Source organism: Condylostylus longicornis, unplaced genomic scaffold (assembly GCF_029603195.1).
Source record: "Condylostylus longicornis isolate FDR11 unplaced genomic scaffold, ASM2960319v2 ptg000144l, whole genome shotgun sequence".
Taxonomy (NCBI): domain Eukaryota; kingdom Metazoa; phylum Arthropoda; class Insecta; order Diptera; family Dolichopodidae; genus Condylostylus; species Condylostylus longicornis.
The window spans coordinates 553,026-789,732 of record NW_026578112.1 but is presented as its reverse complement, the minus strand read 5'-3'; the positions used below and the strand labels follow the sequence as shown (position 1 = coordinate 789,732).

The 236,707-nt window shown below is 23.6% G+C and overlaps 1 protein-coding gene and 1 non-coding gene across 18 annotated transcripts; one reads left to right on the top strand and one right to left on the bottom strand.

Annotated features, from left to right (window-relative positions):
- Positions 1-47,666: 47,666 nt before the first annotated feature.
- Positions 47,667-160,630, bottom strand: LOC129615681 (TLD domain-containing protein 2). 17 transcript variants are annotated; one of them, XM_055531017.1, is made up of 19 exons: positions 160,249-160,629; positions 159,458-160,017; positions 121,793-121,864; positions 114,361-114,467; positions 107,608-107,928; positions 105,771-106,190; positions 105,525-105,710; positions 105,302-105,461; positions 103,312-104,152; positions 103,099-103,238; positions 102,272-102,394; positions 100,813-100,967; positions 98,047-98,209; positions 97,777-97,972; positions 96,924-97,016; positions 48,604-48,725; positions 48,343-48,502; positions 48,105-48,274; positions 47,667-47,838 (listed from the first exon to the last, which is right to left on the bottom strand). In XM_055531017.1, the coding sequence occupies exons 1-19, from the start codon at positions 160,537-160,539 to the stop codon at positions 47,703-47,705; spliced, it is 4,416 nt and encodes a 1,471-aa protein (XP_055386992.1). In that variant the 5' UTR covers positions 160,540-160,629; the 3' UTR covers positions 47,667-47,702. The 17 variants fall into 17 exon arrangements, with proteins under 17 accessions (XP_055386992.1, XP_055386988.1, XP_055386989.1 ...); XM_055531013.1 differs by having other exon boundaries at positions 105,525-106,190; positions 160,249-160,630; XM_055531014.1 differs by having other exon boundaries at positions 103,312-104,146; positions 105,525-106,190; positions 160,249-160,630.
- A 72,298-nt stretch (positions 160,631-232,928) lies between these two features.
- Positions 232,929-233,001, top strand: Trnaa-agc (transfer RNA alanine (anticodon AGC)). The gene has a single exon. It is a non-coding gene; the product is annotated as a tRNA-Ala (tRNA).
- Positions 233,002-236,707: the final 3,706 nt, after the last annotated feature.

Here is a 236,707-nt window from a genome sequence, read left to right as displayed (position 1 = left end):
GTGATCACTGGGAATCCACAGATTCTGCCAATATATGATAATAGGCTGTGGCAAAAATATTTTTGGAGATATTTAAAAAAATCTTTTGCAAAACTTTAAACGCGTTTTCTGGCTAAACTAGAAGAGATAGAGCGATTTTAAGTGTTTTTTGTGATCACTGGGAATCCACAGATTCTGCCAATATATGATAATAGGCTGTGGCAAAAATATTTTTGGAGATATTTAAAAAAATCTTTTGCAAAACTTTAAACGCGTTTTCTGGCTAAAACTAGAAGAGATAGAGCGATTTTAAGTGTTTTTTTGTGATCACTGGGAATTCACAGATTCTGCCAATATATGATAATAGGCTGTGGCAAAAATATTTTTGGAGATATTTAAAAAAATCTTTTGCAAAACTTTAAACGCGTTTTCTGGCGGCTAAACTAGAAGAGATAGAGCGATTTTAAGTGTTTTTTGTGATCACTGGGAACCACAGATTCTGCCAATATATGATAATAGGCTGTTGGCAAAAATATTTTTAGAGATATTTAAAAAAATCTTTTGCAAAACTTTAAACGCGTTTTCTGGCTAAACTAGAAGAGATAGAGCGATTTTAAGTGTTTTTTGTGATCACTGGGAATCCACAGATTCTGCCAATATATGATAATAGGCTGTGGCAAAAATATTTTTGGAGATATTTAAAAAAATCTTTTGCAAAACTTTAAACGCGTTTTCTGGCTAAACTAGAAGAGATAGAGCGATTTTAAGTGTTTTTTTGTGATCACTGGGAATTCACAGATTCTGCCAATATATGATAATAGGCTGTGGCAAAAATATTTTTGGAGATATTTAAAAAAATCTTTTGCAAAACTTTAAACGCGTTTTCTGGCTAAACTAGAAGAGATAGAGCGATTTTAAGTGTTTTTTGTGATCACTGGGAACCCACAGATTCTGCCAATATATGATAATAGGCTGTGGCAAAAATATTTTTGGAGATATTTAAAAAAATCTTTTGCAAAACTTTAAACGCGTTTTCTTGCTAAACTAGAAGAGATAGAGCGATTTTAAGTGTTTTTTGTGATCACTGGGAATCCACAGACTCTGCCAATATATGATAATAGGCTGTGGCAAAAATATTTTTGGAGATATTTAAAAAAATCTTTTGCAAAACTTTAAACGCGTTTTCTGGCTAAACTAGAAGAGATAGAGCGATTTTAAGTGTTTTTTGTGATCACTGGGAATCCACAGATTCTGCCAATATATGATAATAAGCTGTGGCAAAAATATTTTTGGAGATATTTAAAAAAATCTTTTGCAAAACTTTAAACGCGTTTTCTGGCTAAACTAGAAGAGATAGAGCGATTTTAAGTGTTTTTTTGTGATCACTGGGAATCCACAGATTCTGCCAATATATGATAATAGGCTGTGGCAAAAATATTTTTGGAGATATTTAAAAAAATCTTTTGCAAAACTTTAAACGCGCTTTTTGGCTAAACTAGAAGAGATAGAGCGATTTTAAGTGTTTTTTGTGATCACTGGGAATCCACAGATTCTGCCAATATATGATAATAGGCTGTGGCAAAAATATTTTTGGAGATATTTAAAAAAATCTTTTGCAAAACTTTAAACGCGTTTTTTGGCTAAACTAGAAGAGATAGAGCGATTTTAAGTGTTTTTTTGTGATCACTGGGAATCCACAGATTCTGCCAATATATGATAATAGGCTGTGGCAAAAATATTTTTGGAGATATTTAAAAAAATCTTTTGCAAAACTTTAAACGCGTTTTCTGGCTAAACTAGAAGAGATAGAGCGATTTTAAGTGTTTTTTGTGATCACTGGGAATCCACAGATTCTGCCAATATATGATAATAGGCTGTGGCAAAAATATTTTTGGAGATATTTAAAAAAATCTTTTGCAAAACTTTAAACGCGTTTTCTGGCTAAACTAGAAGAGATAGAGCGATTTTAAGTTTTTTTTGTGATCACTGGGAATCCACAGATTCTGCCAATATATGATAATAGGCTGTTTGCGAAAATATTTTTGGAGATATTTAAAAAAATCTTTTGCAAAACTTTAAACGCGTTTTTTGGCTAAACTAGAAGAGATAGAGCGATTTTAAGTGTTTTTTGTGATCACTGGGAATCCACAGATTCTGCCAATATATGATAATAGGCTGTGGCAAAAATATTTTTGGAGATATTTAAAAAAATCTTTTGCAAAACTTTAAACGCGTTTTCTGGCTAAACTAGAAGAGATAGAGCGATTTTAAGTGTTTTTTGTGATCACTGGGAATCCACAGATTCTGCCAATATATGATAATAGGCTGTGGCAAAAATATTTTTGGAGATATTTAAAAAAATCTTTTGCAAAACTTTAAACGCGTTTTCTGGCTAAACTAGAAGAGATAGAGCGATTTTAAGTGTTTTTTTGTGATCACTGGGAATCCACAGATTCTGCCAATATATGATAATAAGCTGTGGCAAAAATATTTTTGGAGATATTTAAAAAAATCTTTTGCAAAACTTTAAACGCGTTTTCTGGCTAAACTAGAAGAGATAGAGCGATTTTAAGTGTTTTTTGTGATCACTGGGAATCCACAGATTCTGCCAATATATGATAATAGGCTGTGGCAAAAATATTTTTGGAGATATTTAAAAAAATCTTTTGCAAAACTTTAAAAGCGCTTTTTGGCTAAACTAGAAGAGATAGAGCGATTTTAAGTGTTTTTTGTGATCACTGGGAATCCACAGATTCTGCCAATATATGATAATAGGCTGTGGCAAAAATATTTTTGGAGATATTTAAAAAAATCTTTTGCAAAACTTTAAACGCGTTTTTTGGCTAAACTAGAAGAGATAGAGCGATTTTAAGTGTTTTTTGTGATCACTGGGAATCCACAGATTCTGCCAATATATGATAATAGGCTGTGGCAAAAATATTTTTGGGAGATATTTAAAAAAATCTTTTGCAAAACTTTAAACGCGTTTTCTGGCTAAACTAGAAGAGATAGAGCGATTTTAAGTGTTTTTTTGTGATCACTGGGAATCCACAGATTCTGCCAATAAATGATAATAGGCTGTGGCAAAAATATTTTTGGAGATATTTAAAAAAATCTTTTGCAAAACTTTAAACGCTTTTTCTGGCTAAACTAGAAGAGATAGAGCGATTTTAAGTGTTTTTTGTGATCACTGGGAATCCACAGATTCTGCCAATATATGATAATAGGCTGTGGCAAAAATATTTTTGGAGATATTTAAAAAAATCTTTTGCAAAACTTTAAACGCGTTTTCTGGCTAAACTAGAAGAGATAGAGCGATTTTAAGTTTTTTTTTGTGATCACTGGGAATCCACAGATTCTGCCAATATATGATAATAGGCTGTTTGCGAAAATATTTTTGGAGATATTTAAAAAAAATCTTTTGCAAAACTTTAAACGCGTTTTTTGGCTAAACTAGAAGAGATAGAGCGATTTTAAGTGTTTTTTGTGATCACTGGGAATCCACAGATTCTGCCAATATATGATAATAGGCTGTGGCAAAAATATTTTTGGAGATATTTAAAAAAATCTTTTGCAAAACTTTAAACGCGTTTTCTGGCTAAACTAGAAGAGATAGAGCGATTTTAAGTGTTTTTTGTGATCACTGGGAATCCACAGATTCTGCCAATATATGATAATAGGCTGTGGCAAAAATATTTTTGGAGATATTTAAAAAAATCTTTTGCAAAACTTTAAACGCGTTTTCTGGCTAAACTAGAAGAGATAGAGCGATTTTAAGTGTTTTTTGTGATCACTGGGAATCCACAGATTCTGCCAATATATGATAATAAGCTGTGGCAAAAATATTTTTGGAGATATTTAAAAAAATCTTTTGCAAAACTTTAAACGCGTTTTCTGGCTAAACTAGAAGAGATAGAGCGATTTTAAGTGTTTTTTGTGATCACTGGGAATCCACAGATTCTGCCAATATATGATAATAGGCTGTGGCAAAAAATATTTTTGGAGATATTTAAAAAAATCTTTTGCAAAACTTTAAACGCGTTTTTTGGCTAAACTAGAAGAGATAGAGCGATTTTAAGTGTTTTTTTGTGATCACTGGGAATCCACAGATTCTGCCAATAAATGGTAATAGGCTGTGGCAAAAATATTTTTGGAGATATTTAAAAAAATCTTTTGCAAAACTTTAAACGCTTTTTCTGGCTAAACTAGAAGAGATAGAGCGATTTTAAGTGTTTTTTGTGATCACTGGGAATCCACAGATTCTGCCAATATATGATAATAGGCTGTGGCAAAAATATTTTTGGAGGTATTTAAAAATCTTTTGCAAAACTTTAATCGCGTTTTTCTGGCTAAACTAGAAGAGATAGAGCGATTTTAAGTGTTTTTTTGTGATCACTGGGAATCCACAGATTCTGCCAATATATTGATAATAGGCTGTGGCAAAAATATTTTTGGAGATATTTAAAAAAAATCTTTTGCAAAACTTTAAACGCTTTTTCTGGCTAAACTAGAAGAGATAGAGCGATTTTAAGTGTTTTTTGTGATCACTGGGAATCCACAGATTCTGCCAATATATGATAATAGGCTGTGGCAAAAATATTTTTGGAGATATTTAAAAATCTTTTGCAAAACTTTAAACGCGTTTTCTGGCTAAACTAGAAGAGATAGAGCGATTTTAAGTGTTTTTTGTGATCACTGGGAATCCACAGATTCTGCCAATATATGATAATAGGCTGTGGCAAAAATATTTTTGGAGATATTTAAAAAAATCTTTTGCAAAACTTTAAACGCGTTTTCTGGCTAAACTAGAAGAGATAGAGCGATTTTAAGTGTTTTTTGTGATCACTGGGAATCCACAGATTCTGCCAATATATGATAATAAGCTGTGGCAAAAATATTTTTGGAGATATTTAAAAAAATCTTTTGCAAAACTTTAAACGCGTTTTCTGGCTAAACTAGAAGAGATAGAGCGATTTTAAGTGTTTTTTGTGATCACTGGGAATCCACAGATTCTGCCAATATATGATAATAGGCTGTGGCAAAAATATTTTTGGAGATATTTAAAAAAATCTTTTGCAAAACTTTAAACGCGTTTTTTTGGCTAAACTAGAAGAGATAGAGCGATTTTAAGTGTTTTTTGTGATCACTGGGAATCCACAGATTCTGCCAATAAATGATAATAGGCTGTGGCAAAAATATTTTTGGAGATATTTAAAAAAATCTTTTGCAAAACTTTAAACGCTTTTTCTGGCTAAACTAGAAGAGATAGAGCGATTTTAAGTGTTTTTTGTGATCACTGGGAATCCACAGATTCTGCCAATATATGATAATAGGCTGTGGCAAAAATATTTTTGGAGGTATTTAAAAATCTTTTGCAAAACTTTAATCGCGTTTTCTGGCTAAACTAGAAGAGATAGAGCGATTTTAAGTGTTTTTTGTGATCACTGGGAATCCACAGATTCTGCCAATAAATGATAATAGGCTGTGGCAAAAATATTTTTGGAGATATTTAAAAAAATCTTTTGCAAAACTTTAAACGCTTTTTCTGGCTAAACTAGAAGAGATAGAGCGATTTTAAGTGTTTTTTGTGATCACTGGGAATCCACAGATTCTGCCAATATATGATAATAGGCTGTGGCAAAAATATTTTTGGAGATATTTAAAAATCTTTTGCAAAACTTTAAACGCGTTTTCTGGCTAAACTAGAAGAGATAGAGCGATTTTAAGTGTTTTTTGTGATCACTGGGAATCCACAGATTCTGCCAATAAATGATAATAGGCTGTGGCAAAAATATTTTTGGAGATATTTAAAAAAATCTTTTGCAAAACTTTAAACGCTTTTTCTGGCTAAACTAGAAGAGATAGAGCGATTTTAAGTGTTTTTTGTGATCACTGGGGAATCCACAGATTCTGCCAATATATGATAATAGGCTGTGGCAAAAATATTTTTGGAGATATTTAAAAAAATCTTTTGCAAAACTTTAAACGCGTTTTCTGGCTAAACTAGAAGAGATAGAGCGATTTTAAGTTTTTTTTGTGATCACTGGGAATCCACAGATTCTGCCAATATATGATAATAGGCTGTTTGCGAAAATATTTTTGGAGATATTTAAAAAAATCTTTTGCAAAACTTTAAACGCGTTTTTTGGCTAAACTAGAAGAGATAGAGCGATTTTAAGTGTTTTTTGTGATCACTGGGAATCCACAGATTCTGCCAATATATGATAATAGGCTGTGGCAAAAATATTTTTGGAGATATTTAAAAAAAATCTTTTGCAAAACTTTAAACGCGTTTTCTGGCTAAACTAGAAGAGATAGAGCGATTTTAAGTGTTTTTTGTGATCACTGGGAATCCACAGATTCTGCCAATATATGATAATAGGCTGTGGCAAAAATATTTTTGGAGATATTTAAAAAAATCTTTTGCAAAACTTTAAACGCGTTTTCTGGCTAAACTAGAAGAGATAGAGCGATTTTAAGTGTTTTTTGTGATCACTGGGAATCCACAGATTCTGCCAATATATGATAATAAGCTGTGGCAAAAATATTTTTGGAGATATTTAAAAAAATCTTTTGCAAAACTTTAAACGCGTTTTCTGGCTAAACTAGAAGAGATAGAGCGATTTTAAGTGTTTTTTGTGATCACTGGGAATCCACAGATTCTGCCAATATATGATAATAGGCTGTGGCAAAAATATTTTTGGAGATATTTAAAAAAATCTTTTGCAAAACTTTAAACGCGTTTTTTGGCTAAACTAGAAGAGATAGAGCGATTTTAAGTGTTTTTTGTGATCACTGGGAATCCACAGATTCTGCCAATAAATGATAATAGGCTGTGGCAAAAATATTTTTGGAGATATTTAAAAAAATCTTTTGCAAAACTTTAAACGCTTTTTCTGGCTAAACTAGAAGAGATAGAGCGATTTTAAGTGTTTTTTGTGATCACTGGGAATCCACAGATTCTGCCAATATATGATAATAGGCTGTGGCAAAAATATTTTTGGAGGTATTTAAAAATCTTTTGCAAAACTTTAATCGCGTTTTCTGGCTAAACTAGAAGAGATAGAGCGATTTTAAGTGTTTTTTGTGATCACTGGGAATCCACAGATTCTGCCAATAAATGATAATAGGCTGTGGCAAAAATATTTTTGGAGATATTTAAAAAAATCTTTTGCAAAACTTTAAACGCTTTTTCTGGCTAAACTAGAAGAGATAGAGCGATTTTAAGTGTTTTTTGTGATCACTGGGAATCCACAGATTCTGCCAATATATGATAATAGGCTGTGGCAAAAATATTTTTGGAGATATTTAAAAATCTTTTGCAAAACTTTAAACGCGTTTTCTGGCTAAACTAGAAGAGATAGAGCGATTTTAAGTGTTTTTTGTGATCACTGGGAATCCACAGATTCTGCCAATATATGATAATAGGCTGTGGCAAAAATATTTTTGGAGATATTTAAAAAAATCTTTTGCAAAACTTTAAACGCGTTTTCTTGCTAAACTAGAAAAGATAGAGCGATTTTAAGTGTTTTTTGTGATCACTGGGAATCCACAGATTCTGCCAATATATGATAATAGGCTGTGGCAAAAATATTTTTGGAGATATTTAAAAAAATCTTTTTCAAAACTTTAAACGCGTTTTCTGGCTAAACTAGAAGAGATAGAGCGATTTTAAGTGTTTTTTTGTGATCACTGGGAATCCACAGATTCTGCCAATATATGATAATAGGCTGTGGCAAAAATATTTTTGGAGATATTTAAAAAAATCTTTTGCAAAACTTTAAACGCGTTTTTTGGCTAAACTAGAAGAGATAGAGCGATTTTAAGTGTTTTTTGTGATCACTGGGAATCCACAGATTCTGCCAATATATTATAATAGGCTGTGGCAAAAATCTTTTTGGAGATATTTAAAAAAATCTTTTGCAAAACTTTAAACGCGTTTTCTGGCTAAACTAGAAGAGATAGAGCGATTTTAAGTGTTTTTTGTGATCACTGGGAATCCACAGATTCTGCCAATATATGATAACAGGCTGTGGCAAAAATATTTTTGGAGATATTTAAAAAAATCTTTTGCAAAACTTTAAACGTGTTTTCTGGCTAAACTAGAAGAGATAGAGCGATGTTAAGTGTTTTTTGTGATCACTGGGAATCCACAGATTCTGCCAATATATGATAATAGGCTGTGGCAAAAATATTTTTAGAGATATTTAAAAAAATCTTTTTCAAAACTTTAAACGCGTTTTCTGGCTAAACTAGAAGAGATAGAGCGATTTTAAGTGTTTTTTGTGATCACTGGGAATCCACAGATTCTGCCAATATATGATAATAGGCTGTGGCAAAAATATTTTTGGAGATATTTAAAAAAATCTTTTGCAAAACTTTAAACGCGTTTTCTGGCTAAACTAGAAGAGATAGAGCGATTTTAAGTGTTTTTTGTGATCACTGGGAATCCACAGATTCTGCCAATATATGATAATAAGCTGTGGCAAAAATATTTTTGGAGATATTTAAAAAAATCTTTTGCAAAACTTTAAACGCGTTTTCTGGCTAAACTAGAAGAGATAGAGCGATTTTAAGTGTTTTTTGTGATCACTGGGAATCCACAGATTCTGCCAATATATGATAATAGGCTGTGGCAAAAATATTTTTGGAGATATTTAAAAAAATCTTTTGCAAAACTTTAAACGCGCTTTTTGGCTAAACTAGAAGAGATAGAGCGATTTTAAGTGTTTTTTGTGATCACTGGGAATCCACAGATTCTGCCAATATATGATAATAGGCTGTGGCAAAAATATTTTTGGAGATATTTAAAAAAATCTTTTGCAAAACTTTAAACGCGCTTTTTGGCTAAACTAGAAGAGATAGAGCGATTTTAAGTGTTTTTTTGTGATCACTGGGAATCCACAGATTCTGCCAATATATGATAATAGGCTGTGGCAAAAATATTTTTGGAGATATTTAAAAAAATCTTTTGCAAAACTTTAAACGCGTTTTCTGGCTAAACTAGAAGAGATAGAGCGATTTTAAGTGTTTTTTGTGATCACTGGGAATCCACAGATTCTGCCAATATATGATAACAGGCTGTGGCAAAAATATTTTTGGAGATATTTAAAAAAATCTTTTGCAAAACTTTAAACGTGTTTTCTGGCTAAACTAGAAGAGATAGAGCGATGTTAGGTGTTTTTTTGTGATCACTGGGAATCCACAGATTCTGCCAATATATGATAATAGGCTATGGCAAAAATATTTTTAGAGATATTTAAAAAAATCTTTTTCAAAACTTTAAACGTGTTTTCTGGCTAAACTAGAAGAGATAGAGCGATTTTAAGTGTTTTTTGTGATCACTGGGAATCCACAGATTCTGCCAATATATGATAACAGGCTGTGGCAAAAATATTTTTGGAGATATTTAAAAAAATCTTTTGCAAAACTTTAAACGCGTTTTCTGGCTAAACTAGAAGAGATAGAGCGATTTTAAGTGTTTTTTGTGATCACTGGGAATCCACAGATTCTGCCAATATATGATAACAGGCTGTGGCAAAAATATTTTTGGAGATATTTAAAAAAATCTTTTGCAAAACTTTAAACGTGTTTTCTGGCTAAACTAGAAGAGATAGAGCGATGTTAGGTGTTTTTTGTGATCACTGGGAATCCACAGATTCTGCCAATATATGATAATAGGCTATGGCAAAAATATTTTTAGAGATATTTAAAAAAATCTTTTTCAAAACTTTAAACGTGTTTTCTGGCTAAACTAGAAGAGATAGAGCGATTTTAAGTGTTTTTTGTGATCACTGGGAATCCACAGATTCTGCCAATAAATGATAATAGGCTGTGGCAAAAATATTTTTGGAGATATTTAAAAAAATCTTTTGCAAAACTTTAAACGCTTTTTCTGGCTAAACTAGAAGAGATAGAGCGATTTTAAGTGTTTTTTGTGATCACTGGGAATCCACAGATTCTGCCAATATATGATAATAGGCTGTGGCAAAAATATTTTTGGAGATATTTAAAAATCTTTTGCAAAACTTTAAACGCGTTTTCTGGCTAAACTAGAAGAGATAGAGCGATTTTAAGTGTTTTTTGTGATCACTGGGAATCCACAGATTCTGCCAATATATGATAATAGGCTGTGGCAAAAATATTTTTGGAGATATTTAAAAAAATCTTTTGCAAAACTTTAAACGCGTTTTCTTGCTAAACTAGAAAAGATAGAGCGATTTTAAGTGTTTTTTGTGATCACTGGGAATCCACAGATTCTGCCAATATATGATAATAGGCTGTGGCAAAAATATTTTTGGAGATATTTAAAAAAATCTTTTTCAAAACTTTAAACGCGTTTTCTGGCTAAACTAGAAGAGATAGAGCGATTTTAAGTGTTTTTTGTGATCACTGGGAATCCACAGATTCTGCCAATATATGACAATAGGCTGTGGCAAAAATATTTTTGGAGATATTTAAAAAAATCTTTTGCAAAACTTTAAACGTGTTTTCTGGCTAAACTAGAAGAGATAGAGCGATTTTAAGTGTTTTTTGTGATCACTGGGAATCCACAGATTCTGCCAATATATTATAATAGGCTGTGGCAAAAATCTTTTTGGAGATATTTAAAAAAATCTTTTGCAAAACTTTAAACGCGTTTTCTGGCTAAACTAGAAGAGATAGAGCGATTTTAAGTGTTTTTTGTGATCACTGGGAATCCACAGATTCTGCCAATATATGATAACAGGCTGTGGCAAAAATATTTTTGGAGATATTTAAAAAAATCTTTTGCAAAACTTTAAACGTGTTTTCTGGCTAAACTAGAAGAGATAGAGCGATGTTAAGTGTTTTTTGTGATCACTGGGAATCCACAGATTCTGCCAATATATGATAATAGGCTGTGGCAAAAATATTTTTAGAGATATTTAAAAAAATCTTTTTCAAAACTTTAAACGCGTTTTCTGGCTAAACTAGAAGAGATAGAGCGATTTTAAGTGTTTTTTGTGATCACTGGGAATCCACAGATTCTGCCAATATATGATAATAGGCTGTGGCAAAAATATTTTTGGAGATATTTAAAAAAATCTTTTGCAAAACTTTAAACGCGTTTTCTGGCTAAACTAGAAGAGATAGAGCGATTTTAAGTGTTTTTTGTAATCACTGGGAATCCACAGATTCTGCCAATATATGATAATAAGCTGTGGCAAAAATATTTTTGGAGATATTTAAAAAAATCTTTTGCAAAACTTTAAACGCGTTTTCTGGCTAAACTAGAAGAGATAGAGCGATTTTAAGTGTTTTTTGTGATCACTGGGAATCCACAGATTCTGCCAATATATGATAATAGGCTGTGGCAAAAATATTTTTGGAGATATTTAAAAAAATCTTTTGCAAAACTTTAAACGCGCTTTTTGGCTAAACTAGAAGAGATAGAGCGATTTTAAGTGTTTTTTTGTGATCACTGGGAATCCACAGATTCTGCCAATATATGATAATAGGCTGTGGCAAAAATATTTTTGGAGATATTTAAAAAAATCTTTTGCAAAACTTTAAACGCGCTTTTTGGCTAAACTAGAAGAGATAGAGCGATTTTAAGTGTTTTTTGTGATCACTGGGAATCCACAGATTCTGCCAATATATGATAATAGGCTGTGGCAAAAATATTTTTGGAGATATTTAAAAAAATCTTTTGCAAAACTTTAAACGTGTTTTGTGGCTAAACTAGAAGAGATAGAGCGATGTTAGGTGTTTTTTGTGATCACTGGGAATCCACAGATTCTGCCAATATATGATAATAGGCTATGGCAAAAATATTTTTAGAGATATTTAAAAAAATCTTTTTCAAAACTTTAAACGTGTTTTCTGGCTAAACTAGAAGAGATAGAGCGATTTTAAGTGTTTTTTGTGATCACTGGGAATCCACAGATTCTGCCAATATATGATAATAGGCTGTGGCAAAAATATTTTTGGAGATATTTAAAAAAATCTTTTGCAAAACTTTAAACGCGTTTTCTGGCTAAACTAGAAGAGATAGAGCGATTTTAAGTGTTTTTTGTGATCACTGGGAATCCACAGATTCTGCCAATATATGATAATAAGCTGTGGCAAAAATATTTTTGGAGATATTTAAAAAAATCTTTTGCAAAACTTTAAACGCGTTTTCTGGCTAAACTAGAAGAGATAGAGCGATTTTAAGTGTTTTTTGTGATCACTGGGAATCCACAGATTCTGCCAATAAATGATAATAGGCTGTGGCAAAAATATTTTTGGAGATATTTAAAAAAATCTTTTGCAAAACTTTAAACGCTTTTTCTGGCTAAACTAGAAGAGATAGAGCGATTTTAAGTGTTTTTTGTGATCACTGGGAATCCACAGATTCTGCCAATATATGATAATAGGCTGTGGCAAAAATATCTTTGGAGATATTTAAAAATCTTTTGCAAATCTTTAAACGCGTTTTCTGGCTAAACTAGAAGAGATAGAGCGATTTTAAGTGTTTTTTGTGATCACTGGGAATCCACAGATTCTGCCAATATATGATAATAGGCTGTGGCAAAAATATTTTTGGAGATATTTAAAAAAATCTTTTGCAAAACTTTAATCTTTTGCAAAACTTTAAACGCGTTTTCTGGCTAAACTAGAAAAGATAGAGCGATTTTAAGTGTTTTTTGTGATCACTGGGAATCCACAGATTCTGCCAATATATGATAATAGGCTGTGGCAAAAATATTTTTGGAGATATTTAAAAAAATCTTTTTCAAAACTTTAAACGCGTTTTCTGGCTAAACTAGAAGAGATAGAGCGATTTTAAGTGTTTTTTGTGATCACTGGGAATCCACAGATTCTGCCAATATATGATAATAGGCTGTGGCAAAAATATTTTTGGAGATATTTAAAAAAATCTTTTGCAAAACTTTAAACGTGTTTTCTGGCTAAACTAGATAGAGCGATTTTAAGTGTTTTTTGTGATCACTTGGAATCCACAGATTCTGCCAATATATTATAATAGGCTGTGGCAAAAATCTTTTTGGAGATATTTAAAAAAATCTTTTGCAAAACTTTAAACGCGTTTTCTGGCTAAACTAGAAGAGATAGAGCGATGTTAAGTGTTTTTTGTGATCACTGGGAATCCACAGATTCTGCCAATATATGATAATAGGCTGTGGCAAAAATATTTTTGGAGATATTTAAAAAAATCTTTTGCAAAACTTTAAACGCGTTTTTCTGGCTAAACTAGAAGAGATAGAGCGATTTTAAGTGTTTTTTGTGATCACTGGGAACCCACAGATTCTGCCAATATATGATAATAGGCTGTGGCAAAAATATTTTTGGAGATATTTAAAAAAATCTTTTGCAAAACTTTAAACGCGTTTTCTGGCTAAACTAGAAGAGATAGAGCAATTTTAAGTGTTTTTTGTGATCACTGGGAATCCACAGATTCTGCCAATATATGATAGTAGGCTGTGGCAAAAATATTTTTGGAGATATTTAAAAAAATCTTTTGCAAAACTTTAAACGCGTTTTCTGGCTAAACTAGAAGAGAAAGAGCGATTTTAAGTGTTTTTTGTGATCACTGGGAATCCACAGATTCTGTCAATATATGATAATAGGGTGTGGCAAAAATATTTTTGGAGATATTTAAAAAAATCTTTTGCAAAACTTTAAACGCGTTTTCTTGCTATACTAGAAGAGATAGAGCGATTTTAAGTGTTTTTTGTGATCACTGGGAATCCACAGACTCTGCCAATATATGATAATAGGCTGTGGCAAAAATATTTTTGGAGATATTTAAAAAATCTTTTGCAAAACTTTAAACGCGTTTTCTGGCTAAACTAGAAGAGATAGAGCGATTTTAAGTGTTTTTTGTGATCACTAAGAATCCACAGATTCTGCCAATATATGATAATAGGCTGTGGCAAAAATATTTTTGGAGATATTTAAAAAAATCTTTTGCAAAACTTTAAACGCGTTTTCTGGCTAAACTAGAAGAGATAGAGCGATTTTAAGTTTTTTTTGTGATCACTGGGAATCCACAGACTCTGCCAATATATGATAATAGGCTGTTTGCGAAAATATTTTTGGAGATATTTAAAAAAATCTTTTGCAAAACTTTAAACGCGTTTTCTGGCTAAACTAGAAGAGATAGAGCGATTTTAAGTGTTTTTTGTGATCACTGGGAATCCACAGATTCTGCCAATATATGATAATAGGCTGTGGCAAAAATATTTTTGGAGATATTTAAAAAAATCTTTTGCAAAACTTTAAACGCGCTTTTTGGCTAAACTAGAAGAGATAGAGCGATTTTAAGTGTTTTTTGTGATCACTGGGAATCCACAGATTCTGCCAATATATGATAATAGGCTGTGGCAAAAATATTTTTGGAGATATTTAAAAAAATCTTCTGCAAAACTTTAAACGCGTTTTCTGGCTAAACTAGAAGAGATAGAGCGATTTTAAGTGTTTTTTGTGATCACTGGGAATCCACAAATTCTGCCAATAAATGATAATAGGCTGTGGCAAAAATATTTCTGGAGATATTTAAAAAAATCTTTTGCAAAACTTTAAACGCTTTTTCTGGCTAAACTAGAAGAGATAGAGCGATTTTAAGTGTTTTTTGTGATCACTGGGAATCCACAGATTCTGCCAATATGATAATAGGCTGTGGCCAAAATATTTTTGGAGATATTTAAAAATCTTTTGCAAAACTTTAAACGCGTTTTCTGGCTAAACTAGAAGAGATAGAGCGATTTTAAGTGTTTTTTGTGATCACTGGGAATCCACAGATTCTGCCAATATATGATAATAGGCTGTGGCAAAAATATTTTTGGAGATATTTAAAAAATCTTTTGCAAAACTTTAAACGCGTTTTCTGGCTAAACTAGAAGGATAGAGCGATTTTAAGTGTTTTTTGTGATCACTGGGAATCCACAGATTCTGCCAATATATGATAATAGGCTGTGGCAAAAATATTTTTGGAGATATTTAAAAAAATCTTTTGCAAAACTTTAAACGCGTTTTTTGGCTGAACTAGAAGAGATAGAGCGATTTTAAGTTTTTTTTGTGATCACTGGGAATCCACAGATTCTGAAAATATATGATAATAGGCTGTTTGCGAAAATATTTTTGGAGATATTTAAAAAAATCTTTTGCAAAACTTTAAACGCGTTTTCTGGCTAAACTAGAAGAGATAGAGCGATTTTAAGTGTTTTTTGTGATCACTGGGAATCCACAGATTCTGCCAATATATGATAATAAGCTGTGGCAAAAATATTTTTGGAGATATTTAAAAAAATCTTTTGCAAAACTTAAACGCGTTTTCTGGCTAAACTAGAAGAGATAGAGCGATTTTAAGTGTTTTTTGTGATCACTGGGAATCCACAGATTCTGCCAATATATGATAATAGGCTGTGGCAAAAATATTTTTGGAGATATTTAAAAAAATCTTTTGCAAAACTTTAAACGCGCTTTTTGGCTAAACTAGAAGAGATAGAGCGATTTTAAGTGTTTTTTGTGATCACTGGGAATCCACAGATTCTGCCAATATATGATAATAGGCTGTGGCAAAAATATTTTTGGAGATATTTAAAAAAATCTTTTGCAAAACTTTAAACGCTCTTTTTGGCTAAACTAGAAGAGTTAGAGCGATTTTAAGTGTTTTTTGTGATCACTGGGAATCCACAGATTCTGCCAATATATGACAATAGGCTGTGGCAAAAATATTTTTGGAGATATTTAAAAAAATCTTTTGCAAAACTTTAAACGCGTTTTTTGGCTAAACTAGAAGAGATAGAGCGATTTTAAGTGTTTTTTGTGATCACTGGGAATCCACAGATTCTGCCAATATATGATAATAGGCTGTGGCAAAAATATTTTTGGAGATATTTAAAAAAATCTTCTGCAAAACTTTAAACGCGTTTTCTGGCTAAACTAGAAGAGATAGAGCGATTTTAAGTGTTTTTTGTGATCACTGGGAATCCACAAATTCTGCCAATAAATGATAATAGGCTGTGGCAAAAATATTTTTGGAGATATTTAAAAAAATCTTTTGCAAAACTTTAAACGCTTTTTCTGGCTAAACTAGAAGAGATAGAGCGATTTTAAGTGTTTTTTGTGATCACTGGGAATCCACAGATTCTGCCAATATATGATAATAGGCTGTGGCATAAATATTTTTGGAGATATTTAAAAATCTTTTGCAAAACTTTAAACGCGTTTTCTGGCTAAACTAAAAGAGATAGAGCGATTTTAAGTGTTTTTTGTGATCACTGGGAATCCACAGATTCTGCCAATATATGATAATAGGCTGTGGCAAAAATATTTTTGGAGATATTTAAAAAAATCTTTTGCAAAAATTTAAACGCGTTTTCTGGCTAAACTAGGAAAGATAGAGCGATTTTAAGTGTTTTTTGTGATCACTGGGAATCCACAGATTCTGCCAATATATGATAATAGGCTGTGGCAAAAATATTTTTGGAGATATTTAAAAAAATCTTTTTCAAAACTTTAAACGCGTTTTCTGGCTAAACTAGAAGAGATAGAGCGATTTTAAGTGTTTTTGTGATCACTGGGAATCCACAGATTCTGCCAATATATGATAATAGGCTGTGGCAAAAATATTTTTGGAGATATTTAAAAAAATCTTTTTCAAAACTTTAAACGCGTTTTCTGGCTAAACTAGAAGAGATAGAGCGATTTTAAGTGTTTTTTGTGATCACTGGGAATCCACAGACTCTGCCAATATATGATAATAGGCTGTGGCAAAAATATTTTTGGAGATATTTAAAAAAATCTTTTGCAAAACTTTAAACGCGTTTTCTGGCTAAACTAGAAGAGATAGAGCGATTTTAAGTGTTTTTTGTGATCACTGGTAATCCACAGATTCTGCCAATATATGATAATAGGCTGTGGCAAAAATATTTTTGGAGATATTTAAAAAAATCTTTTGCAAAACTTTAAACGCGCTTTTTGGCTAAACTAGAAGAGATAGAGCGATTTTAAGTGTTTTTTGTGATCACTGGGAATCCACAGATTCTGCCAATATATGATAATAGGCTGTGGCAAAAATATTTTTGGAGATATTTAAAAAAATCTTCTGCAAAACTTTAAAAGCGTTTTCTGGCTAAACTAGAAGAGATAGAGCGATTTTAAGTGTTTTTTGTGATCACTGGGAATCCACAAATTCTGCCAATAAATGATAATAGGCTGTGGCAAAAATATTTTTGGAGATATTTAAAAAAATCTTTTGCAAAACTTTAAACGCTTTTTCTGGCTAAACTAGAAGAGATAGAGCGATTTTAAGTGTTTTTTGTGATCACTGGGAATCCACAGATTCTGCCAATATATGATAATAGGCTGTGGCCAAAATATTTTTGGAGATATTTAAAAATCTTTTGCAAAACTTTAAACGCGTTTTCTGGCTAAACTAGAAGAGATAGAGCGATTTTAAGTGTTTTTTGTGATCACTGGGAATCCACAGATTCTGCCAATATATGATAATAGGCTGTGGCAAAAATATTTTTGGAGATATTTAAAAAATCTTGTGCAAAACTTTAAACGCGTTTTCTGGCTAAACTAGAAGGATAGAGCGATTTTAAGTGTTTTTTGTGATCACTGGGAATCCACAGATTCTGCCAATATATGATAATAGGCTGTGGCAAAAATATTTTTGGAGATATTTAAAAAAATCTTTTGCAAAACTTTAAACGCGTTTTTTTGGCTAAACTAGAAGAGATAGAGCGATTTTAAGTGTTTTTTGTGATCACTGGGAATCCACAGATTCTGCCAATATATGATAATAGGCTGTGGCAAAAATATTTTTGGAGATATTTAAAAAAATCTTCTGCAAAACTTTAAACGCGTTTTCTGGCTAAACTAGAAGAGATAGAGCGATTTTAAGTGTTTTTTGTGATCACTGGGAATCCACAAATTCTGCCAATAAATGATAATAGGCTGTGGCAAAAATATTTTTGGAGATATTTAAAAAAATCTTTTGCAAAACTTTAAACGCTTTTTCTGGCTAAACTAGAAGAGATAGAGCGATTTTAAGTGTTTTTTGTGATCACTGGGAATCCACAGATTCTGCCAATATATGATAATAGGCTGTTTGCGAAAATATTTTTGGAGATATTTAAAAAAATCTTTTGCAAAACTTTAAACGCGTTTTCTGGCTAAACTAGAAGAGATAGAGCGATTTTAAGTGTTTTTTGTGATCACTGGGAATCCACAGATTCTGCCAATATATGATAATAAGCTGTGGCAAAAATATTTTTGGAGATATTTAAAAAAATCTTTTGCAAAACTTTAAACGCGTTTTCTGGCTAAACTAGAAGAGATAGAGCGATTTTAAGTGTTTTTTGTGATCACTGGGAATCCACAGATTCTGCCAATATATGATAATAGGCTGTGGCAAAAATATTTTTGGAGATATTTAAAAAAATCTTTTGCAAAACTTTAAACGCGCTTTTTGGCTAAACTAGAAGAGATAGAGCGATTTTAAGTGTTTTTTGTGATCACTGGGAATCCACAGATTCTGCCAATATATGATAATAGGCTGTGGCAAAAATATTTTTGGAGATATTTAAAAAAATCTTTTGCAAAACTTTAAACGCTCTTTTTGGCTAAACTAGAAGAGTAAGAGCGATTTTAAGTGTTTTTTGTGATCACTGGGAATCCACAGATTCTGCCAATATATGATAATAGGCTGTGGCAAAAATATTTTTGGAGATATTTAAAAAAATCTTTTGCAAAACTTTAAACGCGTTTTTTGGCTAAACTAGAAGAGTAAGAGCGATTTTAAGTGTTTTTTGTGATCACTGGGAATCCACAGATTCTGCCAATATATGATAATAGGCTGTGGCAAAAATATTTTTGGAGATATTTAAAAAAATCTTCTGCAAAACTTTAAACGCGTTTTCTGGCTAAACTAGAAGAGATAGAGCGATTTTAAGTGTTTTTTGTGATCACTGGGAATCCACAAATTCTGCCAATAAATGATAATAGGCTGTGGCAAAAATATTTTTGGAGATATTTAAAAAAATCTTTTGCAAAACTTTAAACGCTTTTTCTGGCTAAACTAGAAGAGATAGAGCGATTTTAAGTGTTTTTTGTGATCACTGGGAATCCACAGATTCTGCCAATATATGATAATAGGCTGTGGCATAAATATTTTTGGAGATATTTAAAAATCTTTTGCAAAACTTTAAACGCGTTTTCTGGCTAAACTAAAACAGATAGAGCGATTTTAAGTGTTTTTTTGTGATCACTGGGAATCCACAGATTCTGCCAATATATGATAATAGGCTGTGGCAAAAATATTTTTGGAGATATTTAAAAAAATCTTTTGCAAAAATTTAAACGCGTTTTCTGGCTAAACTAGGAAAGATAGAGCGATTTTAAGTGTTTTTTGTGATCACTGGGAATCCACAGATTCTGCCAATATATGATAATAGGCTGTGGCAAAAATATTTTTGGAGATATTTAAAAAAATCTTTTTCAAAACTTTAAACGCGTTTTCTGGCTAAACTAGAAGAGATAGAGCGATTTTAAGTGTTTTTGTGATCACTGGGAATCCACAGATTCTGCCAATATATGATAATAGGCTGTGGCAAAAATATTTTTGGAGATATTTAAAAAAATCTTTTGCAAAACTTTAAACGTGTTTTCTGGCTAAACTAGAAGAGATAGAGCGATTTTAAGTGTTTTTTGTGATCACTGGGAATCCACAGATTCTGCCAATATATTATAATAGGCTGTGGCAAAAATCTTTTTGGAGATATTTAAAAAAATCTTTTGCAAAACTTTAAACGCGTTTTCTGGCTAAACTAGAAGAGATAGAGCGATGTTAAGTGTTTTTTGTGATCACTGGGAATCCACAGATTCTGCCAATATATGATAATAGGCTGTGGCAAAAATATTTTTAGAGATATTTAAAAAAATCTTTTTCAAAACTTTAAACGCGTTTTCTGGCTAAACTAGAAGAGATAGAGCGATTTTAAGTGTTTTTTGGTGATCACTGGGAATCCACAGATTCTGCCAATATATGATGATAGGCTGTGGCAAAAATATTTTTGGAGATATTTAAAAAAAATCTTTTGCAAAACTTTAAACGCGTTTTCTGGCTAAACTAGAAGAGATAGAGCGATGTTAAGTGTTTTTTGTGATCACTGGGAATCCACAGATTCTGCCAATATATGATAATAGGCTGTGGCAAAAATATTTTTAGAGATATTTAAAAAAATCTTTTTCAAAACTTTAAACGCGTTTTCTGGCTAAACTAGAAGAGATAGAGCGATTTTAAGTGTTTTTTGTGATCACTGGGAATCCACAGATTCTGCCAATATATGATAATAGGCTGTGGCAAAAATATTTTTGGAGATATTTAAAAAAATCTTTTGCAAAACTTTAAACGCGTTTTCTGGCTAAACTAGAAGAGATAGAGCGATTTTAAGTGTTTTTTGTGATCACTGGGAATCCACAGATTCTGCCAATATATGATAATAGGCTGTGGCAAAAATATTTTTGGAGATATTTAAAAAAATCTTTTGCAAAACTTTAAACGCGTTTTCTGGCTAAACTAGAAGAGATAGAGCAATTTTAAGTGTTTTTTGTGATCACTGGGAGTCCACAGATTCTGCCAATATATGATAATAGGCTGTGGCAAAAATATTTTTGGAGATATTTAAAAAAATCTTTTGCAAAACTTTAAACGCGTTTTCTGGCTAATCTAGAAGAGATAGAGCGATTTTAAGTGTTTTTTGTGATCACTGGGAATCCACAGATTCTGCCAATATATGATAATAGGCTGTGGCAAAAATATTTTTGGAGATATTTAAAAAAATCTTCTGCAAAACTTTAAACGCGTTTTCTGGCTAAACTAGAAGAGATAGAGCGATTTTAAGTGTTTTTTGTGATCACTGGGAATCCACAAATTCTGCCAATAAATGATAATAGGCTGTGGCAAAAATATTTTTGGAGATATTTAAAAAAATCTTTTGCAAAACTTTAAACGCTTTTTCTGGCTAAACTAGAAGAGATAGAGCGATTTTAAGTGTTTTTTGTGATCACTGGGAATCCACAGATTCTGCCAATATATGATAATAGGCTGTGGCCAAAATATTTTTGGAGATATTTAAAAATCTTTTGCAAAACTTTAAACGCGTTTTCTGGCTAAACTAGAAGAGATAGAGCGATTTTAAGTGTTTTTTGTGATCACTGGGAATCCACAGATTCTGCCAATATATGATAATAGGCTGTGGCAAAAATATTTTTGGAGATATTTAAAAAAATCTTTTGCAAAACTTTAAACGCGTTTTCTGGCTAAACTAGAAGAGATAGAGCGATTTTAAGTGTTTTTTGTGATCACTGGGAATCCACAGATTCTGCCAATATATGATAATAGGCTGTGGCAAAAATATTTTTGGAGATATTTAAAAAAATCTTTTGCAAAACTTTAAACGCGCTTTTTGGCTAAACTAGAAGAGATAGAGCGATTTTAAGTGTTTTTTGTGATCACTGGGAATCCACAGATTCTGCCAATATATGATAATAGGCTGTGGCAAAAATATTTTTGGAGATATTTAAAAAAATCTTTTGCAAAACTTTAAACGCTCTTTTTGGCTAAACTAGAAGAGTTAGAGCGATTTTAAGTGTTTTTTGTGATCACTGGGAATCCACAGATTCTGCCAATATATGATAATAGGCTGTGGCAAAAATATTTTTGGAGATATTTAAAAAAATCTTTTGCAAAACTTTAAACGCGTTTTTTGGCTAAACTAGAAGAGATAGAGCGATTTTAAGTGTTTTTTGTGATCACTGGGAATCCACAGATTCTGCCAATATATGATAATAGGCTGTGGCAAAAATATTTTTGGAGATATTTAAAAAAATCTTCTGCAAAACTTTAAACGCGTTTTCTGGCTAAACTAGAAGAGATAGAGCGATTTTAAGTGTTTTTTGTGATCACTGGGAATCCACAAATTCTGCCAATAAATGATAATAGGCTGTGGCAAAAATATTTTTGGAGATATTTAAAAAAATCTTTTGCAAAACTTTAAACGCTTTTTCTGGCTAAACTAGAAGAGATAGAGCGATTTTAAGTGTTTTTTGTGATCACTGGGAATCCACAGATTCTGCCAATATATGATAATAGGCTGTGGCATAAATATTTTTGGAGATATTTAAAAATCTTTTGCAAAACTTTAAACGCGTTTTCTGGCTAAACTAGAAGAGATAGAGCGATTTTAAGTGTTTTTTGTGATCACTGGGAATCCACAGATTCTGCCAATATATGATAATAGGCTGTGGCAAAAATATTTTTGGAGATATTTAAAAAAATCTTTTGCAAAAATTTAAACGCGTTTTCTGGCTAAACTAGGAAAGATAGAGCGATTTTAAGTGTTTTTTGTGATCACTGGGAATCCACAGATTCTGCCAATATATGATAATAGGCTGTGGCAAAAATATTTTTGGAGATATTTAAAAAAATCTTTTTCAAAACTTTAAACGTGTTTTCTGGCTAAACTAGAAGAGATAGAGCGATTTTAAGTGTTTTTTGTGATCACTGGGAACCCACAGATTCTGCCAATATATGATAATAGGCTGTGGCAAAAATATTTTTGGAGATATTTAAAAAAATCTTTTTCAAAACTTTAAACGCGTTTTCTGGCTAAACTAGAAGAGATAGAGCGATTTTAAGTGTTTTTTGTGATCACTGGGAATCCACAGATTCTGCCAATATATGATAATAGGCTGTGGCAAAAATATTTTTGGAGATATTTAAAAAAATCTTTTGCAAAACTTTAAACGCGTTTTCTGGCTAAACTAGAAGAGATAGAGCGATTTTAAGTGTTTTTTGTGATCACTGGGAACCCACAGACTCTGCCAATATATGATAATAGGCTGTGGCAAAAATATTTTTGGAGATATTTAAAAAAATCTTTTGCAAAACTTTAAACGCGTTTTCTGGCTAAACTAGAAGAGATAGAGCGATTTTAAGTGTTTTTTGTGATCACTGGGAATCCACAGATTCTGTCAATATATGATAATAGGGTGTGGCAAAAATATTTTTGGAGATATTTAAAAAAATCTTTTGCAAAACTTTAAACGCGTTTTCTTGCTAAACTAGAAGAGATAGAGCGATTTTAAGTGTTTTTTGTGATCACTGGGAATCCACAGACTCTGCCAATATATGATAATAGGCTGTGGCAAAAATATTTTTGGAGATATTTAAAAAAATCTTTTGCAAAACTTTAAACGCGTTTTCTGGCTAAACTAGAAGAGATAGAGCGATTTTAAGTGTTTTTTGTGATCACTGGGAATCCACAGATTCTGCCAATATATGATAATAGGCTGTGGCAAAAATATTTTTGGAGATATTTAAAAAAATCTTTTGCAAAACTTTAAACGCGTTTTTTGGCTAAACTAGAAGAGATAGAGCGATTTTAAGTGTTTTTTGTGATCACTGGGAATCCACAGATTCTGCCAATATATGATAATAGGCTGTGGCAAAAATATTTTTGGAGATATTTAAAAAAATCTTTTGCAAAACTTTAAACGCGTTTTCTGGCTAAACTAGAAGAGATAGAGCGATTTTAAGTGTTTTTTGTGATCACTGGGAATCCACAGATTCTGTCAATATATGATAATAGGGTGTGGCAAAAATATTTTTGGAGATATTTAAAAAAATCTTTTGCAAAGCTTTAAACGCGTTTTCTGGCTCAACTAGAAGAGATAGAGCGATTTTAAGTTTTTTTTGTGATCACTGGGAATCCACAGACTCTGCCAATATATGATAATAGGCTGTGGCAAAAATATTTTTGGAGATATTTAAAAAAATCTTTTGCAAAACTTTAAACGCGTTTTCTGGCTAAACTAGAAGAGATAGAGCGATTTTAAGTGTTTTTTGTGATCACTGGGAATCCACAGATTCTGTCAATATATGATAATAGGGTGTGGCAAAAATATTTTTGGAGATATTTAAAAAAATCTTTTGCAAAACTTTAAACGCGTTTTCTGGCTAAACTAGAAGAGATAGAGCGATTTTAAGTGTTTTTTGTGATCACTGGGAATCCACAGATTCTGCCAATATATGATAATAGGCTGTGGCAAAAATATTTTTGGAGATATTTAAAAAAATCTTTTGCAAAACTTTAAACGCGTTTTCTTGCTAAACTAGAAGAGATAGAGCGATTTTAAGTGTTTTTTGTGATCACTGGGAATCCACAGACTCTGCCAATATATAATAATAGGCTGTGGTAAAAATATTTTTAGAGATATTTAAAAATCTTTTGCTAAACTTTAAACGCGTTTTCTTGCTAAACTAGAAGAGATAGAGCGATTTTAAGTGTTTTTTGTGATCACTGGGAATCCACAGACTCTGCCAATATATGATAATAGGCTGTGGCAAAAATATTTTTGGAGATATTTAAAAAAATCTTTTGCAAAACTTTAAACGCGTTTTCTGGCTAAACTAGAAGAGATAGAGCGATTTTAAGTGTTTTTTGTGATCACTGGGAATCCACAGATTCTGCCAATATATGATAATAGGCTGTGGCAAAAATATTTTTGGAGATATTTAAAAAATCTTTTGCAAAACTTTAAACGCGTTTTCTGGCTAAACTAGAAGAGATAGAGCGATTTTAAGTGTTTTTTGTGATCACTGGGAATCCACAGATTCTGTCAATATATGATAATAGGGTGTGGCAAAAATATTTTTGGAGATATTTAAAAAAATCTTTTGCAAAACTTTAAACGCGTTTTCTGGCTAAACTAGAAGAGATAGAGCGATTTTAAGTGTTTTTTGTGATCACTGGGAATCCACAGATTCTGCCAATATATGATAATAGGCTGTGGCGAAAATATTTTTGGAGATATTTAAAAAAATCTTTTGCAAAACTTTAAACGCGTTTTCTGGCTAAACTAGAAGAGAAAGAACGATTTTAAGTGTTTTTTGTGATCACTGGGAATCCGCAGACTCTGCCAATATATGATAATAAGCTGTGGCAAAAATATTTTTTGGAGATATTTAAAAAAATCTTTTGCAAAACTTTAAACGCGTTTTCTGGCTAAACTAGAAGAGATAGAGCGATTTTAAGTGTTTTTTGTGATCACTGGGAATCCACAGATTCTGCCAATATATGATAATAGGCTGTGGCAAAAATATTTTTGGAGATATTTAAAAAAATCTTTTGCAAAACTTTAAACGCTTTTTCTGGCTAAACTAGAAGAGATAGAGCGATTTTAAGTGTTTTTTGTGATCACTGGGAATCCACAGATTCTGCCAATATATGATAATAGGATGTGGCAAAAATATTTTTGGAGATATTTAAAAAAATCTTTTGCAAAACTTTAAACGCGTTTTCTGGCTAAACTAGAAGAGATAGAGCGATTTTAAGTGTTTTTTGTGATCACTGGGAATCCACAGATTCTGCCAATATATGATAATAGGCTGTGGCAAAAATATTTTTGGAGATATTTAAAAAAATCTTTTGCAAAACTTTAAACGCGTTTTCTGGCTAAACTAGAAGAGATAGAGCGATTTTAAGTGTTTTTTGTGATCACTGGGAATCCACAGATTCTGCCAATATATGACAATAGGCTGTGGCAAAAATATTTTTGGAGATATTTAAAAAAATCTTTTGCAAAACTTTAAACGCGTTTTCTGGCTAAACTAGAAGAGATAGAGCGATTTTAAGTGTTTTTTGTGATCACTGGGAATCCACAGATTCTGCCAATATATAATAATAGGCTGTGGTAAAAATATTTTTGGAGATATTTAAAAAAATCTTTTGCAAAACTTTAAACGCGTTTTCTTGCTAAACTAGAAGAGATAGAGCGATTTTAAGTGTTTTTTGTGATCACTGGGAATCCACAGACTCTGCCAATATATGATAACAGGCTGTGGCAAAAATATTTTTGGAGATATTTAAAAAAATCTTTTGCAAAACTTTAAACGCGTTTTCTGGCTAAACTAGAAGAGATAGAGCGATTTTAAGTGTTTTTTGTGATCACTGGGAATCCACAGATTCTGCCAATATATGATAATAGGCTGTGGCAAAAATATTTTTGGAGATATTTAAAAAAATCTTTTGCAAAACTTTAAACGCGTTTTCTGGCTAAACTAGAAGAGATAGAGCGATTTTAAGTGTTTTTTGTGATCACTGGGAATCCACAGATTCTGCCAATATATGATAATAGGGTGTGGCAAAAATATTTTTGGAGATATTTAAAAAAATCTTTTGCAAAACTTTAAACGCGTTTTCTGGCTAAACTAGAAGAGATAGAGCGATTTTAAGTTTTTTTTGTGATCACTGGGAATCCACAGACTCTGCCAATATATGATAATAGGCTGTGGCAAAAATATTTTTGGAGATATTTAAAAAAATCTTTTGCAAAACTTTAAACGCGTTTTCTGGCTAAACTAGAAGAGATAGAGCGATTTTAATTTTTTTTTTGTGATCACTGGGAATCCACAGACTCTGCCAATATATGATAATAGGCTGTTTGCGAAAATATTTTTGGAGATATTTAAAAAAATCTTTTGCAAAACTTTAAACGCGTTTTCTGGCTAAACTAGAAGAGAAAGAACGATTTTAAGTGTTTTTTGTGATCACTGGGAATCCACAGATTCTGCCAATATATGATAATAAGCTGTGGCAAAAATATTTTTGGAGATATTTAAAAAAATCTTTTGCAAAACTTTAAACGCGTTTTCTGGCTAAACTAGAAGAGATAGAGCGATTTTAAGTGTTTTTTGTGATCACTGGGAATCCACAGATTCTGCCAATATATGATAATAGGCTGTGGCAAAAATATTTTTGGAGATATTTAAAAAAATCTTTTGCAAAACTTTAAACGCGTTTTCTGGCTAAACTAAAAGAGATAGAGCGATTTTAAGTGTTTTTTGTGATCACTGGGAATCCACAGATTCTGCCAATAAATGATAATAGCCTGTGACAAAAATATTTTTGGAGATATTTAAAAAAATCTTTTGCAAAACTTTAAACACGTTTTCTGGCTAAACTAGAAGAGATAGAGCGATGTTAAGTGTTTTTTGTGATCACTGGGAATCCACAGATTCTGCCAATATATGATAAACTAAAAGAGATAGAGCGATTTTAAGTGTTTTTTGTGATCACTGGGAATCCACAGATTCTGCCAATATATGATAATAGGCTGCGGCAAAAATATTTTTGAAGATATTTAAAAAAATCTTTTGCAAAACTTTAAACGCGTTTTCTGGCTATACTAAAAGAGATAGAGCGATTTTAAGTGTTTTTTGTGATCACTGGGAATCCGCAGATTCTGCCAATATATGATAATAGGCTGTGACAAAAATATTTTTGGAGATATTTAAAAAAATCTTTTGCAAAACTTTAAACGCGTTTTCTGGCTAAACTAGAAGAGATAGAGCGATTTTAAGTGTTTTTTGTGATCACTGGGAATCCACAGATTCTGCCAATATATGATAATAGGCTGTGGCAAAAATATTTTTGGAGATATTTAAAAAATCTTTTGCAAAACTTTAAACGCGTTTTCTGGCTAAACTAGAAGAGATAGAGCGATGTTAAGTGTTTTTTGTGATCACTGGGAATCCACAGATTCTGCCAATATATGATAATAGGCTGTGGCAAAAATATTTTTGGAGATATTTAAAAAAATCTTTTGCAAAATTTTAAAAGCGTTTTCTCGCTAAACTAGAAGAGATAGAGCGATTTTAAGTGTTTTTTGTGATCACTGGGAATCCAAAGATTCTGCCAATATATGATAATAGGCTGCGGCAAAAATATTTTTGAAGATATTTAAAAAAATCTTTTGCAAAACTTTAAACGCGTTTTCTGGCTATACTAAAAGAGATAGAGCGATTTTAAGTGTTTTTTGTGATCACTGGGAATCCGCAGATTCTGCCAATATATGATAATAGGCTGTGGCAAAAATATTTTTGGAGATATTTAAAAAAATCTTTTGCAAAATTTTAAAAGCGTTTTCTCGCTAAACTAGAAGAGATAGAGCGATTTTAAGTGTTTTTTGTGATCACTGGGAATCCACAGATTCTGCCAATATATGATAATAGGCTATGGCAAAAATATTTTTGTAGATATTTAAAAAAATCTTTTGCAAAATTTTAAACGCGTTTTCCGACTACACTAGAAAAGATCAAATTTGGCTGAACCGATTTCAATGAAATTCTATATGTGAGCTTATTTTGGCTATGGCAGAGATTGATCAACTTTTGCAATATATCAGACCACGGGAACTGCACCTTTTTGCCGGCCAATTCCACATTTTTTTGTATACTAAGGGAAAAAATCAACCAATTTCCTTGAAATTTAATATTTAAATTTGGGAATGAATCTATAAAGTTTTTGGAAAGTAATAGAAGGATTTTAAATTTATATATAGTTACTAAGATTATAACTGTTAGACATAGAGAAAGATATAAATAATATAATTTAAATAAAATAAACAAAATTAAGCATTTTGTTTTTTATTTTTATTATAATTTATTAAATTTTTTATTTAATTTTTTGTTTTTGTTTTATACAATTTTGCGCATATAATTCCAAAAAGAAACGAATGTTAAGACTACATTAAAATATAATATATAATAAATATTATACATATACATAATTTTGGTTTTTGTTTTTTTTTTTTTTGCTTTTTTTTTTTATTTATATAACAAATGACGCAATAATAGAATATAGATAATAATTTAGTGATAATATTTTTTTAATTAATATTTAGTTTTTTATTTCATATATTTTTTTTTAATTTTTATATTTTCTTTAATTATATAACACATATCAATTTTTGTTTTTCATATATATATATGAATAACTCGACATCATTATAAATATAACAATAAACCGAATCTCTATAATTTTGTATTTTATTTTCAATTTTATGTGTTTTGTTATTGAGTTTGTGTTTCCTTTTTTTTTAAAATTATATTTTATATTTTATTATTTGTAAATTTTTTATCATCAGAAAGATTTCTATTTCATTTTGAATTTTGAATTTGTAGTGAATTTTATCTTAATATGGTTTCATCATGTTTTAGTTAATTTTCTTATGAAAATCGAGTTTGAAAATTCAACAGTATAACAAATATTCTTTTTTTTTCATTACATTTAGACACATTTTTGTGTATGTATGGATATTTTTTTTTTAATATTGTAATTTTATTCTTTTCTTAATAGGTTTGCCTTCGTTTTAGGTTTGTCCATATAAAAATAAGTTTGAAAATCTATATATATATTTATGTGCTTTTTCTCTATTTATTTTTCAAATATAATTTTTATTCAAATGCTTCATCAAAAAATACGTAAATTTTTATTTATTTTTTCTTTTTTAATTCTTCATCTCTATATACCCGAAATTTTCATGAAACTTTGATATTTTTTTTTTTTAGTTTTTTTCTTTTTTTTTATTTAATATTTGTACAAAGCATAAACTTTTTCTTAAATATCGTTATTAATTTTTTCATTTTTTAAATTTTTTAATTTTATTTTAGTTTACTTAGTTTTCGATTTAGTTTTTCATTTGAAATTTCTTTTTTAATTTAGTTTTTAAGGCTTTTGTTATTTTTTTTAAAATAAAAATATAATATTTTCTTTTGTATCTGTTATACTTTGTTCAGATTATAGTGGATAACATGTTAATTTTTGAAATTTTTCAATTTATTTTTCCTCAGATCAAATGAAATTTTTGGAAGGATTTTTTAGAAATTTAACTTCAAAAAATTAAAGTTGACTAGTTATACGATCATTTTGTTATATTTTAAAATAATTTTAACAAAAAAATATCATCTGTTAATTAAAAATACCAACATGTTATATTACTGACAGAGATGGTAATATCGATAATATCGATGACAATATCAATATTATGATACTCTTAAAATTGTAATATTAAAAGTCAATGACAAACATAAACGTAGTACTCAAATTTTGGTGTATAAAAAGTGAATGACATATAGAAAATTATTAAAGTTGTTTGTACATGTTTGTCTTTCAAAAATAAGTTTTTTTTAAATAATATTTTGAAAATCACAACATTTTACTATATTCGCTATTGACCTTTTTTTTTTTTTGGAATTTAATAACACTAATTAATTCAATTTTGAAAAATTCAATTTGAAAAAAAATACTTGCTATAATTGTCACTCGAGTGTTCTGACGGCCAAAATTTCTATTGTGAATTACAATATTAGGCTATGAAACGTATCGTAATGATATTTTTTTTATATTACTTTTAATATTATGATATAACTGATACATATCTAATATTAAACTAATATAAAAAATATTGTAATATCCGATAATGCACATCTATCAGTATTATTATTTAATATGAACCCGATTTTCTATAACATATTAATCGAAAAAAATACGTTATTCTCCTACAAAACCTGAACAATATAGTATAACAAAATATATTGTAAATATAATTTTTTATATAATTATATTTTTTTTTTTTTGAACAATTCATTAATCACTTTATTTAAATTTCTTAAGATATTTTAAAAGAATCCTATAGCAGAGAATTGAAATTTAACTAAAATAAGAAATTATATTGTGAATATAAAATTATTGTGAACAAAATCTTATTGTTAAAATAAAATTTTAAATTTAAGCAAAAATTTTGAAAAATATAAAATTTTTATATTTTACAAATTATATAAAATTAATTTTTATATATTTTTTATTACCATTTATTTTACAAAACTTATAAAATAATTAAATGAAATACTTGAATTTAAAAAATATAAAAATTGTTTCAATTATATTACATAAATTATTTACTTTGGTTATTTTTGTTTTATATGTAACCGATGTATTTTTTTCAATTACAAAGAGCAATATTATATAATATATTTTTTTTTAAATAATAGTTAGAATTAATATTTTTACATTTCTTATTATCTAATAATTAAGTTCTTCTTATAGCTTTAAATGTTTTATCCTACATATTTAAAATTATAATAAGATTTCTAAAGAAAAAAAATTTTAAGTTCATTAAATTTAAGAAATTAAAACAAGCTACTCTATCCAATTTCATAATTTAAAAATATTAAAGAAAATTCTATTTCGTTTATTTTCAGGAATTGTAAGGAATTTAAAATTTAATTTTTTTGTTTTTGAGAACGTAAAACAATTAATATTTTAATTATTTTATTTATATATAGTATATTTAATTATTTAAAATATATTTCAATTAAATTTTAAAGTAAAATTTGTAAAAATATAAAATTAGAAAATTTTGTTAAATTTCCGACAATAATAAATCTACTATTTATTTATTTTTAAAATTTGAATTTGTAAAAGAATTTAGATATAGTTCTTTCCACTTCTTTAATTAATATATAAGATGATTAAGTAAAGAGTATAATATTATACTTGTATATCATTGTTTGGGGCATCAAAAATGTGTAAAATTTTTTTTCGAAATTAGTTGTAAAATTTCAACCAGGAATTTTTTTGAATTCCAAGTATTATTGAAACGGCTATTTCCAAACAAAATTATTTTGTTTAATTTGTACTGAATAATCCTGTATATATTAAGTATATATATATAAGTTTGTGGATTATTATTCAAGACAATAAACGATCAGTTTTTTTTTATTTTTTGGAGGAAAATGCTCATATTAATTAATTAAAATTCATATATATCAATGGTCATTTTAATTTCAATAATAACAATGTGTCTTTTATAAAGAGCACACCAATTGTTATAAAGAGCACCAATTGATTTTTATATTTAACATAAATTATAAGTATATGTACTTAAGTATACGTAAATATATTAATATTATTTTTACCAGAAATCTTTTTTTAATAGGAAAATTATTTTAATTAAATAGCAAAAAAAAAAATATATTAAATACGATCAATGAAAATTGTATTTATAAAATTTAATATTGTTACAATTTTCATTTTGTATACAAAAATAATATTTTAAAATAAATCCTTTATACATAATAATAATAATTATATAATTTACAAGTTTCTAATCTTACAAAATAATTTTGTTTTTTTGTTTTCTTATTTATAATGTTTTTTAGTTAATTTAACTTGTATTTTTTATAGTTTTTAAATTTTATTTTTTTTTCTAAAAAATTTTGATTATTTCTTCTTTTTTTTTTTCCTTCAATATTTTTGCTTACTTTCTTCTCATTTTTTATTTTATTTAATAAAAATTTCAATTATATGTATGTATTATTGTGTATACATATTAAGTAATTTTATATATAAATTGTTGAGATAAAACCCTTATTTTATAATTTAAAGTTTTTTTTTTTTTTGTAATTTATTTCTTCTTAATGGTAATTTATTTAATAAATAATTATTTTTTAATTCTTGTATTGGAATTTTCCAGTCTACAATTTAATTGACAAAAGTTTCAATAATTTTATATTATATTTTAATTGTTTCATTTATTGTAATTACCAAAAAAAAATTTTTTATGATTTAGTATTTAAATTTCTCGTTTTTTAATTTTTTTTTTTCTATTTTATATAATTACAATAAATATTAGAAATTATTTTTCAATTATAAATTTGGTTTATAATTATGTATAGCTTATTTTAAACTGTTATATTATGTGTATATACTTAAATATTGTTTCATTAATTATATTATACACATATTTTATTATTTTAACATAATATCATATTCTTTTGTTATTCTTTTACCAATGTTACATTTTTTCTAACTAAAATATTAATTATTCGAAATAAAATTGAAAAGAATTTTATTCTAAAATAGTTAAAATAGTTAATTAATAAATATTTTAAATTACACATTATCATTTGTTCTTCAAATATTCTTGAAATTGAAAATTAAATTTAAAAATTTTATTTCATATTAGGCCGGCCCAAGATAAATAATATATTTGTCATAAATAATGAAAAGCGTTCAATATAGAAAAATGACAGAATAGAAATATGTCACATGTCATGTCATTTCTTTTCTCAATTTATTCAATAATTGACATAATATTTCAATATAATGACAATGTTGAACAGTTATAATAGAGAATAAAAACAAATAATTAAATTTTTATATTTAGTTAAATATTTATATTGAATTTTCTTTTGATTAAAAAACTTTTTACACAATCCTGTTCAAGTTAAATTTGTGCAAATGAGTATAACTGCAAGATATTTTATTCTGAATTTTTTAAAACGAGAGTTTTATTTTGGGCAGCACTACTAACTGAATACTCTTTAGATGAGTAAAATAATTGTATACTACATATTATACATATGTATACATATATAGGAAATGAAACAGTATACTTAACAATATTCCAATAATGAAATCAAAAATTTGAAAAAATTAAATTAATTTCTAATAATTATTTTTGTGTTTATCAGAAGTTACACATACAATTTATTAGAAATATTATTTATTTTAATAAGTATAGTGTTACCATATAGTAAATAAATATGATTATTCATCTACTTATTTTACTCTATAGTAATACCCTAACAAATTTACATAAATTTATTAAAAAAAATATTTTTACATTCATTTTTTAAATATTAATATTATAAATTTTCATATTATGCAATTCTTTATATTTTAATTATTTTATTTATTTTTTTCTTAAATCAAATTTTTATTTCTTAAATTCATTTTAATTTACATGATATTAAATTCAATTTATTTTATATGATATTTTATGTATATAAATACACACATGTACATTTTATAATAAAAATGTTTTTTTTTTGTCCTTTTTTTACAATTTTGTTAAATGCTTTTAAATTTACAGTAATTACAAATATTTATTCAAATTGCAAGATAATATATGAAATTATCGAGCAACTTATAGAAAAATATTATTTTTTATTCCAACTACATTATATTATATTATTAATTATTGATTTTTTATTATTTTATTAATTTTTTTTTTATTAAATTAAATTTAAACATGGAATATTTATATATGTTTGTGTCTGAATATGTAACCATTATTTTAATTCTTAAATCTATAATAATTAATTTTCAAAATTTTATAAAACTATCAAACCAATATCTATTCAGCTATGTACTCTTATATACAAATTTTATTTATTTTTTACAAAAATTTTTATAAATATTTATTTTATATTAAGTAAATAATATAGTATATAAATTGCAAACATGATACATATGAATAGTTTATTTATATATATAGCTAACCATTGTTAATTTTCATGTATATTCAATGAAAGAATTATACCAGAAAAAATTTAACAGTGGTTACAGCGAATATTGTTGAATTACACTCATCTATTTAATAATACACTTATGTATATATGTATGTATGTAGGTGTTTGTATTTTGAAATATGAAATAAAGATTTTGCTTTTATAATACATACAATGTGTATTACATATGTTAATATACAATTATATTATACAGATATTATTAAATTTTTAAAAATATATTTCGCAAGAAACCCCCGTCGTTTCTATAGTCAAATATTGTAGAAATATTATTAAAATGAAATTGAATTAAATTTCACATTGTTTATAAAACGATTTGATAAAGAAAGAAACAAATTTACATGTGAGATAACAAGAAAATTTATTGACTAAAAGAATTACGAGCGAACTAAAAAATTTACTGAAAATTTGTTTATATCAGAATTTGAATTACCGGAGCCAAGATGATGACGTAATTTAAGTTATTACTGAATAAAATTTTAAAATTGTTATAAGCGTGCGGGGGGGAGGTTTGCGTAACGTGGCAAATTATTTCAGTTAATTAATAATATTAAAAAATTTCAAAATTGTATAAAATGGAATTCGTATAAAATATATGAAATATATTGACATGTTGAATTTGATGAGCTTTATCTCAAAAACAACAAGATAATTAATAAACCGAAAATTAAGAACAATCAATTAAATGTAAAATATAATGTCATCTATAACTCTATGTCACAATGGTTCCGAAGTTGTAAGCATAAATTATTAATATCTGATAAATTCACTTTCAACAGACTGCAGTTCGAAAACGAGTATATAAATTAATAAAATTAAAATAAATCTGATAAAAATTTTTCGCAGGAAATTGATCAAAGAATTATCCCTGATATTATTTGTCACATTATGCAAAACACTCTGTATATATTTATCAATTACTTCAGTAGTCAATGTTAATTTAACTGATCCCTTTTATAAATTATGAAAAGAAAATCTGAATTAATTTTAGAAGAATTAAAAAAATAAAGGGAATTTACATAAAGAAAAGAAATAATAATTTACTTATATACTGTATACAATAATTAAATTATAAGTTTTTTACATTGTTTATGAAGGAAATTTATTGTTCATATTAAATTTATTGATTTTAAATATATATATGTATAAAATGTTCATAAATATATTCTGTTAATATATAAATAAATATGAAAATGTTTATGTAAAATTATAAATTATATAAATATTTATATACATAGTTTTCTTAATGAAGCCGCTTGAAATCTTATATTTAAACAAAAATATACGATATAATGCATATATGTACATACATATTATATAAGAGTACATGATAATAAATATATAAAATAGATATTTAATACACATTAACAATTTTTTTTTTTATCAAATCTACAAAACATTTTTAAAGCTATTGATATATTATACATACTATATTATGTAAAGTATATTGTACACAAGAATGTATACAAGAATATGAAAACGAAATTTTTCTTATATTCTTTAATATTTATTCATTTATATATATGTGATGTTTTTGTGTTTTTTAATTAACTTTATCAAATTTTGAAAATTTATTTTAAATCTACAAAATTTGTTTTGTAAGTATGTAAGTAGATATTATACAATAATTACTATACAAAATGTGTGAGAAAAAATTTTTTGGTCGTTTAAATTATTTTTAGTTTTTTATTTTTATTTATATAACAAATATTTTTTCTTTTCTTATTCAATTAAAATCTACAATTATATTTTTACAAATATTTTAATTATGAATTAATACATAATTTACGTATATATAAATAATACGTCATGAGTATAATACAAGTACTCAATATTATCAGACATAATGTAAAATATTACTAAAATTTTCTTTTGGATAAATACGTTGAAGCATTCAATTATATACAATAATATTGGAAGAGGTTTTCGAAAATCTTAATACGAAAATCATAAATCGATCAAAATAATAGTATATAACAATATAATACATAGCTGTATTACATATAGAATCTCGTGCATTCTTTAATATTTATGGTAATTTACTTATTCCAATCACTTGAGTTTAATAGAAAATTCATTTAAATTGTTCATTAATTATGTATTTGTTATACAACCATAAATCAGTTTATTATATCAGAACAAATAAAGGGAACAAAATTTTAGGATAGGAAACAATTTTTTATTAATGTTCTAAATACTAAACTTATTAAAGTACATATAGCATATTCTATAATTATGGGCATATTCTAATAAAATTGCCAAAGTATTCAAAAAGAAAAAATTTGAAATATATTTTCGGCAATAATATTTATGAAATTTGAGGTCTACCTGGACACATTATTTTTTCATATGAAATAAATACAAAATATAACAGTTTTGTGAGCAATCAAGAATTTTTTCCAAAAAAAAAAAATTTAGTAATTTTTTACAATATTATTTTTCGGTAAAACATTGTATATAATATTTAAAATGTATACATATATATATACATTTATGTACATAATTCTAAATATTTTTTTTTTACAATTCTCTTATGTACATAATTTATATTTAATATTCAATTCGTATGATTAGTTTTACATTTTGACAAGTTTGTTTTCAGTGCATTTTAAAAAATAAAAATTAATTTTATAAATTAAATAAATTAAATTTCATTTTCTTGTACATTCATATTATAATTATATATAGAAAAATTTAAAATGGTAGTTTCTTCAATATTAATAATGATTGTAGACAATTTTTAGGTTTGTTGATTTTTAATTAATTAAATTTTTTTTTTATAAATTCAAAGATTTCATAAGTTCATTTGATTTGTGATTTTTTTTTCTAAATTGTTAGAAAAAATTTTTTATTTTAAATTCTATTTTGTAGGTTTATAGTATAGATTTTAAAAGTTTGAAAAATGTGGAACAGAAACGTAAAACTAAATTTGTTACATAAGTAGATTAATTAATTTTTTTATTCATTTAATTTTTCATTTAATTAATCATTCAGTACCTTGATTTCTTTTTTTGGGTCAAAATCTAATTTCCATATATAGTAGTAGAGTGGTTTTTATTCTCGATAGTTTATAAGTTTATAGAAATAATTTAAAGAAATTCACAACCAGTTCAAATGATTTTATAAAAAAAGAAATTTATATTTACACTAGTACGTATATTCATATCAACTTTTGAAACTTAAACATAAATTTTAAATTACAAATTAATTTAAAATTATTACACAAAGTTTGCTTTACGAAATTTTTTATAATATCTATATTTTACTAATTTAGAAATAAATTTGAAGTCTAAATTCTACAATATTATTGATTCCAAAATTTTGTTAAGCTATATAAGGATATAAAACAAAAATTTTTAATTACACGAAATATTTAACAGAAAAGGAATAATAAGTGCGATGATTGTGGCCCGGTCAGCTAAAGTTAATCAATATTATATCCGAGAAAGTATACATGCAATGCCTTATCTATGCATATCGGAACATTCGGAATTACAATTATTAATAAGAAGAAAAAAAATCATTAACCACAAATCAGTATTGCTGCAGCTTTCAGTATCTAAACTGGTTTAACAAAAACTATTGTAATTTTCAACGACAGAAATTTTTTTTTTGTATTTTGTAGCTTTGTGTCACATTTCGGTAAAACCGGTTTCTGCTAGATATGTATTTGTTTTTTCCATACAAAAATTCCGTTTTAAAGAATTTTATATTTTGGCATTTATTTTGATTATAAAATTTTTTTTTTCGTTCCAAAGCTCAAAATTCCGTGTACATATTGTGGAACAATATGCTCCGGATATTTTGGCCCACATTTGTTAAATAATTTTTTTTATTTCAACCTTTACCAAACGATTGTTTCAAATTTCCCATTCGTTTTCAAAATTTTTCAAATTTAATTTTTTAAGGTGAAAATAAATTTACAACAAAATTGTTCAACATATAGAAGGATTATATTTTTAAATGGTAATAAAATAATATTTGATTGTAGCTCATGTCCAAGTTAAAAAGATTTAAGATGACGGAGAAAAATACAAAAAACAAAATCGGTGGTTTAAGATCATCGCACTTATTCTATTTTTTTGTATTTCATTACATTCTACGCATATCATATAGAATCCACTGGTAATAGAAAGTAGACAACAATATGAATGAATGCGGCTCATAGATAATGAGCGGGACTTAATAATATAAAAAAATATACATATATGTATGCGAGTATATTAAACTCAATTTTGATTTAGTTTGTCTTAATTAGTTTAGTTGACTAAATAATTATTTAATATAAAAAATTATAAATAATTTCGAAAATTTAGTAAACATATGAAAAATTGAAATCAGTAAATTTTAAAATAAAATTAAATAATATTTTTAATATTAAGTGCTCTTCTATTTTGTATACAAATCTAATTTTAAATATTAAACACAAATTTTGTTTAATATTTTAAATTTTTATTAGTAAAAATTTTTTTGTTTTTATTATTCTACAAGTTTATTATTCATATATTTTATAAGTGCAAATCATCTAAAATTATTTTAATATAATTATTTTGTGCTTAACATGGCTTTAATACAATATAATTTTATTATTATTTATTGATTATTATTATTTTTTTTATTAATACATACATATGTGTGTATGTGTGTATAGAAGAAAATTAATTTGAATAAATTTTACTGTTGTCTTTTTTTTCTCATATTTTCAACATGTAGTTATTGTTATAAATGGTGAAATATACTTACATTTTTTATTATATTTCAACACATTCTCTTAATTTCAAATATATAATTTAATAATAATCGCTACTGTCAACATTTTTATATATATATATATATATGGAATGTAATTGAAAAATTTTAATATCAAACCACATATTATAGTGTTGAGACAATTTTTTTTAAAATATTGTCAAAAATGTTTGTGCATTCAAAAAAAAAAATTTCAGAAGATATTGCCATATTGCATAAAATTGCTTATATACATACATCCTTACTATGCATTCTATCAATTTTTAAATTATTGGTAATTCAATTACACAATTATACACACATTTATAATATTAAATTTGTTTTTAATTCAATGTCAACAATACTTTTTATTTAAACAATATTATATTTTTATTTGAGAATTTTTTCCTTTTTTTTTTTCAATTTTGTGTTAAAGTACATAGGTACATACAAGTAATTATGTTTATAGTGAAATTTTTCTTTTGTTTTTAAACAATTATATATTATGTATAAATATATATGATGTATGTAAGATTCATATACATAATTATTGTTATATTTGCAAATGCAGTTTACACAATTTATTTATTGTTAATAAAGAAAATTCTTTATATATTTAACAACACTGTAAAAAGCATCATTTAAAAAACACACTCAGTAAATATAAAATTTTTATATTTGTTTAAATTGCTTGATTTTTATTTTATTTTTTTCTTAATCTATTAAAAAATTAATAAAATGGCATTTAGGAATCAATTTTATTATTTTATTTGCCATAAAAATTTAAATGTATATAATATATAATATATAATATAATAATTTTGATTTCCATTTTTTATTGTTCCAAATATTATTGTTTTACTTGTATTTCAAAATTATTGTATAATTTTTTTATTTAATTAAATTTATAAATTTTTTTTTTTTAATTTTTATTATTATTATTTTGGTTACAATATTTTAAATGTATTTTATGAATAAATGAAATAATATTTTTTTTATATTAATAAGTGTTATAATTTAAAATCATGAAAATTAAAAATTTTTGAAACAAAATTTCTGAAAAAAATAAGTGTAAAATAATTAATATTTGAAAATGTAATTTTCTGAATAAAATAAATTTCGAAGTTAAAAATTTAATACTAAAAAACAAAATATTTTTCAATAAGATCACATGATCTCGAATGATGCGCGTATAACAGAATATGATATAACAAAATATATTATTATAGCACTGATTCAAATTCATTTTGATTGAGTTTATTTTGAGTGAATTTTAATATTATACATGTAAACGCATTTCTTAGAAATTACAAAAATATCTTTATATAGCAGTTATGAACTTTATTTTTAATTTAGATTATATTAATACAGAATCATAAAATAGATTATTGTTGTATAAGAAAATTTTACTTAACAAGAATAATAAATAATTTTAAATAAATTATTAAATAAAATTTTTATTAATTTTGTCATTTTTATTTTATATTAAACAAGGTAAATAATTTTTTTTATCCTGAATTTAATAGATCCCTGCATTTATTTAAACAAAAAATTAAAAATTTTTATTTTCCAAATTTAGGCCTTAAAATTTACAGTCTATATTTGAAGTGTATATATGCATGCATTTGTAGGAGGAGAATTAGAAATACGGATTTACGAAAACTTCTTGATAAAATTACAATAGTTTTTTATTGGATTATTATAAATCGTGAAAAGTTTACTTATTCAATTTAAAAAAAAAAATATCAATATTGCTTGTATTAAATCAATTCATATTACAAGTATTTCTACATAATTTTTATGTAAACAAAAGACAAAAGTGAGAAACTTTCTTTTAAATATTACTTAATTTGATAATCAAAAATTGTTAACTTGGAAACTTAAACTAAATAAAAAATTTTAAAATCTCATCGAGATGGCGCAATCGTTCGAAATTGACCTGATTAATTTGATTGTTCGAGATGAGCCAATATGACCCGGAACCCATGAAAACTGTTTTTAGATAGGATTTTTTTATGAGAGTTATAGATCTGGCGAATGTAAATGCCAGGGATTTTAACCAGTTTTGTAAAGGACTAAGTCTGTTCAATTCAGAATGGACCTAACCTATATAATTGTAATTGATATTGTTATTATGAAAACCCCAAAAATTTTAAGTAACGCAAAAAAAAAAATTGAAAATTTTTATTGAAACAAAGAAGAAAACCAAAATTATGCAATACAAATTAGGCAAATTAAAAGTGAAATTATAAAATTAATTTTTTTATAAATAAAAATTGTGTCATTTAACATTTTTACATTCATTACAATTCAATTCAATTTTAAAAACAAAATTATTTTAGACAAATCTTTATTTTTATTAAAATTTATTATTATTTTTATTATTAGTAATATTTCATCTTTATTATTTCTACATATTAAATTTTAAATTTACAATTTATAAATGTATACTACTTATACATACTTTTAGAATTTCATTTTATATTAACATTTTTATCTTACTACAAATATTATTATTAATTTTGTTTTCTTTTTTTTTGTTTATTCATTAAATATGTGTACCATCCTTAAGCTTCAAAGTGCTATGATATATATATAGTTATAATAGTAAAGTAATTAAATCAGAATCAGCTAATGAATTGCTGAATTTAACTAAAATTATACAATGTATAAATTAGTTAATTGATTTTTCTGCTAACAAATTATATACTCTACTAAATGGTTTTCAATTTAAGCTATCTAAAAGGAAACATGCTTTTAAAATAATTAATATTATATTTTTAATTTATATATACATATATACATATATTTAATATAATATTTAATAAAATTAAATATTATATTTTTAATTTTACAATTTTGTTTAACACACTGTGTCATTTATTGGTAATTTTTTTTTCAATTTTTTTTTATAACAAACATTTTAATCAATTATTAATATCAAAAGTAATTGATCTTATTTAATTTTTTTTTGTTTTTCTTACTTTATTCTTATTTCTATTAAATTTTTATGCTTTGAAAATATTCTGCGTAAATAACAAACAATTAAAATTTAATTTTTAATTACATAATTTTATACATTATGTGGATGATTTATTTTGAAAGTGACCTATGTCTAAATTCCTTAGAAGCAAAGGAAATATTGCAATATTTTGGTTTAAAGTAAAACAATGGGTAGTTGAATAATTCCTCTTTCCAACAATTTAATTTTGAATATCAACTGCTGACCCAATTATTGCTCGGAAATTTTAAAAAAATTATTTTGAAATTGTAACTGGACTGAGGTCACTTTCAAAATAAAGGATTCCATATATACATATTTTGTTTTTAAATTTACACAAGTGTTTACTTATTATTTGTATATTTACAAAAAATTTATGTGATTTAGCAACAAAAAACAAAATAAAATCAAAGAAATAAAAACGGATATACGATGCTGAATACGAGCCTTTACAAAGCTAAATGCCAATATTTTATTTTTGTAAGTGTAACTCATATACTTACATAATAAGCCCAAATATATTATTTGTTTTGTTTACAAACAATTTAGTACAAACAATCTAATTTAAATTTCTATAAAATGTCTAATATTAGAATATATTAGATACAAACCTATATATATATATATATATAGGCATTTGGATTTCCACTTATACAAAATCGATTACATGATAAATTTGGAATTTATTTGCAAAATTTGTTTAAATATATTAAACACTAATTTTTTTTTTTTTAAATGAATTTTGAACAAATGATTAATAGTTGAATGATCCTACTTTAAGAATTACTTTTATTCTTATGTAAATACCAGTAATTAATTATAGATATATCAATAATAACTAATTACATTTAATTTTTAGTTTAACTTACCGAAATTTTTTGTTTCTTGTTACGGAGCATATACATAAATACCTACTTATTTTTAAGACATATTGAAAGTAACATCATTCATAAATCTTTTAGTATAAATAATTGCGTTGGGATTAGTAAAACTTAATGATAGTCTGAATTTCACAAAACAATATATACAATTCAGTTAAATAAAAACAATTTGAAATATTAGACTTTAATATTCCTGCATTCGAAATCACTTTGTGAAAGGTAAACAGGCATCTGTTTCAATATATTCAAGCAAATTTTTAAAAGGAGTAATTTTAAGTGAGATTGAATTTCATTTAAAGTAATATAGATAATAGTTCCAGTTATTTTATTATTCAAGAACGACAAAGAAAAACAATTAGCAAGGAGATGATTGTGAGACGGCAAGGCTTTCACATATGATTATCGTTTAAATAAAAAAGTTCAATATTTGTTTTTTATCATAAAATCAAATTTATTTGACCATTTAACTTTGGTTTATTTCAACATTTTTAAATGCATTTGATGATTCATATAATGTAATATATTTAGTTACCCAGTTCAGTTTAGTTTAGTTGTCTTAGTCGCACCACTTGAGGTGACGGAGTGTTATTGACAAGTATTTTGGTTTTTAGTGTAGAATTTCAAATTTTGAAATTTATTTTATTCTGAAAAACTCTAAAATTTTTTAAATAACAATCCATCACCAACAATAATCGTGAAAAATTAAATTTTTATTAAATAAAAAACCTTCCCAATTTGATTTTACAAACCCCGCGCATCCCCCCAGAGTATAAATTTATAAAAATTAATGTTCCATTTCAAAATGATTCTTTACTACTTACACATTTCGCCATAACTATTATGTATTTCATATTTAAAATTTTTAATTTTCAATAGTTTACCTAAACTGAAAAAAAGGAATATATCAGCAGAAATAAAAACAAAAATTAAATTTAATTACTTTTTTTTAACAAATTACTCACATTATTAAAAAAAAAAACAGCATTATTTTGATATATGTATATGTATATGTTTTAGATTAATTCTTATCATAAATTTTTTAAAGCAAAAAGCAATAAAAAGAAATATTCGCGCGATATTCTACAAAATTTTTAACTACATTTATACATACTTAAGTAATATTTCTCATTTATATAAATTTAAATATTTATACATACTTATTTTTATATATTTTTTTTTTTGTTTTCCGTTAATTGACAATCTCCAATTTGTTTTTTCCAAATTTCTAAACAAATTTCCAAATAAAATTCCAAAAAATTTACCTAGTCTTCGGCAACAAAAAAAAAAAATTAAAAATTTTGCTACAAAAACAAACATTTATTATATTCAATTATTTTAACCAAAAGCTAAAAATTATCTTTTCTATATTTTATATAATTATAAATTATTTACATTGGTTTATGTATTTATAAATTTTAAATAAAATTATACATACATATTCGAAAAGGAAATAAATTTTTAATATAAATAAAAAATAACACGATCTAAGAATATACAATCAACCTTCATAATTCAATGTTCAAATTCTTAATAAATAAATTATGTTGAATTTTAATTATCAATATACGGGGTTAGTAGTTTAAATTGATGTGATGGGTTGTTATTCAAAAAATTTAGAACTTTTCGGAATATCCTCATACTAGCTAATAAAATAATTAAATTGAAATTACTAATTTGAACTTTAAAATTTTAGGTTGAAAAAATTATACTACATATTTATTAATTGCAAAATTTATTTTTGTTTTTCTTCATGAGTCTAGGCCCTATGGCTATAATGTGCATTATCATTTATGAAAAGCAATTGAATGCAATTTATAAAAAGCAGTTTGCTTTATTTTTAACACAAAGAAACAAAAATTTGTTTGACTTTGTAATAAAGGGGAGAAATAGTATCTACTTACATTAAAAGACAATTCTCTTTTCTTATTAATTTGCTTTCTGTTTATTTAATTATTAAAAATCAATTAATTATTAAAAACCAAAACTGCATTCTTACCAAATGGTAGAACAGCTACTTTATTAAAATCCAAGTAATTGCACTAAGATAAGTTGAGGATGTTGATTGTATATTTAAAAAAAAAAAAACAAGATTTAAAAAAAAAGACTCGTAAGAACGCTTAAAAAAAAATAAAGAAAATGAGAATAAAAATCAATGGAAATTAAATAAAACCAAATTAATTTTTTTTTTAATTTCATAAATATATTTAATATTTTCATTTCTTTTTTCTGCATTTTAATAAACTTTAATTTTTTTTCTTTTGTATTTTTGTTAGTTTTAGTTTTTCTCTTGTTTTTTTTTTGTTTAATTACGAATATTTCGCTTCTTATATAGCACACATAAATTATATTTATTACATTTTCTTTTATAAACTACATTTTTTTTTTATTTTTTTTTTTTTTTAATATTTATTGAATTTTAATTATTAGTTGCATACAACAAAATTTATTTAACAGTACTTTTTCCTTTTTTTTTGTTTGTTTAGTTAGTTATTTTTTAAAAATTTAATTTTGGATTTGGATTATAGTATTGTGTTTTTTTTGTAAATTTTGAATAAAAATTAGGCGCACTTTATCATACAAATGTAATATTTTGCAAAAATTTTTTGTATTTTGTTTTCATTTGATAGAAATTTTTTTTTTTTATTAATACAAAGCAGTTTCAACAATATTATTTTACTATAAAATGATTTTTTTATTGTAAAGAAGAAAAAATTAAAAAAATTTTTTTTTTTATCTAAATTTAGATAGTGATCCCATATTTTATATATAAAAAAAAAAAAAAAAATAATATATAATATACAGTTTTTATTATTTTTTAAATTAGCAATGTAAATAAATTACAAAATTTGATGTAAAAAAGTGATTTTTATTTGTTTTGTAATTATTATTATTTTAAATATTACTTTGAATGACTGGCGGCGCACTTCTTTTATTTTCCATTTTAAAATACCACAGAATTCCATTTTATTACAATTTATTTATTTCTATTGGTTTTCAATTTTGATCAAGTAGTAATTTGAATTTTTTTGCAAAAAAAAAAAAAAAAAATAAAATTATATATTTTATAACAGATGATAAAATTTAAAAGAAAAAAGATGACAAAATTTATGATTTATGCAATAATTAATTTTCTTTTTTAAATTTCTTGTAATTTATACAATTTGTTTTTTATGTTTAATTTTTTTTTTAAATTTCGATTACGATAACAACTATAAATTATATTGAACCTAAGAATTTCATAAACATAATTAAATGCCTTATCATAATTTTAATACTCTATAAACCTCATTTTTATAGCATTATTTTCAATACGATATATGAATAATATTAAAAATAATTTTTAAAATATATTTTTTGAAAAAAAAAAAAAAAATCTGTAAAAATTAATAAGTATAATAATAAAATCGACATTGTATCGGTTCGTTTTCTTCTTAAAAAAAAAAAACATTTCTTCAAGGTAATTTCACAAAAAAAATATGATAAATATGTACATTAGAAAATTAGTTTATATGATAAAAATGTACCACATATATATTAGTGTAATTATATTAATGTAAATTCTATAAAAATTTTAAAAATAAATTGAAGAAAAAGAAAAATCGAACAACAGATTAAGTGCTCATTTATGTGAAACTATGCACGCTTTCGTTTTACCATTTTCAAATATAAAACAAAAAATCTATTTTACAAAATTTTATTTTCTTACTATTTTTAAATTGATGAGGTTTTTGGATTTATCAAATTCAAAATATTTAAAAACTATTTGAATTGATTAAATATCTTTAGGTTTTTTTTATTATTTTGTTTTCCAAAAATTATATTATAAATAAAATGTATATATATGTATATGTATATATGAATTTGGGGAAGAGGCTTTAAAAAGGATCAAATTTGAATATGCAATTTTAGTTTTATTAATTTCTTTTTCTTTTTTCTTTTTTTATAAACATTTATAAACTAATAAATTTTATTTTGATTTTTTTTTTTTTTGTTTCTTTAATACTAGCGTACATTATTACATAATATTATGGTTCTTTTATTAAGTATATTCATATATATATATTTATATATTTATATAAATGTATATATTATGTATAATAATTGTTAATTGTTAATTTATAGTTTTGATGTATATGTATATTAGTTTCTGAATTTCAGGTTACAATTACAATATTTATAATCATTTAAATTTATATATTTTTTTTCTTTTTTTTTTTTTCATTTATTTATAACAACATACAATTATGAAAATTATAAATCTTAGTTACAAAAAAAAAAAAAACAAATTAAAAAAAAGTAATTAACTATAATTAAATAATATAATTAATTTTTTAGTTTATAAATCAATTTAAAACCAGAATGAATAAAATTATAAATGAAATTCATGTAAATTTTTCTTTTTTTTTTTTTTTATATAATATAAAATCATAATTTTTATTTTCTCATTTAAATTTTAATATTAAATATAAATAATTACTTTGTTTTTATGTATACACAATTAAAATTAAAAAAAAAAATTTAATATATATGTATATATAATCATAGATAATCATAGTAATAATGATAATAATAATGATAATATTAAGCCTTATATTTAATTTTATAATAAAAAGTGAAATTAAAAGAAAAATGTTTTTTTTTTTTCTTGTTTTATTTTTTAAATCAAAAATTTATGTATATTTTCTATATTTTGTATAATAATTGTATAATGTAATTTTTTTTTTCATTTTTATTATTTAAATAGAATTTGCAAAAAAAAAAAAATTAATAATTTTAATTATATTTTTTTATATATATATATTATTGTGTATATAAATTTATATATATATTTATATATATTTATAATAGCATATAAATGTGTCTCTATATTTATTAAATGAAGTAATTGTTTTTTTTTTTTTTGTTTTCTTATTGTTGAATTTTAAACAAATGCCCAGCATTCGAGTGTTTTTATAACAAAATCTTCTTGAGGTGCAAGTGTTTCATTACCATATGTACTACATGTTTGTGATCTACCTTGATTTAAATCTCCATCCAACCACAGGCCAAATTTACCACTAAAAATAAATGAAAAAATTAATTTGTGATTAATATAATTTTCTTTTAAGGACTAATTATTTTAATTTAAAAAATTATTAAAATATGATAGTACTAATAAAATAGAATAGTACAATTTATCAAATTTTTTAATTAAAAATTTAATAATGCAAAATGTTAAAAATACAAAATCATACAATTTAATAATATTATTTAATTAATCATTAATTATTTTAATTTTTTTTAATTTTTTATTTAATATTAAATCATTAAAATGAATACTTACTCCCCAGCACCAATTGACAAACTTTCAGGATTACCCTTTATAAAATATAAATTTTCACCGGTCCAGTGAAAAACTTTAAAGCTTGGATTAAATTTATATAATAATGATTCACCGGTACCATAAAAATGATCAGAAACATGTAATGAACATGATGTTAAAGCTCCAAAAACCTAAAAAAAAAAAAAATAATAATATTTTTTAATAAAATATTATATTTAATAAATTATTTTTAAATTACATTATGTTCAGTATCTTCAATAACTATAAGAACTGGACTTTCAAGCCTTTGCATTTTTCTATATAGCGAATTTAATGAAAAACCATGTTGTGATGTACTAAATACTAATGACCATGAATAACCTTCTGCTCTTGCTGGTAAATGGCTACATAATTTTTCTCTGTTAAAAAACAAAAAAAATAACAGAAATTAGTAAGTAATTAAAATAAATTATTTGTGTTTTAAATTGAATATTTAATAAGAAAAAATTAATCATTTTACCTGTGTTCTTCTGTTAAAATTTCGGTTGTTCCAATTAAATCTGGTATTGGAAAATCTAAATCAAATGAATTTGATGCAAATAAAGATGCTTTTCTATAATCATCTGTGCTCATAGACAGCACCTAATTTTATTTATAAAACAAAAAAAAAATTATTATTAAATTTTTTATTATTAAATTTAAAATAATAATAAAAATAAAATTTAAAATAAAAAAAAAAATAATAATTAATAATAATAGAAAAAATAAAAATATAAAAAATTTATATATATATATATAAAAACCATATAAGTTCACTACTTGAACATTATTTTTCACAACAAAGTGTAAATTAAAGGTGTATTTAAAAATGAACAACATAAACCATTAAAAATTAAAAATTCTAACATATTTTTTTTTTTTTCATATACAATTTATTAACAATAATTTTGAAAATCTATATATTAAATAGAACAAATTTATTCTAACTAAATTCTATAGAGTCAGATCAAGTGTGTGTTTTGTTTTTTAAAAATTTATTACTTAAATACTAAAAAAAACAAACAAATTAAAAATTAAAAAACAATAAGTAACAATAATTTTAAAATTATAAATTTAATTTGTGAACTTTATTTAACAATACTTTTTTTGTAATAATTAAATAAAAAATTATATTTAAAAAACAGTCAAAAAATAAAAAGAAAATAAAAATTTCTATATATAAATTATTGTAACTAACATTCAACTAACATGATACATAACTATATTTATTTGTATATATTTTAGAAAATTAATATTTTTTTATTTTTAAATGTATACATAGGCAATACATAGGCAGAAAATCGAACTTTTATGCATATAATTTTTAAATTCATCAATTGTTTTATTTTTAAGATTTTACAATTAGAATTTAAGGATGCCGTCAAATTAACCTTGTTAAGACAATTGAAAATAACTTTTTTTTTTTTTTTGTAATTATTAGGGCTCAGACAGACATGCAATTTTTTGGGTTTACAACTGTTTGATTCCTTATTTTTTTGTTCTATAGGCACATACATGTAACTGTATGATTGCATACAATTAAGCAATCAAACAATTTGTAATTTTTTACAAACCAATTGCAATTTTTAGTTAACGCAATCGATTTGAATTGATACAATAGTTTGGTCGCTTAGTGCGCAAAACGATTTTACAATTAATACGAGTAATTTTAAAACTAAATGTTGCATGTCTTCCTTAAACCTTAAATGTATTGACGTTGATTTTAATTTAACTACAATATTCCTTGTTCTCTTACGAGTATATTTAAAACTTATTTAAATATTTATTAAATAAGTTATTAAAATAAGTAAAAATATTTTTGTTATTCAAAAACAATAAAACTTGCATTACAAACAGAAAATTCAAATATGTATTTTAAAACTTTCAACTTTGAACGAATCGTGTGACAAAATAATCTATCTAAATCATACACGTTGCTTTGAAGTTCGATTTCCTTTGTGTAGGTGCGAATGTATGTAACTATATGTATATAAAATATAACATTTTAAAATAAATATAGACACGATTTCATAGTAGAAAATAAAGCAAACAATGAGAACAAGAAAAAAAAAAAGTATTGTTATTATTTTTTTTTTTTTTTAATTTGAGCATTTGAATTTTATATGTTTGGTATTTCTTTTATTTAAAAAAAAAAAAAATTTAATTAGTATGTATTGTATATAATATTTTTTAATTAATTTTAAAATATTAATTAAATAAGGTTTTTAAATTTTGTAATTATGTAATTATTATGTTTCATATTTTTGTTATTTTAACTGTACTATTTATATTGTATAGGAAAATATTTTGTTGTAGCAAAGTTTCGATCAAAAGCTAAATATACATAAGTAATTAAAATAAAATTAAAATATTTAGCGTGAAATTATACTTAGTAAATATGCGTACGTACTCATACATGTGAATCAAATAATACATAGATATATATGTACATTTTTGTGCACATATTTTTTATAATATAACAATATTTGTGTTTGAACAATTTTTGTTTTTGTATTCGAATTATTGGTTTTGTTTCTTGAATTTCTTTTTTTATTCAAGTATTTTATTTAAGTTAATTAGTTAGAATTCAAAATTTATTTGAACAGAATTTTTACATTCCTAGGTGTTTGTTTAATTCTAAATGATTGGCATTATTTATAGATTCAAAATAAAAATAAAAATTTAGACAAGTAAGTACTTACTTATAATATTCTTTTATAAAAGTAATCAAATTTTAAAAATAATTACTAAAACAAACTGTATAAAAATTATTGATTGCGAAATTAAAAATTTTATTTCTCTAATAATCAGGCAGCCTGAAATCATATCTTTTGAAAAATTCAAACTTTCAAGGTATACTGAGAAGGTCTAAAGAAAAAATTTATAGACGATTTTCGAGAAAATTTGTTTTTAATTTATAATATTTTAATTTGATGAATTGAATTTAATTGGAATAAGCACTTTATTTCAAAAATTTTTTGAATAATCATATTTTTGAATAGTCAAAAATATTATCCTCAATTCACAACTCCATAACTCAAAGATTTTAAATTTTAATAAAATGTACAATAAGAATCTGTTGAAAATTTTCATTAAAGTATGATTTAACTTCCCTACTCATAATAATTTCACTATATTGCTCATAATTTAGTATGACGATTAAAATAATAAGATGACTTGTTAGTAAAATTCTTCATCTTACATCATCTAATTAATAAAACTGAAATTGCTTCATAATTACTATTACTTAATATTAATTACTATTGATCAATCGATTACTATTATTTTGTAAAAGTATTTCCCCCTTAAAATTAGAATATTGAACAATTTTAATAAATAAAATTTTTTTAATTTCAAAATTCAATCAATTTTTTTTGGTTATGGTAGATTTTGTATAATTAATTTTTTTTATATAAAATTCTAAATTTCTCTTTAAAAGGTAAAGACACTGATTTAGTTTTTTTTCTGTAGGTATAGTTAAAGATAGGATTTGTATTTTTTTTTTGTGATTTTTAAAAGCCATCTAAGTATAGTTTTCTATATAGATTAAGTAAATCTAATATTTATAGCTTAAAACAGAATATTTTAAAAATTAAGAATTTTATTTTTGAATTGAAAAGAATAAATATCAGTTTTGCATAAAAAAATAATATATTATAATTAATGAGAATAAAATGAAGTGAAAGAAATAATGAAAATACCAAAACAAAAATAAATTATTTATTCATAAATAAGCGATAAAATACGAATTTTTTTTTATATACAAAAATTTAGTGAGGAAAAAAATTGTTTTTCCTTTTAATTTTATTTTTTTTAATTAAAATTGAATAATAATTTAAAAAATTGTAAAGTATATTTTTACATTTTTATTTTTATATTTTATTATAATTAAATTTAAAACTAAAATATACAATTAATTAGAATTGCGTACAAAATATACTTATGTTGTGCAATGGTGTATTGCAATTGCTTTGGGTTATAAAATCCGAATAAAGTGTAGTAAATCTGTTACTGTTTCAAACACAGTATTTAATATTGTAAGCAAATGTTGTTCTAGTTGTATAATACTTAAACTTGTTGTATAGCAGTTTGTGTTTAATGAATAAATTTTTATAATACGCTATTTAATGTAATTGAGTTTTAATACTTAAAACATTTATAATAAAAAGTTGTAAAAAGCTATTTTTGACTCCTGAATGAGATAAATAATTTGATCATATCAATCACTGTTATAATTAACCGAAAATTCGAACTCAATATATTAAAAAAACCTAAAGAATGAAATTAAATATCCTTTTCATAAAAACATCAGTTTTTTTTTAATAAATTTCCTCTACAATTAACTTTTTTCAATAAGTTAATCTGAATCATAGAGGAAATTTTAAAATACCTATAGAGCAGAACTAAATTAGTAGAATTAAATATTAATCTTCCTACTGGACACTTTCCAATTTTCTAATTTATTAAGTATTCCCATACATTTTCCACATTTCCTCCTACAAATATGTCAACAAATTATTATACAGATAATATTTATTCAAATTGTATATAATTGAAATAAATTAAGACTTTCTTCCTATACACTGTAACATTTATATTTCTGATACATGCTCGGGCGCCATTAAGTATAATCGGAAAATTAGAAATTTTAAAATATTCAATTACATTTATTTTTTTAATCAAAATATAAAATAAATTATTTAAATTTTAACCTGTCAGTGATAAATTTATCTCTATAACGAACAAAAGAATATAATTATTTATCCTATTTTAATACAAAATACAATCGACTTAAAATCGGAAATTCGAATCAATAATTAAAAATCAAAGTATATTAAGTATAGAATTTGATTCCGTGGGGCAGGATTTATAGTCACGCTATATATGGTATCAGTATATTGGTGTTTTTTGTTCATATTGTGATAAAACAGAAATTAAATAACTATAAGTAAATATCAAATGTGTTATACGACTTTAATGTATAAAAAATAATCGATTAAAAATACATTTTTGCATTAAATTATGCTCAACAACAATTTATTTTGCTTTTTATTTTTATATTTTATTTTATTTTTAACAATAAATTGATAATTATTCCTTGAAAACTAAAAATTTATATATATATATTAATATATTGTACTTTCCTTATTTAATTTCTTACTTCCACAACATTTTCAATTGACAAGAAAGTATTATTTAACAATAAATATACAAATGTTCGTTTATGTCATACAATATAAGTGTATGTTGAAGTGTTCGAACATGTTGTATAATAAATTTTATACAATTAATATAAAACATTGTTTGAATAATCAGTATTTTATACTATAGTGCAATATTTATAGTAAATAAAGGTCATCAACTTTTTAATTGAAAAAAAAAAAAAAAATAAAATAAAAAAAATCAAAAACCATTTTAGTTTCAAACAAAAAAAAAAATAAACTTTCTAATTGAAAGAAAATTAAATTTTATTTTTGTCTTACTTATTTTAATAATAATATATTTTAGACATTTGACTTGTAAATGTAATTAAAATTAATTTTTTAATAATATATAAAAATCTTTAATAATTAGTCTTTCACAACCAAATTTAAATACAATGTACTTAGGTATGTTGAATGAAAACTATTAAATGCCTTTAGGTATGCAATTTGAAACAAAAACTTTAGGTATTATTGACATGTTTAATTTGTTAGTAAACGAAGCTGACTGGTTTAATTGCAATGCGACCAGACTGCGGTTGCCATTCAATATATCGCTTCGTAGCTGCTGAGAAATAAACAAAAGGAAGACCCTTTTTTATCAAAAGACATGGTTGCCTTAGATAGGCAACCTGTAATCGAACATTTGATAAAGACCCACAGATCATGGGATGGTTATAGTAAAACGACATATTTGAGTTAAAATTAAATAAGGAAGACCAATATTAAGTGGGCTTTTGTCGGTAATCTACTAAGGAGCAAATATTTATATTAAAAATCTGTATTGAAAAAAACAATTTGCTCTTGAAATCCTCGGAATCCTTCGTTTCATTTTCGCAAAAATAAAATTTATAGTAAAAACAAAACTTTATGGAATATGAGTAGGTATATAAATAGCATAATTTTATTGAACTAATTTCAATTTTATCATAACCCTGAATAATTTAAACAATTAAATACCCTTGTTCTAAATAATCACAAACAAACAAAAACGTTTAGCAAACTTTTTATCTTTTGAAAATGTAGCCTTGTAATTTAATATTTTAAACTATTTAAATTTTTAGATTTCTTTTTTAACATTTTTTTGCAAATTTTTTTGTTTATTTTGCAAACAGCATAAATAAATAACTAATATAGAAAAGTAAAAACGTTAAAAAAACTCAAAAATAACGAAGGTAAATATAAAATTAGCGTACCATAAAAATAAGAAACCCTTTAAAATATAAAATTATAATAAAAATATAAATAAAAAAAAAAACACAATTATCGTCTGGTATAACTCAAGTTACTCATAAATCTAATAACAAACATAGGTACATATACAATAAAGATGGATTTTACGCGACCAACCCCTTTCCCAACTTCTTCATTTATGTTTAACAAGGTTATTAATACTGAAAATACTTTACATAGCACACATTTTCAAAGAAATATCTACTACTTAACCTAAATATTTTTTAATTCAATTAAATTAGTTGAATAATTAAATTATTTTACGTTCATTGGTCAATTTTGACACCTAATAATAATGCGCATGGTTTAATTTTTCAGAATTCTTTTTACGCTTTACTTATAAAATAAGAAAGTACACAAATATCTAAAATGAATATTTTTTGAGTAATCATGTATTACAATCGAACGCGAACCAATAAATTGCACGTTTATAAATTGTAGTTAAACATATATGTATGTATGTATATAAATTCACATACTTAATTACTCATACAACATCAAATAGAATTTACGGAAAAATATTATACCTCTTGTTAAATTAAAATATAATTTTTTATATTGAAATAATTTTACGTACAAGCGAACAATAACTCTTTAGTGGAATGCCCTAAATATAATAAAAATGAATAATCCAATTTGAGACGATATTATAAGTAACAGCAAATATTAGGTATTTATACATATTATAACTAGTATATTACGTGTTTGATTATTTCTTTTCGATATGTGAACGTAATTGGTAAAATTTATCATACATATATAAAATATTTATACAGACAGTAAGTCACAATGGTGACTTAAAACCAGGTTAATTCAATTAGGTTGACTTATTAGTATCTACTTGTAGTACAATATTTAAGTTTGCATTTAAACAGGTAAGTAGTGAGTGTGTAAAGAAGTAAGTATACATATAACATTACACACTTAAATAAAAGTAAAATTTATTATTTATTCAAATGTTATAAAATTTTGAATTTAAATAAGTACTTAAGGTTTTAAAAAAATTATTTTATTCAAATTTTTCAAAAATTTGATCACAATTAAAAAAAAAATTTCAATTCTTCTTTCAACAATTTTAACGTTTTCTGTAACATTTTCGATGATGCTGTTTAAATATTGTTGAAGTAACGTAATTGTACTTAAGACATTTTTTATTCTATTTAGAGAAGAAAATTCAAAATGATTGGTTATTCTAACAGTTTACATGTTTTTTAACAAATTAATTCGATGTATTTCAAAATACATCACTTTCACCAATATAATATATGTAGATGTCGCTATTGGTTTTCAGTTCATTATGTCAGGTATCTTCTTACTGTTCATTTTTAAGTAATAGGAATAGGAGATAAAATTTGAGAGAGTGAGAATATGTTTTTTAGTTTACCTCACGGTCTCAAAAGAACATACTTAATTGTAAAAACATAACCAGAACGGTAACGTCGGACGGTGGTCAACATAGAACAAGAACGGAATGGAAAATCAACCGTACAGTAATTTGCATATAATGTCACACATTACACGGAATCAGATAATGTCAAAAAAAAAAACCGCCAGCGAAAAAATATAATTCAGGCTGTTTCCCCGCCGACGACAGTTTCGCTTGAACAGGCCCATTTATATTATGTGTACTCTACACGAATTTTGAAATTTCGCTGCAGATAATCGACTTTTATCTGTTTTTAAATTAATATTACATAATTATGTTCGCATTTCAAAAGTTGTAGTTATATCAAATTAACTGTCAAAACTCAATATGTCATATGTTGGGTTTATTATATAAAAAATAAGAAATTAATCTAAATTAAAAAGTAAGGGAACTACGTAAAAACAACGAATTTTATATTAAAAATTAACTTTATAGTCTCAATACAGAAAATTGATCATACTGATACTATAATTACTCGATTAAAGTGACAAACTACGCCCCAATATAATTTTATTAAAAGTAAAACAATTTCACAATTTGACAAAATTATACCAAAAATGAATCATTTTTGTTAATGTGAATTTTTAAAATTAAAAAATCTTTCTATGCAAATGTTACGATTTCTCCTAAATATCGAGAATTTCTGAGATAACAAGTTAAAAAGTGTTAATTAATTCGTGTGACAATAAATTAATAATTAAAATTTTTAACAATAAAATTTTTAATTTATTGACTCACGCATAATTTAGATGACAAAAAAATATAATTTTAGAGTATACTTAATATCTGTATTAAAAACATAGAAGCATTTCTAAAATTTCATAATTTTTTCAGAAAATATTTATTCAAATACCTTAATACTTTTCAATTACGTAAAATTTTCCAGAAAAAATAAAGTAATTAAATAAAAATTATTAAAATTAAGATCATTTTTTATTAGAAAATTTGAAACAATCAAAAATTCAAGCTGAAATTTAATAATCTAGATTAAGTATAAATTATTTAATAACTATGAAAAAGATTATATTACAAGACTATTTTTAGTGTACTTAAGCAAGTAATTCTACTACATATTTATTAATTTACAAAATTTCATAATTAATTTTGATATCATTTTCATTTCTAATTTTAAATTTTAAAATTTTTTTAATATAATTCTTATTCAATCAATAGTGGTTAGTGAAAAAGTATAAGAAACCTCAGAATTATTGTAACTATAGTTACAAGAGAGCATATTGAATATCAGTAAACTTTTTTTCACTTAACTACACGAGCATAACAAATTTGGTGACGAAATAAATTGAAATTTTGGGATTTATTAAAATTTAAAAACGTTTTTATAGCACATGAATGAAATATTAGACATTTAAGTGACAATTGTGTGTTTTAATTTTTTGAACATCAATTTAAGTTTCACATGACTTATTTCATATTTAAAATAAGCAATTAAATACTAAGTAAATTTTAATATTATTATTTAAATATTTTTTGATTATACATTTTTCTTTGAATTCTGATATCATTGAATAAATATAATTAAAATAATTATGGGAAATTACTGCAAAATACAATTGTCAAATTCTGAATAGGTCGAATATTTTGGAATAATTTTTAGTTGTTGGTACAGTTTCTAGTTATTTATCTAGTAACGTACTAATAATTATTGTCAATGACCTGAATTTCACTCTTGCAAATGATTTAAAAATAAAATTTTAGAAAATCTCATTTTTATATAACAAAAATAATATTTCATTATTTTATTTTTACTACAATCAAGTAAGTACACACATTTTTTTTATTATTAACAATGACTTGACTTAAAAAAACTTATTACTTTCATTACTTTAAATTTTCATTGAATTAAAGAGGATTATTTCTATTATAATCTTTAATAGAAATTGAGATGACTCAAAAAAAAAATTTTTTTATAATAATTTAAATCGTAGACAGGTGAGAAAATATTGTCAAAAATCTTAATTATTTTTTAATGATGCTAAAAGTTCAAAAGAATAAAAAGTGAAAATATTAAATAAAATAATAAAATAAAAATTTGAATCATAACATTTTGGAAAAATCATTTGTTCATAATCTGTTATAATAAAATAATTTTATTATAACAGATTTTGAAATAATTAAGAAAAATTTGACATCGGCAAAACTGAAATACAACGGGTAACATATATGTAAGCATACAGATTGTATGTATGTTACGTGTTATTACAGTTATGTCGACGATTTACTATCGGAACACAAGATACATTGAAATATTCAGAATACATACTAAAAACTGATTCTTAAGCATATTATTTTATTATAGGCATTTTATTTATATTTCGAAACTATGTAATCGGAACACTATTTTAGTTTCATTACATTGCAAAATTGATTTTTAAGCACTTATTTATTACAAAATGAACCCATAATACTTGTGTAACTGCAGAATATGTAATGAAACCGTAACAATTTTCATACATTTTTATTGCGATCTATTTATGTTTTGCTTACTGAAAGCATTGTATGCAGTAAGACTATAAGAATGGTATTGTAATGGTACTAAATTTAAAATGTTTAAATTTTTTAGATGTGAGGATTTTATATTTCTAATGTTATACTTAGATTTAGGTAGATTGAGTCCAATAATAAGTTGATTAGCTTCAAATTTTAAATACTAAACTTTTTTATGCAGAAAATGTGTAATAGTAGAATTGGAGATGTCGAATGCTTTGGTTTAATTAAGTTGTTGATCGAATAAACTTTTAAATAAAGAAAATGAGACTACTCGTATATAAACATGAATTATAGTACAGGTTCTGTTTTACATTCTTAGAAGTATTTTAAATAAAATTTTATACCTAACGTTAACAATCATCATAAAATTAAGGATTTGTTAAAATAAAACACTTTTATCCTTTAGTACTATTCTTTTTGCAAAACTATAATATAGTACTTAGAGGTATAAATTTTTAGTGTAATAGTGTTAATATTATAATATTGTGAAATACATTACACGGACAATTATGTGCTGGCCACATCAGATTTATTTTTTTAAATTTATTTCATATAGTTGCAATTATTTTATTTTATTCAAGGGTTTTAGAGCGAATGACATTTTACTTTGAGTTCACATTTGGTTATTCAATAATATACATATAATCATGTTAGTATTGAGTAATCTAAATATCGGAATGCTACTTAAATAAAATGTAAGACCATCAATTCGTGCAAGAAAAATTAAATGCAATTTCACTCATATACTCACTCAATAAAAGAAAAACAACAAAAAAATGTTATATTTTTAAATTAGCCTTTGTCACAGTGACACACGACAAAATTTTCACTTTTGTTCTAATTAATATTAAGATTTATTTAAAATATAGTCGAATTTATATATAAGACCTTGGCGAGGGGTAAGGGTTATAAAATAATAATTTTTACCAAACAACGAAAAAAAAAGTGTTTTTATACAAAATTTATTACCTATAATAAAAATAAATCCGCGACACTATTTTAATCGGCAAACTCTAATATTTTTGTATATAAGTGATTAAGTTCATAGATATGTATATACATTTGTAGTACAATTATTACACTGACTGATAACGCATATTTTGTCAAGTATCAAATTTAGAAAAAAAAAGACTATAATATTATTTGTATGCTAGTGAGAATATTTAAATACTTAATTAATGTTGTGAAATAGAAATTTTTCGTAACCTTTCGTATATCCTTCGTACTTAGTACATGATATTTTAACAAAAATTTTTTAAAGAGTAAGTAAATACAATAATAATATTTGTAATAGTCACAATATATTTTAGTTTTTTTGGAGGCTTCGAGTGCTTTAGTTTAATTCATAAAACCATACTATATGTATGTATGTATATGCTATACTTACTTATATAAATAATACATTGTTATATTCAATTAAAATTCTTTGACTAAGATGCATTGAGCATTTATAAAGTGTTGGTTTCACCCTTTTTGGAACTGCGAAATCAAGATTTTTTTGAAATTATCTTGACATCCTAAATTATAGGTACTACCTATAGGTAAATTATAGGTACTATAATTAAATATCAAAAGATATTGTATGCTTAACTTTAATGCTTATGAGAATTAAAATCTGACTAAATATCCAAAAAGTATAGTACTTACAATATTCTAAAAAAAATTTTTTTTTTACTATATAAGTATTTAAACTAACTATTTAGAACCATTTTAATTGTACTACTATTTTTCATGATTTTTAACAGGAATTTCCTAAGTAGAAGTACATATACATATGTATGTAATTTAAATATGCATGACGAAACGAAAAAGATGAGCCAGAACAACAATACAGTGTGTATAACATTTTTCATATATAAAAGTATAAGTATAACAATATAAGTAATTCAAATAAAATAAAAAATCTAAACAAAAAAATTGCTTTGCCTATGAGTAATATGTTAAAATAACTGTAATAAATTAAAATAAAATAACTGTACGTATATTAATTATACCGGGAGCATTCATATTTGAATTGAATCTGAAAAATTATAGGTATTGTACGATTTTTGATTTAATAAAAATGGCCTTGTGATTGTATTTGTTTTTGATAATGATCATAAAATTATATGTAGTTTTCTATAAGTACTACAAGTAATATTGATTTAATAGTAGTAAAAGAATTCAGTGGAGATTGTTGAGAGAAAATATTAACTATTACTTTATTTAATCTTTTAAATACAAAAGGAAGGTGAGGTTATAAGAGGCAAAACTCTTTCTATAAAATATCTACATATATGGAAATTTCTCTGATATTTATATAAAATATTCATAAACATACATACATACTTACAATATTTAAAAAAAAATTTTTTTTCATAACAATAATTAATAATTAAAACGTATTTTTATTTTGAAAACACGATTTTAATGTCAACAATTTTTTTTTTATTACTTAATTACCCATTTAATCATGTATGTATGTACATACTTTTCATTATTAATTATATAGTTAAGCAAATAAAATTAATAGGTAGGAAAAAATAGGTAGAAATATTTTATTTGATTATTCAAAAAACTTTAATATTTTGACCGAGTTTCAATATCTAAATATGCTTTAATTTATTTCCGTAATTACTTAAATTTAATATAGGGTTATAAAAAATAAGTATTTGAAGTTGTGAAATTTTCAAACTTTTGATTGAGAATTCATTCATTCAATTGGATTAAAATAGTTAATTCTGAGAACTATAGCAAAACAAATAATAACAGGAATTTTGAAAACATACCTTTTCGGTTCTTTGATGGTCATACAACACAATTAAGAACTAATAATCTTAATATTGCAATATTAACAATAATATTTGAAAATTTTAATTAATTAAATAACATTTTTTAATACAAAAATTTTGAATAATCAATAAAACTAATATTTTCATATTAAAATTTGAATCGCTTCTAAAGCTAACCCGGAAATTAAAATACAAAGTTGGTCTCGACATTTTTATTATTTGAATTAATTAATTTAAATTCAAATTATAAAAACCTTGAATCTTAATTATCTTTTGTGGTATTTTAGGAAAAAGAAAGTGAATGGCAATTATAATATGTTCAAAAATTAAAAGAACATCAAATAACTGAGATTAAGTACTAATATAGCCATAATTTATGAATTTAAATTAATGTAAGTATATATATTTACATACCTCATGTTCAATGAATGATGATATTAGTTCGCACATTTTTGTTTATTTACTTCTTTTCGTTTTTCAAAAAGTTTATTTTAAAATTTATATTTAAATAAATATGATTAATCACAATATTTATTTATTTTTTAACTTTAATCAATTAATTTTATTGTATATGTACTATACTTATGTGTTTGTGAGTAATTGTAAATTAATTATTATCTTAAATATTTAAGTATTTGGAAGTAATTTTGGATAAAATTGTACACACAATTAATTAAAAATTAATAAATGTCATATTAATTTTAAAATATCTACATTATTTTTTTAAAATATTTAATTTAAAAATATTTTTTTCTTGTTCTTTTTATAGTACTTTTGTACTATATAAAGCACTTGAGAAAATACAAAAAAAAAATTCAATTAATGAAAATATTAAGATAAAATTGAGATTTTTTTTTAAATTTTAATTTATTTTTTTTTTTTGAAACGCGTCTGCTCTCTACAATATGAAAATTCATACTAACAATAATTGCAGAAAATTAATCAAATATAGGATCAACGAGCGAGTCACCACAATGGCACAAAATAAAAATAAACAAAAAAGTTTCTAAAACTTTTATTTTGTTGTTTTTTTGTTATTTTTTTTGTTACAACAACTAAAATTGCAGGTGTATATCTGTTGAAAAGAAAAGTAATATTGGAAAAAAAAAAAACAAAATACAAATAACGTCAGAAATAAACGGCATCAGAAAATATACGATTATAAATTTCAACATTTAAAAAATAATTAAAACATATGAGAGTTTGTCTATGCTATTATTAAATTAACAGTCATAGTAAAAGCACAAAACAAAAATTTTTTTTTTAAATAGAAGCACAAATGCTCTATCTATCACGATATGCTTTTTAATTTGCGTTTAATGAACGCTATAAAAATACAACAGGTTATAAATGGTTGTGGTGCATAAGTATATTAGGTGTAAACATTTACAGGGTGTTTTCTTAAGTCTTCGAATGTACACGAATTAAAAATATTGCGTTAGCTTTTTTGGTTTTGTTTTAGTACTTAAGTAGATACTATTTTAGTATACACTTGAGTGTATACTAATAGAGTATACTATTTTAGTATTCACTCAAGTACTACTAAAATGCAAATTAAATTATTATAAAAATAAGTATAGAAAACGACTGCATATCGCCTGTTTGGAGCAGAGCTTATCTCGGTTCAATTCGCTCAAAAAAAAATTTTAGGCGAGACTTAATACCTCATTAAAGTACTTTGAGTAAGTAGCTTGGCTTGAAAATGATTTGTACGTAATATGATTATGCGGCCATAAAATTGTCATGTAAAACTAGCACAATTGCTTTTTATTGCTTTAAAACTATTTCACGAGAATTTAAATAGAAATTAAATTTCGAATGATTTCGATCTTATATTTGCCCTCCTGAACAATTTGCAAATTGTGGTTCTACACAAGTGAAATATACTTTTAAGAGGTCTAACCGATAATTAAATAAAATTCACTGACACTTTTAAAAAAAACGAAAAAAACTGTATGTACCTAAATCAATTTTAGTAATAACATAATTGTAAAATTTTATATAAGTACATGAGTATAAACACCCTGTATGAGTATTATTGGTACACTGGCACATATATCAATAAGCATATTAAGTATATATTATACATATACTTATAAGTACATTTCGGCTAAAAATCGTACAATATAATTGATTGTATCAAAGTATGTAAATAAACTTACATATTACTTATAAAGCTTTTCTCTATTTTTATTTTATCAATAATTTATTCTTTATTCTCTGTTATTTATTTTATTCTTTGACAATTTGTTTCACCTAATATGCGACAAATTCTCACATCGCAGACAGTTTATTTTTCTTTTAAGGCTTCATTATTTCCACATACCTAAATGTTGTGTATTTTAAGTAATATAATAAAATAAATGAACAAAAAATAGAAAAATATTATGTGATTTAATAAAATTCTAACATGATTTATGAGAATTATAACCCTGGTAGAAAATTTCGAAAGCAAAATAATCACAGTATAATAGTAGTATGAATAAAATTCATTACTTACTTACTTATAAAAAAAAAAAAAATTAACAAATTTTCAAGGAATTTTTAAAATAAAATTTAAATTAGAAATATATAAATAACTAAGCTTAATCAATGATAGTTTGTATGCAAGTATGTACAAGTAATTGCATATTATACGAGAGCTTGTCAAAATTTTAATGTCAAAATATAAATCACAATTAACGATTTTATAGTGATCACTATTTACTATTTACTCTGCATAAATTTATTATGATTTTGTTTTGGAATCGCAATATTTGAGTATAAATCACGTCATTCTAATTAAGTGTCATATAAAAAGCTCTAACTATACTTACTTTGTTATAAAAAAAATAATTCAATAATATATGTAGGTAAGTAAGTATTGGTTTAAGATATATTTTAAATGGATAAATATTTAAAATTCTAATTTTTTTTTAATAAATGAACCAGGAAAAAAAGTTAAGTGACCGAAAAATAAAAATTTTATGTTTATAGAATCTCAAATACTTAGTTAAAAGTTTAAAAATTCTAAACATCAAATGTACTTATTAGAACAAAAGTCTTAATTTTCAATTATTGCAAGATATTCCAATTCAAAGAACACGATTCCATTTTTATGCAAATTAATTAGGTACTTAAATTTAATTAGTTATACTCGTAGTTGAAAAAAAATTAATTTTGCAAAAAAAATTTTTTTGCCTTTGTGTTCGAATTTAACTTGTTCTTTTAATTTAGCACATACTATTAGAAATTTAGCTGTAAAGCAATTGAGTAATCTCAGTAAGCACACATTCCTAAAAAACCACAAATTACTTTATAAAACTCAATACCTAATTAAATAATTTACCTGAATTAAAAAGTTTTCTTAATAATCACTTAATTTAACTGTCATATAACTTTAAAAAAAAACCTGAAATTTGATCTAGCGATATTTTTATCAAGCTCTAGATTGCTTGATTTGAATCCAAATATAACTGTAATAGTTAGTAGTTATCATGTTACATAAATTTTGCAATATTTTTAATACCAAAAACCAGAAGAAAATGCAAGAATAAAAAAAAATTTATTTCCACGAATAAGTACAAATTTTCACAATACTTAAATATTAACTTTTAATTGAAATAACACAAAATTATTGGAATAAAAATTAATTACCCAATTTTTTTAAATTGGTAATATTGCTAGGTATTTATTTACTTTACTTGTTTGCAATTAAGTACTGAAATGCATACCCAGAAAACGTAAATTTTTAATGTTTACGATAAGTAAGTTTCTTGTCTTATACGAGTATGTCACTAGAAGTGGGTAGTTATTAAAATTGGAAATTTAGTTAGTTACTTCTGTATTAATGCAAAGGCATTCCACATTAACACTCACATAATATTAATAAAACTTCCTCACTAATAAGTGGGTACCTACCTACCTAATATATAAATATTGTTTTGTTATTAAAAATGAAAAAATTTGTTTAATAATTAAGGCCAAGTGAAATACAACAATATTAATTATAACAATGGCAAATAAGGTTTACATTTATCGAGAACATTTCTAATTAACATTTAAATAGGTAAGTAGGTACTAGGCACGTAGCAACTTATTTAGTATTTTAAGGCTTCCTTGTAGAATTGATTTTAGTAAATAATTTTTATCATAAATTTTTAATTACTAACAAGGGCAAAAATTTTCATTAATAAGATCAAAATTTGTAAAAAATCATAAATTAGAATAAAAAATATTTTAAATTTTTTAATTTTTTTTTAAAGAAACCTCGTTCCACTTATTCAAAGACTGAAAAATCTTTAACTTTACATTCACATTAGATACGCACTCGTTGCTTTAATAGTTCTGTAGATATTCTATGTTTTAATTTAACCTTATGTTCATTTTTAAAGTAAGTACCTACCTAAGTAAATACCTACGTACTGCAAAATAAAAATTGCACAATGTCAGTTGTTAACATCTATAATATTTTATACAAGTATTTTTTTTAAGAAAAATTTGCATAAATTCTTATTTAAATAAAAAAAGAATTATTTGCTATTACGACAAATACGAACAAGATCGTCAAAGGGTAATGAATTTTCTTCGGCAGCCATAGCAAAATATTAATTCTTAAAATATTAAGAATGAAAATGAAAACAATGATAGATAGAATTACTGAATTATAATAATTCTATTAAATACGATATAAGTAAAGGAATGGTTTTATTTGCATTATATCGAATCATATTTGCTAAACATCTATAAAAATTACGACGAGTTGTCAACTCATGCTCTTTGTTAAAGAACAACCTTTACAAATTTTATTTTTTGCCGTTTTTTGAACAAAAATTTTATATTACGTTCCAAATTCATTCCTATAGTTAAATTTTATTTTCCCCGGAACTTTCATAATTATTTACTAAAAAAAATTTCATCTGTGCAAATGCTACGTAAAATATTACGTATGCATTTATTATTCATTCAAAAATGTTTAATTGTTAAAATGAGAATATGTTCCTACATATATTGTATTTTGGAAAATAGCTAGTATATATGTACATACATATAAGTATGTAAGTGTTATATAAAACTACATGGAGTTTCCATTGCAGTTATATTATTTGTTCATAAAGTAATAACAGGACTAAATAATAATTAAAATAAGAACAAAAATTTTCCATAAGTAAAAAATAATAATAACAATAAAGTTTTCTGGAATGAGACAACCTTGCAGTTTTTCCACCCTTAGAAAATCCATAAGAAATTACATTTTCTTTTTTTTTTTTTTTTGCGCATTGAATTACTCACCGTTTCTTGCATTTCACCAGCAACATCTAATAATTTTTCAACACTTTCACTATCTGTTGCAATTGGTGGTGTTGATGGACGGCTTTTTGGTGCTGAAGTTGATGCTGATACCATCAACCATCTCGGTAATATTAAATGACCATAATGTATATAAAATTTTCTTAATAGTTTTCTACTAAGTAATCCACCAACAATAAATAATATAAATGCATAAACAGGCCACATTGTGTTTCAATTTAATTATTAAATTTTATAATGCTTATATTTTTTATTTATTAAATTTATTTTACATATGAACATTAACTAAAATTTTAATATAAAAAAAAATTTTTCTATTTACTTAATTATTATTTAACTTCACAAAATTTGTTATGTACAAATACAAAAAAAAAAATAGTAAACAAATGATTATTTTCACCGGTTGAGCTTTTTTATTTGTTTATATTTTCAATAATTCACCACGATGAAACGAAACGGTTATATTTATTTTTATTTAAGTCAACACAAAACAAAAAAAATTAAAAAGCTTTTATTTGTGCGATGTGTCAAAAAATTTCAACACAATAAATAATTTTGTATATGTGTGCAGAAGAATGTTTATATGTATAACATATATATATATTATTATTTTACATAGCTATCTCATATAGATTTTTGTTGACGTGAAATTAAATTGTTTGTAGAACTTTCATAAATGTATAAAAAAAGCTCTTTTTTTGACATTTCCATAAAATTTATGTACTAACATATATATGTATGTATATTATGTATATATACTTTTTTTCCCTAGATAGTAGTAGGGTTAATATGGATGAAAAAAATATTTTCACACTGATTTTGTCCTTTTCTTTTTCTTGTTTCTTTCCTATTTTAGTGTCAGATGACAATTCATATTTGTTTTATTTTCACTAGATTTTTGTATTTCATGAAAATTCTTTTAATTTTCTATTATAAACAAATATTTTATATAACACTGAAATTGATTTTATTGCAAAAAAAAAACATTTAATTTTTTTTTCTACAATTTTTTCATATTTTGAAAACACTAATTAAAACACTGTCGACCTATGTAATAATACAAGAACTTTGCTTGGAATATTTGTGCAAGACAAAATAGCAATGAATAAAATTTTTATGAATACTTAAAAAAAAAAAAATTGGAAATCTACTTTACATCACACACAGCCGGAATAAAAGCTTTAGCTTGACTGAACTGAAGTTGAATGAAAACATAGCTTTTGGATATTGCCTGGTGAATGGTGTAGTGTGGTGACGATAATTTTTTTCTCATATTTTTTTCTTTTATGTATTTTGAAATTTTGTTTTTGACTTTATTCTCTTTTAAAAATTATTTCTTGTTCGGCCTTTTTTTTGTTTTGATTGTTTTTTGAAAAAAAAAAAATGTTGACGTTTAGTTATTTAAATAAGTGGTGAATGTTAAATAGCTAAACAGGCACAGAGAATTGGAAGAATGTAAAAGAAAATGTAAAAAAAAATAACACACAATATGGAAATGTTTGTGTTTACGTACAATCGAGCATATAATGTTTATTTTATACATACTTATTTTAATGAGTGAATACGTACATACATACATATGTTTAGGTATATTACATAGTTAAGGCTGTATGCACTTATGGAGCTTAACAGTTTTATAAAACATATTTTAATTTAACATTATGCTAGTTAAATTATAATACAAGTTAGTAATACAAACGAACAAGTAATTACGCACATCTATTCCAGTAGATGGCAAAACATGTAAAAGTATGTTCAGAATGTTATAGACTTTTAAATGGAGAGCAAATGAAAATATTAAAAACATTGATTCTAATCGTAATCACGTAAAAACAATACGATATCATAATTTAAATCAGCGATTTTGCAAATTGAACTCAAGCTTAACAATTACGAATTATATACGTACGTAACGTAAGTATGTAGATAAATATACTCATAAACATATGTTAGCTGTGATAATCGATTTACGTAAACATAAGCCAAAATACGAGTAAATTAGCTCAAAATTTTAGAAAAATGTTGTAGGTTATGTACTTAATAGAAATATGTATGTATATCATTTTGTATATTAGATATACTTTCAATCTGAATTATTTTAATTGATAAAGAAAAGTTAAATATTTATAGAAAACTAATTTAAGATCAATTTATTTAGATAGGTGTTAATTCTTCAAATAACGCCATTTTATTTAAATATTATTAAATATTAAAAATTAATGTAGACATTAAATTTATTCATTAAGAATTTCTTTACGTAAGTAATCACCTAATTTTGGTACATGAATACTTACGAGTATGTCGATTATTTTTTTTATAAACAAACATTAAGGGTATTAAAAATTGTAAATTATAATAAAAACATGTTTTGAATGAAATTAAAGTGGAATAAATTTGGTTCATAAATTTTAGTTAGAAATTTGGTTTATATGTACATGGTATTATGTACATACATATATATCTGTAAGTATTGGCATATATAACATTATAATTATAGCCCATTGTTTTACAAATAAGAAATGAATGCATTCTGTAAAATACACAATCTTTTATTTTTCGAAAAGCAATGACTATATTCTGTAAGGGCATGATCTATGTAAATAGTACATGGAAATTAACTCGGAAATTATTCATATATACATACATAATACGTATTTACATATAAAGCAACTTTGATCAGTTTCTTGCGCTATGAATTTTTATTCTAAATATTTTAGCTCATATTAAATTATTTATCAAAACTCTCATTATTACAATAATACATACATACATAATATACATTTAAATTTATAATTTTAATACTCAATTTATACACCAACATTATAAATTTTCTTGTTCAATATTCAAGAAAAAAGTTGTCTAACTAAAATATTTTTATTATAACTTCCCGCTCGATTAAAAGACATTATAAACATATTTATATATGTATGTATGTATATTTTACCAATAATAATTAACATAACAACTAACAAACATGTATCAGATTATAATTTTATAATCGGCATACATACATATTTACATTTTAAATAGTACGTTGCTCGCTACTAAGGGTCATGCTAAAGATAGATTCTATGTTTTTATATATATTATTTTAATAGACCTATAAAATCAAAAATACAAACATATTAAGTGTTTATAATCAAGATCTATTTATGGATATACATACATTCGTGTGTAGCTACATATAACATATTTGCATATTTTCAATTTTTATAAATTTTCCTGAATTGGTAGCTGAATGCAATTGGTAGCAATAATTTATATTTTAAAACAATTTTTATTCTTTATTAACTTTTGCATACATCATTGATAAATTAGTTTTCTTATGGACCTATCAGAAGAAACATAAGTGTGTACATGCATATATATTCATATATATATAATTAATATAACATGTATGAGTGCTCTTCTACAATATCAGTGGTTATACATTGGCAATTAAAGATTTATCTATAAGACACTAGGTATAATAAATTCGAATGCTAATGTAGCGTAATAATAATGATAATAAGCTTCTAATTTGACTTAATTACGAATTAATATATACTTATGTATATATGTGTGCATACCATGTGTTTTTTTTTTTAATTTAAAAATGCAAATTGTGTTTATGTAGATTTTTTAAAATTTTAATAAGCAAAAAATTCTTTTATGACTTTATGATTATAAAGAAAATTTTAAATGGTACAAAAAAAAAAACCGCCCGGTCAACAATGTTTTAAAAATCTGCAGTCGCACATGAATTTCATAGTTATGTAATTTATATGCATACGTATTGCAAATTATAATAAAGACAGTAAAACCCTTAAATATAAAACTGATTTAGAAAATTTCGTTTCCGTAAAGTGAACGAGATTAGCTTGAAGAATTTAAAAACTTGTAAGAAGCAATTTGCTCAATTTCGATTTTTTTAAAAGAGACAGTGTTGATTTACCAATGTTTTCATTGCTCGTTTGAGTGAGTAGGAGCATTTATTTGATTGATTATGTTTCATTTTAAAAGATCGAGAAATAATTTAAAATCCAGCACAAAATTTTCTTACTGATTTGACAATTCGTTTAGAATTCCTTATAAATTATATAAAATTATTTTTTATATACTATTACTTGTGACAGGTATGACTAAATTATACATAAATATTATCAGAATTAAATAAAATATAGAAAACTTAAATCTATTTTATCAAAACTTGTATTTTTGTTAGCAAATATTTTATATATGTATACAGTATGTATGTTTGCATATAACTTTACACAGTTACAAACAAAATAAAATTCAAAAACTAGTCCAAGTTTTTATACGGGGGATTGGTAACTGTTATGTCGCCGCTATATTTTCTTTCGATTATAATATAACATGTGTATAATAAAGTCAATAACCTTTTTTCGAAAATTGTTTATGTATGTACACACGTGTTTATTTAGAAATATGCACAATATAAAGCAAACAGAAAATATTTATTCACTAGGCACGACATTAGTTGGAATAAAAGAAAAAGTTTATATTTATGCTTAAATATACAAAAAATTCGTATGTCTGTTAAATGTAGAAAAAAAAAATAAAAAATGAAAATAGAGAAAACTAAAATAAATATTTTTTTTTTTTTCAAAATCTCTTTTGAATGTTATAATATATGTAGGTACAAGTATTATTGAGAAAAATTGGAAAACATTGCTATTGAATAAGCAAACACAATGCTCTTATATACTTAAACCAGTTTCACTAAATTTATAATACCAGGGTATGTATTTATGTATATGTAAGTAAGTATGTATGCCATATTTTAGTAAATTATATAACTATAAAATTGTTTTTTTGTTTTTTTTTTTTGTAGGAGTTTAATTAAATACAAATACAAGATATTTGGGTTCCGTTCCGTATTAATTTATATTGAAAGATATGTATGTACATACATACATACAATATATAATGTGAACTTTAACATATACCAATATGTATATGATATGTAGGGGCATATGTACGAATAATATCGAATAAAACGAATTTGGCAAGATCAACTTTAACAAAAAAAAAAAATTTGGTATAGCTTTTAAGCTCTCTCTATAGGTGAACTAACTATATAAACTTTAATTTAAAATTAATTACGTTATAAATATTGTTAATTTATATTTTCTACAATATTTAGAATATTTAATGAATTTTTTTTTCAATAGTGTTATTGTATTTGTGTATTTATACAGAATACCTAATACCTATATGTAAGTAAATAGAATTACGCAAGATTTTCAAGAATTTGGCCATTTGGCAAATAAGTATATGAAAAATTTTATGAAATGAAAATTCTTTAATTTTTATGGCGCCTATGTTTGTAAAATACAATACCATTATTGTACATTAGAATTAATATTTTAATATGTAAAATGCAATTGTGCAAAAAAAAAATTATATAGTGAAAATGACATACATACAATTTTTTTAAATTTCATTGTCATCAAAATATAAAAGTTTGCCAAAAAAAAAGTAGATTTTCTTGAAAATTATTTACTTATATATTTTTATTTTCAATAGTTTAATTAAGATGAATTTCAGATATTAAACCAGAAATATTGAAGTTGTACTGTAAATAGAATTATACATAAACTGAAATAATAGGTATAGATAGTAATCTATTTTTCTTATACGAAATTGTGTGACAGTATCATTTAAGATAATTTTCGAGTTAATTAGGGATAAATTATTTGTAGTTTAATAAAATTTTGCAGTAAAATTAGTTTATGTTATACTATCAAAATTTTGTAAGGAATATTCTCTTACTTTTTAATTAAAATTATTTAAAGAAAGAATTCGAAAGATTTCAATTATGAAGAAATTATATCGAAAGCCGAAAATCACATTTTTAAAGATTTTTTTTAAATTTTTTTAAATTTTATTGCGATTATATAATTGAAACTCAATCAATCTTTTTGAATTACGAGTATATTTCAGAATTTGGTATGTGAGAATTCAGAATTGACTATTTAAAATTATGCAACGTTAGTTCAAGAATTGAGCTTAAACATATAATTTTCTTCATTAAATAACTTTTCAGTCTGGGATTTAAAATATATGAAAGTTTAACACAAGATGTCTCTAGTGATTAGACATTTCAAGAATCTAGAACACGTTTTCATTAAATAAGGCGAGTTATAATATATTGTATGCTTAAGTACAGGTAATTTTAATATATTTACTATTTTGACCATTGAGAAATTTGTTAATACTTATTTTTATGATCCGACACCCCTTTCTTACACCCATATTAAGCGAAACTCTTCTCTAAATCGAACAATTTAATATTGTTTTGGTTATTCGGAACAATATTTTCAAAATATTTACTTTTTATTTTAATTTCAAAATATTAATTTATCTAACAAAATTTGTTTTTATTTCAATTTTTATTGCTATAATTAATTTTTCTAATATCACTTCAGTAAAATTCCAAAGACACATTAATTGTGAAGAATTTTTACATTTGTTTTCATTTTTTATAAGTAATAAATTATTTTCTTTTTAATTATCATCGCATATGTTCAATGGCAAAAAAAATTTTTTTTTTACATAATAAATTCTATTTTAATATTTAAATTATCATAATTTTATAAAATATAATCATTTTCATCAATCAAATCTCATATAATGAAAGAGTCAAAAGGGGAAAATAAATAATATTTTTTATATACTTAAATATGTAGATATGTCATGTATGTATGTACTTAATTATAACATACAAAATGTATTAATTATTATTGATAAGAAAATTTTCAACAAAAAAAAAATTTTTTTTATAATTATTTTTATTTAAAATATTTTTTTTTATTATTATCATTTGTATTGTAGTCTCTCCTAAGGAAATTTTATTTAATTGCCTTGAACGACCTCATATTTTATTAGTTTCTCTTTACTCTTTTTTGTTATTGTTAAAATTTATTATATATGTAGTTTAATTTTCTACAAGTGACAAGACAAGACTTTTCTCTCTTCTTTTTATCAAAATTTGTTGTTATTATTCTTTTAACCCGTACGAATCTATTCGAAGGGTATTATAAATTTGCTTTACAGCTTATAGTGCTAAGAAATCTGAGATTTGGAAATAAGTGTATATTTTTGATCAGCATCGAATTCTAAATCTATTTAAACATTATCAATTTTGTATAAACAAATAGCCACTATTTTCGGTAAAAGCTCTCTTGATATCAAGAGCGCTTATATGATAATTGTCACACAATTTCAAAAGTTATTTGGCATTATTTCAGAACTTATTCAAACTGTATTGTATATAAATTTCGCGCTAAAGAAAAATTGCTTGTGATAGCTGCTATACAACTTCAATAGATGTTTGATCATATCACCCATAGGGTAACAAAATCGTATATCACAGAGTTGACATAATCAACTCTATTTTTTCTCGTTTTTATTTATTTTTTGCGTGACTCAATTTTACAGTGTATTATTCTTTTCATTTTCTTAATTATTTTTTTAAAATTGTCACGTTTTTTATGCATTACAATAATGATAATATTGCAATAAATATAAACTATAATATGATTAGTACAAATATGTGTAATAAATACTTTATAATAAATTTTGATGGAAAAATTTTAAAAAAGATTATCCAACCATCCTCCAGTCACATGAATTCAATAGCCTCAATATTCTTTATATTTTTTTTCTGTCTTTCTTTTCTATTATAATATTTTCTTATCAATTAAATATTAATATTATAAAAATATTTTGAATTTATTTATATTATTCCTATAAATTTTTTGTATTTAATTTTCCATAATAAATTACATATTAATTAATATGAAATTAAGTAATACATAGTTGAACGAAGGTGATAGTAAAATAAAATAAAATAAAATAAAATAAAATAATAATAATAATTAAATATTTGAAATGCATTCAGCAATATTTTTATTTTTATTTACAAAAAAAAAAATTATGTATGCCTTCTTACTTAATCAGAAATATTCAAAAAATTTAAAGAAATTTTGAATTTGAAATTAATTTTGCCAGGTTGTCTGGTCTATCACTAAAATATTCTGTGATTCCGGTACATACCTTGTAGAACCATATTGGAGAATATATTGGAGAGTCCTTTCATACAAATTGTTTACTATAAACATTTTAGTATGAAATAAATTCATATCATACGAGTCATAAGTTTCAAAATGGCTTGTATGAAACGCTTATAACACACATATTATGTATAATTGTATATATTTGAAAAAATGTGTTAAGTATGTAGTTTGATATTGTTCGGAAGCTGATAATGCGCGATACTGAGATAGAATAATTCGATAAGCGAGTTTTAATTTTAAAGAATTTCTCTTTTGAATTATCATGCAAAAAAAACATCTTCACATACAACCACATACTATATCAATTAAAGGGTAACGCATGTGTACACAAAAAAGGAAATAACAAGATCCAATTTGAACATTGGCAATCAATAATCATAAATGTTTTATTTATACATAATGATATAGATAATAAATTTGTAAAAGTTTGCAAGCAAAGTAGTCAAAACAGACATCAAATAATGAGTATATCAGCACTCATTAGAAAAAGAATATGAAAATAATGTGTTTATAATCAAGAATTTTTATTAATTACACTCAATCAGCAAAAATAGAATTATCTTGACATAAAACAAGTATAAGAGTTCAAAAACTTTAAGAAATGTTTTTTTTTCTATAATATTTTCTTAAAGGATAACCTGTGATTTATTAATAGCCTAATCATAAACAGTATGTAAGTATAAATTTTATAAATTTGACATAGATGAACTTTTTTTTCTAATCTTTGAGCTGTGTAAGAAAAAATATGGCAATTAGAAAGTTTATATAGAATATTGTTATTTTCTTATCGCACCTTATGTTACAAGTTATACAAAAAATATGGCAAGTATTGAAGAAGAAAACTTTAAGAAAATTAAATATAATTTTAATATAACATTTTAAATTGGACTGATAAAATTAATAGCTAAATTGTTATACATATAAATTAGACAAGAATTAAATATTAAAATAAAAATCATGTGATTATTCAACGTAAATTTTTTTTTACCCGCCCATATACATATACATACATACTTATTATATTAGGGGCATATTCGCTTTGTTGCAACGTATGTCGTAACATCAAGTAGTATATGTCCAACCTCAAACAGTATATGTAACCCTATAATCTAAATCAAATTCTAAGTCGATTTATCTAAGTCTGCCTGTCGGTTTGTTTGTTTGTTGAAGCGCTCATTTGAGAAAACACCCCTGTGGAGACTTCAAGTTTTGCCCAAATATTACAAGTAGCTTTACTTGTAAAACTTGACAAGTAAAACTGGTCCACTGAAACTGATACCTACTGGTATTTAAAGTAAATGGGATTGGTTATCTGGAACTAGTACCTCCTAGAACTAGTACCTTGTACGGGAGGTACAAGATATCGGAGCTTTGAAAAAAATTAACTAAATATGGTCATATAATACATTTAAAAAAAAAGCACTCCGAAAAATCTACCACTTTTCTTGGACGACTTTTTTAAAAATCGATCCTTCAACGTCCCAAATCCTGAGAAAGATGTTTTAAAAAATTAGATGAATATGGCCAGATTATCGTAGCAAAGACTTTGAAAAACTCTACAAAAAAAAAACAGTTCCTCTAAACTTAAAATAGGCGGATATTCAATTTTGGGAAAGACCAGAAATAACTTTTTTTTGTGGCTTATCATTTTGAGTTTTATCGGATCTTTATGAATTGAACAATGTAAAAATTTTAAAAAATTGTAAAATATCTGTATCTGATATGTGCAAACAATATAAATAATGCAAATTTTCTTGACTGGGAAGAATTTCAAATATAAAATTTTGCATAATTTTTAAAAATCTTATATACATGTATGAATATGTACATATGTATACCATAAAGTCTTTATTAAATTCATAGATAGAACAAAAATTCAAATAATACCAGATAATATAAAATTTAGTATTAAAACATACCACGTTCTTTTGCTTCTTTCAGAATTTCAATCAAAATTTTGCATAATTTCTTCAAGGTCTTACAACAAAAACAAAACGATATTTGAAATCATAAGTACTACAACGTACTCCTGTTACGTAAAACTCCATTATATTTTAAAATACAATTGAATATTTTATTTTTTATTTAACTAGTCAAAAAAATTAATAAAAATACTAAAATAAATTAATCATGTTCTAATATACTTAACAAAAAAAATGAAACGTTTTAAGAAATTAACACGTTTCACACTTATAATAATTCTAAGACTTAAACTGTTATACTTAATAGGGTAATAATTATTGTATTAAGAAAGATATGATTAGCACATGCCGAAAAAATAATTAGTACTTAATAGTGAATTTCTTAACATTTAACAGGCAAACAACATGTTTTCATTATAGCAAATTTTAATATCTTAATAAAGAATAGTTTTTTTAGGTGTTATAAGTTGAATTTGTGTACAGATGACTGAAAACGACCATATTTTGTAGTGAAAAGTCAATAGTTTGTAGATAATCTCAGCCATAAAGTTCATTTATTATATTGTAATTGAAAAAATCGTAGTTAAACAAAACAATTTAAAAATTTAATTAATTTAAATGGTACATAGTGCAAATTACGAGTAGATTGAACGAAATTAAACTAATTATTACCGCATTTTTGAAGATTGTGGATACAGGAAAGAATTAAACAAAAAGAAGGGAAACAGCAAAATGCACATTTAAAAAATAATTATTTCCCTTATATTGGCTCGGCGGTTATAAGATTAAAGATGATTTTAACCTAGACGAATAAAATTTTTCTCATTTTTTAATTCCATCAGATCAAAGTTTAATTTTTTTTAACAATTATAACAAAATTTCGTTACGTGTAAATTGTATAACAAATAATAAATTTATATTATACATTTAAGTATGTTTAAAATTAAATTTCAGTGTGAAGCAACTAAATTGATAATTAAAGAAACTTTTAAAAGTTTATTTTTTCTTAATAGATGCAACTGTTTCCATTGCCAATTTTACATTATTTTATAATTGTTTCAGAATATAAATATGTGAAATTAGTTTTTACTGCTCCACTGTTCAGGATTTCCTCATCCAACTGCAAAGCCATATCAGCTCCACAAAACAGGGTTAATTGGCATTTTGTATTATACAATGACAACACTCTGGAATAAATATCTCAATGAAATAAGAGAGCATAACTATATAACATTCAATTAAATGTTCCGATACTGATAATTAAATTATAGCGCATTCATAATAGTGTCATTTTGTTTAAATAGTACCATCATGAAATTATTTGTTAAAAATAATTGCTTATAAAGAAAAATAACACAAACAGAGAAATTGGTAAGCATAATGCAAATTTGTTGCCATTAACATCTCAGTTATAGGCTTAGTTGCACTCAATGTCGCGCGTTTTGTTAATCAAAAAAGAGAATGTTAATTAAGAATCGAAACCAATACAAGAACCGAAATTAATAACAATTTTATCAGATTACATGGATATAAACAATATATACCTTCTCTATATAAATGCGTTACGCTCAGTAGAAAGATAACAAAATTGAAATAATAGTGTTAATTCTGTTTTTAATTTTTAATTAAAATAGATAAATTTTTCCTACATTTTCTTATTGTTAAAGAATATTAAAAATTCATCTATACAAAATTTATAAATGAAGTACACATGCTTTCATACATGTATGAATGTACCTCTATGTACATATATACTATAATTTATTATGTATATACACATATATCTACTATTCATTTATATTTGTATAAACTTTTGCATGATTCATTAGGAAAATCAAGAATTTTGAAAATAGAAAATTTTCTATACATTCTGCTCCGTACATACATATATGCAAAAAATATTTTTAGAAAAATATTTTCAAATTTTGTTTATGAAACATTTCCTTTGAAGTGAATTCCTAAAAAAAATTAAAGCAATAGCAATAATACAAATACGGACACATTCATACATGTATGATTGCTGCTGTTGCATACAGAATTAAAATCCTAAACTATTACTCAAAGTAATTGTTTGATTGTTGACAAGGATATAATTCTTGAAATAGAAATTACCATGACAGAAATTATATACACATTTTAAATAGAATTTAGCAAGCAAAATTTTATTTTTTAATATATCATATAATTTTGTTCAGTTGCAAGTCCTCTTTGATATTTTTAAGAATCGTTTTTTCGAGTGTATTTATTCTAAACTTGTTAATTATTGTAAATTAATTCTATTGTCAATAAATTTATATAAATTCAGAATTCAATATATCACATGAGTTACACTTAATAGAATATAAATGAACAAATTGTACAATTTGTTTGAATTCAATTCGCAATTTTAACAAAATCTTAAAATATTACAAATTGTTAAACTTGAAATAATGAACAGTTTTGCCAATTTCACGATATCTATACATACATACACAGATGTATATATGTATATAACAAGAATATTATATAGTGTTTCAACCGAGAAATATGAAAACAATTCTCAAAAAAAAAAAAAAAAAAACAAGATGTTTTTCAACAATTTTTAATTATGCAAATTATTTAGAACTCGCTCTTTCAAACATTCAACTTGACAAAAATGTTTCGCATTTAAAAATAAAAAAATTATATAAAAAAATTCTTTTTTGCTTTTTTAAAATGACCTTCTTTAATATATGATCCTAATTTTCATTTATTACTCATTTATTATAATCCTTCTTTTAATTTAAAAAAAAAAATAATGTATGAGTGTGTATATGTGACTTAAAGGAAACTTGTTTATTATAAAGGAATTGATGAGCATTGATCACAGTTAACTCTTGCTTGTTATTAGTATACCGACTTCAAACATATCTGCCAGCAATATAAAAAGCATGTGGAAAGGCACACATGGATGTCTTTTGTTAAATAATTTCCTTAAACCAAGTTGCTAGTTTAAACGCTCTCCTTGTTAAACGTTTTATCAGATCGAGATCTAGGATCAATTCAAAATACTTATATAATTTATTTGTATGATTGTATAACAACAAATACTTAAAATTTCACAAAAAGTCTAATTGAAAAAATTAACAAAAATATAATACGGTCAAAAATACAGGAACAAATTCCTTTTCAAGAAATTTAAATAGAAGCACTCCATAATATCAATTAAATAATTTCTTAAATTAAAGATTTAATAAATATAAGCAGGACGCAAAGAAACATCTCTTGAAATTTAACAGTTTCCAAATTTTTTAAAATGAAACGAGAACCACATTTTAAATCTGCAATCAAGTTGTGTGCTTTGATAGGCAAGAGTATCAAAATTCGCACCAGCGCATCGTTTTGAGTCATGACTATGTTTATAGCTTAAGAAACTATAATATAGCCGATAAATATAAAATTGGTTTTTTCTGTTAAATTGGAATAAATTGTACACAAATAATAAATTGGAATAAATCCCTTCATTGGAATTATTCATTTCATTAATTGACACAGATTATAATAATTATATTTTGGGCCATAAAAATTTTATATAAGTGACTATATTTGCTACTCCAATACATATTCTTAGCTTAAGCAGAATTCTTAACTTTATAAAGTGTGTTCGTTACATTAAAACTCTTCTGTACATTTGCCTTAAATTTAAATATAATTTACATTATATATACAAATAAAAAATAAAAAAAAAATAACATAAAATCAAAATTTTTAACGCACCTTATTTACTTTCTCCTTCAAAAATTTTGCAATTTTTGATATTTTCATTGGTTTTGCATTTGTTTTAGACATTTTTGTATTTTATTTTATAAAATTTCTTTTACACTTTACAAATAAAATAATTATTATTTAAAAAATAATATATAGATTGTGTATGAAATGTTATTGTTTGTTGTTTAGAACTATTTTCAAAAAATGTCAACAAAAAACAAATTGTCAAACTGATCAACTCTGTGATTGAAGGACTTTTTTTTTTACATTTGTTTTTTTTTTTCAATTTATACCCTAAAATTTAGACTATAAAAAAATTTTTTATTATAATAATGTATGAATAAATAATAAATTTGTGTAAAACATAATGTTTGTAAAATATATGTTATGTATTTTACTTGATGTTTGTGTGTTTTTAATAATTGTTATATTTTTGTTTCATATGTTCCATTGTTTATATATGAAATTTAAATTTTTGATCTTGAGATCTCGAATGTTCGACAAATAATAATTTTTATTTTTATATTTTTTTTTTAAATTTTCTTACTTATGGTGAATGTATATAGAATGTTTAAAAATAAATTTGGTTATGTGTGTTTATTTTTTGTTTGTTTCTTATATTTCCGTTCTTCTTTTTCTTTTATTCATTAGGTTTTTTTTTGTTTTAAAGAATGTTTTTTTTTTTCAAAAATTCTCTGAATTTGCTCTTTTTGAATGATTTGTATTTTAATTTTTTTTTTCATAAAATTTAAATTTACTTTCTTTTCTAGTTTAAAATTTTTATTTATATTTATAAATTTTTTTTTGTAAACAAAATATATATTTTTTTTTTGAAAAAATAAATTTTTCTTTTATTTTAAAAATTTTAGAATTTTGTTTTAAAAGAACATTTATTCTTTTTTTTGTTTTTGTTTTTTGCCAATAGAATCGCAAAAATTTTCAATAATAAAAACACATTTGTTTCATCTGAAAATTTCACAAAAACTAAACTATGCGGCACATAAAATTCCAAATAAAAATTAAATTTTGTTTCTTAAAAAAGCAAAAAAAAAAACAAGAAAATTAAAAAATAAAAAGCTTTTTTTATAGGTTTAATTTTTTTTTGTTTTGTACTTGTTTTTGCTTTTCTGGTATTTTTCAATTAATATTTTTATATGTTTATATTGTAAAAAAATATACATATAAGTGGTGTACGTATGTATTATTTATTTTGTACCATAAATATACACAATATTTTATACATACTTATTATTTTTTTTAAACTCAACTAAAAATACAAATTTATTTCATATTATTCACTTATAAATTCCAATAGACCAGGCAAATCAGAAAGTAAAAAAAAAAAAGAGAAAGAAAAAATATCTGCACATGAAGAAAAAAAAAATAGTGGGGGTGAGATGTAAAACACAATTTTGAAACAAAAATACAAAAAAAAAAGAAAAAAACTAAACGAATTTTTGAAAATCGCGCAAAATTTTGTATTACAGTAAAAGATAAGTAGGTAATATGAAAAAGTGTTACCACATTTATAAATTTATTTTTTTCGAGAGAGAGAATCATATTATACTATTTGATTGCGCGTGTTCGCCCAACTACCGTATTTATTTTATACTGCTAACACCCTCTCTCGTACAAAAAAGTTTTATTTCTAACAAAGAGAGACGGTATACATAAACGAAGGGCAGTGCATACGATCAATACATAAGCACGTGGAAACAGATCCATTTAGTGTATTTTATATTTTAAATTGAGTACTTAGTGCGTTCACATTTTTTTCATTTATGACCACGTATTATATGACAGTGACACACCACTAATACGTTCTTATGAAATCACATTAGTCACATTTGAACAGCATGTCATCATCTTAAAAATCAGTGGTCAATTTTTGCTTCTTATGTAAATAATGTCGTGTTGCAAATAGGGTTTTAATCTGTGTTTAACGATGAGGCAATGTATTGCAAACGATATGGATACAAAAGGATAATTTGACATTTATAATAAACATTTATTTATTACGGAAATTTTATTCGTTCTAGAAATAAATTGAGTCAATCATAAAATTTAGTTTAATCATGAAATTTAGTCAAAATCTATATAATTGAATTACAAAAAATGCAAATATAAATATCTAAATTTGCTATAATTATAATATTTTAATATATATTTTTTTACACAAATAATCAGCACTATAAAATTGTAATGAACTGTCACTGAACCCATATAAATTAGTTTTAATAATTTTGACCCCAAACATAATTTATAATATTTAAATAGAATTTAATGTTCACAATTAAAAAAATAATTTCATAAATTCCTTATCATTTACGTATATATATATATATATATATACATAATTTAAATTTCTAATTTCACATATTAAACTGATATGGTAATACTTAATTTGCAGTCAATGAACAGTAAAATGTAATTGATATGATATTTGATTTTTGATATGTTATTTGACAACTTTTATAGTTATAATATTATTAAATGAATTTTTTTGTAAGAATATCAAAAAAAAAAAAATATACTTTTAGTGATGATTTGTAATGCAATATTTGGAATCTTTGTAATAATAGAACACTTATTTTTTGTATATGTAAAATTGTTATGCAAATGCACTATAAAATTATTATTACTAAATGAACAGAAAGAATAATTTGTACTCGTGTCCTTTTCCTATGTACTTTATAAAAAAGTTCTTCAAAATTTTAACAATTGCAACAGACAAGATAGAAATTTAGATAAAGAGAAAATTTAAAATTAAATTTGAAGACGGTAGCGCCTGTTCTATGTTCACTACCACTCAAATTATTTTAAATTTTGAAAAAACAAAAATTTTTTTACACCAACTAGAAATTTCAAAGTTTGTCGTTCGTATAAAAATTTCAAAAATCGTTCGTATATACAAAATTATGTCAACAGTAAAACAGAAATATTTTGTATAAAAAATCATGTATTCTATAGTTCTGATTACATATAACACTAATTTTGAGTGATTTATTATAATAATGGAAGGTTATATACAAAATCAATTACAAAACGTATAAAAGTCATGTTTTGAACTATCTACAATGAATCATTTAACGTACATACAAATAGAACGTGCTTTTGGGATCAAAATTAGAGTGTAACTTTAACTATACAAAAAAATTCAAATTTATAAAATTATAAATATTAAGTATAATTTAATTACCACTCTATATACATTATGCACGTGTGTAACTTAAGAATATATGAGTTAGTACGTTGATAATATCAACCAAAATTTAGTTAACTTTCTAGGATTCGCTAGAATCACAAAATTATAATTTGATTTCAAATCAGTTCCAATTTTACAAATTATTGCCATACATTTTTTTTTTCTTTTTAAATATTGAATATGGCAACTTTCTCCATTTTCAGTACATGTGCACTTGTGTAGTAAATTCAATAAAATAAAAAAAATTAATTTACAAATTATTGGCAGCAATTAAATTAGACAACAATATTCAAAAATCTATAGAAGTGAAATAGAGGTTTCTCTTTCAAATTAAAAGTGTTTCAAGCAAAAGTTTCAACATTAAAAATTTTTCAAATATTGAACTTTTTTAAAGAACAACAATGATTGCATGACAAGTTCAAAATTGTCAAAAAAAAAAATAAAAACACGATTTATTCGTTTCAACTCTTAAGTTTTTTTTAATTTTAAAATACAATTGTTTAAAAATAATATTTTTTTTATTTACGATAGTTTTAAATATAGATTTATTTTATTCTTTTGAGTTCTTAAATGCATTTAGGTATACATATGTACGTTTGGATGTCTGTAAAAGTGAACAACAAGTGATATTCGTTTATTTATTTTGTATTTTTAGAACAGCTCTTTTTTCGTAAACTAAAATAATAAAGTCATATAACGTCACATTATCATTGTTTTATTCTTAAATTAAATATTCGTGATATTTAAACAAATTGTAATTTTGTAAAAAATAAACTGTTTCATTTTCGTAATAAGAAAGTGAACAAAATTTATACTTAAATATGAACGTACATAATATATAAATTTGGAACAGTGCTCCAATTTTAAAATATACACGTGGTTAAATATATACAAAACCGTATATAGAACAAAAACAAAAAAATAAAAGAAACTTTTAAAATAAGTTCGACTTTATAATAAATTAAGAAAATTTAAAATTCAAATTAGTTGCTGTAATCAGTAGCTATCAATTATATGGCAAATCAAAATTCAGAAAAAAAAAAAAAATCAAATGAATATTCAAAATTATAGTGGCAGTAAGCTTAAGTCGTACGACTACTGATTCTCAACATCTATAACATAAAATACATTGTATATAGATTACAGTAATTAAGAAAGTTTCCGTTAATGAACACACTATTAAAATAAAAAAAAAAATAATTTTTGCGGTTTTATATAATTCTTATCTTATATGATAAAACCCCGAACATAATTATAATGTAAAAGTTATAACCGAAACAAGAAAAAAAAAACAAGAAGAAACTGAGCGATAACAAAAGAATCAAAAATCCAAAATTTAGTACATAATTTTTGGAATTTCATTAAATACGCTTCCATATATCTTTTGTAATTTACAGTAATTATAGTATAGGAAATTGAATAAAATGTTATTTTAATTTGTAAAAATTCAAATTAAAATTTTATAAAATGAAAAATCATTAGGTTAAGATAATTCTTATATACAAAATTATTAAACTCTGAGAATACTATTAAAAAATTCGAATTTCTAACAAAATATTGAGTTCTTTTCAAAGTTAATTTGTTTTCAAGTTTGTCAAATTAAAAGCCGTCTTATTAAAAACATTTATTTTAGAATTAAAGATGAAAAACTCTTACGGTAATAAGCATAAACTCAATTATCTATAAACAAATTAATATTGAATCTATAAAAACATTAATTACTGAAGGCAGAAAATTTTAGCTTGACGAGGTCATTCAAGGATACCCTTAGGCCAAGTAGACCCGTTGTGATACCGTTGGATCTTCATATCCCCACCCTCACGTTAAAGACATTATAAGTTGTATAGAACATTTTTCAGATATTCTTTATTGTACAAATATTTTAATCATATTGATATTGTATACATAAAATATAAATGTGATCATTTGAACTACATATGTAAAAACAATAGTTTTATTGAACCAATTCATTAATTCGATTGATTACTATGCCAATTAATAAATTCATTAAATGAAATTAAAAATAATTAATTTTATGGATTTGTGTTATAAATATATAAAAAAATTGAGTAAAAAATCATAAAGCATCGTAATAAAAAATTATAAAATTTTAATATAACCCAATTATGGATCACTTAAGTTATACAGTGAAAGTAATGAAAGAATTTCAATTTAATTTGATCGTTTCAATTATTGCATATATTTTGCAACATTCACCAATAATTATAAATAAAAATAATGTTTTTCATTTAAGAAAAACTATTTAAATTTCATAAGTTCAATAGAAAAATAATATGCATTAAATGCGTTAAATATTTTTTTTATAATTTGTTATACATAAAAACTTTACATTTATCATTGAAATACTATTATATACATATATATATTTTATACTATATTTGCAATATAAATAAATTATAAATTTTATAACATTTATGAATATTTAATTTCAAAAAAGAAGAAAAATATTATTCTATATTTCAATTGTTATTGAATTCAATATTTTAATATATTTAAAGGTTCAACATACACGGCTACATTTCAAAAGGTACATTTTGTATATATTAATTAAATAATTATACTATGAAATACATTTACATATTATATATACATATGTATGTTGTGAAAGTCTACCGGCGGTATTTAAAAAATTTTTTGTTATTAATTAAATTATGCATTTATAGAATTTCAAATGATAGAAAATATAAAATATTATACAAATTGAACTAAATATGATTCATATTAAAAAATATTTGAAACAGGATTAATATTTTATTCATATTACATACAATGTTTAATAAATACGACCTTATTATACATTCTTTATTTATGCATAATAATTGAAAATGAAACACATACGATCACAATATCATAAACTAAATAAAATTATTATTTAAAATGGTATATTTTATTTATATTGGCATAAAATTGATCTTGATTTGTATTTGATGCAGTAAATGAAATTGAAATTTTACTTAATGTTATAAAAATTTATTTTTATATATGTTAATTGATTTTATGTTTATTTTATTTTTATTTAATTGATTTATTGTATAATGTACGCATAACTTATGTCATGAGCAATATGATTACTTTGTGCAACTTGAATAATTTCCAAACAATATTTATATTTACTATTATTAATGACAAAGCTAAATGCTCAAATATTGCATGAATATTTTCCTGCCATGATAATTTAGTTGTGAAACCATACTAAAAATTTACTTAACAGATCTGATCTTGTCTTGACCTTCAAAACATAAATTCCTTAAATTTAATTTTTGACTTACTTATGTAACTAATTTTTGACGAACAATTGAATTTTTCAATTATATTTGGGTGCACGGATATAATATAGTTTAAAAAATTCGCAACACCGTTGAAATCGCGAAAATTCCTTAAATGAATTTAATTTTTAAAAAAAAAAATTTTTTGTCTAATTTGACTGGTCTACTGAAACAAATTTTTTTTCGTGCATAAATTAACCACAAATTGGTTTTCGATAAAAAAAAAAAATTAAGATAATTTTTGACAACAAACAAAAAAAAAGCACACACACACACAAAACGCTTAAGACTTTAAAAATAAAATGAAGAAGAAAAAAAACACAAGACTCGAAAACAAAATCTTGTTTTTTTTTTCTTCTTAAATTTCTGCTTTCAGTTTTTTTTTTATTTTTTGTATAATTTTATAAATTTCTAAATCCATTTTGTAAGCTATCATCATCACATCACATAGTGTGAATTTAGTGTGTAAAAAAAAAAACATCTTCATCAATAAAATCATCATTAATTTTTAATAATTTTTAATTAAATTTTAAAACACAATAGTTGATTTTAAGTAAAACTTACATACATAACATACAAAATTATTTGTAAACAATTCAGAATAGCGTAAAAGTGTCGTATGTTACCAGCAATTTATGAAAAGGCAAAAGTTTTTTTGCAATTTTATTCAATAAATTTGCTAATTTTCATTCTTAGAATACAAAAATTTTTTTAGCATATTTAAATAAAAATTTTTATAAAGATTCTAATTTTCTAAAATTGCAATATAATTTTCATTAAATATTCAGAGGCCTTACCATGTAATTCGGTTTTCGTGAAACTAATTTCGTATTCAGAAAAATGACAATCAATTTCAACCTTTCCATTTCCATACAAAAATCATTTTACGAAAATCGAATTATAAAGTAAGGCTCCAGAATTTATCCGAATGCAATGCTATTTTGATATAAACAGTATATTATTTATTTATTTGGATTAGTAAGTGACAAAACTTTAATATTCGATAAAATTTGATAAATTATTGCCTCATTTAACTTCAGAAAGCAGAACCCATATATTTACATTACTATATAGGTAATAATTATGATTTATTTCGATAATTAATGCCTGAAATTCTCTATAAATTTTGAACTCAAATTTTAGTCAATTTCTTTTTTCCTTTTGTAATAGAGTTTCTTATTTTCGGTTATATGATAAAACATTTGAATAATATTTGCACAATAAATTGCTGGTCACATAATTTTATAAAATCTATAATATTTTTTTAACTCGTTTTTTTTCTCAGTGTTCAGACACAAATTGTATAGGTTATATTGGAACAAAATTGGTTTAGAATTGTAATTAAAATAATAACCCATATTCTGCTAGTCACGTCATTTGACGTGATGTGTTGCTATTAAAAAATTTTGAGATTTTCAAAATATGTAAGTAAAATTGATTTCGAATTTTGAAATTCTAATTTGAAAAGCAAAAATATTTTTCGATAATACACCATCATTTTAATCATTTCGACCCGGTTGGTACACAATGTTCCAGTAAACTATTAAACTATTCGAAAACCGTGGGGTCGAAAGGGTTAAGTGATTCAAAATAATATTAGTGAATATGTTCAATGCAGTTGGATATTAATTACGTAAATATCTATTTAATGCAAGAGTACACTGAGAAAAAAATTAGTTAAAATGAAAATTTTTATTAATTATTTTTTTTTTATCGAAAATATTTTTCACTTTAAATACTATAAAAAATATTTTTTTTTTTACACTGTTTTTAACTTTTATAAGAATTTAGAATATTTTTTGTTTAATAAATACCGTTTTCTTTTTATTGTCTATATTTTTATGAATTAAAAACAGTAAACACTTTTTCAGTTAAATTTCTCAATCAATAATTTATTTATTTATATAAATATAAAAATCTATATATATATATATATATATATATATATATATATATACGCGTATTTTTTTATATAGTCTTTAAAAAATGTGTATACTTAGTTTATACCCGGTGTTATAATTTTAACTACAGCCTTCACTAATATTTTTCTTTTCTAAATTTTATGCTAATGGAAGAATACTATATGTACACAATATTTTATTAATAAAATATTTTTACAATTAATTAATTTTATAAAAACAAAAAATTTTTTTAATTAAATATAATTTAATTTTTCTATTTTACAGTGTAGTGTGTGCTCGCAATATTTTCGTTTTAATAAACAAAATTTTAGCGCCACATCTATGCGTAACAAGACTTTGTTGTGAATTAATGCGAGTAAATATTTTAAATGAAAAATGACTTTAAAATATTTGAAAAAAAAAAAAGAAAATACAAAACAATCACAGAGGTAAAGTGTAAAATTAAAAAAAAAAATTTAAATCAACTTTTATAGTTTAATTCGTTCTATTTTCTTTTATTTTTTTTGTATTTTTATTATTTTATAAATTAGTTAATTCGCTCAGGTTAAAACTTTTGTTTTCTTATACTTGTAATAAAAAATATACATACAAACATACATATTCCATTATGAATAGTAAAAATTAGTAATTTGAATTGGTTCTGTGAAATGCAGCCCAAAAGACAAATAGCTCATATAACATCTGTTATATTTTTCTATATTTGAATGTATATCAATTCAAATTTGTTTAAATAGCAAATTAGAAAAAATTAGTGTTTAAATTAAAATAATAAAAATAGTCTGAATATCGTTTCCCGCCTTTGAAAATGTTGTTAAAATTTAGGAAAAAAGAAATCACGTAAACCAACTTTTTTCAATATGAATGCCGCCGTGCCAGGTGCGCTATGGATAAAATTTTTAAAATGAAACTGATAAATACCGCAATCTGAAAAGGTTCGAGAGCCACGGCTTTAAACAAAGGAAAATTTGCAACAACTGAACAGCATTAGCTACATATGTGGGACCAATTTAATAAATTGTTCCCAGTAACCGTGAAAAGCTGTTTGTTTTAAATAGCAACATCTGGCAATACTCTTCCAATTTCAGTTAGATTTTGTGCATCAAAATTTATTCCGAGATATTATGGTTGTCGAATGGAAAAATTTTAAATATTAAGGACAGGTAAATTATTAATAATTTACTATGATAAAAGAACTGGTATTATAAAATTGTAATAAATATCATGTTGGTAATACGTGATCTTCAACATTTTGTAAATATTAAAAAAAAAAATATTTTTTTTATGATCCCATTCAATTCAGTTTTATACAGCTGCAGAATAAACGCAATGCATTTTCAGTATTACTTTTTCAGTTTCAAAAATAAAATTTATTTCCTAGATGATCTTCAAAATTTTGTGCCGTTCCGAGAAAATTATACATTTTTCACAATTTCAGATAAATCTTTTTATAATAAACGAATTTTTGCAATCACAAGAAAAGTTAAATTTACAGATTTAGATGGGAAGATTGCATAGGATTGCATTTTCAAGATTTAATATTGATGAAAAACAAAATAAATTCGTATGAAAATTAAATATATAAAATGTGTTCCGCAATTCAGAGTTAGAATTTGTACTCAAGGATTGTGTCAATAAGATTTTATTTTTCTATAATTTATATAACAGTATCAAATTCAAATTATAACACAAACTAGTAATCTAAATAATTTTAAATGTAGAATTTAAGAATAAAAAAATAAACGGTATACATATATAAAATATATATTCGCAAATATATTGTTAAATTCTTTTACGATAAAAACCAGTATAATGACCGTATTTTCTTTGGGTAATTTTTTCAATGCACTTTTAATTTATTACAATAATATTATGTGATTTATTAATTATTGTAAAAGATATTTTAGCTCCCCGTTATTTATAATAAAAAACTATGTATGGGCATATTTCAAAAAAAAAAAAAAAAATCAAATATTCAATAAGAAATATAAAATTTATACCCACACACACAGACATATTATGTATTTAAAAAAAAAATAAATAAATTGTAAATAAGGTGCAGCTTTACTATATGTACCCAGTGTTTGTATGGCAAAAAAAAAATAGTTTCACAAATTGAACGTAATATTTTAATAAAGAAACAAAAAATCATAAAAAAAAATTATTTATTCATGTTGAGAAAAAAAAAAAAGCAAATTATAAACCATTTAATTAAAAAAAACATTCACATAGTCCTAAAATGAAAAAAAAAAATTAATATTAGACTTGTTTATAATTTTCTCCATTTTCAATGGACAATGACATATTGTGCTATTGTATTTGGTATAAACAATTCAATTGGCATTTTTTATTTTTTCAAAATCATGGTACAATATTATCATATGTATATGTATATATGGTATACATATATACTCGCAGACAGAAGCTTAGACATTAAGAATATTATTAATTTCATTTAGACAAAAACAAAATGGAAACAAAAATTAATTATATAGTAGCTAGTATATATTTTCTAAAAATACCTACATATATATTCTTAGCTATTATTTATGCGCTAATACACATGTATAGCACCGTCTAGTAGTATACAAAATAGCCCAAAGAATACATATATGAAAACTTTAAGAGATTATAGAAAAACAAAAGATCTTAATAATTATAATTTCAGTTTTTTTTTTTTGTTTCTTCTCAAAATTTAATTGAATATAAGCATATTTTGAAAACAAATTAAAATAATCTGAGGCCGGCTTAAATATACCCGATTATTAAAATAAAAAAAACAAGGAAAAATTAATCACCATAATAATTTTAGAGATATTTTTGTACTCAAGTTCAAGTACATATACAAAAATATAAACAATTCTAATAAAACATTTTTTTGTGTTAGTGTTCTTTTGTTACTTATATTGAGATTTTTATTACCAAATTTAGAAAGAACTGAAGTATTGCTTTTCATTTTCTTCACGGATAAAATTCAGAAATACAAGTCAAATTTCTCTACAACATAATATGTTCCGACTCAAATACCTTAAAAATGGGTTAACTCTCAATGAATTAAATTGCTACCTGCCGCATCTGAATCAACCAGGCACGTGATAAGTTTAACGTAGGCGGCAAGCAGTAATTTGCTTAATATTAAAAGCTCCCATTATAAATTCAAGCATCTATAAATTTTTTAATATTTTCAAATTAAAAATTAATTGGGACAAAAGTGGTGTAATTTACTGGCTTCTAAAAGAAAATCTAAAACAAAGAATTAACATTATGGTTTATTTTTCAATAAAGTTGTTAAACTTTTTTTCTAATTTTCTTCTTTTTTTTCTGTAATGAATATTTACAATTATAAATAAACTTGTAGGTGACAGAAAAAACAAGAACATAAAATTAAGTAAATGTCGCCGGCAAACTAAAAAAATACTATAATTAATACTATAAGAATGTCAGCCCAATAAATGACAATTTTATTAATTAAAACGATCTTTAAAAATTAATGTTTATTATTAACATAAAATTATATTTACATAATACAATATCTGAATGGAATTTATAAAATTTCACAATATATTGATGAAACGATCTTGGAAATTATTGAAAAATATTAAATCGTAAACTGGTTTTCATTATTTAATTTCAGTAAGTACATGCGCCAAAAATTATAAATATAAAAATGTTTATGTATTTTTAATAATATTCATATTAAAATTACAATTTTGAATAAATTACAAAATATATTCACTTTATTTAAGTTCATTTTAAAATTGTATAAGTTTATATTTATAATAATTTTTTATATAGTTTTGGTATGCATATAATCAGAAAACTAGTGCTTATATACGGTATAAAACATTTCCGATAAAACGGCCTGCAACAACATAATAAAATTCCTTTCATTAATTAAAATAATAGTAGAGTTAAAAGTATATAATTAAATTGACAATAATTTTTCCTGATATACTAGTTTTACCAATGCTTCAATATTCAAAAAAATAGGCAAGGCTAAGGCGAAATAGATTACAGCCAGAAATACTGTTGCATTAAAAAAAAGATTTAATTTTAAAGAGAATTAAACAAGAAAAACTCAATTCAATTATGTCGAAAGTTTAAGGACCGAAAACAAACAGAACAGTTTTGTTTATCATATGAGGATTTCATAGTGTATTCTAATGCATGATAAAATGAAATTTTAACTTTCATACATGATTGGCACACATGTTAGTCGAACATGATGGTACAATATGTTGGTCGAACATGTTGGTCACACATGTTGGTCATTCATTGGTCAAACATGTTGATCATGCATGTTAGCCAAACCTGTTGATCATTCAAGGTGGTATATATTAAAGGTGGTGCATATTAACCAAACATGCTGCTCATACAAATTGCTAGATCCGAATTTTGGTCATGCATATTGATCGAACATTGAAAATGTTATGAATACTCAACACAGCTGATACTGATTTGAACACAGCTATACTCTGATTTGAACACAGCTACAGTACCAAAAACAAAATTTTTTTTTGAAAAACAATTACGGCAAGTAAATTTTAATGGCCGCTTTCAGTACATAATTTATGACAAATTTTAAAAATTTCAAAATAATTTAGCAAGATTTTCAAAATTGTCATTATATAAAGTCGTTATAAAAAATTTACATAGCTACATCAATTAATTTTTTCTTTTTTTTTTTGAAAACTTACTTATGGATATGTAAATTATGAACCTATTATTTTTATTGATCAAAATTTTGATTTAATTTTGACAAATTTTCGACAACAATATACATAATATAAAAATGGTACTAAAAATTGAATGTAACCTCACGAATTCATCATAATATAATTTTATTACTATATATATATGGCAATAAAATCTATATTTAGTACACCGGCTATTTTGTGAATAATATAAAAATATTTATTTACAAAAAATTTATTTAAAAATCAAAAAAAGAAAAAAGTTGTCGCGTGAAGGCAAAAATAAGTTTTGATAATTTCAAAAAATTTTAAAATCATCATACACACATGGATTGGTTCATTTATAAATAAAATATTTTTGTATTTTACATATTTTATTATCTTGACTTTAAATTACATATTTTGAACTAAGGTCATGTCAAAATGAATGAAAATTTAATTCTTAAATACAGTAGAAGCCTAAAATTTTGAAAATATTTGAACTGAAAGTTAATTAATTTTAAACAATTTAAAGTGGAATTTTAAGAATTTGATGATTAAAACTTTTGATAATTTAATTAAAAAATTATTACAAGAGTTATCTGACAAATTTTTAAAATTAATAACAGTTCAAAGACTATAATTAAACACTATTAAACAATTCTGTTGTCTACACCTTTTATTTCGTGTACGATAAAATACTCCCTTTATGAATATCAAACTTGTTTAATAATATTAAGTCCTTAGTAATAATTTTTTCTAAACCAGCTCATATTAATTGAGTTGGCGACTGTTATAATGACAATATTATAATTAAAATCATCTCAGACACTATGTCGTTTAGCAATATTATTAATCCCCATGTGTAAAATTAATATTATATCAATATACCACCATTAATATTCATTGGGGTAGTACAATTAAAATTCATTTTAAAACTTTCCTTAAAAGTTGAAATTCAAGATTATTTCAATATTTCTATACACATAATTAGAAAGTAGTAATTGGAATTAATAATATATACATATATACTATATAATTTTTATTCATAATCAACAATTTGAATAAATTTGAATATTATAAAAAAAAATAAATTTTTTGGTACATTTATTGTTTGTTTAACATGGTTAAAATTAAATAATCATAAATTCAAGAAAAAAATTTTATTCCAAAGATTATTGACTTTTTTATTTGAAATTATAAGATTTAATTTTGAAAAAAAATTTAAATTTTGGAATAAAATATTATGATTATAGTTGCCAAGAATACAATCAAATTTTTTAAGTTTTTGGATAACAAAAAACTCTTTGAAATAGTCTTCGAAATTTACAAAAAAAAAGCTTTCAATTATTTTTAATTTATTTAAACGGATAATAATCAGGAGTTTGCAGCACGACAACTATTTGTTTCGAGCCAAATATTTAATTAGCACAAAAATTTGTAAAAAAAATGGTAAACCCAAATAAAGGTAACAGTTATTCTCAGTTCAGTAACAGCGGTTTCATACATATATGAAATATATGAATGTAAAATTTTAAATCAGATTTAGAATTTAAACAATAAATCAAATTTGTAAATCGTTTGATAGTATTTAATTGGTGACACTATATTTTAGGTTACTTAAGAATTTTTAGAATAGAAAAAAAAATGATTACATCAAAAATGTCAAAACTAATCGATGTCAAACAATCTAATGCGTTAATCGAATATTAAAATAACCCAATTTAAGTTCACACCATTTTTGCTTTTGATAAACCTTACTTATTTTATATATTTGAGTAGCTTGAGTTTTTATTAAGACTACAACCTATAATTTTCAAATAATAATGAAATTCGAATAATAATCAATTACTATCTTATTAATTATTTAATAATTAAATATAAATTTATGTTTTTTCTATATAATTTTATTCCTAATCAATTTTTAAATATTAAAATTCAGAAATATTCACAAATCGGGCGATATAGGACTCAAAATACTTCTAAAATATATAAGAAAATCTAACTATTATAGCACTAAATTTTGATATTATTTTTTAACCCCTACAAATAATATATTCTTTGTTCACCCCTATGCATAATTAGCAATATACTTATTAAAATGGTTCCAATTTCTACTCAACTATAATGTGTATGTATGGTTAATTTTTAAGAATATTTTGGTGTCTAATTGTGTTAAAATAAAAATTTTGTAAGTTTTTTATTTAGATTTTGTTTTTTAATTTTTTTATTACATGAATTTTATTTTTTTTTATCAATTATTTATTTTAACTTATTTTTTGTTTTTTTAAACAAAAATTTTTTCATAAGAAAACTTAAATTCTTAGAAAAAGAACAGAGGAAAAAAAAATGTTGTTGTGTTTAAATGAAAAATTATAAAGAAGCGTCGAAATACAAAAAAAAGTTTTCAAGAAAACTGAAAAAAGAAGAAATTAAAATTAAAATATAAGATCATTTTTCGGTTTTTGACTTAAATAATTAATTAAAAAAAATAAGAAAATAATTAATTAAAAATAATTATTGAAATATTTAAGGTGCTTCTCTAACAATCAACAACATTAGGATAAAAAAAACAAAAATTATTTTTATTTTTTCTCACTATTAACAAAAATTAATGTAATTGGTAACATTCTTCATTAACAGTGTGTGTGAAAATTCCCTAATTTGTTGATAAAAGCAACAACTGTTTTTTATTTTGAATTTTAAATATTAAAATTATTTAAAATTCCGTATAAAATTAAAAAACAATAATAAAAATAATAATATTTTTTTATATATAAGGTGAATTTCGAACATTAAATAGAAAAAAAAAATAAAAAAAAAAAAGAAAATAAAATAATAGGGGTATTCATATTAACAAATGCATTTTATATTCAAGCAAAATATTTATGAATTTTTATAAATTATTTAATTATAATTTTTAAAATAAGTTTTCGATGTTTATATACTATATAAATAATAAATAAAATTTTTTAGCGTTTTATCTCTAATTTTATATAATTTGTTATATTAACATTTTTTTCTATTATTTTTATTATTATATGCACATTTATTATATTTACAAATATTTAAAAAAAAAAATGTAATTAAATTTTGAATTTTTTCCAAAAATAAACAAAAAGAAACAGAGAAAACTATTGTAAACTATTGGAAAAAGTCTACACAATATTTAATGGACTATTTACAAATGATTTTAAATTTAAATTTTTCGTTTATTAATTTTTTAAAATGAATACCTCTAATATAAAATTTCAAAAATTCTTTTAATTTAATTTAATAAAATATTTTTGTTCTATATTTATATAAATTCACTCTCCAAAAATATTAATATTTCGAATATAATTTGAATATCGGAAGTAAATTTGAATTTAATTTAAATTTTTCTATTTATTAAAAAAATTTTTGAAATCTAATTTGTAAATGATAAGTAAAACTACAAATTATAATTAAAATACAAAAAAAAAGGAAAAATAAAAATAAAATAACATAATAAATTTTTTTTTCTTCTAATAAAACTTTTTTTTTTAAAGTTTACAAAAGGTTCATTATTATTTCCTAACCTCGGAACCTAAGAAATCCAAATCTTGTTCTCCCGCAGTTTTGATAAAATCTTTGCTAATGTTGTAACTTTTAACGAAGGGCGCCTTTAAAAGCTGATATTTTCATTTTTTTTTTCAGAGATTATTAGTTTTTTTTATCATATAAATATTTTGACGAATATTTTGGTTTTTTTTTTCGAAATTATATAGCGAAATATTCAACGTTATTTTTTTTTTGCAACAATCGATTATAATATTAAAATTTTAAAAATAAATTCACAAAAAAAAAAAAATAGAAAAAAAGGATTTTAAATATTTATTATATATAAAAATTAAACTAATATTATATAATATTATTGTTAATTAATATATTATTTATAATAATAATAATTTAAGAAAAAAGAATAATAAACAATATCATAAAATATTATAGATGAATTTTTAAAACACACTTTTATTTTTGCTTTTTTTTTTTTTTGCTTTATAACTCTAAATATATATTGTATATATAGTTTTCTTTTTTAAATATTTTCATATTATTTAGAAAATATAATAATTATAAAATGAAAAATAATAATATTATTTTATAGAAAAAAAATATGATTAAGAAACAATATTATTAGAATTGAAAATAAATTATTAAATTAAAAATTAAAATCACAATATTTATTTTTATTTTCATTTAAATTTCAATAATATTCAAAAAAAATTTTAAGTAATTATTTTATTTCCAATTCTATATAATGTTTCTTAATCTAAATATAATTATCAATTAAATATTCTTATTGCATATAAATATAAATTTATTATTTAAATATTATATTTTAAATATATATATATATATTAAAAGAATAACATGAATTTCTTCACTTACCTCCCATGATTCTCTAGTTAATTCAGTAATATCTTCACCATCACTATTCTTACGACCTTCTTTCGAAGCACTATTTTTCGTCCATTCTGTATCATGTTGAATTAATTCAAAACCACGAACTTTAATTTCTTCTTCATTTAATTCACCATATAAATGTGGTACCCATGTATTTATAAAACGATATAATTCATCAACCCTTTAAACAAAAAAAAAAACAAATACAAAACATATTTAAATATATTCTAAATAAATATGAATTAAAATTTTTACCTATTTTTCGGCACACTAAACCAATATTCTGGCCTTAATTTATTTTTACCATATGACATTACTGATGTTGGTAATGGTATAGCTTTTCCTATTGGTTTACCCATACGTAATCTCAAATATAATGGTGGATCTTGGCAGGCACGAGCCGGTCGAGGAATTAATTCTTATTTTATTAAAATAATTAAAAATTATGGAGAAGTTCATAAATTAAATGAAATGAAAAGAAAAAAAAAAAAAACAGATAAAAAACAAATTAATAAATAAATTTTCATTTAAATTTAATAATTTTACAAATTTATTTCATTATATTTAATAAAATTATTATAATATTATAAGAGTTATAAATCATGCAAAAGCTTTTTTAAACCATTTGCTTTAAAATCAAATTAAAAAATTTTTATCCAATAATATTATTAATAATTAAAAAAAAATTTATACAAATTAGATTTGTATATTTACATTAATACATTTACATTATGTTTATAAAGGTGTTTTTAATTACATTATTAAAATATTGAATAAATTGAAAAAAAAAAATTAATTATTCTGAAAATGTTAATTTGGAAGTCGATTAAAATAGACAGTGAATTCATAACTAAATAATGAAAAGAAAGTACAATTATTGCAATTAAATACATTTTTTACAATATATTAAACAATTTTATTGGAGAAGGAAGATTCGTACTTATTTAAAGGACAATACAATACTGTACAAGAAAAATTTTAAATGAAATTAAATTAATAATTAAAAAATAATTAAAAAATAGAGAAAACCTAACCTGATTTTATAAATTTTTTAATAACACAATTTTAAATTTAAAGAAGTTTACATAAATTAAATTCCTTTAGTCTCCTATCTTGTATAAATCACGGTTAATTTTAGGGAAATTGTTCGGCAATAAACAAGATTACAATAATAATCAATAAAACATCATTTACAATCTTAGAAAATAAAATATTTGCGATTTTAAGAAGAACAGTAATTTATAATATGGATATATGGAAATTATTAAACAATATAAGTAAAAATTTACAAATTATTAAATAAATTTTATTTCTCAAATTAAAAATTACAAGAAAAAGAATACGTTCTCATTATTTTATTTAATTAATCAATTGATTAATAATTAGTATAACTATTTTAATTCTATTCCATAAATATTATCTTCATTTCATGAAGTAAATTTTATAAATTGAATTGAAACTTTCACGATTAAATTAAGAACTGTGAAATATTCTAAAAAATATAATTAATTTGATATTGATTACAACAATAATTATGTATTAATGTTAAAAATATTATCAAATATTAAAATTTTTATTAAAATCTTACTTAGAAATTAAAATTTAAATAATAATTTTACAAAATAAATCCTAATATTTAATTATAAATAACATTCAAAGATTCACTCAAGCAAAATAAAATTAGAATAATTTTTTTTTTTGCTTTAAAATAAAATAAGGTTTAAAATATCTTAGTGAAATGCTTGGAATGAGGGGTAACACATGTAAGTATTTAAGTTTTTATATTGTTTTTTTTTTTTTTGATTTTTGGAGTTGTTTTTTTCTTAATCAATCTGAAAAATCAAATTTATTAAAATTTATAACAGTTTTCATGTGTTTTCTACAATTAAATCTTAAATATTTATTATAAATATTACGAAGGAAAAAAACAATTTAAAAGAAATTTAAATTGTTTAAAAATTTGATTTTTGATTGATTTTATATAATAATTAAGAAGATAATTAAAATATTGTATAGAGTGAAAATAAAATTGCATAGCGAAAGTTATTTCAAATCATTATAATATCATTGATAATATTAGAAATTATAATATAATAGTTGAAGAGATTTATAAGGGTTATCACAGTTATAGATTATTATAATAGTAAGGCATCAACATATATAGATTACTTTATTTTTAATATAAATTATATAATATAAATATTTAATATATTTATAATATAGAAATATAATTAATATATATAGGTATTGTTTTTTTTTCGTTTCTTACATTCTTATAATATTTTTATTATATTTTTTTTGTTTTTTGATATTTAAACATACCGAGTAGTTCTAGTTGTGGAAACAGTGGTGCTCTCACTAATTTTTTATGTATGTATGTATGTATATATTTAATAAATCATATAAAATTTGTTTTTATTTTGTAAATACATATTTTAAATATTCATACATATTTATAACAATATTATTACATATACGTTTTTATATTATGTTTTTATATATTTAAATATATTTTTGTTTTGATTTTTGTTTTTAATTTATGATATTAATGAAGAAAATTTAATTATTAATTTAAGATTAATAAAAGAAGAGGAAAAAAAAGTAATTAAATCACATAATTAGTGAAAACTTTCTAATGAAAATTTTTGTGCAAAAAAAAAATATATTAAAAAAATAATTTTAGTTTTTTCTTTAATATCTAAAATATTTTTTAATTAAATTCTATTTTAAAAATGAAATCAAAATGCAAAAACTGTAATTAGTAATAAGAGAAAAAAATTAAGTAAATAAAATCAATTTCATTTTCAACTTAAAATTTAAATAATATTTAATTAGTTTAAGAAAAATTTGCTACAAAAATATTTACTTAATGGCACACAAAGTCACATTAAAAAAATTTATTTACTTAATTTTCTCTCTTTAACAAAAAAAAAATTAAAACGTTTTAAAAAAGTAAAGTTAAAAAACTATTTTCTTTAAAAGAACCAATTTTTTTTTATTGCCTAAATAAATTATACTTACTATCAAAGCTAACAAAAAGTTCAGGCATATCATCAATTGACACCATTGAACGATAATCCAATTTTGGTTGAGGTGGTTGAGATTTTTGTTTAACTGAAGATGACGTTGAACCATCCGTTGAACTTGGTCGCATAAATGTACCAATTGATGAACGTCTAAAAATTTTTTTTAAAAATTAATATTTATAAAAATTTAAATTATTCTTTTTTGTTTAACTTGATATTTTAAATAGGAACGTAAAAGTGAAAACTTATTTCTTAAGATTTCAAGAATTGATAATATATATATTATAATAGTGTGTGCAATTTAGAACAAAATTTAAGAAATACGTGCTGTGATAAATACATAAATATGATTTCATTCAAATATAGAACTTACTATTCTGTTTTTTTTTTTTTAAATATTATAAAATTCATACAGAAATTAATATAAATTTATTTTGATGTATCATAAAATTTTTAGTTCTTACATTCAAAGAGTATCTAATAGAAAAATATCGAATATAGGTCTTAAATTTAATTTGGGATGAAAGTAAAAAAAAAAAAAAACAAAAAATTTAATGTTGTTAATGAATTTTAATGAAAATATTTAAATATAGATGATTGATACGATATTTGAATTTATGTTCCAAAAATTTTTATGTTATTGGGAACACTTTGATAAATTGTTTTTTTAATTTTTATATGAACAAATTTGCTATCAGATCTAATTTGAAATATTTGGAATCATTACTTAGATTTCATTAGAATTTGGAATAATATAGCACAATATATTATGTAATGATAGGATAGAAAAGAATATACTTTATATAAAACATAATAATAATGTAAATTTTTTTACATGTATATAGGTAAATCGAAAATTTAATAGATATCTCCAAGCAGTTTCAATACAAAATAAAAATTTAAATCTCCCCTGAAATATTTTAATTTATAAAATACATAATATAATATGCATTTTCTTTTACAAAAATAAAATCTGGTTATTATAGATATTTCTTAGCTGTTATTTAACAAAAGAAAAAATACACAAACGAAACTCATAGACGATTATTGAAAAGCTACCCTACTTTTCACAAATTTTTTTTTTTTATAATATAGTACATAGATTTTATTTACAAAATACATTTATGAAAATAAAAATACAATCCATTCTCAAATAATTCAATTATTAAACAAAAATTAAAAAAAAAAAAAAAAAATATAGAAAAATATATTGGGACAAAAGAAATATTTTATAATAATATCGGAAATGTTTGTACATTTTTATTTCCAAAATTAAAATCACAAATTTACAAAAAAAAAAATAAAAATTTTATTTTAAATTAAAAATTTAAAATGAAAAAATTAAAAGAAAACAACATATCAAGAGCATTGATTTAGAAAAACAATATTATACAAAAATACATGAAATTTATTAGGATCTATTTTAAATGTTTCACTTGTTAAAATGCCCTTACCCGGGGGTTGAATGACCTTCCGAATGTGGTGTAACTGGAGGTACGGGAGAACCTCCAGAATCTTCAGATGGTGTTTTTGAAAATAAATTTCCACCCAATTCAGATACCAATGTTATGGGCGAACTATTCATTTTATTTTGAAATTTATTTATAATATACATATATATATATATATACATCAATTTGCAAATATATTTATATACACGTATATATTTACAAAATAAAATTAATTATATAAGACAATTTTTGTAAAAAAAAAAGAAATTTTGGGTTTTTTTTTGTTTTTCGAATTAAATAAAAATTTTGTTAACACAAAAATGTTCGTATTTGAGAAAAAAATATTTTGAATTAATTTTTTTTTTGATTGTGTATTTAAATGTGTGGAATTATTTTTGTAAATGATTTGTGAAATGCACATAAGTGTTTTTAAAATAAAACAAAACAAGGGTTTTCAATATAATATGTAAATTAAAAAAAAAAAGGAAAATTGAATAATTAGATGATTTTGAATTTAAAAGAAAATTACATTTTATATTAAAATTTTTTTTATTTCATAAATAAATTTGATTAAAAAATTAATTTAAGTAAAAAAAAAAACAAAGAAAATCAAAAAGAATGTAGAAAGAAAGATAAAAATTGTAAAATATTAGATTAATTTTAAAATTTAATTAAATTTGTTATAATTTTTCAACGCTAATAAAACAAAATATATTTTAATTGTCATATACTCGTAACTCGTACAGTTTTTTTTTCTTAATTAAAAATAAATAAATATTGTAACCCATTTTTAAATAAAAATACAAAATATTTCTTTATATTTCACTTACCTTGAAAACACCTTGGAAAATACGCTTTGATTTGAATCACCTGTATTTGGAGCTGATTCAACTGATTCATTTGGTTTTGTTTGTCCATCACCAGTAAGCCCTTCAACCCATGTCAAAGGATATGATAATCGTTTTAACATCTAAAATAATTATGAAAATTAAATAACCAAATTATTTATTGTGCAACTAGCATATTATAGAATTTTTTAATACCTTATTCTTTTTATTTTGATCGCCTGTTTTATCACTGATGTCTGATAACTTTTCTTTTTCATTATTCTCATCAACACTAAAACTGACACTTGATGTTTTCTTACGACCACCTGATCCACCGGGACTTGTTTGAGTTGTATCTAAACTTTGTGTCTGTTGCGAAAGTAAATTTGTTGTTGATGGTTTTGGTGATGATTCACCAAGCGGTGTTGGTGATATTGTACGTGGTGGTACCCAGTCAGAGCTAAGAACAATATCAGCATCACTAAAAACTTTTTTTGTTGGCATAGGTGCAACAACAGGAATAGGATCACGGATATCAATACCAGAATCATAATAGGATTGTAATGATGAATCATTATCATTTTCAAAATCAAGACCAGCACTTATATTATTAATTGTGCTATTTATTATATTATTATTTAAATTATTTATATTTTTATTATTAATATTGCTGTTTACATTATTTATATTGTTTAAAGCTGCTGTTGTCAATAAAGAAGTAGGTGCAATAATATTACTATTATTGCAGTATTTACCATCGGATAAACCAATCAAACCAGTTGTGCCACTAACTGAATTACTTCGGCATTGTGAAGTAAAACCACTTAAAGAATCTAATAGTGGAAAACCTGATGAATTACGGCGTTCTTGATTTAATCTTAATAGAGATTCTGTAACAGCAGCTGCTAATTCAGCATCATTTTTCTCAGTTATTGAATCGGGAATAGAATTTCTTGTCGTTGTGGAAATATTATTACAATTGGATATACATGAAATTCGTCTATTGAACAGGTCACCTTCATCTTCAGAAGATCTTCGTGAATTATTTAAACTAATTCTTTTTATTAGTATAATTGTTTATTTTTTTCGATTATTTTATTTGATTTATGATGTGAAGCCATAACAACACATTTATTTTATAAAAATTATTTACGAAGTGAGAATTTTGAATCATGAAATTTGATATTTTTAGTTTTACATTCTCCCCCAAAAGGATGGAAAGGATAGGTAAATGGATTTTGCAATAAATTGTTTTTTTATATATTTTTAACAAACACCGAACAAAAATGTAAATGATGAAAATGAAAACCAATAAAATAAAAAACATTACATGAAACGAAACAAAAAGAAATAAAATAATTTTAAAATAAATCCAAAATTATATAATTGTAAAATATTTTCTATTTGCTAAATTTAAGCATCTGCGAAAAGAGCATTTTCAGTGTAGACTGAAAAATTAAGAATTATTTGAGTTTTTATTTTTTTATTAATTAGCAGAACATTTTATTATTCATTTCCGTTTGCATAAGCAGATTTTTAGTTTTAGTTGTATTTTGATGTTAGCAAATTAATAATATTAAGCGTTTTGTGGCTAAGGTAATTTTTTGCGGCTATCAATAGAATTACAACAGTTAGCCGCATTTTGAAAAATAGGTTTGTTTAAATGCTATAATAGTATGAACAATACTAACTTCTATTTTTCACTTTCTTCGTAATTTTTTTTCTTTTTTACATGAAATTTGTTTTATTTTCTTTAATTAATTTTTGGATTAATGTGACACTAAATATGAAAGTGAACAGAGGATAATGGATCTTGTCAAAAAATTTATATTGTTTACTCATTACAGCAAAAGGAATATTTAACCGAAAAACTTTCTTTAAATTCAGAATATATTTTTCAAAAAAAAATTTAATTTGATCATTATAATTTATGAACATGAAAATTTATTAGCAAGAATAAGACTTTATTAGAAAAAGAATAATGAAAATTTTGAATTTGTTTTATATTCCAATTAAAAATGAATATTCGAATAATAAAGATGAAAATAATTCGATCCAATTCGAAATTAAAATTTAATTTTTAATAATTATGAATGTAAAATATGTATAAGTTTATGCTTGATAAAAAAATAAACAAAAAATACAATTAAATGAAATCATAAACTAACAAAAAGTTTGCAAAAAATTTATAAGGCTTTCTCTTTACCTATCTTTACTTGGTATTGCCCAATGATGGTCTAAAAGACTTTTTCTTCGTTCTTCAAGAGTAGAACGTGAGTCAACTAATTCATCTTTCTTAATTTCGTTATCAGATGCTTCTTTTTTTTCCGCCTGAGTTTCACAAATACTTTCAGTCTTCGTAGTATCTAAAAAACATATATGTATCTTATTATATATCTAGTTTTGTAATTAGAAAAAAATTTTTCAACCTTTGGTATCTGCTTTCTCACAATCATTTTCAGGTTGTTTATCTTGTTTTTCTGAGCTGTTTTCTGATACTGGTGTAACACGATCCTTTTCGAATGCCTTTGGAAATGCATTACCATCACGTCCAGAACTAGATGCAATCGATTCTTGATCATCACATGTTTCAACTGAGCTAACACCAACGCCACCTAATTCCGGAAATGTATCATCTTTAACTAATAATGAATCTTTTCCAGGAGACTGTGTACCTTCTAATCGCGGTGAATCTTTCGGTTTTGGATAATAAACTTCAATCTTCTCATTCTGATTCGTTGATAATTCACTGCCTCCACCACTACCTATACCAGCTGTACCAGCAACCCGCATATGTGCGATATCATGAAATATGGCAGCATTTACGACCAACTCCATAGGAGCAATAACACCATAACTTTCAGGGCCATGTTCAATAACTAAAGCATCTGAAACATTTGGATCGAACATAACAGCATTTGGTGTCACTAATAGAACACCACCAACAACACCCTGGCCATCGGTTATGTGCCGAACATTTATTTTAAGGAAACGTTGTGTTATAACTGGATCATCCCCACCTTCTTTACCTTCTGTACTAACACGTTCAATGTGACCAGGCTTTGGTGAACCAGGTCTTAATCCATCAAGAATATCTAATTTAAAAAAAGAAAAAACATGACTAAATAAGTATTTTATTATAACCTTGAAAAATAAAAAAAAATATGAAAAATAAATATTGGACGACTTTTCAAAAAATTTCCTATCTTACTCGTTTAAGTAGGTATGGAGTGGGTATGTACATACATATGTATTTATATACATATATGCAAAATTTATTTGAATTTTCATAGATTAAACGTGCCTACGTAACGCAACGTATGTATGTAAATATGTGTACTTATATATGTACATAACTAAATAAATTTGACACATATAACTATTTTAGAATAAAACAATAAAAAAATTTTGGAGCAGATAAGAGCCCATTTTATGAATTTTGAATTGAAATTTCGAGATTAGTTTCAACTTTTGTTTAAATAAGTAAAGTTTTTAGGAGACACTTAAGTGAATAAATAAATAGAAAATATAATAGGAGCAGGTAAATTATGTAGGCACCTACTACGTATTGTCTTAAATTATGAAAAATTACCCTAAAATTACTTCATGTTAATTCTATGTTTTTTTATTATTACCTACGCGAAACCTAATCTTTATGATATCAAAAAAAATTTGATTATAAAAAAAAAGTAGTTGAATTTAATCAATTGTTATTATTCATAATTTAATACAAGAACAGTAAATAATGTATGTATGTTTGTAATATAATGTATAATCACCTCCATCCTTCCAAAACACTGCCGTATGCATTATCTTTTGAAAACTTAAAATTTTATTTAACAGCTACTATGGAATGTTTTTAGTTTTAAATAAAATTTTTTCAAATAAATATCTGACTACATTTGTTTAATTAAAATAGCTCCTTAATTAAATTGCATTGCAAGAAAAATATAAATTAAAATTTTAGTCGTAGTAAAAATTATTCAAAATAAATCCAGCAAGTAGCAATTCACCGATAAAATCTGATTGTACAGAATATGACATTTATAATAAAAAAAAAATTAGCTGTCAAATTCATAATGTGACATTTAACACATGTTTTGGAAAGATATAAAAAACAAATGGGATGTGAAATTAAAAATATTGAATTGACAGCAAACAAATTCACCACAGTGAAATAAAAGCTCTCGATTCAAAATAAAAGCTTTTGCTTTCAGAAATTTTTTTTCCTTATAGAGATGACAACATATATGAATTAAAAATATAATTGTGTATCAAATTAAATGAGTATTTTTTATTTGATACCTTTTTTTTTAAGGTACTGAAAATTCCTACATATACACCTATTCTATTTTTCATTAATCATACACCTATTATTTTCATTTCAATTAATTTTGCAATCCTCACGAAACAAAATATCAATATGTATGTATGTGTCAATATTATACAAGTAGTATATCCGTTAATAGTTAAAATACTTATTTTGTAAAAATAAATCAAAAGCATACTAACAATTATTTTTACCTTTTTCTTCATTTGTTGCATCTGTTGATATATTTCTTTCAATAGGACTTGATTTACCAGATGCTGTTGATACTTTATCATCACTTGTTGATCCTGTTGTTGATGTATTATCAGCAACAGCTGATTTATCTGGTACTAAAAGTTGTTGTCCTGAATATATAAAATTGCTAGCCAATTTATTTAAATGCATTAACTCTGATGGTGTTGTATCAAAACGTGCTGCAACTGATGTAAGTGTATCACGATTACCAACCGTATAATTTGTGGTTGGTATCGATGGTAAAGATGATTTTTTAAGTTTATCGCCATCTACAAAACATTAAAATTAAATTAATTTTATTTTTTTTTTTTTTTTGTATCAAAAAGTTTATTTTTATTTTTTGTTAATATGTATAGGAAAAAGTACACACGTATATGTGTAAATAAATAATATAGATTTGTGACTTAACTGTTTATTTTTGGTTCTGGTCGTTTTGTGTATTCAAATAATATAAAATGCTCAAACAATAACAGTTTTGTTTGTTTTATTTCTAAATTTGATTTTGATACGAAAATAGCAAATTCTTTTTTATTAAATTTGTTGCGATAAATTAAAAGATTTTCCATTTTTTAAATTTAAAATTTTTTTTTCTGTTCTGACTAAATTAAATTAATTTCTCATACTAACGTATACTGAGTAATGGTCCAAAAATTTTTCCAAAACTGATTAGTAGAAAACCGATTTTTTTTTTTGTGTATAAAAATCAAGTATTGACATAAAAATAAAATTATTTCAATATTTGCGTAAAATAATTTATTTATAAATGTCTTAAATATCTACTCTTTAAAATAAATCTTGGTTTACATAATGTTTATTTTAGTACATAAATTGTGTATTGCACAAACAAAAAAACAACTCTGTTAAGTATGATAACAAATTTCACCGGTTGATATTTTTGTGGTAAAAAATTCGCAAAATTAATACAGTGGAACCTTCATAGAAGGGAAATCTTTAATAAATTCCTTTCAGTAAAGTATTAATTTTGAAAAATCAAAGTTTAACTATAATATTGGAATTTCGGGGGGGTTACAGTAGATTTTTTTTTAAAAAATTTTGTATAAACAAAATTTCAAATTTTGACATTTGATTTTCGACAAATCCAAAAGTCTCATTCATATATTCACACTCATTGATTCGCATTTTTATAAAACAAATTTATTATTATAAAAAATATGATAGGTAAACTAAAATTGACTCATCTGTATATCATATATGTACACATGTATAAAAGCTATAGTATAGTAGTAGAACTGTTTGTTTAAAGATAAGAAAAGAAATTGATATTTTATTGGGAAAGAATATAATTATTGAACTTTTGCAATACATGTACATACATATGTATGTAATTATGTACTACCCATTTAGGTAAATATATATACATATAATGCGTACATTTTAGACATATTTTATACAGGGGGGGTCCGCAACTGGTGTTTAAGTTTTCGAGTGTAATTCGTTGTAGCTTTTTAGGAAAAAAATGTTCGTATTAGAGGAAAGAACTCGGCTTCACAGTGACAGTTTTAACGGATTAAAAATCAGACTGAAAAAAATCTGTATGATAGATATCCACAACGATGAAGGTCTATAAATAGAGCAAAAAAAAGGTACGAACGCCGCATTCTTTTAGCTTTAACAGTTCTGTAGCTGCTATCGATATTATTGTCAGACAGAATTTTGTCCAATAAATTAAATAAATAAGCACTTGTTGCACCACAAATTATTTACAATAATTGTATACACATGTAATATAAAATTTTGTGGGTTTTACAAAATATTTTTAAATTTTAAAATCATTTGTTTACAAATTGTTTCAAGCAACACTAATTAAACAATGAAAAAAAAAACTACGCAATCATAATTTGTTTGTGTTTTTCGTCTCAGAGAACAAGCATTTTTTAAATATTTTAATTTTTATTTTATTTAATTCACACCAAACACAAACTTAATTTCGTTTTATTGAAGTACTTTGTGAACACTAAATAAAATTCATCACAATCACTATTTTATTTGTGTGCAAGCATTAAAAATTAATTTCAAATTAATAAAACAAACAAAAAATAAAAATTAATTTAAAACTAATCAATTGTTATCTTTAAAATAATTCTATATTTTTTTATAATAATTTTGTTTTGTTTTCTATCTCAATTAATTAAAAAAAAGTGACATTTCATTAATTTCAATTCTTAGATGATTTTTTGTTAAAAATTTTAATTGAAAATTTTCTCTATTATTTAAAAAAAAATATATTTCACAACAAAACTTCAATATTTTTGTTGTATCTCGTAAAATAATAATTTTGTACTGTTATTTAATTGTATAAGTATATTTATATGCATAGTGTAGTTTTAAGTGCAGCTAACCGCAAAAGGGAGCAGACGATTAAAAACTGATTGAAATATTAAATTTTTGTATTTCACTTAATTTCATTATCCAAGTTTTCTATCCATCTTATTCTTATATTTTTGATCATTTCAACTATAATTTTAACAATTATTTCAAAAATTTATAGCTACGAATTGAAATGTTACCAGAGTGATAAAAATTGTGACATTGTTTAATATTTAATCATGAAATTATTGAATGAATGTTAGTTGTCTACATTAGTAGATAATACATGCATAATTACCGTTATCTCTATTTAGACTAAAATGATAGAGCTCAGACATCACGTCAAAATTTATTAATTTTGCTACGAAAATTATAATAAAAATAAATAGGTAATCATTTTATCATAGCTGATCATTTTATCATTAAAAAATTTGACAATAAGTCTAATGAGAACTACAGTAATTTTCCGTCAGACAAAGCCAATGTCAAACAGTTCGACTTGAATTAAATCTTAGATTTTGTCGTATATCGTTGTCGTATGTCGTGTAAGGATCGTAAAACTAGAATCATTATTCGCTTAACTTCAAATAATAGTTTTTCAAATTTCGCAATCATTTTCTGTAATTAAGTAAATTTTACGATCAATATGTCTGTTAAATTTTTTATAAGAGTGATCAGCATTAAATTAAATTAATAAGTGAACTTTAATAGAAAATAATTAAGAAGTATACATGTACAACAGAAGAACAGATTTTTCACATATCTCGAATTCAATTTTACACTAAAGTTTTAAGGTTGTGAAGTAAATATGAAGATAACAAGTGAAAATTTGTTTTATACTTATTTATATAAATAGTTTGGCAATCCCATATTTGTAATCAAATATTTTGTATCTACTAATTGATATAAGATTATAATTTTATATACTAGTATATATATACATATATTGTGTGCATAGTTAAACATGCATATACACAAATGTGATTTAAATGCAGACGATATGTGAATTTGTTTTCAATTTTTACAATAAACTTGACATAATAAAAATATCAGCAGTATTTTTGTTAGCCGTGATAATAAATATAGTAGTGCATGTACATATATATGGAACTATATATACATAGTAGATTCCCGTAATGCAAGTGTATCTGCAATGATGTAAATATACATATAATTATAAAAATATTTACATTCCAAGCTACAACAATTTGAATAATTCAGCATATTCTTGAATATTATGTACACATATGCATATATACTCGTATGTAAGTATAAAAAAAAATCCTGGTACTAAGAATTATTCCAGTAAATGGCAAGTGTGAATTTCAGTAAAATTATAATTTTTGTATTAGGTTAATACGAGTAGTAATATATCGTATGTACATAGAAATTATGGTCTCAATTTTTACAATAAAGAAATTTTAAATGGTTCTAATAACTGCAACTCTTGGAAGAAGTTACTTCTGAAACCACTTCTATGAATCTAAAACTAAATAATGGCTTTGCTTGTAAATCACCTTACAAATCTCTTAGTTATTAAAATCCAATTTGTTCAAAATTCAATTCGTTAATCGTTAAATTTCAATACAAACAAAATTTTTAATTCTCGTAATTATTACAATTTGCATAGACACACTCGAGTATTCAAATTGAAAAACAATTGCTACACATTAGGAATTTGACCGTAAATTAAACCATACTTTTTAGCTTAACTTGGTAATACGACACGACGAATAGTAAAAGCATAACAAAAATTATGATTATAAAGCACGTTTAATTGTTGTTTATTAAATAATTGATTCAAAAGTAAAAATTTTTAAACAGTTTAAGATAAAATGTTGTTGTTTACAAACAGAAAGATTTTTGCTTAGTACGTGATTTTCTTTTGTCGTTTAATGCACTGCAATTCTTTTTTTTTTTATAAACAGTGCAGAAGAAATTTTGCAAACGAATTTGTTTTAATTATTTTTTAAATAAAAGTTTTTGACTTCCACTGGTTTTCATATTAGGATATTGCACATATTTCATTATGAAGGCCTGATTAAAAAGAAGTAAGTACGCCCCTATTGCAAGTTTGGCAATGCTCGCTACAGGAGAAAAGGAAAACTTGACAAAATTTTCCAAATTGAAAATTGAAAACTAGCCGAAAAAGATGAAATAACCCGATTTTTGTGTAACCAACTCAAAGTTAACTGCAAAGTAGTACTACGAACAGTTTGTGAGAACGACAAAATCTAAGATTTAATCTGACTGTGGTGAAAGCCGCATACGCAAACATTGCTGACATCAAACTTTATCTGGGTAATTACCCCCTTTTTGGGTAATTACCCACGCATTTTCCTGTGGTACCAGCATAATTTGATACATCCCTACTTTCACAATGACATATAGTTGTAGTTATATTTGAAATACTTTGTTCGTTTTGAGTGCATATGTACCTAAAATTCAAAGAGGTACGCCCATTTTTTTTTGATTAATTAAATTTATTCTAGCCAACTGATATGTAGTATTCTTTTAATAAAAACGTGCATGTTATTTAAATATTTCAGCAAACTTTTCGATTTAAATTTGATTGTTTTTTTACTATTACTCACATGGATACATTGTACTTTATACTAGGCCACATATAAAATACAAACTTGCTACTGAACTTTACGCAGCATTGTAAATTTCATTGTATATATACAAAATTAATGAAAATATAAAAAGGAATTAAGCTTATGTAAATATAAACATTTTTAATTATTCATAATGATAACTGTTTGACGTATTTAAATAATTCTTAAAATAATAAATACTACCGAGTATAATAGCAGCATAAATAATTTGTAAGTAAGATGCATATTGAAAGCGAAATGTTTAGAATTAATCAAGTAAATGGATTTTTCTTCAAAATAAATATTGGAACTGGTAAGTTATACTTAAATTTTACTTTTGGAGAGCAGTATTTGGTTTAGCAATTTATTTTTGAAGTATCAATCAAATAATTGTGTGTGAATAAGTTTTTTTTAGGTTGTGCTGCTGATATTTTTATGGATATATCCAGAAATAAAATACATATTCAACTTCATTCCATCATCGATAACTCTGAGATTAACTTCCTTGAGTACAATGGAAGAAATACCCGTGTATTACAAAAACGCTTCTGGATGAATGCCAAGATAAAAATTTTAAAAATAATGGATTAAATTGACCATAGTCGTATTTTCGCTGGAAATATAACAAAAATAAATCTGTTTTGTGGATTTGCTTCTATATACATGTATGGTGACATGTAGTCTTATTGCAATACCTATAATTTATACTTTGTTTTGTCCAAAGTAATAAATGTGGCGACTCTTTATAACAAACAATTTGTAGTAAATAAGGTGTTATGTAAAATCAATAAGAATTTTATGTATTGGATTGGAACAAAATGAATAATGATGTCATAAAAAGTTTTTTTATTTATGGAAAAATTAGATATTATTAAAAATTTTTAATAAATAACTATTTAATTTTACAATTACGATTTAACGGCAGGCTTTCAGTGTCATTATTAAGACGCTTACAATGAAGCATGTACGTTATTAAGGTGTTTGCAATGTCACTGTTTCAAAAATTATTTGCTTACCAAAAGGAAATTTCTTGTTCTGTTTTGTTTTCATGCCCTCAATTATATCGAATAGTAAGTATACATATGTCTGTTCGTCAATTGTTAAAAAGCCCATTTGTAAATAAAAAAAACTTGAGAATTAAACCCTAGTACGGATGCTGTGGATTCCCAGTGATCACAATAACCATATTTCCAAAAATATTTTTGCTACAGCCTATTATCATATATTGGCAGAATTTGTGGATTCCCAGTGATCACAAAAAACACTTAAAACCGCTCTATCTCTTCTATTTTAGCAAGAAAACGCGTTTAGAGTTTTCCAAAAGATTTTTTTAAATATCTCCAAAAATATTTTTGCTACAGCCTATTATCATATATTGGCAGAATCTGTGGATTCCCAGTGATCACAATAAACACTTAAAACCGCTCTATCTCTTCTATTTTAGCAAGAAAACGCGTTTAAAGTTTTCCAAAAGATTTTTTTAAATATCTCCAAAAATATTTTTGCTACAGCCTATTATCATATATTGGCAGAATCTGTGGATTCCCAGTGATCACAAAAATCACTCTATCTCTTCTAGTTTAGCCATAAAACGCGTTTATTTTTGTATTGTTTGTAGTCTGTCGCATTTCCCGAAAACGATTTTAAGAAGACCATTAAAACAATTTAACTAATATGCTTGTTAAGAAAGATGTGATAAGCTTTATATAGCTTCAATTATATCAAAGTAGTTATTTGATAATTTTAATAAATAATACTTATATAATTGTTAATTACCTTTTGATAGACGATCAACACTTTCAAAACGTCCTTCAACTTTTGATCTTAATGAATCCAAATCAAAAGGTGCTGCTAAGCCATGATCAACACTTCTTGATTTACTCCTAAAATGTATGAAAAAAGAATGCAAATAAAAAGAAATTCAATATTCAGTAAAATTTCTTCAAAAACTTAAAAAAATTTAAAACTTAAAAATTAAGAAAAAATTAAATTGAATAACAAATTTATAATAATTTAAATAGAATATGAATTCAATAATTTTTAACTTAATTATAAAATTTAATTCCATTTTTCAGTTAATTCTTCATAATTAACCATTAATTTAATTAATTCAATTAGCATTCCACCTTAAATGTGTGTTAATTACAAAATTAAAATATTTTGCAAAGCATTTGGAAAGCAAATTTCCCTATTATTATTTGTTTAAATAAACCAAATTTAAAATATACTGAAAAAATATTTAAAATATTAATTGAATGCAATGTGAAGGGAAATTCTCTCCAGTTTGAATAACACTTAGTCTTCTTTAATTATGATTTTCTCTTCTTTAGCATTAAGAATTTCGAATAGAAATGTATTTTACATATGAAACATATAGTTTTATAATTTTTTTCATGTTTCTGTATTAACATTATAATTTTAACAAAATTTATAATAATTTAACAATTGTACTACAATAACTGTACAATTATAATAAATAAATCTTCTTATAATTTGAAACAATGCAATCAGAAACTGTTTGATATTTTCTAATATTTTCTTTGTATCATATAAAATTTTTTTTGTACAAATTCAAATTCAATAAATATACAAACTTCATAATTAATATTAAGTGTGCATTCATTCATTCTTCATTAAAAATATTATAATTTCCTCAAAAACTACATACGTACATGTGTATTTTTTTAACCCAACTTATAAAATATTTAACATATATATATACAAATAATATTGTATATATGAAACCATGAAAATTTTTTAACCATGAAATTTTTAAGAATCATCGTAATATTTTTTTTTTTTTAAAGTATTTTGTATAATATAGAAAATTCATATTATATGTATGTTATTATGACACTCCAAGGTATACTATGAAAACAAATTATTAACAAGTATATTTCATATGTTTAAGAATATCTGACATAAACCTACACATAAACATTATTAATGCAATACGAGTATTAAAATGAACTTCATAATTAAATATTTATTACAAAAAATTTTGAAAAAAAAAATTATCATTGGTCATTATTAGAAGTGTATTGCATATAGAAGTGTATTATAATTAATTATAGATATTAATTTAGTATATATGCGAGTATTTTGTTGTACCGGATGCATTTATGACAATATTCTATAATTTTAATACTTATATACAAATTTCATTTCAAATAAGCATTTCCGTATTATAATTACAATTTTTAATACGATTAAAAATGCATTTAAATTATTACCATATTTTTTTTTTTTAATTAAGTAATTAATCATTCATTTTACTTCAAAAACCACAATATACATATATTTTATTTAAATTATATAAATAATATTATAATATTATTAGTTTTATTGTAGAACACAATTACATATATTATAATTGAATGTATTGAATTTGTTTAGTACAATTGTAAATTGTAAATAGTAGGAAAATTTTTTAAAAATTTGAATAATATAAAAAAAACAAAATTATTTATTGATTGGTGGAGAGCACAAATAAAAAAAAAATTCACTATATTAGTATAATTTTAATAGCTACTTAAATGAAATTATTTAGAAAAACAAAAAAAAAACAGGCCATAAAATTATTATCATAGTTAATGATAAATCAATGTCAAATATTGTGTTTTGTTACTATACACTTATTTGTTTTTTCGTATGTTAGAGGGAGCATATCTACACTTATTTGTTTTTTAATTAAAATTGTGATCGATCACATTTAATATTTATATTAAAATATTATTTTATATTTACATTTTTTTTTCAAAATTCATGCTGAGAAATATCTTTGTAAAAACAATTTATTGAATTTATTAATTATTGTAAAAAAAATTAAAATCTTGAATATTGTGGTTTTGCTTGAATACTCTACTACACGCAAACAAATTATATTGCATTTCAAATCTAAAGAAATAGGAAAATTTTACTATTTTATAAAAGGTATGAATAATTTTCATGTTAATTGCAATTTTTCATGTACATATGTAATAAATTCATAAGATTTTGATCGTTCTTTAAAATATTCGATTAGTCTACCATTTTAAAATTTCTAATTGAATTTTATCAAAATTTAAATTTTTATTATTAACTCCCAGGCTATATTTTAAAAGAATTTTCGTTCTATTTTTAAGGAATTGTCGGAAAATTTAATTTTTTATAATATTTTATATGTTGAAATTTCCATTGAAATTATTTTATGCTTTAACTATATAACCCATGAAATTTTTTTGATTTTACGATATTACAACTTTAAAATATAATCGAAAGGCTCAGAAGCAAAGTATCCTAATCATCACTCTCAAAATTTTTGCTTTTTTGTTAAAAATGTGTATAAAATTATGTTAAAAATAATAACATCTTCATAAAAATAAACGAAAACTAAAATTCCTACTCTTATCTTTTCGAAAAATCGTTTAAAGTATTTTAAAAAAATAAAATATTAAATCTCATTAAATTTCGGTAAAAAATGTATGTGGGTAAGGCGGTTTTATTTCTGAGCCCATCAATTAAGAACATTAGAATAATTTTTTTTTTCTATTTAACATCAATGAAATATTGCGTAAACTGTTATATGTATAAAGCTTTTCAAATACCTAACAATAACAATAAAAACTACTCATAATGAAGATTTGAACTTGAATTTTCATTAAGTCTTTGAATAGAATCTCAATTAGAATTTTTAGTAGACATAACAAACAATTTTATTGGCAAGTCAAATAACAAAGAAACAGAGTGATTTATTGAGATTAAGATTATTTGCTTTTTTAAATTTTCATAATTTCACACAAAAAAAGACAATATTAAATTTTTATAGTAATGCAAACTTATTATTTTCCAAATGAAGTTTCACTTTTAGAGTATACGAGTATGCACATATTTAAATTGTTAACTTTGATTTTTAATTCTCAGACTAAGGAAATTGTAAAATAATTTTTTTTTTGATTTATTATTATAGTCTATTACAAGTTATACATATTTTTAGGTCACGATTTTGGATTTAGAATTAGAAAAAAACAAAAAGCATTTATAAATGAGACAAGAGTATTTACAATAAAAATTTTTTTATATATATTTTACGAGTATACATGGATATGCAAACATAATATATAAGTAGGAAATAATTTTTGATTGATTGATTACTTGATTGATTTTGTTATATAAGTGTATAATATTATATAGATAATGTTATAATATTGTGCATAATAGTTAATATAATTTAAATAGAATAGAATATTTGTAAAGAATTTAAATAATTATTGAAAATAGGCAAAAAAAAAATGTGTTATAAAAATGTAGATAATATGCGTTTTTCCGGATTTGTTTGTCTAAGAAATATTTTATTGAGACTGAAATGAAATTATATGTGCATATGTAAATGTAAAAGAAAATGTTATACATATTTTTCTTTTTCAAGGAATTTGTGTTGAAAAGACGCATGTATTATACAGTTACATTAAAATTTTTTTTATTACTAATTACTTTTTAATGTTATACTAAAAGTGTATAATAGATTAAAATATTTTTGTTAAATTAAAAATAATGTCGGGTTTTGTTGCATTTAATCCCAAACAATTCCGATCAATGGCATTTTATCAAATATTCAGTGCAAATTCAATACATTGCATAAGCTCCGAAATAATTTTTGAGTTTTTTTTTGTTAATTATGAGGAAATTATGAAAAAATTTAAAAATATCACCGTAGCCACCGTTTAAAATATGATTTATTACACTTGTACTTTTATTTATTAAAATATTTGAAATTATTTTTTATCACAGTTCACAGTTATATAAAATTTTGTTTATATGCGCACTTTTGTTTTAATTTTAAATTACAGGCGATTTACACGATTTTTATGAATTTGAATTTTAGTTTTGCAAGATTTTTGGAAAAAAAATTCTTAATTATGTTAATTATGACGTTAACAAAACATAATGTAAATTTGATACAAAATAATATTTTTTTAAATTAATTAATATTGAATTCATATTTTATCTTAATTTTTATTAATATTTAATATTTTTTTTATAAAATAAATTTAAAAAAAATTAATAAATAAAAAGGGACTAAAAATTTATTTTAAAATTCAATATTTTAATATTAATAAATAAATAATTTAATATATAATTATACTGCAAGTTTGTTATACAAAAATATTTTTTTATATAGCATAGTGAGCAAAAACATTAATATTATGATTATTTTGAGCAAAAACATTAATATTATGATTATTTTAAAAATTCATATACATATTATACATTATAGATTGTTATACAAAATTTATATTAATAAACGCATATTTTATAACAATGAAAAAGTAATATATGTACTTATAATATAAGGGTTAATGCGAACATGCATTAATTAAAACAATAATGAATATAATATACATAATATATTAATATATAATTTAAAATATGTTACATAATATTATTTAAAAGTTCATACATTTTGAACATTGTGAATATTAACAAATAATCTGACAAAAAGCCAGATTAGAACAAAAATTAAAACAACATGCTATAAAATTTATAAAATTTTAATTATTGTAGTTTAGAATTTAACATCAATATTAACGCATTATAACTGTTATATTCTACATAAATTATAAAATTTATGCTTAATACGTTTTGTGAGAATGCAAAATAAAATGTTGCTGTGTGTATTGAAGCGTTTGTTTTGTAATATTTTATGTGAAAAAACAGAAAATATTGCATTTGTAGCATTTATGCTTTTTTATAATATTATAATAAGCTTTTTTGTTTCGTTACATGAGTACAAGGTGTTTTGAAAATATAAAATCCAAAAACAAAATTTAACAAAATTTATTATTAGGCGTTATAATACGCTATAAAAATTTTTTCCATTCCGAAACTAGATGAATTTCTATAATTTTAAAATTTTTCTCTTAACATATTTGATTGTTTTGTTTCTGCTATTTTACATATTCAAGAAAATATTGACAGAAAGTTTGGCATATATCGAGAATAGTTAATTGACATAATTAGGTTTTATAATATATTTAAATACATACTTAAAGTATTTTAATTTATTTCCTAAATAATTTTTTTTAATAAATCCTATATATGTATATAGATGTGTAATCAAAAAATAATTATTATTGCGAAATGATTAGCTTTATAAAAAATTTTTATCCATGGTATCATCATGGTATTTTTACTCATTTTCAGAAAATATTGTAAATATGATATTAAGCCTATTTATAATCAATTTTAAAGCGAATTTTAAATTGTTTAATTATTTAAAAATATTTTCTAATTTTTATCTAGTAATTTTCATAACACCATGTACTTTATAAAATATGTATTATTCTTTCTGAAAAGCATAAATTATTTAAGTGTCTACTATATACATATATATGACTATATATGTGTTTATACTTACTACATTCAAGATTACGACTATAGGTATTGTTTTTTTTTTCACATTTTGTAACCATTTTTAGATATTGAAATAAATTAAAAAATCCTTCAATTTTAAAAAAAAAAATATTTTGTAATGTAATACAATATTTTCACATTATAAATGAAGATAACAATCATTTTAAATAGCATACACTCATTATGTACCTATTTACAAGTATATGTACATATTATGTAAGTTGCTCATGTACATATGTAAACTTTTCATAAATTGAGTTAAATAGGCGCGAAAAGAACATTAATTTCTTAATTAAGTAACAAAATGTCATGCAATTTTATAATTAAATTTTTAACAAAATGAATTTGTAAAAAAAAACTACTTAGTAAAATAAATAAATTATAAGAAATGTATGTACGTGTATATGTATGCAGTATATAATATGAAAAACAAAATTGAAATGTGAAAAATTTTAATTGTTTTATTAATTTTTTCCTTTTTATATTAGAAAACAAAAACCATTTGATTTCTTTTTGGTTTTTAAAATTTTATTTAATAAGAAATGAAATATTTTTTTTAATTAAATTATAAATTATGTTGTTTATTTACCTGACAATTAATAATATTGATAAACTGGAATTTATTACTTTTTTTCTAATAATTATTTTTTTTATATATGGCACGGATATTTATGTAAATATGTATGTATGTATTTCCAATATTTTGACTCTTAAAATTTTTATGTCACTTTTGCAATATTTCTTAATTAATAAATATGAATGGGTAAGCTTTTTTTTGTTTATGACCATATTTTGACCGTAAAATCTTCGTTATAAACAGAAAATCGTTCTATGTGGATCCGCACGAAAATTATACCGCCATAACGCAATTTGCCGAAAAATTTGCAAAGACTGTTTTCTCGAAAAAATTGTCAAAACTTCAATTGTATTTAAATTTTGGTACAATTTTTCGGATTTCAAATTTTACATTGATCTTGAAAAAATATTCTTTAGCGTAATTTTATTCTAAAATGTGTTCTTATAGTTTGTGGTCTAACGTAATTAATGTTAGTTACAATTCGATTATAATGTTTAAAAATATTAAATTTAATGTATTTTACATAAAAATTTTGTAAATTTTATAAATAATTTGAACACGAATACACATACATTTGTACATATGCATATTTTATATTACGATATCGTAAATGTTCAATTTAATTTCATTAATTTGATTGCTTTTTGATTTATTTGAACAAATGTTTTATTAAAATGTGTTTACATATAGAATGCATTAAATGCATAAAAATTATAAAATTAATTTTAAAATAAAAATTTATTATAGTTTTATAGCTTTAATTTTGAATGAATGAATAAACAATTCATGAAAGGCATATAAAACTCTTTGTAGATATTTTTCCTACAAAATTATTTACATATACATACGTATATCTAATTATAATAATTTCAATTTTATAATTTAATGCCATGGAAAAAATATTTCTTCTGGTTCAATAATGGCGCTTATGGCAATGTACCAATAAAATTCTTTAATTTTTCATTGAATAATTTTAAAATTTAATATAGAATTAATTTTTATTTTAATTTTCGGCATTTCTCTCGAATTCTCTAGAAATTCAGCAAAAGTGACATTTATTCAAATATTTATTTTATTAATATTTAATTATTTTAATTATATTTGAATTATTATGGAAATTATTTCAATATAATTGAAAATTTTTAACATATTATTTTATAAATAAAATTATTCTTATATAATTTTCATTACAAGACCCTATGTATATGTTAATGAAATAGTTATTATATTTCCACTTACCTTCTAATAGGTGGCGAAAGAGAATCAGCACTTCTTGTCATAATGTTGACATCTTGGCTAGCTCTACGAGACCTATATTTTTAATTTTGTTATAGATGCGATTCGTTTTTTAAAAACAATAAAAAATATTAAAAAACGAAACCAAGCAAATAAATTATGAAACCAAAAATAATAAAAAAAAAAAGAAAAACAAAAAAAAATATATTAAGCATAATGCAAGAAAAAATAATAAAAATAAAAATTATAAAAATTAAAATTAATTTTAATTATTAAATAAAAAACTACTATTATAAAAAAATTGCAGCCAATATGAAAACCAATTTTAAAAATTAAAAAAAAATAATAATTATAAAGCTCGAAATAGTCAAAATTTCTAATTATTGTATAGAAAATTTTTGGAGTCTTAAAAATTAAAATGCCTTGTACTAGGAAACAATTTGAACCACTAACGAACACAAAATTGGTTTAGTCTTGTTAAAAAAATGAACGGACCCATTTGGCAATCATCATTTTCAGTTTCTATTATTCAATTTCGACGAGTTTCGGTTTCAATTGTTCGCCTTCATAAGTTTTGTTATAATGGGTGAGAAACTTTAAGCCCGTCATTCAAACAATAAAAACCTGTGCCCTAATTTTGAAAATGCATACACTCTAAAATCTGCTTTATTAAACCATTATACAAACATAATTTTTGAGTAGATTTTTCCTATTTCCTTTCAATTTAGTTTAAAATTTAAAGAATTATTTGAATTCAATTAATTATGTGAACGAAGGATCCAATTAGGTTTGAAAAAAAAATTTTGATTCTATACAATTATTTTTTTAATTTAAGGAAACTATAGCGTCCTCATACAATATATAGCTTATTATTTGAACTTGAACAACTGAGTTATTTACAAACTAATAAATTTTTAAGTTTGAGATAAGAATTCTTATTTTGAAGTTGCGTATTATCCCTTCAAGATTATCATATAAAATATGTATGTAATTTATAATTTCCATGTTTAATTAATCAAATAAATGTATAATTTTGTAATTATAAGATTAATTAATAACAAGGGCAAATTAATAATCTATATAATCAATATCGTTAACATATTGTTGTTGCAAAAATTAATACGATTGTAAAAATGTCAAAATAATCTAAACGAGTATGAAAGCAACCTCGTTATACAGAGTAAACACAAATCATACAATTGATAATCATACAAAATTCATTGAAGTTGCACTAATGCATTAATTCTATGACAATGCATTAATTCTAAAGTTGAAATTTAAAGTTGTCTATGAAATTGACAATGCATTAATTCTAAAAATTTTATAGTCAACACTGTAATACTTTCCGTGATTCATAAACAACTAATTTTATAAGTTTCATAATCCTTTTTGACATTTTTCTCAACTATATTAAATTTGTTTTGTTTTTAACTCATAAAAGCCTTAAAATATGCTAATATAAATATTTAGGTTAAAAAAATAAATAAATCATAATATGAGTATTAAAAAAATTTACGCATACTTAAGTTTGAACTAGTTAAAAGCTATAGTCCTACTGTATATAGCATAGGCATATAAGTGTAGGCTTTTATGATTAAAATAGATAATCTAGTTTTGTTTTTTATTTTGTCAGTTCGCACCTAATAAATAAATAATTTTGTTTTAATATTTAATGTTAGTGTGCATGTTAACTATAGAAGTTGCTTATAAAATTTAAATTTATGATAGTAATAAAATTTTTATGGAGTAGTATTAAATTTATTAAAATGTAAAAAATAAATGTTAATTGTTGAAGTAGAACAGTTGTTATATAGGTATAAAGAGTAATTAATTAAAAAAATTTAATCCCTTCTCTCTATCTAGAACACAAAATTTTTTACGGATCACCTATATACACTTTCGGTTATACGGTATATATGAATTTCTCTTATACGTACTCAATAATACAAGGTAAATTCAGTTGATCATTAGATTTGTTTAATTGTAAACTATTGCTTAAATCTCAAGAGCAAAGATTCAATTAAGGTAAATTGGTTCGTCTTATGGCAGACAATTTCACTCAATATATTTTACATTCTACCACTACATAATGTATATAGTCTACTTTCAAAGTCGACTATATAGAGTTAAACTTCAATGTGATAAAATGTCCCCTAATAGCAATTATAGACTCAAATCGATTTGACGACCGGAATCGATTCTGAATCGACTTCCCTATAATATGGCACTTAATATTTTCCATTATGAATTCTTCCGATTTTCCCATGATTTCCCCATGAAGATTTTTAAATAAATTCTTAGTCTTTTCTTAAAACAAAGTATTAGAGTCTCTTAACAATAAATGCCAAAGAAAAAACCTATTCATAATATCCAAATTTCACCCAATGTATATAATAATAGGTAATATAGGTATTATTAAGTTGCAATATAATTTTAATATTGCCTACATTAATTTTATAATGCAATTTTTATCGTCTCAATAACAAGGCGATTATAATTTTATACAATTTTAAAAAGATTCTTGAACAGATTGGCCATTAAAATTACCAATATACTACAGGTGCTAGATACGATATACTATATAGAAAAATAATGTAGGTGTATGTAAAATCAATTACCCTATTAAAATTTTCATTATTTCAGGTTTTTTTTTTTATAATACATTACAGAATTTCAAAGACATTATAATTTTTTTTCAAAAAATAATCTTTTTGGAATACCAACTCTGATCAATTAATATAATTTTAATTATATTCATTGAATTAACCGAATTATATACTTAAAATTCGTATACAATATATATAAGCTTTTTGAAAATGTACATTGAAATATACGAGTAACCAAGTTACATACCGTCATTTCCTATTTAAAATTAATTTATATACTCCTGTGAACAATTGTGTAAAGTGAACAAATTTGAAGGAAATTAAATTATTTCCAAAATAGCTATGCCATCTAATAATATGTAGGTACTTGTTCGAAATTTATAAAGTTCCAACATTACGATCAAGATATCCTAAAGTGTTGATCAAGGTTATTTAATTTATTCTTTATTTTAAAATTTAATTCACTGTCAATTTTTGCGGTATATATGAAGGTACTTACGCATAATAAATATTTTATGACCATAATTAAAGTTACAAATTAATGACAATTCTATATAAAATTGAGAAGGAGGCGGGGAGGGTACTTAACAATATCCTTGAATCTGGTGATACGATAAAAATATTTTTTTATCTTTTTGTTTTAAAAATTGAACGAAAACGTAATGCTTTCCTTAATATAAAGGGAAAGAGAAAACCGATAAAAATTTAGATATAAACCAATACACACACACACATACCACGATATTTTTCATGATTTTCCAATAGTCATAAGGAAAATTAAAATCAAAACAAAAGCAAAAAGAAAAAAAAACAATGAAAATTGTGTCAACAACAGAAGAAAAAATTTTTTTTTTCACTTTTTTGTTTTCCTTTTCTTTTCCTCCTTAAATCTATTTTATTTGATTTTTTGTTTTGATTTTTATTCTGTTAATTTTCTTTTTTTTTTCAGTTTCACCTTATTTGCTTTATTTTTTCTGTTGTTTTTTTTGTTTTTTTTTTTTTTTTTGTTGTCTTTACTGTTTTCATTTCTATTCAATCTGTTAGTTGAAAATTTTCTGACGTGACGGTGTTCTTAATTTTTGTTTTGTACTTTTCTTTTCTTGTTTCTATTTTAATGCTTGTTGTCATTTTCGTTATCAAAAATTTTTTATTGTTGTTTTTTTTGTTTTTTTTTTTGTGTTATGACTGTAAGTTTTAATGTGTTGACTTTATTCCTTTGTTGAAATTTTTCTCGTTATCTTAATTTTCATTATTAGTTTGTTTATTTAATAAATAAAAATATAAAAATATTTTCAATTTGATTGTTTAACAGTTCGGCTGTCGTTTGATATTTTAGATTTGTAAAAGTAAAAATTGTTTTTTTTAAGAAAGAGCAGGCAACACTATTGAACATGAAATGAGCAAAAATTATTCTATTAATAAGGTGAGGTGAAATTTTATGCAAGATTGTGTTGCACATTTTGAATATTTTAGGCTCATTATCATTAGGCAGTGGTATGGATTTTTGGGATAGCTTTCTTTACGGGTTGTTCCAGTATGATAAAAATTATTATAAAATAAATTCAAAGTAAAGTCAATATTCATTCAAACGTATTGGAAGAAAAAATAATACCGAAATTATTTTGAAAAAATGTAACTTATGAACTTAAAAACTGTTGCGCCGTAATTTGGAGGAGTTCTCATTCAACTACGCCAAACTTTTCTAATTAACATTTTTATTATAGACATAGCATATAAATATTTTTTTCCCAAAAATAATTTACATTTTATTTACTATTCTGTTATTAAAATAATGAAAATTAACTTATGCATGTGTATGAACTTTTCCGTTATTTGAAATAACTGACGAAGACGACGAAGACGATGATTGGAGTATACTGTATACTACACAACGTCTACGACAGAAAGGTGTTAGGTGAGGTAGAAAGTGTTTTTCTTTTTTCTCTCTTCTTTTAGTATTCATAAACATGAGAGTTGGTAGTAAAAGTAAATAAAAAAAAAATTTTTTTTTTTTAACTTTAATCCCGTCATAGCAGATCGAAAACGTGACTCAATATTGTGTACGATTGAATTAATTTTAATATATGAAAATCTTATTATAAAGAAAAGAGAAAGACTGAAAATAAAGAAAAAGAAGAAGAAAAAAACAGAAAGAAAAAATATTATAATAAAAATGATTAAAACTATAAAAACAAAAAAAAATCCAAGGAAAATTTTTACTCTAACAAAATTTAATGTGGTGAAAGAAGTGCCGCGCCGCCTGTCTGGCTATTAACTTTTGGCTCCTATTCAGAGAATAATTAATTAAAAAATATTTTTATACCAATATTGTTATAATAGAAGACAATAGATGTGTAAATATTTTGTAGTCATTGGTATACATAAATATTTTATAGGAATAACAAAATTTTTTTCTTTATAGTTCGTACTCAAATTTATTCATAACTACATACATACATGCCCATGTATCTGAGCACGATTCAGCAAACATTATTGGCACTTAATAAATTTGTGAAATATGCTGTGCACTCCAAACTACATAACTACCAATAAATAAATCGAAAACAGAATACAGCCAATCAACACCAGCATTTATGAGAACGAAGAGGCCGACAAACACCTTTGAATATTTAGCGAATCCAAACTTTCCTGGACTGACCGCTAATTGGTGTGATAGAAAGATCTGAATTCAGATTGAATATAGGAATTGCTAAAATTATATTTCACGCACATGTTATGAACCTATGAGACATAATTTAGTTAACTGATCATCTTGTACGTACTCTACGTGCGAACATCACTAAAAGGAGCTCAAGATATGCAAATCAGCTCAATGTCCTACAAAGTTGAACTCGAAGATACCAGAACCTTAAAGTAAACTATTCTGATAGAGAAATTACTATTCATGCATACATTTTACAGATACTGCAGATTAAAAAAAGCAGCTATACACAACAATCAAACTATTCATGGCAACACTGTTACTAATTAATCTAATAAAATCTAACGCAACTGCATTCTAACGCCGGCAAGGATACAAGTCCAATTGGTTATTGAATGTAACATAAATAAATGTGTATGCATGTATGTATATGCAATAAGAAAAATTAATACGTAACGGTTTACGTAAGAATCTCAGGTGTCTTGAGATATTTTAAATTTAAAATCGACATATTTAATTAATAATATAAGTGAAGAGTACAAGATTTTCATGGTTCTTATTATAAATTAACAATTAACTCCTTTTCTTCTTTCATCTTTAATATTCTCTCTCTAAATATTATTTTATATTAATACTTAGGTTCAAAATTAAGTAAAAAAATTTTTTTTTTTTGAAAATTTCATTTTTATAGTGGAAGAAGACTGGTTTTTATTATAATGATAATGTAGATACTTGTAAAATAAAATTACAACCAGATGTTAAAAGATCCAACGATCAAGGATAATTTTTTTTTATATGAAATTTTTCTATAACATTGGTTAATAATGTTCCAATGTTAAAAAATTTTAATAGCGTAAAATATAATTTTTTTTTCTTCTCTTAATTTTTAATGCTGGTAATAGCAATTTTTATGTAAGTTAACAAAAGCGAAATAAAAAAGAAACATTGAAAAATTTTGTTTAAGGAACATAAAAATTAAGATTGTTAGCAGGGTTTATAACAATATTACACATTGTATATAGTGCATAATATACTTTCTATGTATAGAATATTATAAAAAAAAATCTGATGTGAATATAACATGACCCCATTTTATACACCCAAAGTAATATTTGAATATGTAATGAAGAATTTTTAATTAATCTGAAATGACAGAAGAAAATGTGATGAAAGAATTTTATGTAAACTTGCATATCTTAAATTAATGGAGGAAAAAATAGGTAATTAATATTATAAAATATTTCTAATATAGCGATATTGGTTCTTGGTAGGAGCTCTGCTCTTTTTAACGCGCAAAATTTTCAAGAAAATGCGGTCATTGTAACATTGTCAACATTGCGGACCATATAATAATGGCCGATTTCCATATATCTGTATTTTAAAATTCAATCAATTCACATCTACTCGATTCAACCAAAATTAGAATACAGAAATGCAATGATCACATTGAGCGAAATTTCGCTAAAAATAATTCATTTACATTTCTCTAACATAAATGCAATTACATAAGTATGTATGGTGCGATTATAAGATTCGTTTCTAGGCAATGTAATAAACTTAATAACATGTACATAACAATATATTTTTCATAAACCTTAAACAATATTATTTAATTTAGGAAACTTATTATATAACTAATTCGATAGTATACAGAATTTTATGTTTAGTAAAAATTAATAAAAATAATGTTAAAAATTTTAGCTTATAGGTATATGAGAAAATTATAAAAAAAAAAATGTGGAATAAAATTTTAATATTGTGGTCTTACAGCAGTTAATCAATCATAATTAAAACTTTTGGATCATAGTGCACACAATACTCATATTATTACTCATTGTACGTTATTAATACATTAAAGATTTGTACAACCGAGGTGGCAGTGCATTGCAACCACGTATAGGGATATATTATGGCCTTGCCCCCCCCCCCAATATGAGATATACAGCAGTCGCTCGAGATCCACCGTCCAAATAAACTCGAGTAAATTGTAAGACGCGGAAAATCGTAACTCCGCCACCATGGGAGCAGAGCATTTTAAAAACAGCAAGCGATTTGTACTTGTACAGAAAAAATCACATCCTATTTCTATGAGATTAAAAAAAAAAAACAAGTTTTTTTAATTGATAAGAAATTATTTAAAAAAAAAAAACAAGAAAAAAAACACAAAACCATTATTTATTTTCGCTAATCATTTCTATTGTTTCTGTTTTTCCCCATTTTAACATTGTCTATTGTTTTTGTTGCATTATTATAAAATAAAGTAAATTTATCAATATTTTTCTATATAATATTAATCAAAACAAAAATTCAATATTTTTTTTCAATTTTCATGTTTTTTTTTTTAATTCAAATATTCTTACATACCTACATAATTTAATATATTTATTGTACAGTTATATTAATAAATTTCCTTTTTTTTTTCTTTTTTTTTTTCTATATTTTTTTTTTGTATTCATAAGTATTTATTATAACACTAAGCTGTCAAAATCACATCATAATGAAGATGGCGCTCAATATGGCGCTCAACATAGAATAATGATATAATAAAATCGAATTTGAAATGTAAATATATTTTGAATATAATGTTATGTATAACAATATTATGTATAAAATATATAATCTATTATAATAAATATTTATGTGTATATGTACGTGTAAATTTGTCTAAAATGTAAATACAGTGATCATACTGTAAAATGTGTACATTTACGATACATACCTAGACATACTTATTATTATACAGAAAAAAAAATTTATGAAAAATGACTAGGAATACTTAAAAATTCTTTCTTCAAAATTATTAATAAAACATTTTTTTAAAATTCTTTTTTGAAAATTTACACTTAATTTTCAATATTGTTAAAAAAAACTTAAGTACCATTTATGAATAAAGTATCTCTAAAGTTAATAATTTCCAATTAAAAATTTTATTAGAGTAACTAACAGCCCAATCGAGTATCTCGCTTTTTTTACTCACTTTTTATTCCCTTTTAAATCAGAATTCTCCGCTTTTCGAATCAATATTTCGTTTTTTCTCGATTACTCATTTTTTCAATTGGATTTTTGCATTTTTTTTTCTCAAGTTATCAACTGAATTTTGTATACATTTGAGAAAAAAAGTGAGATAACAATACGGAATAATTCTTCTCACTCGAAAATTACATTATGCAAATATATGTAAAATAGTTAGTCAATTTTTTTCTCACTAGCTGAGTAATATAGTAAGATAGACCATCAGGCTTTAAAGTTCAAATTTGTGAGAAAGTTTTTCAATAACAATTTTATTAAAAAATTAGGAAATTTTTATGCGTTTATTTATTTTAATTTTATAATAGTGGGGTTGAATTGTAAATATAGCACAAAATATCTTCTATATATGTATATTGACAAAACATTCTCAATTTAATAGTCTAATTAGAAAATTTATAAAAAAATCTACTTCAGTTTTAATTATTTAAAAATTTTTAAATTTGTACTCGTTTAAGCATTTTTAATAGAAATTTTACAAAAAGGAAAGGAATAGCTTCAACTATATGTTTTTTTAAGCATTTTGGGAAGTGTATTAATATTTTTGTTCGTGCCTGTATATTCTCCTGTTTTTGTTGCCTATATATTGCCATTTTGTTACTGTTTAATCATCAATATCAATAATATAATAACGTTTTGAAGTTGATAAAAAAAAAAGTTTATAATAATTTATTTAAGAGTTTTCTTATAAAATTAGATAAGTTTATTAATAAGTAAAGCAAGTATACAAACATTTTTTTTTTGTTTGAATGTGCCAAAATATGCTAATCTTGAATCTAAGTAATAAATTAAGATATTAATTTTTTATTTCTCATCCTCTTTCACTTATTTATTTATTCATTTACTTATTGTGTATTTTATTGTTTTTTTTTGGTAGTATAACAGATTTAATTTTGAAAAATTGAAATTTATAATAAGTATAGTAGGTATGATATTGAATTTGTGTGATTGTTTGAAAAGAGAAGCAAAAATTTATTTACTAATAATTCTTTTTTTTTTGCTTTGAAATAATAGACAAGTCCATGACGTACACAATAGTTATGATTAAAATTTTATGATTTGTCAACATTACTATATTAATAATAATTTATGACCTATTAAAATGGTGATATAATGTCTAGAGAAATTTAATAAAAAATATTTTAAAGTTATTTTTGTAATCTATATAAGGTAAATAACAGTCAGACCACCATCAAACCTAATCTGTATGAGCAAAATTTAAATATGAATGAAATATTTTATGTTTTATTAATTAGTATTTAATTATTAAAAAAAAATATGTATATTATGTCTAAATAAAGATGAATTAAAAGTAATATTTGGAAATAAATACTTCATATTTGAATATCTATAATGTATATGAACAATAAAATTTGATCATACATAGTAAAATAATATTTCATATTTGGTCATACGCATATGTTCGATCATTTAAATAATAATTTGCAAATCAGAAATATAAGAATAGAATATGAGTTGCCAAATTTAGGTATGAAATAATGCGGAATTAAATAAATCACGTTAAACAGTTAGAAGCAGCGCAAGAGTGATGCGATAGTTTGAATCGAAAAAATGCGCCGCAACGCAAAACTGTCGCTGGCATCAGTGTGTTTTTAGTACTTTGTGGTAATTAGTAATTGAATGAATATTTGTCTGAATTAAAGTATTTTATTTGACACCATTATTTTTCCATTAATTTTAATATAATCAAAAAATGTAGAGAAATTTTGATATATTTTCACAAAAATTCCTTAGCACTAAAACGGTTAAGGTATATGATTTAGTAAAAAATTCAAAAATTATGGTACTATGTACATAAAAATTACATACTTAAAAATTTAATTCCATTTGCAATTTTAAATATAAATTCTACTTACACGCGCTATATATGAGAATAAATTAATTTATTAATACCTAAACAAATATATTTTTGAGGCTGCGTGAATTGGCTGATTTTTGTTTTAGAACTACCAATAGAAAAATCGAATTTAATTATTAGATTTTAATAGCTTTTAAATGAGATTATTATGAAATCCATATAAGACTTGTTTTATTAGAATTTCTTAAAAAAATCTTAATAATATTTCTCGGAAAATTCCTGAACCTGCTAAATTTTGAAGCTACTGAAATTTTTTGGTCATAATTTTCAGCTCTGGTATAGTTGTAGCTGATTAGTACAGTTAGAAATCCTAAATTTATTCTAAATACAATTCGAAATTCAAAAAAAAAACACTAGTATACTTAAATACTGATATACTTATAATTAAATTTAAGATAAAAATAAAATTGTACTATCCATTTAGTATAATATAGTTCACTACAATTTTTACAGAATCAAAAACTATTATAAAATTCGAAAAATACATATAATAAATTTTTTTTTTTTCTGAAATTCTTAGTTTATTATTTAGTTCATGTATTTCAGTATAGAGAATTTCAAGAGCTCATCCATCTAATCCTTATTATCAAATAAAATAAGAAATGTAAACGAATTAGGAATAAATTGTTGTAATATTTTAAATAAACTTAAGAAAAAATATAAAAGTGAAATTCATTTGTTTTTATTTTAAAATCTTCAAAATATGGATAAATTTTTGTTAAAACATAAGTATATATTATATGTGTATAGTGAATACAGGCTTGTTATCTGTCCTGAATTCGGATGGATTCTATTTTTGTGAATTTCAAGCTGCTACAAAATAAAATAAAAATTTCAAATTTTTCATTTCTTAGATTTAAATTTATGTTTCGAAAATTTTAAAATTTTACAAAATATTTGAATCAAAGCTTACGTGCATACTACATAAAAGAACTTCGAAATATAATTCCATGTGCATATGTATAAGAATGAGAATTAATGAACAACTGAGCTAAAAATCTCAAAATTTTCAAAATGTCGCTTAGTCATTATTCGTTTGAACAAATTTGCCCTGAATTGAACAAAAACAAAGCTGGTAAGATTTTACTTATTCTATTCTATTAAAATTTTGGTTGGTAGTTTTTTAATTTAAAATCTTTTCTAATTGTAATACTCGTATATGATTTTGAAAGAGGGCAATCCTGATTACACACATACTTTGCTTGTTGAATTATCCGATTTTAACAGAAAGTATGAAGTAATCTAATGTTGTTAGTAAAAATGTATAAGCAAAAATCTTAAAAAAAAAAAAACTATTTGTTTTTTGTTTTTATTCCAAAATTCAGAGCAAGGTCAAAAATTTATGTAAGATAAAAAGTATGTATGTATACGTACATAAATATATTTTATATACATATGTGCATACGTTTTTTATAAATAATAAAAAATTTTACTTTTTCACTTGAACTGTTATACTCGTATATACGTGCTTCCTTAAATGTATATATGTATATGTATAATTACATTTGCACAAGTATATTATGTATGTGTATTGAAAAAAGTTGACATAGTTTTTCTAAGAACATTACGTGTTAGAATAACAATAACTTTTGTATGCATAACTATAAAATAATCAACAAAATGTTAAGGTATAATAAGTAAAAATTATTTATTTGTACCAAGTTCAGGTATGAGGTACGCAGCGAATCATATTAAAATTAGAATCATACTAAAACTAGTATAATCACACTAAAATTGGTATGTTACAAGCCATTTATGATGTTTAGTAGAAAAATTTTGTTCGAATTATTTAGCTCTGTTGAGCTTTTACGGAATATTCTATTTCGCTAACAATCCTCAACAATTTTCCAAACTCGATCATAAACACAAGCTTTAAAAACGTTAATCTTTTTCCATAAGTTTATACGTAATTTGGTATAATTTTCAAAACAATTTGGCTTTAATGAAGGAACAAATTTTTGTGTTGCTTAACAGATCCGTCGAGCAGTTGGCAGTGAGCAAGTGGAATCTCTGTATTGCGGTATACCTTTTCACAGGACACTGTAAAAAGGTATACCGCAATACATGGCTAATAGGCTGGGCATTTATTTATCTGATATTTGCAGGGGATGCCAAGACAAGGATGTGCAATGCGAGTACCTGGCTCTGATGCGAAAGAGGGAATGTTTTTTTGGGAGGATATCAGTTCGACGGAGCTCTCGTGAGCGACTGTGGGTGATCAGATAAACATTTTTAAGGGACCTCAATGAATTTAAGAGGTTAGGTTGAGGAACGCTAATGGGTCTTCTACCGGTCTACTGCTGGGTGGCAGCGTTCAGGTTACCGCCTCCTCTCTCTAACTAACTAACTAATAGGTCCATCTCTGTTGTGCACACACTATAGATATTTAATATTTATTTTAAAATATATCTTGAATAACTATTATAAAACTTTAAAGTAAGTAATTAAAATATTTAAATAGAATGACTTATTTATATAATTTTTTTAGTATACTAAAGAAAATTTTATAAATAATAAAATTTTACAAAAAAAATAATATTCTTAAAAAAATATTAAGACAACAAACAATTGATATTCTTTAAATAATATTAAAAATATAAATAAATGCGATAATGTACAAAGGAATTAATTTATAAAATTCAACAGCAGAAGCAAAATCATTTGTCGTATAACCAAGAATAATTTATGATTTATCAGCATTGTAATAAAAAAATTTTTTTTGGAATTTCTGTCTGTTTTTACTTTAGAATTTTAGTAGCAAGAATTATTTATAAATTAAATATTCATTTTAAAATTAGAAATAAACGCTATTAAACCATTTAATATTTGGTTATGTATTTCCAGATCTTGATTCAACAAAAGAACTCCAAACAACTATCTGCTACAAAAATTCAAAAATTAATCCTTATTTGAATAGAGTTTAAATCTTTAAAAATGCTATATTTTTTCTAAAAATAAAATTATTTAATTTATTTAAAGAATATTCTATATGAAGACTATAAATAGATGGCGCCATTTTTAAGAGGTTGATGATTTGTTTATGATATTTTATGCGTGTATAGTTTTAATTTTTTTTTATTTCTGAAGTATTTTTGTTTATTGCCTCTTTACACTGTAAAAATTTGTATCAAAACTAGTTTTGACAAGGAGTAATTGGAATAATTTCCTTATTTATTGAAATCTATCAGGCAATCTTAATTTTGTTTTAATTTATAGATGCCGTAAGTTGTTCGCCAAATTTATTCCAAAAATAATTTAGAATTTTTCATGATTATTAAATTTTTATTTGAATACCTAATATGCTAAATATTTTATATTATACCTACATAATTTCTTTTTTTCATTAATATCTTGCTGCCGGATTAAAATTAATAAATTTAATAAAATTCCTTCCTTGAACTTTAAATTACTATAGAGTATGTTGTACAATGCTCTAACACGTTTAGTTGTATATTTTCTATATATGTAAGTATATGTTATTGCTAATCACATGTTGAAAAAAATAATTAATTTAATAAAATTTTAAAAATTTAATGTCATCAATTTTTCAAAAATTCTGACACTATACAAAAATTTTGTTTTTTTTTTTTATTATTGACAAATTACATTCAGTTGCTTAACATGTTGATTGATAATGGTAAAATTTTAATTAATTTGATTGGTCGCCGTTCATTTTAAATAGTCATTAAGTTGATAGAAGAAATTAAATGTAAATATTTTGATAGATTGTAAATTTAATTTCTTCTACTTTTATAATCAATTGTGTTTTAAACAAAATTAATTGTTTGTTTTTCTATTAAAATTGAAAAGGCTATCATAGTCATGTCAAAATTCATCTTTCAAACTAAAAGCTTCCTAAAACATTAATGTTACTAATTAAAATTCAGCATATAATATTCATTATTTTGATCTAAAGCATTACACTTTGGGGTTTTACTATGTTAATCGAATTTTATGAGACGATTTTCATATTTGCAAAAATGAAAAGGTGATACCATACAAATTGATTGGTATACTCTCTTACCATATGTCCGAATATGAAAATTGTTTCATGAAAGTCGAATTACATTAAAGATTAAGTTTTTCTATTTTCTTACCAATAATTAAATCCGTGACAATGTGCATAAGTATTCATATTGTGCTTAGACTTTTATAAATTTATTTTCAGTTCTCATTTACAAATTTGATTATTATTCATACTATTAAAGACAAATCACTTATATTTTTATTAATACTGAAACCAAAACTTTATAAAATTTTGGAAATTTTTTAAAATACACAATAAAAATGAAGTATAAATTGTAAAATTAGGTATAAAATTGCATAATATAATTATTCAAATTATAATTTTAATGCCGAACCGAAGGCGCTATATTTATACAATTGTAATATTTATACAAAATGTGATTTTAATTCAATATACATATGTACTTTAACTACTAGTTCACTGAAAACACAAATTTTAATATTATATTCTATAAATTGTATTGTTATAATTATTTAAATTTCAATTACATACATACATGTAGTAAATAGTAAAATTATATTTCTTAAAGAATTTTTGATTCATACAACAACGGCGATTCAAAATGTTCAGACAAAATTATTTTGCAATATAAATAACTTTTTGGCAAGAATAAAATAAGAAACTCAATTATTTGAATACCATTATAGCTAAATAAAATAATGTTGGATTAAAGGACCTTTTAAAGAACATAGCACAAGAGCTGTTTAAGTATGTATACATTGTAATCAGACAAATTTAAAAATGAAACTTGAAAACAAAATTCCAGCAAAAATTTTTAAATTATTGTTTTTTAAATTTCAATAATTTTCTATAATATTCAAATTATTTAAGTACATAATATAATTAATATATGTATGTATGTATGTATGTATATATTACAAACCTGAAAATCATAATACTGTTTAAAATTTGGAGCTCTAACTAGCAAATAAAAATATGCGGTTCATAAATTAATTATTTTAATAAATGTTCTTATTTTAATGAAAAATAATAGACTGTTCAAAGAGTCATAGATTTCTTTTGTAAATAGTTCCCAGAAGTATTAAATTTGGCATTAAATTGAGATCCGATTAAAAATAATCGGATATCGTTTATATTTAAAATTTATTTTTTAATAATTTTATTTTACTGCCCCAATGATTTTTAGTTGGTAATTAAAAATTTAATCATTGATTTTGGATTTATAAGCTTATTATTTTCATATTTTCCTTAATTCCAAAATAAATAATAATTTACTGTATGACATAATAAAATAAATGAGGTTTAAAATTTAAAAAATTATATATGTGTGTGTATGTATGTACTTATGTTTAAGTAGTATGTATAGCAATGTTTTGTCCGTATTACGCCTATAAATATGCCGAAATTATTAATGTACGACTTGAATTATTAACATTTGAGTAATAATAAATGTTACAAAGAAGCACAAACATTTGATGAAAGAAGCAAAGAAGCAAAAACATCTGGAAGGATTTGGTTCACTAAAACGTTCAACTATATACATACATATACACACATGAACGTACATTGCATATAATATTGTAAGCTTGTAAATTGCAAACTGTCCACAATTATAAATTTTCTCGAAATTACAAATATTTTAAAAAAAATTTTCAAAATTTTTTTTTGGCTTCCATTTTGTGTATTTTTGTAAAAAAAAATCTAGTAAATAATTTGTTGACCTACTTTTTTAAATTCATTAATATTTAAAAATAGAAAACAAAAACAAAAAATTTTTTAAATGTTTTCTCAAATGTTTAAACAAAATTAATTGTAAAGAATAAGAGCGAATTTGTTTTATTCTCTTTGTTTTTTTTTTCATAAATTTTTGCCATTTAATTTCATGAGTGTCATAAAAGTTGACAAATATGTAAGTTCTTTAAACTTATTATGAGAATTTTTTTGCTCAACCAAATAACTGCATAACAAAATGAGGCATTTTCTCCATGATACTAAAGGTTCACACTTTGAAATGGCTCTTATATAAGAAAAATTTAAAAAAATATTAAAAATGAAAATCTAAACAAAAATAATGTCCTGTTACACCATAGAATTAACCATGAAATGTGGGTACCTGGTGACTATACGTGATGTTATATTGATTAAGCAATATACGTGTACTATGCAATTGCATTCACAATTTAGACATTTAAGTACATAGATAATTTTATGTTTGAATTGTGCATGCAAATTTTAAAGCTCAACAATTTAATTCTTTGATTCTCTGATTTTGAAAATATTTCCAAAACAACCATCCAAACTTATAATTAAATTTAAAATTTTTTAATTTCTTTTTTGTAAAAATATTTTATATTTTAAAAGTTCATTACTAAGTATTATTGTTATTTTAATGAAGTATAATGAAAAATTTGCACAAAAACAAAACATACAAAATGGTTAAAAAAGAAAAATGAGATAAAAAAATAATCATGGTGCTTATCTTTCATAGTTATTCCCTATAGGAAAATAAAAATATAATTATTATAAAATTTAATTAAGATAACAAAAAAGAGAAAAAAAAGAGTGGTTCTTAAATAGTTTGCAATTAAACCACTGTATGAAATTGAATTATTGAAGTTCAGTTGTTTTAATTCTATGAAATTGTAGGAATTAAGTGAAACTGCCCAATATTTAAGATATCCAATGTGACATACATACATTGTATGTCATTAATAAATTGACATTATTAATAAAAGTAGCCGAATTTTCATAAGATAGAGGTATTTTTTTTTTCTACTAACGAAGATTAATGAAAGTCATGTATCACATAATGACACATCCTGTATAAGAATTTAAAAAAAAATTGTGTATTGTTCCTACGTCATTCTATTATTACTTGTATGATTGTCATTTGAAGTCATATGAAATTTTTTTAATTGATCAATTGAAATCAATTATATCTAAACATATGGATAGCTCCAGTCTCCATATAAAAATATGAAAACTTCGATGAATCGGTAAATTTATACTATGATGACAGAGTGTTCCATCACAATATTTATAGTTTATAATAAAGTTATTAACATAATTTTCATGTCTGCATCATACATAATTAACAAACATAATTAATTAATTAATTTCTACCTTTATCGCTTTGTTCGTTAATGCTAAGGTATGCATAGTTTCTTTAATATTATGTTTTGGAATAAATAATTTGCATAACATTTAAATAAATTTTGATATTCCATATTTCAAAATAGTTTTACATAATAGTGGAAAACGGTAAAAAAAAATCCACAAAATTTATTTTTGGAATCATTATAATTTTGCCTCATGATTAATATTATTGTTATGACACTATAATTATTTAAAAATAAAAAACCAGTTTCAATTTATATGAAGGCTTTTTTTTTTTAAATTCAATATTATTACAAAAACATTTACAATTTTTAATTAAAAAAAAATATGAAAATAAAAAAAGAATTGTAGCATGCGCCACTTTAAAAAAAAGTGACATGTTTTGAAAAGGTAAAAGAACTGTAAATTTATTCATGTATGTATACATTTACAGTAGAGTCCATTTATATGAAAATTTTAAATATGAGAGAACCCGAATCTAATAAGCACACATACAGCGGCCATTATTGTAGTCAGATACAACGAAACAAAAATTTAATGTTTATTAATAAAGACGTAAACAGCTGTTGTATAGAAAAACTTTATTGAAAAACTAAACGCTTAACGCGAATGAAAACGTAGAAAAGAAACACCGTGAATAACAAAAAAAAAAATTTATTTTAATTTCATTTTTTTAAACTTGTCTTTTGAATATTAATAAAAATTGTAAAATGAAAAACGAATTAAAAATAGTCTGGCAGGAAGCAAACACCTATTTAATTTTGTTTTTCATACACAAGGTTTATTTAACCGAAAAAATATACAAACGAAACGTTTTCAAAAGCGAATATTATATGTTTTGATGCTAGCAAATTTAACCCTTAAACGTTAAATTAGTGTAACTGTATACAGAAATCTTTCAATAAAAAATTTTTAAGCATGGAAATGAATATTTGTCCATGAAGATGGGAAAAGTGCAAAAATCAGTCTGATCATAACGTGTCAAATATTTTATACATCATTTGCCGAATTTCAGCAAAAAATTTTTCAACACCTTTGCGAATAACACTCTTTTCATTATTTATAAAAATCTCCGCATGACAGTCAAATCATTGTATATTTTAAGAATTAAATGACAGAAGTCATATGATATGCAATTGAGGTTTAAATTGTAATAATATTAAAAGTGTAAGCCTCAATGTATGGACATTAATTGTAATTTCAGTTTTAAATTGTCAATTGAACGAGAACAACCGGTATTATTTTAAAAAAACAGTTGAGTTCCAGTATCTGCAAGACATCACATTATAGGAAATAATAAATTTTCTATGAAATTTTATAAATATTGTAATTAAATTATAATTATGAGGCACATTGATTACTTTTTAAATGGATCGTTGGAAAATAAGAAAAAAAGAAAACATTTGTATATGTGTATGTATGTAGGTAATTTTACATATTTGCGGAATTTTGTTTTTATGCTACGATTTTCATGTAGTATGTGCACACAATTATATAAGAGCGAAATATGCTAACAAATTAATATTACTAAAAAATATTTTAGCTTTGAATTGTAATTAAACACAAAATTAAATTTAATTTGAAAAACTTTTTTTTTTTGATTATTTCAAGATTATTATTAATTTATAATTTATCAAATTAAATTATAATTTTATTTAAATATATGTATGTATATATGTGTATGAGCAAGTTATAAATATAAATAAAAAATATAAACTTTTCTGTATGTGAAAACGTATGTATGTAATTAATTTAAACTTTTAAATTTTTATTATGAATATTCGTATATGTGCACATAGTTATACTATTCATGTACTGTATATTCGTGTATGCATGTGTGTATATAGTTCTACTTATTTTTAATTTTATGAAAATAAATCACTATAATATTTAAGTACTTTTATAACTATCTTTATTCTTTTCAATATTAATCATATGTAATAATTTATATACATTTATATATGTACGAGTAAGTATGTATATTAATTTTAACAAACTTTTATAACTATATCTCCCAAAAAAGTAACAATTATTATTATTGTATACCAAACGTTATACATTTTTAAATGTATTCAAAGAGATAAAAAAATTTTCGGTTAAAAATTTAATAAATAAAAATTTTTAATTATTTTTTTTTTGTATTATAAAATTTAATACTATATTTTTGTAAATGTTTAAATATTCACGATATATACGAAAAATAAAATTAAATTAAAAAATTTCTTTGTTAAATTTATTTTTAACTCTTGAGATATACAACAGGCATCATCTGTACGATTAAAAATTTACATCGAAACTAAAAATTTTAAATAGATTAGTTTACGTTTTGTATACGCTCGATATATACGAACAAACTGAGCACATTGAATATGCGAGACATGAAGACGAAAAGTATAAAAATAATAATAATAATAATAAGAAAGAAATAAAAACTCAAACTGGAACTGGAACTGAAAAAAAGACACAATATTTATAATAAAAAAAAATTATATACATATGTATATAAAATGTAATTTATGTATATAATGTAAATAAATATTGTATATATTATATATATGTATGTATATACACAGTTTTTTCGTATACAAATCACAAAAAGTAAAAATAATATAAAAAAATTAATATAAAAATAAAAATCATTTATTTCATTTTATTTTTATATATACAATTTTATATTATGCATTAATAAATTCAATATTAATATTGTCGTTTTAAAAGAAAAATGTAAAAAAGCATTTTCTACTCCGACCGTAAATAATGTAAACATTTCAAAATTTAACTACTGGGGGGAAAAAATGGCAGTTTACGAAATAATGAAGTTACCACTAAGCAGATGCATCAGAATGCATGGCAGCACTTCAAATTTTTTTTATTTTCTAATTTTAAATTTGCTGTCCATCAAAACATACGAATTGACAGAAGATTTCAGTAGCTGTTTTTGTTTAACTATACAAAATTTTGAAACTGTCAAATTTTAAAATGCTGCAATGCATCGTTATTAGTGTTCACTCGGCGTAAATAGAAAAAAATTTACCAGCTGCCAGATTTTGAAGTGCATCTTTGTATCCTGATTGTGTTTGCAGCTATATAATACTTACATGTAATTAATATTATAAGTGTAGTTTTTGATATTATAGGCAATCTTACTTTCACGCACCCCACGAACTATTTCATTATTTGACAATAAATAACTAAAATTAAAATATGTATGTGTATTCAAAACAGTATCTATTAGTTTGAACTAGATTTGAAGTGGCTTGAACTACAGAAAAATATTTTCGGAGTAAAATTAACTACATTTTGTACATTCATTGTACATATTGATAAGCAAAATTTTATATATACATACATATATAGAAAAAGTAAAAGATATGAAAGAGAACACATTTTTGTACGTAAAAGTATAAAAACATTCGGATTTTTATATTTGATTATACTTGTAAATGTTTAAATTTTACAACAACTATACAATATAAATATATTGTATATATATAAATAATGATAAAATATGAGAAAAATTTATTTTAAACCAAAAGGTGCTGAGAAGAAGAGTATAGGTATGACAAAATTTATTTGTTGTACTCATTTCTAAATAATTTCTTAATGAAAACGAAAATGCTATCTGAATTAAAATAAATAATAAGTAGACTGAACGGTGAACAAACAAATATAACATTTAGGTGTTTCCAAAAAAAAAAAATATTAAATTTTTTTTATCACAGAAAAAAAAAAATTTTTTTAACTCGTAGAATGATAAGAGATTGAGTGTATTCATTCGAGAATAATATCTTCAAAAATATTTAAAATGCCGCTGTATACATTGATCTGCAATGATTTTTTCTTATTAAAATGACATTGGACATAAAAAATTGAACAAAAACAAATTCTTTAATGTTAAGTCAAAGTCGAGGAGCCAGTGTTAGATTCTATGAGTCAGAGTCAAAGTCCATGAACCGTAGACACAATGAAAAAGTGGGGCCTGTAACCCACTAATCAGGCAATGTCCCGTTACAATCCCTTTTACAGTGCTAATATTCTTTCATCGACGAGCTATCAAATTCATTATGTTTTAGCTGTTGTAGCTTTGGCTACAATTTCCTTGTCACGTTACTCCTGTTGCTCATCTGTAGATAGTTTACTCTATTGCTGCATTGAGCCACAGATTTTAAGTACAAATAAATAATATCGTCTTATGTGAGTATATATACAACACAACATGGAATGGTAATATTCAGTATAGAAGAATATTACTCGTATAACGAAATTCACTGAACCATTTTATAGTTAAATAGTACATATTTCCGTTTTTTGTCCATAATACAAAATGATACAAAAGTTAAAATATTATTTAAAAATCTTAAAGTTGAACTTTTTATTTTTGTGCTGAAAAAAACAAAAACAAAAATTCATTTATTCTTTCCGCTTATTTTCATTTATTTAATTATTTTAATTATTAATTATTTTTATTTTATGCCAATTAAATAACAATAAACTTTATTAAAAACGTAGAATTTTAAATTTTAGACAATCACGTTCAATGAATTCTTATTTCGAGTTTTATATTTGCAAAACAACGTTTTAAATATGAGAATACATTTGGGAATTTAGCTGGAAACCTAGATAATGAGTAAGAATAAAATAATGGGTGTCATAAGCGTATAGCGTGTTTCTATTTTAAAAATATTCGTATATATATATGTATATATAATACGAATATGATGGCCAATATCAGTTTACTACAGTAAGAGTTTCGATATTGTTCACTTAATAAAGAAGAACCGCTTCGTACCTATAAAGGCATAACACATTGTACAAAACATTTGTATAGAACACTTTGTATAAGAAAATTCATGTGCATTGATTCAATTATAACTTAATTATTATTTTTGTAAATTATTTTAAATCATTTGAAAATTTTTCTTAAATCAGAAAATGTATATACATACAAGTACATTATTATGATTATTGCATATTAAATGAGTTGGTCATAAAATTATTCATATAATAATTAATAATTACTTTCCTTTGTACACTTTCTTTATACATATATTGATAGAAATTTTATACAAAATATACAAATATACTGTACACATACTTGCAATTCCGAAATATAAATTCCGAGTTGATTACAAGCCACAGCGAGTGTAAATATGTAATTAAACATTCACTATTTTTTTAATCTTCTTAATTATTTTCTTAATCTCTGATTTAGAAATATTAATACATTACACATACTTACATATTATAATTGTATTACTAATTAAATCTGTATTATGACAATCTGACTTAATATAAATTCAATGTTTGCTTTTGCTATAAATGAATTTATGAATGAATTTCATTTGTTAGTGATATTAATATCATTACATTGAAATGAAATCCTGAAGAAGTAATTGTATACTATGGTATACTCTTTATATACCGCATGATGCCGGGACATTACGGCGTAGACGAAAACGAGAAAGTTGAGGGTCTCTCCCAGAGGAGAGTAACAACTCCTTTCATTGAGCAGAGCCACAATTTTGGGTGCTAGGAACAATGGTCCTGCGCGCTCTGAATAGTTGTTGTAAACGGGCCATGATCGATCATTGGAAAAATTTCCCGGACCTATTTTATTTCAAATAATTTATGTCTCTCTTAACATCAAGAGTTCGGAAATTGACAACACTTGATCGTCCAGATTTGAGGCTATTAGTAGGTATACTCACTAGGCGTTTCTTGATGACGACAAAACGGTGGAACACTCATTGTGTGAATTAGAGGCGGTAGATCGGCTAAGGTCGAGATACTTAAAAAGGGGCTTTGAAACACCAATGAAAGTCTTGTGACTTGTGGTAGGTTCCATACTGCAATTTGTCAGGAGTCTACATATTGTGATAATGTAAGTAGGGATGAAAATCACAAAAGATCTTATGAATTGGCGTGAACCTAAGCGTCTCAGTCCCCAGCAGAAAAACATTATTACATATTATTCATGTAGGCTAAGCATATATTCATAATTATAATAGAATTTCGTATCGAGTACTACGGTTTTAAAATAATATTATTTGTATTTCAGGAGATTTTTAAAATAAAATTTTTTATTTTACATTTTACTTTGGCTTTTATATCTATAAACAACAGAACAAAATAAAAGATGATATTGAAATAAAAAGAGTTGCACATGATATTTATAACTTTTATGGATTTTACCACATGGCATACATTAATCTGCATACACAGTAATGCTATAAGCTCAATAATACACATATAATGAGCATATTATATCTACAATATATATATAGATACATAATATTCATATACACTTATATGTATGTATAATGCAAATGTGAGAAACAGCAATTGTGCAAAATCTTTCTATTTTGTCATCCTTTTTGTATGTTGTTTATTTTCTTTTCAAAATAAAATGTTGAATGCATATTTTTTTTTTTCAAAATTCGGAATACAATTCTGATAATCAAAAGATTTTGTATGTGTATGTATGTATTCAAAATGATATTATACTCATACTATCTATGCCATAAAGACAATTAAGTAGGAGTATAGTGCGGACGGAAGAAGATAGACAATTAGTAGTAAGAGATAAACGCGAATTAGATTATAAGTAAAAGAAAAACAACAAAAGATGAAAAAATTTAAAAATTTTAAAAGATAAAATTTATTACTTATTTGCTTCTTCTTTGCTGTTATTTTGGAAAAGTACGCGTTCCATTTCAAATTTGTTTGGTTATTATTATATTTGCATTAACATTAAAGTAGAAATACAAAAAAAAATACAAACAAGGATTTTAGAGATTTTAGTACTGCATGTATAGGTACTCGCTTACATACAACTCTGAAATAATATTAACATATGAAATGATCTACATCTGTTTAAAATATCGGCATGTTTATTTAACTAAAAATTCCAAAATGTAGGGTATATTTTGTTAGACACTGCAACGATTAACATTTCATGATTGATTCTACTGTATGTACAATATAATATACTTATATATAGATGGCAAATGTGATGATAACGTCATATTGAGATAATGAGATTTTAAATGAAATTTACGATGCATTTATGACATTTCGTAAATATTAATATAATAAAAGCGCATTATTAGCTATTAAATTTGAGTTTAATAAGAAATTTATGGAATAATTATCATTGTTTTGTGTTATTCATTGAACACAAATTATATAGCAAAGATCAATAGTGTGAGTAAAATTTAATAAATTATCTAAGGTTACAATTTAGAATAAAAAAATAATACCCATTTTATTAATATTATATAATTATTTTAAAAATAATATACGTATATCAAATCTCATTAATATATACCACGTACTATTCCATATATTAGGGACGGCAACAGTATATTGTTCGTGAACTATAAACGGCTGTTTGAAGATTTTTTTGTTTGCCGTCTATAAATCTATACGAGCAGTTCCCTATTCATTTTCATGTTATTGTATTCTAAAAAATTATTATCGTTCGAAGTTAAAGTTCGAGGTTATCCGTCAAAGTTAGAAATAATACGACTCATTAAAAACTGCGCGAATTAATTCCAGACCGACATCGAGTTCTTTAATAGACTGATGATATTTAGCTCAGAACGAAACAGTTAGTATTACTTTTGCTGCAGATATGATTGGTAATCTGGAATTTAATTCCAGTTAATTTGATAATACAATTTTAAAATCGACTCTCATCGCAATTATAGATTCCGAAATTTGAAAAATGTCTGAAGCTATCGAGGAGTTTATTAAATAATATCAAATTCTTAAAACTTCTTAAAGAAAATATTACAAAATATTCTATAAAACAGATTAAATAACATTTCTGCATCAAAAAAAGAATTTTTTTTTTAAAAAGATGGCAACCTTTTTCTTTAGAAAATACGTGCTTTGTGTTTATAAGTAACTTTTAATAAAATACTGTACTGTTTATAAATCATTCACACGAATATTTAGGTCTAATCAAATAAATAAACATTTATTTTATAAATTATCAAGAAAAGTTTCTTTACTCTTTTTTGCTCTTTTAATTTTTTGTTATTTTTAGTTTCTCATCATTTTTAAATTTTTCTGATTAAATTAAAATAATATTGTTTTTCATATGGCTATATACTGTCTTTGTTTGTATGTATGTATAGAAAAATGTAAAACATATGTATTTTACTATAAATTTTACTAATATGTACGTTAGTGTGGAAATTCAAGCCTCTTTACAAAAAATAAGTATTTATAGCAGAGGCTAAGTCAACATCTTGTAAAAGGAAGAAAAAAAAAACATTTTTTTTTGTTCATTTTACATTGCACATTAATTTAAATTAAATTAATATATAAAATGTATTTTATTGTAAAACGACAACACTATATTCTATATATATTATAATAGTATATACAACGCGTTGAACGTGCAGTAAATAACGTAAATAAACTTTAATTTTAAGCTTAAATTTTAATGATTCTGCAGACATTCATAATACTCGTATATAATAAAAACTAGATTATAAACAAGTTTATATGTTCGACATAGACGCAGCTATATGTACTTAGAAAAATTCACAACTAAATATAGTAAAGTAGATATATATCTACATTATAATATGTATGTGAATATATGTTTGCATCTATGTGTATTGAGCATAAAAATTATGATAAGTAAGTATTTCAATTTATATGAAACGTGCGTGACATTTGTAACATAGAGCATTTGAAATAACAAAAAAAAATCTTTTTTATTTGACATTTACAACATAAAATGAATGATTGGTAATTTAAAAGAATAGAAAATTATATAATATACAAGTACTAATCCACCTAAACAATAATAATAATACTAATATATAATATATCTATATTAACATAACTTGAATTGAATATAGAGCAAGTATATAACTATCCATTTTGCGAATTTAGTCTATTTTGTCTCGCGTTTTTCATAAAAATATCAAATTGAGTAGAAAATTTTGTGAAATTTTACAAAAACCGACTGTTCCTTGTCTTATTCTTTTAAGATATATTGTCATCCGAATTTTGCAATTATATAAAACCTCCTTATATTTAATATAATTGTTTCTACCACCTAATTTGTCATGAACTACAATTTAATAACTACAGTAAGTAATGATTCAAATTATAAAATATCTGCTATTTTCGATAAAAATTGTATATTTTCAGGAATTAGCTGATTCTTTTAGATTACAATTCTAATTTTCACGAACCGCAGTTTTACTGTCCCTAATATATACCAAGACACGTAATATATAGTAATGGTATATGATATATACGTATGTACATTGCTTGTAAAATTTCTTATATAATAAAATATGATGGCTTAAGTATGCATAATATCTTAGTCGTAGAATTTGTTCGAAACAAAATTGGGCTCCCAGCTCCTATATTTGGCAAAAGCTCCTGGCTCTTATAGTTGATTGTATCATTGAAGTAAAAGTTCGTTTCAAATATGAATTCGGAAATTTATTTCTTTAAAAAAGTTTTCCATTTTAAAAATTTAATCTAAGCTTTGAATGTTGTTAATGTTTAATAAAATTTTTTGCATATACATATACATATGTACATGTGTACTCATACGTATGATGCCATATTATAATGAACATATTTATTATTTCTATTTATAGAAAAAAAATAGATGAATTTGGTTTAAGTTTGATAGATTGTTGATGCTTAAAAAAAAAAAACAATAAAATTGAAAATTATTGACTCAAAAGTGGTTTCATTATTAACAATATTTACTTGATAATATAAAAGGTTAATTTATTTAACTTGATGATTGGGCCACTACTTGTTTTTTACTGTTTTTACCAATTTTTCATTATTATTCTCGTTTAAAGTCACTATGTTGTTTATCTAATATGAAAATCAAAACAAAACCCAATTAAGTTCAATTATAAAGCATTTATGACGTTTATATTTATTTTTTCTGTTACTTGAACAAAAAAAAAAGGTCTTCATTTAAAAAATTTAAAATGGAACGAAATTTATAATGAAAACACAATAATTTTGTATTTTTTTTTTATTCCGCACGTGATTTTAACTGATAATGGGTAGTTTCGTTTTGTGATGCATAAAAACGTTAACTTATAAGGATGTGCCACTTGAACAAGTGAGTATTCTGTTTTCTACAATTTGTTATAAGATTTTTTAAACTTTATTTGAAGTAAGAGATCCATTATGTCGATTTAGATTATTTCTGCCGTGGCTGCAGTTTATTTATATCTTTACTTTTAATTTAAGGCAGTCCTGGTTCTCTTTTTCTGATGCCTCACATGGTTTCCAAAAAGGCATTCCAAAGCAATGAACAATATGCATAACATTGAAAATTCCAAGTAATAATCACCTTTTTGTAACTTTATCACAAGATTAGTCATCGAATTGAATTAAAAAAGCCTGGAATTAAATTTTCAGCTTTTTGTTTTCTAATGTTTATACAAAGGTTTGTTTTCTAATGTTTATACAAAGGTACGATTATAAGACGCGTAATGGCAAAATTTTTAAAACACAAATAGTCTTAACAGATGTAAAAAAATTTTTTTTTCAAGTTTTCGATGGTGCCCTTTTGCTTTTCTGCTGATTGCAAAAGCTCACTTTGCATATATGATAGATTCAGCGCTGATTTAAGATTTTAGATTTAAGATGCATTTCCTCTGACACGGTTTAATTTTTAGATAATAAACTTTAAATACTTGCTTAGTTTTTGTCAAGAAATCAATTCTTTAATCAATGCTATCAAATATTGATGGAGGTACGTTGTATTTCTCATTAAATTTCAATGCGATTGAGTTGGGTACACCTTATATCATGATATCAAAAATATATTAATTGCCGGTAACCTGTAATATAAACGCATTATGTCTATGCTATAAAATTATTTTTTATTTGTATATACACGCCTTGATAAGGAAGCATTTATTTTGTAAAAGTCATATAAATAAAATTCCATTAAATATTATACTTATACGTTACATATATATACATACATATATATATGTAAATACTTTTTCAATTTTAATTCAAGAAATTTTGAAAATGAGATCTTTTTTAAATAAAAATAGAAATTAATGGAGTAAAAGAAGATAACTGTGGGGTATGAGTATGTTTATGTACATACACATGTACATACATATACATATAATAAATGTACATGTGGACGCTTTAAATGAAATTAGTAGATAGCAAGTAGTGTATTAAAAAATATTTAATTTGCCAGGAAGTTGGAAATTTTCAAATAAGAAAATAGGTTGGAAATAGTTCAAAACAAATAAATTATAATCTTCCCAATAAATTTTTCTTGTAAAAGTTACCAAGTTCTTCACATATATTTGGTTAATAGTCACCATATTAAAAGGAGTTCATTCGGAGTTTAATTCAAAAAATTATAATATAATTTTTACTAGGTAAAATTTAATTAATATTAAGATTAAAAATTGTAAAATTTTCGAAAATGAAAGTCAAAATAACAAGTTTTTCAACACCTCCCACACATAATAATCATGAGATTCCAAACATTTATAAATGGGAACCCAAAATACATTATGCTTAACCTTTTCTACCTATATAATATATACACACACAAATATTAATAATCTCCAAAATAATTTAAAAGCGAAAAAAAACTGTTATCTTATAAAATAAGAGTAAATGAAGGTTAATGTCCGGTTGTATGATTTGCAATAATAAATTTTTAAGGTTTTAAAGTCACAAATTAAAAATGTTTTAGAAGAGTGATTATATTTTTCATTTATAATAAAATTTTTAACTTTTTATTATTAATTTATCGGTCTTAACTTCATAATCGAGTGTTGAATTAAATTTGATTATAAAAGAATTAGTTTCCTCTTACATGAATGCAGTACTTTCAAAATTTATTAAGGAAACAAATATATGTATAATATAGAATTATTAATGTGGAGAGGAGTAGAGTATTTAAAAATTCAAAACTATATTGCCAGTTCTAATTTCTAACTAAGATATCTATGAAGGCAGCAATTCAAAAAAAAAATTCCAAAGTGACGAAACTTTTTAGTGTGTCCGTACACCCGGCAATAAAATAAAATTGCAATTCCCATTAGAACTCCGACAGTTCTATTAAAGCCCAGTCTTATCGTAGAGGATCAATAATAATTTCTTATATACTTTTCCCTATATTCTTCTTGACTATACAAAATACAAGTTTATTGTGTCTTCTTTGCTAAAAAATATAGGACGTATTAAGCTTGATTAACAAGAATAGTGTATGATCTACATTCAAAAATAAATTATAACTATAGCCTATCCCGAAACGTTATACATACATATCTGTGTACATATGCGTCTCTTCTTAACTGTAATTGAAATTAATTTTTCTTATTAAAAATTTTTTATTTTTTTTTTTTTGTTTTTTTCTTCTTTATAAATCTGTAAACAAAAGTATATTATTTTCTTTTCTTTACATTATTGTCTTCACTTTATTTTTTGTTTATCAACAAAATAATTATATACACACAAAAATATAAATAATGTGAAAATATTGTAGATATATGTATGTATAGCTGTGTATATAGTGTGGTAGTATATTTACTCCCTTTTTTGTCAACAAAATAAAAATGAACGCCTTTAAGTAGTCAATGTCAACAATAATAATAATAAATTTATAAATGATAAATAACAGTGAAATTGAATATGTACTTAAAAAATTCACTCATTTTTTTTTTTAAATGAAATTTATTTTTTATTTATCCGATTCTTTTTAAAAAAAAAAAAATTTTTTTTGAAATTCTTTGTTTTGTTTTTCGCTCTCTTTTATTTTATAATTTTATTTACGAAATTCAGTCAAGGTTTTTTAAACCGTATACCGAATTATAAGAGAAAAGCGCGTTTTAAATGAATGATAATTAAATCTCATATAAAAGAACATTGTAAACACAATGAAGATTATACAACGCGTGTGTGTGTTGGGATGCATTTTAAAAATAAATTTTTAAATTTTCTTATTTTTTGTTTTCTTATTTAATTAAGAAATTTGAGTAGAATTTTAGTCTGTTTTTTTTTTTTAATTTTTTCACTAAACAAAAGCACATTTTTGCATATGCAAATAATCATTAAAAGCATCTAAATAAAAATGTAAATAATAAATGAAATTTTTTACAAAAAAATTTAATTGCTAAACAATATTTTTGGTAATAAATGTTCGGTTGTTTGAATATGAAAATTGGGTGAAGCAAGTAAATTTGATTAAGAAATTTGTTAAGCTACTTGATTATTTACTTATTTTTTTTTTTGTTTTAATTATAATTTGTGTACATGATACACAATGTTGTGTACGTGATATACAAAAGAAAAAAATATTCTTTTTAATTATGTAGTATGATTAATCATTATAATATTTTTAAAAAACTAATTATAATGTCTCGTAAATAATATAACAGAATGCCGGTATATTCAAAGTCAACAAAATACAAAAAAAATTTTTTAAAATAAATTATTATAATAGCCATAAAAAATTCTTTATTATTTGTTATTGTAATTATTGATAGGGTTGCAAAAAAAAATAATTAACATGTTCCAATCGGCATTCTAAGTCAATTTTAAAATTTAAAATATATTTTGTAATTAAATTGTTTTGAATAGAGTAATATAGAATTGTGAATTAATTTTCAAATGGGAACCACAATAGAACCCCGCCTATAATAATTGTTTTAAGATTAGTTATACCTTATTATTGATTCTTGAATTTCAAAATTTTAGATTGTAGGTTCAATTATTTTTGAAATTGAAATAAGCAACCACCATAAGCAGTTACCATACTTCCACAATTCAAAAAAAAAAGTTTACTTAACTGATCTGTTTAAAATGCAGCATCTCTATATCTTCAACATATTCTGAGATATAATGAAATTGTAGTTATAAGCATATTGAAATACGGTATACACTATCAATTACAGATAAAATATTATTAAGATCCGTTCATATTTTATAAATTTACAATTCTTATAAAAATTTTAAAAAATGACAAAGTAATTTTAAATAGGTTGTACGTGCTTATAACCATGTCCGTCATATATGTTTATGTGCGTACTATATGCTAAAGAAAATTCATGTTAAAAATTTTTTTTTTTTAAATTTAATCGAAAATTTGTGCTACATAGAGAATATAACAGCTTAATATTTTTTTTATATTAATTAATAAAAAAACTATTATTTATAATTAAAGTTATATGTTTTGTCGGAAACGAACATTATTAATAAAAAAAAAAAATTCTTTCAATTTAATATTAATAAAAAGTTTCAAGTATAAGAGAAATATTGAAACATCATGTGAATTATTAGGCCGATGATATGTTTAAGAAATTTATATTGGAAAAAAAAAATAAATTAATTAACCAAAAAAAAAACATCTTTATTTTCAATGTCATGTAAAAGATCTTTAATAAATTTTGAAAATTAAAACGTAAAATGTAAACAATATTTTAGAATGATTTTATAAATGAAATTACAAAAACATCGTAGAAAAAAATCCATACAGTTTTTCATTCAAATCAAATTAGTTTTTAAATTAACAAGAAATTGAAATGTACTAAAATAATGAAAAATGTCAAGGTTATGTAAAGGTTTTTCAATAATTTATAAATTTTGGAAGGACTTACACCTATCCATAGCAATTTTGTATAACAGCCGTAACACATACACTGTATACTAGGTTAGGTTTATGTTTAGTTTGACGGGGCTATCCAAGGATACATTTAGGCCAAGTAGGCCCGTTGTGATACCGCTGGATCTCCATATCTCATATGAACCAAAATAAATGCAATTCAAGGAACCTTGGCCGTCTCCGTGCTTAAGCTGGTCATGAGCACAGAAAATGAGCCATCGTCTCCTCTTATAGAAAATGAGGCCGTTAGCGAGGCGGCCCACCCTCCTGGCGTCAAATAATGCAGTTTATAATGCATACTACATTTCTTGTCAAATTATATTATAGTATATTAGAAGCAAAGATATCGCTTTGCATATTTGTAATATTGAAATTTCAGGTGTATACGTAAAGGGTATCTCCTTTGGTGTTTCTGATTATTATTTTAAACATTTAAGGGTATTGATTTATTTTAAACTTTTTTTAATTAAATAGTTTTTTATGAAACTAATATTGTAATTAGCAAATTTTGAAAAAAAAAAACACTATAGAATTTTGTATAGGCATTGAAAAATTTTCCTTAATTTAGAATTTTATAAGAAAATATTGGTCTATATTGATTTAATTATTTTTATTTATTGAAGAATAAAATTTTTTAGAAAATTTCTACACTTACATTTTCTATGTATGCATATACGTATTTATGTATAATGGCGAAATGAGAAAAAACAACACCTGACCGAAAAATATTTAGATTAACACATTAATAATAAATAATTATGCTTACATAATGTAATGAATACAAATCCTTTGACCGTAAGAGTGTTACCGTTTGAGCGTATAAAATTTAACACAAAATTTCTGTACTACATGTATGCAAAGCATATAAGGTTGAAAAAAATAATAAAAGGCACAAATATTCAATACAATAACTATGAAAGAGAAAAGCATTAACAAGTCACAGTCATAATATAATTAACGTTTTTGGATATATTCAGAGCATGTGTTTCAAACCTACCCCTATATATAAATTAATTAAGAATAAAGGAGATTATCATAAATAATATTAATAGAATGAATGTGTTATACTGAGAACCTTTATATTATATATGTACATATACATTTTAACAAATGAATTGAAGGTCTCTTTGCTTTATAGTTTTTACAGTATATGCCTAGCTTAAACACTTATGTGGTATAAAACTGGCTTAAATACTTATATTTGTAATTTATTAGTGTCATTCCTTTTACACTTGTATTAACATTAGTATACATCATTCCTATGTATTACATATTAGATATACAAACGAGGGCTGTCCCAGAATTAAGTAGCCTAACCAAGAAAACACAATAATTTTGACAAAATTTATTTTTATTTCTCAACATAATCCCCTTTTAGGTCGATATACTTGGTCGATACACTTTTGCCAACGGTGTTGAATTGCTTCGATACCATTTTTATAGTAAGAACTGGGAAACTCTGCAAAATAGCTATAAACGCCAGACTCTACCTCTTCATTTGTAAAAAATTTTCTTCCACCAAGCCATTTTTTCAAGTTCGGAAATAGAAAGTAATCTGAGGGGGCTAAATCTGGTGAATAGGTGCGTGAAGAAGCAGTTCAAACTTCAATTCATTAATTTTTGCCATGGCAATTGCAGATGTGTGAACTGGTGCATTGTCTTGATGAAACAACACTTTTTTCTTCGTTTTACTTTGATTTCTTCACTCAAACGCTGCAATAAGTTTCCATAATACTCGTAAATATATTATATTAGATTAGTAATAAACTAGATTTAATATTTTATATTTAATATTTAATTTTTTTCCAAAATATTTAATTTTTTTCAAATTAAAATCTACATTATTATTTGATTTCCAAATCAAAATCAAAAATAATGTAGGCGGAAATTTGGAAATCAAAATGTTATTTACTGTCAATGTCATTTACTTTTATCAGAATGGCAACACTAATTTAGTAATTTTGACATTAAAAAAATTAACTGTTATGTTTATTATTACTATGTAGTATGCATGTATTTCTTATTTATAAACAATACTAAAATATAAATAATAATGAAAAATGAAATCAAAAGGAAAAAGTCAAAATAAATTATTCGGTTGACTTAACATGTGTTCAGCATTTATAATCTTAAATTAATGTTGTCATGATTTTTCCCTACCTTCTATCGCGAGCTGGTCAAACAAAATATATAAACAAAAAATTGTAAGTGAAAATAACTTATCATAGATATGGAAAAGAAAATGAAAAGAAAAAAACCTTCTTCTTAAAGAAAATTAATTACATTAATTTTCTTTTGATTGAATAATAGTCAAAGAACAATAAATACATTATAAGAATTGAGAGAAGAAATATACAAATAGACACAAAAACAAAATGATTGAAAGGAAATCTATGAAAAAATATTAATTGTTACTTCAATAAATAACGTTCATGATTGTGCGTTCATTTATAATTAAATATAAATTATGTATGAAGTGCATACTTATTATGTATGATTACGGGGCAATTTGTACGGCAGGGTTTAATTTTAAATAATAGAATATCATTAATCATTTCATTAAGAAATTTATTCAAATCGAAAATGGTAGTATTCTCACTCTCTTTCACAAAATATTTTCGATTTTTTTTTTTCATTTTAAAGTTTAGAATTTTAAAATCATTTTTGCTATTTAACGACGTACACACACATATTTCAGACATGTACATATAATTATTAAATACTGAAAATTTTATACCAACGGTACCATGCATGTACAGTAATAGCATTAACGATTTACAAGTTTTCGATAATATTTTCATTAAAGATAATTAATATTTCGTGTATTCGCCCGGGACAAATTTCGAAAGCGCTACCAATAAAAATATCGAATATGGCTGTAACTAATCTGATTATCACGAAATTTTATAAATCATTTCAAAATTGGGATCTTTATAGAATCAAAACTATCCCTTCCAAGCGATTAAAAAAAAAATCAATAAGAATTATTTTGGTCGTATTAAAATATATTTTGTCGAAAGTGACTTGTTGAGAACTACGTAACATAAGACACACCCTTTGAGACGAAAGAGTAAAAATGCGCGGCCTACAACAATAACATTTAATTGACATCTGTTTGAAGTGAAACGTTATACGCTTGTAAAGTATTTGTCCTCAAACTTTATAAAGTTACGCTTAAATTTCCCTAATATCATTTTTTTCTACAATGGTTCACCCACCTATATAATAAATCTTACTATTTTAAAGATAAAATTATTACAAAATTATGCTATTGTATAAGAAATCAATTAAATTGACAGCAAAATCATTTATTTTCACGCTTTTCATATCACTTTATATATGGTGTTTTTAATTAAATAAATTGGAATTTTAATAATCGAATGAAAAATTTCTATTCCAATAAATCTTAAAACATAAATAGCTAACTATATACAGTAGTAAAAACTAGTAGCAAAATTAATTTATTTACTGCACATAAGCCGAACACATAATATTAATAGTTCTCGTGTGGAATCTATTGCAAAATAATTTTGTGTACATTTTGATCTTGTTCAAATGTTATACGAATTTAAGATTTAAAAAATTTTAGAATTCAAAATTCATTTGATTTAACAAATGGGATTTTAATTGGATACGGAGGGTTGGGTTATATAAAAGTTAAAAAATGTTGAAAATTTAAAATCAATTTATTTATAGTGTACAGGAATTCCCTTCGAAATCGCTTTACAATTGTATTCGTTCAATTGTCAGAAATCGTAAAACTTGCTAATAATTTTCTTATTTAATGCGGGTACGAAGTGCAACTTGTAATAAATTAATTAATCAAAGCTTCAAATTTTTAATTGAGATTTTTTTCATTAAACTTTAATAATACAATTGCAATAATTCTTAAACAAACAATTAAGAACATAAATTGGTAGTCATAAACGCATTATATAATTTTTAATTTATGACAAATGTAATGTGTCATTTTGAACGCAATTAAAAATATCAAAAAATTTGATCGATCATAGCGGGAGAATATTTTATTCGTATGCTATATATACCATACACACATATAATTTTATACGAGCACACACGCATGTACAGATGTGTGATATTGTGTGATATTCTGGTATTTTTTTCTTGAAATTACTTTAAAAATAAATTCATTTAATTCACGTATATTGATTTATTATTAAAATATATGAAATTAATTAATAAACTTTTCATTAATATAAAATATTTTTTATTTATCATAGAATTTGATTAATCATACTTTCAATTTTCATTCATCTGTCATTCATATTTTAACACATACATACAAATTTAGTTTAATTGAATGTAGAACTCTTGCTAATTATGTACGTGTGAAAACTTAACCTAATTTCGATTATATTTTTTTTACAAAACTTAATAGAATTGTCTTTCACACTTTTACAAATTTCAAGATGTTTTCGGACATTTGTTTAATAAAATTATAAGAAAATTGTTTTTCCACGTGTGGCAAGTGTTCTTTGCTTGAAAAAAATTAATTAACTATAATATGAAATATTAATTGAGGAAAAAGTATTTTTATATTCCTGTATAGTACATACAGGGTGATACAGAAAGGTATACAGTAACATACAACAGTGGTTGAAAATTTGTTTGAGGCCCCTACCGGAACTAAAGTTTTAGGCAAAAACACTTGGAAAAGTATAGAAATTTTGTGAAAATTCGTTAAATTCTGTGAATCCTTGAAACACTTGAGATTTGACACCCAGTTTGGAACAAAAATTTTATCCATTTTTAATACTCTAACCAATGATATAAGTTGTTCAATATTTTTGTGAACAACCCTGTATATTCATATATTTGATGTAGTAGATGGACTTTGCTCAATTGCTATGAGTTTTTTATTTTTAAAGTTAATAATTTATGTGTAGCAATCAGACCCCCACAAATTTTGAAGCAGTATAGTGCTTAATTAACTAATTATCTAATATAAAACTTATTAGATATACTTATTTCAAGAAAGACTCTCGAATTATCATTTCTATCATAGTCAAATAATTTATTATTAGTAGTAGCCCTCTAAAAGTTGAAAAAAATTTTAAAAATTTGAACAAAATATTATTTATGAGATCATTTAAAAAATTTCAGCTGAATTATTGGTTATTAACCTATGATTATAAAAAATTTAATTTTGCAATTGGACATAATAGTGTCTTGGTACGTACTGTAAGAAAAATATGAATACTTTTTGATATCTCTAGAGAAGTACTTTTGAAAATGATAAGAAAACACAGCCGGAAATTCAAACGTGTTTATAAATTATGTTATTGACATTGAAATATATACGTACGTGCAAATGTAAACCTAAAAACAATTTAATATTTTATACTACGCCCATAAATATGCAATTTTATTTTCAATTATTTATAAATGATGCATAAAATTTCTTTTGTAGGCTCTACTAACCCCAGTGCATAGGCAATTTTTTTAAAATTTTAATTTAATTTTTTTGTTCCTGAAATTTGATACTATAAGTTAACCATAACATTTTCCCTGTTTTAGTAAATATTTTTTTAAGCTTATTAAGTGATTTTATTGTTAAAAATATTAGTAAAATGCTTTATAATTTGCTATCATAAAATCAATTCAAAAATTTTTAATATTCATTGCTGGTTTTCATGCTATTCAAATTATTCTATAATTATTAGTTTTCAATGGGCTTAATAATATTTTAAAATTAAGTAGAAAAAAAAATTTTAAATTAAATTTCACCTGCTCTTAATATTATCTGGCACAAATATATTCCACCATGAATTTCTTTTTTGTCTTCTAAAATTTATAATCTCTTCATTTTCATCAATAGTTGATGATGAAACATCACCATTAGAATTTTTTCTTCGATCCTCTAATGATTGTGTATCAATACTATCACCATCACCGGTACTAAAACTTTTTGAATAACTTTTGCGACGTCTACGTTCTAATTTTGCTTGCCAAGACATACGACGTCCACGATTTTTTGATTTTATAGCAGAATCCTTATTATCATAATTAATGTTATCATTTTCATTAAATGTTATTTTATTATTTTGTTTCTTTTTATTAATATTTTGATTTTGATTATTTTTATTATCTTCAAAAAATCTTACAACACCTTTTGTTGTTGGTGTAGGTGTTATTACAACATTACCATTATCATTGCTATCATCTAATGAATTATTAGAGCCACCATGTAATTGTGATGTAAATATTATATTTGGATCATTTGATGACCCATCAGATTTTTCTGTTTTAACAATTGATTCATAAAATGATGATGTTTCTTTGGCAATCTAAAATACAAAAAAAAATAATTATTATAATAATTGATATTTGGCTATTAATGTTTAATAGAAGATGTTATCAAACTGAATGAAAAAAATATAAAACAAAAATTTAATAAATTTTTACATGATTAAAGTTCGTGATTATGGGGCGGTTTTTTAATTGGAAAATAAAAATTTAATTAAATGATGAATGAAAAATTCATCCGAATTCATAATTTAATTAACAAAATTTCTTACCTTATCACGTCGTCCTAAAAATGCTACCGTAATTGAACTTCTTCTTTTATTTCCTTTATCAGTAAAACCACGGCCAGCTAATAAACCAATAGCAAGTGAACTACGTCGTGGCGGTTTCGGTGGTAAACCATATGTTTTAGAATTTTCTTGTTTCGAAATTGGTAATGGTGATGGTGATGGAGATACATTCTCTTCATCTGAATGATGTTCTTGTATATCAACTAATGATGGTATTGAACTATTCCATTCTTTTTTTGGTTTATATTTTCCATTTTCAAGTACATTTATCATTTTTATATAAATATAATATTTAACTTAATTATAGAAAATTGAATCACGATTTTATTTTATTTTTTATTATTAATTATAATTAATTTTTTTATTTAAATAAATTAAAATTAAAAAAAATTTATATGTATAATTTAAATCTCAATAATTCGATATTTCTATTAATTACTTTTCGATGTTTTATATTTGAATTCAATTCTTTAAACATTTATTTATTTGGAAGATAGTGATTAATAAAATATGATTTGAAATAAAATGCTATTTTACAAAATGCGCATTTAAATAATAAAAATTATTAAAAAATTATTATTTGAAAAAAAAAATCTAAAATTTTCTTGTATATCACGAAATTTATTTATTTTAGTGTTTTGATTTTCCTTGATTAAATAATGACGAAATTTATGCCTAAAAATTAAAAAGAAAAAAAATTTTCATATAAATAAATTAAAATTCAGAAACTAGCTTTCAATTAAACTTATAATACTTGTTGATCAGGCATTTACAAATCGATTTCAATTGAAATAGAATTTTGTGAATTTTTAATTTTATTTCGTTTCACAAAACATTGTAGTAGCTATAAAAATATTGTATTAAGTAAAATGTAATAGAAAAATTTCTTTACCTTATATAATAACATAAGAGCGGCCATACAACGCTACAACATTCGGAATACACATAACTAAAATTACTCAGTAGGTAATTTTTGAGGCATTCAGGCTGGTTCGGATGAGAGAAGGAAAAGGAGAGATTCGGCGGCAGCACAACGAGCCAATGTAGCCTAACAACGCACACAAAGGAATGCGTAAACCTTATTTATTCTCAGATTATTCAGTATATCTATCTAGTTATTACCAAATACCTTCCGCAATGAATGCAATATTTATCGATTTAAATATATGTATATATATTCAAAAAACAAAACGTATAGAAAGACTTTTTTTATATAAAACCCTACATATGCAATCATTATTAAAAACTAAACAAATAATTCAAATATCTCCAAATAGACATTCGGCATCCAACAAAACTAAGACAAAAGATTTACAAAATACCTAAAAAAATTTATATACTTATATCATTTTCGAAATATACAAAGCAGTCTATCATGTTTGGCGTAAAAATTCGCACATTGGAAGAACAATTGGGAAGTCAATGACGAAAATGTAATTTCTAACTTCCGACACTTAAAATATTTAAAGTTGCCAGAAACTTAATGCCAAATTATTGGCAAGTGTTAGAAAACGTTTGGTGGAACTATCCTATAAGAGTATGAACAATTTTTTTTGTATTTTTATTCTGCAGAAAAGCTGAAGTTACTAAAGTAACGTAAAAAGTGTGTTTGCTACTCTAATTTTTCTCTTATAAGTCGCTGTTCTAGCAAATGTGCGATATATGACTTTATACATATATGTATATGTAACATGTAATAGTATGTATGTATGCATGTTGAATTCGTAATGCTGTTGATTCTTTGAATAGAAATAATTAAGTGCACATGTACTCGATATTTTGTTATAGGAAATAAATCCGAAAATAAAACATATCCGAAAAATAATTAAAAAATTAAAAAAAAAATTAATTAGATTAATTTTTTATCTCAAAATTTGTCATGTTTTAGTTTTATCGTAAATTTTTTTTATAATAAAAAAAAATTTTTTACATTTACTTTAAAGGATTATCTTTCTATTTCAAAATAGACTCACAGTTCACATTAAATTTATTACGTATATATATAAACGTATATATATATATAGATGGCGCATTAATCAATTGTCAAGGTATGATTAATGTTGTTTACTGTAATAATTTTTTTTTTGGTTATAAAAATTTTGCTACATATTACCTTTATCAGCCAATAAATATTATACTTATATATAGGAATTAAAGATATTGCAAACAAACATCGTAAACTAATTACAAAAAGAAAGAGAGAAACATTAAATGTTATTACTTATACACATACATGTGTATAACAGTCGTAAGTATATTCGAGAATTTAATTAAATCAATAAATCAGCGATTTTATTATGGAAAAAAATACTTTAAACTTTTGATTATTAAACCAAAAAAAAAACAAAAAAATTTAATTTCATAACAATGACCTAAAAATGACTTTTTTTGTGTTTATGTCAAATTTAAATAATGTTTTATATTCTATAATTTTTTTTTTGCTTTCAGATTACAGGAGCTTACTGGTAAAATTTACGATTACAGACAGTGATACCCCAGAATAATTATTTACATAGAGCAAAGAAAAATGTATTTATTGAATTAAATGCCTATTCAGAACAGTTCCCCCTTTTTGAACTAATTTTTCGAAAAATGACAATTATTTAATATTATCGGAAAATGCTATATTATATAACGGACAAATTTATACGAGTATTATATTGTACAAAAAGCAGAGTATATGAACAATATTTTATAAACGAGTAATTTTGGCGAATCATTGTGAATGGAGAATCTTTGGAGAATGCTATTATGGAGAATCAGTGGAGAATGCTATTGGAGATTTTTTATGAAATAGCTCTTAAACTGAAAAAAGCAAATACAACATTTTTTATAAAACACATAATTCCGTTATTTTACATTTATATACAACAGAGCACTGTAAATGAATTTGATTACAAGTGAGAATTCTAAACAATTAGTTAATTAAATTTGGGTCTTAATTTTAGGTAATTCCATGAGCTGAAAATGTATTATTCGGCAGATGTTTACAATTTATATCTGACATGGCTTGAAAAAAGAATTTAAAAAAAAATTCTACATATCCAGCATCTACTGTATTTTATTAATAAATATTATAATTATTGAATTTTGATATATACAAGATGTTTCGTCATAGATCACACCACCCATATATTTTTTGCTGATTACACACGTGATGGCGAATTTAAGGTTTTTAAAGAAAAATTTATGAGATCTATAAGCTTAGCGGTTATAATAACATTATAAGTTAGATTATAAGAAGGTTAATGTACATGAATACCTACATAATTAGAATATTTAAAGAATGTGCGTAAAATAATTTGTGAGACATTTTATAAATTATAAAAATATTTGTATGTAAAATATTGAAAATTTAAGTTAATGGCGTTAGATGGTGTTAGTATGTAAGCCTTATTATATTTAAGTCAATGTATATTTTGTATAACAGTTTATATAATATTACACTTGTGTTACTCCTACTTATAGTATTTCGGCATATTAAATTCATTTTATAATTGAACTTCTTAATGGTAATGAAAATTATGTAATAAATTAATTTAGCAATTATTAATTAAGTACTTATTATTAATTAATATATTAATGAAAACATCATAAACTCTTATAATTAACAAATTGTTCAATTTGCTATCGGAAACAAGTGTTTCGAATTTTTATTTATTCACACTTACAAGTGCTTATAATTTCGTAACAAAATATTCTATTATACAATATTAATTTGCATTGTTAATTTATAAAGTACAAAATACTTATATATACAAATTGCATAATGAAAAATTGACCAATTCATGTCGTTAATTACCGATAACTTGTTTTTAATGAGTTGGTAAACAAAAATGTTTGTAATATGATTGATTGCTATACAATTGTTTTTTTTTGTTTGTATATTATGATAAATTTCTTCAACTGTAATATGCACACATAAGTATGTATATAGTTTATATACAATTTAATTGAAAAATTCAAATGTGCACTTATTGTTAACAAGTGAAAGGGTAAATAATTAACAAAATTTTTGAATTATACACGACGTATCATTTATTAAAGTTCTAGGAGTCAGATCTACAAGTCAATATTTAAAGTTTCCAAAGTGTTATGCACCACAATAAGTACAGCGCCTACTCATGAATTTTAAAAAATTTTATAGAATTGTAACATTTTTGTAAGAAACGCAATATTAATTTGATAATTCCTATCCCCAAATTTCTATTGTTTCAACCGAGAACTTAATCATATTCCGCATAATATTCATAATAACAATTTCGAAAGTTTTCCATCGTTTTCATATAGAAATGCGTCCTAATGTATAAATGAAATGAATGTTTCTGCGTAAAATTAAAAACAAAATAATTCCCAGTTAATTATGCCCTAGACTAAAAGAATACCCGAGAACTTTCGTTACACAAATTTTTATTGCATAAGTAATAAATATTATAAACAATTGCAAAATCATCCTACCCTATTCAAGACCCATTCAAATTCAATTAGCTTTACAAAGTAGATTGAATTTAGTTAGTTTGTGTATAACACTTATAGTTAACAATATTGATAAAAATTATTTTATTTATATCTCAATTTGAATAAAATATGAGTTATTATAAAATATTATGTGTAATAAATTTAAATATAATATTATGTATTTTAGAAAATTAATTTTCTTTAAGTAAGTATATATACAAAAAATCATTTAGATTAAATAGATCAAGTGACAAATATTTTGTATTTGTAATAATAATTATAGATAAGTAATGATAACAATGTTCAGGCGATATCGCTATCTACAGCCTAAGATTAATTATAATTTATTTCATGGCATACACGCTTCAGTATTATACGGCGAACTTGAAATAAATTAGGACAAATATGTATTATATTGATAAATGTGGGGCTTATGTAAAAAAAAAAAAAATCAAGTATCAATTTGTTAAATAGCTACTTACGTATATACATTGTACTTGAATTTCTACTTGTATTATGAAATTGAAATTGAAATAATGAAATTTAATCATGTGAATTTTAAATTGTTTTATTGAAGGAATTTATTGTGACCTACTCCAACGATATATTTTTGCTACAGTGATCGAAAGTTGTGTTAAATAAGTCCGAAGATTTCTATATTATAATCATGAGAGTTGCGTACAGTTTACATACGCTAAGGGATGAACTTTCTTCTTCTAATTATCATAATGATGAACGCACGGGGCGTTTTAAAATTTATAAATTAATCAAACTATTTACTCTGAACTATTAATTTCAAAGTCCAATATTATAATAATAAAAAACTACTTTAAAGAAGCTTAACAAACTATTAATAATATAGCTCGTGTGTACTTATTTGCACATTATTATTTATTTTTTAATAATAACAACAAATTGATTAACACTATTTAATTAAATTTAATTGATTAATTCATTTCACTTTTACTTACACCTAAAAAAAAAGCTTTTAATTTTAATTGTCGCGTGCCGCATCGTAATGAAACATTAAGTGCATATGTACGTGTCTATTGTCTATATGTATGTGCATAAGCAGCGAGGAAAAATTATTAAAAAAATTTAAATATTATTTTCATTTATTAATTCATTAATTTGGATATTTTTTGATATTAAAAATTAATATTGTGTAATTACATAAGTAGGAAGTTTTTGATAATTTCAAAAATATTCTTGCACATTTCTCACTCAGAACTTAGATAACAGAAAGACGCAACTGCAAAAACTGACAAATTTGACATTAGCATAAAAACAAAGTTCTTGTTGCTCCAAGTACTAAGATTTTTATATCTTTTTAATAGTTTCAAAAATTAAACCACAAAATCAAATATTTTATTATTTGTAGTTCACTGAAATGAGTACAAAATAGTTTCCGCAGCAGTAAAATCAAAACTGAGTTGCTGCGCGTAAATCTTTAAAATCTTAATATGAAGTTGTAGCTACAAAACAAGCTACAAAAATTGCACCCGCATTATCAAAAACATTTTTTTTTGACAGCACGTGAAAATGCTTTATTGTCGTCGTAAACACTTAGTACTAAGTTATAGAAATAAATTTTCAAAAACGCCGGTTAACCCTAACGTATTTATAGATTTAACAAAAAAATTATAAATAATTCACAAATATTCAATTATAAATATGAAATTTTTTTTTAATATCATTAATTCTCTATTGTCTAGAAGCAGACGGCCGTACATATTGTGTATGATTGTTTTGCTCTGTCTATCAGGAGGTGCATATGATTTATGCGAGGTTTTCTCAGTATTGCGGAGCTCGCTTCCAACACTCTGAAAGATATCTCACCGTATTTACTTAAGACAGGGGTAGAGATATGGAGAGCTATAACAAGTAATGGCGGTAGTCGAAAGGTGGAAATTCCTTCGTCCATATCTCGTTTCAATAATCTACAATTTATATTGTCTATTATAAGAAAATAAAGTCTCGTGCACAGTAAATTCTACTAAAACATAAGTGAATTTTAAATTTATTAAAAATTTAAATTATATTTTCAATTTCTTTACGAGTATTATGGTCTCGTGATACTTTCCTAAGGAAAAATAAAATTCTTAATACTTATTTTATGAATTATTTGAATAACTATCATGAATGTAAGAATATTTTATTGTATTTATTAATTATGATATAAATCTCATATGGTGAGCCGCAATTTGAAAAGTGATGAGAGGTTCTAAATCTTAATGTTACAAGGGTCAAGGTCCAATCTTTGTAAATAATATTCTGTTACGAAATCTGCAAGTGTTTTTCAATAAGTTTTCCTATCTTATCTTTATAGGTTTTTTTGCCCTAATATAATTTTCAAGTCCAAAACAAGAAATAATGATGAATCATTTAATTTTATAAAAATAATAAAAATAAGAAAATTGGAAATCAAAAAATCTTTTATTCTACGGCTTGTCCTAATTTTTTCCACGTTTATCGTATATTATTGTCGTGCGTACCATCAAATGAATGCTTGATATAATCAAGATAAGGAAATAAACATACTCGTATATACAAAATAACAATTAAATTAATTTGTAGCTCTTTGTCATGAAATTTTAATCTTTAAAATTTATTTTTAACAATGCGTTAAAAACAAAAAAATAAATGAAAGATTTCATAAGTTTCCGATAATCGGAAATTAAATCGATAAAATATTTTTTATTGCACAAAATGTTTTCCGAAATTAAATTTCAAAATATTTAATAAGTACAATAAAATTATTTTTATTATTTCCAATGGGTCATAATGGTGATAATAATGATTATTATTAAAGATATATTTATAAATTAATAACTGTTATACAACTGTTATACTTGTACAAAATAATAAAGATAAAAGAATATTTAAAATTTTTTTATAATTTTATAAGTCGATTTTTAGGATTGCGATATTAATTAACTTGAAAATAATTTATCAGCATACTTATAGCTAATATAGGGGTTTTTTTATGATGATTAAAATATTATCATTTTCGGCTTGCAATAATAATTATGAATTAATAATAAACCGAAATTGCATTAATTGAAGAATAACAAAATAAGAATATTATGAACTTCCTATGGGAATTCAATGAAAACAAAAGGAAATAAAATTTTTGTAAATTTGGAATACGAAGAATAAAATATTTTGTAATTAATTAATAAATTAATAACAAGCAATTCCTTATCATATCTCATATATTAAGGAAATTGAAGATGAACTAATACATATGGTTTTATTGAGGAAGGAGCGGCATATTATATACTTGCGAAATATCATAATATGATAGGAAATGTTATAGACAGGGTGATGTAAGGCCCCAATACAATTTGGTTTTGGCCAATTCAAAAATATTTTAAGAAAACAAAATAGTCTTTGGTGATAATTTGAAAAGGAGTCGGATTTGATCTTAAGGGCATAAACTAAGTTGACAAACTGGACCATTATTAGACTTTAGAAATTTTGAATAGCATACTTTATAATTATAATTGTATATATGTTCACTGAAATAACCAATCATAAGTATAATACAACAGTATAAATGTGTGTGAAAGAAACTTAAAATTGAAAATTATCGTAGCTTCATAATAAATTTTATTTATTGCTACAAAAACGAAATGTATATGTATAAATATATGTTGTAGAAAATGTAACATTTTTCAAATTTATTTCAACAAGTCGTAAAAATGATGGGCCTTGCAATATTATTTTTTATATTAAACATTTACTTTTGAACTTTAAAACATTTTATACTTGAATCAAACACGTTCGACGCACTGCAACCAATACTTTAATTAAGTTTTAAGATCGTTATTAAGAGAGGTTTTTAAATCGTAATGATCGTATTTATGTAATCATGTTTATGGATGAAAATCATAAAATTTTCACTTTACTCGATGTTAGCTATTATCGAAAATATTTTGTTACCTCAAATATATTTATAGTTGTCCACTGAACTAATAAAAATTTAAGATCAGCGAAATTTAATAATATACGTAATAGAAAGAATTAACGAAATTTGAATAAATTATAAGAATACCAATTACAAGGACATTATAAAAAGTACATTATTCCCTGAAATATCTTATATTAAAATTAATGATTAAGATAATTGACCAATTCTGATTTATAAATTTACAGAATTGTACTAGGACGAATAACGACGTCTACAAATTATAAATGAAAAATACTATACATATAATTCTTCCGAATTAAAATTCTTGCATTATACACAATAAGTATAGGTATATAATCTTGTTAATATGGTATTTAAAAAGGGATTAATGAAATTATAGTGCAATTTTACAATCATTAAGATCAATTAAAATTCAATAGAATTTTTTAATCTTGTGTTAATCTTATATACTTTGTTAAAGGTGTTACGATTAAGTTTTAATTTTTATTATCGCCTATGAAAGTTGAATAAGAATTAATTAAGTGCAATGATAAAGAAATTAAATTTTAAGTATAGAAAAATAAAAAATACAACACGATAAATAATATTAAAGAAATGTTCAATAAACTTGAATATTTTAAGCCAGTATATAAGAGAATAAGATTATTCATGCATGAATTGTATTTGGTTCCTTTACGAATCAGGATTTTAAAAACGTAATTTTAAAATTTGCCATTATTATCCGAATCCAGCAACTGTCGGAATTTAATATTCTTTAATAATACTCGAACTGATTTATAGTGTTTCTTTTAATAAAACAGATTAAAAGAAAATTTTAATATTTTCGAATTAATTGCTAAAAAATAATTCTAATTTTCTCTTACATTGTTTGAAATTTAAAATTAATTAAATTTTACTTTATTCATATATGTAAGTAGATAAAGGAATAAAATAATTGTGAAAAAATCATTAATTTTGTTAAGAAAGAAAATTATTTTTATACACTTTAACGCTTCAAATCAATTGAAATAGAAGATTAGCGATGAATAAAATTTGTTTTGGAAAAACAATAAAATTGGAAAATCAAAATTTCTAAATAAAAATTAATTAAAATTTATTTCCTCTCTCTATGTATTTCTATATGTATACTCAAGTGCAAATTTTTACAAAATGAACATTTTATTGAATCATAAAATGAAACACGTATAACTTAATAGGTAATAACCGAATACGCTTAATAGGTAGAAAATTCACTTAATTGTAAAAATGTACACCTATACTTTGATACAAAAATTATTGATTTGATTCGGTTAAAATAAAATTTCTTCGGTTCATCATTGGGAACGGTCAATTAAAATAATCACCCTATATTTCCTTATTTTTAAGAGACAATTAATTTACAAATAAGTATTCCGAAAAAATTAAAATTTTAATCAAAATCTTTTGGCCAAAAACTGCAGGTATTAATCAACAGATGTCTCAGGATAATATGTCGAGTATTTTGACCGAGTTGTATAAGAAACGAAGACCTCTGGTTAATAACACGCGAAGAATCTATCGGTAGTCAAATAGGAGGAAAAAATGGGAGGAGGATTATGCACACTCTTAGAAAGCTTGGAGTGGAGCCCACAAAGTTCGGAAGGACCGGGACACCCAGAAATTCTTGGCGTAGATCTGTAAAGTCAAAACTAGACAAATAGGATCTAATATGGGGTCAAATGAAGCAAACAGTAAAAAATCGAATGACATTGAGAGGTCAAGTGGAAATCCTATGCTCCCAAGAGTAGTAAGAAAAAAAAAATTCCAAACAAATATTGAGAAACATAAGAAATTGTAACTTATATTGAAAAGAAAATTTGCCTTCACTATAATTTCGGCACCAGAAACATAACTAAGAAGGTGACCACTAAGAATATTAATGGCACTCAGAACATAACTAAACTACATTAGTGGGCACTTAGAACATTAGTCATTCACATCATAATGATATGAATTAAACACGATATTAGTTATTAGTATAATAACCCATTGAGCAAGGCATTTTCAACAAAACCACCCTAAAACGATCCACCTAAAGTTCTGAGTTTCTAAATCTAATTATAACATTACAGATTTATATTTGAATTAAATCTAAATAATTCCAATACTTTAGTAGAATATTGAAATCATAGATTATTAAAAAGCTTTGATTAAAAATTCATTATATATACACACACACACACACACACAAGTATAATTAATAGCTTTAGTATGAATCAAGAAACATTGAATTCATAATGCAATTTTTTTTTTTTTGAAGCGCGAGTTTATTGCATAAGTCAAAAGTGTGAAAGTAATTATTTATTTATTTATTTATTAATTTTTCTGTGAATTTTTTTTTTTTGATTTTCAAATTATAAATTTTACGCATAAATAATTTTATTTAATTATGGTTATTATATAAAAATATATGTGGTTTTTTTTTTGTGTGCATACACGATATTGAATAATATTATTGAAAAGACAATGAACTTTTTTTTTTTAACGACACGGTCAAGACATCACTCACAACACGTCATCGATTCACATATGTACATACATACCCGCATATGTGAAAATCGAAATATTGATGAAGTATATTGAATACTACTACTATATTATTAAATATTATAACTGGTTTCTAGCATAAATTTAAAATTGATTTTAATAAATATTTTTTGGTGTTAAATGTTAAAATGTGTGGTACTTATATACATATGTGATTAACTTATGCTTAAAAAATTTACTATTTATAGATTAATACGAGTATTTTAATATTCTAAATTAATATTTGCTTGTTCAATTTTAAATTTCATTTGTGATTCATTTTCATTTAAATGTTATTTAAATTGCACGCGCCTTTAAATTTTGCAGTCTTTCGGTGCGAACCTTTATCAGCAATATTGCTGTTAATTCAACAAAATTTATTTATTAAAATGAAGGATTCAGAAAATGTTGTCTTTAAATTTACAATAAAATTAATAAAATTTTTATATCTAAATAAATTTTTTATATAAGTAACACACTTATACAAAATTAAGTTTGTTTAGTTTCTGAAATGGCAACTGAATGGCAATAGAATGTATAAATTTCAGTTTTGTCATCTAATATTATTATTGATAACAAACAATATTACTGGATTATTAATATTTCCAAATAATCTTTCCAAATTTTAAAATTTTCTTATAGACTTGTAAATAATTTTTGCTTAATACTCAAAAACAAATTCAAGTTTTTCGATAACAATAATAATAAATTTCCACTAAATAAAAATTAAAAATTAAATATTTTGTATTAGTTCTGAAAATTTAACTAATCAGGTCCAAAAATATGACTAGCAGCAATTTGTTATCAAAAAAGGAATGGAGGAATTTAATTTAAAAATAAAAGTAAAATTGCGTTTATCAACACAATCTTCTTCTTATACTCGTACAACTTAATTATCTTGTTTTTAAAATGCAATAAGAACTTCTTTTCAAAATTCAAAATTTAATCACATTCGACTGATTTTCAAGTTACGGAGATTCTAAAACTAATATTAATAAAGTTGGGTCAAACCAATGGTTTGTATTGTAGCACTTTTCCCATGAACAAGTAAAAATTCTGCTTTCAAATACTGTCTATGTATACCTATCACACTATAAAAATTATTTTCATTCATATACAAAACTATTACTAGGATTGCATATATTTAGGATGACGCATACTCGTATATGCAGTCTTTGAAATAAAGCAAAAATTAACATAAAAAAGGGGTTAACATAATGCTCGATTTTAAGGGTTAATTGTGTGAGTTAAGAAAAATAATTATACTTTTTAATGTCATGGAACTTACCGCTAGCTTTTTGCGTTTATAGAAATTTTAAAAAAGCTTGCGGTTTCGGAAATATAAGGTGTCAAAAATTCAAATTTTACAAATTTCAAGAGGCGATAACTTGAAATGGGGTGGAGATGGAAAAAAATTTTCTTCTAGAGAAATGAAGCATTTTTAGTGTCTAAAAGCCCTTGTTCATTTCAACCTTGTACAGGCTGGGGTTTAGAAAAAAAAACAATATCAAAAATTTGGAAAAAAAGACTTTAGATAACGGTAAATTTTAACGGCCATTTTGTTTTTCTAAAGTATACCGCGCTAGTGGAAGCAAGCCACGGCCTTTCTGCGTTTGCAAAATTTCAAAAATGCTTATGGTTTCATTGCAACAAATAGTTAAAAAAGGCCATTTTTAGGGTTTTGGGGGGGTATAACTTTTAGAGGGGGGGAGGGAGATAGGTAAAAATTATGTTCTACGAAAATTAGTTTCTAGTAAAGATCTATGTACATATAAAATTTCAGGTTTCTATCTTCAAGGGTGTAGAAGTTTTGTAAACAGACACACGGACGGACGGACAGAATGAAACTTATAAGCACTTTTTTTCAAAAATTTTTTGGAAAAATACTAAAAAGTGTGATTATTCCAACGCAAATCTAATATACAAAATATTTGTCAAGTACATTTTTTTTTTATTTTTTATATAAAACCGCAAGAAAATATTTCTGATTAAATATTAATTTTTTAAAAATTATTCAGATTTATTTATTAAAAGGTAATTTTTTAAAAATTATGCAAAGAATGCAATATTAAAAACATAAGTAACATATTAAATTTCGGATTCTGAAGAATTTTTGAAAGAAAAATTTGATTAAGTTTTTTATTTCATATTTTTAATTGAATCCGAGGTGAATGTACTTGTAAAAAATTTAATATAAGGCTCAAATTTCTGAAGGTTTTTATAATATCATACAAATTTTCAAACACAAATAAATTAAATAATATTCTTTAATAATTAAAAAACCCATTTTAATTTTAAAATTTACTAGCTACTAGCTATATAGCTATATATACAAATTAAATTTCCGGTTTAAAAATCATCACAATAATTCACCATTATGTTTTGCAATTGGATTAACATACATATATGTATATACATACATACATATTATAAGTGCATATATAGAAAATATACAACATTTCTGCCCAAAAATATTAATAATTTGTAAATATTTTTAGAATTTTACCTTGAATATAACAAATCAAAATGCCTATCAGGTGTTAAAAAAAAAAAATAATTAAAAAAAACAATAATTTTTTTTTGTCGATTAAAAAGACAAAATATTTTAAATAAATAAACAAAAAAAAATTTTTGTTTTCCTACTATATTAAAAATAAAATTTAGGCACGAGTTAAAATTATAAAAATATATGCGTTTGTAAGTAAGTAAGTTCGCTTACGTACTTTGCTAACGTAAAGAGTTATGAGTTGAATTAAGAATTTCTTTAATTCGAGTATGGTTCAAAAAAGCACACAAAATATGGAAAACTATTTAAAAATTAAATGCACGTTTTGAATAGTTTAAAGCACAAATTTAGGTACGGGTACCTTAGAAGTACTTTTTTTAAATTAAAATTTTGATTAAGATTTTAAAGGTTCCATATACAATTTAGGTATTTATTAATTGAAGGTTAAAAGTACTTTGTAATAACTCCGATTGAATTATAATTTTTTTGTTATTTAAATTTGCATAATAAACTAAATATAAAACGAAATATTTTTGGAATTATTTTAATAATACGCTCTAGTAAGACAATGCTTTTTCATTGGCTTGTTATTGTTAAATTTAATATTCTTCTAATCACCTATATCACATAAGTTAATAAATTTTGGGAAATATAATATGTTTTTATATAATATACAAGATTTAGTTACTTAATAGTTTTATATTTGCAGTAGTGGTACATTAGTCACTTTAAATCCTATAATTGAATAAATTATCTACTTATTGCAGGTATTATTATTGCAAAAAATTTAATTAATTTTAAAAGCCAATTTATTATGGTGTATTGTAGGGCAGCATACTGTGGCTCACACTATTTTCCTGCTTGGTCAATGTCTTCAATGTAAAGTTTAGCGGTCATTCACTTATATTTGCGGACGATTTGGTAATTGTTTATAGTGAAGAATTCTGTCAAACACTTCCACAGACACTGAAAAGTGAATGGAAAGTTGATAGAGTTACAAAAGCTAACCATCAACACAAAAAAGTTCAAATACGTGTTCTTAAATTAAGACCAACACATAATATAAATGTCTCGTACAGTAACAGCAAATTAAATAAAGTTGTACAATCTAAATATGTGGGACTTATAATAGACGAAAATCTTATATATGGGAACAACATCTAAACAAATAATTAAAGAAAGTAAAGACAGTTGCAGGCATATTTTATGCAATAAATAAAAGCTTTCTTCAGTACCTGAAAAGATCCATGTTCTATTCTACGTGTCATAGCACCAAATATGGGGAAATGCGTACAAAAACAAATCTTTAGAATCGATAACTCGAAAATCTTTAGAACAGATAACTCGAAAAAAAAGTTATAAAAAACTTGTACAACTACGAAAGAATGTTAAGCTACGTAAATGATTTTAAGTTAACAAGCCACATGCGGTGAAACAAAGCGATGAGCGACTACAGCGGACGATTTCCGTTGTTAACCCAAAAAAAGAGCCGAACGGAAAAATCTACTGAACAATATTTTGTTCTAATATTTTCATATAAGACAAAAATTGCTCTTGCATCATCATTGTACAATTTTATAAACTACGAGCGGTATCGCTCCCTGGGGACTAAAAATAAAAAAAATAGCCTTTAATATCATGGTTGCTTAATTGTTTTTTTTTTTTACTTATTTTAATCCTTCCAATCAAAACTTTAATGTATAGTTTAATTCCATTGCATAAACTGGTTAAGATGATTAATTACTAAAAATATTAAAAAATAATTAAAAATTCCAAATGATGACAGAGAAGAATTGTTGCTTTGATTATACAAAAAACTACTTTTATTTTCTTTAAAATGTTGCAATTCCAAAGAATAAGAAAGTATAACTAAAAAAGAAAATGATTATTTTTTCATTCTTATAGTTGTTGTTTAATTACAGTACCTGCAGTTTTCTTACAGTTATTCTGTATATATACATATTTTTATGTTATATAGGTATTATAACACTTTTTATCACCGCAACATTTATAAAAAGTATAATTCAAGTTTTGTTGTTATCGAATTGCATATTCACAGTAGTACCAATATACCTACATAATGTATAAATATTTTATCAACCAATATACGTATATATACAACTTATTTTTTAACAACATTCATTCTTTGTCACAAGTTTCTTTTATACTATTATATATTATAGTATATATATGTATATAGACTATAGGTTGAACGTGCTTTTATTTTAATAAATTGAATTTTTAGTTCCGCCTTCAATTTAACTTGATTTCTATTATTGTTATACATACCTACCTAGCCTACCAATATTGTAAATAAAAAATAAAGCAAAAATTAAACTTTTATTTTATATTAATTCAATTAATAAACAATGTAAAGATTTTTTTTATATATGTATATAAACTGGTATACGTAATACAATTTACAGCAATATAAAACTTATTTAATATTTTCAGTCATTTTTCTTGTACTCGTAATTGAATGAACTTTTATGTGTTGAATTGTACAAAAGATTGTAATTTATAAATTCTTTAGGTTTATTATATTTCACTTTTATTTAATTTTTTTTTGTGTAGGTAAATATTTTTTCTAGATTTAATGGATATACTCGTATTAAAGACCATATAAAGTTTTAAGAAAGAACGCGTTTTACATTGAATTATAAGTACAATATAAAACTCATATACCATAAGTAATAATATATGTGTACTTGTTATACTATAATATAACAATGAATTGCAAAGAACAATAATGTATAAAAGAACAAAAACTGATATATACTCGTATAAACGTGATTGAAAAAAAAAAATATAACCTTACAAGTTTTTCTTGTAATTTAAAATTTAATGATATAAGAAATCGTTTCATTGAGTTTGACAACTTTGGGATCGACTGTTAACAATAGTAAATTGAAATTAAATTAAATTGATACTAAAGCTTAAAATGAACAGTACACATGAATTTATGTATGTACATATGTGAGGTATGTGAGGGAAATTTAAAATTTTTATAGGTTTTGTAGAGCTTTAAAATTTTAATGTTCTTCTAATAGTCTTATAGTACGAACATTGTAGCCATATCGTTTGCTACCATTTTCAACATAACATAATAGTTGAGACTGTTATACTCTATAGATAGAGAATGTTGTATATGTTTAAGCGTTTTGCATTACTATAGAAAGAACGTTGGAATTTTAATAACGCAACTGAATAGCAAATTCAAAAAATGAGTTATTTTCCATATAGTGTTATAAACGACATAATAAATTTTGTTATACATTTTAAAAATTATTCACATTTTAATGAATTGTACAAGAATATGTCAAACTAATAAATTAAAGTAAACGGACAAAACAATTGGAAGATTTTTTGAAATAATTATATAAGAAATTGAAATAGGTCATTGATTGACCTTAATGTATAATATTGTTAATATAATGAAACAAAGCTCTATCTTATAGTGTATATATGCATATAAATAAAAATATACGTACATGAATACTATATATATACATAAATAATTTGAAGATTTCGTGTTCCGTAACAATCAACCATAATAAGATGCAAAAGATACAATAGGTTTGTAAAGAAATTTATTGAATTGGAATTTATTATATCTATAAAACCTATTGGAATTTTAAGGTTTACAACCTCCTTTTTGAAATTCGATAATTTACTTTCAGGACGTCAACTTTACTAATTTTTTTTATTCGTTACTGAAAAAAAAATTTATTTTTTGTATAACAATGATTACGTTTCTGACTGTTGTTTCTTTGGGAATATCCTGGAAACAAAAAGTTACTTAATAATTAAATAGCAAGGTATTCGTAGGAATTTTTTGTGTTCATACAATTGAATTCTAGCATTAATTCACTCTAGTTTAAATGTACAGAATTTGAATATTTATAAATAATTTTTTTTTTGTAAAATAAATTTTAAAATGATCTTATGATCGCCCAACTTCAGCTGATATCAACACTTAAGCTTTAAAATTTTGATATCAAGATTCTACTTTTACTAAATTTTTTTTTGTTATCGAAGGAAGAGGAAAGCATGAATGCTACTCCATAAGATCTCCTAAATATGCCATTCCCTGGCAATCCATAGTTAGTTATGTGTTTTACCACAAAAACCTCCTCCTTATATTCTGATACTAGTCTCCTTAGTCCAACTATCAAATTTTCTTTAATATAGATTGAAACTAAATTTTCTTAATTAAGCAAATTATTCGAATTTCAATATAAATAATTTCCGTTCTTTGTTTTAATTTTATTAATTTAAATTAATTAACAAATTACTTAAAATTTAATTACAAATTTCTGCTTATATTGGGCAGTGTTTATAAACCAAATTTTCGTCATCTATTTATAGTTAATCATTTGCCTCAACAACAAATAAAATATACGAATATAATATTACATACATATATACGTATGAGTAAATTATTTACATATATGCTTATAAACAACTTTTTTCAAAAAAAAAATTATTTTATATAAGCATCTTTTTTAAGTATAAACATCATTTCAGTTTTAAATATTTTCTTTAAAATTTTCTAGAATTACTAAATTTTGTTTATGTTTGATTCAATTTTCTTTATTTCGAAACCAGATAAACTAATTTAAATACTAAATAAAATCGTTCATATACTAAATATTTATAGAACAGATTTTTGTACGAATTGTTGTGGTGCAATTAAAAATGGCTTTAGTATTTTAATTGGTTTTTCTATTTTATCCTAAAAAAACCTTATGTTTATTGTATTACTATATACACCATATTAAGCTATACATAATACGGATTCATCTCACTTATTGCTTCTGTATTGAAATTATAGAGCAGTTGTCATTAACTACCATATAGAATCTAAAATAAATTTTGAAGAATGCTTGAAGTATCACTCTAACATATTCCTATTGTGAACTCATAATCCCTTACGAGTACAGCATGTTATATGACGTAACAGGCATAAACAAATACCAATAACACGTGCACCAAACGTAATACTGGCCTTTATTGCAAGATCCCGAATAAACCAAATTAAATTCTATTTATAAAAATTTTCAACTTAACTAATTAAAATTTGAAGAAAAAAATTTATTTTTTTTCTATAATAAAATAAAGGAAGTTCACAAAATCTTTTGTTATTGTAATTATTTAAAATTGTTTACAATAAAAAAAATTATATATTTTTCATCCCACCCTATTAATTTTGCTCATAAAGTCCATTCCTCCCATATCGCATGTAAAATATTCAAAAAACAATAAATTCAATATTAAATTATTGATAATTTGAAAACTGTATAAAATTACACCATCTGGTGTTTAAGTAGAAAAACTCAAAAAAAAAATTTACATATTGAAAATTTTTAAAACAAAATGTGCTTCTAGTCAAGTTTAAGTTACAACTGCCACCTATAAGACATTAATGGTTTCTCTTCTAATTTGAAAAATCAATTTTGTTTTTTAAATTTTTTTCAATTTAATTGAAAAAAAGTTTATGAGTAGAAAAGCGCACAAAATATTTTTACTTTATTTGTTTTTACATTCATAAACACATAATATGCACTCACACTGATGTACAAATCTTTGGTTCGCTTCATATTGTACTTTAAATTTTTTATACCTTCTGATTTTTATTCAACCTTTATTGTATATAATTATGGTGAATTACTTTAGGTAATTTATTTACTAAAAAGCACATATTATTTTTAAGGTACATAAAATAAGTATAAGTACCTAAAAGCCATTTAATTCAATATTAATATTTGGCATGCTTTACATTTCACTTAATACTTTCAAATAAACCTATTTAACACATAAATACATACATACATATATTTGTATTTATTCAAAATTAAATATGAAATAGCTTTAAGCAAATTACATTTCGGTTGATTGAGTGTTTTTGCAATAAAAATTTCATAATATCGATTATGTATTTCATGTGTAAATAAAATTGTAAATGGAAATTAAAAAATTTTTTAAAAATATGAAAGCGGTAAAATTTTAAATTCTGTTATATATAGAGGGGTTATGAGTTCATAAAGGAAATTTGATACAATTGCAAATTGTATCATATTATATTTTTCGACTACCAACCAGTAGAAATTCGAAAACATTTTTAACTGATTGTAACTGAATGAATTTTGACACCGAAAATGTAATTATAATTTTACTCACCAGTTTCTCATCAATTTCGAACTGATATATACAACTATCAATTTCGTTTAAAGGCTTTAATTCACTTTCTATTTTAAAGAATTTACAGAATTTACGAAGAATTGTAATACATGGGCTGTTAATTTCACCAGCTTTATAAAAATAATTGTTGTGTTTATTTGCACCGAATTTTTTCTTATAAGTGTTTGTCTATTAAATTTCAAAGTATACTTATGAACGAAACCTAAAATATTGAATATTATTTCCAAATAAAATGTAAAGTGATGGTGTTCACATATATTTAATTCAAATTACCGAATAAAAATTTGATGAAATCTTAAATGAAATATACAAAATACTTACTAAAGAGAAAGAAAAACAAAAACATAGTAATAATTTTAATAGGGTTGTATAAAATTTAATATAGCCTGTTTTTTTTCCAATGATTGAAGGTCAAATTGCCATAAAAATTGCCATGTTCATGTGTGTATGTGGAGAAATTTGCAAATAAAATAATTATAGAAATTTTTTATAATTTCTTTTACTTGTCTAGTTTATATAGTTCAAAATTTTAATTGCAAAACAATTTTTTTTTCAATGATTAAGAAAGTAAAATAAATTTTTTTTTAATAGCCGCCTTATAGAATATTATGAAACTTTTGTTTATTTGGCAATGAACCTCGAACTTTGATGAAACAAAAACAAACATTTTTATAATTTCTTTTTTAATTTAATTACATATATTTTTGAATTTTTATTTTGCAATTCATTTGATCTAAATTAAGAAATTAGATAGCATTTAAGAATTTTAAAATTAAATATGTTATACAAGAATATTTTAATAACAATAATATAATATGTTTACATAGTCCATATTACATAATAATAGGCTAAATACGTGTTATGCATCCATGGGGGATTTGTCTGTGCTTAAACACTTGTGTGTTAATCAGTTTATATTTATATTGCTAAAAACCTTTGAGCTTTCTTAAACTGAATAACAAAAAGAATTATAGAGTTAGAAGAATGCAACATCCCAATGATTACAGCTTGTTTCTGCAACAGTTGCTAATTATCGAATTTCCGATAATGAACATCAAAATGTTTAAGTGACGCTTCCTGCAGGAATTAAAACCGGAATGGTGAATTAATTAACCACTTATACGATTTTTTTCTCAATTAATTTGCAGTATTATGAATTGTTAAATCTGTTCATGTTATTAAGTAAGATTCCCTAAACATTATAGATCAAATTTCTTCTTATATAAACACTATATACGTATAAATATTTACAGGGGCCTGTAAAACAAGCTCCCCGATGGTTTCTCTATGTGGCATGGTTCCAAAGTTATTAAAGTATTCATTCGAAAAAATTCGGATTAAATAATTATCCCAGAAATTATCTGCAACCTTATTCAAAACCTGCTGTATACAACTTAGTAATAAATAACAAAAACTAATTTTTCTTCTCCATATATATAGATTTAAGTGTGTCCATAACCATAATTCAATTTATCAAATGATATCTCAATTATAATTCGTACGACTATGAAAAAAAATTCCAATTAATTTAAAACACGAATTTAATAAATTTCTATTACTTATAAATTTTAAAATGCTTTAATTAAAAATCAGATTATAAGCTTATAATAAAATTCGTGAATATTTTTAGTATACTTATTGAAGATTCTCAACAATTAATCATAGAATTCATTTATAATACATTTTTTAACTTCAAAAAAAAAAAAATTGTAATGATAAAGAACACTGAATAAATTTAAATTTGTTAGTACAATAAGAAAAAAAAAAAATCAATTTAATTTTTTTGTTTTCAATGAAGTTTAATGTACTCGAATAATTTACTATAAAATACAAGTCTTGCTGGTGGGTTTTATTAATTAATTTATTCAACAATTATGAAAAATGTAAATTAACTATAAAAAAATCATGCATTTCATACCCCCATATAACAATATTAATTGATTCTAACTTACAAGTATATGGTATAATATATACTTCTATTATATACTAACATAAAATTTTTACATGGGTGTACAATTTAGATTAAAATATTTTAAAAGATGCATTGTCTTTATAATTAAAGTTAAGCTTTATGCAAATTATTTAAGAATTTTACAAGGTTCATTGCATTCTAATTTAAAATTCATAAATTGCAAAGGTTAGAAAACCTGTACAATATTAAACATAAATGAATATAGAAAAACACTATGGTGGAACTACATATTTTTAATTTTTGGATGAGCTCTTGAATTATATAATAAAAAATTAATACAAATTACTTAATTATTACACAATTAAAAAAAAAAACTTAATAAAATTAAATTTTTTAATATTTTAATTATAAGACGGGAACAATTGTGTGATTGTTCGAATTCATGTGATTTTTAAGCTGACAAATATGGAGCATAGTTTAGGAGAATAAATATTTTTAGGAGAAAAATTAGTATTTTTATATTAAATTTAAAAATTGTAGTGATTTAGTGTTAACTTGTAGTAATTTAATTGATTATATGAACACAAAAATATAATTATAATTATATGAACAGAAAAATGATCTTGTAATTATTGATTGTGATCTTGAGTTCAGACTAAACAGAAGCATAATTGTATTCATTATTAGGATACTCGTATTAGCATTTTTAATACCAAATTTAGTAAGTATAAGTAATTTCAGTTTTGCAACTAAGTTTTAAGAAAATTATGCCATAAGTGCATTTTAGTGGCACAATAGCGTTTTGAAAAAATATTGAAAAAGAGTTCTAAAGGTTTCATTTTTAGAGACAGCTTTTAGTACATTCAAAATTATTTATTTTTATGCATTTATGTAATTCAAAAATTGCCACCGATTCGAGTTTTGTAATGTTATTATTACTAGTTCTGAATATAAATACTAAAAAAGATGGTTTCATTTATTTATAATTTAAATATGAGTTGTTAGTTATATATAAAATAAAAATTATTTGTTTTTTAATTGGATCCCTTTAAACTACAGCAAATTTTTTAAATTTCACATAAAATGGCCAAATTATATTTTGACTAATCTAGCACAAATTGACTAAACATAACTAAATATCCCAACACTGATTATATTTAGAATTGCGGAGTATATTGGTGTCCAATGCATATAATCCATAAAATTCATGAATAATTTTATGCAAATCAACATCTCAATATTATGAAAATTTACATTAAATATAACAAAATAAATTTTTAAGAATTCAACAAAAAAATTAAATTTTTAAAATAATTATTATTTTTTGTTGAATTTTAATTTTATTTTAATGTGCGCTATTTTAAGATTTTAATTAATATTGCGTTCTTTTGAGACAAAAATTATATTTAAATATGCCGGAACATTTTATATTAAATTCAATTAGCCACTTACATTACATAAAAATTTTAGTATAGAAATAAAAAATTAATTTTTTTTTTTTAAATATCTATGAGTAAAATAAAATTCTAATTTATTTCAATCAAAATTCATTAAATCAGTTTTTATATTTTACCAAGGAGTAAAGTGTTTATGCTGAAAAAAATTATACTAGCTGAATAATTGATTTCCTTCAGCATAAAACGTGAATTGTTTGTTGATTAAAATAAAAATACAATAGAAACATAACTACATATATACACGTTTATTTCAATATTACACCAATAATATCATTATACGATTATTTTGTCTTTAAATACAGATTTGTGAGCTTTTGAAGTAATCTAAAAATTTATTGAGTTGAGATTAATAAAATTTTTATTCATGAAAGAAACAAAGTAATGAAAAAATTAAATCATTTGATTACATTAAAGTATGATAAACACCTGTTTAAATTTGAACAAAAACAAAACTTTGAATGGTTCCTGGTGTGATTAATCAATAGGCTTTTTGACTTCTTTTACCTATTAAAATTTTATTTAAAACGCAAATATTAAAGTAGATAATTTTCAAATTAAACTAATATTTACTCAATTTTCTCTTTTATATTTTTACGAAAAGCAAAATCGTATATAAATTTTTAATGTTAATATCGTAAAATCTTAAATTTTTTATATAATTTTCAAATTTAAATTTAGTTTTTTTTACATAAATTTGATTCACATAAAATGTGATTTACAACAGTAATTTTAAATAACCATATGGATAAAAATTTAATATCGTATACCAATTTTTAATGATAATATCGTAAAATCTTAAATTTCATATAATTTTCAAATTTAAATTTAATTTGTTTTAAATAAATTTCATTCTCATGAAATGTGATTTACAACAGTAATTTTAAATAACCATATGGATAAAAATTTAATATCGTATATAAACTTTAAATGATAATACCGTAAAACTGTAAATTTCGTATAATTTTCAAATTTAAATTGAATTTTTTTCACATAAGTTTGTTTTGGAACAGCTACTTTTAATAAGACAAAAATTTATTACTTAAGATCGTAATTAACGTTTAATATTGTTAATTTGTTTAGAATTAATTTAAAATCAAAAGGTCGGACCATATTGAAAAGCAAACTAAAACATTTTGCAATAACATTTTTTTTTTTTGTGTGCAAAAATCATTTTTTTTTTGCACCTGACAATTTTTACTTAACAAAATTTATTTTTATACCTAATACCTGTTTGTTGTCATTTATTTTAACATCTTAGAATCAAAATATAACAGTTAGACTTGTGTTTATTATCTATACTAAACAAAATATTACAACAGAAATTGACTTTGATGAGACTAAACAAAATTAAATTTTTTTTTGGCACTTAAAATCAAAAAATGAAATAAACACAAAAATAAGTCCAAAAAGACAAAATTTTCTAAATTATTGTCATCATTATAGTATCATGTACATACACACTGATTCCAAAATTGTCAATCTAATTTTATTTCTAAATTTATGTATATTTTTGTATTTAATGCTATACAGATTTTTTCTGTACAAAAAACCTACAATTTCTTATATATATATTACAGACAAGTGTAGTCCATAATATTTAGAATTTGAATTATTTCGAAAGCGAGAATAAAATTTAATAAAGGAAAAATCGAAAAATAATGGCTATGCGCCAAAATTATAATACGTGATATTATAATTGCAGTATATAGGGTAATTTTATTATATATAGAAATGGCAAAAACGTCTAACATTGTTTTTGTGCTCTTTTTTTTCAACTGTTTAAAAATTGGCCGACCTCCACGCTATATATATATATATATATATATATACATATATAATACATAATATAGGGAATAGAATGAGAATCAAACAATAACAAAAGAATCAAACTTCAAAAATATATAGATTCTAACAACATGCCAATAATTTTTTTCTATTTTCAAAAATATCCTTCTATATAAAGTAACTAGCTATGTGGATATATCCGTTATTTATATATGTAAATATATATATTCATTAGACGGCTAATAATTCGTGCTCATTAATTACATTTTTATGATGATCGATTTCAGGTATGAGGTGGTGTTTGAAAATGAAAGTGAAAAAATAAAAAAGTTATTCATAGAATTCAGAAAAAATTTTATTATTATGTAAGATAATGAAATGCTAAGCGTTTTTTCTATTAATTAGATATTTAAGGTTTTCTATGTAATTTTTTGTTCATTTGTTCTCTTTATTTTGAATTAACAATGCATTTGTGTTCTAATTTCTATAAAGAACGCTAAGAAAAAACAAATTGATTGGAGAACGTCATAGGTGAAATATAAATTTTGTATATATTTACATTTAAAGTGCCATCGAACAGAATGTGTGATTATACATCATGCATCACACAGAACTTGTACTGTCAAACAAAAATTTATTTACTGATTTTTACATATTCGATCTTAAAAAAAAATTGTATTGATTTTTCATCTTCATTAATTTTCATTTTTAAAACTGCTTTACATATAAACATATTAAAAACACATAAATTAATTTACTTATTTTAAATATTTTCATTAAAATTTAAAGTATAAATTATATTATTTTATATGCGGTTTAATTTTATTTATTTTCAAAAACAAAATATCAAAAAAAAAATTTTCTTTTTTTCATATTATAGATTAAAAAATTTGAAAATAAATTTGACCTTGAAATTACGATAATTTTAATACACTAAAAGCAAGGTGTTCCGAAATACAACGATTAATGTAGAAGAAAAATTAAAATAGAAATCGGAAAAATAATTTATTATTGTTCTAATACGATTTGTTTGATAAGGTTTGATTCGACTTAAAAGAGTCTTTTACCTCTAAAATGATAATGAGTCCAGATCAGACCGCCAAAAATTATGCCTGTATATAAAAGTAAAAGTGTCGTCAATGGCAGGTAAGACCCTATTCTCTGGTAAGTTGCCCATTAATTGTTGCGATAATTTGAAATTTCATTCCTGAACATTGAACACAACTAAAAACTCTTCTTTTCACTATAACTTCCCAGCATTTATTATCTAAAAACGCTGTCGAATGGTTGCCAAAAGGGATATTAGCTCAACATACAAAATGTTGTTAATGCAGTATTTCAGTATTAAAGTAGAAACAACATCCGTCCGTGGCAAAAGGAATGGGTGTTTTGCTCATAATTAATTGCATTTTTTGCTCATTGTTTGTAAATGGAGTAATGAGCCGCAAACATGCTCATTACTCAACTTGTCATCTATATTTGTTCCTATATATAGAATAATTCGATGAACGCAAAGATTTACTAGCTCTGATTTTCGAAATTTAATCTATATATGTATTTAATATATGTATATGTATATGTACTATTAAATTATTTTTTTTTTCTTTAACTCGCTATAAATAAATTGTATTGATATTTATGCGTGATATAAATTTAGCAAATTAAAAAACAAAAACAAAAATTTGTTTTTTAAGTAATTTTTGCAATAAAAAATTAATTTTGACAATTTTTTATTTTCGGAATTTTTTAAGATTTATTTACTTATTATCTCGAAGAACACGATGTCAAAGTTCTCATTTTCCGAACAGGATATGTATTAATTTGTATATAAGTGAATAAGTTATATACAATTAATAATATTACATAAATTTTTATATATATTCATATTCACATTCTAGCTATTTATTATATTTATGTTCTTACTCATAACCGAATAATAAATTTTCATTCGAAATTTTGATATTTATAGCAAATTCTTGAAAAAAACATAAGAAATCGCCGCTGTTATTTATGACAATAATAATCATTCGGCATTAGTATAAGCCTTCAATAAAATTTAACTTATATAAAAAAATTTATGAATTACATATATATTTTAAATGACGTTCATATTTGCATGTAGGTGGCGCTGTAATTATAATAGTTTGAAATTTCAATTAATTTAGAAGAGAAACGACTACGCAGTAAATTGTACCCAAAAGTAAAATATTCCTAAATTACTTAATTATTATAGGTTAGTCAGCACCCTATGTCATCACAACACTAGAATATGGCCTATTTATATATATATACATATATGACATTATATGTGTCCGTCCTATATCTCTCCTAGGGGTGGGTGATGAAGAATCAAAAATTATTATAATGACTAAATATTCATATTTAAAAATTCTCTTCCTACAAGTTTCATAATATTCTAGAATACTCACAACAACTACATGTAGAAAATAATTAATTATAATATTTTTAAAAATTGTAATAATTACAAATAAAAATTTATTCATTTCATGTAACTTTAGAATAATTAATAAAATATCGTAACAATAAATTTGGAATTAATTTATAAATAACTATGTACTTATATGCAAAAACTAGCCATGAACTTATCTTAATCAATTAATTTTCGATTTAAATAAATCATATTATTATTATTGTTATAATACACTTCTAATCAATTGGCAAAAAAAAATGTGGCAATAATATCCATAACAAACTTGTTAAACTTGTTTTACAAATTTACTTACATGAACTTTTTACTTTCCCCATATGACGACTTTCCCAATGAAATACGAATTACAATATTATATTTATTTACATACGTACACACAAATGTATACATATGATATTCAAAATCAAATTAATAAAATGTCAAATCAAATGACAATAAAATAGTATTTGTGTTTTCATGTTTTCTCTATCATTACAAAATATACAATTGTTACGAAATTGTTGATTTAAAATGCACATTTTTATTTTAATAATTATTTTATAAAGTTTTATTTTTTTAATAGCTTCATTATTTAATCTAGGTGATAAAAATGATTATTAATATGCATATTTAATTAATAGTTCTACTTCTAACCACTATTATAATATTTACGATATTAAAGGTGTGTTAAGTAGTTAATATCGGATTATTATATCGAAAATATGCAATATAAGAATAAAAGTGACAAAATAAAATGATGTTTTGATGTTATCGAAAAATTTATTTTATAATTTAGGAATATTTTAATGTTTAATAAAATTAATATAATATCGTAAATTAATATGATAATTTCAAATTTTATACATACATATGTACATAATAGCGAAAATTTTATTAAAAAATCTCAATTATTTATTTAAAAACATTTAGATTCGTAAATTTTATTCGATTCGTAAATGTTCTAAATTTATTTTTAAGTAACAACTAAAATTCCGAAGATTTTCATTAAAATTCGTAAATTCTTGGTAAAATATTCGCATTGTAATGGATTTGTGTTATTAAATAATTTTATTTCAGGCGAAATGAAGCAGATTAAAAAAGCTTTTCGAAACCGCAACCTTTTATATTTCATTTACAATATTTTTTAAACTCAGCGTTGCCAGGGTTAGGAGTCATCTTTGGAGACTAGTCCTAGAAACCTGCGCATTTTGTGAAAAGGATGAGGAGATACCAATGAAAAGAAGAAAGGAAATACTGGAAAACTACGTGTTCACTGCGGTGCAAGTGACGTCTGTCGAACATTTCAAGTTGTTCAAATTCATCGAGGAGTGGGTCTCGAGGATGTGTTGTAAGGACGTGTCTCACATTTAATGGGGGGGAGGGCTTATTGATCCTTTATGCTGATTCCGGTGTACTGTTACCCCATCTGTATACAATTTAAAATCTTACTACACAAAAGAACTCTTAATTTATTTGTTAACACTCTTAATTTTTTCAATTCTCAAAAAGAATAAAAATTTTTTTAATACTTAAATGATTCATTGAATTTTCAAGTTTATATTCTAAACAGATTTACAATAATTACAAAATTGACACAGAAAAAAAAACACAGAAAAAAAAATAAAAATTTCAACTATAAAAAAAAATGTCAATGCCTTTTGGCTTTTACCTTACTCCCACACTAAAAAATTTTAACTAAAATATTTTTATGATTAGTTTTTTTTTTTTTTGTTTTTCATATAAAATTCAAACTATTTTATTCTACCCATTTTAAAATAAAATAGAAAAATTAATAAAACAAATAAAAATAACCTTTAAAAACAAAACAAAGAAAAGAAAATAAAGAAGACAAACAAACAAAAACTGCCTAATATCAAACAAAATGTTATTTCCCTATTTCGGCAAAAGACCAAAAGAAACAACACAAATAAAATAAAACTATAAAAGCGTGCCACGAGACTATCAGTAGTGTGACTGTTTAGTTTTATCAAATACACAAAAATAAAAACAAAATTCATATTCTCTCAAGATTAAAGGAAAGTCCAGAGCACGTGACCGGCATTATAGCATACAATAGCAATAATAGCAATATAGAAAAAAAAAATATTTTTACAATTTTTATTATTGAATTTTTAAAATATGTATGAGCCAATTTTTTGCCAAAAAAATCTCAAATAAACATTCAATTTCATTAATAAAATATTCATTATTAAATATACAATAAAAAAATTTTTTTTTTGATTCGAAACATTTTTGTAAATAGTCTGGATAATTTAAAATTTTCACCTTTTATCTATTCATATAGAATTCATTAATAAAAATTTTGAAATCTTAAAATGATTTTTGTCTAATTTGGAACCTGTTTAATAATAGTAAAAATAATAGAGTAGAAAAAACAATAAAAAGATTCACTATTTTTTTTACTATACGAAAACATCTTAAACTTGAGACCAAATACGTAATAAAAAAAAAAAATTTGGATATATTTGCATACTAGTCCACCTTAAAACTAGTATAATTATATTAAATTTTAAATATACGCATAAATTTTCGAATTATTTAAATAAAATTCTAAATTTTTTTTTGAAAATAAAACAATGTAAAATAATAACAAAGTATTTACAGTGCTATCAATTAATTTTGTTCCCACTACTACTTATTTTATTTGAACAAATAATCAGCATCTATTTAATATTGTTAAAAAATAAATTTAGATCAACCCAATCGCTCGTAGAGGAGTACTTTTCCCCTAAATAACTAAAAAATACTGCTTATAATCATGACATTATTTAATTTAAATGCTTTCATTCATTTATCAAAATATATCGATTTATTGCATACATTTAGGATTAACAAAAGAATTTATGAAAAATTAAGAGAAGTGTTAACATAACATAATGGGACGGATTAATTAGTGAATTAAAAAAAAATAACTAAGTACATTTTATTTTTAAAGACCCGGAAGACTATAGAAAAGATATCAAAAATTTGAAAAAAAAAAAGCGTAACTCTCGACGATAAAAAAAAGCAGCTACTACTTTTCTGAGTTCGCAGAATTTTAAAAATATTTTCATGTTCATGAAATTTCAACGGAAGCATTTTCCAATCCACGTACGCCCCTATATATATATCAGTTTCAATCCATATTTTTGAGTTATATTTGTGAAGGGAATTAAGAATTAATAATTAATTCATCAAATTTTTTTTTGGTGTAAATCGAATCCGAAAAATTAAATATTTGTTAATAGCCTTCTTCTATCGAAAACAATAATGTCAGGATCTTCTAACAATTTAATTTAGTTTGCTTTTAATAAACTTATATGTATAATAAACCTCTTGAGAAAATTCTTGATTTTACTTAAATCAATTTTATTTTTTCGTCAAATGACTCCCGACATTCAAATGTGTAAGAATATGAGTACTTAAATTTCTTATTGCATATAATCATAATGATAATTTGAATGAGAAACATAGTCCGGTTAAACATATAGGTACGCTGTTTACGCTCTTAAAATAAAAATCAATTCTAATTTACATAAAATCAAAATAATAATGCAGCAGTATACAAAGTATAAAAATATAGATCTACCAGATGTAAATTAATCTTACTAAATATTTCTAGCGCATAATTTATTTAATTATTTTTTTTACAATATTAATGTTCTGTACAAAACTCGAATTTATACATTAACTAATATAATAGCTTTATATTTGATGTGTCGGGGTCGAAAAATTTTACAACAATAAGAAATTTAATGATTTCGTGTTATTCGATGAGCTAATTTTGGAATTTTATTATTATTTTTTTTTTTTCTTATTTAATTTAATATTTTAATTTTACTTGGAAGTTTTTGTTTTCATCACGTGCTGTTTATTTTGCATGCTCATAACTATATTCATAATTATTAATTTTTTTACAACTTAATTATAATTAATTTTTGTTTTTTTTTTTTCTGTTTGAAACTTATTTTCTTTGCTACAAGTATAAAAGAAAACTTACAATGTACTCGTATTTGTGTTTATAATATGGACGTTGAATTCTATTTAAGTGGGTTATTGTTCGATTATAAATTTAAGTATATAATAAATTATTTTTGTGTATAAGTATATACTTAATGTACGTATATAAATGTATAATTTTGATTAATTATTAATTTATTCAATAGAAATTAATTAATAAAGAAAATTTTTGGAATTTCATGTTGCATCACAACAGAGATAGCAACTTGCATTGTATTGCTATATTAAATTTCTGTACATAATAAATATGCATAAAAAATATATGCTTATAATGTTGAAATTTCAAAATGTTTATTACTGCAAATAATTAATATATTATGTATAAAAGCCTGTACAAATTATGTACATATATATAGATACTGCACAGACTATATATTATTATGTAATTATACGTATATGATTAAAATTATGTTGTTCGATTATTTCGAAAAATGAATGTTTTAGCGTTCATTATAATTATGTTCGTGATTATTGATAATTTATGAGTGATTCATAAATTGTTTTCACTGATATTCAGGCAATATCGATGAAATTCTGCATATACATATGTATGGAAACTGAATAGTTATCTAGAACGAATTTTAATTATACTTTTGTAATTTCAAAAAAAATTTTGCACCTCGCAGTATTTGAGGAAATGAACTGGATTATATTTCAAAGCGGAATTTTTTTCAATAATCTATATATGAGAATTAACGTATACACAGCCATTTCTCAGAAATGAGAGTGTATGAGAAAGTCAAAAACACTATATTTCCAAAATTCTTCACTTCCAATTTATTTGCTCGCAGTTTTTTAATTAAAACTAAATTAAATTTTATTCAAATATTGCTAATAAAGTAAAATTGTAAGAAATTTCAAGTACATTCTTTGCAATTTCAATTGAAATATATGTAAATAAGAGTAAGTAATGTAATTTTGTTTTAGAAATATTTTTCCTCTTTTGATTATTTTTGTTAAATTCTAAAGAAAAATTTTCTATTTATTTGTAAATTATTTTAAGAAATTTTCAATTTTTTCTCATATTTTGCAAAATAAGTACCTATAATTATATTTTTTCTGATTTGAATTTTTTTTTTAATTCAATGTCATTTGAGATCATCATCATCATCGTCTTCAGAAAGAAGCAAGACAGCAGTAAAAGAATAAAAAAAGAAACAAAAAACAATCATATTTTGGATGGTCTGGCGCATTTGGATTTTAGCCAAAAAAAAAAAAAAAAATATTTATAATTATTCAGTGGGAAAAAATTTTTTCCAACCACCACAAAAAAATACTGAATTAAAATAAAATTCATTATTAGTGAAAAATGTCTTTTCAAAATATTGAAATAAAAAATTATTAAATTTATTTATGAATGTAGTTAGAAAAATTTTTAACAAGTATGAACTAAGTTACACAGTAAAAAATTTTAATTGAAATTTTTTTTTTTCCTTCTTCACTCCTCGGAAGAGTATAGGACTAGTGCATGATATCTATCATGCCTCAGTTGTTATAGTCATAGAGAGTTAGCTAGGTAGGTGACTAGCCCTGACTAGCCTATAGTGACCTGACCGGGGTTTGAACCCAAAACCTTTCAGTTAAAGGGCCGGTGCCATAACCACTGCGCACCAATGATCAGGTTAATTGAAATTTACTAGTGTAATAAATTTTATGTAAAATGTTCTTTTTAATAATTTTAAACAAGTTTTCTGAATGCAACATAATTGTATGAAGTGTCATAAAAATTTTAGCCATGTTAATACTCTTAAAATGTGATCTTCAGGTGGGATTTTAATATGAAGTTCCTATGATGCCTAATATTGTATTTTATTCTTGAATGATTTTTATAGAATTATACCGTAAACTAAGTGTATTATAAAGATTTCGCATATATTTTAATTAAAGTCATGGAACAAAAATTAGAAAATCTGAAATAAATTTTAATGTTTATTAAAGCGCACTGCTAAATAAAACTGACTGAACAAGTGCGACTAACATTAAATTTATAAAAAAAAATATGGAAAATTACATTAATTTTTTTCCGTGTCATGTGTAAACTTTACATATAACTTCATATATAAGTATGTATGTTGCATATCACCGTATATCACATGTTTTTATGATTATGAAATATGGTTTTGGAATTATATGTGTTTGATTTTGTAAAAGCATGATATTATTTCTGTTTCTTAATTTTTTTTTTGTTAAATGCTGCATTAAAATCTTAAAATTTTTGAAAAGATAATTCCGAATCCGATATATTCTGATTTAATGAATTCTTATGTGTTTTTACAAAATTTTTGCAATATTTTAATTTTATTATATTTGAATACAATGTTTGCGTTCCAAATTGGGGATGTTCGCAACTGTACAAAGAAAAATACCAATCCAGAAGAGGTGACGTGCATAATACATTCCAGAATATCACATTTTTACATTCAAAAAAGTGTCAAATCCTTAATTTTCTAATATTAATAAATTATGTTTTACTTCTATATAGCGATATTTCCATAAGAAATACAAGACAAGCTATCCCGAAGCCGTTTGAAATATTTAAACCTAAATAAAATAAATTTCAGCAATACTTATTTGAGTAAAAGCAATTTATGTGGGTAAAAATGGGTAGTTTTTTATTTCAGTATTTGCAAATAAGAAGTATTTCTTTAAATTACAATTAATATACTTAAGTATATGTATACTAAAATTTGGCTAAGTCTATTTTTAAATAAATTGTTACGTCTACCTAGATACATACATACTTATATGTATATTTATTAATAACTTTTTGTTTTTTAAAATTTTGTTTAAAATTAGAATTTTTTATGGCAAAAGAATTCAATGGGTTTAACTTTATTTATTTTTATTATTATTGATTAATTAACATACACTTAGCACTTTTACTGACGAAACATCGATAATATAGATCGCATTACAAAATGCAACTTTCGAAACAGATTTTAAGTTCATAATTATTCCAAGTATTTATTCTTTCTTTGCAATTTTTGCAATTCAATTAATTGCTATTTTGGAATTAAAAAATTTGCTTTGTCCGATTTAGTAAATATACTTAGTCTCAGGTTTAATTTTGTTTTATGTAAATTCGAATCATAAAATTTAATACAGATTATGCTTTGGAAAATTCAAATTTATATTAAAATTTGGCTCCACTATAAATTCGTTCACCTAAAGAATTGGGATTTGTCCGGCTCCACTGTTTATAGGTACATTGCAAAGTTATTTATTTAATAAATTGAATAAAAAGTGGCTATATATTGATTTTAACAAAATACATACTAGAAATTTCTTCCAATTATGCAAAATCTGAATTATTTAAGTAGCGTTTCAGCCAGACACATCTTATATATACATTTATAATCTATGCAAATTCATAAAATACTTTCATAATAATTCTATATTTTTATTAAAATAAAAATTTTACTTCAAATTCTACACAAATAAATTAAAATTCTGTGCGAATAAAAATATTTTATATGATGTTTGCATTCTAATTAGATAAAGTCCCTGCATTGTTTTATTAAATTGAAAAAAATAATAGTAAAATTTAAATAAGTAGTATAATTTTTATTTTTCATAGAAAAAAAATATTCAAATTTTATGCATACTGCACGTATATATTATATTTATTTTCAAATGACGAACATAATTTTTTGGAAATACTAGATAAGAAATGCAAAAATTGATATACTTATTCTTTCATAGGAAAAGGGGATTTTTTTCTACGAAAGAATAAGTAAATAATAAATTTTCTATACTTAGCTTGTAATTACACTAATTTTATTATTATTTTTTACTTAATTAATTATTTTCTAATTATACATATATAAATATAACAAGTATGACGAATGGGTTATTTCAATTGGTATTAGTAAGCAATTGTTCGTAAATTGTAACTATGAGTACGAAATGTTGGTGATAAATAAATTTTTATCAAGGAAATTTTTTTCAAGTAAATAGAAGCGGACATCTGTTTTAAAACCTTAAATACTTTCTATATGTAAAACTTTTGCATTTTAAGCTAGATTATAGACAGCATAAAGAATTCCAAATCAAAATTTTGCTAATTGCATTTTTGTTGTATAAGATTGAATTCAATTGACTTCGATCTCCGATTTTTTTTTAAATTATATTCGAAATAGTAGTGATTTTTTCAACTACTTACTTAAATATTTTCAATTATATACTATACATTCACAATAAGTACATACTTAATTTTATTACTTTTTTTTTTTTACAAAATATTCATAATATTTTGTTATTTAATCAATTATTTTTATTACATTTTGTTTAAAAATAAAATTGTTTTCTTGACAGCTAGATAAATTTATTACAATATTGTACTTAAAATATCCGGAATTTCGAAATTCTCTCAATATACAAAAATGTTTACAACTATTTAAAATTAATAGTTTTATCGTAAACTTAATCGTAAAAATTATTTTATTTTTACTACTTACATATTAAATTTTTCAAGTGCGCGCTTTATATAATTTTCAAATAAAATTTTAAAATAAGTAAATATTTTTTGTTTTTCAAGTTCTTATTACAGACAAATAACAATTAATATACTTCATTTTACTTAAGTATGAACAATTCATTTTAAATAATATATTATGTAAAATATTTGACATATGGTAAAAGGTGATCAATTATATAGTGTTTAAAAATTACGTTAAATTTATAAATAAAACTGTTAAAAATTTATATTATCCATTCAATATGCAGTTTATCGTAAAAATTTTAGGTTGACCTACGTGATAGACGCCGTATAATGACGGAAAAATTAGGACCAAGTTCAATCTTAAAACTAGAGGTAGACACAAGAAAAAGAAAAATAATTAAAAAGTCATATGAATACGCAAATGCTAAAATGGATTTGATCAACGAAGATAATGTAGAATTTCATTATACTAGAGCTATTTGCATGCATTTGTGTTACGCTTTTCTAAATTTCAATGAGTTTTTCTTTAATTTTATATTTTGTTTTTAAAAAACTCTATGCAAAATTAACGTATCTAATCAAATACCTAAAAATTTCGATTACCCAAAAGTCACTGTTTCCTAACAGTAATTGTTCTGAACTAGAAACCTTGTATAGTCTAAAAACCATTATGAATCCACAATAATAACATTAATAAAATTGTAATATAACAGTTTTGAACGATATCAAAAAAAAAAGTTGTTTGATATCATTCAAATTTGCCAAGGCTAAATTTTGCTAAAGGCGGTGATGTCTTAGTATTTATATTGATTATCCTTGGTAGAGGGAAATGGAGAATAAATTTACTTTAAATTTAATAGAGAATACTGTAAACATAAACGTGACAATAAAGTTCTAACAAAATTTCAGTATTATAAAACAACAGCAAACCAACTATGTATAAGAAAAATATTCAAAATTCCTCATTTTAAAATGATTTTCTAACATTGACTGACTATTTTGAATTAGATTTTTAATAACCGATTGTAACTGAAACATTTCAGTTAAATAATATCATTTTTTTGTGATATTGTGACATAATAGATTAAAAACACATATACTTAATTTTACCATTTTCGAATAATTCAAGCGCACTAATCTCGTTTGTTAAGGCACAAATTTTTTTTGTTTTTTCTATATTCTTAAATAAGAAAATTATTTTCTTTTTTTTTGTATTTTTTATTTCTTTTATGTATATTTTATATTCTATACATATAAATACAGGATGTTTGGAAATAATTAAAATATTTCTGTGAGAAAAATATTTGTACTACACTGGGCATTATGTAATTATAAGTAATCTGTTATACTTGTATATATATGTAAGGAAGCCTGACTAATATGTATCCTAAAAATTTTTTTTAGGAAATGATAACATTTATTTAGAACTAACTTTCTTCCCAAAATGTCAAGTACTTATAAATATTTTTTCTAAAATAAATGTAGAACATAAGTATATTGATTTATTATTTTAAGTTTTAAACATGGTGTTCAGAATAATTTTTAAAAATATTTTAGAGAATATTTTGGAATTATTACAATATTATAAATAAGTAATAACTCTCGAAGTTGTACATCTTTACGTAGGACAATACATAGTAAACCAATTCTGTATATGAGAATATGCTATATTATTTAATTTATATAATACTTAATATGAAAAAATGACATTCTACACATAAGTATATATAAATATATAATATGAGTATGAATACGTATACGAGTATATTATTTCTGTCTCCAATAACTATTAATTATTAAAACTAAAGTGAGCCTTACGTCATACATTCATATTTATTGAAGACACATTTAACGTATACGTACATATGTATGTATTTAATATTATTTATTTTGTTTATTTTATTTACAATATAGCCACATAAGTAATAATTAATGTACCAAATGATGGACATATAAAATCGAATGTCAATTTTATATTTGTCTGAAATAAAAATAAAAATTTTTGTTAATTTCAAAAAGATGACCCCATAGGTCAAAAATTACGCATGAAATAATATGTAGGTACTAATATACAGATGTAGTAGATTGGTTCACAGATGTATGTATATATGTATAAGCAAATACAATATATTCACAATATAAAAGATTTCGAAAATAAAGATATTATAAAAAGGAACAGTAATTAAAAAGAAATTCGGAAATTGAAAATGTGAAAATTTTTAAAGTTAATCTAGAAACTTAAAAAGTAGATAATATAAATTTTATATAAAGTACAATATATTTATATATACCTGCTAGTAAGAAGGTGATTTAAATGTATATTTGTTTATACTTTGGAATTTTATTACATACTTATAAATATTTTCTAAACTTCAATTTCCTAGAAAATAAAGCTGTATTGTATAGCGTTAACTTTGTTTTCACTCTATTATACGCTATACGCTTATGTACCGTGATTTTTTTTTTCATCCATATATACAGTATAACAATTTAGTCTACACGCTATAATAAATGTACATACTATGTATGCTACTAATATTTTTTTTTAATAAAAATATAGACTTACTTATTATATGTTCTAAATAAACCTCACTTATGCAAAAAAATTAAACTAAATATTTTGGTATATAAAAAAAAAATATTATATTTTCGTTTATGTATATGTACAATACATATATTAGTTTGTTATAGTTATATTTAAAATATATAATTCATCAAAAATATCAAATTACTAATAACAACAATACAAACAATAAGAATAACAACTAGAACAAGAATGAAATTTTGTTCATATTGGAAATAAAGTGTATATATATGTATATAATATGGGGATCGGACAGAAAGACTTAGTAAACCAAAAATGTTAAGGTAATAAGGTCAAATGAAAATATAATAAGTACATGTAGCTATTAAATTTTTTCACAAAGTTAAAAGTAAGTATAAAATGTTTGCCCAACCCAGAAATAATCGAATCATGCTAAATATAACATTTTAAAAATTTCTTATGAAAATTTACTTGAATATAGACTAGAACTCCAGGTTCTAGTTTCTAAGTACTTAGAGTAACGGAGAAGAGAACTTCTTTATTGGTCTTCTTTATTAGTTATTTAGGTATGAAAATTTTTCTTTGTTTTTTGCGAAAAAAATATGAAGTTGCTTTGAAAATAAATCAAATGGATCACATTCATTTGGTAACACCTATTTTACTCATTCAAATGGAAATAAAAATATTATACCTATGTGTATATTATACATGCATCTGTATACATGTTCATTAATACTTAAAAAGCGTAATTTAATTGATAGCATTTCCTTAATATTTTTTAAGAATTTTTTGTTAAAAGAAACCGAAAAAAAAATTAATATTTTTTTTATATAACGGTTTTTTTAAACAATGACACAATCCAGCTTCATATATAAATATACTGTAGTACAATAATATACTTACAGTGTAAAATCGAGGGCATACTGAAAGAATTCAGTAAAATTGTTTGTTGAGAGCTGATGAGAGTTGTTGTATTAACACCTTGTATGAATGTAAGAATGACTAAGTGAATGTTGCAGCATAATTATTAAGTAATATTGTAATTTCTATGATAAGAAAATTAAACTTTAAAATTTGAAAATATTTCGAAACTCTCAAATCGCCATTTTATATTAGTTATGTACTTTTAATATTGTTGTCTATATATATTTTTATACTTATGTTAAGTTTGAATTTCAAAAACATTACAATCTCAATCTTATATTATATTTTTTAGTTTCAATAACAGTAAATGAAACATTTTAGAAAAATAAAAATAAATTTCACAAGAAAGACTAGAACGGTATGTGCCCCTTACCCAAAACATACTCCTTATTTGTTTTTTTATGTACAAATATTTTTATTAACTATTAATTACGTTATATAACTAAACATAAATAAAGAAAAATATATAAAATTGCTCCTTAACGGGTTAATTTCCTTTATCTTAATAAAATCAGAAAAATATAAACAAGTTTATGAATATTATACGAATTGTTATACATTTCATTTGTATACAATTTTAATTCTATTACAAAAATTTGTTTCAAATTAATTTTGTTATACTCGTATGATTGAATTTTGAAACCAAGTTTTGTGTTCCTTCAATTGAAATCGATTGTATAATGCCATTTTTAATAAATATTTAAATAATATTTTTAATAAATAAATAAAATTATTTTAAGTACTTACTTTGATTTAAAAAATAATTGAAATTGCCCGCGTTTATTGTTCAATAATAAATTCAAAATTGTGTTATACAAATAATAGTAAAATATAAAAAAAATATTTATTAAAAACAAAATCAAAAAAATATTTTGTTTTTTTCTTTTTTGCAATTTTTTTTTTCTTTTAATTTTACACTTTTACAATTTCACCAAATAGATAGCCATTAAATCATATAATAAGTATATTAATATTAAGTAAGTATATATATATATTATGTATATCATTAATTAATTAAAATTTTTCTATATTTTCACAGATTACATATTCACTATAAATTATAAAAAAAAATAAATATTAAAAAAAAAAATTAATAAAAATTATAAAATAAAAAAATTAGGTAAAAACTTTTCTTTAATAAATTCTCTTATACACTCGTATATATGTATACTTAAGTATACAAGTAAAAATTTCCTATACCCATAAAATATCCACAAAATTACCAACTTTAGCAATAATAAAATTGTATTTTTATTTTATTTTATTTTATTTTTATATTAATAAATATTTTCGAAATTATTATTTTAAACACGTTTCTAAATTTAATCTTTTATTTTATATAATACATATACGTATATAAGTACATATAATTGTATCTATTGCGTACATATACATAAATATAACAAATATATTTTGTTTATATTATTAAAATATTTTTAAACACTCTTATTTTTTTTAATGATAAAAAAAAATATATTTTTTTTAATTAATTTTTTTTTTTATTTTTAACTCTTTATTTTATTTTTAGTTCAATTATATTATGATGGCATTGGAATATTACGTTTTCTAAATTGGTACCTACTTATATATTTTGTATATATACATGTATGTACAAACTTATAATAATATGTACTTGCCATAAAACTCAAACATCCATATAAATAAAGTAGGTACCTAGGTATATATATTAAAAATAACCGCACTTTAAAAATATTTTGTACTACTCTAAGTATACGATTTTTTGATATATTTATTCGATATTACAAATTGCAGAATTTTTATAATAATTATAATTATAATATATACGTATGTACATACATATACGCATAATCTAATGGAAATAACTTGAAATCAACTGGTATGTACACGATATTGTATGTACATTATACATACAATATACTTCATAAAATACATAAAATGTCATCAGCAATAATATATGTATATATGTAGTATACCAGTTTTAAGTTGGTTTGTAATTTAAATAGAAAAATTAAATATGGTATAATTTTTTATGCATGTGCATATAAATAATTTCAAATCAATTTTTTCTATAAATAAAATTTGTATTACTGTAGAAAAATTAAAAGTTTTTGTATAAAATGGTAAATTATTTTTATATTTTATTATAATAATATGGTATATACTATTTTATCCTACATATATGGATTTGCATGTTATACATATATATGTATGTACATACAACATAAATAAGTACAATTGTAATGTAGTACAAATATATATTTTATGTAGAGAAACCGCTTTGTGAGAAAATAATTATATATGTATACAAGTATGTACATGCCTATATACTAGAATATAAGAGAGTGTTATACTTCTTGTACTTAAATATAATTCTTGTAATATAATTACGATATAATATTATTCTCAGAATTTTATTTTATTTAATTATAATTAAAATCTTCGATTATTTGAGTTTTTTTTTCATATTTTTAGAATATTTAAAACTGAAATTAATAAACAAAAGTTGTTAATTGTATAATAATTATGGTAGTTATGGCGGACCACCAAATTATATTGAACCAAAAAAAAAAATTATTTTTAGTTACACGTACGTGTGTACTTATATTTTATGCATAAATAATGTACAAAAAAAAAAAACACACTAAAAATAACTTTCGAAAGTTTGTAAATTTTTACAAAAAAAAAAAAAAATTTTTTTTCTATATATAGATGTGTGGTAAATTTATAATATAAAAAATTTTTTTCAACTTCTTCTTTAACATTTTATTAAATAATAAAAATTTCAAATTGAAAAAAAAAATGATCGCGAAAAAACGTTAAGTTTCTTTAAGTAATTTTTCTTCTTCTCTCTCTCTGTTGCCTCATAGTTAAAATTTTAATGTCGATTACAATTATTTATTACTGAGTATAACAAATATTTTTTCTTAAATATAATTCAATTAATAACAAATTTTTAAAGCATAAATTTAATAATATTTCCTAAATTACCCCTTTTATTTAAAAAATTACTAGGTTAAACACAGAAAAAAAAAAAAGAAAACATCGAAGAACGAAAAACCGCTTTAAAAATTCCCGTAAAAAAAAAAATTTTGATTTAAAAAAAATTAATTTTTTTATTTTCTCTCAAACTAACGAATCGATTTGTACGAATGAAAATATTAAACTGATTCAAATTAAAATTTCTCTGCTCAAAAAATACCAAAAATCAAAATACCGAATAAAATTCGCAACAGGCAATATACAACACAACCATAATATTCATCTAGTCTAAATGAAATAAAATATTATAATGTGTATACAACGAACAGTAAAAGAAAAAGACAAAAAAAAAAAAAATCAAAATATAAGAAAAGAAAAATCGCTACTATCTTTACTTAGCTGACTAGTCAACTAAGCTATTGTTAAGATAGCTGACTAGTTTGCTGTCTGTCTGTTCACTGTTTTGTGTTGTAATAATAAGAAAACAAAAAAGGAAAGAAAGAAAAGACTATATGTATTTAAAAAAAAAAAAAAAACAAAAAATATGAAACGAAACAATTTTATACCGTTTATTACAAAGTTTACTCAAACGGTTTACGTGTTGATCAAGTCGCTTACAAAATCTAATAAATTTAATTATTATGCATATGTACTAAATTTCATACACACATATTTATATATATACATGCATGTAAATATAGCACAGTATTAAAATTTAGTTTTCATATGCACATTGTACAATTCATTATAAATTTGTAATAAAATACAAAAACAAAAATTAAAACTTTAATAAAAATGTTGAAGAAAACAAAAAGCTTAAAGCATTTCTCAATTTGTTATACTTATTTTATTAAGTTAATTTAAAGAAACTTTACTCAATCGATTTTTTGCTCAGCGTTTTCTCAACTCAACCCGTTTTTTTTTTTTTTTTTGTTAGAAAATATTATGGCTTAATATTAATATTAAGGAACAGCTGTTTGTCGCTTTATAATAAAATTATTTTCATTAGCTGAATATAATAAAATTATAGAGTACGTGTATACTTGGTGTATACCTACATATACAAAACATATGCAATTTGCAACATATACACTTAAAAATAAGTTTAAGATTTTTGTACTAAAAATTTTATGCTTATGTACTAAATTTGATTTCTATTATATTTTATTATTATTATTACTCTTACAATTGTACATACATACAAACGTACTAAAAATATTTTTGTCTCATTCAATAATTTTCTTATAATTTTTTTTCTTTTATTTGGAACATCATGATCACGTTTTTATTTTTTACTATTTTTATAACACTATGCATCAACAGACACACATACCTATGTATTTATTTTTATAATTTTGTTGTTGATAATTTTTTCTATTTTTATTGCAACATACATATATCATTATTATTCAGACAGCTAATCAACAGGTAGGTAAGTAAGTATATTATTATTGTATACTCGTATATTAATAATGTTGTTTGTTGTCTCAGCATATTTTTAAATTAATTATGTTGTTTTTGTTTTCGTTTTTTATAAAACTCAATTTATTATTTTTTTTTTATTTTTGTTTTTGAAAGTGAGCGTAAAATTAATTCAGCATAATATTGTTATGGTATATTTTTTAACCAGTTTTTACTTTAAAAAGAAAGTGAGCAAGAAATCGCACCAATTTTGTTTTTTTTTTTTTATAATAAGCACCTATGCATATGTATAAGAAATAATTATAAGAAATAAATATTTATAACTTAACTTTACTCGAGACACATAAGTAAATTCACTCAAAAAATGAGTTAAAAATATGGCAATTTTCTTAATATATTAGTGAGTTAGTTTGAAACAATTTTTTTATAGACATGTGTGTGCTTAATAAATAGTGACTAAATATACATTCTATGTAACGGTAAAATTTCTGTTCAATTAATATAATCAAATATGCAATAGGTACTTATTTTGAGTAATTCAGCAAAATGATCATTTCATAATTAAAATATGAATTATTACATTCTTATTATTACAATCAAATATAAATTACGATCAATTTCGATTTGTTTAATATTGTAATAATAAAATTTCAGCGGAAATGGAAAATCAAATTGTAAGAACAACGATTAATCTAGATTCCAAATGGTCAAATAAAAAAATTTTTTGACTCAAAATTTTTGTGTTAATTACGATTTTTTTATAAAAGTAGCTATTTTTGAATAAATAGCTATTGGTAATGGCTTTCAATAAATGCAATGAGAACGTGTAAAATTTTATTTTATAAAATCGCTCTTGCATTCAAATTGAGAGTAATACAGGATTCCGAATTTCGATTATAATTGAATTTCACCATATTAAATCATTAAACTTTAGTATTCAGAATGGTATACTTTTCAAGATTCTTATATCTCACGAATGTCTCCCATATTTTATGATATTTTTTGTATAAAAACTGAATATACATAAGAATTTTAGTACAGGTAGAGCATTTCTAAAAAATTAATATGATTTTAATATATTTTTGTGTTGACCCTTAATTTCAAATTCAATCATACTTTTCAAATTAAAGCCCCAGGAAATATACAAAATAACATTCTTGAATGCTCTTGTTTTATGTAACATTCAGCAGAATAATAAAGAGCTACGCATACCTTACGAAAAGGAGGAATATCTAATTGAAAATGTACCCAATATTTTAGACTTTATCTTCCGATCATAAACATAATTTTAAATTTTTATTTTGCAAGATTGCAAATTAATGTATTTGCATACTTATGTGATACAGTCAATACAAATATAAAGTATAATGTCCAATTGACCAAACATTAAGCTACAGATATTTAATTAGTAGCAAAAAAAAATCATAATTACTGTTAGAAAATCAATCAAATTGAGTACAAGCATATGGAAATCAAAATTAATTCAAAGTTCAATTTTTTTATAAATTTTTTATTATATAATTTTGTGAATAAATATTAATCATGTCGGGTACATGAGTTGAAACTTTAAGAGTTGAATTTTATATAAGTATGTATGTATGCACTTAGCCCACAAATGAATTAAATTTTTTTTTTCATAATTTGATTAGACAGCTTGATTAAATTAAATGACTCATAAAAATAAATTAGAACCAGTATAACAGTAACATACTATATTAATATACAATGATATACATGCATACAACTTATATAATATGCGTTTGCAAGTGGGTATATTTTAAAAGAAAAATATAATTTCTATCAATCTGTCACAATTTTAACTTGTATATGAGCATAATATTTAATTTAATTATATAAATTCCGTAATAAGTATAGTATATAATTTATTTTAACATTTAATATAAGAGCAATTAGGTTAAATAATAATTGCCGTTCTTGATTGTTTCTAACCATAATTATTATAAATATATCAAGTTGTTTTTTTTCAAGTCTGCATTCTATAATAAATCATTTATTTTATTAAAAAGTTAAAATTGATGTTAAAAATATGATATTAAATTTTTATTTAAATTTAATTTGTTCATTCAAGTTTTTAATAACAATATAAGGGGCCAAGATTTTCTATATATTATATGCTTTGATTGATTATTGATTATTAAGTAATTTATTATTTTTTAATTCGTCGACTGTTTATATATATTTAATCTATATGCACATGTATAACAGTTTTAGAAAAAAAGTTGTTATATAAAATAGATGGTAAGTATGAATATTAAGACATTCTGTACAATATTAAGCATTAACTAATAATATTGTCAGCATATACTTAATTATATATTAATAAGAAAATATTGTAATTAATTAATGTGTGCGATTATGTAAAATATACAATTTAATGACCAAATAATATTATTGATTACATTCAATTAATTATAATTATAATAATTATTAAATGTAATTATGTTAATAATTTTAAAATATTTTAATAGCGCATTAAGTCGATTATCTTATATAAGCAATTTATTATATGACAATGTTATTAAGTTAGAAAAATGAACATAATTGCAATTTTGTATTACAAAAAGAAATGGCGTTTGCTAGTCATCAATCTGACATCTGTATTATTTTTTTTTTTCTTCATTTCGAAAAATTATTCGAAAAAAAATGTGTGTTTATTAGTTTTACTATATGTCTGTCCCTCGGTTCGTTTGTTTACAAAATTACTATACATTCCTAAAAATCTAGTTACAAGATTTTAGCTATAAAGCTATAAAGCTAAAATCTTGTAACTAGATTTCCATAGAACAAGAATATGAAGTATTTTTTTCTCATTTAGTCAAGCTATAGAACATCAAAATAAAGAAAATTAGAGCTATTGGGTATTTAATGTCAAAGCCTTATTCAATTTTTAAATTACGCAAAATATATTACACGCAAAAATATATTCATTAATCTTCGACCTTTCAAATTAATGGGCAAATTTCCTAAGATTGAATGAACAGCCACTTCAAATTAGTCGTATCTAAAACAAATTTTTTATTAGCATTACTCTTTCAAAGTAAATATGTACGTTTTATTATAGTAGAATTTTTTCGTTACTTCACAGTTTGGGAAATATTTACACTTAAAATTTTGGAAAATCTTAGTTTACTTGCCCAAAAGTTTCATAGGAATGTCTATCAAAGTGTCTACAAAAGTGTCTGTCAAAGTAAGGATCTTTCAATTATCTTCTTGGTATCAAAAATTATAGTCACACTATGGAATAATTAAATTAATTTGCAACCAAATTAAAATTTCTCCTAAATATATGCAACAATATATGCTTGGTAATAAAAAAAATGATTTCAATAGAAATTCACTCAATGAATTCAATAGAATTTGAATGAGATTTGTAAAATGAAATGTACTGCGTTACGAATCATGGCTCTGATCGACGGTATTTTTATTTTCTTAAAAGCGCCTTTAAAAACTTAATTAAATCTCATTTATTTTACGATATTTAAATTATAAAAAGTTATTTCACTTCTCGTCTAAAGTATAAGTATGTATATAAAAGTAATCAAGGGATATAGTAAAACAAAAATGTTTTCTATATTCTCAGAATACAATGGAACAAATGGATGATTTTAAAACAAATCTGCGATTCGCGAACATAACCACATTTTCGTACTCGTACATTGCCATCTTTTTTAGAATTTTTTAATTCCGTTGTTTTTTAGTGTTTTGCAAATTTTTTTTTTGTTTCTTTATTTGCTTGTGTCTTTTTAAGCTTCGTTTTTCTTTTCCATTTCTGAACAGATAAGTAAAAGTAAAAAACAAAGAAATTTTTTGCTCGATTTTCTTTTACGATTAAATCACCTTTTAAATGTTTGTTTGCTTTTTTTTTATTTTTTAAATTTTGCGTTTCTTTCATTGTATATATTTGCTTGAATTCTCTGTGGTCATATAAGTTAGTCGTCTGATCTGACTGAAAAAGTATAAAATAAATAAAGAATTTTCTCCCTCGTGGTGAACATCTTAAAACAAAAAAAAAAAACAAAATAAAAAATGGAAAAATATTCAACTGTAAGAGTTTATTTTTATGTGTATTTGCGCGTGTATATGAAAATGTCATAAATCAATTTAGGAAGTCACAATCACATAATACAAGAGATAACGTTCTTTTATTTTTGGACTTTGTATACATACTTTGAACAAAAAATATTTAAATAGTAGTATGTTTATAGAATGTACAGAGCTATGTACGTACGACGCATTAAAATTTAAATTTATGTACTTACAAGTACAAATCTATGGGCATATACAAGGGTATAAAACCGTTTCGAATTATAAATAAATTTTAATAATTACATAAAATGTCATGTTAACTTGGTTAATCATTCTTGAAATAAAAATTTATTCGGATTTCTTTTCTTTTCGTTTTAGTGAAGGTTATACATAAATTTTTATTTTATTTTAAATATTCTCATTTTTCCGCTTTAATATTATTCAATTTTGAGCCACTATATTTTATTTGACTTGTTGAATAGAATCGACAGGCTATTCTTTATTTGGATTGAGTCAAAGGAACAGCAAAAATTTAATACTAAACAGGAAAGACGCCATTAAGGATTCAGAATTAATTTGCGACAGTGGCAAAATACACCTGTAATAAATAATCTGAAATAATAAAATTGCCAAATATACAGGCTGATTCAGTAATGGTCGCTTAGAGAACCGAATATGCTTAAAACTTTTAATCGGAACTTAATATCAAGATCGACAATTTTCGACATTATAATTCTAACAATATTTAGTCAAATTTCTTGCAAATAAAGTTTCTAGGGGCAAAACAAGCTGAGCAACATTGAATTTACAGTTCTTGCTAGTAAAGAGTCTAGCCTCGTCAAAGGATAAACCAGAAAGTAGCGTTCTACAGTTAGTAGTAAATGGTTGGTCTGATGATTGTCAACCATTTTATTTTGCTCCCAGTCTCACTGGAAAGCTTTTTTTTTTGCAAAAAGCAACAATTTGCAAAAATTTTAAATTTCTTCGCAAATTGAAAAAAAAAAATCTATAAAAATAACACTTCGAATATCCTTTTTTTGATAATCCTTTTAATTGTATAAATAGAAGAAGGTAATTTTATAAAAATTCTTTTTTTTTATGTGTCGTTTGAAAAATTACTTTTTATATCAGGCAATTAAATCCGAAATGGAGTTTTCTCACATTTTCTCTATATACTTGTGTGTATAACAAAAAAAATAAATTAAAACAAACGAAAAATAAAATAAAAATAAATAATGAAATTCCATTGGGAACATTTGGGTAAGGTGAAAAAGAAATGATTTTTAAATTGTAAAACAGATACTTCAGGTGGAGAAAAAAAAAGAAAATAAAAATAAAGAGAAAAATAAAAATAAATTTTCTCTTTTCGGAAATAAATGAATTGTGGTAAACATTTTTATGACAATGGTATTTTTCGGTTGATGGAAAAAAAAAAAAATATGAAAAAATTCTAAAATTTTAATTTCATTTTAAACAAAAAGTGATACAATTTTTTTTCCATTGGTTTTTCGTTTGCAATAATGAATGTTTAATTATTATAGAAATTTATAAATTTCATGTAATTTGGTTTTTTGGTCAAAAATATTTTTAAAATTAAATTTTAATTATTGACTATAAAAATTTCATTGTTGAAAATAACTGATGATAAATGATTTCCTATGCTTACGGGGTATAACTTCAACCGAGTCACCGACAACTGAAATTATAGTTGTCTTCTGTATATCTGTTATGACGAAAATATAACTTAGCAGTTATACTTGCTTATGCAAGTGATAAATCTCCCCCAACATTTCATATATACTAGAATAATATCAGATGAAATTATTTTGAGAATTTTGTATAATTTTTTAAAAATTCTTAACATAAAACAGAGTAGTTCTGCTAAGAATTCCGTAATATTTAATTCATACGAGAAATACAAAGTGTTTCATTTAAAAATACCTAATTCATAGGATTTCCAATTAGATTCTGTTTGAAATTTTCCATGTACCATGATAAAAATCGCTCAAATTTTTGTAATATGATACTTTTCTCAAGAAGTTCATCAAAAATTTCCGAAGAAAAATTTGTAGTAAATCTTAGATTTTTTGCGAGAATTTGGTACGAATTGGAACAAAAAATTCCTTACTTATATGAATATTGTACGAGTATATATAGAGCTTTCCTTCATTTGATGAAACTGCTCTATATAAAAAATAAATGTAGTACTTAAAATACCCCAAAAAAAAGGAAATTATTAATTATTAAAATTCATAAACCATAAAATATTTGTGTATCATTGATTGAATTTTAAAAATTATAAAATTATAAACTACCACGTATTATCAACCTTTTAATTAAAATCACGTAACAAATTATGTACATCTACATAAAACATACGTAAATATAAATATGTATGTATATATGAAAATGTATGCGGTTCAAAAATTTTTGTTATAAACTTAATAAACAAAATTGTTGTAAAATTTTTAAATTTTATTTACACCTAAAAAATAAATTAATTTCCTGTTAATTAGAGAGGGTTGTTGTATTAGTAGGTTTTGTATAACAATATTTTACAGTTTTACAGCATATTTTCAAAGTTTACTGATTTCAAATGTAGAAATGAACTATATAAGATTTAAAATACATATATTTTATAGTTCTCTAGAAACATTCTGAGGTCACCTTAAATTCGATTCAAATATTGCAATTAAATGCTCTACATATAAAGTTGAAAAGTGCCGAGCTCAATAGAAAATTAGTTGAAATATTCATGTTTAATAAATAAACCTAAATATTTAAATTATGTAGACCATAATTTTTCCATTTACAATGTTTACAATTCAATGAAATTGATTTGATATTACGTACATATAATGAATTGAACCGATTATTTTTGAGTTCCATTAAAATTGAAAATTAATTCTTTACTTAATCAGCTTTTAAAAGCAGTATTTTCATAAAATTTCAATATTATGTACATAAGTACCTAGGTATATATAATTGAAATAAAAACCACAGAAAGAAAAACATTCTGTAACTTAAATAATTCCTTAAATTATGCAATAAATATAAAGAAAAATCAAAAAACGAAAAAAACAAAACTCAGAATTTTTGTAATATAATTAAAAATTAAATATTCATTACAAGTAACATCCTAGTATGAATAAATTTCATATAAAATAAAAAAAAATAAAAAAATAACAGAATAAAAAGTAAATATTCGCTGTTTCCAACTTAATGCATGAAATTTTATGTACAATTTCAATTCATTTACATCAATTGCTCACAAACACACTTACAAACGTTGTCGTCAATACACAAACTCGATCTACATTAAAAGTGTACCCATTAATAGCGCGGGACTTTAATTTTTGTAATTTTTTTTTCTTCTTTTTTGTTTTCATATTCCGTTTTTTTTTTTATTTTCATTTCCCTTTTCCACCTGTTGTAATTTTAATTTTAGTATTTAGTTAATTTTTTTTTGTTTTTGCTTTGCTTTATTTTGTTATACTGGTAATTTTATTTATTAAATGACCGTAATTAGTTTTACCTTCAATAAATTAAAGGTGTCAAAAACACCTCCAGTTGTGTAATAAAAAGTTTTTTGTTTCATACTTTGCTATATAAAATTTACTTTAAAGAAAATCGAATAACAGTAATAGAAATATAGAAAGAGATAAGATGGGGGGAAAAAAAAACAACAAAATTGAAAGTTAAAAAATATTTTTTTATTCAAAAATTAATTGAAATCGATTTATTTTAAATAAAAGTTAAAAAAAGAGAGCACAAGAGTAAATCAGACGAACAAAAAATACAAAGGTTCCTTTTCTATACAAAAATTAAAAAAACAAAACGTTTTTCGCAAATTATTCCGAAAAAAAAAAATGCTCTCTATGTTAAAAAAAATTTAAATACGCAATGAATAAATTTTTCGAATTGCGTGCAGACATTGTCCGCATTTTAACCGGTATAAGAAAACAAAGTGAAATTTATTTTTTATTCTCTTTCTTTTTCATTTCGCGCAAACAAAACTAGCAACAAACCAGCAAATTATTAATAATAAGAAAAACTTTTTTGTTTTAATCGGCATACAATTAAAATATTTTCGGCTATTTTTGAACTTTTTTCCCATTTACTTTCACAACTTCATTATAATATTTGGAATGGGGTAATATTTCCCAAGCACTCCTTTTATTATACAGCTATATTAAGGCTAGCATAAGAACAATTAGTTTAATGAATTGAAAAAAGAAATGTTTTATTATTTGCTTTAGCAAATATAACCGAATTGATATAAGGACCGCAGAAGTCTCTCATATTGTACTGAAATAAAAATAAGTACAATGATCTATCTATAATGGTGTAGCTGGTCTACCTACCAGCTTAAACAATGTAAAAAAAAATCTTATATATTGACTGATTATTGTTAGCTTCGGCCTTTTTGGGTAGGGGTAATAATAGAGTAATAATAGGTTATTGTATTCCCGGCTTCCCCCTTAACCTGTAACCCTTCGTCGATTAACCTGTATGTAGTACCGTAAAAACTTGAGATATATAGTTTTATATAACATCTCTGAATGCGTGTTGATTTGAGGGAGTAGAAAATATATTTACTCATTCGTATTTAAGAGAACGGCAAAAGTGATTTTCAATGGCGTGATAAACTTATATAGCACATTTAAATTCAACTTAAATTATAAAACTTGCTTTACTTGATAATTGATATTGTTAATTGATACAACAAAATTGATAATCCTTCTTTAATACAAACTCATATAATATCATCTTTAAGTCTCAAACTTGGTGTTATAGGGGCGTGCCACACATATAGGGGGGGGGAAAGGGACATACTTGTTGCAGTGCATTATTACACTATCTGTACAATCTACAATCTTAAACTTACAAATGAGGCATAACATTCCATAACACTTGGAACTCAAATTAACTAAACTGTTTTAACACTGTTTATACACTCTTATTGACTCTAACTATAATAATTCGTATTTAATTATATGCAATAGCCACATAGGTATGTACGTAGGTAACAATTTAAATTATTATTTTGTTAAAATTAAACCACACATGTAATGTTCGCATATTTCATATTCAGCTTTCCTTATTATTTTACAAAACAAATTTATTGTTGAAATAATTGTATACATGAACATATATAAAACATGATACATATAAACGCATTATTAAGTCTGACTTTGACAGAAAGCGTTGACACTTTATTTTGTATTGCCCAATTTATTATTTTTAAACGAAAATACAAAAAACATATTTCTATCACTTTATTATAGACTATAATATTAATTACATACATATAAACAAAATGTATAAATCCACTTGATTTTTTATTTATGTTGGCGGGCTTTTTTAAAGTTTAGATATCTATCAATTATTTTGAATCAGATTGAATTCAAAAATAAATAAATTAGAGAACAAACATAGTCAAATTATTAGGAATTTTTATATTTTTACGACTCGTTACAGTAAGTATACTCGTAGGATATAAAACAATATTATGTGTACATGTTATAAATTTCAATTTAGCAAAATTGAAAAATTATACAAGAATTTATGTAAACCATTTTACTTATTCAACATTTTGCATAATTTTCAGAAAAAAAGATCGAATTATACTCTTATGTAGATTGTAACAGTGCACCGCGACCACGTAAAGGACCAAGGGGCACGTACTGTGCCCCTTCCCCAGTGTGCCGGGTACGGCTCTACAGTACCCGCTCAAGATTCATCGCCATGATATACTCGAGCAATTTTAGGGAAGACCACAACTCTGCCGTCCGCTAGAGGAAAGTCTCCTTCCTTCTCGCGCAAGCGAGGGCACAATACACTCTCCCAGAAGGTGCACTAAAGTCTCCCTGTCTTCCTCACAGAACCTCTAGGTATCTTTACTTTCTAAGCCCAGCCTGTTGAGGTGCCCCCTCAGTCTACAGTGACCCGACAAGACCCTGATAAGTATTCTCCCCTGATTCTTCTTGCCCATACCTATAATTTTCTTAAAACGCTTCTGGTTGTAATCTCCCGAAAATTCCTTGGTCTGCTGCACCCTCAGAAGATCCAGGTGCAGCAGACAAAGAAATTTTCGGGAGATGCAGCAGACCAAGGAATTTTCTCCAGCGCTCTAAACGCCTCCTCTCTGACTCCTTTCTTAGTTCCTAGCGAAAAGTATGTGGTCCGCTGCTACAGAAGAGCTCTGTAACACCCTTTCTAACAAGGTTCCTATACTCTTATGTATGTAGATAGCACATATTGCATAGAGAATTTCTTTATCCGCAAATTATCCTGCTTGCAATTTGATCACGTTTGTATTTTGAAAAAATTTTCGAATACAAAATTATTTTGAGTTAAGTACAAAACTGCACTTACACACATTTGATAAAAAAAATATAAAAAAAAAATTATTGTGTTCTTTGAATTTTCTAATTTATTACCTTTTCCTTATTTAAATAAAATTTCAAGTATAAAATTTATTGTGCATAATTTTAAGCGTTTATGCAGCTCATTTTATTTTACTTCATTTATGTGTAGACCACAATATAAAGTAATAGATAGCTACACGGCTACACTAAAACGCATGTCTATATGAACAAAATATTACGTTATACAAAAGTTTATCTATGGGAGAAATAAAATTAAAGAAAAAAATATTTTATTGGAAAAAAAAAACTACATGAGCCCTAGAAATACTTTATTAACATGCTGTGCACCTGATGTGTGCTCACTTTGAAGTTAACATTTTGTAAATAATAAATAATCGTCCATATACTCGTACATACGATATACATACAAGTAACAAAATAAAATAATTTTAGGACGATAAATCACTTTTAATTATTCATTTCAAGCAATTTTGTTTTTTTTTTGTTAATTTCTTATTATTTCTAATTTTATTATTGATTTCTCTTAAAAAAATTTTTAATTTTTGTCTTTTGACTTAATTTTTTTTTTTTGTTCAGGTGTAATGGAACAAATTGATTATTAGAAGTACAAAACAAATTGATCTTTCATTTTGAATCTCTTAAATATAAAATGAAACGAAAATTTTACTTGTATAATTGCAAATATAATTGAGTGTTGATCGTATTTAAGATCAATCAATTTAATGATTTGGAAACAGAAGGAAATTAGCACTATGCCTTATCAATTAGTCAAATCATTTTGGAAAATTTAAAAAAAATTCCTCATTTTACTTTAATGAATTGCATTATTTTTACTCACATACCCACTATTCATAACGAATTTTACATGAACATTATACACAAAAACAATATTATGAAGTATGTAAACATCACGTATTTGCATTTTGACAAACAAGTTGGATTAAAACAAGTGTCATACAAAACACAAGTACATATACAATACTCACGACACCAATCTATTCATAAGTCGAAATGATTATGAACAAAATCGATTAACAACATTTTATTTATCAACATTAATACAGAGCAGTTTTGGCTTCATATTGCGATTTACTGAGTACAACGAAAAGTACAAAATGACAATAACTCTTAAGAGTAATTTATAAAAATACTTAAATTTATAGTTTACCCAACACATTCGATTAAAATTTTTTTATAAAATTTTAATTGTAATGTCACATTACTCCTAATTTTTCCATTCAGCCACATTTTTCCTCATATTTTTCATAAAATTTTTATTGCTTTTTAATTGTACTTTAAAGTAAAACAAAAATAATAATTACATTGAGAGCGACTAGCAATCCATATTGCTGTCTATATTAATTTTTACAATAACAATGAAAATATTTTGCATGGAATTCTCTTTGTTTTTTTTTTTATTATTTTAAATATAAAGATTGCATTATATGCAAGAAAAATTACACAAAATCAATTTTTATTCCTTCCTCTTCTTGTTTTTATGAATGAAATGAATTTCTGGTTTCTTTGCACCATGCGTACATTTGTTTATTTTGAATGACTTGGCTTTTTCGCTTATTAATACTTATTATATAATTATATTGAATGAGTATATTATAAGTACACTAAAGTTGTACATTTAAAAATAAATTTTGTAAGACACTTCAAAATTTCTTATTGTTTTTGTTTTTTCGTTTTTCTCTACAATTTTTTTTTTGTAATAAACGTAATAATGCAAGGTTAAAATCAGTAACGTGATCAACCTTCTATTATATATGAAATAATAAAAAAACAAATAATTAATTTATAAATTTGAAAAGTTTTTGTATGAATGTGTGTCTGTGTTTTTATACAAACTATATACAATTTACACAATATAATGATTAATTAATGTTAAATAATTTTAAAAAACTTTAAGATTTAAAATATTCCAGCGAAAAAATTAAATTTATAAAGATAAAATAAAAACTAACTGTCCAGTTAAGCTTAAGGAAAAAAAAAATTGACAGCTACAATGTGATATATTGAGCACACGTTTATGAAAGCACCCTCTCTTCTCATTCTTTGATATTTCAGCTGACTGCGAAGCCTGGTTTAATATGAAAACTGAATGACATTCTATTAAATACCAATAAAATCAAACCTTACACAAGAGATAAAAGTTAAAACGGTTTTATTTTTAACTGTTTTTTTTTTTTTAATTTTTATAATTTTTACATTTAAAGCTTAATTGATTAATTTTGTTAAATTAACTTCAGGGTATACGACATTTAATGCTTTTAATATTTTTATGATTTTTTTGCGACAAAAACTAAAAAAAAATTTGTATAGTGGAGCATAAACAGTTAATTTTTATCTTTAATGTCTTAAAACAATTAATCAAAAAAAAAAAAAAATAAGTTGAAATGCACTATATAAATCATGTTTAACATTTTATTTATATTTAACACAAAAGAGCAAAAAGCAAAAGAGAAAAATTAAAAAATAATTTCAAAATATTTCCGCAAGTTGACCTTCACTTATTTCCTACGAATGTGGGACAATTGAAATTTTTGTTTTTGTGATTTTTTGGCATAAAAATATGAACACTATTGTGAATTAAATACGAGTATATATTTTGCAGAAAGACGTTTAATCTTAATGTACAACATATTTTGTATGAATTTTGCAAAATATTCTAAATATTTTATTTTTTGCAAGTAATTTAAAAGTAGTTTTTGGTTGCTTATGATTTTTCATGATTTTATTTTTGACTTTTCACAAATGGTTCACTGCAGTTGACAACGTCGAAACATTTCTGTTGTCATTTTATATTATGGAACGGAAGCAATTTTTTTGGGTAAGTTTTGTCAATTCATCTCCAATATTATGCATTTTTACGCCTTTATTTCAATTTAAATTCCGGCTCTCCGAAATCAATTTCAGTTTTTGAAAATTACATTGAAAATGTAAATAATTTATTGCATAAAATCTAACTTTAGCATTATTCCGAAAAAAAACTTGCTTTCGTAAAATATTTTAATGGATTTTCGAAAAAATTTCATAAAATTCAATTTCGTAAAATCAAATTTTTTGGGAACTATATAAGTAATTATAAAATTAATGTAAATTTTATTATATTTGTAAATAAATAATAATTTTAAAAATTTTAATATCAAGTGCATTCACAATATTATATGTCCATACTTTAATTTATAAGGCACGAAAAAATTAACCCATTTACATTCATTGGCTACTTTAAACAATAATTACTTAAAATTTGTTTATTTCATTACTCTAGGTACTTTCCAATTATTCCAATTTTGTTCGTATTTCCTTTTTCGAAACAAAAGATAATATTATAATTACACACATGTACATATAAGGATTTTGTAATATGAAACATATGCAGATAATAATGAACTCTCTATTGTTTTGAAAACAATATTCATAATCGAAACACTGTTATGTCAAGCACTGATTTTCTCTGATTAATTTTAATTTAATTATGAAATACATATTAATAATTAAAAAAGCAAAATATGCAAGAAAAAAAAAAGTATATAATTGTTAATACTCGTAAAATAATAAGAAAAAATTTACAACTCAATAAGGGACAAAAACATTGCTATATTCACCTCAATATTTAAAAAAACACAATCAGCCACACAGGCTGTGCACATAATTTTCTCGATTATTTGATAATTTATAGAACTAAAAGGTCTTAAAGAAATTAAGAAAATTTTGAAAACATTATGATTAAAAATTTAAATTGTCGTTTTTATATTAAATTTGAGCCGCAACGACTTATTTAAAATTTCACCTCTCTTTCAAAATAGTTTATTGGCTCATAAATTTTAATTATCATCAATTAATTGTCATATTTGTGAATTTCGGATATTTGCAAACTATACAAGGTTTAGGTATTAGCAAGTATTACAGCAGGTATCTGATCATTGGTGCAGTGGTTATGGCACCGGCCCTTTAACCGAAGGGTCTCGGGTTCAAACCCCGGTCAGGTCACTATAAAAATTATATTCAATATTATATAATTTAATATGCAATACTAATAAATATTAAACAAGTAATTTTCAAATATTCATAATATTCGATACTAAAAACTAAGAATAATAAACAGTAAATATTAATAACCTCAAATAATTAACATAAATAAAACTACGGCAGGCTAGTCACCTACCTAGCTAACTCTCTATGACTATAGAAACTAAGGCATGATAGATATCATACACTAGCCCTATACTCCTCCTAGGAGTGAAGAAGGAAAAAAAAAAAAAACAGCAGGTATAAGTTTATTGTATTAAAAATTTAATCCCATTCACTTCGTGATCGGGAAAATAATATTAAATCATACGCAACTCGTAGAAAAATAATGAACTAATTTACAAACGTTAATGTTGTTTTGTCTTTAAATTATTGAATGTGTCATGTAAAATTCATTGTAAGTCATAATATAACAAAATTATATTATGTTATAACATTATATAATGAAATTGCATGCTTCAATAATTAAAATGATTTTAAAATTAATATTATAATTATTTTCATCATTAAAAATTTAATTTACACATATTTATCCCATTTAATGTGTAAAGGAAATTAAATAAAGCGAAAAATTTTAATATAATTTATGTGAAAGTGTGATATAATAAATTTTGTTCAAAATATATACATACGTGGCATGACAAGAGATGCAAAGGAGACATATGGGCTGCACTGTAATATTATAGAATGCAAAACAATCAATTGATTTAATTGATTTGGTTTCATTGTGACGCTCATAAAGAGGGTAGAATGAATGAAAAGTTCGAAATAAATAAGAAATATAATGTTGTCTAAAACAATTGTGAATGTGGTCTCAATTAACTTTATTTAGCAGATCTAACTTTAAAAGTAACGAGTTCTTTGATATTCTTTTTCAAAAAATTAAACAAATCTGTAGGAGAAAAGAAAATCAAAGTAATTATGTTTCATGTTATAAATTGAAAATATTGTATTATCAGCTATTAATTTAAATAAATAAATAAACTCTGACGAATATTTTCAAACAGAATCAGAATGCAACACTTGAATAACACTTTACTGAACACAATATTACCCACTAAAAAAAAATAACAGATATAGAATACTATTGACCGCGGGTAATTGAAAAATTATAACACAATGTAACAAAAGTAATCATTTATCACGTAATGTACATATATTAATAAAAATTTGACATTTGGATTTAATTTTGAAAAACGTATTAATTACAATTTCCAGATTTAGTTACTCATATTGTGTAACTAAATTAGTTATCTATATTATGTATGTAAGATATTGTGTAAAAAAAAAAATTACCCACAAAAAAAATTTAAAATTTGAATTTAATGGAGAAATGAATTTAAGGCGTAATAAATAAATTATAAAATATGAAATTAATATGAAATTTGGTGTCAAAACGAAATACAAACTTGTTTATTGGTTTATATAAGGGCTGATTATTACGCCTATTGTTAACAATTGTGTCGTTAAAGTGTATGTGTGTACCTATATAAAGAAGCGTTCTGTGCGTACCTATATAAAGAAACTGTGTATTATAATAACTACTTATACTATGTTGCCTAAATAAAATTTGGACGGGCCTCCTATACGAGCATTTCCGGCTCAATGGATTCTTTTGAAAATTGGATTTTGAGAGCGGTGTCACCTGTTAATTCTATGAGGTACCTATTTCTCACCTACAGTACAAAGTACCTGCAGTGTGAAGCTTTGGTTCTAAAAAGAAGGAAATTTCTCTACGGCTCTGTTTTGGCAGCGAAAGGACTTCGAAGAATTAATTCTCACAAGATACCCAAATTTATTTGAAAGGTCGGTGGTTCACTTAAGGTGTCATGTCGGTTTTAAGTCGGGGGTCGTAATAGATGCATTTAATAATAGGTCGAAATGCATTGTCACGCTATTGTTCAATCTACAATCTATAATCGGTTTGGTGTGTTGCCTCATATCGCAATCTCTGTTAAACACAGATTAAAATATTTCTGTAGGGTCAAAATTCTTTAATCCTTCTTTTACAGTCTTCGACAATTAAATTATTTTCAATTTATTCCACTTAGATCGAAAACCGTAAAATGAAGATAAAAAATAGTTCAAATTTATAATGCGAATCAATATAATATTCTTATATTCAATTATTTTTATAATTTATATAAGAAAATAATTGAATAAATAAAGTAAATGAAAAATTACCACGTTTAAAACTTCAAAAAAAATTTTTTAAATCAATTAATTTCCAACACACAGCTCAACTTTTTTATAAATTGAATTATTGAGAGAAAACAATTTTTTTTTACTTAAAATCAAAAATTTAACAAAAATAAAAAAAAAGAGAGAAAATTCACAACAATTAAATATTAAACTGTTAAAAATTATTTATAAAAATATTCATGAAGGTGCCCACCTTGAAAATGATTCAAAAAAACAAAAAATACACTCGGAATAAAAAAAAAAACAAAATTTTACCCCGACAGCGGATGTAATTTAAGTGCGGCTCGTCTGTAATATGTGACATTCCTTATAAATTTTCTACTTTTATTTCACAGCGTTTCTCAACTTACTGCAAGTATTTACACGTACATATGTATGTATATAGTACACATATATGTTCATAAATTGTTTGTACATATATGCGAAATTTGTTTTGATAAAAGAGTGTGACACTAATTGAACGTTCTATAGATTTTTGATATATTTTTCATGAATAAAAAAAAAAGCAAACATTTAAATTCTGTAATTTTCCCGATTGGAAAAGTTTTTATTTTTAATCCTTTGACTACTTTGGGTCACTAAGAAAAATATTCAAATACATATAGAAAGTCAAATAATTCGATAAGCTTCAGAAATTTGTCAAGAAGCGCATTAAATATTAATTATTCGGAAATTTCTTCGAAATATTTCAACATATATAACTTCTTAATTTATGAGTCGAAATTTGTTCCCCAAATATTGGCGATTGACTCCAAACTTATTATATCCTCACCATATGCACGACCGCCGACCTTGGCAAAAAATGGGAAATTTTTAAAAATTTTGGACGACCCCCGACCTCGGCAAAAAATTGAAAATTTTTAACAATTTTGCACAACCCCCGACCTTGGCAAAAAAATGTTGCTGATGTTGTGATTTTTAATTTAAACTACTAAATACAATTATACTGGGAATTTCGGTAAATAAACTTTAATTCGGCCATTGTATATTTAAAACAAATATAGCGGGAAATAACAAATTTATTAAACTTTAATGACATTTTATTATTTTGTACTTTTATGATTTTTTTTTTGTTGTTATTATTTTTATTATGGATGACCTATAGCCGATAGTGGAATTTAAAAAAAAAAAAAACAGATTTTGTTTTTAATTTTTTATATAATAAAAATCATAACGTATATAAAAGTTTATTGGAATCAAATATTGAACAATTCGAATATTAATCAAAAAGTTTTAATTTATTTCCGTTTCGATGTGTTAAATTAAGATTTGTTGCAACTGAGTTTATTCATACAGAATTATAATGAAATAGAAGAGGTCGCCAAGTATAATAGGTATGTATATTGAAATTAGTTAGAAGTTTTTATTTTACATTTTTTTTTATAAAATATTAATTTGAATTTGAATAATACAATGGAAATGAATTAATTAAGAAATATGAATTTGTTATATCATACTTGTATTATCAACAATTTGTTTGAAGCCCCACTAGTTTTAGTAAAGTTTTCCAAATTGCATGACAATAGTTATAGAAAGTTGTATGAACAATTACCTAAATTATTTAAAAAAATATAACTTTTATATTATTCCGAAATATTATAGTTGACATTAAATGTCCGATAAAACTCATACAATTTTTGTATGAAGCGTATTCTCTCTGTTTAAGGAATTAAAACTGTTTGTATACAAAACTGATTCCAGAAATTTTTAAAGAATATTATGTAAATATAATATAAATAATATTTAATGTGTTTAACTTATCTAAACAATGAAATTATAAAAAAAAAGTAAAAAAAATTATTTACTGTGTAATTTAATATTTCATTATTAATTTATATTCTGATCAGTTATTGTTATACAAAAGACCGCAATATTTTATTAAAATTATTCTTATAATCACATAATCAGAATTAAATGCACCCATAAACTCGATATTAAATTCACCTATATTATGTGTCTTTAATTCACCTGTGCAATAAAATATTATTGATTTTTATATAATATAACAAATAGCTGGATATACATTACATACTATCTGTGTTCGTATATTTATATACAATCATAATTATAACGTATATCGTAAATGCAGTAGTTTAATAAAATAAATAAAAATTAATATGAAATGATAATGAATTTAGATGACATTATTAAAAAAAAAATGTTATGTAACATTATGTGCATTGTAATCAATTATAACAAACAAACAGTAAAAAAATTCAATTTTACAGACTTAGAAAAAAAAATTTTTTTATTAGACCAGATTTAGTTGATTAACTACAAAAACTAATATCGTTAATAATCAGCTGTAAAGTTAGTAAATTTCAATTTTATATCGAAAAAGAAAATATTTATTTAATGTTATACCGCTTTTCAAAATCACAAACATGGAATTATTTTTAAGGTTTACTACAGACACATAATTCGGTAAATAGAAAATGTATAAAAATTACAAAAATGTTACAATGATCATAAAATTTTTCTTATTACGTTTATACAAGCACAATATTTGTACATTGAGCAGGGTGTTTTTCAGTTATATTCCATATATATATATATACATATATGGTATATAGGTACATAGAATTTCAAACATATAATTATCTATATAAAAATATATAATTAAAAATAAATATATCATATGTTTATATAGCTAAATATAGTAGAATCAGGTCAATGTTACGAAGCATTGAAAAAATAACAAAGTTATTTTAAAACTATGCATAGTTTATAAATATAACACATATACGTACAATAATATGATCATTAAATAAATATATATGAAATAGCTATACATATATAAATTTCACTAAAACTCACATTTGAAAAATGTGTGAATTTTAGAAGAAATAAAATAAAAAAAATTGCAAAAAAAATTTTGTATTAAACATCGTAACTGTCTGAGCAACATGTTTGAAATTAAAGTAACATACTTTTTGTATTAAGTTGTAGTTGTAAAGCGGTTTCATACATATTAAACGATTTCATACAGATTATTTATTTTGTTTGATTAGGAAACACTATTTAAATGTGCCTGTGGGTCATCTGCTAAATTTTTTTAAGGGACTTGAATGGATTTAGTTGAGGAGAGTGTGTTGTTGAGGGATGCCGATAGGCTTTCCACTGGCCTAGTGCTAGACGGCAGCGTTTAGAGCGCCACCTTCCCTCTCTAACTAACTAACTATTTATAACGTGTTTGATTCCAGGTTATACACTAGACACATTTACGCATGGAATAAACAAAATATCTCACTCATGCTGTCGTTGTAATCATTTGAAGCAAAGGATTCAAAATAGTATTAATAACATGAACTCAATTTATTACAATTGTAATGTCAATTTATCTGAAGAATATAATCAACGTCTTATAAAATACACAACTTGTATTTATACATACAAATTAGTAAATGATAAAATTTTTCATTGACAACTTATTATTCGTTCAAAACACGTTCATTGATTCGATTACAATAAATTCCTTAAAAATTTTTCATAATAAATCCTTATATATACATTTTGATTATAATTCCAATTTTATAATAATACAGCAACCATGAAGCAAATATTTCAATGTTCTTCTTGTTTAGATAAAAAAAAAAGAGAAGAAAAAACTTGAAAGTTTCCTTGAAGCTTTTTAAGTCAAAATATTATTACCGACCTCATTGCATACAATAAGCAAGGTTATGTCAAGGCATCAAATTTTACATCTCGAATTTTCAGCAGGAATGGCTTGCACCGTTGTAAAGAAACGTAAATAATTTATTTTAAGTTAGATGTGGGTTTATAGACTTTTTATAGGTCTGTCTCTTTGTGCACTTGTGTATCCAATTTCTGACTGAATTGATTTTAATGAAAATTTATACCTGAATTTGTTTATGGCATATCATGAATTATTCAAGTTTTGGGGGGTGTTAAGTGCGTGTTAAGAACCTGATCTACACTTATAATTGAAACTTTATAAATGAGCATCCTCTTTCAATGCGACAATCAATTTACTTTTTTCAAAAATCAGGTGTCAGCGACTGACGGTCCGAAAGAAACAAATTCCACAAATTTTCTTGAAATTTAATATATCAATTTTGGATATTAAAACAATGAATCAGTAATTTTTGTGAGAGATTTTTCGAAGAGAGAATTTAAAGGGGCCGAGATTTCATATTTCTTTTCATATTTTAGGAAAAAATAGACGAGATTTCTTGAAACTGAATATTTGAGTTGCGTTTTCCAATGGAACTACAACCGACGAACTTTTAATGAAATTGAAACGGCAAAAAGCGAATCTCTACTAAGAGCCACATTAACATTTTTCTGTAGGTACAATATATTAACTAAAATCACCCTAGCCCTTTCAAAATTTGAAGGAGGTGTTTAAAGGAAATTTTTAACAATCTTGTACAGCAATTTCCTCAAGCCAGATATTACAAATTTTCTGTCGATTATGTGCTGATCACATTAGATTTTTTTTTTATATTGCAAACTCTCAAAAATCTTTTATATTTGTAACATTATTAACATTTATTGTTGTTTTTTTTTCTTCAATATTTTATTACATATAACAATGTGCATTGATATGCAAGATATATATGAACAGAATTTTATGTTACATAAAAACTTTATCTGATTTTAATATAATCTTGGTTTTACATACAAAAAATATATTTTCTTTATTGTTAAATCTAAAGTTATTTTAACCCAGAAGCGCAGTAAAATAAATTTAAAGAGAAAGAAAAGGAAAACTATTTAGAATTCGTGACATTTTTCGTTTATGTTATAAATTATTATATATGCATAAATTTATGTATATGTGCATATATGCTATATATTACAGTATATTTTAACAGGCACTATACTTTATACTATATCTGTTACATCTTGAACAAAACCATAAACACATATACAAAAACCCTTTCTTTACGTTCTTACAAGGTATGAATGCATAGTACGTACGAGAACATCCAAAATTCAAATTCATACATGTATGTATGTACCCATATAATAAGCAAATACTCGTACAATATTTTTCATAAATTGTATTGGGTATAAAAAAAAAAATTTTTTTTTTTTTTTTATTTACTTTACACATGCATCTGTTCATTGTAATATGCTCGAAGGAATTTATAAGTGTCTTAAGAAATGCAAGCGTTTAATGTCATATTCAAAGTACTTTTACATACAAAAAGAAAAAAAAAAGGAGAGGAAAAAGGATGAAAGTACAAAGAAAGTAAAAAAGAAAAAAATTAAGAATATGGAAAATCTATTGTTCAAAGTTTCAAGGATATAACGTTCACATGAAACTGAATTTAACCCTCATATTATGTTATTACACCCCTGAAAGTATGCTTAAAAATTTCTATACAAAATATTACATGTTATGTGCTTGGTTCATGTGTTATATTTTGTATTAGCATTTAGTATATATTGAAATCATGGTAAGAGTTAATTGAATTGAAGGTTAATGTATTTTCACGGTTTATTAACACTGGAATTCTCGTAAATTGGAATTCTTGTGGAAGTGGAAAAATGATAATATTGAATAGAGAATTTTTATAGTATGATAATTTTTATATTAATTGCATTCTTTAATTTCAAAATCTGAGGACAAAACATCATGAACATATCTCTGAAGAAAATTAGGAAATCGTTTTAAGAAACCTTGTGGATCTTATACCGTAATTTTCGATTCTGTATAGAACATTATCCGTTCTTAGACACCATTTCATCAAAATATGTATCTTTTAATTTAGTAATTTTTTTTTGATGTTAATATTGCTTTCAAGCTCTCAAAATATTCTTATAGTTTGGGGTACATTCCAATGATGTACTTCTAAACAGCTTTAAAAATCATTCAGAATTTTATAATAAAAGCTAATAATCAAAGTATAATCAAGGTGTATAATGAAATTAATATTAAATTTTCTTACATTTTAATAAAATTCTATATTTGATCTTCTTGTAGAGGTACTATCATACTCACATTTATTTATCAGTTTATACTATATATGTATATATAGTATAAACTGATAAAATAAAAACAGAAAGATATGAAATTTTAAACAGGGTTCCACTTAAGATATCCTTAAGCGGATTACAAAATTTAAATAAATTATAAATTATAAAAATTTATTACACCTCGAATGCATGAAATAATTAAAGTAAAATTTTTCAAAAAAATTTCTACGTTTATAATATTGGTGTACTTTGAAAAACAAAAATAAAAATAACACAAATATTTTATCTAAAGTGGATTTAACTTTCAAATTCTTAGAAATATTTTTTTTTTTAAGACAAAAAGTACTTAAAATACAGCAACGTAAGGATGTATAGATTTTTTTCTCTTAACAAATATTAAGAAAATTTTCATGGTTTTTAATGTTTCTAGGGGTTCTTTTTTTGAACAAAAATAAAAAATTTTTAAGCTAATTTCATAAAAATTAAAATTTTTGCTTGTAAAACGAGAAAAAGTAGAGTTAACCATGCCAATACTGGAATATCCGTACGAATGTTTCTTAAAAGCTGTCTGATAGTTAACAGAAAAAGTTCACTACTAGCATCTTTTTCTAACAGTCTTACTTCTAACCTTGATCGTACTTGGTTTGAATAATTTCAGTTTAATAAAAATTATTTTTGAATTTGTATGGGAACTATTGTAAGAATTTTTAACAAACACTACCAAATTTTACTGGAATAGTGAACTGAGTAAGATACCCGTTTATGCCAAAGTTTAAATATAAGGGTCGATTTTACAGGGTCGCATATATAACCAATGATTTTAATTAAATAATAACCCTGTTATTCTATTAGTTTTAAGTACTGCTAACATTTATTCCCATGACGAAATTAATTTTAAAGTTTTATTGCAGCTACTCGAACCATTTCTATGATCGAACCAAAATTAAGAGACTCTTGCGGAAATAACTCTTAGCAATTTGTGAAAATTTGATTAGTCTAACGTTATTGAATTTTAAATTATCACTGGCGCAGGAACATAATCAAATCGACTCATAATTGGACGTTGATAAAAAACATATACTTGTATTTATCTGAGACATCAATTTGTTAGCCTTACAAACAGATCGTTAATTTTATAACACCCATCGAAAATTTATTTTTACGGATAAAACACAAAAATAAACAAAAATTATAATCGGGGAGATTTAATAAATGAATTTTTTTTTTAAATAAAAAATGAATAAAAATTTTAGTAACAGATTGAAAAATGCAAATTAGATTGATATTTTCCCTTACAGGTAAATTTACTTATACATACAAAATAAAATATGAAAAAATGAACAGCGGAAATTCTTAAGAGTGTTATAATCGAAAATATATAAATTTTTTTCCTGAAGATGCCTTTACCTTTGATAATTGATAACAGATTTTAAGTTTCAAGTCCCAAGCTCTAATAGTTTCAATCAATATTAATAACATGAGCTCCTGACTTTTAAGCAGAACAAAGTCCTTATATAAAGGTACTATTTTTAAAAAATTTTATAAATCAATCGTAAAACATTAATTAACAACATTTTATTAATATAAAAGCCGATTCTCAGCTGGAATTTCTAATATTAATAACATAAAGTTAAAATATCCCGTCCTATAACGCGTATGTATGTATGTACGTATATATATTTGGATATAGATTTTTCATATTAATTTTATTTGATTTTAACGTACGAGTACATGCTGTATAAATTATTTATAATCACTTTTAAGAATAACACCTTTTAAGAAAATGAATTTTTAATAAATTTTTGATTTGCTTATAGCAACCTGTTCTGTATTAAATTTTATACCGTATAATATTTTTGGAATTTTTTTATTAAATGTATAATGGTATATAAAATTTCTTTTCAAGTTTATCGAAAATAAATCTAAAAAGAAATTAGATATTAACATCATTTTATTATAGCTTATAATTTGCTCCAACAATTGATTGTGACAAAGTGCACCGAATTAGTAGTGGGAGAAAAAGAGGCAATGAATTTTCAAAAAGGCAAAGAGATAACTACAAGTCAAAAGTTTTATCGGAACCTGAGGTTTACATAAGATTGAATTTCTAATATATCAATAAATAAAAGTTGTTGATTTTTCGGATGGTTTGCCGGATGAAAGTATTTCCAAATTTTTAAACGGGAGGTAGTTGTTGTAGTAAGTAAATTTTGCTCATTTATAATATCAATCTTGTAATTTGTAATTTAATTTCAGTAACATCAAAATATTGTAGAATATTTTTAAAAATTTCCAGGCAACAGGCATGGAACCGCTACCATATTTTTTCAAAAATAATTCCCTTTATATACTCCATTATATTTTTTTAGCTTTTGAATCATAGAAAAAGAAAGTCTCCGCTAGAAAAATTTACTGCTATAAATTATTTTCCTACCATCATACCTGAGAGTTACTCAGACTACCTGTAAACTTTGTGTTCGTTTTGCTTATAGTGTTGATTTATTCATGCTTTATGCTGGTTTTACATTATTTAAGGTGTAACAAAATATTATAAGTTATCACCTGAAGGTATGAAATTAAAACGGTCTTATAAGTAAATATAAATTAAAGCTTAGTATTCTAAATAATTCCAAAGATTAAAATTAAAAAGTGAATTTAAAAAATTAAAGTTAAAAAATTAACACATATGATGTGGGAGAAAAACAAAAATCTATTTTTAAATAATTTAAACTTTTATTTTCTTTTTCTATTTGTATACAAAAAAAAAAACAAAGGTGTAACCAGGCACTGTTGAGCATGTTAAATTCTTTAAGTGATTCTAGATAGAAGTGTGGTTTTTTTTTTTTTTTTTGATAAATGAATGCGTGAGCTTTAAGTGATAAATTTTTTTTTTTTAGATATTTTTAAATTTTGTCTTAGCATGTCATTAGAAACATGCTTTTAACGTTTTATTCAGGTTTTAAATAGATGTGGTGCAGTACTAAATTTAATGCATTCCGAAATTTTATAAGCTTTTAATAAAATGAAAAAAAAATACAGGAAAATAAACCTGTCATGTTATTTAGAATGACATTTTATAGTGTACATTAGGACATAATTGAATTGATATTTTAAAAATGTTTAAGTGAAAAATAATTCAGAAAATTGTATATGGGAAATATTTGCTTTGAGTCATGAGTATTGCACACAATTATACAGTAAAGTACAATGTAACAATAAATACGGATTTAAATATTGTATATCGGTTTACAAAATACATGAATTATTAATTTGTTCTACAATTAAATCTAGTATGGGTGACAAAAAGTAAAAGAAATGTATGATTAGAAAATTTTGTTTTTTTAAAGCTTTAATGGTAGAGACTATAGTATTACAAAATTTTAACTATAAAATAATTTAATTCAAGTACCGCCCTTTCTTATATAAAGTAAATGATTTTAGAATAAACTTAGTTTAAAGGAAATCAGTCCCAATCTCCATATGGCTTTACTATTATATAAGAAATATTCTTCTCAGTACGAATTAAAAGTTTTAGACTGCCATCTTCCAAGCTTTGTGCACGTTTTGCGTTGACACTCACAGTACATATAAATAAAGAGAAACTTCCATAGGTTACCAAAAACACTAGGACGGAAGAAAAAATTGTGACAATATAGAATTGCTCCACATTATATAGATAAGAGTTAATTATAATATTCATTTTAATATGGAATTGACAAAATATATGGTGGCCAGCATACGGAATATGCAGGTGGTCTCATTGAAGAACCCATTTGCATATAAAAAATATATCACTTCGTTTATTAGCGGTAAAAATTTAATCAGATTATGATGATAGTTTCCCCTTACTATGGAGTTGAAAATTAAATTTTTTTTTCTGTATACATAAATTCTGTATATGTTTGCAAACCCTATCAATGTGTAATTAATATCAAACAAATGTTAGAAGAAAGGTTGAATAGTAATAATAAGAGTCTATTCTATCTTAGCTTTTGGTTAACTAAACAATCTGCTAATTTATCGGAATATTATTAAAAATACTAAAGCAATTGTAGGATGACTTCTAATGACTATCTTTTAAAACGAACGGCAGACAATAAAAATCATGAAAATTTAAAAATTAAAATTTTCTCGAATTTAGATTTACTAATTAAAGAATATTGCTAGTAAAGGTTGAAATAATTTCAAAATAATTTCAAATTTTATGTACATCAGAAATTTTCTCTGTAGCAAGTCTCAAAAGTTTTCTAACCGAATAAGTTCTTTATTCCAAACAAACAACTGTAATAATAATCCAATGTGTATATGAACTTTGTGGTTTTCTTCATTGGTATACGCATGAAATAATTATTTCAACTACATTGCTTAATGAATGAATACACACTCAAAGGGTACGGTACTTGCCTGCAATAACTTTTCAAGTACCAATTTAATTTTTTATCAAAATTAACATTTGTGTACAACTTTCTGAAAAAGGTAAACTTATTTTTAAACAATAATAACTTTATGAACTTTTTTAATTTTTTTTTTTTTTACAGTTTTACCTTTTTTTTTTAATAAAAACTTTTCATTTACATTTTATACTCTTCTTGAAAAATAAAGTACATACAATATTAATTCAAGTATTTCGTAAAGGTAGGAAATTTTTCCATTTTACCTGTTTATATACTTATGTATATAAAATTGTTTACATTTTATACTTATTTTTAAGTTCAACAAGTTTTCCTTTTCATATAAAATTTATAAAGTAATTAAAAAAAAAAATTAGTTCACCTTGCTATTGGATTAAATATTTTTGTTTAAATATGGCGCTATGCACTAGTTTTTTTTTTTTATTTCAATAGCAAGAATACATAGTTAGTATGCTTTTATACTTGCACTTAGGTATACATACATGTGTGTACTTTGTATATAAAGCAAATACTTTTCTCTAATAGTAAGTTTTTTTCAATGTAAATTCCGAATTAATTTATCTAAAAATGACTAAGTATAAATATAAAAAAAAAAATTTATATTGATTGATTATTTGTATAATTTTTAGTATATTAATAGAGCATACTAAATTTGTATACAAAATATAATCTATATACGTAAAACTGTGCTTGTTCAATAAAATAAGATTAGGCGAACATAAGGGTGATTATAACAATTCAATTTATTATCGTACAAAAATAATTAAGATTGGTTAGGTAAGGAGCTATTCTGGTTACAATACTGAAATTATTAACAAATCAGTATAGAATCAGTAGGGCACAATTCTCGGAAAATATATGTTTAAATTACATATATGATCATATACTTATGGTTTACTCCAAAAACTTCCCAAATTTAACAAGAAAAATTATATTGAAAACAATGGTATTCATACAATTTTGTAAAAACAATATCAAGCCATATACTAATCAATTTTACCTGCACATATTCTGGTTTTATTGTGTATAATAAATAGCAGTTTTATAAATTGGAAAGTAATTATGATTTTAAACTAGTAAGAGAAATTAATTAGAAAATTGTTGGCAGTTTATTTTTCAGTACATTAAGAGAAATAAACTACATTTTGCAACAATTTTGAAGAATTCTCGGTACAAAATTTACGAGACGCAATTAATATAGTAGGGTAAAACGCCATGTAATAAGCCGTCTCTCCTATCAGCAATAAGTCTCTTGATTATTAAAAAAAAACTGTAATTAATTTAGATATACGTTCCAATTTTCCAAAAAAATAAATTTCTTTATTACAATATGAAAATTTATTTGTTAAAATTTCAAATGTCATGGGGGTTTCTTTAAATTGTATTAAGCAATACTTCGTTTCTTTAAATTGTATTAAGCAATTATATTTTAAAATAATTTTGGTGCAATAAAATTAAATATTATAAAACCGTTTTGAAGACACTGTTTTTTTTTTTTTTTTGTTTTTAATTTACTCTCATTTATATTACATTAGACAATATCCAGTTATTTTTAAATTCACTGCCTCTGTGCATTTACACCAACATTAACTATACGTACACAACATACCCAATGTAAACACAAACATGCTCGTATAACACATATAAGTGTAATGCACAAATAAAATTAAAAATTTAAACGATCATTTAAACGACATTATTTACTTGACCAGTGGGAATTTGAAAGAACAAAAAAAACTATTTTTTCACTTTTCAGAGTGGAAAACTACAAATCACATTAAAATCACATTGCCAATTCATTAAATCAACATTTATTTTTGTTTTTTTGCTTTTTTTTTTTCAAATTCGTATTTTTCTTCGTATTAATCGCTTGTCTTTAATTTCAACAGCTCAATAATAAATATTTTTTTATAAATTTAAATAATTTTTTTTTTTTTGATATCTAAAATTTGCATATTGTTAAATTTTATTTAATTTATAATTTTTACGGATGTTTTTATGAATTTATTAATAAAAATATTGTAAATTTTAATCATTCATAAAATATTTTATAATGTTGTTAAAAAATTTAACATGATAATTATGTTGGGGATGTAGCTCAGATGGTAGAGCGCTCGCTTAGCATGTGAGAGGTACGGGGATCGATGCCCCGCATCTCCAAAAATTTTTATTTTTTAGATTTTTTTTTTTTTTAAAAAAATTTTATTTTTCGATTTTTATTGAAATTGTAAAATAACTCGAATGGCTGAAAAATTAAAAAAGTTACAACTATTATGAGACTTACATAATCGCAAATGGCTGTAATCAAATATATTAAATTTTATAAATTTTATTATGAATTCAAAATTATGAGCGCAGATGTGTTTGAACTCCCTTATACGTTTCGGGCTCCAAAAAGAATTTGTACATAAAATAGCTTAACTCAAAAACTACTATACTAATTGCTTTCAATTGCATGAATAATAGTCTCTGTCACGCAACGCACTATTCAACAGCAAAAAAAGATAAGACAATGTTGAAAGATATCATTCGAAAATCTCGACATTCTAAAAACTAACGGGAAATCATTCTAAAAACTAACGGGAAATATCATGGACGTGTGTTTCGTTTACAGATTCACTAACAACTATGACGTGTATCATTAAAAAAACCATTACTGGTACCGCTCTGTCAACGAATTCATTGAATAGGTTAAAGTTGTTTTTTTGGAACGTCTCCGTTAAAACTACAGCAATGTTGAACAACTTGACAGAGGATAACATGACATTTTTGCTTAGAAGACCAGAAGTGTTTAGAAAAAAAAATATGTTTAAAATTTAAATTGTTACACTTGTGCTCAAAAACCTCAATTAAAAAGAAATAACGGCAAACGTATACTCGTATCTACTCATTTTCCCTCATAATTTTTGAAATCCAACTTATCATACAGTACAGTAAAACAAGCGCTAACGCATTCGCTAACGTCAATTTTTGTGATATTTAATTATATAAAATAAGAAGTTTAAACGTCAAATCTTTCAAAACCAAAATTTATTAGCATATTAAATATGTTAATTAATTTTTACAGGTAAACAAGACTCTGTTGCTAGTGACGACTTAATAGTATGGAAAACAAAAAATTTTAAAGAATGAGAAATTCATAAAAATTTATCGGAATTGCAATGAAAAATATATTTTTTTTTTTTTTAATTTTCGTCAATTCTTTTTTTAAAAGTAATATTACATAAGCAAACATACACACATAAAAATTTAAATTTTAATTAAAAGGTGTAATTTTTAAGTTAAACATTTTTGTTAATTAAATGCAATTTTGTGTAATTGGAAAATTTTAAAAATAAAAATATTTTGCAAAAATAATTAATACTCCAATATTTTTTTATGCAAATTTTCTTTATATTACGTACGAATATCTAGATTATTAATATTATTATTGAAATATAGTGTTAAGTAAGTAATAATAGTTGATTATATTATATTGGTTATTAAATTAGTTATGTGCATATAGTGTGTATTTATTCCAATAAAATTGCATATTTAAATTGATCAGCTGTACAAATAAATAATTAATAATTCTGTAAATTGAAAATAACATTGCAAAATTTTATTTATTTTAGATTTTTCTTTGTTTTATTTTTATTTATTTTTGTGTATTTAATTACAAAACAGAAACTTTTTTTTTTTGCCAACGTTTACAAATTTTTATTATTTAATATTTATTTTTTTTTTTTTTGATCATATGATTTTAGAAACACAACGTCATGAACATAATTCAATAAAATTTAATTAGAGATTGTTGTTAAAACGAAAAATTTGTTTTTCCTTTCTTTTCTTTTATATAAAATAAAAATTATGTTTAAATATTGTGTTTTGCACAAATTGTTATAATTTGACTACAACAGAGAGGAAGGAGGGGGCAATATATGGGAAGTTCATTAAAAATAATTGGTTATTCTAAAATTAGAATATTGTATAGCCGCCTTTAATAAAATAATGTAAAAAAAACTGTTATACCTCAATTATATTAATAAATATTGTATAATATTTACATAGTTGCAGTTGTATTACAAATATATTAGGCAATTACATTTAATGAGAATTAATAAAATTATTTAAAGAACAAATTAATACAAACGTCATTTCAGGGTTTAAAATATAACAGATTGAAAATATAACAGTATATTTTTATATAACACCATGCTGAGACCTGCGTTTATAGGTTCGATGTTTATTTGGGTGGGCATTAATTAAATTTTGATTAATTTATATGAAAAAAGAAAAAACAAAAAATTTTGTGTCATTGCACCTCGCTAATAAACCACTCATTCAAGTCCCGCGATAGTTTTAGGAAGAAAAATTTAAACACTCAAATTTATTACTTTATTTAATTGAGTATAACGCCGATACTTGACATTCTGCGTAGAAGAATCTTATGATCGATAAGATTATGTAGAACATTCTTTAATTGTGGAATACTGAGGTTTCTTATTATTTTTAATTTTCATATATTTAAATTACATTTTTCCAACTCTTCAAAATCTCAATTCACTTCAAACTCTTTGAACTAATTTTTTGAACTAACTCCTCTGTAACACTTCAACAGATCAATATAATAATTATATGAATCTATTTTATTTATTAAAAAGAATTATTTAATTACTTGTACTTCTCTATAATTTTCATATTAATGGTACGATTTTGTTTTATTAACAGCAATAATTTTAACAGCAATAAATTTTATATTTTTCAATAGAAAATAGCAAAGAAGCGAATTTTTGAAATTTTTATAGCCTTGCAATGGCATATGAGTACAAAATTTAGCTTCTATACATGTACTTTAAAAACTTATGTTTCCTGTTTGAATATTTTTATTAATGTGTGGCATTTAATAGCCTTTAACCCATTAAATGTTTCCTTTTCCAATTCACATTTGTTTTAAATATCTTGTAGATTATAACATCAATATATAAAGAGTTGAAAAAAAAAGCGAAATTTCTTATTTTCACATATTTATTTTCAATTCCCAAAATAGCAATAAAATTATAATTTTATTGTGTGTTTAAGAAATAAATAAGAAATTTTTTATTTAGGTGAGAAAAATTTTCTGGTTAAATTTTTTGTAAGACTATGGAGAATTTTAACTTTAATAAAGAATTTAATGTTTTGTGACGTCATTCGAGAAAATATATAAAATTACGAGTAGTACTTTCAAACAAAAAATGGATTAACTCAAAAAATAATAGAATTTGGGAGAACTGCAAAAAACTATTTTCAATCAACATAAAGCTATTCTCTAAAATCCAAAATAATTTTAGTTTGTAAAATGGTTACTTTAAATGCATACTTGAAAAATGGGTACTGCGATAAATAAAATATTTGAACTATTTATTGGTCTTGAACTTAAGAAATCGTATTTTTGGTGTTAATACCCTTTAGTTTCAGGTGTATGATAGTTTTGTCTTGTTTAGCTTTAAAACAGACACTAACTTATCAAAATTTTTCATTCCTATTTTAATAAAATTAAAATATCGTAATAAAGGAAACCGGTTTATTATACTGGAATTGTACTGTATTAGAACTTAATTAGTATAGATAATTAACGGTATAATATAGAACAAATATATTACATTTAAAAAATAGTCTTTTGAACTTTAAATTTTTGTTTAAATTTTTAGAAAATTCGCAAAAGCTTCTTGAGCCCTAAATAAGTATAAAATTTGGCCAACTAAATAAGAATCAATAAATCTGTAAATAGTAAACATTTTTTTGGTAATAAAATGTACCGAATAAACATCTTTTTTTTTGTATTACTTTGAATAATGAAAAACAGATTTTATTTGGAAAATTTTATTGCCACAAAAATGATTGA

Coding starts and splice junctions, on each gene's coding strand:
- LOC129615681 (XM_055531013.1), bottom strand. CDS start 160,539: ATGATAAATGTACTTGAAAATGGAAAATATAAACCAAAAAAAGAATGG. Junction 107,929..114,360: donor TGTTGATCGTCTATCAAAAG/GTAATTAACAAT, acceptor AATGTTTTGTAG/ATGGCGATAAACTTAAAAAA. Junction 47,839..48,104: donor TTGTCAATTGGTGCTGGGGA/GTAAGTATTCAT, acceptor ATTTATTTTTAG/TGGTAAATTTGGCCTGTGGT.